The sequence below is a fragment of the Hyperolius riggenbachi genome, chromosome 3, assembly GCF_040937935.1.
Source record: "Hyperolius riggenbachi isolate aHypRig1 chromosome 3, aHypRig1.pri, whole genome shotgun sequence".
Classification (NCBI taxonomy): Eukaryota; Metazoa; Chordata; class Amphibia; order Anura; family Hyperoliidae; genus Hyperolius; species Hyperolius riggenbachi.
Window position 1 is genome coordinate 41,552,352 of NC_090648.1, and position 282,262 is coordinate 41,834,613.

Consider the following 282,262-nt stretch of genomic DNA (forward strand, 5'->3'; position numbering starts at 1 on the left):
GGCTATCCTGCAGATCCTCTGCCTCCAATACTTTTAGCCCTAGACCCTGAACAAGCATGCAGCAGATCTGGTGTTTGACATTTTTGTAAGATCTGACAAGATTAGCTGCATGCTTGTTTCTGGTGTGATTCACACTACAGTGGCTGGATAGTGTACTGGTTAAGGGCTCTGCCTTTGACATGGGAGACCAGGGTTTGAATCCTGGCTAGGTCAAGTACCTATTCAGTAAGGAGTTCAAGGCAAGACTCCCTCACACTGCAGGGTGGCCTCTTGAGCGCGTCCCTGTGGCTTGCAGCTCTTGAGTGCTTTGAGTCTGACAGGAGAAAAGCACTATACAAATGTTTGGATTATTATTATTACTGCAGCCAAATAGATCAGCAGGGCTGCCAGGCAACTGGTATAGCTTAAAAGGAAATCAATATGGCAGCCTCCATATACCTCTCACTACAGTTCTCCTTTAAGCAACCTAATGGTTCTATTGCATTGAGCATAAATGTTAAATTTTAGGCTAGCTTCACTTACTTCTGTAGTGGTACAGTGCTTAGGGTGATGTGTCCACCACACAGTGAGCTCTGGGTTCGATTCCCAGCTATGGTATGATGTATACTCATGTATGTATCCCCAGCTATGGTATGATGTATACTCATGTATGTATTCCCAGCTATGGTATGATGTATACTGGTTTTTAAAATAGTATAATTCCCTGGCAGAAGAGACCCTCCTCCCTCCTACCGGAGGGAGGAGGCCAATTAAAATCTCCCTAGCAGAGAGTGTAGCAGCTGTCCCATAACTAATTAGTGTAGGCAGACAACTGAGTCAAATGGTATAAAAGACCTAGCTTGAAGGGAGGGTGTGCGGGTTCTCTAGCACTGAAAGCAGTATGTTTGACAATAACATGTCTGCTGACAGTGAAATGGAGGGTAAAAATTTTGCTCAATACAGCATTATGGGGTGAATCGAACTTCCGCAAAAGTTCGCCTGGAACCGTTCGCAGGCGAACCATTCGGCCCATCTCTAGTGAGGAGTAGTCTAGAAAACAAATGCCTCAAAATGACCTGTGAATAGGACGTTGGGCCCCTTAACGCACCTAGGCTGCAAAAAAAGTGCCACACATGTGGTATTGCCGTACTCAGGAGAAGTAGCATAATGTGTTTTGGGGTGTATTTTTACACATACCCATGCTGAGTGGGAGAAATCTCTCTGTAAATGGACAATTGTGTGTAAAACAAAACAAACCATTGTCATTTACAGAGATATTTCTCCCACCCAGCATGGGTATATCTAAAAATACACCCCAAAACACATTATACTACTTCTCCTGAGTACGGCGGTACCACATGTGTGGCACTTTTTTGCACCGTAAGTGTGCTAAGGGGCCCAAAGTCCAATGAGTACCTTTAGGATTTCAAGGGTCATTTTGAGACATTTGTTTTTAAGACTACTCCTCACAGTTTAGGGCCCCTAAAATGCCAGGGCAGTATAGGAACCCCACAAATGACCCCATTTTAGAAAGAAGACACCCCAAGGTATTCCGTTAGGTGTATGGTGAGTTCATAGAAGATTTTATTTTTTGTCACAAGTTAGAAGTAGTATAATGTGTTTCGGGGTGTATTTTTACACATACCCATGCTGAGTTGGAGAAATATCTCTGTAAATGGACAATTGTGTGTAAAAAAAATCAAACAATTGTCATTTACAGAGATATTTCTCCAACCCAGCATGGGTATGTGTAAAAATACACCCCAAAACACATTATACTACTTCTCCTGAGTACGGCAATACCACGTGTGGCACTTTTTTGCAGCCTAACTGCGCTAAGGGGCCCAAAGTCCAATGAGCACCATTAGGCTTTACAGGGGTGCTTACAATTTAGCACCCCCCAAAATGCCAGGACGGTAAACACACCCCACAAATGACCCCATTTTGGAAAGTAGACCCTTCAAGGTATTCAGAGAGGAGCATAGTGAGTCCGTGGCAGATTTCATTTTTTTTTGGTCGCAAGTTAGAAGAAATGGAAACTTTTTTTTTTTGTCACAAAGTGTCATTTCCGCTAACTTGTGACAAAAAATAAAATCTTCTATGAACTCACCATGCCTCTCAATGAATACTTTGGGATGTCTTCTTTCCAAAATGGGGTCATTTGGGGGGTATTTATACTATCCCGGAATTTTAGCACCTCATGAAACATGACAGGTGGGCAGAAAAGTCAGAGATGCTTGTAAATGGGAAAATTCACTTTTGGCACCATAGTTTGTAAACGCTATAACTTTTACCCAATCCAATAAATATACACTGAATGTTTTTTTTTTTTTATCAAAGACATGTAGCAGAATAACTTTCGTGCTCAAATGTATAGGACATTTTACTTTATTTGAAAAATGTCAGCACAGAAAGTTAAAAAAGTCATTTTTTTGACAAAATTCAAGTCTTTTTTGATGAATATAATAAAAACTAAACCTCGCAGCAGCAATCAAATAGCACCCAAAGAAAGCTGTATTAGTGAGAAGAAAAGGAGGTAAAATTCATTTAGGTGGTAGGTTGTATGACCGAGCAAAAAACCGTGAAAGCTGCAGTGGTCTGAATGGAGAAAAAGGTTCTGGTCCTTAAGGGGTAGAAAGACTATGGTCCTCAAGTGGTTAAAATACCCCAAGCGCTGTGAGCAGGATTTGAACCTGCGCGGGAATATCCCATTGGATTTCGAGTCCAACGCCTTAACCACTCGGCCATCACAGCTTGCTTTCTGCTGTACAAATTACACTTTAAAAATACTTTGTCACTTCCAGAAACATTTTGCTAGGCCTAAGGTGGCTTCAGGTACTCTGGAAACAGCCGTTTCCTTGAAACCAGGTGTGACAGTTTTCAGCATTGCCGCAAATAAAAATGAAACTCTGCTGAGACTTGTGGTGGTTCAAGTCATGGGGAGACACCAGTTTCCTCAAACTTAGTATGAAGGTTTTTAGAATTACTGCAACAAAAAACGACTCCAAACACATCAATACAATATTGCCAGTTATAGGCATAAAATGATGAATATTCCTGTGACTGTTTGCGTTTCTGCAGTGTGGAGAAGTCAGTTTCTTCAAACCAGGTATGAAAAGTTTCAGCATAGCTGCAAACAACTTCCAAATAAGTCTACAAAGTCTTGCTAGGTAGAGGCATAACATGATCAGTATTCCTTTGAATGTGTTTATTGACCCAAATCAAGGAGTACCTAACAGCAACTGGACATGATCTAGAAGAATTGTCCTTACTCTTATCGGCAATTTCTATTTACTAATTCCTCAGTGATGAGCAATTTGAATAGCTTGTCACATAGTAAACACACAAGTATGCCTCCAGATCCTCTTCTCTCAATTATTTGCAATATACGTAGCTAGCTCCTGAACTAGCCTGTTTTTTCCAAGACCGATATCTCACCAGAGTGGAATACGAAAGAAGCCACGGTTCAATTTCTTTTTTAGACCTGATGCAAATTTTTGATTGTGCGTGAAATTACAAAATTGTCTTGAGCAGGGTTTGTACTTGTCTGCAGAGATCTGGACAGCTATTTGCAAAGTCTCGGTTTAGACCTCAGGAAATTCCAGGTGTGGTCTAGGAAGTATAGCATATTTTTAAATGTACTCACATCTAATGATGGTCAATGAGATGATCCAAATTCTGGCTTGTTTTAAATTGTACAGAGTTAAGAACTGGGGAAATCAAATCGACCTTCAGCCATTTCTTAGTGACGCACTTTCAAACCCCCAATTTTTTGAACATGTCATTGACTATTTCTACTCACCACTGGTAACTACAAGTCAAATGCAGTGTCATTGTAGATTGTCAATACCCAAATGTAATCTTCCCATTACAATGGTATGGTTCTGAGCTGTCAAATACACCAACCTATTGCAAAGTACCACTTTAGAACTCATCCCTAATCCCATGTGTGGTGAAATACTGTATATTTTTCCCTTCATTTACCTGCAACCAGTACAACACTTATTTAGTGTCTCTGGTTGGTGCCAAAGCTTTACTTAGTTAATCTATTGTAGTGAAATGCAAATGCTTTGGTCTGATTGCTATTAAAATACCCAGAGCGCTGTGAGCAGGATTTGAACCTGCGCGGGAATATCCCATTGGATTTCGAGTCCAACGCCTTAACCACTCGGCCATCACAGCTTGCTTGCTGCTGTACAAATTACACTTTAAAAATACTTTGTCACTTCCAGAAACATTTTGCTAGGCCTAAGGTGGCTTCAGGTACTCTGGAAAAAGCTGTTTCCTTAAACCAGGTGTGACAGTTTTCAGCATTGCCGCAAATAAAAATGAAACTCTGCTGAGACTTGTGGTGGTTCAAGTCATGGGGAGACACCAGTTTCCTCAAACTTAGTATGAAGGTTTTTAGAATTACTGCAACAAAAAACGACTCCAAACACATCAATACAATATTGCCAGTTATAGGCATAAAATAATGAATATTCCTGTGACTGTTTGCGTTTCTGCAGTGTGGAGAAGTCAGTTTCTTCAAACCAGGTATGAAAAGTTTCAGCATAGCTGCAAACAACTTCCAAATAAGTCTACAAAGTCTTGCTAGGTAGAGGCATAACATGATCAGTATTCCTTTGAATGTGTTTATTGACCCAAATCAAGGTGTACCTAACAGCAACTGGACACGATCTAGAAGAATTGTCCTTACCCTTATCGGCAATTTCTATTTACTAATTCCTCAGTGATGAGCAATTTGAATAGCTTGTCACATAGTAAACACACAAGTATGCCTCCAGATCCTCTTCTCTCAATTATTTGCAATATACGTAGCTAGCTCCTGAACTAGCCTGTTTTTTCCAAGACCGATATCTCACAAGAGTGGAATACGAAAGAAGCCACGGTTCAATTTCCTTTTTAGACCTTATGCAAATTTTCGATTGTGCGTGAAATTCCAAAATTGTCTTGAGCAGGGTTTGTACTTGTCTGCAGAGATCTGGACAGCTATTTGCAAAGTCTCGGTTTAGACCTCAGGAAATTCCAGGTGTGGTCTAGGAAGTATAGCATATTTTTAAATGTACTCACATCTAATGATGGTCAATGAGATGATCCAAATTCTGGCTTGTTTTAAATTATACAGAGTTAAGAACTGGGGAAATCAAATCGACCTTCAGCCATTTCTTAGTGACGCACTTTCAAACCCCCAATTTCCAGGTGCCTTCATGGCAGCATACTAATTGGGTAGGTCCCGCCCCTAACCCCATAGGACAGATTAACTATATAGCTGTCTAACAGTGCGTCACCCTTTAGTCTTTTTTTTTTCCTGTCCTCCCTCAGGACAGGTTTCTATATAGCTGTATGGGTTCTAATTTTTGTTTTTATCGCTGTGGGTTTATCCCTTTCCCACGGGAAGATACTGTGTTTGCGGACTAAAAGTCTGCTATCAGTATTCCGGCTTGCCTGTTTTCCGGATCAGAAGGCTTAAATTGGTTTTTAAAAAAGACCTTAGCACTTCCATGGAGCTACAATCTTTCGGAGGACTTACTTTGCAAGCAGTAGATCGGGATGTCTGTGAGGCTGGAGGAGTTTCCCAGCAGTGGCATCCTTAGGCGCGCACGCGCACTTCTGCAACATATTTATTCTAAACTTCCGCGTCATGCGGAGGAAGTGACGCGTACTTCCGGGATGCCCTTCAGTGTAGGTGTTCCGCCATCTTGTTTGTGGGCACGCTGCGGTGTAGGACACGCTCAGCGTGCAGGGGCGTTAAGCCTCTATTTTAGACAACGTTATTTTCAGTCCGGGTGGTTCCTGTGACCATCCGGACGTATGAGCGCTCGCTCTCAGTGAACATATCCTGTTACAGTCAAGGGTAGGTGTCAGACTGCTATACTTCGCATCCTTTTTTCCTCACTATGTGTTGCCAGGTGTATAAAAGGATTGTACTGACACGGAAGTTCCTAATATAAATTTAATACATATATATACATATGTGTGTACCTAGGTTGTGTATATATATGTGTATATATATATTAGTGTAGGTTATATATATATATATATATATATATATATATATATATATATATATATATATATATATATATATATATATATATATATATATATATATGGATATGTATATATAGGTGTATTTTGGAGGTGTATATTCTGTATATACGTATAAAGTAAATGTTTAGGCACAGATATCTAAATCAGTATACTATAGTCTTGTTATTTTTTTTTTTATTTCCAGTTGTTATACTACAATGGAGGAGCTCAAAAATGAACAGGCAAGAACCCAGAGGTAATTTTTTTCTTACAAGCAAAAAAAAAAAAAAAAAAAAAAAAAGGAGGGTCCTTTGACCTATTTCTTACGGGTATTCTGTTCTTAAGCCCTGACAGAGCCCGCTCCAAGGAAAAAGCAAAGAAACACAAGTCCAAGAAGAAAGACGGGAAGTCATCTCAAAAGGAAGCTACTTCATATAAGGATTATCCTCCAAGAGGGTCGCCTCCTAGGGAACGATATTACAAGGATGAATACTATTATCGACGTTCACGCTCTAGAAGCAGATCCAGGCGAAGATCAAGATCTCCACAAAGACCTAAAGATCCTGTCTGTTGGGCGTGTGACTCTCCTTCTCTGCCTGGGAAAAAGTTATGTAATACTTGCCTGTTAAACGCTGTGGGACGTAGGAACGATGAGTCTTCAGAAGCGTTGGAATTAATTTGTAAAGTGGTCAAAGAGGAGTTTGCTTCAATTATTCCAGAAAGAGATGTGGAGTCGGCGTCAAACCAACCTGAAGATCAAGAAGAAGAAGAATCAGATCCCAGAGGAAATTTCGATTTCGCCATGATTCCAGCTTACATTGCATCAGTCAAAGACGCAATCCTCTGGGAAGAGGTAGAGGAGTCCTCATCTCAAGTAGGAAAATACTATCCTCATTTACAGAAGATAGGCCCTTCTTTTCCTTTTATGACGGAAATAAAAGCTTTAATGCTGGAGGAATGGGAGAACACGGAAAAGAAACAAAGTTTCAACAATAAGTTGTCAAAAAAGTATCCAATTCCTGAAAAAGAAGCCAAGCCATTAAATAAATGTCCTTTAGTAGACTCTTCATTATCTGACCTAATCAAACATATTACCCTACCAATGGATGACTCAGTTTCTTTTAAAGATCCGCTGTAAGGAAACGCGGAAATGCCGCCGTCTCTCAAGGTGAGGCGGCTGTTTCCGCGTCCAGCATGGCGTCACAACGCAGAAAAAACGCTGCATGCCGCATAGGCAGTGCGGCGGAATCCGCATTGGGAACGGCGGAATCCGCATCAGAGGCGGCCCCCGCACTAGATACATTGCATGACAGTACTGGTGTGGCTAGGACTGATAGTCCACCAAGATTCAGACTTACACGCGCGCGAGCAGAAAGGCAGAGTTTAAATAGCAGTTAGAAGGGTGTCGGCTGACCAGCTGGGTCAGCTGACAAATTCCACTGCTCTCATTGGACCAGCAATTAGGGAGGTCCTGGAAAGGTCCTAGAGTATATATACTGCTGGTTGTTCACTTGCTCTTTGTCTGGCGTGCGATCACATATGTGGGAGCACCCAGATCCGTAGTCAGATCCTGAAGTGTGCCGGGACCAGCTGGAGCTGTAATTCTACACTTAGCTAGATATTTGATAGCTAAAGTACTAGTTTGATTGTGATTATATGTTATGACTTTTGCCTGCCTCGACTATCCTCCTGAACTCTGACCTTGTACCTCGATATTTCTGATACTCTGTTGCCGAACCTCGGCTCGTTCCAAGACTCTGTTTCTGCCTCCTGATTTTGTACCCCGATATATCTGATACCCCGTTGCCGAACCCTGCCTGTACTTTGACTCCGCCTTTGCCTACTGTATTTGTACTTTATCTGTCCGTGTGTGTACGACCTGGCTTGTCTGACCTCGAGAACCGACCTCACGATTGGAGGCGGTTCCCAGTCCTGTTAGTGACACTTCTTCCTGAGTGTCACTCTCGGACTTTCCTTCCTACTGTCAGTCTGACTCCTCCCGTCTTGGAGAGCTCAGGTCTGCGGAAGGAATACGTGCAGTTCTCCTTGCTGCACTGAGGCCTAGGCCTCCTAGTGTTACTGTTACACCAAAACACTACACTCTACTCAGGCGAACAGAGGTTAGTTTGTATATCGGATTATCGGTGAGACTGCAGATCACTTATAATCTGGTATATATCTGTATTTCCGGCGATACTGCAGATCACCGGTAATCAGATACTCTCTGCGCCCACCGATCGTTACATCCGCTAGACAGAAGAATCGATACAGATCTTAAGAAGCTTTATCTCTTTGCAGGAGGGTCAGCTAAACCAGCCGTAGCCTTAACCTCTATAGCTAAAGCAATTAAGGCCTGGACTACTAATATAGAAGAAGCCATTAAAGCAAAAGTGGATCCAGACCAAATCTTACCTGCCTTAGACGACCTACGCATTTCTGCGGATTTTATTAGCGAAGCAGCCATTGATACTGTCAAACTGGCGTCCAGAGGGATTCTTTCTTCATTGACCGCAAGAAGAGCCCTATGGCTCAAGCACTGGTCAGCTGACATTTCTTCTAAACAGAATTGGGTCAAAATACCTTATGATGGTCAGCTACTGTTTGGCGAAAAGATGGATGCAGCCATTCGCAGAAAGACTGGGGGAAAATCGGGCATGCTTCCCCAAGATCGCAAAGCTAGAAGACAAGTTTATACTCAAAGAGTTCATCAAACAACTAATTTCAGAGATGCTAAATCCTATCATCCTGGCAGACAATACAGAAGAAATTGGAGAAGTTCCCAATCCATGCTAGCTAAATCAGTGAAAGCAGCTTCCGGCGCATCCCATTCTCAACAGAAGTCCTTTTGAGGCATTGTCCACTCATGTCGGACCGGTGGGGGCGAGATTAGCTCACTTCGGTCCGATATGGGTGGACAATGTTCAAGACAAGTGGACATTGAAGACAGTAACCAAAGGCCACATGTGGGAATTTAAAACTCAGGTACCACGCAGATTTTTTGTGCCAACAAATATGCCAAAATCGGAGCAGAAGAAAGTCTTTCTTTTTCAGTATGTAAGAACTCTAGTGGAACAAGGGGCTGTAGAACGAGTACCTACAAAGGAGCAATACCAGGGAGTCTACTCACCCATTTTTCTAGTCAAGAAAAAAACAGGAGACTGGCGACCAGTTATAGACCTGAAGAAGTTAAACCATCATATTCTATTAGAAAAATTCAATATGGAATCCTTACATTCAATAATATCATCTGTCCAACCAAACGACTTCATGATCTCCATAGACCTCAAGGACGCTTATCTTCATATTCCTATTTACAAAAGATTTCATCAGTTTCTCAGGTTCCACTTTGCCAACATTCATTTTCAATTCACAGCCCTACCTTTTGGCCTTTCGACATCCCCTCGTACTTTCACCAAGGTTCTGCAGGAGACGATTGTAATCCTAAGGAAGTCCAACATAAGAATTTACAACTATCTGGACGATATTCTAATCCTTTCCCAGTCAGAGACTGTGCTACTTCAACAATGAGATCAAGCGTTAGCTCTTCTGCAATCCATGGGCTGGATAATCAATTGGCAAAAAAGCCAACTCTTTCCAATAAGATCAATGATTTACCTAGGAGCACAGTTCAACACAACCTCAAATACAGTATCTTTGACACAGGAGAAGATAAACAAGATCAAAATTTTCAGTTCAACAATATTAGCCCGATCTCACATTTCAGCGAGAACTTGCTTAAGGATGATAGGATTAATGTCGTCATCAATTCCCATGGTGAGGTGGAGCCACTGGCATATGCGTCAGTTTCAAATGAACTTTCTTCTTCAGTGGAAAAAGATCTCCTATACTCAGAAGATATATATTCCCATAGAAGTGAAGAACAGTCTTCTATGGTGGATGAATTCCAAAAATCTACTGAACTGTCATTCTCTGTTGCAGCCAACATGGTTAGTGGTGACAACCGATGCCAGCAAACTGGGTTGGGGAGCCCATTTCAAACATCTGTCTGTTCAGGGCAGATGGCACAAACACCAGATGCAAGTCTCAGCAAATCTATTAGAGCTTTCAGCTATTGGTTTAGCCCTTCAAGCTTTTGCTCCATATCTCCGCAAAAAAATCAGTTTGGATACAATCCGACAATCAAACAGCGGTGTCCTACATCAGATGCCAAGGAGGTACCCACAGTTCTCCTCTGATGAGGGAGTCGAATTTAATAATGAAGTGGGCAGAGCTCAATCTTCAAGATTTGAAAGCAACTTATATACCCGGAACTCAAAACCAGATGACAGATTTCTTATCCAGACACCCTGTCAACAACAACGAGTGGTCTCTGAATGCTCGGCTGTTCAAAATGATCTCGAAACGTCACGGGAAGCCGATTCTAGACCTATTTGCAGCACAGAACAACAACAAAGTCAGCAGATTCTTCTCCAGATACCCGGATACAGACGCAGAAGCGGTGGATGCTTTGATCCAACCTTGGCCTCAGGGACTCCTCTATGCATTTCCCCCAGTTCCTCTCATCCACAAATTTCTCCTCAAATTGAAGAAGGAAAAAGCAGAAGTAATTGCTCTGGTGCCTTACTGGCCCAAGAGGGTTTGGTTCCCTCTCTTGCTACAGTTGAGTGTAAATCGACCATGGTCTCTCCCATTATCTCAGGACATGTTGTCTCAGGGCCAAATATACCATCCAGATCCAGGGAAGCTCCATTTGAAAGTTTGGACGCTGAAAGGTTAAGATTAACTCAGTTAGGCTGCTCTGAATCGGTAGTCAGCACGTTGCTAAAGTCAAGAAAATCTTCAACCAACTCGACTTACTCCAGAATATGGAAAAAGTTTCAAGAGTTTGCAGACTATTCACACTTTAATGCGTCTAATCCTACAGTTATTCATATTTTAGCCTTCCTTCAGGCTGGTTTAGAATTACACTTAGGCTATAATACTTTAAAGTCACAGATTTCTGCTTTATCAGCGGTCACAGGAGTGAAATGGTCACAGCATCCTTTGGTCCAACAATTCCTAAAGTCAAGCTTGAAGTTGCGTCCTCTGCAAAAAATGCTATTCCCTAAGTGGGATTTAACAGTAGTCCTGGATTTCTTGTCTACAGCTCCATTGGCAGACTCATTCTCCTGTTCATTGTGGAACATCACATATAAAACAGTTTTCCTCATAGCAATCACGTCAGCTGCAAAAGTGTCTGAAATTCATGCCTCAGGAGTAAACGAGCCCTTTCTTACCTTCTTTGACGACAGGGTTGTCTTGCGTCCCATGGCGCATTTTCTACCAAAGGTAGTCACCACATTCCATATTAATCCAGAATGGACTCTGCCCTCTCTATCTATGCATCAACAGCCACACTCTCCTAGTCCATTAGACTTAGTCTCTATAATTAAAGCTTATCTGAATGCAACAAGTTCTTTCAGAAAATCAGAACACCTCTTTGTGCTACCTACAGGTGTCAAAAGGGGACAAGCAGCTTCACAAAAAACAATTGCATCATGGATTAAAAAGACTATACAAAGGGCTTATACAGCTGCAGGTCGGGTTATACCCGAGTGCACCAATGCTCATTCCACAAGGGGCATTGCCTCTTCATGGGCTTCCCTGGCCGGGGTATCAGCAGCTACAATATGTAGAACTGCAAATTGGTCATCAAAGCACACTTTTGTAGACCATTATCGTGTTGATCCAACTGTGTTATCTTCTGCTGCATTTGCAAAGTCTGTTATTGTTACTGCTTCTAAAACTAATTAAAGTGTGTTTCCCTCCCTTGCAAAATTTGGGCGAGTTATTTCCCAATTAGTATGCTGCCATGAAGGCACCTGGAAAACAGGAACATTTAATATACTCACCTACGGAAATTTTCCTTTCCTGGTGCCTATTCATGGCAGCATAGGGTGTTTCCTCCCATTTCCTTCGGGAGGGCGATAGTTACTAAAAGACTAAAGGGTGACACACTGTTAGACAGCTATATAGTTAATCTGTCCTATGGGGTTAGGGGCGGGACCTACCCAATTAGTATGCTGCCATGAATAGGCACCAGGAAAGGAAAATTACCGTAGGTAAGTATATTAAATTTTCCTGTTTTTTTGAACATATCATTGACTATTTCTACTCACCACTGGTAACTACAAGTCAAATGCAGTGTCATTGTAGATTGTCAATACCCATATGTAATCTTCCCATTACAATGGTATGGTTCTGAACTGTCAAATACACCAACGTATTGCAAATAACCACTTTAGAACTCATCTCTAATCCCATGTGTGGTGAAATACTGTATATTTTTCCCTTCATTTACCCGCAATCAGTACAACACTTATTTAGTGTCTCTGGTTGGTGCCAAAGCTTTAGTTAATCTATTGTAGTGAAATGCAAATTCTTTGGTCTGATTGCTATTAAAATACCCAGAGCACTGTGAGCAGGATTTGAACCTGCGCAGGAATACCCCATTGGATTTCGAGTCCAACACCTTAACCACTCGGCCATCACAGCTTGCTTTCTGCTGTACAAATTACACTTTAAAAATACTTTGTCACTTCCAGAAACATTTTGCTAGGCCTAAGGTGGCTTTAGGTACTCTGGAAACAGCTGTTTCCTTAAACCAGGTGTGACCCTTTTCAGCATTGCCGCAAATAAAAATGAAACTCTGCTGAGACTTGTGGTGGTTCAAGTCATGGGGAGACACCAGTTTCCTCAAACTTAGTATGAAGGTTTTTAGAATTACTGCAACAAAAAAACTACTCCAAACACATCAGTACAATATTGCCAGTTATAGGCATAAAATGATGAATATTCCTGTGACTGTTTGCGTTTCTGCAGTGTGGAGAAGTCAGTTTCTTCAAACCAGGTATGAAAAGTTTCAGCATAGCTGCAAACAACTTCCAAATAAGTCTACAAAGTCTTGCTAGGTAGAGGCATAACATGATCAGTATTCCTTTGAATGCGTTTATTGACCCAAATCAAGGTGTACCTAACAGCAACTGGACACGATCTAGAAGAAATGTCCTTACCCTTATCGGCAATTTCTATTTACTAATTCCTCAGTGATGAGCAATTTGAATAGCTTGTCACATTGTAAACACACAAGGATGCCTCCAGAATCTCTTCTCTCAATTATTTGCAATATACGTAGCTAGCTCCTGAACTAGCCTGTTTTTCCCAAGACCGATATCTCACCAGAGTGGAATACGAAAGAAGCCACGGTTCAATTTCCTTTTTAGACCTGATGCAAATTTTTGATTGTGCGTGAAACTCCAAAATTGTGTTGAGCAGGGTTTGTTCTTGTCTGCAGAGATCTGGACAGCTATTTTCAAAGTCTCGGTTTAGACCTCAGGAAATTCCAGGTGTGGTCTAGGAAGTATAGCATATTTTTAAATGTACTCACATCTAATGATGTTCAATGAGATGATCCAAAGTCTGGCTTGTTTTCAATTGTACAGAGTTAAGAACTAGGGAAATCAAATCGACCTTCAGCCATTTCTTAGTGATGCACTTTCAAACCCCCAATTTTTTGCACATGTCATTGACTATTTCTACTCACCACTGGTAACTACAAGTCAAATGCAGTGTCATTGTAGATTGTCAATACCCAAATGTAATCTTCCCATTACAATGGTATGGTTCTGAGCTGTCAAATACACCAACCTATTGCAAAGTACCACTTTAGAACTCATCCCTAATCCCATGTGTGGTGAAATACTGTATATTTTTCCCTTCATTTACCGGCAACCAGTACAACACTTATGCCTAGTACACACTAGCAATTTTGATGGATCAATCATTGGTCAATTTTACCACCTCCATGTAGTATGAGGGCCAAACAGATTTTCAATTCTATGCAGATTATATAGGTAAATGGTCATACTACATGGAGGTGGTAAAATTGACCAATGATTGATCCATCAAAATTGCTAGTGTGTACTAGGCATTATTTAGTGTCTCTGGTTGGTGCCAAAGCTTTACTTAGTTAATCTATTGTAGTGAAATGCAAATGCTTTGGTCTGATTGCTATTAAAATACCCAGAGCGCTGTGAGCAGGATTTGAACCTGCGTGGGAATATCCCATTGGATTTCGAGTCCAACGCCTTAACCACTCGGCCATCACAGCTTGCTTTCTGCTGTACAAATTACACTTAAAAATACTTTGTCACTTCCAGAAACATTTTGCTAGGCCTAAGGTGGCTTCAGGTACTCTGGAAACAGCTGTTTCCTTAAACCAGGTGTGACCGTTTTCAGCATTGCCACAAATAAAAATGAAACTCTGCTGAGACTTGTGGTGGTTCAAGTCATGGGGAGACACCAGTTTCCTCAAACTTAGTATGAAGGTTTTTAGAATTACTGCAGCAAAAAAACTACTCCAAACACATCAATACAATATTGCCAGTTATAGGCATAAAATGATGAATATTCCTGTGACTGTTTGCGTTTCTGCAGTGTGGAGAAGTCAGTTTCTTCAAACCAGGTATGAAAAGTTTCAGCATAGCTGCAAACAACTTCCAAATAAGTCTACAAAGTCTTGCTAGGTAGAGGCATAACATGATCAGTATTCATTTGAATGCGTTTATTGACCCAAATCAAGGTGTACCTAACAGCAACTGGACACGATCTAGAAGAAATGTCCTTACCCTTATCGGCAATTTCTATTTACTAATTCCTCAGTGATGAGCAATTTGAATAGCTTGTCACATAGTAAACACAAGTATGCCTCCAGAATCTCTTCTCCCAATTATTTGCAATATACGTAGCTAGCTCCTGAACTAGCCTGTTTTTTCCAAGACCGATATCTCACCAGAGTGGAATACGAAAGAAGCCACGGTTCAATTTCCTTTTTAGACCTGATGCAAATTTTTGATTGTGCGTGAAATTCCAAAATTGTCTTGAGCAGGGTTTGTACTTGTCTGCAGAGATTCTGGACAGCTATTTGCAAAGTCTCGGTTTAGACTAGTGTTGGGCGAACAGTGTTTGCCACTGTTCGGGTTCTGCAGAACATCACCCTGTTCGGGTGATGTTCGAGTTCGGCCGAACACCTGATGGTGCTCGGCCAAACCGTTCGGCCGCATGGCCGAACTAAGAGCGCATGGCCGAACGTTCCCCGAACGTTCGGCTAGCGCTGTGATTGGCCGAACGGGTCACGTGGTTCGGACCCGAACGCGCTCTGATTGGCCGAACGGTCACGTGGTTCGGGTAAATAAATACCCGAACCACGTCATATCTCCGCCATTTCTCTGTGGGTTTAGCTTTGGGTAGGCAGGCAGGGTAGTTCGCTCTCCAGCCACGCTAGCCAGGGTCCACCCCAGTCATTGTGTTTCGCTGCTGGGAATAGTAGTACACCGCTCACTCAGCCACACTATATATAGCATTGTTTACTGCCACTGTGTACCTCGCTCAGCCACACTATATATAGCATTGTTTACTGCCACTCTGTGTACACCGCTCAGCCAGACTATATAGCATTGTGTGTACTGCCACTGTGTACCTCGCTCAGCCACGCTATATATAGCATTGTGTTTACTGCCACTCTGTGTACACCGCTCAGCCAGACTATATAGCATTGTGTGTACTGCCACTGTGTACCTCGCTCAGCCACACTATATAGCATTGTGTGTACTGCCACTCTGTGTACACCGCTCAGCCAGACTATATAGCATTGTGTGTACTGCCACTCTGTGTACACGGCTCAGCCAGACTATATAGCATTGTGTGTACTGCCACTCTGTGTACACTGCTCAGCCAGACTATATAGCATTGTGTGTACTGCCACTCTGTGTACACCGCTCAGCCAGACTATTTAGCATTGTGTGTACTGCCACTCTGTGTACACCGCTCAGCCAGACTATATAGCATTGTGTGTACTGCCACTCTGTGTACACCGCTCAGCCAGACTATATAGCATTGTTTACTGCCACTCTGTGTACACCGCTCAGCCACACTATATAGCATTGTTTACTGCCACGCTGTGTACACCGCTCAGCCACACTATATAGCATTGTTTACTGCCACGCTGTGTACACCGCTCAGCCACACTATATAGCATTGTTTACTGCCACTCTGTGTACACCGCTCAGCCACACTATATAGCATTGTGTGTACTGCCACTCTGTGTACACCGCTCAGCCAGACTATATAGCATTGTGTGTACTGGCACTCTGTGTACACCGCTCAGCCAGACTATATAGCATTGTTTACTGCCACTCTGTACACCGCTCAGCCACACTATATAGTATTGTTTACTGCCACTCTGTGTACACCGCTCAGCCAGACTATATAGCATTGTGTGTACTGCCACTCTGTGTACACCGCTCAGCCAGACTATATAGCATTGTTTACTGCCACTCTGTGTACACGGCTCAGCCAGACTATATAGCATTGTTTACTGCCACTCTGTGTACACGGCTCAGCCACACTATATAGCATTGTTTACTGCCACTCTGTGTACACCACTCAGCCAGACTATATAGCATTGTGTGTACTGCCACTCTGTGTACACCGCTCAGCCAGACTATATAGCATTGTGTGTACTGCCACTCTGTGTACACCGCTCAGCCAGACTATATAGCATTGTGTTTACTGCCACTCTGTGTACACCGCTCAGCCACACTATATAGCATTGCGTACTCTGCCAGTCAGTGTGTATATTGCTGGGATCAGTAATACTCCACTCACCGCCAACCACTATATGAGCTCACCATGAGTTCCTCAGAGACCTCCGCTGTGAGCAGCACTCCCAACAACAGCAACAGCCAACGCCCCACGCAAGCTATAACATCCACCCCAGCAGCCAGTGGTCAGCAGCAGCCCTCCCCGGAGGAGAACGTTGTGTCCATCGGTCCGTCGCCAGAGCGATTAATGAGGGCTGCCATTGAGGAGATGATGGGGCCTGATGTGGAGGAGGAGGTCTGGCTCAGGCCAGCATCCCAAGTTAATGTTGAGGACGATGAGGGGTCTGTGTCTGGGGATGTTGGGGTGGCAGAGGTGGTGGGTGGGTCAGACTCAGGAGAAGAGTTGTATGATGAGGATGATGATCGGGACCATCTGTATGTGCCTCAGAGTCCGACCCCGGAAAACATGTTGTATCGTGTGTTTAGGTACTAAAATCTGCGTTCCCAGTAGTGTTGGGCGAACAGTGTTCGCCACTGTTCGGGTTCTGCAGAACATCACCCCGTTCGGGGTGACTATATAGCAGACTATATAGCATTGTGTTTACTGCCACTCTGTGTACACGGCTCAGCCACACTATATAGCATTGTGTTTACTGCCACTCTGTATCTGCTGGGAACAGTAGTACACCGCTCACCCGCCACTGTATAGCATTGTGCTCTGTGTCGCTGCTGGCAATAGTGGTACACCGCTCATCCACCACTGTATAGCATTTCTGTACTGCCACTGTACTGCTGCCAGTCAGCGTGTACTTTAAGGATAAGTGAAATGAGGAAGAAATCCGGTGAAAGAGGGAGGGGCAAGGGAAGAGGTGTTTCCCCCGACGGTTTACGTACAGGCCACAGGGGAGCACCCAAGAAAACCCACTCAATACCACCCATGTTGTCCAGGACAACCACCCTCACAGATCCAAAAGAACAGGACCAGATAATTACTTGGATGACCTCTCAAGCGTCCAGCAGTGGGTTAAGCAGCACCAGCACATCACGCACGAGGTCCGAGTCCTCAGCCAGTTACAAGGAGCCAGTGGGCACAAAGCTGACACAACCGGCAGCGACACCACGCACACAACTGCCAGATAACCAGACGACGTTGGAGTGAGCTGCGCAGAGGTTGTTCTGGGGAGCTCTACTCCACGGCGGCGCCCCCCCACAATGACATATGACGAGTTTGAGGAGATGGAAGAGGAGGATATGGACAATGTGGACATAGACCCAGATTTTGTTTGTGAACGAGAACATCGCCATCGTAGCAGCAGCACAGATGAGTCTGTTGAAGAACCCACTGCTGCACGAGTTCGCCTTGTGCCACAAGGTAAGCGGCGCGCAATTTCAGGCACCACAAGCGTGGAAGTTCAAGTGAGAGGCAAAAGAGGCGCAAACAGAAATCGCCAGCAAGGCAGGTGCTCCAAAGTCTGGGCTTTCTTTGAAGACTGCACTGAGGATGTTACCATGGCAATTTGCAAGGTGTGCAAGACCCGCCTGAGTAGGGGGAAAAGTATTAACAACCTCTCCACCACCAGCATGAGCCGCCACATGCTATCCAAACATCCCACTCTGTGGGCAAACGCGGCAGGACAGGGTACCACCAGCAACACTGCCTCCCTTGGGTTCACCAGACTCACCACCAGACCCGCCTCAGCAGCAGCAGTAGCCCAGCCATTGCGTGGTTCACAACATTCACAAACATCAGACGACGCTGACACTGTCACTTTCCGGAGTAGTGCTCTTGAGGTCTCCCAGTGTTCATCAAACACAACAACCAACAGCCCTTCGGTGTGCAGCCCTACGGTTCAGTTTTCTGTCTCGGAGATGTTTGAGTGCAAGAGGAAATTGCCAGCAAATGACCCCTGGGCCGTGGCAGTAACAGCCAGCATAGCCAAGCTTCTGGCCTGCAAAATGCTGCCATATCGAGTGGTGGAGACAAACAGCTTCAAGGGCATGATGTCAGTGGCCATCCCACGTTACGTGGTTCCCAGCCGCTACCACTTTGCACGCTCTGCAGTGCCTGAGTTGCATGAGCCTGAGTTGCACGAAGCTTGAAGAATGCCGTTGCCTGCAAGGTTCACCTCACCACTGACACCTGGACGAGTGCGTTCGGCCAGGGTCGATACATCTCCCTTACCGCGCACTGGGTGAACCTTGTGGAGCCTGGCAGCGATTCCTCACCTGCTACGGCGCGGGTGTTGTCCATGCCGCAAACAGCTGCACCGCCGTCCCTCCCACTGGATAACAACAGCAGCACCTACCTCTCTGACTCCTTCTCCTCCAACGCATCTCAAAGCTGTACCTCATCCGGAAACGCTAACCCAGCACCAGCAGCAGTAGGATCGTGGAAGCAGTGCATCACAGCTGTTGGCATGCGTCAGCAAGCGTTGCTGAAGCTGATCTGCCTTGGGGATAAGCAGCACACAGGGGAGGAAATTTGGAGGGGAATAAAGGAACAGACGGATTTGTGGCTGGCACCGCTGGACCTGAAACCGGGCATGAAGCTAGACACCTGGCACGAACTGGCAATGTACGCAATAGAGGTGCCGGCTTGCCCGGCAGCCAGCGTTATGTCAGAACACTGTTTCAGTGCTGCCGGAGGCATCGTCACAGATCGGCGTATCCGCCTCTCCACAGAAAATGCAGACCGTCTGACTCAAATTAAAATGAATCAATCCTGGATTGGAAACGACTACGCAACACTCCAGGACACCAACCAAGTAACATGACCAATGAACATCGGGGATGGTTTAGCGTTTCCGGTCCCTGTTTATTGAACCTCTCATCTGTATTACATTTATGACTGCATGGCGGCAAAAAGCATTGCTGCTATATCCGCACGCTTTTTGTCCTCATGCAAGGCCTGGGTTGTTGTGTCTCAAAAAGCATGGCCTTCTCCTCCTGCGCCTCCTCCTGTTCCATCACGTGTGCTGCTGCTGCTGGGTTAGCGTTGCCGGTCCCTGTTTATGGAACCTCTTATCTTTATTACATTTATGACTGCATGGCGGTACAAAGCATGCTATCCGCACACTTTTTGTCCTCATGCAAGGCCTGGGTTGTTGTGTCTCAAAAAGCATGGCCTTCTCCTCCTGCGCCTGCTCCTGTTCCATCACGTCTGCTGCTGCTGGGTTAGCGTTGCCGCGTGGTCCCTGTTTATTGAACCACTTATCTTTATTACATTTATGACTGCATGGCGGTACAAAGCATGCTATCCGCACGCTTCTTGTCCTCATGCAAGTCCTGGGTTGTTGTGTCTCACAAAGCGTGGCCTTCTCCTCCTGCGCCTCCTCCTGTTCCATCACGTGTGCTGCTGCTGGGTTAGCGTTGCCGCGTGGTCCCTGTTTATTGAACCACTTATCTTTATTACATTTATGACTGCATGGCGGTACAAAGCATGCTATCCGCACGCTTCTTGTCCTCATGCAAGGCCTGGGTTGTTGTGTCTCACAAAGCGTGGCCTTCTCCTCCTGCGCCTCCTCCTGTTCCATCACGTGTGCTGCTGCTGGGTTAGCGTTGCCGCGTGGTCCCTGTTTATTGAACCACTTATCTTTATTACATTTATGACTGCATGGCGGTACAAAGCATGCTATCCGCACGCTTCTTGTCCTCATGCAAGGCCTGGGTTGTTGTGTCTCAAAGCGTGGCCTTCTCCTCCTGCGCCTCCTCCTGTTCCATCACGTGTGCTGCTGCTGGTGCTGGGTTAGTGTTACCGGTCCCTTTTCCTGGAACCTCTTCTCTGTATTACATTTATGACTGCATGGCGAAAAAAAGCATGTTACCTGTGCAAAGAAACATGACATTTTCCACATTTAAAAGACAGTTTTTCCTTTGAAACTTTACAATCAATTTTCTCAAAAACTATAAGCTCTTTTTCAAATATTTTTTTCCTCTTGTACCCATTCCCAAGGTGCACATACCCTGCTAATTTGGGGTATGTAGCATGTAAGGAAGCTTTACAAAGCACGAAACTTCGGGTCCCCATTGACTTCCATTATGTTCGGAGTTCGGCGCGAACACCCGAACATCGCGGCGATGTTCGGCGAACGTTCGCGAACCCGAACATCTAGGTGTTCGCCCAACACTAGTTTAGACCTCAGGAAATTCCAGGTGTGGTCTAGGAAGTATAGCATATTTTTAAATGTACTCACATCTAATGATGGTCAATGAGATGATCCAAATTCTGGCTTGTTTTAAATTGTACAGAGTTAAGAACTGGGGAAATCAAATCGACCTTCAGCCATTTCTTAGTGATGCACTTTCAAACCCCCAATTTTTTGAACATGTCATTGACTATTTCTACTCACCACTGGTAACTACAAGTCAAATGCAGTGTCATTGTAGATTGTCAATACCCAAATGTAATCTTCCCATTACAATGGTATGGTTCTGAGCTGTCAAATACACCAACCTATTGCAAAGTACAACTTTAGAACTCATCCCTAATCCCATGTGTGGTGAAATACTGTATATTTTTCCCTTCATTTACCCACAATCAGTACAACACTTATTAAGTGTCTCTGGTTGGTGCCAAAGCTTTACTTAGTTAATCAATTGTAGTGAAATGCAAATGCTTTCATCTGATTGCCATTAAAATACCCAGAGCGCTGTGAGCAAGATTTGAACCTGCGCGGGAACATCCCATTGGATTTCAAGTCCAACACCTTACCCACTCGGCCATCACAGCTTGCTTTCTGCTGTACAAATTACACTTTAAAAATACTTTGTCACTTCCAGAAACATTTTGCTAGGCCTAAGGTGGCTTCAGGTACTCTGGAAACAGCTGTTTCCTTAAACCAGGTGTGACCGTTTTCAGCATTGCCACAAATAAAAATGAAACTCTGCTGAGACTTGTGGTGGTTCAAGTCATGGGGAGACACCAGTTTCCTCAAACTTAGTATGAAGGTTTTTAGAATTACTGTAGCAAAAAAACTACTCCAAACACATCAATACAATATTGCCAGTTATAGGCATAAAATGATGAATATTCCTGTGACTGTTTGCGTTTCTGCAGTGTGGAGAAGTCAGTTTCTTCAAACCAGGAATGAAAAGTTTCAGCATAGCTGCAAACAACTTCCAAATAAGTCTACAAAGTCTTGCTAGGTAGAGGCATAACATGATCAGTATTCATTTGAATGTGTTTATTGACTTAAATAAAGGTGTACCTAACAGCAACTGGACACGATCTAGAAGAAATGTCCTTACCCTTATCGGCAATTTCTATTTACTAATTCTTCAGTGATGAGCAATTTGAATAGCTTGTCACATAGTAAACACACAAGTATGCCTCCAGAATCTCTTCTCTCAATTATTTGCAATATACGTAGCTAGCTCCTGAACTAGCCTGTTTTTTCCAAGAGCGATATCTCACCAGAGTGGAATACGAAAGAAGCCACGGTTCAATTTCCTTTTTAGACCTGATGCAAATTTTTGATTGTGCGTGAAATTCCAAAATTGTCTTGAGCAGTGTTTGTACTTGTCTGCAGAGATCTGGACAGCTATTTGCAAAGTCTCGGTTTAGACCTCAGGAAATTCCAGGTGTGGTCTAGGAAGTATAGCATATTTTTAAATGTACTCACATCTAATGATGGTCAATGAGATGATACAAATTCTGGCTTGTTTTAAATTGTACAGAGTTAAGAACTGGGGAAATCAAATCGACCTTCAGCCATTTCTTAGTGACGCACTTTCAAACCCCCAATTTTTTGAACCTGTCATTGACTATTTCTACTCACCACTGGTAACTACAAGTCAAATGCAGTGTCATTGTAGATTGTCAATACCCAAATGTAATCTTCCCATTACAATGGTATGGTTCTGAGCTGTCAAATACACCAACCTATTGCAAAGTACCACTTTAGAACTCATCCCTAATCCCATGTGTGGTGAAATACTGTATATTTTTCCCTTCATTTACCCGCAATCAGTACAACACTTATTTAGTGTCTCTGGTTGGTGCCAAAGCTTTACTTAATTAATCTATTGTAGTGAAATGCAAATGCTTTGGTCTGATTGCTATTAAAATACACAGAACACGGTGAGCAGGATTTGAACCTGCACAGGAACATATCATTGGATTTCCAGTCCAACACCTTAACCACTCGGCCATCACAGCTTGCTTTCTATGGTACAAATTACACTTTAAAAATACTTTGTCACTTGCAGAAACATTTTGCTAGGCCTAAGGTGGCTTCAGGTACTCTGGAAACAGCTGTTTCCTTAAACCAGGTGTGACAGTTTTCAGCATTGCCGCAAATAAAAATGAAACTCTGCTGAGACTTGTGGTGGTTCAAGTCATGGGGAGACACCAGTTTCCTCAAACTTAGTATGAAGGTTTTACAAAAAACTACTCCAAACACATCAATACAATATTGCCAGTTATAGGCATAAAATGATGAATATTCCTGTGACTGTTTGCGTTTCTGCAGTGTGGAGAAGTCAGTTTCTTCAAACCAGGTATGAAAAGTTTCAGCATAGCTGCAAACAACTTCCAAATAAGTCTACAAAGTCTTGCTAGGTAGAGGCATAACATGATCAGTATTCCTTTAAATGTGTTTATTGACCCAAATCAATGTGTACCTAACAGCAACTGGACACGATCTAGAAGAAATGTCCTTACCCTTATCGGCAATTTCTATTTACTAATTCCTCAGTGATGAGCAATTTGAATAGCTTGTCACATAGTAAACACACAAGTATTCCTCCAGATCCTCTTCTCTCAATTATTTGCAATATACGTAGCTAGCTCCTGAACTAGCCTGTTTTTTCCAAGACCGATATCTCACCAGAGTGGAATACGAAAGAAGCCACGGTTCAATTTCCTTTTTAGACCTGATGCAAATTTTTGATTGTACTCACATCTAATGAAGGTTAATGAGATGATCCAAATTCTGGCTTGTTTTAAATTGTACAGAGTTAAGAACTGGGGAAATCAAATCGACCTTCAGCCATTTCTTAGTGACGCACTTTCAAACCCCCAATTACCAGGTGCCTTCATGGCAGCATACTAATTGGGTAGGTCCTGCCCCTAACCCCATAGGACAGATTCACTATATAGCTGTCTAACAGTGCGTCACCCTTTAGTCTTTTTTTTTCCTGTCCTCCCTCAGGACAGGTTTCTATATAGCTGTATGGGTTCTTATTTTTATCCCTGTGGGTTTATCCCTTTCCCACAGGAAGATACTGTGTTTGCGGACTAAAAGTCAGCTATCAGTATTCCGGCTTGCCTGTTTTCCGGATCAGAAGGCTTAAATTGGTTTTTAAAAAAGACCTTAGCACTTCCATGGAGCTACAATCTTTCGGAGGACTTACTTTGCGAGCAGTAGATCGGGATGTCTGTGAGGCTGGAGGAGTTTCCCAGCAGTGGCATCCTTAGGCGCGCGCACGCACTTCTGCAACATATTTATTCTAAACTTCTGCGTCATGCGGAGGAAGTGACGCGTACTTCCGGGATGCCCTTCAGTGTAGGTGTTCCACCATCTTGTTTGTGGGCACGCTGCGGCGTAGGACACGCTCAGCGTGCAGGGGCGTCAAGCCTCTATTTTAGACAACGTTATTTTCAGTCCGGGTGGTTCCTGTGACCATCCGGACGTATGAGTGCTCGCTCTCAGTGAACATATCCTGTTACAGTCAAGGGTAGGTGTCAGACTGCTATACTTCGCATCCTTTTTTCCTCACTATGTGTTGCCAGATGTATAAAAGGATTGTACTGACACGGAAGTTCCTTATATAAATGTAATACATATATATACATACCGTATTTTTCGGACCATAAGACGCTCCGGACCATAAGACGCACCTAGGTTTAGAGGGCAAAAATCAGGAAAAAAATATACATACTTATCCTGGTGCGTCCATGGCACAGGGGCGTCTTATGAACCTGTTCCTCCAATTCCCCCAAATTTGTATGTCTCCCTTGTACCTTCTGGGTCCCCCTTTTAGCTTTTGTGTCCCTCTGTGTCCTCCTCAGTGCTTTCTGTGTCCACCTATGTCCATTCTATGTCCCCCATGTCCTTCCTTTGTTAGTCCTGTGTCCCCTCTCTCTGTCCAGGTCGCTGTCCAGCGCATCACCTACTCTTCTTCCATATGTACCTTTCAGATGCCTGCCGGCCAATCACATGATGGCGTTGTCAATCATGGCCGTTGCAGCAGCCAGACACGCTAACTCCTGCCGTCCACCGCATCAGTTTTCTGCCTGGCCTCTGCCTCTATATGTTTTAATCAGATGCCCGCTGGTCAATAACCTGGGATGCTGTCAATCAGGGACGCTGCAGTGGCCAGACACGCTAACTTCCGACATCCACCACTTCCGACATCCACCGCATCACTTTACGCATCTGCTTCGTCTCTTATCTTCATATGTTAGTATCAGTTGCCCAGCCCGCCGTCTAATTACATGGGGACGCAGTCAATCATAGCCGCTGCAGCGGCCAAACACGCTGACCCCACGCCGTCCATTACACCAGCACTCGCTGTTCCTACTGTGTAATCTATTCAAACTACCGCTGGCCAATCAGGCGGGGGCCGATGGTCTTGAGGGCGGGACAAGGCTCTGCCATACTAGCCAATCACTGCACTCGCTCTGATCAGAACGAGTGCTGTGATTGACTAGTATGGCAGAGCCTTGTCCCGCCCTCAAGACCATCGGCCCCCGCCTGATTGGCCAGCGGTAGTTTGAATAGATTACACAGTAGGAACAGCGAGTGCTGGTGTAATGGGCGGCGTGGGGTCAGCGTGTTTGGCCGCTGCAGCGGCTATGATTGACTGCGTCCCCATGTAATTAGACGGCGGGCCGGGCAACTGATACTAACATATGAAGATAAGAGACGAAGCAGATGCGTAAAGTGATGCGGTGGATGTCGGAAGTGGTGGATGTCGGAAGTTAGCGTGTCTGGCCACTGCAGCGTCCCTGATTGACAGCATCCCAGGTTATTGACCAGCTAGTGCGGTGGATGCAGGGGGTCAGCTGCTGTGTATGTGTGGGCGCCTGGGGGTGGTCTCAATTGTTACATTTGGACCATAAGACGCAGGTACTTTTCCCCCCAACTTTTGGGGAAGAAAAAGTGCGTCTTATGGTCCGAAAAATACGGTATGTGTGTATCTAGGTTGTGTATATATATGTGTATATATATTAGTGTAGGTATATATATATATATATATATATATATATATATATAGGTGTATTTTGGAGGTGTATATTCTGTATATACGTATAAAGTAAATGTTTAGGCACAGATATCTAAATCAGTATACTATAGTCTTGTTATTTTTTTTTTATTTCCAGTTGTTATACTACAATGGAGGAGCTCCAAAATGAACAGGCAAGATCCCAGAGGTAATTTTTTTCTTAAAAGCAAAAAAAAAAAAAAAAAAAAAAAAAAGGAGGGTCCTTTGACCTATTTCTTACGGGTATTCTGTTCTTAAGCCCTGACAGAGCCCGCTCCAAGGAAAAAGCAAAGAAACACAAGTCCAAGAAGAAAGACGGGAAGTCATCTCAAAAGGAAGCTACTTCATATAAGGATTATCCTCCAAGAGGGTCGCCTCCTAGGGAACGATATTACCAGGGCCGGATTTGTACTCTTTACCGCCCAAGGCCATTGTCACCAGCCGCCACACTTCAGTATAGGTAGCCAGATGACCCCTCCCCCTTTCCCTCTAGTATTGGTAGCCTGATGACCCCTCCCCCACTAGTACAGGTAGCTAGATGACTCCCTTAATCCCTACCGTGCCCACTCCCACCTTTTAGTATAGGTAGCCAACTCTCCTCTACACTGCAGTAGCCATCAGTAAAACCTCTCCATTGCAGAAGCTTCCTCTTCCCCTCCGTCTCCATCAGCCACTGCTGTACATCTGTCCCTCCAACCAGCATCTCTCACTTGTGACTTGCCGGCATGTTACCAGCAGGTCAGATGGGAAGAGGAGGCTTCAATGCTGGAGACGAGCGGAGATGTGAACGACTGGCAGCTGCTATTCCACATCCTCTGCTTGTAACTCTGCAATACTGCCCAAGTCCAAATCCTCTAGCCACAATGCCAACATGCAGAGAGAGCTGGGTTATTGCTGCACAAGCGACTGACAGCAGAGTACTGTGGTCAGGCGCTCGCCTGATCTCCATGCATTGCAGAATTTGCAAGCTTGCAAATGCTGCACTAGTTTAGCCTGCTGCTTTGGTGACCTTGCTCCTGTGGTGGCCTAGGCCCTGGCCTAGGTGGCCTTGGCCGAAATCCGGCCCTGGATATTACAAGGATGAATACTATTATCGACGTTCACGCTCTAGAAGCAGATCCAGGCGAAGATCAAGATCTCCACAAAGACCTAAAGATCCTGTCTGTTGGGCGTGTGACTCTCCTTCTCTGCCTGGGAAAAAGTTATGTAATACTTGCCTGTTAAACGCTGCGGGACGTAGGAACGATGAGTCTTCAGAAGCGTTGGAATTCATTCGTAAAGTGGTCAGAGAGGAGTTTGCTTCAATTATTCCAGAAAGAGATGTGGAGTCGGCGTCAAACCAACCTGAAGATCAAGAAGAAGAAGAATCAGATCCCAGAGGAAATTTCGATTTCGCCATGATTCCAGCTTACATTGCATCAGTCAAAGACGCAATCCTCTGGGAAGAGGTAGAGGAGTCCTCATCTCAAGTAGGAAAATACTATCCTCATTTACAGAAGATAGGCCCTTCTTTTCCTTTTATGACGGGAATAAAAGCTTTAATGCTGGAGGAATGGGAGAACACGGAAAAGAAACAAAGTCTCAACAATAAGTTGTCAAAAATGTATCCAATTCCTGAAAAAGAAGCCAAGCCATTAAATAATTGTCCTTTAGTAGACTCTTCATTATCTGACCTAATCAAACATATTACCCTACCAATGGATGACTCAGTTTCTTTTAAAGATCCGCTAGACAGAAGAATCGATACAGATCTTAAGAAGCTTTATCTCTTTGCAGGAGGGTCAGCTAAACCAGCCGTAGCCTTAACCTCTATAGCTAAAGCAATTAAGGCCTGGACTACTAATATAGAAGAAGCCATTAAAGCAAAAGTGGATCCAGACCAAATCTTACCTGCCTTAGACGACCTACGCATTTCTGCGGATTTTATTAGCAAAGCAGCCATTGATACTGTCAAACTGGCGTCCAGAGGGATTCTTTCTTCAGTGACCGCAAGAAGAGCCCTATGGCTCAAGCACTGGTCAGCTGACATTTCTTCTAAACAGAATTGGGTCAAAATACCTTATGATGGTCAGCTACTGTTTGGCGAAAAGGTGGATGCAGCCATTCGCAGAAAGACTGGGGGAAAATCGGGCATGCTTCCCCAAGATCGCAAAGCTAGAAGACAAGTTTATACTCAAAGAGTTCATCAAACAACTAATTTCAGAGATGCTAAATCCTATCGTCCTGGCAGACAATACAGAAGAAATTGGAGAAGTTCCCAATCCATGCTAGCTAAATCAGTGAAAGCAGCTTCCGGCGCATCCCATTCTCAACAGAAGTCCTTTTGAGGCATTGTCCACTCATGTCGGACCGGTGGGGGCGAGATTAGCTCACTTCGGTCCGATATGGGTGGACAATGTTCAAGACAAGTGGACATTGAAGACAGTAACCAAAGGCCACATGTGGGAATTCAAAACTCAGGTACCACGCAGAATCTTTGTGCCAACAAAAATGCCAAAATCGGAGCAGAAGAAAGTCTTTTTTCAGTATGTAAGAACTCTAGTGGAACAAGGGGCTGTAGAACGAGTACCTACAAAGGAGCAATACCAGGGAGTCTACTCACCCATTTTTCTAGTCAAGAAAAAAACAGGAGACTGGCGACCAGTTATAGACCTGAAGAAGTTAAACCATCATATTCTATTAGAAAAATTCAAAATGGAATCCTTACATTCAGTAATATCGTCTGTCCAACCAAACGACTTCATGATCTCCATAGACCTCAAGGACGCTTATCTTCATATTCCTATTCACAAAAGATTTCATCAGTTTCTCAGGTTCCACTTTGCCAACATTCATTTTCAATTCACAGCCCTACCTTTTGGCCTTTCGACATCCCCTCGTACTTTCACCAAGGTTCTGCAGGAGACGATTGTAATCCTAAGGAAGTCCAATATAAGAATTTACAACTATCTGGACGATATTCTAATCCTATCCTAGTCAGAGACTGTGCTACTTCAACAAAGAGATCAAGCGTTAGCTCTTCTGCAATCCATGGGCTGGATAATCAATTGGCAAAAAAGCCAACTCTTTCCAATAAGATCAATGATTTACCTAGGAGCACAGTTCAACACAACCTCAAATACAGTATCTTTGACACAGGAGAAGATAAACAAGATCAAAATTTTCAGTTCAACAATATTAGCCCGATCTCACATTTCAGCGAGAACTTGCTTAAGGATGATAGGATTAATATCGTCATTAATTCCCATGGTGAGGTGGAGCCACTGGCATATGCGTCAGTTTCAAATGAACTTTCTTCTTCAGTGGAAAAAGATCTCCTATACTCAGAAGATATATATTCCCACAGAAGTGAAGAACAGTCTTCTATGGTGGATGAATTCCAAAAATCTACTGAACTGTCATTCTCTGTTGCAGCCAACATGGTTAGTGGTGACAGCCGATGCCAGCAAACTGGGTTGGGGAGCCCATTTCAAACATCTGTCTGTTCAGGGCAGATGGCACAAACACCAGATGCAAGACTCAGCAAATCTATTAGAGCTTCGAGCTATTGGTTTAGCACTTCAAGCTTTTGCTCCATATCTCCGCAAAAAATCAGTTTGGATACAATCCGACAATCAAACAGCGGTGTCCTACATCAGACGCCAAGGAGGTACCCACAGTTCTCCTCTGATGAGGGAGTCGAATTTAATAATGAAGTAGGCAGAGCTCAATCTTCAAGATTTGAAAGCAACTTATATACCCGGAACTCAAAACCAGATGGCAGATTTCTTATCCAGACACCCTGTCAACAACAACGAGTGGTCTCTGAATGCTCGGCTGTTCAAAATGATCTCGAAACGTCACGGGAAGCCGATTCTAGACCTATTTGCAGCACAGAACAACAACAAAGTCAGCAGATTCTTCTCCAGATACCCGGATACAGACGCAGAAGCGGTGGATGCTTTGATCCAACCTTGGCCTCAGGGACTCCTCTATGCATTTCCCCCAGTCTCATCTACAAATTTCTCCTCAAATTGAAGAAGTAAAAAGCAGAAGTAATTGCTCTGGTGCCTTACTGGCCCAAGAGGGTTTGGTTCCCTCTCTTGCTACAGTTGAGTGTAAATCGACCATGGTCTCTCCCATTATCTCAGGACATGTTGTCTCAGGGCCAAATATACCATCCAGATCCAGGGAAGCTCCATTTGAAAGTTTGGACGCTGAAAGGTTAAGATTAACTCAGTTAGGCTGCTCTGAATCGGTAGTCAGCACGTTGCTAAAGTCAAGAAAATCTTCAACCAATTCGACTTACTCCAGAATATGGAAAAAGTTTCAAGAGTTTGCAGACTCTTCACACTTTAATGCGTCTAATCCTACAGTTATTCATATTTTAGCCTTCCTTCAGGCTGGTTTAGAATTACGCTTAGGCTATAATACTTTAAAGTCACAGATTTCTGCTTTATCAGCGGTCACAGGAGTGAAATGGTCACAGCATCCTTTGGTCCAACAATTCCTAAAGTCAAGCTTGAAGTTGCGTCCTGCGCAAAAAATGCTATTCCCTAAGTGGGATTTAACAGTAGTTCTGGATTTCTTGTCTACAGCTCCATTGGCAGACTCATTCTCCTGTTCATTGTGGAACATCACATATAAAACAGTTTTCCTCATAGCAATCACGTCAGCTGCAAGAGTGTCTGAAATTCATGCCTTAGGAGTAAACGAGCCCTTTCTTACCTTCTTTGATGACAGGGTTGTCTTTCGTCCCATGGCGCATTTTCTACCAAAGGTAGTCACCACATTCTATATTAATCCAGAATGGACTCTGCCCTCTCTATCTATGGATCAACAGCCACACTCTCCTAGTCCATTAGACTTAGTCTCTGTAATTAAAGCTTATCTGAATGCAACAAGTTCTTTCAGAAAATCAGAACACCTCTTTGTGCTACCTACAGGTGTCAAAAGGGGACAAGCGGCTTCAAAAAGAACAATTGCATCATGGATTAAAAAGACTATACAAAGGGCTTATACAGCTGCAGGTCGGGATATACCCGAGTGCACCAATGCTCATTCCACAAGGGGCATTGCCTCTTCATGGGCTTCCCTGGCCGGGGTATCAGCAGCTACAATATGTAGAACTGCAAATTGGTCATCAAAGCACACTTTTGTAGACCATTATCGTGTTGATCCAACTGTGTTATCTTCTGCTGCATTTGCAAAGTCTGTTATTGTTACTGCTTCTAAGACTAATTAAAGTGTGTTTCCCTCCCTTGCAAAATTTGGGCGAGTTATTTCCCAATTAGTATGCTGCCATGAAGGCACCTGGAAAACAGGAACATTTAATATACTCACCTACGGAAATTTTCCTTTCCTGGTGCCTATTCATGGCAGCATAGGGTGTTCCCTCCCATTTCCTTCGGGAGGACGATAGTTACTAAAAGACTAAAGGGTGACGCACTGTTAGACAGCTATATAGTTAATCTGTCCTATGGGGTTAGAGGCGGGACCTACCCAATTAGTATGCTGCCATGAATAGGCACCAGGAAAGGAAAATTACCGTAGGTGAGTATCTTAAATTTTCCTGTTTTTTTGAACATGTCATTGACTATTTCTACTCACCACTGGTAACTACAAGTCAAATGCAGTGTCATTGTAGATTGTCAATACCCAAATGTAATCTTCCCATTACAATGGTATGGTTCTGAGCTGTCAAATACACCAACCTATTGCAAAGTACCACTTTAGAACTCATCCCTAATCCCATGTGTGGTGAAATACTGTATATTTTTCCCTTCATTTACCCGCAATCAGTACAACACTTATTTAGTGTCTCTGGTTGGTGCCAAAGCTTTACTTAGTTAATCTATTGTAGTGAAATGCAAATGCTTTGGTCTGATTGCTATTAAAATGCCCAGAGCGCTGTGAGCAGGATTTGAACCTGCATGGGAACACCCCATTGGATTTCGAGTCCAACGCCTTAACCACTCAGCCATCACAGCTTGCTTGCTGCTGTACAAATTACACTTTAAAAATACTTTGTCACTTCCAGAAACTTTTTGCTAGGCCTAAGGTGGCTTCAGGTACTCTGGAAACAGCCGTTTCCTTAAACCAGGTGTGACAGTTTTCAGCATTGCCGCAAATAAAAATGAAACTCGGCTGAGACTTGTGGTGGTTCAAGTCATGGGGAGACACCAGTTTCCTCAAACTTAGTATGAAGGTTTTTAGAATTACTGCAACAAAAAACTACTCCAAACACATCAATACAATATTGCCAGTTATAGGCATAAAATGATGAATATTCCTGTGACTGTTTGCGTTTCTGCAGTGTGGAGAAGTCAGTTTCTTCAAACCAGGTATGAAAAGTTTCAGCATAGCTGCAAACAACTTCCAAATAAGTCTACAAAGTCTTGCTAGGTAGAGGCATAACATGATCAGTATTCATTTGAATGCGTTTATTGACCCAAATAAAGGTGTACCTAACAGCAACTGGACACGATCTAGAAGAATTGTCCTTACCCTTATCGGCAATTTCTATTTACTAATTCCTCAGTGATGAGCAATTTGAATAGCTTGTCACATAGTAAACACACAAGTATGCCTCCAGAATCTCTTCTCTCAATTATTTGCAATATACGTAGCTAGCTCCTGAACTAACCTGTTTTTTCCAAGACCGATATCTCACCAGAGTGGAATACGAAAGAAGCCACGGTTCAATTTCCTTTTTAGACCTGATGCAAATTTTTGATTGTGCGTGAAATTCCAAAATTGCCTTGAGCAGGGTTTGTTCTTATCTGCAGAGATCTGGACAGCTATTTGCAAAGTCTCGGTTTAGACCTCAGGAAATTCCAGGTGTGGTCCAGGAAGTATAGCATATTTTTAAATGTACTCACATCTAATGATGGTCAATGAGATGATACAAATTCTGGCTTGTTTTAAATTGTACAGAGTTAAGAACTGGGGAAATCAAATCGACCTTCAGCCATTTCTTAGTGACGCACTTTCAAACCCCCAATTTCTTGAACATGTCATTGACTATTTCTACCCACCACTGGTAACTACAAGTCAAATGCAGTGTCATTGTAGATTGTCAATACCCAAATGTAATCTTCCCATTACAATGGTATGGTTCTGAGCTGTCAAATACACCAACTTATTGCAAAGTACCACTTTAGAACTCATCCCTAATCCCATGTGTGGTGAAATACTGTATATCTTTCCCTTCATTTACCCGCAATCAGTACAACACTTATTTAGTGTCTCTGGTTGGTGCCAAAGCTTTACTTAGTTAATGTATTGTAGTGAAATGCAAATGCTTTGGTCTGATTGCTATTAAAATACCCAGAGCGCTGTGAGCAGGATTTGAACCTGCGCGGGAATATCCCATTGGATTTCAAGTCCAACACCTTAACCACTCGGCCATCACAGCTTGCTTTCTGCTGTACAAATTACACTTTAAAAATACTTTGTCACTTCCAGAAACATTTTGCTAGGCCTAAGGTGGCTTCAGGTACTCTGGAAACAGCCGTTTCCTTAAACCAGGTGTGACCGTTTTCAGCATTGCGCAAATTAAAATGAAACTCTGCTGAGACTTGTGGTGGTTCAAGTCATGGGGAGACACCAGTTTCCTCAAACTTAGTATGAAGGTTTTTATAATTACTGCAACAAAAACTACTCCAAACACATCAATACAATATTGCCAGTTATAGGCATAAAATTATGAATATTCCTGTGACTGCTTGCATTTCTGCAGTGTGGAGAAGTCAGTTTCTTCAAACCAGGTATGAAAAGTTTCAGCATAGCTGCAAACAACTTCCAAATAAGTCTACAAAGTCTTGCTAGATAGAGGCATAACATGATCAGTATTCCTTTGAATGCGTTTATTGACCCAAATCAAGGTGTACCTAACAGCAACTGGACACGATCTAGAAGAATTGTCCTTACCCTTATTGGCAATTTCAGTGATGAGCAATTTGAATAGCTTGTCACATAGTAAACACACAAGTATGCCTCCAGAATCTCTTCTCTCAATTATTTAAAATATACGTAGCTAGCTCCTGAACAAGCCTGTTTTTCCCAAGACCGATATCTCACCAGAGTGGAATACGAAAGAAGCCACGGTTCAATTTCCTTTTTAGACCTGATGCAAATTTTTGATTGTGCGTGAAATTCCAAAATTGTCTTGAGCAGGGTTTGTACTTGTCTGCAGAGATCTGGACAGCTATTTGCAAAGTCTCGGTTTAGACCTCAGGAAATTCCAGGTGTGGTCTAGGAAGTATAGCATATTTTTAAATGTACTCACATCTAATGAAGGTCAATGAGATGATCTAAATTCTGGCTTGTTTTAAATTGTACAGAGTTAAGAACTGGGGAAATCAAATCGACCTTCAGCCATTTCTTAGTGACGCACTTTCAAACCCCCAATTTTTTGAACATGTCATTGACTATTTCTACTCACCACTGGTAACTACAAGTCAAATGCAGTGTCATTGTAGATTGTCAATACCCAAATGTAATCTTCCCATTACAATGGTATGGTTCTGAGCTGTCAAATACACCAACCTATTGCAAAGTACCACTTTAGAACTCATCCCTAAACCCATGTGTGGTGAAATACTGTATATTTTTCCCTTCATTTACCTGCAATCAGTACAACACTTATTTAGTGTCTCTGGTTGGTGCCAAAGCTTTACTTAGTTAATCTATTGTAGTGAAATGCAAATGCTTTGGTCTGATTGCTATTAAAATACCCAGAGCGCAGTGAGCAGGATTTGAACCTGCGCAGGAATATCCCATTGGATTTCGAGCCCAACGCCTTAACCACTCAGCCATCACAGCTGGCTTTTTGCTGTACCAATTACACTTTAAAAATACTTTGTCACTTCCAGAAACATTTTACTAGGCCTAAGGTGGCTTCAGGTACTCTGGAAACAGACGTTTCCTTAAACCAGGTGTGACAGTTTTTAGAATTGCCGCAAATAAAAATGAAACTCTGCTGAGACTTGTGGTGGTTCAAGTCATGGGGAGACACCAGTTTCCTCAAACTTAGTATGAAGGTTTTTAGAATTACTGCAACAAAAAACTACTCCAAACACATCAATACAATATTGCCAGTTATCAGGCCCGGCCCTAGACTTTTTGCCGCCTGAGGCAATTTTCAAAGAAATCGCTGCCGCCCCCGCCCCCCCCCCCCCCCCAAGCTGTGGGTGTGGGGGGGCCGCCCGAGCTGGAGGGGATAGCGGGCAGGAAGGGGGTATTGGGCCTAGTGGCAGGGAGGGGGGGTCGGACCCCCCCTCTTTCGCCTGGGTCCCCCGTCCTCCGCTCCCCTCCAGCTTTAAAAAGTTCCTTGCTGGCTGCAGCTATTTGTAAGAGGCAACGGGCGGGGATTACTCACCTCTTCCTCGTTCCAGGCCAGCGTGCGCTTCACTGACGTCACTTCCTGCGGCGTAGCAGGAAGTGACGTCAGTGGAGCGCACACTGACCTGGAACGAGGAAGAGGTGAGTAATCCCCGCCCGTTGCCTCTTACAAATAGCTGCAGCCAGCACGGAACTTTTTAAAGCTGGAGGGGAGCGGAGGACGGGGGACCCAGGCGAGGGAGGGGGGGGGTCCGACCCCCCTCCCCGCCGCTAGGCCCAATACCCCCCTTCCTGCCCGCTATCCCCTCCAGCTCGGGCACCCCCCCCCACACACATGGACGGGCGGGTGCCACCCCCCCCCCCAGAAGTGCCGCCTGAGGCAAAAGTTTCACCCCGCCTCATGGGCGGGCCGGCCCTGCCAGTTATAGGCATAAAATAATGAATATTCCTGTGACTGTTTGCGTTTCTGCAGTGTGGAGAAGTCACTTTCTTCAAACCAGGTATGAAAAGTTTCAGCATAGCTGCAAACAACTTCCAAATAAGTCTACAAAGTCTTGCTAGATAGAGGCATAACATGATCAGTATTCCTTTGAATGCGTTTATTGACCCAAATCAAGGTGTACCTAACAGCAACTGGACACGATCTAGAAGAATTGTCCTTACCCTTATTGGCAATTTCTATTTACTAATTCCTCAGTGATGAGCAATTTGAATAGCTTGTCACATAGTAAACACACAAGTATGCCTCCAGAATCTCTTCTCTCAATTGTTTAAAATATACGTAGCTAGCTCCTGAACTAACCTGTTTTTCCCAAGACCGATATCTCACCAGAGTGGAATACGAAAGAAGCCACGGTTCTATTTCCTTTTTAGACCTGATGCAAATTTTTGATTGTGCGTGAAATTCCAAAATTGTCTTGAGCAGGGTTTGTTCTTGTCTGCAGAGATCTGGACAGCTATTTGCAAAGTCTCGGTTTAGACCTCAGGAAATTCCAGGTGTGGTCTAGGAAGTATAGCATATTTTTAAATGTACTCACATCTAATGATGGTCAATGAGATGATCCAAATTCTGGCTTGTTTTAAATTGTACAGAGTTAAGAACTGGGGAAATCAAATCGACCTTCAGCCATTTCTTAGTGACGCACTTTCAAACCCCCAATTTTTTGCACATGTCATTGACTATTTCTACTCACCACTGGTAACTACAAGTCAAATGCAGTGTCATTGTAGATTGTCAATACCCAAATGTAATCTTCCCATTACAATGGTATGGTTCTGAGCTGTCAAATACAACAACCTTTCCTAATGCTTCCATGGCAGCACCTACGGGTAGTGGTCCCGCCCCTACCTCCCATAGGACAGGTAACTAGATAAGTTTGGAGCACGCCCCCCACACCTCGTCTATGTTTTTCGTCCTCGTCGTCAGGACAGGTAGCAGATTTGCTGGCACTCCTATCAATACTACCAGGGTAGCCTCTCCTGGTAGGGCGTCCTACTGGGGCTGTCAGGTGGAGGGTTAAATACCTCTCCGTTTGGACGCCATAGCTATTCTCATATTGCTGGCTAAAAGCTAGTAAAGTGGCGCAGGAGGGGTGGCTTTTTGTGGCTTTCTGTAGGTTTGGGACTCACCCTATTGCCGTTCCCTGCTGTGGCTGCCTGACGCTCTGTCGCTAGTTAGCGGCGTTCCTCCATAGGGTCCCGGCTCGCTCCCAGCGGTATTCGGAGCGGCGCGGATAGACGCGTAGGTCACTTCCGGGTGCGCGCGCATCACTTCCGGGTTGCGTTCCGGAGGCCGGAAGCTCCGCACGCGGGGTGGGGAGTGGTCGGCCTACTAGGGCTTATTTAGAATGCTAGACATGGCGTCCAGCGTCCCTACAGCGGCCGACGGCAGCAGCCAAAGCAGCAGCAGCCACAGCACAGGCCAGGACAGCACAGCGCAGGTGGAGGAGACCTGTCAAGCACTACCCCTCAGAGTTACAGGTTAGTACCCTGCCGGTACCTAGCAGGCTATCTGGGGGGGAAGGCCTGTATACTATGGATACTCATTAGGTCCTATCCTTCCTTGCAGACATAGTGCATACGCAGGAATGGATCAGGAAGCGCCCACCACAGACCAGCAACAGTTTGATAGGTAAGAGTGCCCTAGGTGAGTATAGGTTTTAGATCACCAAACTGAGGCTGAAGATCTAAAAGACAATTCATTTGTCTCCTGACAGCCCCAGAAGTTCGCAAGAGGGATCATCTGGCAAGTCAAGCTCCCGCAAGAGAAGCGACAGGAGTAAATCTCCTAAAGAGAGACGACACAAGCAGCCCAAAAATTGCTGGGCATGCGGAAATAGCACACTCCCAGATAAATTAGTATGTGGCAAGTGCTTCAGTCAAATGGCCACGGAAACACAGCCGGTGGAAGTGTCACACCTAATACAGCGTGCAGTGCAAGAATCAATGTCGCAATTTATAGCAACTTTGCCTCAGCAAGCATCCGACCCATCCACACAACCAGGTCCTTCCACCTTAGGAGAAGATGGGGTTACAGTAATAGAGGATGAACTAACCGAAGCAGGGGAGGTCGGTTTTGACTTCGCCCTCGTGGAACCATATGTAATAGCAGTTCGCCAAGCGATAGAATGGGAAGATGAGGATACAGACACAGGCAACGACACTAGGCAGAAGAAGACATACTTTAAACATTTAAAGAAGAAGTGTACTACCTTCCCGTTTATGGAAGAAATTAACGAGGTGATACAGGAAGCTGGAGAATGCTATCTCGCAGGATACTGACAAGAAGACGCTGATCAACTCACTGCAAGAGTTTAAGTTGACCGCAGACTTTGTAGGAGAGGCCGCGGTAGACATAATTAGATCAACATCAAGAGCGATGCTACATTCAGTCACAACTCGGCGTGCACTATGGCTAAAATCTTGGTCGGCTGACCCTACGTCCAAACAAAACTGGTGCAAGATACCATTCGACGGGAAAAATTTGTTTGGGGAAAAAATGGACTCTGCCATAACCAGGGTGACGGGCGGCAAATCTGGCCTCATTCCCCAAGACAGAAGAAGTAAGAAGCCGTATAGCAATCAGCAACCGCCATATCAACAAAATAGATTCCGCAATGCAAGATCTTACAGACCAGGGAAGGACTTCAGGAGGAACTGGCAGGGTAGTCAGGCGACCCTCCAGAAACTAAACAAACAGAGAGCTACAACTTCCTCTACAACCCATGCGCCTAAAAGCTTTTGATGGTGCGTCCGCCCAGGAGTGTCCTGTGGGGGGAAGGCTACGCTTTTTCGGACACGTTTGGGCGGAACAAATTCACAATCCCTGGGTCTTAAAAACGATCAACAACGGACATCGTTGGAGCTTTCGAGAGAGGCCACCGAACAACCACTTTGTGCCAACAATAATTCCGAAATCAGAAGAAAAACAACAGATATTAGTAAACTATGTACAGGAGCTAATACTGAAAAGGGCAGTGACGGTGGTACCCAAGGAAGAGGAGAAGAGTGGAGTATACTCACCCCTCTTCTTCGTGAAAAAGAAAACTGGAGAATTAAGGCCAGTACTAGACCTGAGGTTATTAAATCGACACATAAGATTACAACACTTCAAGATGGAATCACTGCAGACAGTGCTCTTGGCTACACAGATATCAGACTGGATGTTGTCCATAGACTTGGAGGACGCATATTTGCATATTCCTATCCACAGAAAATTTCAACGTTTCCTTCGGTTTGCTATAGGGAACCTACATCTCCAGTTCACCTGCCTGCCATTCGGCATAAATACGGCCCCCAGGACGTTTACCAAGATTCTGGTCCAGGTAGTAGCTCTTCTCCGCCTACAGGGCCTAAGACTCCACCACTACCTGGACGATATAATTCTACTAGCACAAAGTCATCACTTGATTCAACAACAGAAAGACATTCTCCTGGAGAAATTACAGGAACTTGGTTGGCTGATAAGTTGGAAGAAATCTCATCTTCAACCAACCCAGGATATGATATTTCTGGGGGCGAGAATCCAAACACATCTGAACGCAGTGAAACTCCCCGGAGAAAAACTGGAGAATATAGTAAGGAAGGTGCAGAGAGCGTTAACCAAAGAATACATGACTGCCAAGGACTGCATGAGTCTGCTGGGTACACTTACATCCACCATACCGATGGTAAGATGGGCCCAGTGGCACTCGAGAGCGTTTCAGTGGGGTTTCCTGAATCAATACAGCAACATCAACCTATACCAAAAGATCCATATCACAGAGCACATGAGAGAAGGGTTGACATGGTGGACAAATCCTGTCAAGTTGAACAGATGCCTACCCATACTGGAACAGGAGAAGAGAGTCATCACGACGGATGCCAGCCAGAGAGGCTGGGGAGCCTACTCCCTGACGCAGGTAGTGCAGGGCATCTGGAAGGACAAGACCACGCAGATACCTGCCAATGTGTTGGAACTGAGAGCGGCCTACATGGCATTGGAGACGTTGCTACCGGAGCTCAAGGGCAAGGCCATTGTGATCAGAATGGACAACAGGACTGTGGTAGCCTATGTGACCAAGCAGGGTGGAACGAGGAGCTTCACACTTTTACAGGAGACTGCCAAGATAATGACACTAGCAGAAACACATCTACAGAGTCTGACGGCCTGTTATATTCCGGGAAAACAGAACATCACGGCGGATTATTTGAGCCGGCAAGTGATAGACAACAACGAATGGACACTGAACCAGACCACCTACCTCGAGATCTGCAGGAGGTGGGGTTTCCCGGAGATAGATGTGATGGCGTCCCCCCACAACAGCAAATGCAAAAGATTTATGTCCAGATACCAGCACCACCTGGCGGAATCGGTGGATGCAATTACCTCGCCCTGGAACTTCAGCAAGGGATATGTCTTCCCCCCCATACCAATGATTACCAGGTTGCTGAAACGCCTCAGTCAGGAACCAGTCGTGATGATAGCAATAATCCCATTCTGGGCACACAGGCCTTGGTTTCCGATGCTATGGGATATGAAGATACAGCCTCCCTGGATACTCAAGAAGTCTCAGAACATACTAATACAGGGACCCATACATCTTCCGAATCCAGACAGACTGAATTTAACGGCATGGCTGTTGAGGGGGAAAGATTCAGACAAGCAGGATGTTCAGAGGAAGTAATTAAGACTCTGTTACAAGCAAGGAAAACATCAACAAACCGAACATATCATAGAGTATGGGATAGATACATGGAATACGCCAGAGTCAGGAACTTTGACCCAAAAACTCCGCAACCATGTCATATCCTTGCTTTCCTCCAGACTGGACTAGACAAGCAACTCAGTTACTCATCCCTCAAAGTACAGGTGACAGCCCTATCAGCGCTAACAGACGTAAGATGGGCACAGGATCCACTGGTGGTCCAGTTTATGAAGGGAGTGATGAAGCTTAGACCCCCAACAAAGACAGTGTTCCCTAGCTGGGATCTACCAACGGTTCTAAATGCTTTTACAGGTGCCCCGTTTGAGCCATTAGATTCATGCACAGTATGGGACCTTACCCTAAAAACGGTATTTCTCACGGCAATTGCTTCAGCAAGAAGAGTTTCTGAATTACAGGCAATTGGAATTAAAGAACCTTCCCTTGTATTTTTTCCGGATAGAGTTGTAATAAGACCCATGCAACACTTCATACCGAAGGTGGCTACAACATATCACTTTAATCAGGACTGGACGCTCCCAACATTCCAAGATTCTGAATCACAAGATCCTCACAAATTGGATGTTGGTAGGACGCTAAGACAGTACCTGACGGTTACAGAAACATTTAGGAGGTCGGATAGACTCTTCGTAATACCGGCAGGCTATAAGAAGGGGGAGTCAGCCTCAGCGAGAACCATTTCTACATGGATAGTGAAAGCGATTGTCGCGGCATACAGGGCTGTCAAACTGGACCCGCCACAGCAGTTAAGGGCGCACTCTACCAGATCGGTAGCAACATCATGGGCAGCATATGCGAAGGTGTCAGCAGACAAGATCTGTCAAGCTGCAAATTGGAGAACAATACATACCTTCATGCAGCACTACAAAGTCGATCCTGCCGTGAATTCAACGGTGGAATTCGGCAAGGCAGTATTAACTGCACAACAGGAGTCTAATTAAGGGATATTCTGATAATTATGAATAAAATTGTTTGTGTGTTCTACAGCAAATCTTGTCCCTCCCTTCATTTAGAATTTACTAGTTAGATCCCGTAGGTGCTGCCATGGAAGCATTAGGAAAACGGAAAATTGTATACTCACCTACCGGTAATTTTCCTTTCCTGATGCGTCCATGGCAGCACATAGCACCCACCCATGCCTCGGCGAGTCCGAAAAGTACAAGACGAGGTGTGGGGGACTTGCTCCAAACTTATCTAGTTACCTGTCCTATGGGAGGTAGGGGCGGGACCACTACCCGTAGGTGCTGCCATGGACGCATCAGGAAAGGAAAATTACCGGTAGGTGAGTATACAATTTTCCGTTATTGCAAAGTACCACTTTAGAACTCATCCCTAATCCCATGTGTGGTGAAATACTGTATATTTTTCCCTTCATTTACCCGCAATCAGTACAACACTTATTTAGTGTCTCTGGTTGGTGCCAAAGCTTTACTTAGTTAATCTATTGTAGTGAAATGCAAATGCTTTGGTCTGATTGCTATTAAAATACCCAGAGTGCTGTGAGCAGGATATGAACCTGCGCGGGAATATCCCATTGGATTTCGAGTCCAACGCCTTAACCACTCGGCCATCACAGCTTGCTTTCTGCTGTACAAATTACACTTTAAAAATACTTTGTCACTTCCAGAAACATTTTGCTAGGCCTAAGGTGGCTTCAGGTACTCTGGAAACAGCAGTTTCCTTAAACCAGGTGTGACAGTTTTCAGCATTGCGCAAATAAAAATGAAACTCTGCTGAGACTTGTGGTGGTTCAAGTCATGGGGAGACACCAGTTTCCTCAAACTTAGTATGAAGGTTTTTAGAATTACTGCAACAAAAACTACTCCAAACACATCAATACAATATTGCCAGTTATAGGCATAAAATGATGAATATTCCTGTGACTGTTTGCATTTCTGCAGTGTGGAGAAGTAAGTTTCTTCAAACCAGGTATGAAAAGTTTCAGCATAGCTGCAAACAACTTCCAAATAAGTCTACAAAGTCTTGCTAGATAGAGGCATAACATGATCAGTATTCCTTTGAATGCGTTTATTGACCCAAATCAAGGTGTACCTAACAGCAACTGGACACGATCTAGAAGAAATGTCCTTACCCTTATCGGCAATTTCTATTTAATAATTCCTCAGTGATGAGCAATTTGAATAGCTTGTCACATAGTAAACACACAAGTATGCCTCCAGAATCTCTTCTCTCAATTGTTTGCAATATACGTAGCTAGCTCCTGAACTAGCCTGTTTTTCCCAAGACCGATATCTCACCAGAGTGGAATACGAAAGAAGCCACGGTTCAATTTCCTTTTTAGACCTGATGCAAATTTTTGATTGTGCGTGAAATTCCAAAATTGTCTTGAGCAGGGTTTGTTCTTGTCTGCAGAGATCTGGACAGCTATTTGCAAAGTCTCGGTTTAGACCTCAGGAAATTCCAGGTGTGGTCTAGGAAGTATAGCATATTTTTAAATGTACTCACATCTAATGATGGTCAATGTAACAAATGCTTCAATATTATAGGGCAGCGTCAAATAGGGATATAATGAAAAATAAAAATGATAGTACCAAAAATATAAAAAATGCAACAAATATCCTCCTCATGCACATGCCAACATAATAATATGGTGCAAAAATAGAAAATGAGATTTGGCTCTTGGGTGCATGAAAAGGACAAAAACTTTTATTCATATATTATAAATATGACAGAACATGAAAAAATCCCAATACCATATGAATATCTAATAACCCCATAAAATAATTCCTCACAAACTCCACATAACCTCAGGGGCTGCAGTCCCCAAGAAGGCCAGAAAGAAGCAGTTCCAACATATAATGGACAATCAAGGCCAGCATATGTGAACAAGGCACATGGACAATGTTCCTGAAGTGTGTGATAGGCACAAGGAAGCAAGTTCAATAGCAGCATCCAGACAGGCATATAAAAGCACAAGAGCATTTATATATATATACGTTATGTGGCATGATGCACTGCAGTTCATCTGTGTGCATATGCCCATGACGCTAGTTTCTCTGTTTAATAATTTTGTGATAGTAGCACTGTTTTTGGTGCGTTTATTTTGTTTTGGTTTTCATTTTTATTTTTATTATTATTTTTTATTTTTCATTTGTATAGTAGGGTTTGTTGTTGATTTACATTTACATGGGCTGCGTGTGGCTGCGCTGTCCGCTGCGGCTTATTGCCCCGTTCTTTCGTCCTCTCCACCTGGTGGCCATTCCTGGCGTCGTTCATCTGCGTCGGTTGGCGCCGCTGTGTGGCGCGCATTGGCTGGAGCGCTCTGCTCTCCATTTGCCATCCCTGACGTCACCCATCCGCGCCATTCGGCGCCGCTGTGTGACGCTTACTGGTTGGGGCGCTCTGCGCTCCATCTGTTGGCCGCACATGCGCCCACGCTTCTGGTGGGCGTGTGGGGAGGATGACTGTGGACGGGGGGTGGGCCTGGGGGCGGGCCGCGCAGTCGCATTCAGCATTTATGGACGCCGCTATGGCGTCCATACAGTTCACACGCTGTCTGCCTTTGAAAAGGCCGCTAGATGCGGCGAAACATGTCAGGCTCCTCCTGACAGCGTTCATCCTCCTCACTCCCACATCTCCTCCATCTACCTCGTGGGCCTTATGGACATTTACAAATAGGCCACCAGACTCAGTCTGTCAGCACAAGGGAAGCTCAGCATGCACCAGCATTACCTCATGGACGATTCTGCCAGTGGAACTTGGTAACTATGAGAAGGTCTCTATCCTGAGCACATACACGCTTGTTTGGCTGTACCTGCCCTGCGATTGGGGGACTATTCACTGCATTTGCCGCATGTGCTCATACTTGTGTGGATTTTTAAGTTTTGCTTTATCCATCCATGTTCTGTGAGTGACGGACTGCCTGTCCATACAGATCCCTGCTTGTCATCAGGCTGCTTTATTGGTCACTAACTTTGCATGTTACCATCTTACCTAGACGGCATTCATCTGCTTCAAGCTATACTGTGCTCTTGTGCTTTTATATGCCTGTCTGGATGCTGCTATTGAACTTGCTTCCTTGTGCCTATCACACACTTCAGGAACATTGTCCATGTGCCTTGTTCACATATGCTGGCCTTGATTGTCCATTATATGTTGGAACTGATTCTTTCTGGCCTTCTTGGGGACTGCAGCCCCTGAGGTTATGTGGAGTTTGTGAGGAGTTATTTTATGGGGTTATTAAATATTCATAGGGTATTGGGATTTTTTCATGTTGTGTCATATTTATAATATATGAATAAAAGTTTTTGTCCTTTTCATGCACCCAAGAGCCAATTCTCATTTTCTATTTTTGCACCTAATGATGGTCAATGAGATGATCCAAATTCTGGCTTGTTTTAAATTGTACAGAGTTAAGAACTGGGGAAATCAAATCGACCTTCAGCCATTTCTTAGTGACGCACTTTCAAACCCCCAATTTTTTGCACATGTCATTGACTATTTCTACTCACCACTGGTAACTACAAGTCAAATGCAGTGTCATTGTAGATTGTCAATATCCAAATGTAATCTTCCCATTACAATGGTATGGTTCTGAGCTGTCAAATACAACAACCTATTGCAAAGTACCACTTTAGAACTCATCCCTAATCCTATGTGTGGTGAAATACTGTATATTTTTCTCTTCATTTACCCGCAATCAGTACAACACTTATTTAGTGTCTCTGGTTGGTGCCAAATCTTTACTTAGTTAATCTATTGTAGTGAAATGCAAATGCTTTGGTCTGATTGCTATTAAAATACCCAGAGCGCTGTGAGCAGGATTTGAACCTGTGCAGGAATATCCCATTGGATTTCGAGTCCAACGCCTTAACCACTCGGCCATCACAGCTTGCTTTTTGCTATACAAATTACACTTTAAAAATACTTGGTCACTTCCAGAAACATTTTACTAGGCCTAAGGTGGCTTCAGGTACTCTGGAAACAGACGTTTCCTTAAACCAGGTGTGACAGTTTTCAGCATTGCCGCAATTAAAAATGAAACTCGGCTGAGACTTGTGGTGGTTCAAGTCATGGGGAGACACCAGTTTCCTCAAACTTAGTATGAAGGTTTTTAGAATTACTGCAACAAAAAACTACTCCAAACACATCAATACAATATTGCCAGTTATAGGCATAAAATGATGAATATTCCTGTGACTGTTTGCGTTTCTGCAGTGTGGAGCAGTCAGTTTCTTCAAACCAGGTATGAAAAGTTTCAGGATAGCTGCAAACAACTTCCAAATAAGTCTACAAAGTCTTGCTAGATAGAGGCATAACATGATCAGTATTCCTTTGAATGCGTTTATTGACCCAAATCAAGGTGTACCTAACAGCAACTGGACACGATCTAGAAGAATTGTCCTTACCCTTATTGGCAATTTCTATTTACTAATTCCTCAGTGATGAGCAATTTGAATAGCTTGTCACATAGTAAACACACAAGTATGCCTCCAGAATCTCTTCTCTCAATTATTTAAAATATATGTAGCTAGCTCCTGAACTAGCCAGTTTTTTACAAGACCGATATCTCACCAGAGTGGAATACGAAAGAAGCCACGGTTCAATTTCCTTTTTAGACCTGATGCAAATTTTTGATTGTGCGTGAAATTCCAAAATTGTCTTGAGCAGGGTTTGTACTTGTCTGCAGAGATCTGGACAGCTATTTGCAAAGTCTCGGTTTAGACCTCAGGAAATTCCAGGTGTGGTCTAGGAAGTATAGCATATTTTTAAATGTACTCACATCTAATGAAGGTCAATGAGATGATTCAAATTCTGGCTTGTTTTAAATTGTACAGAGTTAAGAACTGGGGAAATCAAATCGACCTTCAGCCATTTCTTAGTGACGCACTTTCAAACCCCCAATTTTTTGAACATGTCATTGACTATTTCTACTCACCACTGGTAACTACAAGTCAAATGCAGTGTCATTGTAGATTGTCAATACCCAAATGTAATCTTCCCATTACAATGGTATGGTTCTGAGCTGTCAAATACAACAACTTTTCCTAATGCTTCCATGGCAGCACCTACGGGTAGTGGTCCCGCCCCTACCTCCCATAGGACAGGTAACTAGATAAGTTTGGAGCACGCCCCCCACACCTCATCTATGTTTTTCGTCCTCGCCGTCAGGACAGGTAGCAGATTTGCTGGCACTCCTATCAATACTACCAGGGTAGCCTCTCCTGGTAGGGCTTACAGACCCTAATAGGGTCTCACGGCCGTTTTCCCCACCGTTCTGCTGTTCTTGGGGGGGGACTGCTCTATGGCGTCCTACTGGGGCTGTCAGGTGGAGGGTTAAATACCTCTCCGTTTGGACGCCATAGCTATTCTCATATTGCTGGCTAAAAGCTAGTAAAGTGGCGCAGGAGGGGTGGCTTTTTGTGGCTTTCTGTAGGTTTGGGACTCACCCTATTGCCGTTCCCTGCTGTGGCTGCCTGACGCTCTGTCGCTAGTTAGCGGCGTTCCTCCATAGGGTCCCGGCTCGCTCCCAGCGGTATTCGGAGCGGCGCGGATAGACGCGTAGGTCACTTCCGGGTGCGCGCGCATCACTTCCGGGTTGCGTTCCGGAGGCCGGAAGCTCCGCACGCGGGGTGGGGAGTGGTCGGCCTACTAGGGCTTATTTAGAATGCTAGACATGGCGTCCAGCGTCCCTACAGCGGCCGACGGCAGCAGCCAAAGCAGCAGCAGCCACAGGACAGGACAGCACAGCGCAGGTGGAGGAGACCTGTCAAGCACTACCCCTCAGAGTTACAGGTTAGTACCCTGCCGGTACCTAGCAGGCTATCTGGGGGGGAAGGCCTGTATACTATGGATACTCATTAGGTCCTATCCTTCCTTGCAGACATAGTGCATACGCAGGAATGGATCAGGAAGCGCCCACCACAGACCAGCAACAGTTTGATAGGTAAGAGTGCCCTAGGTGAGTATAGGTTTTAGATCACCAAACTGAGGCTGAAGATCTAAAAGACAATTCATTTGTCTCCTGACAGCCCCAGAAGTTCGCAAGAGGGATCATCTGGCAAGTCAAGCTCCCGCAAGAGAAGCGACAGGAGTAAATCTCCTAAAGAGAGACGACACAAGCAGCCCAAAAATTGCTGGGCATGCGGAAATAGCACACTCCCAGATAAATTAGTATGTGGCAAGTGCTTCAGTCAAATGGCCACGGAAACACAGCCGGTGGAAGTGTCACACCTAATACAGCGTGCAGTGCAAGAATCAATGTCGCAATTTATAGCAACTTTGCCTCAGCAAGCATCCGACCCATCCACACAACCAGGTCCTTCCACCTTAGGAGAAGATGGGGTTACAGTAATAGAGGATGAACTAACCGAAGCAAGGGAGGTCGGATTTGACTTCGCCCTCGTGGAACCATATGTAAGAGCAGTTCGCCAAGCGATAGAATGGGAAGATGATGATACAGACACAGGCAACGACACTAGGCAGAAGAAGACATACTTTAAACATTTAAAGAAGAAATGTACTACCTTCCCGTTTATGGAAGAAATTAACGAGGTGATACAGGAAGCTGGAGAATGCTATCTCGCAGGATACTGACAAGAAGACGCTGATCAACTCACTGCAAGAGTTTAAGTTGACCGCAGACTTTGTAGGAGAGGCCGCGGTAGACATAATTAGATCAACATCAAGAGCGATGCTACATTCAGTCACAACTCGGCGTGCACTATGGCTAAAATCTTGGTCGGCTGACCCTACGTCCAAACAAAACTGGTGCAAGATACCATTCGACGGGAAAAATTTGTTTGGGGAAAAAATGGACTCTGCCATAACCAGGGTGACGGGCGGCAAATCTGGCCTCATTCCCCAAGACAGAAGAAGTAAGAAGCCGTATAGCAATCAGCAACCGCCATATCAACAAAATAGATTCCGCAATGCAAGATCTTACAGACCAGGGAAGGACTTCAGGAGGAACTGGCAGGGTAGTCAGGCGACCCTCCAGAAACTAAACAAACAGAGAGCTACAACTTCCTCTACAACCCATGCGCCTAAAAGCTTTTGATGGTGCGTCCGCCCAGGAGTGTCCTGTGGGGGGAAGGCTACGCTTTTTCGGACACGTTTGGGCGGAACAAATTCACAATCCCTGGGTCTTAAAAACGATCAACAACGGACATCGTTGGAGCTTTCGAGAGAGGCCACCGAACAACCACTTTGTGCCAACAATAATTCCGAAATCAGAAGAAAAACAACAGATATTAGTAAACTATGTACAGGAGCTAATACTGAAAAGGGCAGTGACGGTGGTACCCAAGGAAGAGGAGAAGAGTGGAGTATACTCACCCCTCTTCTTCGTGAAAAAGAAAACTGGAGAATTAAGGCCAGTACTAGACCTGAGGTTATTAAATCGACACATAAGATTACAACACTTCAAGATGGAATCACTGCAGACAGTGCTCTTGGCTACACAGATATCAGACTGGATGTTGTCCATAGACTTGGAGGACGCATATTTGCATATTCCTATCCACAGAAAATTTCAACGTTTCCTTCGGTTTGCTATAGGGAACCTACATCTCCAGTTCACCTGCCTGCCATTCGGCATAAATACGGCCCCCAGGACGTTTTCCAAGATTCTGGTCCAGGTAGTAGCTCTTCTCCGCCTACAGGGCCTAAGACTCCACCACTACCTGGACGATATAATTCTACTAGCACAAAGTCATCACTTGATTCAACAACAGAAAGACATTCTCCTGGAGAAATTACAGGAACTTGGTTGGCTGATAAGTTGGAAGAAATCTCATCTTCAACCAACCCAGGATATGATATTTCTGGGGGCGAGAATCCAAACACATCTGAACGCAGTGAAACTCCCCGGAGAAAAACTGGAGAATATAGTAAGGAAGGTGCAGAGAGCGTTAACCAAAGAATACATGACTGCCAAGGACTGCATGAGTCTGCTGGGTACACTTACATCCACCATACCGATGGTAAGATGGGCCCAGTGGCACTCGAGAGCGTTTCAGTGGGGTTTCCTGAATCAATACAGCAACATCAACCTATACCAAAAGATCCATATCACAGAGCACATGAGAGAAGGGTTGACATGGTGGACAAATCCTGTCAAGTTGAACAGATGCCTACCCATACTGGAACAGGAGAAGAGAGTCATCACGACGGATGCCAGCCAGAGAGGCTGGGGAGCCTACTCCCTGACGCAGGTAGTGCAGGGCATCTGGAAGGACAAGACCACGCAGATACCTGCCAATGTGTTGGAACTGAGAGCGGCCTACATGGCATTGGAGACGTTGCTACCGGAGCTCAAGGGCAAGGCCATTGTGATCAGAATGGACAACAGGACTGCGGTAGCCTATGTGACCAAGCAGGGTGGAACGAGGAGCTTCACACTTTTACAGGAGACTGCCAAGATAATGACACTAGCAGAAACACATCTACAGAGTCTGACGGCCTGTTATATTCCGGGAAAACAGAACATCACGGCGGATTATTTGAGCCGGCAAGTGATAGACAACAACGAATGGACACTGAACCAGACCACCTACCTCGAGATCTGCAGGAGGTGGGGTTTCCCGGAGATAGATGTGATGGCGTCCCCCCACAACAGCAAATGCAAAAGATTTATGTCCAGATACCAGCACCACCTGGCGGAATCGGTGGATGCAATTACCTCGCCCTGGAACTTCAGCAAGGGATATGTCTTCCCCCCCATACCAATGATTACCAGGTTGCTGAAACGCCTCAGTCAGGAACCAGTCGTGATGATAGCAATAATCCCATTCTGGGCACACAGGCCTTGGTTTCTGATGCTATGGGATATGAAGATACAGCCTCCCTGGATACTCAAGAAGTCTCAGAACATACTAATACAGAGACCCATACATCATCCGAATCCAGACAGACTGAATTTAACGGCATGGCTGTTGAGGGGGAAAGATTCAGACAAGCAGGATGTTCAGAGGAAGTAATTAAGACTCTGTTACAAGCAAGGAAAACATCAACAAACCGAACATATCATAGAGTATGGGATAGATACATGGAATACGCCAGAGTCAGGAACTTTGACCCAAAAACTCTGCAACCATGTCATATCCTTGCTTTCCTCCAGACTGGACTAGACAAGCAACTCAGTTACTCATCCCTCAAAGTACAGGTGACAGCCCTATCAGCGCTAACAGACGTAAGATGGGCACAGGGTCCACTGGTGGTCCAGTTTATGAAGGGAGTGATGAAGCTTAGACCCCCAACAAAGACAGTGTTCCCTAGCTGGGATCTACCAACGGTTCTAAATGCTTTTACAGGTGCCCCGTTTGAGCCATTAGATTCATGCACAGTATGGGACCTTACCCTAAAAACGGTATTTCTCACGGCAATTGCTTCAGCAAGAAGAGTTTCTGAATTACAGGCAATTGGAATTAAAGAACCTTCCCTTGTATTTTTTCCGGATAGAGTTGTAATAAGACCCATGCAACACTTCATACCGAAGGTGGCTACAACATATCACTTTAATCAGGACTGGACGCTCCCAACATTCCAAGATTCTGAATCACAAGATCCTCACAAATTGGATGTTGGTAGGACGCTAAGACAGTACCTGACGGTTACAGAAACATTTAGGAGGTCGGATAGACTCTTCGTAATACCGGCAGGCTATAAGAAGGGGGAGTCAGCCTCAGTGAGAACCATTTCTACATGGATAGTGAAAGCGATTGTCGCGGCATACAGGGCTGTCAAACTGGACCCGCCACAGCAATTAAGGGCGCACTCTACCAGATCGGTAGCAACATCATGGGCAGCATATGCGAAGGTGTCAGCAGACAAGATCTGTCAAGCTGCAAATTGGAGAACAATACATACCTTCATGCAGCACTACAAAGTCGATCCTGCCGTGAATTCAACGGTGGAATTCGGCAAGGCAGTATTAACTGCACAACAGGAGTTTAATTAAGGGATATTCTGATAATTATGAATAAAATTGTTTGTGTGTTCTACAGCAAATCTTGTCCCTCCCTTCATTTAGAATTTACTAGTTAGATCCCGTAGGTGCTGCCATGGAAGCATTAGGAAAACGGAAAATTGTATACTCACCTACCGGTAATTTTCCTTTCCTGATGCGTCCATGGCAGCACATAGCACCCACCCATGCCTCGGCGAGTCCGAAAAGTACAAGACGAGGTGTGGGGGGCGTGCTCCAAACTTATCTAGTTACCTGTCCTATGGGAGGTAGGGGCGGGACCACTACCCGTAGGTGCTGCCATGGACGCATCAGGAAAGGAAAATTACCGGTAGGTGAGTATACAATTTTCCATTATTGCAAAGTACCACTTTAGAACTCATCCCTAATCCCATGTGTGGTGAAATACTGTATATTTTTCCCTTCAATTACCCGCAATCAGTACAACACTTATTTAGTGTCTCTGGTTGGTGCCAAAGCTTTACTTAGTTAATCTATTGTAGTGAAATGCACATGCTTTGGTCTGATTGCTATTAAAATACCAAGAGCGCTGTGAGCAGGATTTGAACCTGCGCAGGAATATCCCATTGGATTTCAAGTCCAACGCCTTAACCACTCGGCCATCACAGCTTGCTTTCTGCTGTACAAATTACACTTTAAAAATACTTTGTCACTTGCAGAAACATTTTGCTAGACCTAAGGTGGCTTCAGGTACTCTGGAAACAGCCGTTTCCTTAAACCAGGTGTGACAGTTTTGAGCATTGCGCAAATAAAAATGAAACTCTGCTGAGACTTGTGGTGGTTCAAGTCATGGGGAGACACCAGTTTCCTCAAACTTAGTATGAAGGTTTTTAGAATTACTGCAACAAAAACTACTCCAAACACATCAATACAATATTGCCAGTTATAGGCATAAAATGATGAATATTCCTGTGACTGTTTGCATTTCTGCAGTGTGGAGAAGTCAGTTTCTTCAAACCAGGTATTAAAAGTTTCAGCATAGCTGCAAACAACTTCCAAATAAGTCTACAAAGTCTTGCTAGATAGAGGCATAACATGATCAGTATTCCTTTGAATGCGTTTATTGACCCAAATCAAGGTGTACCTAACAGCAACTGGACACGATCTAGTAGAAATGTCCTTACCCTTATCGGCAATTTCTATTTACTAATTCCTCAGTGATGAGCAATTTGAATAGCTTGTCACATAGTAAACACACAAGTATGCCTCCAGAATCTCTTCTCTCAATTGTTTGCAATATACGTAGCTAGCTCCTGAACTAGCCTGTTTTTCCCAAGACCGATATCTCACCAGAGTGGAATACGAAAGAAGCCACGGTTCAATTTCCTTTTTAGACCTGATGCAAATTTTTGATTGTGCGTGAAATTCCAAAATTGTCTTGAGCAGGGTTTGTTCTTGTCTGCAGAGATCTGGACAGCTATTTGCAAAGTCTCGGTTTAGACCTCAGGAAATTCCAGGTGTGGTCTAGGAAGTATAGCATATTTTTAAATGTACTCACATCTAATGATGGTCAATGAGATGATCCAAATTCTGGCTTGTTTTAAATTGTACAGAGTTAAGAACTGGGGAAATTAAATTGACCTTCAGCCATTTCTTAGTGACACACTTTCAAACCCCCAATTTTTTGCACATGTCATTGACTATTTCTACTCACCACTGGTAACTACAAGTCAAATGCAGTGTCATTGTAGATTGTCAATACCCAAATGTAATCTTCCCATTACAATGGTATGGTTCTGAACTGTTAAATACACCAACCTATTGCAAAGTACCACTTTAGAACTCATCCCTAATCCCATGTGTGGTGAAATACTGTATATTTTTCTCTTCATTTACCCGCAATCAGTACAACACTTATTTAGTGTCTCTGGTTCGTGCCAAAGCTTTACTTAGTTAATCTATTGTAGTGAAATGCAAATGCTTTGGTCTGATTGCTATTAAAATACCCAGAGCGCTGTGAGCAGGATTTGAACCTGCGCAGGAATATCCCATTGGATTTTGAGTCCAACGCCTTAACCACTCGGCCATCACAGCTTATTTTCTGCTGTGCAAATTACACTTTAAAAATACTTTGTCACTTCCAGAAACATTTTGCTAGACGTGGGGTGGCTTCAGGTACTCTGGAAACAGCCGTTTCCTTAAACCAGGTGTGACAGTTTTCAGCATTGCGCAAATAAAAATGAAACTCTGCTGAGACTTGTGGTGGTTCAAGTCATGGGGAGACACCAGTTTCCTCAAACTTAGTATGAAGGTTTTTAGAATTACTGCAACAAAAACTACTCCAAACACATCAATACAATATTGCCAGTTATAGGCATAAAATGATGAATATTCCTGTGACTGTTTGCATTTCTGCAGTGTGGAGAAGTCAGTTTCTTCAAACCAGGTATGAAAAGTTTCAGCATAGCTGCAAACAACTTCCAAATAAGTCTATAAAAGTCTTGCTAGATAGAGGCATAACATGATCAGTATTCCTTTGAATGCATTTATTGACCCAAATTAAGGTGTACCTAACAGCAACTGGACACGATCTAGAAGAAATGTCCTTACCCTTATCGGCAATTTCTATTTACTAATTCCTCAGTGATGAGCAATTTAAATAGCTTGTCACATAGTAAACACACAAGTATGCCTCCAGAATCTCTTCTCTCAATTATTTAAAATATACGTAGCTAGCTCCTGAACTAGCCTGTTTTTTACAAGACCGATATCTCACCAGATTGGAATACGAAAGAAGCCACGGTTCAATTTCCTTTTTAGACCTGATGCAAATTTTTGATTGTGCGTGAAATTCCAAAATTGTCTTGAGCAGGGTTTGTACTTGTCTGCAGAGATCTGGACAGCTATTTGCAAAGTCTCGGTTTAGACCTCAGGAAATTCCAGGTGTGGTCTAGGAAGTATAGCATATTTTTAAATGTACTCACATCTAATGAAGGTCAATGAGATGATCCAAATTCTGGATTGTTTTAAATTGTACAGAGTTAAGAACTGGGGAAATCAAATCGACCTTCAGCCATTTCTTAGTGACGCACTTTCAAACCCCCAATTTTTTGAACATGTCATTGACTATTTCTACTCACCACTGGTAACTACAAGTCAAATGCAGTGTCATTGTAGATTGTCAATACCCAAATGTAATCTTCCCATTACAATGGTATGGTTCTGAGCTGTCAAATACAACAACCTTTCCTAATGCTTCCATGGCAGCACCTACGGGTAGTGGTCCCGCCCCTACCTCCCATAGGACAGGTAACTAGATAAGTTTGGAGCACGCCCCCCACACCTCGTCTATGTTTTTCGTCCTCGTCGTCAGGACAGGTAGCAGATTTGCTGGCACTCCTATCAATACTACCAGGGTAGCCTCTCCTGGTAGGGCGTCCTACTGGGGCTGTCAGGTGGAGGGTTAAATACCTCTCCGTTTGGACGCCATAGCTATTCTCATATTGCTGGCTAAAAGCTAGTAAAGTGGCGCAGGAGGGGTGGCTTTTTGTGGCTTTCTGTAGGTTTGGGACTCACCCTATTGCCGTTCCCTGCTGTGGCTGCCTGACGCTCTGTCGCTAGTTAGCGGCGTTCCTCCATAGGGTCCCGGCTCGCTCCCAGCGGTATTCGGAGCGGCGCGGATAGACGCGTAGGTCACTTCCGGGTGCGCGCGCATCACTTCCGGGTTGCGTTCCGGAGGCCGGAAGCTCCGCACGCGGGGTGGGGAGTGGTCGGCCTACTAGGGCTTATTTAGAATGCTAGACATGGCGTCCAGCGTCCCTACAGCGGCCGACGGCAGCAGCCAAAGCAGCAGCAGCCACAGGACAGGACAGCACAGCGCAGGTGGAGGAGACCTGTCAAGCACTACCCCTCAGAGTTACAGGTTAGTACCCTGCCGGTACCTAGCAGGCTATCTGGGGGGGAAGGCCTGTATACTATGGATACTCATTAGGTCCTATCCTTCCTTGCAGACATAGTGCATACGCAGGAATGGATCAGGAAGCGCCCACCACAGACCAGCAACAGTTTGATAGGTAAGAGTGCCCTAGGTGAGTATAGGTTTTAGATCACCAAACTGAGGCTGAAGATCTAAAAGACAATTCATTTGTCTCCTGACAGCCCCAGAAGTTCGCAAGAGGGATCATCTGGCAAGTCAAGCTCCCGCAAGAGAAGCGACAGGAGTAAATCTCCTAAAGAGAGACGACACAAGCAGCCCAAAAATTGCTGGGCATGCGGAAATAGCACACTCCCAGATAAATTAGTATGTGGCAAGTGCTTCAGTCAAATGGCCACGGAAACACAGCCGGTGGAAGTGTCACACCTAATACAGCGTGCAGTGCAAGAATCAATGTCGCAATTTATAGCAACTTTGCCTCAGCAAGCATCCGACCCATCCACACAACCAGGTCCTTCCACCTTAGGAGAAGATGGGGTTACAGTAATAGAGGATGAACTAACCGAAGCAAGGGAGGTCGGATTTGACTTCGCCCTCGTGGAACCATATGTAAGAGCAGTTCGCCAAGCGATAGAATGGGAAGATGATGATACAGACACAGGCAACGACACTAGGCAGAAGAAGACATACTTTAAACATTTAAAGAAGAAGTGTACTACCTTCCCGTTTATGGAAGAAATTAACGAGGTGATACAGGAAGCTGGAGAATGCTATCTCGCAGGATACTGACAAGAAGACGCTGATCAACTCACTGCAAGAGTTTAAGTTGACCGCAGACTTTGTAGGAGAGGCCGCGGTAGACATAATTAGATCAACATCAAGAGCGATGCTACATTCAGTCACAACTCGGCGTGCACTATGGCTAAAATCTTGGTCGGCTGACCCTACGTCCAAACAAAACTGGTGCAAGATACCATTCGACGGGAAAAATTTGTTTGGGGAAAAAATGGACTCTGCCATAACCAGGGTGACGGGCGGCAAATCTGGCCTCATTCCCCAAGACAGAAGAAGTAAGAAGCCGTATAGCAATCAGCAACCGCCATATCAACAAAATAGATTCCGCAATGCAAGATCTTACAGACCAGGGAAGGACTTCAGGAGGAACTGGCAGGGTAGTCAGGCGACCCTCCAGAAACTAAACAAACAGAGAGCTACAACTTCCTCTACAACCCATGCGCCTAAAAGCTTTTGATGGTGCGTCCGCCCAGGAGTGTCCTGTGGGGGGAAGGCTACGCTTTTTCGGACACGTTTGGGCGGAACAAATTCACAATCCCTGGGTCTTAAAAACGATCAACAACGGACATCGTTGGAGCTTTCGAGAGAGGCCACCGAACAACCACTTTGTGCCAACAATAATTCCGAAATCAGAAGAAAAACAACAGATATTAGTAAACTATGTACAGGAGCTAATACTGAAAAGGGCAGTGACGGTGGTACCCAAGGAAGAGGAGAAGAGTGGAGTATACTCACCCCTCTTCTTCGTGAAAAAGAAAACTGGAGAATTAAGGCCAGTACTAGACCTGAGGTTATTAAATCGACACATAAGATTACAACACTTCAAGATGGAATCACTGCAGACAGTGCTCTTGGCTACACAGATATCAGACTGGATGTTGTCCATAGACTTGGAGGACGCATATTTGCATATTCCTATCCACAGAAAATTTCAACGTTTCCTTCGGTTTGCTATAGGGAACCTACATCTCCAGTTCACCTGCCTGCCATTCGGCATAAATACGGCCCCCAGGACGTTTTCCAAGATTCTGGTCCAGGTAGTAGCTCTTCTCCGCCTACAGGGCCTAAGACTCCACCACTACCTGGACGATATAATTCTACTAGCACAAAGTCATCACTTGATTCAACAACAGAAAGACATTCTCCTGGAGAAATTACAGGAACTTGGTTGGCTGATAAGTTGGAAGAAATCTCATCTTCAACCAACCCAGGATATGATATTTCTGGGGGCGAGAATCCAAACACATCTGAACGCAGTGAAACTCCCCGGAGAAAAACTGGAGAATATAGTAAGGAAGGTGCAGAGAGCGTTAACCAAAGAATACATGACTGCCAAGGACTGCATGAGTCTGCTGGGTACACTTACATCCACCATACCAATGGTAAGATGGGCCCAGTGGCACTCGAGAGCGTTTCAGTGGGGTTTCCTGAATCAATACAGCAACATCAACCTATACCAAAAGATCCATATCACAGAGCACATGAGAGAAGGGTTGACATGGTGGACAAATCCTGTCAAGTTGAACAGATGCCTACCCATACTGGAACAGGAGAAGAGAGTCATCACGACGGATGCCAGCCAGAGAGGCTGGGGAGCCTACTCCCTGACGCAGGTAGTGCAGGGCATCTGGAAGGACAAGACCACGCAGATACCTGCCAATGTGTTGGAACTGAGAGCGGCCTACATGGCATTGGAGACGTTGCTACCGAAGCTCAAGGGCAGGGCCATTGTGATCAGAATGGACAACAGGACTGCGGTAGCCTATGTGACCAAGCAGGGTGGAACGAGGAGCTTCACACTTTTACAGGAGACTGCCAAGATAATGACACTAGCAGAAACACATCTACAGAGTCTGACGGCCTGTTATATTCCGGGAAAACAGAACATCACGGCGGATTATTTGAGCCGGCAAGTGATAGACAACAACGAATGGACACTGAACCAGACCACCTACCTCGAGATCTGCAGGAGGTGGGGTTTCCCGGAGATAGATGTGATGGCGTCCCCCCACAACAGCAAATGCAAAAGATTTATGTCCAGATACCAGCACCACCTGGCGGAATCGGTGGATGCAATTACCTCGCCCTGGAACTTCAGCAAGGGATATGTCTTCCCCCCCATACCAATGATTACCAGGTTGCTGAAACGCCTCAGTCAGGAACCAGTCGTGATGATAGCAATAATCCCATTCTGGGCACACAGGCCTTGGTTTCTGATGCTATGGGATATGAAGATACAGCCTCCCTGGATACTCAAGAAGTCTCAGAACATACTAATACAGAGACCCATACATCATCCGAATCCAGACAGACTGAATTTAACGGCATGGCTGTTGAGGGGGAAAGATTCAGACAAGCAGGATGTTCAGAGGAAGTAATTAAGACTCTGTTACAAGCAAGGAAAACATCAACAAACCGAACATATCATAGAGTATGGGATAGATACATGGAATACGCCAGAGTCAGGAACTTTGACCCAAAAACTCTGCAACCATGTCATATCCTTGCTTTCCTCCAGACTGGACTAGACAAGCAACTCAGTTACTCATCCCTCAAAGTACAGGTGACAGCCCTATCAGCGCTAACAGACGTAAGATGGGCACAGGGTCCACTGGTGGTCCAGTTTATGAAGGGAGTGATGAAGCTTAGACCCCCAACAAAGACAGTGTTCCCTAGCTGGGATCTACCAACGGTTCTAAATGCTTTTACAGGTGCCCCGTTTGAGCCATTAGATTCATGCACAGTATGGGACCTTACCCTAAAAACGGTATTTCTCACGGCAATTGCTTCAGCAAGAAGAGTTTCTGAATTACAGGCAATTGGAATTAAAGAACCTTCCCTTGTATTTTTTCCGGATAGAGTTGTAATAAGACCCATGCAACACTTCATACCGAAGGTGGCTACAACATATCACTTTAATCAGGACTGGACGCTCCCAACATTCCAAGATTCTGAATCACAAGATCCTCACAAATTGGATGTTGGTAGGACGCTAAGACAGTACCTGACGGTTACAGAAACATTTAGGAGGTCGGATAGACTCTTCGTAATACCGGCAGGCTATAAGAAGGGGGAGTCAGCCTCAGTGAGAACCATTTCTACATGGATAGTGAAAGCGATTGTCGCGGCATACAGGGCTGTCAAACTGGACCCGCCACAGCAATTAAGGGCGCACTCTACCAGATCGGTAGCAACATCATGGGCAGCATATGCGAAGGTGTCAGCAGACAAGATCTGTCAAGCTGCAAATTGGAGAACAATACATACCTTCATGCAGCACTACAAAGTCGATCCTGCCGTGAATTCAACGGTGGAATTCGGCAAGGCAGTATTAACTGCACAACAGGAGTTTAATTAAGGGATATTCTGATAATTATGAATAAAATTGTTTGTGTGTTCTACAGCAAATCTTGTCCCTCCCTTCATTTAGAATTTACTAGTTAGATCCCGTAGGTGCTGCCATGGAAGCATTAGGAAAACGGAAAATTGTATACTCACCTACCGGTAATTTTCCTTTCCTGATGCGTCCATGGCAGCACATAGCACCCACCCATGCCTCGGCGAGTCCGAAAAGTACAAGACGAGGTGTGGGGGGCGTGCTCCAAACTTATCTAGTTACCTGTCCTATGGGAGGTAGGGGCGGGACCACTACCCGTAGGTGCTGCCATGGACGCATCAGGAAAGGAAAATTACCGGTAGGTGAGTATACAATTTTCCATTATTGCAAAGTACCACTTTAGAACTCATCCCTAATCCCATGTGTGGTGAAATACTGTATATTTTTCCCTTCAATTACCCGCAATCAGTACAACACTTATTTAGTGTCTCTGGTTGGTGCCAAAGCTTTACTTAGTTAATCTATTGTAGTGAAATGCACATGCTTTGGTCTGATTGCTATTAAAATACCAAGAGCGCTGTGAGCAGGATTTGAACCTGCGCAGGAATATCCCATTGGATTTCGAGTTCAACGCCTTAACCACTCGGCCATCACAGCTTGCTTTCTGCTGTACAAATTACACTTTAAAAATACTTTGTCACTTGCAGAAACATTTTGCTAGGCCTAAGGTGGCTTCAGGTACTCTGGAAACAGCCGTTTCCTTAAACCAGGTGTGACAGTTTTGAGCATTGCGCAAATAAAAATGAAACTCTGCTGAGACTTGTGGTGGTTCAAGTCATGGGGAGACACCAGTTTCCTCAAACTTAGTATGAAGGTTTTTAGAATTACTGCAACAAAAACTACTCCAAACACATCAATACAATATTGCCAGTTATAGGCATAAAATGATGAATATTCCTGTGACTGTTTGCATTTCTGCAGTGTGGAGAAGTCAGTTTCTTCAAACCAGGTATTAAAAGTTTCAGCATAGCTGCAAACAACTTCCAAATAAGTCTACAAAGTCTTGCTAGATAGAGGCATAACATGATCAGTATTCCTTTGAATGCGTTTATTGACCCAAATCAAGGTGTACCTAACAGCAACTGGACACGATCTAGTAGAAATGTCCTTACCCTTATCGGCAATTTCTATTTACTAATTCCTCAGTGATGAGCAATTTGAATAGCTTGTCACATAGTAAACACACAAGTATGCCTCCAGAATCTCTTCTCTCAATTGTTTGCAATATACGTAGCTAGCTCCTGAACTAGCCTGTTTTTCCCAAGACCGATATCTCACCAGAGTGGAATACGAAAGAAGCCACGGTTCAATTTCCTTTTTAGACCTGATGCAAATTTTTGATTGTGCGTGAAATTCCAAAATTGTCTTGAGCAGGGTTTGTTCTTGTCTGCAGAGATCTGGACAGCTATTTGCAAAGTCTCGGTTTAGACCTCAGGAAATTCCAGGTGTGGTCTAGGAAGTATAGCATATTTTTAAATGTACTCACATCTAATGATGGTCAATGAGATGATCCAAATTCTGGCTTGTTTTAAATTGTACAGAGTTAAGAACTGGGGAAATTAAATTGACCTTCAGCCATTTCTTAGTGACACACTTTCAAACCCCCAATTTTTTGCACATGTCATTGACTATTTCTACTCACCACTGGTAACTACAAGTCAAATGCAGTGTCATTGTAGATTGTCAATACCCAAATGTAATCTTCCCATTACAATGGTATGGTTCTGAACTGTCAAATACACCAACCTATTGCAAAGTACCACTTTAGAACTCATCCCTAATCCCATGTGTGGTGAAATACTGTATATTTTTCTCTTCATTTACCCGCAATCAGTACAACACTTATTTAGTGTCTCTGGTTCGTGCCAAAGCTTTACTTAGTTAATCTATTGTAGTGAAATGCAAATGCTTTGGTCTGATTGCTATTAAAATACCCAGAGCGCTGTGAGCAGGATTTGAACCTGCGCAGGAATATCCCATTGGATTTCGAGTCCAACGCCTTAACCACTCGGCCATCACAGCTTATTTTCTGCTGTGCAAATTACACTTTAAAAATACTTTGTCACTTCCAGAAACATTTTGCTAGACGTGGGGTGGCTTCAGGTACTCTGGAAACAGCCGTTTCCTTAAACCAGGTGTGACAGTTTTCAGCATTGCGCAAATAAAAATGAAACTCTGCTGAGACTTGTGGTGGTTCAAGTCATGGGGAGACACCAGTTTCCTCAAACTTAGTATGAAGGTTTTTAGAATTACTGCAACAAAAACTACTCCAAACACATCAATACAATATTGCCAGTTATAGGCATAAAATGATGAATATTCCTGTGACTGTTTGCATTTCTGCAGTGTGGAGAAGTCAGTTTCTTCAAACCAGGTATGAAAAGTTTCAGCATAGCTGCAAACAACTTCCAAATAAGTCTACAAAGTCTTGCTAGATAGAGGCATAACATGATCAGTATTCCTTTGAATGCATTTATTGACCCAAATTAAGGTGTACCTAACAGCAACTGGACACGATCTAGAAGAAATGTCCTTACCCTTATCGGCAATTTCTATTTACTAATTCCTCAGTGATGAGCAATTTAAATAGCTTGTCACATAGTAAACACACAAGTATGCCTCCAGAATCTCTTCTCTCAATTATTTAAAATATACGTAGCTAGCTCCTGAACTAGCCTGTTTTTTACAAGACCGATATCTCACCAGATTGGAATACGAAAGAAGCCACGGTTCAATTTCCTTTTTAGACCTGATGCAAATTTTTGATTGTGCGTGAAATTCCAAAATTGTCTTGAGCAGGGTTTGTACTTGTCTGCAGAGATCTGGACAGCTATTTGCAAAGTCTCGGTTTAGACCTCAGGAAATTCCAGGTGTGGTCTAGGAAGTATAGCATATTTTTAAATGTACTCACATCTAATGAAGGTCAATGAGATGATCCAAATTCTGGATTGTTTTAAATTGTACAGAGTTAAGAACTGGGGAAATCAAATCGACCTTCAGCCATTTCTTAGTGACGCACTTTCAAACCCACAATTTTTTGAACATGTCATTGACTATTTCTACTCACCACTGGTAACTACAAGTCAAATGCAGTGTCATTGTAGATTGTCAATACCCAAATGTAATCTTCCCATTACAATGGTATGGTTCTGAGCTGTCAAATACACCAACCTATTGCAAAGTACCACTTTAGAACTCATCCCTAATCCCATGTGTGGTGAAATACTGTATATTTTTCCCTTCATTTACCCGCAATCAGTACAACACTTATTTAGTGTCTCTGGTTGGTGCCAAAGCTTTACTTAGTTAAACTATTGTAGTGAAATGCAAATGCTTTGGTCTGATTGCTATTAAAATACCCAGAGCGCTGTGAGCAGGATTTGAACCTGCGCAGGAATATCCCATTGGATTTCGAGTCCAACGCCTTAACCACTCGGCCATCACAGCTTGCTTTCTGTTGTACAAATTACACTTTAAAAATACTTTGTCACTTGCAGAAACATTTTGCTAGGCCTAAGGTGGCTTCAGGTACTCTGGAAACAGCCGTTTCCTTAAACCAGGTGTGACAGTTTTCAGCATTGCGCAAATAAAAATGAAACTCTGCTGAGACTTGTGGTGGTTCAAGTCATGGGGAGACACCAGTTTCCTCAAACTTAGTATGAAGGTTTTTAGAATTACTGCAACAAAAACTACTCCAAACACATCAATACAATATTGCCAGTTATAGGCATAAAATGATGAATATTCCTGTGACTGTTTGCATTTCTGCAGTGTGGAGAAGTCAGTTTCTTCAAACCAGGTATGAAAAGTTTCAGCATAGCTGCAAACAACTTCCAAATAAGTCTACAAAGTCTTGCTAGGTAGAGGCATAATATGATCAGTATTCCTTTGAATGCGTTTATTGACCCAAATCAAGGTGTACCTAACAGCAACTGGACACGATCTAGAAGAAATGTCCTTACCCTTATCGGCAATTTCTATTTACTAATTCCTCAGTGATGAGCAATTTAAATAGCTTGTCACATAGTAAACACACAAGTATGCCTCCAGAATCTCTTCTCTCAATTATTTAAAATATACGTAGCTAGCTCCTGAACTAGCCTGTTTTTTACAAGACCGATATCTCACCAGATTGGAATACGAAAGAAGCCACGGTTCAATTTCCTTTTTAGACCTGATGCAAATTTTTGATTGTGCGTGAAATTCCAAAATTGTCTTGAGCAGGGTTTGTACTTGTCTGCAGAGATCTGGACAGCTATTTGCAAAGTCTCGGTTTAGACCTCAGGAAATTCCAGGTGTGGTCTAGGAAGTATAGCATATTTTTAAATGTACTCACATCTAATGAAGGTCAATGAGATGATCCAAATTCTGGCTTGTTTTAAATTGTACAGAGTTAAGAACTGGGGAAATCAAATCGACCTTCAGCCATTTCTTAGTGACGCACTTTCAAACCCACAATTTTTTGAACATGTCATTGACTATTTCTACTCACCACTGGTAACTACAAGTCAAATGCAGTGTCATTGTAGATTGTCAATACCCAAATGTAATCTTCCCATTACAATGGTATGGTTCTGAGCTGTCAAATACACCAACCTATTGCAAAGTACCACTTTAGAACTCATCCCTAATCCCATGTGTGGTGAAATACTGTATATTTTTCCCTTCATTTACCCGCAATCAGTACAACACTTATTTAGTGTCTCTGGTTGGTGCCAAAGCTTTACTTAGTTAAACTATTGTAGTGAAATGCAAATGCTTTGGTCTGATTGCTATTAAAATACCAAGAGCGCTGTGAGCAGGATTTGAACCTGCGCGGGAATATCCCATTGGATTTCGAGTACAACGCCTTAACCACTCGGCCATCACAGCTTGCTTTCTGCTGTACAAATTACAATTTAAAAATACTTTGTCACTTGCAGAAACATTTTGCTAGGCCTAAGGTGGCTTCAGGTACTCTGGAAACAGCCGTTTCCTTAAACCAGGTGTGACAGTTTTCAGCATTGCGCAAATAAAAATGAAACTCTGCTGAGACTTGTGGTGGTTCAAGTCATGGGGAGACACCAGTTTCCTCAAACTTAGTATGAAGGTTTTTAGAATTACTGCAACAAAAACTACTCCAAACACATCAATACAATATTGCCAGTTATAGGCATAAAATGATGAATATTCCTGTGACTGTTTGCATTTCTGCAGTGTGGAGAAGTCAGTTTCTTCAAACCAGGTATGAAAAGTTTCAGCATAGCTGCAAACAACTTCCAAATAAGTCTACAAAGTCTTGCTAGATAGAGGCATAACATGATCAGTATTCCTTTGAATGCGTTTATTGACCCAAATCAAGGTGTACCTAACAGCAACTGGACACGATCTAGAAGAAATGTCCTTACCCTTATCGGCAATTTCTATTTACTAATTCCTCAGTGATGAGCAATTTGAATAGCTTGTCACATAGTAAACACACAAGTATGCCTCCAGAATCTCTTCTCTCAATTGTTTGCAATATACGTAGCTAGCTCCTGAACTAGCCTGTTTTTTACAAGACCGATATCTCACCAGATTGGAATACGAAAGAAGCCACGGTTCAATTTCCTTTTTAGACCTGATGCAAATTTTTGATTGTGCGTGAAATTCCAAAATTGTCTTGAGCAGGGTTTGTACTTGTCTGCAGAGATCTGGACAGCTATTTGCAAAGTCTCGGTTTAGACCTCAGGAAATTCCAGGTGTGGTCTAGGAAGTATAGCATATTTTTAAATGTACTCACATCTAATGAAGGTCAATGAGATGATCCAAATTCTGGCTTGTTTTAAATTGTACAGAGTTAAGAACTGGGGAAATCAAATCGACCTTCAGCCATTTCTTAGTGACGCACTTTCAAACCCACAATTTTTTGAACATGTCATTGACTATTTCTACTCACCACTGGTAACTACAAGTCAAATGCAGTGTCATTGTAGATTGTCAATACCCAAATGTAATCTTCCCATTACAATGGTATGGTTCTGAGCTGTCAAATACACCAACCTATTGCAAAGTACCACTTTAGAACTCATCCCTAATCCCATGTGTGGTGAAATACTGTATATTTTTCCCTTCATTTACCCGCAACCAGTACAACACTTATTTAGTGTCTCTGGTTGGTGCCAAAGCTTTACTTAGTTAAACTATTGTAGTGAAATGCAAATGCTTTGGTCTGATTGCTATTAAAATACCCAGAGCGCTGTGAGCAGCATTTGAACCTGCGCAGGAATATCCCATTGGATTTCGAGTCCAACGCCTTAACCACTCGGCCATCACAGCTTGCTTTCTGCTTTACAAATTACACTTTAAAAATACTTTGTCACTTGCAGAAACATTTTGCTAGGCCTAAGGTGGCTTCAGGTACTCTGGAAACAGTCGTTTCCTTAAACCAGGTGTGACAGTTTTCAGCATTGCGCAAATAAAAATGAAACTCTGCTGAGACTTGTGGTGGTTCAAGTCATGGGGAGACACCAGTTTCCTCAAACTTAGTATGAAGGTTTTTAGAATTACTGCAACAAAAACTACTCCAAACACATCAATACAATATTGCCAGTTATAGGCATAAAATGATGAATATTCCTGTGACTGTTTGCATTTCTGCAGTGTGGAGAAGTCAGTTTCTTCAAACCAGGTATGAAAAGTTTCAGCATAGCTGCAAACAACTTCCAAATAAGTCTACAAAGTCTTGCTAGATAGAGGCATAACATGATCAGTATTCCTTTGAATGCGTTTATTGACCCAAATCAAGGTGTACCTAACAGCAACTGGACACGATCTAGTAGAAATGTCCTTACCCTTATCGGCAATTTCTATTTACTAATTCCTCAGTGATGAGCAATTTGAATAGCTTGTCACATAGTAAACACACAAGTATGCCTCCAGAATCTCTTCTCTCAATTGTTTGCAATATACGTAGCTAGCTCCTGAACTAGCCTGTTTTTCCCAAGACCGATATCTCACCAGAGTGGAATACGAAAGAAGCCACGGTTCAATTTCCTTTTTAGACCTGATGCAAATTTTTGATTGTGCGTGAAATTCCAAAATTGTCTTGAGCAGGGTTTGTTCTTATCTGCAGAGATCTGGACAGCTATTTGCAAAGTCTCGGTTTAGACCTCAGGAAATTCCAGGTGTGGTCTAGGAAGTATAGCATATTTTTAAATGTACTCACATCTAATGATGGTCAATGAGATGATTCAAATTCTGGCTTGTTTTAAATTGTACAGAGTTAAGAACTGGGGAAATCAAATCGACCTTCAGCCATTTCTTAGTGACGCCCTTATAAACCCCCAATTTTTTGAACATGTCATTGACTATTTCTACTCACCACTGGTAACTACAAGTCAAATGCAGTGTCATTGTAGATTGTCAATACCCAAATGTAATCTACCCATTACAATGGTATGGTTCTGAGCTGTCAAATACACCAACCTATTGCAAAGCACCACTTTAGAACTCATCCCTAATCCCATGTGTGGTGAAATACTGTATATTTTTCCCTTCATTTACCCGCAATCAGTACAACACTTATTTAGTGTCTCTGGTTGGTGCCAAAGCTTTACTTAGTTAATCTATTGTAGTGAAATGCAAATGCTTTGGTCTGATTGCTATTAAAATACCCAGAGCGCTGTGAGCAGGATTTGAACCTGCGCAGGAATATCCCATTGGATTTCGAGTCCAACGCCTTAACCACTCGGCCATCACAGCTTGCTTTCTGCTGTACAAATTACACTTTAAAAATACTTTGTCACTTGCAGAAACATTTTGCTAGGCCTAAGGTGGCTTCAGGTACTCTGGAAACAGCCGTTTCCTTAAACCAGGTGTGACAGTTTTCAGCATTGCGCAAATAAAAATGAAACTCTGCTGAGACTTGTGGTGGGTCAAGTCATGGGGAGACACCAGTTTCCTCAAACTTAGTATGAAGGTTTTTAGAATTACTGCAACAAAAACTACTCCAAACACATCAATACAATATTGCCAGTTATAGGCATAAAATGATGAATATTCCTGTGACTGTTTGCATTTCTGCAGTGTGGAGAAGTCAGTTTCTTCAAACCAGGTATGAAAAGTTTCAGCATAGCTGCAAACAACTTCCAAATAAGTCTACAAAGTCTTGCTAGGTAGAGGCATAACATGATCAGTATTCCTTTGAATGCGTTTACTGACCCAAATCAAGGTGTACCTAACAGCAACTGGACACGATCTAGAAGAAATGTCCTTACCCTTATCGGCAATTTCTATTTACTAATTCCTCAGTGATGAGCAATTTAAATAGCTTGTCACATAGTAAACACACAAGTATGCCTCCAGAATCTCTTCTCTCAATTATTTAAAATATACGTAGCTAGCTCCTGAACTAGCCTGTTTTTTACAAGACCGATATCTCACCAGATTGGAATACGAAAGAAGCCACGGTTCAATTTCCTTTTTAGACCTGATGCAAATTTTTGATTGTGCGTGAAATTCCAAAATTGTCTTGAGCAGGGTTTGTACTTGTCTGCAGAGATCTGGACAGCTATTTGCAAAGTCTCGGTTTAGACCTCAGGAAATTCCAGGTGTGGTCTAGGAAGTATAGCATATTTTTAAATGTACTCACATCTAATGAAGGTCAATGAGATGATTCAAATTCTGGCTTGTTTTAAATTGTACAGAGTTAAGAACTGGGGAAATCAAATCGACCTTCAGCCATTTCTTAGTGACGCACTTTCAAACCCACAATTTTTTGAACATGTCATTGACTATTTCTACTCACCACTGGTAACTACAAGTCAAATGCAGTGTCATTGTAGATTGTCAATACCCAAATGTAATCTTCCCATTACAATGGTATGGTTCTGAGCTGTCAAATACACCAACCTATTGCAAAGTACCACTTTAGAACTCATCCCTAATCCCATGTGTGGTGAAATACTGTATATTTTTCCCTTCATTTACCCGCAATCAGTACAACACTTATTTAGTGTCTCTGGTTGGTGCCAAAGCTTTACTTAGTTAAACTATTGTAGTGAAATGCAAATGCTTTGGTCTGATTGCTATTAAAATACCAAGAGCGCTGTGAGCAGGATTTGAACCTGCGCGGGAATATCCCATTGGATTTCGAGTACAACGCCTTAACCACTCAGCCATCACAGCCTGCTTTCTGCTGTACAAATTACACTTTAAAAATACTTTGTCACTTGCAGAAACATTTTGCTAGGCCTAAGGTGGCTTCAGGTACTCTGGAAACAGCCGTTTCCTTAAACCAGGTGTGACAGTTTTCAGCATTGCGCAAATAAAAATGAAACTCTGCTGAGACTTGTGGTGGTTCAAGTCATGGGGAGACACCAGTTTCCTCAAACTTAGTATGAAGGTTTTTAGAATTACTGCAACAAAAACTACTCCAAACACATCAATACAATATTGCCAGTTATAGGCATAAAAAGATGAATATTCCTGTGACTGTTTGCATTTCTGCAGTGTGGAGAAGTCAGTTTCTTCAAACCAGGTATGAAAAGTTTCAGCATAGCTGCAAACAACTTCCAAATAAGTCTACAAAGTCTTGCTAGATAGAGGCATAACATGATCAGTATTCCTTTGAATGCGTTTATTGACCCAAATCAAGGTGTACCTAACAGCAACTGGACACGATCTAGAAGAAATGTCCTTACCCTTATCGGCAATTTCTATTTACTAATTCCTCAGTGATGAGCAATTTGAATAGCTTGTCACATAGTAAACACACAAGTATGCCTCCAGAATCTCTTCTCTCAATTGTTTGCAATATACGTAGCTAGCTCCTGAACTAGCCTGTTTTTCCCAAGACCGATATCTCACCAGAGTGGAATACGAAAGAAGCCACGGTTCAATTTCCTTTTTAGACCTGATGCAAATTTTTGATTGTGCGTGAAATTCCAAAATTGTCTTGAGCAGGGTTTGTTCTTATCTGCAGAGATCTGGACAGCTATTTGCAAAGTCTCGGTTTAGACCTCAGGAAATTCCAGGTGTGGTCTAGGAAGTATAGCATATTTTTAAATGTACTCACATCTAATGATGGTCAATGAGATGATTCAAATTCTGGCTTGTTTTAAATTGTACAGAGTTAAGAACTGGGGAAATCAAATCGACCTTCAGCCATTTCTTAGTGACGCACTTTCAAACCCCCAATTTTTTGAACATGCCATTGACTATTTCTACTCACCACTGGTAACTACAAGTCAAATGCAGTGTCATTGTAGATTGTCAATACCCAAATGTAATCTTCCCATTACAATGGTATGGTTCTGAGCTGTCAAATACACCAACCTATTGCAAAGTACCACTTTAGAACTCATCCCTAATCCCATGTGTGGTGAAATACTGTATATTTTTCCCTTCATTTACCCGCAATCAGTACAACACTTATTTAGTGTCTCTGGTTGGTGCCAAAGCTTTACTTAGTTAAACTATTGTAGTGAAATGCAAATGCTTTGGTCTGATTGCTATTAAAATACCAAGAGCGCTGTGAGCAGGATTTGAACCTGCGCGGGAATATCCCATTGGATTTCGAGTCCAACGCCTTAACCACTCGGCCATCACAGCTTGCTTTCTGCTGTACAAATTACACTTTAAAAATACTTTGTCACTTGCAGAAACATTTTGCTAGGCCTAAGGTGGCTTCAGGTACTCTGGAAACAGCCGTTTCCTTAAACCAGGTGTGACAGTTTTCAGCATTGCGCAAATAAAAATGAAACTCTGCTGAGACTTGTGGTGGTTCAAGTCATGGGGAGACACCAGTTTCCTCAAACTTAGTATGAAGGTTTTTAGAATTACTGCAACAAAAACTACTCCAAACACATCAATACAGTATTGCCAGTTATAGGCATAAAATGATGAATATTCCTGTGACTGTTTGCATTTCTGCAGTGTGGAGAAGTCAGTTTCTTCAAACCAGGTATGAAAAGTTTCAGCATAGCTGCAAACAACTTCCAAATAAGTCTACAAAGTCTTGCTAGATAGAGGCATAACATGATCAGTATTCCTTTGAATGCGTTTATTGACCCAAATCAAGGTGTACCTAACAGCAACTGGACACGATCTAGAAGAAATGTCCTTACCCTTATCGGCAATTTCTATTTACTAATTCCTCAGTGATGAGCAATTTGAATAGCTTGTCACATAGTAAACACACAAGTATGCCTCCAGAATCTCTTCTCTCAATTGTTTGCAATATACGTAGCTAGCTCCTGAACTAGCCTGTTTTTCCCAAGACCGATATCTCACCAGAGTGGAATACGAAAGAAGCCACGGTTCAATTTCCTTTTTAGACCTGATGCAAATTTTTGATTGTGCGTGAAATTCCAAAATTGTCTTGAGCAGGGTTTGTTCTTATCTGCAGAGATCTGGACAGCTATTTGCAAAGTCTCGGTTTAGACCTCAGGAAATTCCAGGTGTGGTCTAGGAAGTATAGCATATTTTTAAATGTACTCACATCTAATGATGGTCAATGAGATGATTCAAATTCTGGCTTGTTTTAAATTGTACAGAGTTAAGAACTGGGGAAATCAAATCGACCTTCAGCCATTTCTTAGTGACGCACTTTCAAACCCCCAATTTTTTGAACATGTCATTGACTATTTCTACTCACCACTGGTAACTACAAGTCAAATGCAGTGTCATTGTAGATTGTCAATACCCAAATGTAATCTTCCCATTACAATGGTATGGTTCTGAGCTGTCAAATACACCAACCTATTGCAAAGTACCACTTTAGAACTCATCCCTAATCCCATGTGTGGTGAAATACTGTATATTTTTCCCTTCATTTACCCGCAATCAGTACAACACTTATTTAGTGTCTCTGGTTGGTGCCAAAGCTTTACTTAGTTAAACTATTGTAGTGAAATGCAAATGCTTTGGTCTGATTGCTATTAAAATGCCAAGAGCGCTGTGAGCAGGATTTGAACCTGCGCGGGAATATCCCATTGGATTTCGAGTACAACGCCTTAACCACTCGGCCATCACAGCTTGCTTTCTGCTGTACAAATTACACTTTAAAAATACTTTGTCACTTGCAGAAACATTTTGCTAGGCCTAAGGTGGCTTCAGGTACTCTGGAAACAGCCGTTTCCTTAAACCAGGTGTGACAGTTTTCAGCATTGCGCAAATAAAAATGAAACTCTGCTGAGACTTGTGGTGGTTCAAGTCATGGGGAGACACCAGTTTCCTCAAACTTAGTATGAAGGTTTTTAGAATTACTGCAACAAAAACTACTCCAAACACATCAATACAATATTGCCAGTTATAGGCATAAAATGATGAATATTCCTGTGACTGTTTGCATTTCTGCAGTGTGGAGAAGTCAGTTTCTTCAAACCAGGTATGAAAAGTTTCAGCATAGCTGCAAACAACTTCCAAATAAGTCTACAAAGTCTTGCTAGATAGAGGCATAACATGATCAGTATTCCTTTGAATGCGTTTATTGACCCAAATCAAGGTGTACCTAACAGCAACTGGACACGATCTAGAAGAAATGTCCTTACCCTTATCGGCAATTTCTATTTACTAATTCCTCAGTGATGAGCAATTTGAATAGCTTGTCACATAGTAAACACACAAGTATGCCTCCAGAATCTCTTCTCTCAATTGTTTGCAATATACGTAGCTAGCTCCTGAACTAGCCTGTTTTTCCCAAGACCGATATCTCACCAGAGTGGAATACGAAAGAAGCCACGGTTCAATTTCCTTTTTAGACCTGATGCAAATTTTTGATTGTGCGTGAAATTCCAAAATTGTCTTGAGCAGGGTTTGTTCTTATCTGCAGAGATCTTGACAGCTATTTGCAAAACCTCGAATTAGACCTCAGGAAATTCCAGGTGTGGTCTAGGAAGTATAGCATATTTTTAAATGTACTCACATCTAATGATGGTCAATGAGATGATCCAAATTCTGGCTTGTTTTAAATTGTACAGAGTTAAGAACTGGGGAAATCAAATCGACCTTCAGCCATTTCTTACTGACGCACTTTCAAACCCCCAATTTTTTGCACATGTCATTGACTATTTCTACTCACCACTGGTAACTACAAGTCAAATGCAGTGTCATTGTAGATTGTCAATACCCAAATGTAATCTTCCCATTACAATGGTATGGTTCTGAGCTGTCAAATACACCAACCTATTGCAAAGTACCACTTTAGAACTCATCCCTAAGCCCATGTGTGGTGAAATACTGTATATTTTTCCCTTCATTTACCCGCAATCAGTACAACACTTATTTAGTGTCTCTGGTTGGTGCCAAAGCTTTACTTAGTTAAACTATTGTAGTGAAATGCAAATGCTTTGGTCTGATTGCTATTAAAATACCAAGAGCGCTGTGAGCAGGATTTGAACCTGCGCAGGAATATCCCATTGGATTTCGAGTACAACGCCTTAACCACTCGGCCATCACAGCTTGCTTTCTGCTGTACAAATTACACTTTAAAAATACTTTGTCACTTGCAGAAACATTTTGCTAGGCCTAAGGTGGCTTCAGGTACTCTGGAAACAGCCGTTTCCTTAAACCAGGTGTGACAGTTTTCAGCATTGCGCAAATAAAAATGAAACTCTGCTGAGACTTGTGGTGGTTCAAGTCATGGGGAGACACCAGTTTCCTCAAACTTAGTATGAAGGTTTTTAGAATTACTGCAACAAAAACTACTCCAAACACATCAATACAATATTGCCAGTTATAGGCATAAAATGATGAATATTCCTGTGACTGTTTGCATTTCTGCAGTGTGGAGAAGTCAGTTTCTTCAAACCAGGTATGAAAAGTTTCAGCATAGCTGCAAACAACTTCCAAATAAGTCTACAAAGTCTTGCTAGATAGAGGCATAACATGATCAGTATTCCTTTGAATGCGTTTATTGACCCAAATCAAGGTGTACCTAACAGCAACTGGACACGATCTAGAAGAAATTATCGGCAATTTCTATTTACTAATTCCTCAGTGATGAGCAATTTGAATAGCTTGTCACATAGTAAACACACAAGTATGCCTCCAGAATCTCTTCTCTCAATTGTTTGCAATATACGTAGCTAGCTCCTGAACTAGCCTGTTTTTCCCAAGACCGATATCTCACCAGAGTGGAATACGAAAGAAGCCACGGTTCAATTTCCTTTTTAGACCTGATGCAAATTTTTGATTGTGCGTGAAATTCCAAAATTGTCTTGAGCAGGGTTTGTTCTTGTCTGCAGAGATCTGGACAGCTATTTGCAAAGTCTCGGTTTAGACCTCAGGAAATTCCAGGTGTGGTCTAGGAAGTATAGCATATTTTTAAATGTACTCACATCTAATGATGGTCAATGAGATGATTCAAATTCTGGCTTGTTTTAAATTGTACAGAGTTAAGAACTGGGGAAATCAAATCGACCTTCAGCCATTTCTTAGTGACGCACTTTCAAACCCCCAATTTTTTGAACATGTCATTGACTATTTCTACTCACCACTGGTAACTACAAGTCAAATGCAGTGTCATTGTAGATTGTCAATACCCAAATGTAATCTTCCCATTACAATGGTATGGTTCTGAGCTGTCAAATACACCAACCTATTGCAAAGTACCACTTTAGAACTCATCCCTAATCCCATGTGTGGTGAAATACTGTATATTTTTCCCTTCATTTACCCGCAATCAGTACAACACTTATTTAGTGTCTCTGGTTGGTGCCAAAGCTTTACTTAGTTAAACTATTGTAGTGAAATGCAAATGCTTTGGTCTGATTGCTATTAAAATACCCAGAGCGCTGTGAGCAGGATTTGAACCTGCGCGGGAATATCCCATTGGATTTCGAGTCCAACGCCTTAACCACTCGGCCATCACAGCTTGTTTTCTGCTGTACAAATTACACTTTAAAAATACTTTGTCACTTGCAGAAACATTTTGCTAGGCCTAAGGTGGCTTCAGGTACTCTGGAAACAGCTGTTTCCTTAAACCAGGTGTGACAGTTTTCAGCATTGCGCAAATAAAAATGAAACTCTGCTGAGACTTGTGGTGGTTCAAGTCATGGGGAGACACCAGTTTCCTCAAACTTAGTATGAAGGATTTTAGAATTACTGCAACAAAAACTACTCCAAACACATCAATACAATATTGCCAGTTATAGGCATAAAATGATGAATATTCCTGTGACTGTTTGCATTTCTGCAGTGTGGAGAAGTCAGTTTCTTCAAACCAGGTATGAAAAGTTTCAGCATAGCTGCAAACAACTTCCAAATAAGTCTACAAAGTCTTGCTAGATAGAGGCATAACATGATCAGTATTCCTTTGAATGCGTTTTTTGACCCAAATCAAGGTGTACCTAACAGCAACTGGACACGATCTAGAAGAAATTATCGGCAATTTCTATTTACTAATTCCTCAGTGATGAGCAATTTGAATAGCTTGTCACATAGTAAACACACAAGTATGCCTCCAGAATCTCTTCTCTCAATTGTTTGCAATATACGTAGCTAGCTCCTGAACTAGCCTGTTTTTCCCAAGACCGATATCTCACCAGAGTGGAATACGAAAGAAGCCACGGTTCAATTTCCTTTTTAGACCTGATGCAAATTTTTGATTGTGCGTGAAATTCCAAAATTGTCTTGAGCAGGGTTTGTTCTTGTCTGCAGAGATCTAGACAGCTATTTGCAAAGTCTCGGTTTAGACCTCAGGAAATTCCAGGTGTGGTCTAGGAAGTATAGCATATTTTTAAATGTACTCACATCTAATGATGGTCAATGAGATGATTAAAATTCTGGCTTGTTTTAAATTGTACAGAGTTAAGAACTGGGGAAATCAAATCGACCTTCAGCCATTTCTTAGTGACGCACTTTCAAACCCCCAATTTTTTGAACATGTCATTGACTATTTCTACTCACCACTGGTAACTACAAGTCAAATGCAGTGTCATTGTAGATTGTCAATACCCAAATGTAATCTTCCCATTTCAATGGTATGGTTCTGAGCTGTCAAATACACCAACCTATTGCAAAGTACCACTTTAGAACTCATCCCTAATCCCATGTGTGGTGAAATACTGTATATTTTTCCCTTCATTTACCCGCAATCAGTACAACACTTATTTAGTGTCTCTGGTTGGTGCCAAAGCTTTACTTAGTTAAACTATTGTAGTGAAATGCAAATGCTTTGGTCTGATTGCTATTAAAATACCGAGAGCGCTGTGAGCAGGATTTGAACCTGCGCGGGAATATCCCATTGGATTTCGAGTCCAACGCCTTAACCACTCGGCCATCACAGCTTGCTTTCTGCTGTACAAATTACACTTTAAAAATACTTTGTCACTTGCAGAAACATTTTGCTAGGCCTAAGGTGGCTTCAGGTACTCTGGAAACAGCCGTTTCCTTAAACCAGGTGTGACAGTTTTCAGCATTGCGCAAATAAAAATGAAACTCTGCTGAGACTTGTGGTGGTTCAAGTCATGGGGAGACACCAGTTTCCTCAAACTTAGTATGAAGGTTTTTAGAATTACTGCAACAAAAACTACTCCAAACACATCAATACAATATTGCCAGTTATAGGCATAAAATGATGAATATTCCTGTGACTGTTTGCATTTCTGCAGTGTGGAGAAGTCAGTTTCTTCAAACCAGGTATGAAAAGTTTCAGCATAGCTGCAAACAACTTCCAAATAAGTCTACAAAGTCTTGCTAGATAGAGGCATAACATGATCAGTATTCCTTTGAATGCGTTTATTGACCCAAATCAAGGTGTACCTAACAGCAACTGGACACGATCTAGAAGAAATTATCGGCAATTTCTATTTACTAATTCCTCAGTGATGAGCAATTTGAATAGCTTGTCACATAGTAAACACACAAGTATGCCTCCAGAATCTCTTCTCTCAATTGTTTGCAATATACGTAGCTAGCTCCTGAACTAGCCTGTTTTTCCCAAGACCGATATCTCACCAGAGTGGAATACGAAAGAAGCCACGGTTCAATTTCCTTTTTAGACCTGATGCAAATTTTTGATTGTGCGTGAAATTCCAAAATTGTCTTGAGCAGGGTTTGTTCTTATCTGCAGAGATCTGGACAGCTATTTGCAAAGTCTCGGTTTAGACCTCAGGAAATTCCAGGTGTGGTCTAGGAAGTATAGCATATTTTTAAATGTACTCACATCTAATGATGGTCAATGAGATGATTCAAATTCTGGCTTGTTTTAAATTGTACAGAGTTAAGAACTGGGGAAATCAAATCGACCTTCAGCCATTTCTTAGTGACGCACTTTCAAACCCCCAATTTTTTGAACATGTCATTGACTATTTCTACTCACCACTGGTAACTACAAGTCAAATGCAGTGTCATTGTAGATTGTCAATACCCAAATGTAATCTTCCCATTACAATGGTATGGTTCTGAGCTGTCAAATACACCAACCTATTGCAAAGTACCACTTTAGAACTCATCCCTAATCCCATGTGTGGTGAAATACTGTATATTTTTCCCTTCATTTACCCGCAATCAGTACAACACTTATTTAGTGTCTCTGGTTGGTGCCAAAGCTTTACTTAGTTAAACTATTGTAGTGAAATGCAAATGCTTTGGTCTGATTGCTATTAAAATACCCAGAGCGCTGTGAGCAGGATTTGAACCTGCGCGGGAATATCCCATTGGATTTCGAGTCCAACGCCTTAACCACTCGGCCATCACAGCTTGTTTTCTGCTGTACAAATTACACTTTAAAAATACTTTGTCACTTGCAGAAACATTTTGCTAGGCCTAAGGTGGCTTCAGGTACTCTGGAAACAGCTGTTTCCTTAAACCAGGTGTGACAGTTTTCAGCATTGCGCAAATAAAAATGAAACTCTGCTGAGACTTGTGGTGGTTCAAGTCATGGGGAGACACCAGTTTCCTCAAACTTAGTATGAAGGATTTTAGAATTACTGCAACAAAAACTACTCCAAACACATCAATACAATATTGCCAGTTATAGGCATAAAATGATGAATATTCCTGTGACTGTTTGCATTTCTGCAGTGTGGAGAAGTCAGTTTCTTCAAACCAGGTATGAAAAGTTTCAGCATAGCTGCAAACAACTTCCAAATAAGTCTACAAAGTCTTGCTAGATAGAGGCATAACATGATCAGTATTCCTTTGAATGCGTTTTTTGACCCAAATCAAGGTGTACCTAACAGCAACTGGACACGATCTAGAAGAAATTATCGGCAATTTCTATTTACTAATTCCTCAGTGATGAGCAATTTGAATAGCTTGTCACATAGTAAACACACAAGTATGCCTCCAGAATCTCTTCTCTCAATTGTTTGCAATATACGTAGCTAGCTCCTGAACTAGCCTGTTTTTCCCAAGACCGATATCTCACCAGAGTGGAATACGAAAGAAGCCACGGTTCAATTTCCTTTTTAGACCTGATGCAAATTTTTGATTGTGCGTGAAATTCCAAAATTGTCTTGAGCAGGGTTTGTTCTTGTCTGCAGAGATCTAGACAGCTATTTGCAAAGTCTCGGTTTAGACCTCAGGAAATTCCAGGTGTGGTCTAGGAAGTATAGCATATTTTTAAATGTACTCACATCTAATGATGGTCAATGAGATGATTAAAATTCTGGCTTGTTTTAAATTGTACAGAGTTAAGAACTGGGGAAATCAAATCGACCTTCAGCCATTTCTTAGTGACGCACTTTCAAACCCCCAATTTTTTGAACATGTCATTGACTATTTCTACTCACCACTGGTAACTACAAGTCAAATGCAGTGTCATTGTAGATTGTCAATACCCAAATGTAATCTTCCCATTTCAATGGTATGGTTCTGAGCTGTCAAATACACCAACCTATTGCAAAGTACCACTTTAGAACTCATCCCTAATCCCATGTGTGGTGAAATACTGTATATTTTTCCCTTCATTTACCCGCAATCAGTACAACACTTATTTAGTGTCTCTGGTTGGTGCCAAAGCTTTACTTAGTTAAACTATTGTAGTGAAATGCAAATGCTTTGGTCTGATTGCTATTAAAATACCGAGAGCGCTGTGAGCAGGATTTGAACCTGCGCGGGAATATCCCATTGGATTTCGAGTCCAACGCCTTAACCACTCGGCCATCACAGCTTGCTTTCTGCTGTACAAATTACACTTTAAAAATACTTTGTCACTTGCAGAAACATTTTGCTAGGCCTAAGGTGGCTTCAGGTACTCTGGAAACAGCCGTTTCCTTAAACCAGGTGTGACAGTTTTCAGCATTGCGCAAATAAAAATGAAACTCTGCTGAGACTTGTGGTGGTTCAAGTCATGGGGAGACACCAGTTTCCTCAAACTTAGTATGAAGGTTTTTAGAATTACTGCAACAAAAACTACTCCAAACACATCAATACAATATTGCCAGTTATAGGCATAAAATGATGAATATTCCTGTGACTGTTTGCATTTCTGCAGTGTGGAGAAGTCAGTTTCTTCAAACCAGGTATGAAAAGTTTCAGCATAGCTGCAAACAACTTCCAAATAAGTCTACAAAGTCTTGCTAGATAGAGGCATAACATGATCAGTATTCCTTTGAATGCGTTTATTGACCCAAATCAAGGTGTACCTAACAGCAACTGGACACGATCTAGAAGAAATTATCGGCAATTTCTATTTACTAATTCCTCAGTGATGAGCAATTTGAATAGCTTGTCACATAGTAAACACACAAGTATGCCTCCAGAATCTCTTCTCTCAATTGTTTGCAATATACGTAGCTAGCTCCTGAACTAGCCTGTTTTTCCCAAGACCGATATCTCACCAGAGTGGAATACGAAAGAAGCCACGGTTCAATTTCCTTTTTAGACCTGATGCAAATTTTTGATTGTGCGTGAAATTCCAAAATTGTCTTGAGCAGGGTTTGTTCTTATCTGCAGAGATCTGGACAGCTATTTGCAAAGTCTCGGTTTAGACCTCAGGAAATTCCAGGTGTGGTCTAGGAAGTATAGCATATTTTTAAATGTACTCACATCTAATGATGGTCAATGAGATGATTCAAATTCTGGCTTGTTTTAAATTGTACAGAGTTAAGAACTGGGGAAATCAAATCGACCTTCAGCCATTTCTTAGTGACGCACTTTCAAACCCCCAATTTTTTGAACATGTCATTGACTATTTCTACTCACCACTGGTAACTACAAGTCAGATGCAGTGTCATTGTAGATTGTCAATACCCAAATGTAATCTTCCCATTACAATGGTATGGTTCTGAGCTGTCAAATACACCAACCTATTGCAAAGTACCACTTTAGAACTCATCCCTAATCCCATGTGTGGTGAAATACTGTATATTTTTCCCTTCATTTACCCGCAATCAGTACAACACTTATTTAGTGTCTCTGGTTGGTGCCAAAGCTTTACTTAGTTAAACTATTGTAGTGAAATGCAAATGCTTTGGTCTGATTGCTATTAAAATACCCAGAGCGCTGTAAACAGGATTTGAACCTGCGTGGGAATATCCCATTGGATTTCGAGTCCAACGCTTTAACCTCTCTGCCATCACAGCTTGCTTTCTGCTGTACAAATTACACTTTAAAAATACTTTGTCACTTGCAGAAACATTTTGCTAGGCCTAAGGTGGCTTCAGGTACTCTGGAAACAGCCGTTTCCTTAAACCAGGTGTGACAGTTTTCAGCATTGCGCAAATAAAAATGAAACTCTGCTGAGACTTGTGGTGGTTCAAGTCATGGGGAGACACCAGTTTCCTCAAACTTAGTATGAAGGTTTTTAGAATTACTGCAACAAAAACTACTCCAAACACATCAATACAATATTGCCAGTTATAGGCATAAAATGATGAATATTCCTGTGACTGTTTGCATTTCTGCAGTGTGGAGAAGTCAGTTTCTTCAAACCAGGTATGAAAAGTTTCAGCATAGCTGCAAACAACTTCCAAATAAGTCTACAAAGTCTTGCTAGATAGAGGCATAACATGATCAGTATTCCTTTGAATGCGTTTATTGACCCAAATCAAGGTGTACCTAAGAGCAACTGGACACGATCTAGAAGAAATGTCCTTACCCTTATCGGCAATTTCTATTTACTAATTCCTCAGTGATGAGCAATTTGAATAGCTTGTCACATAGTAAACACACAAGTATGCCTCCAGAATCTCTTCTCTCAATTGTTTGCAATATACGTAGCTAGCTCCTGAACTAGCCTGTTTTTCCCAAGCCCGATATCTCACCAGAGTGGAATACGAAAGAAGCCACGGTTCAATTTCCTTTTTAGACCTGATGCAAATTTTTGATTGTGCGTGAAATTCCAAAATTGTCTTGAGCAGGGTTTGTTCTTATCTGCAGAGATCTGGACAGCTATTTGCAAAGTCTCGGTTTAGACCTCAGGAAATTCCAGGTGTGGTCTAGGAAGTATAGCATATTTTTAAATGTACTCACATCTAATGATGGTCAATGAGATGATCCAAATTCTGGCTTGTTTTAAATTGTACAGAGTTAAGAACTGGGGAAATCAAATCGACCTTCAGCCATTTCTTACTGACGCACTTTTAAACCCCCAATTTTTTGCACATGTCATTGATTATTTCTACTCACCACTGGTAACTACAAATCAAATGCAGTGTCATTGTAGATTGTCAATACCCAAATGTAATCTTCCCATTACAATGGTATGGTTCTGAGCTGTCAAATACACCAACCTATTGCAAAGTACCACTTTAGAACTCATCCCTAAGCCCATGTGTGGTGAAATACTGTATATTTTTCCCTTCATTTACCCGCAATCAGTACAACACTTATTTAGTGTCTCTGGTTGGTGCCAAAGCTTTACTTAGTTAAACTATTGTAGTGAAATGCAAATGCTTTGGTCTGATTGCTATTAAAATACCCAGAGCGCTGTGAGCAGAATTTGAACCTGCGTGGGAATATCCCATTGGATTTCGAGTCCAACGCCTTAACCACTCGGCCATCACAGCTTGCTTTCTGCTGTACAAATTACACTTTAAAAATACTTTGTCACTTGCAGAAACATTTTGCTAGGCCTAAGGTGGCTTCAGGTACTCTGGAAACAGCCGTTTCCTTAAACCAGGTGTGACAGTTTTCAGCATTGCGCAAATAAAAATGAAACTCTGCTGAGACTTGTGGTGGTTCAAGTCATGGGGAGACACCAGTTTCCTCAAACTTAGTATGAAGGTTTTTAGAATTACTGCAACAAAAACTACTCCAAACACATCAATACAATATTGCCAGTTATAGGCATAAAATGATGAATATTCCTGTGACTGTTTGCATTTCTGCAGTGTGGAGAAGTCAGTTTCTTCAAACCAGGTATGAAAAGTTTCAGCATAGCTGCAAACAACTTCCAAATAAGTCTACAAAGTCTTGCTAGATAGAGGCATAACATGATCAGTATTCCTTTGAATGCGTTTATTGACCCAAATCAAGGTGTACCTAACAGCAACTGGACACGATCTAGAAGAAATTATCGGCAATTTCTATTTACTAATTCCTCAGTGATGAGCAATTTGAATAGCTTGTCACATAGTAAACACACAAGTATGCCTCCAGAATCTCTTCTCTCAATTGTTTGCAATATACGTAGCTAGCTCCTGAACTAGCCTGTTTTTCCCAAGACCGATATCTCACCAGAGTGGAATACGAAAGAAGCCACGGTTCAATTTCCTTTTTAGACCTGATGCAAATTTTTGATTGTGCGTGAAATTCCAAAATTGTCTTGAGCAGGGTTTGTTCTTGTCTGCAGAGATCTGGACAGCTATTTGCAAAGTCTCGGTTTAGACCTCAGGAAATTCCAGGTGTGGTCTAGGAAGTATAGCATATTTTTAAATGTACTCACATGTAATGATGGTCAATGAGATGATTCAAATTCTGGCTTGTTTTAAATTGTACAGAGTTAAGAACTGGGGAAATCAAATCGACCTTCAGCCATTTCTTAGTGACGCACTTTCAAACCCCCAATTTTTTGAACATGTCATTGACTATTTCTACTCACCACTGGTAACTACAAGTCAGATGCAGTGTCATTGTAGATTGTCAATACCCAAATGTAATCTTCCCATTACAATGGTATGGTTCTGAGCTGTCAAATACACCAACCTATTGCAAAGTACCACTTTAGAACTCATCCCTAATCCCATGTGTGGTGAAATACTGTATATTTTTCCCTTCATTTACCCGCAATCAGTACAACACTTATTTAGTGTCTCTGGTTGGTGCCAAAGCTTTACTTAGTTAAACTATTGTAGTGAAATGCAAATGCTTTGGTCTGATTGCTATTAAAATTCCCAGAGCACTGTGAGCAGGATTTGAACCTGCGCGGGAATATCCCATTGGATTTCGAGTCCAACGCTTTAACCTCTCTGCCATCACAGCTTGCTTTCTGCTGTACAAATTACACTTTAAAAATACTTTGTCACTTGCAGAAACATTTTGCTAGGCCTAAGGTGGCTTCAGGTACTCTGGAAACAGCCGTTTCCTTAAACCAGGTGTGACAGTTTTCAGCATTGCGCAAATAAAAATGAAACTCTGCTGAGACTTGTGGTGGTTCAAGTCATGGGGAGACACCAGTTTCCTCAAACTTAGTATGAAGGTTTTTAGAATTACTGCAACAAAAACTACTCCAAACACATCAATACAATATTGCCAGTTATAGGCATAAAATGATGAATATTCCTGTGACTGTTTGCATTTCTGCAGTGTGGAGAAGTCAGTTTCTTCAAACCAGGTATGAAAAGTTTCAGCATAGCTGCAAACAACTTCCAAATAAGTCTACAAAGTCTTGCTAGATAGAGGCATAACATGATCAGTATTCCTTTGAATGCGTTTATTGACCCAAATCAAGGTGTACCTAACAGCAACTGGACACGATCTAGAAGAAATGTCCTTACCCTTATCGGCAATTTCTATTTACTAATTCCTCAGTGATGAGCAATTTGAATAGCTTGTCACATAGTAAACACACAAGTATGCCTCCAGAATCTCTTCTCTCAATTGTTTGCAATATACGTAGCTAGCTCCTGAACTAGCCTGTTTTTCCCAAGACCGATATCTCACCAGAGTGGAATACGAAAGAAGCCACGGTTCAATTTCCTTTTTAGACCTGATGCAAATTTTTGATTGTGCGTGAAATTCCAAAATTGTCTTGAGCAGGGTTTGTTCTTGTCTGCAGAGATCTAGACAGCTATTTGCAAAGTCTCGGTTTAGACCTCAGGAAATTCCAGGTGTGGTCTAGGAAGTATAGCATATTTTTAAATGTACTCACATCTAATGATGGTCAATGAGATGATTCAAATTCTGGCTTGTTTTAAATTGTACAGAGTTAAGAACTGGGGAAATCAAATCGACCTTCAGCCATTTCTTAGTGACGCACTTTCAAACCCCCAATTTTTTGAACATGTCATTGACTATTTCTACTCACCACTGGTAACTACAAGTCAAATGCAGTGTCATTGTAGATTGTCAATACCCAAATGTAATCTTCCCATTTCAATGGTATGGTTCTGAGCTGTCAAATACACCAACCTATTGCAAAGTACCACTTTAGAACTCATCCCTAATCCCATGTGTGGTGAAATACTGTATATTTTTCCCTTCATTTACCCGCAATCAGTACAACACTTATTTAGTGTCTCTGGTTGGTGCCAAAGCTTTACTTAGTTAAACTATTGTAGTGAAATGCAAATGCTTTGGTCTGATTGCTATTAAAATACCGAGAGCGCTGTGAGCAGGATTTGAACCTGCGCGGGAATATCCCATTGGATTTCGAGTCCAACGCCTTAACCACTCGGCCATCACAGCTTGCTTTCTGCTGTACAAATTACACTTTAAAAATACTTTGTCACTTGCAGAAACATTTTGCTAGGCCTAAGGTGGCTTCAGGTACTCTGGAAACAGCCGTTTCCTTAAACCAGGTGTGACAGTTTTCAGCATTGCGCAAATAAAAATGAAACTCTGCTGAGACTTGTGGTGGTTCAAGTCATGGGGAGACACCAGTTTCCTCAAACTTAGTATGAAGGTTTTTAGAATTACTGCAACAAAAACTACTCCAAACACATCAATACAATATTGCCAGTTATAGGCATAAAATGATGAATATTCCTGTGACTGTTTGCATTTCTGCAGTGTGGAGAAGTCAGTTTCTTCAAACCAGGTATGAAAAGTTTCAGCATAGCTGCAAACAACTTCCAAATAAGTCTACAAAGTCTTGCTAGATAGAGGCATAACATGATCAGTATTCCTTTGAATGCGTTTATTGACCCAAATCAAGGTGTACCTAACAGCAACTGGACACGATCTAGAAGAAATTATCGGCAATTTCTATTTACTAATTCCTCAGTGATGAGCAATTTGAATAGCTTGTCACATAGTAAACACACAAGTATGCCTCCAGAATCTCTTCTCTCAATTGTTTGCAATATACGTAGCTAGCTCCTGAACTAGCCTGTTTTTCCCAAGACCGATATCTCACCAGAGTGGAATACGAAAGAAGCCACGGTTCAATTTCCTTTTTAGACCTGATGCAAATTTTTGATTGTGCGTGAAATTCCAAAATTGTCTTGAGCAGGGTTTGTTCTTGTCTGCAGAGATCTGGACAGCTATTTGCAAAGTCTCGGTTTAGACCTCAGGAAATTCCAGGTGTGGTCTAGGAAGTATAGCATATTTTTAAATGTACTCACATCTAATGATGGTCAATGAGATGATTCAAATTCTGGCTTGTTTTAAATTGTACAGAGTTAAGAACTGGGGAAATCAAATCGACCTTCAGCCATTTCTTAGTGACGCACTTTCAAACCCCCAATTTTTTGCACATGTCATTGACTATTTCTACTCACCACTGGTAACTACAAGTCAGATGCAGTGTCATTGTAGATTGTCAATACCCAAATGTAATCTTCCCATTACAATGGTATGGTTCTGAGCTGTCAAATACACCAACCTATTGCAAAGTACCACTTTAGAACTCATCCCTAATCCCATGTGTGGTGAAATACTGTATATTTTTCCCTTCATTTACCCGCAATCAGTACAACACTTATTTAGTGTCTCTGGTTGGTGCCAAAGCTTTACTTAGTTAAACTATTGTAGTGAAATGCAAATGCTTTGGTCTGATTGCTATTAAAATACCCAGAGCGCTGTAAACAGGATTTGAACCTGCGTGGGAATATCCCATTGGATTTCGAGTCCAACGCTTTAACCTCTCTGCCATCACAGCTTGCTTTCTGCTGTACAAATTACACTTTAAAAATACTTTGTCACTTGCAGAAACATTTTGCTAGGCCTAAGGTGGCTTCAGGTACTCTGGAAACAGCCGTTTCCTTAAACCAGGTGTGACAGTTTTCAGCATTGCGCAAATAAAAATGAAACTCTGCTGAGACTTGTGGTGGTTCAAGTCATGGGGAGACACCAGTTTCCTCAAACTTAGTATGAAGGTTTTTAGAATTACTGCAACAAAAACTACTCCAAACACATCAATACAATATTGCCAGTTATAGGCATAAAATGATGAATATTCCTGTGACTGTTTGCATTTCTGCAGTGTGGAGAAGTCAGTTTCTTCAAACCAGGTATGAAAAGTTTCAGCATAGCTGCAAACAACTTCCAAATAAGTCTACAAAGTCTTGCTAGATAGAGGCATAACATGATCAGTATTCCTTTGAATGCGTTTATTGACCCAAATCAAGGTGTACCTAAGAGCAACTGGACACGATCTAGAAGAAATGTCCTTACCCTTATCGGCAATTTCTATTTACTAATTCCTCAGTGATGAGCAATTTGAATAGCTTGTCACATAGTAAACACACAAGTATGCCTCCAGAATCTCTTCTCTCAATTGTTTGCAATATACGTAGCTAGCTCCTGAACTAGCCTGTTTTTCCCAAGCCCGATATCTCACCAGAGTGGAATACGAAAGAAGCCACGGTTCAATTTCCTTTTTAGACCTGATGCAAATTTTTGATTGTGCGTGAAATTCCAAAATTGTCTTGAGCAGGGTTTGTTCTTATATGCAGAGATCAAGACAGCTATTTGCAAAGTCTCGGTTTAGACCTCAGGAAATTCCAGGTGTGGTCTAGGAAGTATAGCATATTTTTAAATGTACTCACATCTAATGATGGTCAATGAGATGATCCAAATTCTGGCTTGTTTTAAATTGTACAGAGTTAAGAACTGGGGAAATCAAATCGACCTTCAGCCATTTCTTACTGACGCACTTTTAAACCCCCAATTTTTTGCACATGTCATTGATTATTTCTACTCACCACTGGTAACTACAAATCAAATGCAGTGTCATTGTAGATTGTCAATACCCAAATGTAATCTTCCCATTACAATGGTATGGTTCTGAGCTGTCAAATACACCAACCTATTGCAAAGTACCACTTTAGAACTCATCCCTAAGCCCATGTGTGGTGAAATACTGTATATTTTTCCCTTCATTTACCCGCAATCAGTACAACACTTATTTAGTGTCTCTGGTTGGTGCCAAAGCTTTACTTAGTTAAACTATTGTAGTGAAATGCAAATGCTTTGGTCTGATTGCTATTAAAATACCCAGAGCGCTGTGAGCAGAATTTGAACCTGCGTGGGAATATCCCATTGGATTTCGAGTCCAACGCCTTAACCACTCGGCCATCACAGCTTGCTTTCTGCTGTACAAATTACACTTTAAAAATACTTTGTCACTTGCAGAAACATTTTGCTAGGCCTAAGGTGGCTTCAGGTACTCTGGAAACAGCCGTTTCCTTAAACCAGGTGTGACAGTTTTCAGCATTGCGCAAATAAAAATGAAACTCTGCTGAGACTTGTGGTGGTTCAAGTCATGGGGAGACACCAGTTTCCTCAAACTTAGTATGAAGGTTTTTAGAATTACTGCAACAAAAACTACTCCAAACACATCAATACAATATTGCCAGTTATAGGCATAAAATGATGAATATTCCTGTGACTGTTTGCATTTCTGCAGTGTGGAGAAGTCAGTTTCTTCAAACCAGGTATGAAAAGTTTCAGCATAGCTGCAAACAACTTCCAAATAAGTCTACAAAGTCTTGCTAGATAGAGGCATAACATGATCAGTATTCCTTTGAATGCGTTTATTGACCCAAATCAAGGTGTACCTAACAGCAACTGGACACGATCTAGAAGAAATTATCGGCAATTTCTATTTACTAATTCCTCAGTGATGAGCAATTTGAATAGCTTGTCACATAGTAAACACACAAGTATGCCTCCAGAATCTCTTCTCTCAATTGTTTGCAATATACGTAGCTAGCTCCTGAACTAGCCTGTTTTTCCCAAGACCGATATCTCACCAGAGTGGAATACGAAAGAAGCCACGGTTCAATTTCCTTTTTAGACCTGATGCAAATTTTTGATTGTGCGTGAAATTCCAAAATTGTCTTGAGCAGGGTTTGTTCTTGTCTGCAGAGATCTGGACAGCTATTTGCAAAGTCTCGGTTTAGACCTCAGGAAATTCCAGGTGTGGTCTAGGAAGTATAGCATATTTTTAAATGTACTCACATGTAATGATGGTCAATGAGATGATTCAAATTCTGGCTTGTTTTAAATTGTACAGAGTTAAGAACTGGGGAAATCAAATCGACCTTCAGCCATTTCTTAGTGACGCACTTTCAAACCCCCAATTTTTTGAACATGTCATTGACTATTTCTACTCACCACTGGTAACTACAAGTCAGATGCAGTGTCATTGTAGATTGTCAATACCCAAATGTAATCTTCCCATTACAATGGTATGGTTCTGAGCTGTCAAATACACCAACCTATTGCAAAGTACCACTTTAGAACTCATCCCTAATCCCATGTGTGGTGAAATACTGTATATTTTTCCCTTCATTTACCCGCAATCAGTACAACACTTATTTAGTGTCTCTGGTTGGTGCCAAAGCTTTACTTAGTTAAACTATTGTAGTGAAATGCAAATGCTTTGGTCTGATTGCTATTAAAATTCCCAGAGCACTGTGAGCAGGATTTGAACCTGCGCGGGAATATCCCATTGGATTTCGAGTCCAACGCTTTAACCTCTCTGCCATCACAGCTTGCTTTCTGCTGTACAAATTACACTTTAAAAATACTTTGTCACTTGCAGAAACATTTTGCTAGGCCTAAGGTGGCTTCAGGTACTCTGGAAACAGCCGTTTCCTTAAACCAGGTGTGACAGTTTTCAGCATTGCGCAAATAAAAATGAAACTCTGCTGAGACTTGTGGTGGTTCAAGTCATGGGGAGACACCAGTTTCCTCAAACTTAGTATGAAGGTTTTTAGAATTACTGCAACAAAAACTACTCCAAACACATCAATACAATATTGCCAGTTATAGGCATAAAATGATGAATATTCCTGTGACTGTTTGCATTTCTGCAGTGTGGAGAAGTCAGTTTCTTCAAACCAGGTATGAAAAGTTTCAGCATAGCTGCAAACAACTTCCAAATAAGTCTACAAAGTCTTGCTAGGTAGAGGCATTACATGATCAGTATTCCTTTGAATGCGTTTATTGACCCAAATCAAGGTGTACCTAAGAGCAACTGGACACGATCTAGAAGAAATGTCCTTACCCTTATCGGCAATTTCTATTTACTAATTCCTCAGTGATGAGCAATTTGAATAGCTTGTCACATAGTAAACACACAAGTATGCCTCCAGAATCTCTTCTCTCAATTGTTTGCAATATACGTAGCTAGCTCCTGAACTAGCCTGTTTTTCCCAAGACCGATATCTCACCAGAGTGGAATACGAAAGAAGCCACGGTTCAATTTCCTTTTTAGACCTGATGCAAATTTTTGATTGTGCGTGAAATTCCAAAATTGTCTTGAGCAGGGTTTGTTCTTGTCTGCAGAGATCTGGACAGCTATTTGCAAAGTCTCGGTTTAGACCTCAGGAAATTCCAGGTGTGGTCTAGGAAGTATAGCATATTTTTAAATGTACTCACATCTAATGATGGTCAATGAGATGATTCAAATTCTGGCTTGTTTTAAATTGTACAGAGTTAAGAACTGGGGAAATCAAATCGACCTTCAGCCATTTCTTAGTGACGCACTTTCAAACCCCCAATTTTTTGCACATGTCATTGACTATTTCTACTCACCACTGGTAACTACAAGTCAAATGCAGTGTCATTGTAGATTGTCAATACCCAAATGTAATCTTCCCATTACAATGGTATGGTTCTGAGCTGTCAAATACACCAACCTATTGCAAAGTACCACTTTAGAACTCATCCCTAATCCCATGTGTGGTGAAATACTGTATATTTTTCCCTTCATTTACCCGCAATCAGTACAACACTTATTTAGTGTCTCTGGTTGGTGCCAAAGCTTTACTTAGTTAAACTATTGTAGTGAAATGCAAATGCTTTGGTCTGATTGCTATTAAAATACCCAGAGCGCTGTGAGCAGGATTTGAACCTGCGCGGGAATATCCCATTGGATTTCGAGTCCAACGCCTTAACCACTCGGCCATCACAGCTTGCTTTCTGCTGTACAAATTACACTTTAAAAATACTTTGTCACTTGCAGAAACATTTTGCTAGGCCTAAGGTGGCTTCAGGTACTCTGGAAACAGCCGTTTCCTTAAACCAGGTGTGACAGTTTTCAGCATTGCGCAAATAAAAATGAAACTCTGCTGAGACTTGTGGTGGTTCAAGTCATGGGGAGACACCAGTTTCCTCAAACTTAGTATGAAGGTTTTTAGAATTACTGCAACAAAAACTACTCCAAACACATCAATACAATATTGCCAGTTATAGGCATAAAATGATGAATATTCCTGTGACTGTTTGCATTTCTGCAGTGTGGAGAAGTCAGTTTCTTCAAACCAGGTATGAAAAGTTTCAGCATAGCTGCAAACAACTTCCAAATAAGTCTACAAAGTCTTGCTAGATAGAGGCATAACATGATCAGTATTCCTTTGAATGCGTTTATTGACCCAAATCAAGGTGTACCTAACAGCAACTGGACACGATCTAGAAGAAATGTCCTTACCCTTATCGGCAATTTCTATTTACTAATTCCTCAGTGATGAGCAATTTGAATAGCTTGTCACATAGTAAACACACAAGTATGCCTCCAGAATCTCTTCTCTCAATTGTTTGCAATATACGTAGCTAGCTCCTGAACTAGCCTGTTTTTCCCAAGACCGATATCTCACCAGAGTGGAATACGAAAGAAGCCACGGTTCAATTTCCTTTTTAGACCTGATGCAAATTTTTGATTGTGCGTGAAATTCCAAAATTGTCTTGAGCAGGGTTTGTTCTTGTCTGCAGAGATCTGGACAGCTATTTGCAAAGTCTCGGTTTAGACCTCAGGAAATTCCAGGTGTGGTCTAGGAAGTATAGCATATTTTTAAATGTACTCACATCTAATGATGGTCAATGAGATGATTAAAATTCTGGCTTGTTTTAAATTGTACAGAGTTAAGAACTGGGGAAATCAAATCGACCTTCAGCCATTTCTTAGTGACGCACTTTCAAACCCCCAATTTTTTGAACATGTCATTGACTATTTCTACTCACCACTGGTAACTACAAGTCAAATGCAGTGTCATTGTAGATTGTCAATACCCAAATGTAATCTTCCCATTACAATGGTATGGTTCTGAGCTGTCAAATACACCAACCTATTGCAAAGTACCACTTTAGAACTCATCCCTAATCCCATGTGTGGTGAAATACTGTATATTTTTCCCTTCATTTACCCGCAATCAGTACAACACTTATTTAGTGTCTCTGGTTGGTGCCAAAGCTTTACTTAGTTAAACTATTGTAGTGAAATGCAAATGCTTTGGTCTGATTGCTATTAAAATACCCAGAGCGCTGTGAGCAGGATTTGAACCTGCGCGGGAATATCCCATTGGATTTCGAGTCCAACGCCTTAACCACTCGGCCATCACAGCTTGCTTTCTGCTGTACAAATTACACTTTAAAAATACTTTGTCACTTGCAGAAACATTTTGCTAGGCCTAAGGTGGCTTCAGGTACTCTGGAAACAGCCGTTTCCTTAAACCAGGTGTGACATTTTTCAGCATTGCGCAAATAAAAATGAAACTCTGCTGAGACTTGTGGTGGTTCAAGTCATGGGGAGACACCAGTTTCCTCAAACTTAGTATGAAGGTTTTTAGAATTACTGCAACAAAAACTACTCCAAACACATCAATACAATATTGCCAGTTATAGGCATAAAATGATGAATATTCCTGTGACTGTTTGCATTTCTGCAGTGTGGAGAAGTCAGTTTCTTCAAACCAGGTATGAAAAGTTTCAGCATAGCTGCAAACAACTTCCAAATAAGTCTACAATGTCTTGCTAGATAGAGGCATAACATGATCAGTATTCCTTTGAATGCGTTTATTGACCCAAATCAAGGTGTACCTAAGAGCAACTGGACACGATCTAGAAGAAATGTCCTTACCCTTATCGGCAATTTCTATTTACTAATTCCTCAGTGATGAGCAATTTGAATAGCTTGTCACATAGTAAACACACAAGTATGCCTCCAGAATCTCTTCTCTCAATTGTTTGCAATATACGTAGCTAGCTCCTGAACTAGCCTGTTTTTCCCAAGACCGATATCTCACCAGAGTGGAATACGAAAGAAGCCACGGTTCAATTTCCTTTTTAGACCTGATGCAAATTTTTGATTGTGCGTGAAATTCCAAAATTGTCTTGAGCAGGGTTTGTTCTTGTCTGCAGAGATCTGGACAGCTATTTGCAAAGTCTCGGTTTAGACCTCAGGAAATTCCAGGTGTGGTCTAGGAAGTATAGCATATTTTTAAATGTACTCACATCTAATGATGGTCAATGAGATGATTCAAATTCTGGCTTGTTTTAAATTGTACAGAGTTAAGAACTGGGGAAATCAAATCGACCTTCAGCCATTTCTTAGTGACGCACTTTCAAACCCCCAATTTTTTGAACATGTCATTGACTATTTCTACTCACCACTGGTAACTACAAGTCAAATGCAGTGTCATTGTAGATTGTCAATACCCAAATGTAATCTTCCCATTACAATGGTATGGTTCTGAGCTGTCAAATACACCAACCTATTGCAAAGTACCACTTTAGAACTCATCCCTAATCCCATGTGTGGTGAAATACTGTATATTTTTCCCTTCATTTACCCGCAATCAGTACAACACTTATTTAGTGTCTCTGGTTGGTGCCAAAGCTTTACTTAGTTAAACTATTGTAGTGAAATGCAAATGCTTTGGTCTGATTGCTATTAAAATACCCAGAGCGCTGTGAGCAGGATTTGAACCTGCGCGGGAATATCCCATTGGATTTCAAGTCTAATGCCTTAACCACTCGGCCATCACAGCTTGCTTTCTGCTGTACAAATTACACTTTAAAAATACTTTGTCACTTGCAGAAACATTTTGCTAGGCCTAAGGTGGCTTCAGGTACTCTGGAAACAGCCGTTTCCTTAAACCAGGTGTGACAGTTTTCAGCATTGCGCAAATAAAAATGAAACTCTGCTGAGACTTGTGGTGGTTCAAGTCATGGGGAGACACCAGTTTCCTCAAACTTAGTATGAAGGTTTTTAGAATTACTGCAACAAAAACTACTCCAAACACATCAATACAATATTGCCAGTTATAGGCATAAAATGATGAATATTCCTGTGACTGTTTGCATTTCTGCAGTGTGGAGAAGTCAGTTTCTTCAAACCAGGTATGAAAAGTTTCAGCATAGCTGCAAACAACTTCCAAATAAGTCTACAAAGTCTTGCTAGGTAGAGGCATAACATGATCAGTATTCCTTTGAATGCGTTTATTGACCCAAATCAAGGTGTACCTAACAGCAACTGGACACGATCTAGAAGAAATGTCCTTACCCTTATCGGCAATTTCTATTTACTAATTCCTCAGTGATGAGCAATTTAAATAGCTTGTCACATAATAAACACACAAGTATGCCTCCAGAATCTCTTCTCTCAATTATTTAAAATATACGTAGCTAGCTCCTGAACTAGCCTGTTTTTCCCAAGACCGATATCTCACCAGAGTGGAATACGAAAGAAGCCACGGTTCAATTTCCTTTTTAGACCTGATGCAAATTTTTGATTGTGCGTGAAATTCCAAAATTGTCTTGAGCAGGGTTTGTTCTTGTCTGCAGAGATCTGGACAGCTATTTGCAAAGTCTCGGTTTAGACCTCAGGAAATTCCAGGCGTGGTCTAGGAAGTATAGCATATTTTTAAATGTACTCACATCTAATGAAGGTCAATGAGATGATCCAAATTCTGGCTTGTTTTAAATTGTACAGAGTTAAGAACTGGGGAAATCAAATTGACCTTCAGCCATTTCTTAGTGACGCACTTTCAAACCCCCAATTTTTTGAACATGTCATTGACTATTTCTACTCACCACTGGTAACTACAAGTCAAATGCAGTGTCATTGTAGATTGTCAATACCCAAATGTAATCTTCCCATTACAATGGTATGGTTCTGAGCTGTCAAATACACCAACCTATTGCAAAGTACCACTTTAGAACTCATCCCTAATCCCATGTGTGGTGAAATACTGTATATTTTTCCCTTCATTTACCCGCAATCAGTACAACACTTATTTAGTGTCTCTGGTTGGTGCCAAAGCTTTACTTAGTTAAACTATTGTAGTGAAATGCAAATGCTTTGGTCTGATTGCTATTAAAATACCAAGAGCGCTGTGAGCAGGATTTGAACCTGCACGGGAATCTTCCATTGGATTTCAAGTCCAACGCCTTAACCACTCGGCCATCACAGCTTGCTGTCTGCTGTACAAATTACACTTTAAAAATACTTTGTCACTTGCAGAAACATTTTGCTAGGCCTAAGGTGGCTTCAGGTACTCTGGAAACAGCCGTTTCCTTAAACCAGGTGTGACAGTTTTCAGCATTGCGCAAATAAAAATGAAACTCTGCTGAGACTTGTGGTGGTTCAAGTCATGGGGAGACACCAGTTTCCTCAAACTTAGTATGAAGGTTTTTAGAATTACTGCAACAAAAACTACTCCAAACACATCAATACAATATTGCCAGTTATAGGCATAAAATGATGAATATTCCTGTGACTGTTTGCATTTCTGCAGTGTGGAGAAGTCAGTTTCTTCAAACCAGGTATGAAAAGTTTCAGCATAGCTGCAAACAACTTCCAAATAAGTCTACAAAGTCTTGCTAGATAGAGGCATAACATGATCAGTATTCCTTTGAATGCGTTTATTGACCCAAATCAAGGTGTACCTAACAGCAACTGGACACGATCTAGAAGAAATGTCCTTACCCTTATCGGCAATTTCTATTTACTAATTCCTCAGTGATGAGCAATTTGAATAGCTTGTCACATAGTAAACACACAAGTATGCCTCCAGAATCTCTTCTCTCAATTGTTTGCAATATACGTAGCTAGCTCCTGAACTAGCCTGTTTTTCCCAAGACCGATATCTCACCAGAGTGGAATACGAAAGAAGCCACGGTTCAATTTCCTTTTTAGACCTGATGCAAATTTTTGATTGTGCGTGAAATTCCAAAATTGTCTTGAGCAGGGTTTGTTCTTGTCTGCAGAGATCTGGACAGCTATTTGCAAAGTCTCGGTTTAGACCTCAGGAAATTCCAGGTGTGGTCTAGGAAGTATAGCATATTTTTAAATGTACTCACATCTAATGATGGTCAATGAGATGATTCAAATTCTGGCTTGTTTTAAATTGTACAGAGTTAAGAACTGGGGAAATCAAATCGACCTTCAGCCATTTCTTAGTGACGCACTTTCAAACCCCCAATTTTTTGCACATGTCATTGACTATTTCTACTCACCACTGGTAACTACAAGTCAAATGCAGTGTCATTGTAGATTGTCAATACCCAAATGTAATCTTCCCATTACAATGGTATGGTTCTGAGCTGTCAAATACACCAACCTATTGCAAAGTACCACTTTAGAACTCATCCCTAATCCCATGTGTGGTGAAATACTGTATATTTTTCCCTTCATTTACCCGCAATCAGTACAACACTTATTTAGTGTCTCTGGTTGGTGCCAAAGCTTTACTTAGTTAAACTATTGTAGTGAAATGCAAATGCTTTGGTCTGATTGCTATTAAAATACCCAGAGCGCTGTGAGCAGGATTTGAACCTGCGCGGGAATATCCCATTGGATTTCGAGTCCAACGCCTTAACCACTCGGCCATCACAGCTTGCTTTCTGCTGTACAAATTACACTTTAAAAATACTTTGTCACTTGCAGAAACATTTTGCTAGGCCTAAGGTGGCTTCAGGTACTCTGGAAACAGCCGTTTCCTTAAACCAGGTGTGACATTTTTCAGCATTGCGCAAATAAAAATGAAACTCTGCTGAGACTTGTGGTGGTTCAAGTCATGGGGAGACACCAGTTTCCTCAAACTTAGTATGAAGGTTTTTAGAATTACTGCAACAAAAACTACTCCAAACACATCAATACAATATTGCCAGTTATAGGCATAAAATGATGAATATTCCTGTGACTGTTTGCATTTCTGCAGTGTGGAGAAGTCAGTTTCTTCAAACCAGGTATGAAAAGTTTCAGCATAGCTGCAAACAACTTCCAAATAAGTCTACAATGTCTTGCTAGATAGAGGCATAACATGATCAGTATTCCTTTGAATGCGTTTATTGACCCAAATCAAGGTGTACCTAAGAGCAACTGGACACGATCTAGAAGAAATGTCCTTACCCTTATCGGCAATTTCTATTTACTAATTCCTCAGTGATGAGCAATTTGAATAGCTTGTCACATAGTAAACACACAAGTATGCCTCCAGAATCTCTTCTCTCAATTGTTTGCAATATACGTAGCTAGCTCCTGAACTAGCCTGTTTTTCCCAAGACCGATATCTCACCAGAGTGGAATACGAAAGAAGCCACGGTTCAATTTCCTTTTTAGACCTGATGCAAATTTTTGATTGTGCGTGAAATTCCAAAATTGTCTTGAGCAGGGTTTGTTCTTGTCTGCAGAGATCTGGACAGCTATTTGCAAAGTCTCGGTTTAGACCTCAGGAAATTCCAGGTGTGGTCTAGGAAGTATAGCATATTTTTAAATGTACTCACATCTAATGATGGTCAATGAGATGATTCAAATTCTGGCTTGTTTTAAATTGTACAGAGTTAAGAACTGGGGAAATCAAATCGACCTTCAGCCATTTCTTAGTGACGCACTTTCAAACCCCCAATTTTTTGAACATGTCATTGACTATTTCTACTCACCACTGGTAACTACAAGTCAAATGCAGTGTCATTGTAGATTGTCAATACCCAAATGTAATCTTCCCATTACAATGGTATGGTTCTGAGCTGTCAAATACACCAACCTATTGCAAAGTACCACTTTAGAACTCATCCCTAATCCCATGTGTGGTGAAATACTGTATATTTTTCCCTTCATTTACCCGCAATCAGTACAACACTTATTTAGTGTCTCTGGTTGGTGCCAAAGCTTTACTTAGTTAAACTATTGTAGTGAAATGCAAATGCTTTGGTCTGATTGCTATTAAAATACCCAGAGCGCTGTGAGCAGGATTTGAACCTGCGCGGGAATATCCCATTGGATTTCGAGTCCAACGCCTTAACCACTCGGCCATCACAGCTTGCTTTCTGCTGTACAAATTACACTTTAAAAATACTTTGTCACTTGCAGAAACATTTTGCTAGGCCTAAGGTGGCTTCAGGTACTCTGGAAACAGCCGTTTCCTTAAACCAGGTGTGACATTTTTCAGCATTGCGCAAATAAAAATGAAACTCTGCTGAGACTTGTGGTGGTTCAAGTCATGGGGAGACACCAGTTTCCTCAAACTTAGTATGAAGGTTTTTAGAATTACTGCAACAAAAACTACTCCAAACACATCAATACAATATTGCCAGTTATAGGCATAAAATGATGAATATTCCTGTGACTGTTTGCATTTCTGCAGTGTGGAGAAGTCAGTTTCTTCAAACCAGGTATGAAAAGTTTCAGCATAGCTGCAAACAACTTCCAAATAAGTCTACAATGTCTTGCTAGATAGAGGCATAACATGATCAGTATTCCTTTGAATGCGTTTATTGACCCAAATCAAGGTGTACCTAAGAGCAACTGGACACGATCTAGAAGAAATGTCCTTACCCTTATCGGCAATTTCTATTTACTAATTCCTCAGTGATGAGCAATTTGAATAGCTTGTCACATAGTAAACACACAAGTATGCCTCCAGAATCTCTTCTCTCAATTGTTTGCAATATACGTAGCTAGCTCCTGAACTAGCCTGTTTTTCCCAAGACCGATATCTCACCAGAGTGGAATACGAAAGAAGCCACGGTTCAATTTCCTTTTTAGACCTGATGCAAATTTTTGATTGTGCGTGAAATTCCAAAATTGTCTTGAGCAGGGTTTGTTCTTGTCTGCAGAGATCTGGACAGCTATTTGCAAAGTCTCGGTTTAGACCTCAGGAAATTCCAGGTGTGGTCTAGGAAGTATAGCATATTTTTAAATGTACTCACATCTAATGATGGTCAATGAGATGATTCAAATTCTGGCTTGTTTTAAATTGTACAGAGTTAAGAACTGGGGAAATCAAATCGACCTTCAGCCATTTCTTAGTGACGCACTTTCAAACCCCCAATTTTTTGAACATGTCATTGACTATTTCTACTCACCACTGGTAACTACAAGTCAAATGCAGTGTCATTGTAGATTGTCAATACCCAAATGTAATCTTCCCATTACAATGGTATGGTTCTGAGCTGTCAAATACACCAACCTATTGCAAAGTACCACTTTAGAACTCATCCCTAATCCCATGTGTGGTGAAATACTGTATATTTTTCCCTTCATTTACCCGCAATCAGTACAACACTTATTTAGTGTCTCTGGTTGGTGCCAAAGCTTTACTTAGTTAAACTATTGTAGTGAAATGCAAATGCTTTGGTCTGATTGCTATTAAAATACCCAGAGCGCTGTGAGCAGGATTTGAACCTGCGCGGGAATATCCCATTGGATTTCAAGTCTAATGCCTTAACCACTCGGCCATCACAGCTTGCTTTCTGCTGTACAAATTACACTTTAAAAATACTTTGTCACTTGCAGAAACATTTTGCTAGGCCTAAGGTGGCTTCAGGTACTCTGGAAACAGCCGTTTCCTTAAACCAGGTGTGACAGTTTTCAGCATTGCGCAAATAAAAATGAAACTCTGCTGAGACTTGTGGTGGTTCAAGTCATGGGGAGACACCAGTTTCCTCAAACTTAGTATGAAGGTTTTTAGAATTACTGCAACAAAAACTACTCCAAACACATCAATACAATATTGCCAGTTATAGGCATAAAATGATGAATATTCCTGTGACTGTTTGCATTTCTGCAGTGTGGAGAAGTCAGTTTCTTCAAACCAGGTATGAAAAGTTTCAGCATAGCTGCAAACAACTTCCAAATAAGTCTACAAAGTCTTGCTAGGTAGAGGCATAACATGATCAGTATTCCTTTGAATGCGTTTATTGACCCAAATCAAGGTGTACCTAACAGCAACTGGACACGATCTAGAAGAAATGTCCTTACCCTTATCGGCAATTTCTATTTACTAATTCCTCAGTGATGAGCAATTTAAATAGCTTGTCACATAATAAACACACAAGTATGCCTCCAGAATCTCTTCTCTCAATTATTTAAAATATACGTAGCTAGCTCCTGAACTAGCCTGTTTTTCCCAAGACCGATATCTCACCAGAGTGGAATACGAAAGAAGCCACGGTTCAATTTCCTTTTTAGACCTGATGCAAATTTTTGATTGTGCGTGAAATTCCAAAATTGTCTTGAGCAGGGTTTGTTCTTGTCTGCAGAGATCTGGACAGCTATTTGCAAAGTCTCGGTTTAGACCTCAGGAAATTCCAGGCGTGGTCTAGGAAGTATAGCATATTTTTAAATGTACTCACATCTAATGAAGGTCAATGAGATGATCCAAATTCTGGCTTGTTTTAAATTGTACAGAGTTAAGAACTGGGGAAATCAAATTGACCTTCAGCCATTTCTTAGTGACGCACTTTCAAACCCCCAATTTTTTGAACATGTCATTGACTATTTCTACTCACCACTGGTAACTACAAGTCAAATGCAGTGTCATTGTAGATTGTCAATACCCAAATGTAATCTTCCCATTACAATGGTATGGTTCTGAGCTGTCAAATACACCAACCTATTGCAAAGTACCACTTTAGAACTCATCCCTAATCCCATGTGTGGTGAAATACTGTATATTTTTCCCTTCATTTACCCGCAATCAGTACAACACTTATTTAGTGTCTCTGGTTGGTGCCAAAGCTTTACTTAGTTAAACTATTGTAGTGAAATGCAAATGCTTTGGTCTGATTGCTATTAAAATACCAAGAGCGCTGTGAGCAGGATTTGAACCTGCGCGGGAATCTTCCATTGGATTTCAAGTCCAACGCCTTAACCACTCGGCCATCACAGCTTGCTGTCTGCTGTACAAATTACACTTTAAAAATACTTTGTCACTTGCAGAAACATTTTGCTAGGCCTAAGGTGGCTTCAGGTACTCTGGAAACAGCCGTTTCCTTAAACCAGGTGTGACAGTTTTCAGCATTGCGCAAATAAAAATGAAACTCTGCTGAGACTTGTGGTGGTTCAAGTCATGGGGAGACACCAGTTTCCTCAAACTTAGTATGAAGGTTTTTAGAATTACTGCAACAAAAACTACTCCAAACACATCAATACAATATTGCCAGTTATAGGCATAAAATGATGAATATTCCTGTGACTGTTTGCATTTCTGCAGTGTGGAGAAGTCAGTTTCTTCAAACCAGGTATGAAAAGTTTCAGCATAGCTGCAAACAACTTCCAAATAAGTCTACAAAGTCTTGCTAGATAGAGGCATAACATGATCAGTATTCCTTTGAATGCGTTTATTGACCCAAATCAAGGTGTACCTAACAGCAACTGGACACGATCTAGAAGAAATGTCCTTACCCTTATCGGCAATTTCTATTTACTAATTCCTCAGTGATGAGCAATTTGAATAGCTTGTCACATAGTAAACACACAAGTATGCCTCCAGAATCTCTTCTCTCAATTGTTTGCAATATACGTAGCTAGCTCCTGAACTAGCCTGTTTTTCCCAAGACCGATATCTCACCAGAGTGGAATACGAAAGAAGCCACGGTTCAATTTCCTTTTTAGACCTGATGCAAATTTTTGATTGTGCGTGAAATTCCAAAATTGTCTTGAGCAGGGTTTGTTCTTGTCTGCAGAGATCTGGACAGCTATTTGCAAAGTCTCGGTTTAGACCTCAGGAAATTCCAGGTGTGGTCTAGGAAGTATAGCATATTTTTAAATGTACTCACATCTAATGATGGTCAATGAGATGATTCAAATTCTGGCTTGTTTTAAATTGTACAGAGTTAAGAACTGGGGAAATCAAATCGACCTTCAGCCATTTCTTAGTGACGCACTTTCAAACCCCCAATTTTTTGCACATGTCATTGACTATTTCTACTCACCACTGGTAACTACAAGTCAAATGCAGTGTCATTGTAGATTGTCAATACCCAAATGTAATCTTCCCATTACAATGGTATGGTTCTGAGCTGTCAAATACACCAACCTATTGCAAAGTACCACTTTAGAACTCATCCCTAATCCCATGTGTGGTGAAATACTGTATATTTTTCCCTTCATTTACCCGCAATCAGTACAACACTTATTTAGTGTCTCTGGTTGGTGCCAAAGCTTTACTTAGTTAAACTATTGTAGTGAAATGCAAATGCTTTGGTCTGATTGCTATTAAAATACCCAGAGCGCTGTGAGCAGGATTTGAACCTGCGCGGGAATATCCCATTGGATTTCGAGTCCAACGCCTTAACCACTCGGCCATCACAGCTTGCTTTCTGCTGTACAAATTACACTTTAAAAATACTTTGTCACTTGCAGAAACATTTTGCTAGGCCTAAGGTGGCTTCAGGTACTCTGGAAACAGCCGTTTCCTTAAACCAGGTGTGACAGTTTTCAGCATTGCGCAAATAAAAATGAAACTCTGCTGAGACTTGTGGTGGTTCAAGTCATGGGGAGACACCAGTTTCCTCAAACTTAGTATGAAGGTTTTTAGAATTACTGCAACAAAAACTACTCCAAACACATCAATACAATATTGCCAGTTATAGGCATAAAATGATGAATATTCCTGTGACTGTTTGCATTTCTGCAGTGTGGAGAAGTCAGTTTCTTCAAACCAGGTATGAAAAGTTTCAGCATAGCTGCAAACAACTTCCAAATAAGTCTACAAAGTCTTGCTAGATAGAGGCATAACATGATCAGTATTCCTTTGAATGCGTTTATTGACCCAAATCAAGGTGTACCTAAGAGCGACTGGACACGATCTAGAAGAAATGTCCTTACCCTTATCGGCAATTTCTATTTACTAATTCCTCAGTGATGAGCAATTTGAATAGCTTGTCACATAGTAAACACACAAGTATGCCTCCAGAATCTCTTCTCTCAATTGTTTGCAATATACGTAGCTAGCTCCTGAACTAGCCTGTTTTTCCCAAGACCGATATCTCACCAGAGTGGAATACGAAAGAAGCCACGGTTCAATTTCCTTTTTAGACCTGATGCAAATTTTTGATTGTGCGTGAAATTCCAAAATTGTCTTGAGCAGGGTTTGTTCTTGTCTGCAGAGATCTGGACAGCTATTTGCAAAGTCTCGGTTTAGACCTCAGGAAATTCCAGGTGTGGTCTAGGAAGTATAGCATATTTTTAAATGTACTCACATCTAATGATGGTCAATGAGATGATTCAAATTCTGGCTTGTTTTAAATTGTACAGAGTTAAGAACTGGGGAAATCAAATCGACTTTCAGCCATTTCTTAGTGACGCACTTTCAAACCCCCAATTTTTTGAACATGTCATTGACTATTTCTACTCACCACTGGTAACTACAAGTCAAATGCAGTGTCATTGTAAATTGTCAATACCCAAATGTAATCTTCCCATTACAATGGTATGGTTCTGAGCTGTCAAATACACCAACCTATTGCAAAGTACCACTTTAGAACTCATCCCTAATCCCATGTGTGGTGAAATACTGTATATTTTTCCCTTCATTTACCCGCAATCAGTACAACACTTATTTAGTGTCTCTGGTTGGTGCCAAAGCTTTACTTAGTTAAACTATTGTAGTGAAATGCAAATGCTTTGGTCTGATTGCTATTAAAATACCCAGAGCGCTGTGAGCAGGATTTGAACCTGCGCGGGAATATCCCATTGGATTTCGAGTCCAACGCCTTAACCACTCGGCCATCACAGCTTGCTTTCTGCTGCACAAATTACACTTTAAAAATACTTTGTCACTTGCAGAAACATTTTGCTAGGCCTAAGGTGGCTTCAGGTACTCTGGAAACAGCCGTTTCCTTAAACCAGGTGTGACAGTTTTCAGCATTGCGCAAATAAAAATGAAACTCTGCTGAGACTTGTGGTGGTTCAAGTCATGGGGAGACACCAGTTTCCTCAAACTTAGTATGAAGGTTTTTAGAATTACTGCAACAAAAACTACTCCAAACACATCAATACAATATTGCCAGTTATAGGCATAAAATGATGAATATTCCTGTGACTGTTTGCATTTCTGCAGTGTGGAGAAGTCAGTTTCTTCAAACCAGGTATGAAAAGTTTCAGCATAGCTGCAAACAACTTCCAAATAAGTCTACAAAGTCTTGCTAGATAGAGGCATAACATGATCAGTATTCCTTTGAATGCGTTTATTGACCCAAATCAAGGTGTACCTAACAGCAACTGGACACGATCTAGAAGAAATGTCCTTACCCTTATCGGCAATTTCTATTTACTAATTCCTCAGTGATGAGCAATTTGAATAGCTTGTCACATAGTAAACATACAAGTATGCCTCCAGAATCTCTTCTCTCAATTGTTTGCAATATACGTAGCTAGCTCCTGAACAAGCCTGTTTTTCCCAAGACCGATATCTCACCAGAGTGGAATACGAAAGAAGCCACGGTTCAATTTCCTTTTTAGACCTGATGCAAATTTTTGATTGTGCGTGAAATTCCAAAATTGTCTTGAGCAGTGTTTGTACTTGTCTGCAGAGATCTGGACAGCTATTTGCAAAGTCTCGGTTTAGAACTCAGGAAATTCCAGGTGTGGTCTAGGAAGTATAGCATATTTTTAAATGTACTCACATCTAATGATGGTCAATGAGATGATCCAAATTCTGGCTTGTTTTAAATTGTACAGAGTTAAGAACTGGGGAAATCAAATCGACCTTCAGCCATTTCTTACTGACGCACTTTCAAACCCCCAATTTTTTGCACATGTCATTGACTATTTCTACTCACCACTGGTAACTACAAGTCAAATGCAGTGTCATTGTAGATTGTCAATACCCAAATGTAATCTTCCCATTACAATGGTATGGTTCTGAGCTGTCAAATACACCAACCTATTGCAAAGTACCACTTTAGAACTCATCCCTAATCCCATGTGTGGTGAAATACTGTATATTTTTCCCTTCATTTACCCGCAATCAGTACAACACTTATTTAGTGTCTCTGGTTGGTGCCAAAGCTTTACTTAGTTAAACTATTGTAGTGAAATGCAAATGCTTTGGTCTGATTGCTATTAAAATACCCAGAGCGCTGTGAGCAGGATTTGAACCTGCGCGGGAATATCCCATTGGATTTCGAGTCCAAAGCCTTAACCACTCGGCCATCACAGCTTGCTTTCTGCTGTACAAATTACACTTTAAAAATACTTTGTCACTTGCAGAAACATTTTGCTAGGCCTAAGGTGGCTTCAGGTACTCTGGAAACAGCCGTTTCCTTAAACCAGGTGTGACAGTTTTCAGCATTGCGCAAATAAAAATGAAACTCTGCTGAGACTTGTGGTGGTTCAAGTCATGGGGAGACACCAGTTTCCTCAAACTTAGTATGAAGGTTTTTAGAATTACTGCAACAAAAACTACTCCAAACACATCAATACAATATTGCCAGTTATAGGCATAAAATGATGAATATTCCTGTGACTGTTTGCATTTCTGCAGTGTGGAGAAGTCAGTTTCTTCAAACCAGGTATGAAAAGTTTCAGCATAGCTGCAAACAACTTCCAAATAAGTCTACAAAGTCTTGCTAGATAGAGGCATAACATGATCAGTATTCCTTTGAATGCGTTTATTGACCCAAATCAAGGTGTACCTAACAGCAACTGGACACGATCTAGAAGAAATGTCCTTACCCTTATCGGCAATTTCTATTTACTAATTCCTCAGTGATGAGCAATTTGAATAGCTTGTCACATAGTAAACACACAAGTATGCCTCCAGAATCTCTTCTCTCAATTGTTTGCAATATACGTAGCTAGCTCCTGAACTAGCCTGTTTTTCCCAAGACCGATATCTCACCAGAGTGGAATACGAAAGAAGCCACGGTTCAATTTCCTTTTTAGACCTGATGCAAATTTTTGATTGTGCGTGAAATTCCAAAATTGTCTTGAGCAGGGTTTGTTCTTATCTGCAGAGATCTGGACAGCTATTTGCAAAGTCTCGGTTTAGACCTCAGGAAATTCCAGGTGTGGTCTAGGAAGTATAGCATATTTTTAAATGTACTCACATCTAATGATGGTCAATGAGATGATCCAAATTCTGGCTTGTTTTAAATTGTACAGAGTTAAGAACTGGGGAAATCAAATCGACCTTCAGCCATTTCTTACTGACGTACTTTCAAACCCCCAATTTTTTGCACATGTCATTGACTATTTCTACTCACCACTGGTAACTACAAGTCAAATGCAGTGTCATTGTAGATTGTCAATACCCAAATGTAATCTTCCCATTACAATGGTATGGTTCTGAGCTGTCAAATACACCAACCTATTGCAAAGTACCACTTTAGAACTCATCCCTAAGCCCATGTGTGGTGAAATACTGTATATTTTTCCCTTCATTTACCCGCAATCAGTACAACACTTATTTAGTGTCTCTGGTTGGTGCCAAAGCTTTACTTAGTTAAACTATTGTAGTGAAATGCAAATGCTTTGGTCTGATTGCTATTAAAATACCCAGAGCGCTGTGAGCAGGATTTGAACCTGCGCGGGAATATCCCATTGGATTTCGAGTCCAACGCCTTAACCACTCGGCCATCACAGCTTGCTTTCTGCTGTACAAATTACACTTTAAAAATACTTTGTCACTTGCAGAAACATTTTGCTAGGCCTAAGGTGGCTTCAGGTACTCTGGAAACAGCCGTTTCCTTAAACCAGGTGTGACAGTTTTCAGCATTGCGCAAATAAAAATGAAACTCTGCTGAGACTTGTGGTGGTTCAAGTCATGGGGAGACACCAGTTTCCTCAAACTTAGTATGAAGGTTTTTAGAATTACTGCAACAAAAACTACTCCAAACACATCAATACAATATTGCCAGTTATAGGCATAAAATGATGAATATTCCTGTGACTGTTTGCATTTCTGCAGTGTGGAGAAGTCAGTTTCTTCAAACCAGGTATGAAAAGTTTCAGCATAGCTGCAAACAACTTCCAAATAAGTCTACAAAGTCTTGCTAGATAGAGGCATAACATGATCAGTATTCCTTTGAATGCGTTTATTGACCCAAATCAAGGTGTACCTAACAGCAACTGGACACGATCTAGAAGAAATGTCCTTACCCTTATCGGCAATTTCTATTTACTAATTCTTCAGTGATGAGCAATTTGAATAGCTTGTCACATAGTAAACACACAAGTATGCCTCCAGAATCTCTTCTCTCAATTGTTTGCAATATACGTAGCTAGCTCCTGAACTAGCCTGTTTTTCCCAAGACCGATATCTCACCAGAGTGGAATACGAAAGAAGCCACGGTTCAATTTCGTTTTTAGACCTGATGCAAATTTTTTATTGTGCGTGAAATTCCAAAATTGTCTTGAGCAGTGTTTGTACTTGTCTGCAGAGATCTGGACAGCTATTTGCAAAGTCTCGGTTTAGACCTCAGGAAATTCCAGGTGTGGTCTAGGAAGTATAGCATATTTTTAAATGTACTCACATCTAATGATGGTCAATGAGATGATCCAAATTCTGGCTTGTTTTAAATTGTACAGAGTTAAGAACTGGGGAAATCAAATCGACCTTCAGCCATTTCTTAGTGACGCACTTTCAAACCCCCAATTTTTTGAACATGTCATTGACTATTTCTACTCACCACTGGTAACTACAAGTCAAATGCAGTGTCATTGTAAATTGTCAATACCCAAATGTAATCTTCCCATTACAATGGTATGGTTCTGAGCTGTCAAATACACCAACCTATTGCAAAGTACCACTTTAGAACTCATCCCTAATCCCATGTGTGGTGAAATACTGTATATTTTTCCCTTCATTTACCCGCAATCAGTACAACACTTATTTAGTGTCTCTGGTTGGTGCCAAAGCTTTACTTAGTTAAACTATTGTAGTGAAATGCAAATGCTTTGGTCTGATTGCTATTAAAATACCCAGAGCGCTGTGAGCAGGATTTGAACCTGCGCAGGAATATCCCATTGGATTTCGAGTCCAACGCCTTAACCACTCGGCCATCACAGCTTGCTTTCTGCTGTACAAATTACACTTTAAAAATACTTTGTCACTTGCAGAAACATTTTGCTAGGCCTAAGGTGGCTTCAGGTACTCTGGAAACAGCCGTTTCCTTAAACCAGGTGTGACAGTTTTCAGCATTGCGCAAATAAAAATGAAACTCTGCTGAGACTTGTGGTGGTTCAAGTCATGGGGAGACACCAGTTTCCTCAAACTTAGTATGAAGGTTTTTAGAATTACTGCAACAAAAACTACTCCAAACACATCAATACAATATTGCCAGTTATAGGCATAAAATGATGAATATTCCTGTGACTGTTTGCATTTCTGCAGTGTGGAGAAGTCAGTTTCTTCAAACCAGGTATGAAAAGTTTCAGCATAGCTGCAAACAACTTCCAAATAAGTCTACAAAGTCTTGCTAGATAGAGGCATAACATGATCAGTATTCCTTTGAATGCGTTTATTGACCCAAATCAAGGTGTACCTAACAGCAACTGGACACGATCTAGAAGAAATGTCCTTACCCTTATCGGCAATTTCTATTTACTAATTCCTCAGTGATGAGCAATTTGAATAGCTTGTCACATAGTAAACACACAAGTATGCCTCCAGAATCTCTTCTCTCAATTGTTTGCAATATACGTAGCTAGCTCCTGAACTAGCCTGTTTTTCCCAAGACCGATATCTCACCAGAGTGGAATACGAAAGAAGCCACGGTTCAATTTCCTTTTTAGACCTGATGCAAATTTTTGATTGTGCGTGAAATTCCAAAATTGTCTTGAGCAGTGTTTGTACTTGTCTGCAGAGATCTGGACAGCTATTTGCAAAGTCTCGGTTTAGACCTCAGGAAATTCCAGGTGTGGTCTAGGAAGTATAGCATATTTTTAAATGTACTCACATCTAATGATGGTCAATGAGATGATCCAAATTCTGGCTTGTTTTAAATTGTACAGAGTTAAGAACTGGGGAAATCAAATCGACCTTCAGCCATTTCTTACTGACGCACTTTCAAACCCCCAATTTTTTGCACATGTCATTGACTATTTCTACTTACCACTGGTAACTACAAGTCAAATGCAGTGTCATTGTAGATTGTCAATACCCAAATGTAATCTTCCCATTACAATGGTATGGTTCTGAGCTGTCAAATACACCAACCTATTGCAAAGTACCACTTTAGAACTCATCCCTAATCCCATGTGTGGTGAAATACTGTATATTTTTCCCTTCATTTACCCGCAATCAGTACAACACTTATTTAGTGTCTCTGGTTGGTGCCAAAGCTTTACTTAGTTAAACTATTGTAGTGAAATGCAAATGCTTTGGTCTGATTGCTATTAAAATACCCAGAGCGCTGTGAGCAGGATTTGAACCTGCGCGGGAATATCCCATTGGATTTCGAGTCCAACGCCTTAACCACTCGGCCATCACAGCTTGCTTTCTGCTGTACAAATTACACTTTAAAAATACTTTGTCACTTGCAGAAACATTTTGCTAGGCCTAAGGTGGCTTCAGGTACTCTGGAAACAGCCGTTTCCTTAAACCAGGTGTGACAGTTTTCAGCATTGCGCAAATAAAAATGAAACTCTGCTGAGACTTGTGGTGGTTCAAGTCATGGGGAGACACCAGTTTCCTCAAACTTAGTATGAAGGTTTTTAGAATTACTGCAACAAAAACTACTCCAAACACATCAATACAATATTGCCAGTTATAGGCATAAAATGATGAATATTCCTGTGACTGTTTGCATTTCTGCAGTGTGGAGAAGTCAGTTTCTTCAAACCAGGTATGAAAAGTTTCAGCATAGCTGCAAACAACTTCCAAATAAGTCTACAAAGTCTTGCTAGATAGAGGCATAACATGATCAGTATTCCTTTGAATGCGTTTATTGACCCAAATCAAGGTGTACCTAACAGCAACTGGACACGATCTAGAAGAAATTATAGGCAATTTCTATTTACTAATTCCTCAGTGACGAGCAATTTGAATAGCTTGTCACATAGTAAACACACAAGTATGCCTCCAGAATCTCTTCTCTCAATTGTTTGCAATATACGTAGCTAGCTCCTGAACTAGCCTGTTTTTCCCAAGACCGATATCTCACCAGAGTGGAATACGAAAGAAGCCACGGTTCAATTTCCTTTTTAGACCTGATGCAAATTTTTGATTGTGCGTGAAATTCCAAAATTGTCTTGAGCAGGGTTTGTTCTTGTCTGCAGAGATCTGGACAGCTATTTGCAAAGTCTCGGTTTAGACCTCAGGAAATTCCAGGTGTGGTCTAGGAAGTATAGCATATTTTTAAATGTACTCACATCTAATGATGGTCAATGAGATGATTCAAATTCTGGCTTGTTTTAAATTGTACAGAGTTAAGAACTGGGGAAATCAAATCGACCTTCAGCCATTTCTTAGTGACGCACTTTCAAACCCCCAATTTTTTGAACATGTCATTGACTATTTCTACTCACCACTGGTAACTACAAGTCAGATGCAGTGTCATTGTAGATTGTCAATACCCAAATGTAATCTTCCCTTTACAATGGTATGGTTCTGAGCTGTCAAATACACCAACCTATTGCAAAGTACCACTTTAGAACTCATCCCTAATCCCATGTGTGGTGAAATACTGTATTTCCCTGGTGCTTCCATGGCAGCATACTATGGGTTTGGCTCCGCCCCCCAAACCCCATTGGACAACATAACTATAAGTGTTTGCTGTGCTAGCTAGCCCACCATTCTTTTTTCTCTTGTCCTCCCCTCTCTATGGACACTATTTTACTCTATTTTCCTTTTGTGTTTGCAGTTCCCCCAGGGTTTATCCCTTTCCCTGGGGAAGGCTCCTATGTGTGCTAAATGCACTCTTGAGGGCAGGGGGGTTGCCTGTCCCCAATATTGTACAATGTCTGCTAAATGCAGATTAGTTGCATGGCTGCAGATTCTGGAAGCTTTTTTTTTTTTTTTTTTCGTTTCTCTTGCCTGCTCTGGCTCTGCTTTGGGCGGTGCAGGCGCATCGCTGGGTGTCAGGGGCGAGCGGAGATGTCTGTCCGCTCTGCCCTACGGGCAGGCTCTGGTTGCTCCGGTGGACGCCGGCTGAGGAGGACGCTAGACGCTGTGCAGCCAAACTCTCGCGCGCGCGCGCGAGACTAGGGAGGAATTTGTACTTCCTCTCTAGATCCCTCCTCTTTGCCCTTTCTCTCCGTAGCGGCGGCCATCTTTGTTTTGGGCATCTCTCTCTAAGCATGCTCAGGAGATGCCTAACTATTTAAGCTGCCGTTTTCAGCCTGACAGGTGCTTTTTTCTGAAGCTCCTGTCAGAGCTGTGAGGAGAGAAGCTGACTACCCTCTGGGGAATACCTGTGCAGTATTTTTACACAGATACACATTTGTTTAGGTATGCAAATGTTTATTTAAAGCAGAATCCCCATTCTTCTTTCTAATCTTTCTTTTATAATTAACCTTATTCTTTTCTCTCTTCCTTTATCTGCAGATTGAGCTTTCCTATTATGGGTCGAACAAGGGATCGGCAGGAAGCTTACAGGTATGGCTGGATATCTTGAAAAAAAAAAAAAAAAAAAAAAAGGAGGGTCTTGGCTCTAGAATACTAATTAGTATTCCTTTCAGCCCCTCTAGACCTAAAAAAGACAAACATCGATCTCAAACCTCGTCGAAACATCATAAATCTTCACGGAAGGATGAGACCAGAAGATCTAGAACTGATTCTCGTCGAGACAAATCTGCTTCACGGTACAGATCAAGATCGAGGTCAAGGTCGAGAAGACGCTCACCGACGCCTCCGCGTCTTTCCTCGCCAACTAGGCCGCAAAGATCTGATTGTTGGATGTGCGGAAAGAAGGCAATTCCGGGAAAAATTGTTTGTGAAAAATGCTTTGAAGAACAGTCAGTAAATACCGCTGAAGATTCTTCAACAGTATTACAGCTTATTAAACAGGCGGTAAGGGAAGAGTTAGCAACACAAGCACCAGTTCCGGGCCCGTCACAGGAGGCCCCTACTCATCGGGAAGTTACGCAAGTTCCAATAGCCGCGGCTACTCAACCCAATGTCTCTTTAAACATGGATCAATCACAGGACTCGAACTCGGAGCCAGAAGAGCAGATCAATTTCCAATTTTCGCTGGTACAACCGCTGGTTGCGGCTATAAAAGAGGCCCTTCAATGGGAAGACCTAGACGACTCCACCCCAGAGGTACCAAAATACTATCCTCATCTATCAAAATCAAGTACTTCTTTTCCCCTTATGAAGGAAATTAAAGGGGTGATAGAAGAGGAATGGTCAAAGGTGGAAAATAAATCATCCTTTACAAACAGATGGGCAAAGCTGTATCCATTGAAGGAAGAGGAATTAAGATCTCTCCAGAATGCTCCTACGGTAGATGCATCGGTGGCAAGTCTAGCGAAGCACGTCACCTTGCCGTCAGAGGACTCCGTGTCGTTCATAGATACTCTGGATCGCAAGATGGAAGGTGACTTAAGGAAGAATTATGTGGCAGCGGGAGCTGCTTGCAGAACATCTATAGCGCTTACTTCTTTATCAAGAGCCATGAAGGTTTGGATTAATAATATCGAAGATGCAGTTAAAGCGGGAGCAGATATGGAGCAGATCGTCTCGGGGCTAGAAGACTTAAAGATTGCTTCAGATTTCGTGGGCGAGGCAGCCATAGATGGAGTACGAGCTTCTTCAAGAGCGATGTTAACATCGGTGACGGCCAGGAGAGCTCTCTGGCTGAAGCCTTGGAGTGCCGACTCTACCTCCAAACAGACATGGGTCAAGATACCGTTTAATGGTTCAGCCCTGTTCGGTGAAAAGCTTGATGCGGCTATAGCAAGAAAAACTGGTGGAAAATCCGGAGACATTCCTCAAGATAGGAAAGTGAGAAAACAGCGTTTTGGCCAGAAACCTCCTTTCCAAAAGTTCAATACCGTTAAATCGTATAGACCTGGTAAAGAGTATCAGCGAAGATGGCAAGGAGCCCAAACTGCCTTATCAAAGAAAATTAAATCCACCACCTCTACTCGACAGTCCCAGGGGAAGTCCTTTTGAGGCCTTGTCCGCCCACACTCCGCCGGTTGGAGCGAGACTCAGTTTCTACGCTCGAGTGTGGGTGGACAGGGTTTCAGATCCTTGGGTCTTGTCGACCATTTCGAAAGGTCACAAATGGGAGTTCAGAACACCTCCAGAGAACATATACATTCCGACAAGACTCCCGGCTTTGAAGGAGAAGAGACTATGCCTCATACGCTACGTCAAGCAGTTAGTCTTACAAAATGCTGTACGGGAAGTTCCCATCTCACAAAGAGGCAAGGGCGTCTACTCGCCTCTATTTTTAGTAGCAAAGAAGTCAGGGGATTGGCGCCCTGTGATAGATTTGAAGAAACTGAACAAGCACATTCATCTGCCTCATTTCAAGATGGAATCCCTTCAATCCATCATTCTCTGCGTTCAGCCCAACGATTATATGGCGTCTATAGACCTAAAGGACGCATACTTCCATATCCCGATTCATCCAACTTTTCAGCTCTACTTGAGATTCGTCCTGCAGGACATACATCTACAATTCACAGCACTACCGTTCGGCCTTTCCACCTCGCCCAGAACTTTCTCGAAGGTCCTGCAAACCGCAATAGCTCTATTAAGGCAAGAGGGAATTCGTATCTTCCACTACTTGGACGATATACTAATCCTGTCAGGCTCCCAGATTCACCTTCAAGAACAAGTAAGAAGAAGCTTGAATCTATTACAAGATCTGGGTTGGGTGGTCAACCACCAGAAGAGCCAGTTAGATCCTTCCAGAGCAATGACCTACCTGGGTGCACGGTTCGATACCATCAACAATACAGTGTCCCTTCCAAAGGAAAAAATTCCGGTGATTTTCCAATGTATACTAAAAGCTTTCAAATTCCCTCACTTGTCAGCAAGGGAATGTCTTCAGCTGCTAGGAACATTATCAGCAACCATACCCATGGTCAGATGGGCTCACTGGCGCATGAGGGTCTTCCAACTCCCTTTTTTGCGCCAATGGGACAAGACAGATCACCAGCAGAGGATATCTATGCTTCCAGCCATGAGGGACTCCCTTCTCTGGTGGTGCGAGGAACTTCATCTTCAGAGGGGTTTCTCTCTCCGGCCAGTATCTTGGATATATGTCACGACGGATGCCAGCCTATTCGGTTGGGGAGCATGGTGTCAAGACCAAGTAGTCCAGGCTCAGTGGCCATGTCATCCTTTTATGAGCAGTTCAAATCTATTAGAGTTGCGAGCAGCACGGTTGGCTCTAGAAGCAATGGCTCCTCTTCTCCGCAATCAGGCGGTTTGCTTAAGGTCGGACAATTCCACCACAGTGGCCTACATCCAGAATCAGGGAGGAACTCACAGTCAAGTGTTGTCTCAGGAAGCTGCTCTCCTGTTCAGCTGGGCGGAGGAGAATCTTCTTCTTCTGAAAGCGGTTCATATTCCAGGCAAACTCAACAAGAAAGCGGACTCGTTGTCAAGAACAACCTTGGACAACAACGAGTGGTCTTTAAATCAGGAAACCTTCCGGGAACTTACGCGGAAATGGGGTATGCCGAACATAGACCTCTTTGCTTCAAATCGCAATCACAAGCTGCCTCTTTTTTACTCGAGAACGCCCTCTCCAAAAGCACTAGCTGTGGATGCCTTAGCCCAGAGCTGGCCACCAATCCTGCTTTACGCATTTCCACCAGTTCCGCTGATATTCAGATTCCTCCGGAAGTTAATGATGGAACCATCAACTGTTATTGCAATTCTGCCATACTGGCCCAAGAGGGTCTGGTTCCCACTCCTGTTGCAGTTGGCACAGTCCAGACCTCAGTTCCTACAGACCTCTCCAAAACTTCTGTGCCAGGGAGAGATTTTCCATCCAGCTCCGCACAAGCTACATCTAGCGGCTTGGATATTGAGAGGCAAAGGTTTACAGACGTAGGGTGTTCCGAGGCAGTGGTAAATACACTTCTAAAGGCAAGAAAAACTACCACTTATACAGTATATAACAAGGTTTGGTCTAAATTTGTGGACTTTGCATCCAGAAACGATTTTGACCCTCAATCAGCTGTAGTTTCTAATGTCCTAGACTTTCTTCAAGCCGGATTAGACCTAGGCCTTAGTTATAACACTCTCAAGGTTCATGTTACAGCATTATCCTCACTTTCAGGGGAAAGGTGGTCTCTGAATCCGCTAGTACAGCAGTTTTTGAAGGCTACCCTAAAAATGAGACCGCCCAGAAGGAATATTTATCCTAAGTGGGATTTGCCTATTGTCCTGGATTTCCTAAGTTCTACTCCTTTCTATCCATTGGAACAATGTTCATTAATAAACTTGACGAACAAGCTGGCCTTTTTATTGGCTATCACCTCTACAAAAAGAGTATCGGAATTACATGCTTTAGGTTGCAAGGAGCCATACCTGGTACTATATGAGGATCGGGTCATTCTAAGACCAATAATGGAGTTTCTTCCAAAAGTGGTGTCAGTATTCCATCTGGACAGTGAATTATCTCTTCCAGCCTTGTTTGATGACGAAGATTCGTTAAAGCCTCATCCTCTGGATATGGTCTCTTTACTTAGGAAGTATCTAACCTTGACGCAACCCTTTAGAAAAACAGACCGCTTACTTGTGGCTCCGAGAGGATATAGAAAGGGGTTTGAAGTTTCTGCAAGAACTATTGCTTCCTGGATAAGGAAAATTATATCGGATGCTTATAGGTCTAAGGGGCTTCTTCCTCCTGATAATACTTCGGCCCACTCTACTCGAGGAATCGCTTCTTCTTGGGCGTCCTTCGCTGGAGTCTCCTTATCGGCAATATGCAAGGCTGCGGGATGGTCTTCCAGTAACACCTTTGTGGATCATTATAAAATTGATCCGTGCTCTCTTACTACGGCGGATGTCGGTCGTTCAATAATTTCTGCCGCTCATACTGTTAAATAAAGAGTGTTGGCATTCCCTCCCTGTTTGATTCCATTTATTGGCTAGTTAAATCCCATAGTATGCTGCCATGGAAGCACCAGGGAAACAGGAAAATTAATACTTACCTATCGGAAATTTTCCTTTCCTGGTGCAATTCCATGGCAGCATACGGTCCCACCCAAGATCGGGGAGGTGGATAGTTACAAGAATGGTGGGCTAGCTAGCACAGCAAACACTTATAGTTATGTTGTCCAATGGGGTTTGGGGGGCGGAGCCAAACCCATAGTATGCTGCCATGGAATTGCACCAGGAAAGGAAAATTTCCGATAGGTAAGTATTAATTTTCCTGTATTTTTCCCTTCATTTACCCGCAATCAGTACAACACTTATTTAGTGTCTCTGGTTGGTGCCAAAGCTTTACTTAGTTAAACTATTGTAGTGAAATGCAAATGCTTTGGTCTGATTGCTTTTAAAATACCCAGAGCGCTGTGAGCAGGATTTGAACCTGCGCGGGAATATCCCATTGGATTTCGAGTCCAACGCCTTAACCACTCGGCCATCACAGCTTGCTTTCTGCTGTACAAATTACACTTTAAAAATACTTTGTCACTTGCAGAAACATTTTGCTAGGCCTAAGGTGGCTTCAGGTACTCTGGAAACAGCCGTTTCCTTAAACCAGGTGTGACAGTTTTCAGCATTGCGCAAATAAAAATGAAACTCTGCTGAGACTTGTGGTGGTTCAAGTCATGGGGAGACACCAGTTTCCTCAAACTTAGTATGAAGGTTTTTAGAATTACTGCAACAAAAACTACTCCAAACACATCAATACAATATTGCCAGTTATAGGCATAAAATGATGAATATTCCTGTGACTGTTTGCATTTCTGCAGTGTGGAGAAGTCAGTTTCTTCAAACCAGGTATGAAAAGTTTCAGCATAGCTGCAAACAACTTCCAAATAAGTCTACAAAGTCTTGCTAGATAGAGGCATAACATGATCAGTATTCCTTTGAATGCGTTTATTGACCCAAATCAAGGTGTACCTAACAGCAACTGGACACGATCTAGAAGAAATGTCCTTACCCTTATCGGCAATTTCTATTTACTAATTCCTCAGTGATGAGCAATTTGAATAGCTTGTCACATAGTAAACACACAAGTATGCCTCCAGAATCTCTTCTCTCAATTGTTTGCAATATACGTAGCTAGCTCCTGAACTAGCCTGTTTTTCCCAAGACCGATATCTCACCAGAGTGGAATACGAAAGAAGCCACGGTTCAATTTCCTTTTTAGACCTGATGCAAATTTTTGATTGTGCGTGAAATTCCAAAATTGTCTTGAGCAGGGTTTGTTCTTGTCTGCAGAGATCTGGACAGCTATTTGCAAAGTCTCGGTTTAGACCTCAGGAAATTCCAGGTGTGGTCTAGGAAGTATAGCATATTTTTAAATGTACTCACATCTAATGATGGTCAATGAGATGATTCAAATTCTGGCTTGTTTTAAATTGTACAGAGTTAAGAACTGGGGAAATCAAATCGACCTTCAGCCATTTCTTAGTGACGCACTTTCAAACCCCCAATTTTTTGAACATGTCATTGACTATTTCTACTCACCACTGGTAACTACAAGTCAGATGCAGTGTCATTGTAGATTGTCAATACCCAAATGTAATCTTCCCTTTACAATGGTATGGTTCTGAGCTGTCAAATACACCAACCTATTGCAAAGTACCAATTTAGAACTCATCCCTAATCCCATGTGTGGTGAAATACTGTATATTTTTCCCTTCATTTACCCGCAATCAGTACAACACTTATTTAGTGTCTCTGGTTGGTGCCAAAGCTTTACTTAGTTAAACTATTGTAGTGAAATGCAAATGCTTTGGTCTGATTGCTTTTAAAATACCCAGAGCGCTGTGAGCAGGATTTGAACCTGCGCGGGAATATCCCATTGGATTTCGAGCCCAACGCCTTAACCACTCGGCCATCACAGCTTGCTTTCTGCTGTACAAATTACACTTTAAAAATACTTTGTCACTTGCAGAAACATTTTGCTAGGCCTAAGGTGGCTTCAGGTACTCTGGAAACAGCCGTTTCCTTAAACCAGGTGTGACAGTTTTCAGCATTGCGCAAATAAAAATGAAACTCTGCTGAGACTTGTGGTGGTTCAAGTCATGGGGAGACACCAGTTTCCTCAAACTTAGTATGAAGGTTTTTAGAATTACTGCAACAAAAACTACTCCAAACACATCAATACAATATTGCCAGTTATAGGCATAAAATGATGAATATTCCTGTGACTGTTTGCATTTCTGCAGTGTGGAGAAGTCAGTTTCTTCAAACCAGGTATGAAAAGTTTCAGCATAGCTGCAAACAACTTCCAAATAAGTCTACAAAGTCTTGCTAGATAGAGGCATAACATGATCAGTATTCCTTTGAATGCGTTTATTGACCCAAATCAAGGTGTACCTAACAGCAACTGGACACGATCTAGAAGAAATGTCCTTACCCTTATCGGCAATTTCTATTTACTAATTCCTCAGTGATGAGCAATTTGAATAGCTTGTCACATAGTAAACACACAAGTATGCCTCCAGAATCTCTTCTCTCAATTGTTTGCAATATACGTAGCTAGCTCCTGAACTAGCCTGTTTTTCCCAAGACCGATATCTCACCAGAGTGGAATACGAAAGAAGCCACGGTTCAATTTCCTTTTTAGACCTGATGCAAATTTTTGATTGTGCGTGAAATTCCAAAATTGTCTTGAGCAGGGTTTGTTCTTGTCTGCAGAGATCTAGACAGCTATTTGCAAAGTCTCGGTTTAGACCTCAGGAAATTCCAGGTGTGGTCTAGGAAGTATAGCATATTTTTAAATGTACTCACATCTAATGATGGTCAATGAGATGATTCAAATTCTGGCTTGTTTTAAATTGTACAGAGTTAAGAACTGGGGAAATCAAATCGACCTTCAGCCATTTCTTAGTGACGCACTTTCAAACCCCCAATTTTTTGAACATGTCATTGACTATTTCTACTCACCACTGGTAACTACAAGTCAAATGCAGTGTCATTGTAGATTGTCAATACCCAAATGTAATCTTCCCATTACAATGGTATGGTTCTGAGCTGTCAAATACACCAACCTATTGCAAAGTACCACTTTAGAACTCATCCCTAATCCCATGTGTGGTGAAATACTGTATATTTTTCCCTTCATTTACCCGCAATCAGTACAACACTTACTTAGTGTCTCTGGTTGGTGCCAAAGCTTTACTTAGTTAAACTATTGTAGTGAAATGCAAATGCTTTGGTCTGATTGCTATTAAAATACCCAGAGCGCTGTGAGCAGGATTTGAACCTGCGCGGGAATATCCCATTGGATTTCGAGTCCAACGCCTTAACCACTCGGCCATCACAGCTTGCTTTCTGCTGTACAAATTACACTTTAAAAATACTTTGTCACTTGCAGAAACATTTTGCTAGGCCTAAGGTGGCTTCAGGTACTCTGGAAACAGCCGTTTCCTTAAACCAGGTGTGACAGTTTTCAGCATTGCGCAAATAAAAATGAAACTCTGCTGAGACTTGTGGTGGTTCAAGTCATGGGGAGACACCAGTTTCCTCAAACTTAGTATGAAGGTTTTTAGAATTACTGCAACAAAAACTACTCCAAACACATCAATACAATATTGCCAGTTATAGGCATAAAATGATGAATATTCCTGTGACTGTTTGCATTTCTGCAGTGTGGAGAAGTCAGTTTCTTCAAACCAGGTATGAAAAGTTTCAGCATAGCTGCAAACAACTTCCAAATAAGTCTACAAAGTCTTGCTAGATAGAGGCATAACATGATCAGTATTCCTTTGAATGCGTTTATTGACCCAAATCAAGGTGTACCTAACAGCAACTGGACACGATCTAGAAGAAATGTCCTTACCCTTATCGGCAATTTCTATTTACTAATTCCTCAGTGATGAGCAATTTGAATAGCTTGTCACATAGTAAACACACAAGTATGCCTCCAGAATCTCTTCTCTCAATTGTTTGCAATATACGTAGCTAGCTCCTGAACTAGCCTGTTTTTCCCAAGACCGATATCTCACCAGAGTGGAATACGAAAGAAGCCACGGTTCAATTTCCTTTTTAGACCTGATGCAAATTTTTGATTGTGCGTGAAATTCCAAAATTGTCTTGAGCAGGGTTTGTTCTTGTCTGCAGAGATCTGGACAGCTATTTGCAAAGTCTCGGTTTAGACCTCAGGAAATTCCAGGTGTGGTCTAGGAAGTATAGCATATTTTTAAATGTACTCACATCTAATGATGGTCAATGAGATGATTCAAATTCTGGCTTGTTTTAAATTGTACAGAGTTAAGAACTGGGGAAATCAAATCGACCTTCAGCCATTTCTTAGTGACGCACTTTCAAACCCCCAATTTTTTGAACATGTCATTGACTATTTCTACTCACCACTGGTAACTACAAGTCAGATGCAGTGTCATTGTAGATTGTCAATACCCAAATGTAATCTTCCCTTTACAATGGTATGGTTCTGAGCTGTCAAATACACCAACCTATTGCAAAGTACCAATTTAGAACTCATCCCTAATCCCATGTGTGGTGAAATACTGTATATTTTTCCCTTCATTTACCCGCAATCAGTACAACACTTATTTAGTGTCTCTGGTTGGTGCCAAAGCTTTACTTAGTTAAACTATTGTAGTGAAATGCAAATGCTTTGGTCTGATTGCTTTTAAAATACCCAGAGCGCTGTGAGCAGGATTTGAACCTGCGCGGGAATATCCCATTGGATTTCGAGCCCAACGCCTTAACCACTCGGCCATCACAGCTTGCTTTCTGCTGTACAAATTACACTTTAAAAATACTTTGTCACTTGCAGAAACATTTTGCTAGGCCTAAGGTGGCTTCAGGTACTCTGGAAACAGCCGTTTCCTTAAACCAGGTGTGACAGTTTTCAGCATTGCGCAAATAAAAATGAAACTCTGCTGAGACTTGTGGTGGTTCAAGTCATGGGGAGACACCAGTTTCCTCAAACTTAGTATGAAGGTTTTTAGAATTACTGCAACAAAAACTACTCCAAACACATCAATACAATATTGCCAGTTATAGGCATAAAATGATGAATATTCCTGTGACTGTTTGCATTTCTGCAGTGTGGAGAAGTCAGTTTCTTCAAACCAGGTATGAAAAGTTTCAGCATAGCTGCAAACAACTTCCAAATAAGTCTACAAAGTCTTGCTAGATAGAGGCATAACATGATCAGTATTCCTTTGAATGCGTTTATTGACCCAAATCAAGGTGTACCTAACAGCAACTGGACACGATCTAGAAGAAATGTCCTTACCCTTATCGGCAATTTCTATTTACTAATTCCTCAGTGATGAGCAATTTGAATAGCTTGTCACATAGTAAACACACAAGTATGCCTCCAGAATCTCTTCTCTCAATTGTTTGCAATATACGTAGCTAGCTCCTGAACTAGCCTGTTTTTCCCAAGACCGATATCTCACCAGAGTGGAATACGAAAGAAGCCACGGTTCAATTTCCTTTTTAGACCTGATGCAAATTTTTGATTGTGCGTGAAATTCCAAAATTGTCTTGAGCAGGGTTTGTTCTTGTCTGCAGAGATCTAGACAGCTATTTGCAAAGTCTCGGTTTAGACCTCAGGAAATTCCAGGTGTGGTCTAGGAAGTATAGCATATTTTTAAATGTACTCACATCTAATGATGGTCAATGAGATGATTCAAATTCTGGCTTGTTTTAAATTGTACAGAGTTAAGAACTGGGGAAATCAAATCGACCTTCAGCCATTTCTTAGTGACGCACTTTCAAACCCCCAATTTTTTGAACATGTCATTGACTATTTCTACTCACCACTGGTAACTACAAGTCAAATGCAGTGTCATTGTAGATTGTCAATACCCAAATGTAATCTTCCCATTACAATGGTATGGTTCTGAGCTGTCAAATACACCAACCTATTGCAAAGTACCACTTTAGAACTCATCCCTAATCCCATGTGTGGTGAAATACTGTATATTTTTCCCTTCATTTACCCGCAATCAGTACAACACTTACTTAGTGTCTCTGGTTGGTGCCAAAGCTTTACTTAGTTAAACTATTGTAGTGAAATGCAAATGCTTTGGTCTGATTGCTATTAAAATACCCAGAGCGCTGTGAGCAGGATTTGAACCTGCGCGGGAATATCCCATTGGATTTCGAGTCCAACGCCTTAACCACTCGGCCATCACAGCTTGCTTTCTGCTGTACAAATTACACTTTAAAAATACTTTGTCACTTGCAGAAACATTTTGCTAGGCCTAAGGTGGCTTCAGGTACTCTGGAAACAGCCGTTTCCTTAAACCAGGTGTGACAGTTTTCAGCATTGCGCAAATAAAAATGAAACTCTGCTGAGACTTGTGGTGGTTCAAGTCATGGGGAGACACCAGTTTCCTCAAACTTAGTATGAAGGTTTTTAGAATTACTGCAACAAAAACTACTCCAAACACATCAATACAATATTGCCAGTTATAGGCATAAAATGATGAATATTCCTGTGACTGTTTGCATTTCTGCAGTGTGGAGAAGTCAGTTTCTTCAAACCAGGTATGAAAAGTTTCAGCATAGCTGCAAACAACTTCCAAATAAGTCTACAAAGTCTTGCTAGATAGAGGCATAACATGATCAGTATTCCTTTGAATGCGTTTATTGACCCAAATCAAGGTGTACCTAACAGCAACTGGACACGATCTAGAAGAAATGTCCTTACCCTTATCGGCAATTTCTATTTACTAATTCCTCAGTGATGAGCAATTTGAACAGCTTGTCACATAGTAAACACACAAGTATGCCTCCAGAATCTCTTCTCTCAATTGTTTGCAATATACGTAGCTAGCTCCTGAACTAGCCTGTTTTTCCCAAGACCGATATCTCACCAGAGTGGAAAACGAAAGAAGCCACGGTTCAATTTCCTTTTTAGACCTGATGCAAATTTTTGATTGTGCGTGAAATTCCAAAATTGTCTTGAGCAGGGTTTGTTCTTATCTGCAGAGATCTGGACAGCTATTTGCAAAGTCTTGGTTTAGACCTCAGGAAATTCCAGGTGTGGTCTAGGAAGTATAGCATATTTTTAAATGTACTCACATCTAATGATGGTCAATGAGATGATCCAAAATTTTTCCCTTCATTTACCCGCAATCAGTACAACACCTATTTAGTGTCTCTGGTTGGTGCCAAAGCTTTACTTAGTTAAACTATTGTAGTGAAATGCAAATGCTTTGGTCTGATTGCTATTAAAATACCCAGAGCGCTGTGAGCAGGATTTGAACCTGCGCGGGAATATCCCATTGGATTTTGAGTCCAACGCCTTAGCCACTCGGCCATCACAGCTTGCTTTCTGCTGTACAAATTACACTTTAAAAATACTTTGTCACTTGCAGAAACATTTTGCTAGGCCTAAGGTGGCTTCAGGTACTCTGGAAACAGCCGTTTCCTTAAACCAGGTGTGACAGTTTTCAGCATTGCGCAAATAAAAATGAAACTCTGCTGAGACTTGTGGTGGTTCAAGTCATGGGGAGACACCAGTTTCCTCAAACTTAGTATGAAGGTTTTTAGAATTACTGCAACAAAAACTACTCCAAACACATCAATACAATATTGCCAGTTATAGGCATAAAATGATGAATATTCCTGTGACTGTTTGCATTTCTGCAGTGTGGAGAAGTCAGTTTCTTTAAACCAGGTATGAAAAGTTTCAGCATAGCTGCAAACAACTTCCAAATAAGTCTACAAAGTCTTGCTAGATAGAGGCATAACATGATCAGTATTCCTTTGAATGCGTTTATTGACCCAAATCAAGGTGTACCTAACAGCAACTGGACACGATCTAGAAGAAATTATCGGTAATTTCTATTTACTAATTCCTCAGTGATGAGCAATTTGAATAGCTTGTCACATAGTAAACACACAAGTATGCCTCCAGAATCTCTTCTCTCAATTGTTTGCAATATACGTAGCTAGCTCCTGAACTAGCCTGTTTTTCCCAAGACCGATATCTCACCAGAGTGGAATACGAAAGAAGCCACGGTTCAATTTCCTTTTTAGACCTGATGCAAATTTTTGATTGTGCGTGAAATTCCAAAATTGTCTTGAGCAGGGTTTGTTCTTGTCTGCAGAGATCTGAACAGCTATTTGCAAAGTCTCGGTTTAGACCTCAGGAAATTCCAGGTGTGGTCTAGGAAGTATAGCATATTTTTAAATGTACTCACATCTAATGATGGTCAATGAGATGATTCAAATTCTGGCTTGTTTTAAATTGTACAGAGTTAAGAACTGGGGAAATCAAATCGACCTTCAGCCATTTCTTAGTGACGCACTTTCAAACCCCCAATTTTTTGAACATGTCATTGACTATTTCTACTCACCACTGGTAACTACAAGTCAAATGCAGTGTCATTGTAGATTGTCAATACCCAAATGTAATCTTCCCATTACAATGGTATGGTTCTGAGTTGTCAAATACACCAACCTATTGCAAAGTACCACTTTAGAACTCATCCCTAATCCCATGTGTGGTGAAATACTGTATATTTTTCCCTTCATTTACCCGCAATCAGTACAACACTTATTTAGTGTCTCTGGTTGGTGCCAAAGCTTTACTTAGTTAAACTATTGTAGTGAAATGCAAATGCTTTGGTCTGATTGCTATTAAAATACCCAGAGCGCTGTGAGCAGGATTTGAACCTGCGCGGGAATATCCCATTGGATTTCGAGTCCAACGCCTTAACCACTCGGCCATCACAGCTTGCTTTCTGCTGTACAAATTACACTTTAAAAATACTTTGTCACTTGCAGAAACATTTTGCTAGGCCTAAGGTGGCTTCAGGTACTCTGGAAACAGCCGTTTCCTTAAACCAGGTGTGACAGTTTTCAGCATTGCGCAAATAAAAATGAAACTCTGCTGAGACTTGTGGTGGTTCAAGTCATGGGGAGACACCAGTTTCCTCAAACTTAGTATGAAGGTTTTTAGAATTACTGCAACAAAAACTACTCCAAACACATCAATACATTATTGCCAGTTATAGGCATAAAATGATGAATATTCCTGTGACTGTTTGCATTTCTGCAGTGTGGAGAAGTCAGTTTCTTCAAACCAGGTATGAAAAGTTTCAGCATAGCTGCAAACAACTTCCAAATAAGTCTACAAAGTCTTGCTAGATAGAGGCATAACATGATCAGTATTCCTTTGAATGTGTTTATTGACCCAAATCAAGGTGTACCTAACAGCAACTGGACACGATCTAGAAGAAATGTCCTTACCCTTATCGGCAATTTCTATTTACTAATTCCTCAGTGATGAGCAATTTGAATAGCTTGTCACATAGTAAACACACAAGTATGCCTCCAGAATCTCTTCTCTCAATTGTTTGCAATATACGTAGCTAGCTCCTGAACTAGCCTGTTTTTCCCAAGACCGATATCTCACCAGAGTGGAATACGAAAGAAGCCACGGTTCAATTTCCTTTTTAGACCTGATGCAAATTTTTGATTGTGCGTGAAATTCCAAAATTGTCTTGAGCAGGGTTTGTTCTTATCTGCAGAGATCTGGACAGCTATTTGCAAAGTCTCGGTTTAGACCTCAGGAAATTCCAGGTGTGGTCTAGGAAGTATAGCATATTTTTAAATGTACTCACATCTAATGATGGTCAATGAGATGATTCAAATTCTGGCTTGTTTTAAATTGTACAGAGTTAAGAACTGGGGAAATCAAATCGACCTTCAGCCATTTCTTAGTGACGCACTTTCAAACCCCCAATTTTTTGAACATGTCATTGACTATTTCTACTCACCACTGGTAACTACAAGTCAAATGCAGTGTCATTGTAGATTGTCAATACCCAAATGTAATCTTCCCATTACAATGGTATGGTTCTGAGCTGTCAAATACACCAACCTATTGCAAAGTACCACTTTAGAACTCATCCCTAATCCCATGTGTGGTGAAATACTGTATATTTTTCCCTTCATTTACCCGCAATCAGTACAACACTTACTTAGGCCTGGTGCACACCAAAAACCGCTAGCAGATCCGCAAAATGCTAGCAGATTTTGAAACGCTTTTTCTTCTTTTTCTGTAGCGTTTCAGCTAGCGTTTTGCGGTTTTGTGTAGCGGTTTTGGTGTAGTAGATTTAACATATTGTTACAGTAAAGCTGTTACTGAACAGCTACTGTAACAAAAAACGCCTGGCAAACCGCTCTGAAGTGCCGTTTTTCAGAGCGGTTTGCGTTTTTCCTATACTTAACATTGAGGCAGAAACGCATCCGCAATCCAAAATCTGCTGCAGCCCGGGAGTATGCGTTTCTGCAAAAAGCCTCCCGCTCTGGTGTGCACCAGCCCATTGAAATACATTACCCTAGCGGATCCGCACCCGCAGGAGGATCGCAAACCGCAGCGGAAACGCTCTGGTGTGCACTAGGCCTCAGTGTCTCTGGTTGGTGCCAAAGCTTTACTTAGTTAAACTATTGTAGTGAAATGCAAATGCTTTGGTCTGATTGCTATTAAAATACCCAGAGCGCTGTGAGCAGGATTTGAACCTGCGCGGGAATATCCCATTGGATTTCGAGTCCAACGCCTTAACCACTCGGCCATCACAGCTTGCTTTCTGCTGTACAAATTACACTTTAAAAATACTTTGTCACTTGCAGAAACATTTTGCTAGGCCTAAGGTGGCTTCAGGTACTCTGGAAACAGCCGTTTCCTTAAACCAGGTGTGACAGTTTTCAGCATTGCGCAAATAAAAATGAAACTCTGCTGAGACTTGTGGTGGTTCAAGTCATGGGGAGACACCAGTTTCCTCAAACTTAGTATGAAGGTTTTTAGAATTACTGCAACAAAAACTACTCCAAACACATCAATACAATATTGCCAGTTATAGGCATAAAATGATGAATATTCCTGTGACTGTTTGCATTTCTGCAGTGTGGAGAAGTCAGTTTCTTCAAACCAGGTATGAAAAGTTTCAGCATAGCTGCAAACAACTTCCAAATAAGTCTACAAAGTCTTGCTAGATAGAGGCATAACATGATCAGTATTCCTTTGAATGCGTTTATTGACCCAAATCAAGGTGTACCTAACAGCAACTGGACACGATCTAGAAGAAATGTCCTTACCCTTATCGGCAATTTCTATTTACTAATTCCTCAGTGATGAGCAATTTGAACAGCTTGTCACATAGTAAACACACAAGTATGCCTCCAGAATCTCTTCTCTCAATTGTTTGCAATATACGTAGCTAGCTCCTGAACTAGCCTGTTTTTCCCAAGACCGATATCTCACCAGAGTGGAAAACGAAAGAAGCCACGGTTCAATTTCCTTTTTAGACCTGATGCAAATTTTTGATTGTGCGTGAAATTCCAAAATTGTCTTGAGCAGGGTTTGTTCTTATCTGCAGAGATCTGGACAGCTATTTGCAAAGTCTTGGTTTAGACCTCAGGAAATTCCAGGTGTGGTCTAGGAAGTATAGCATATTTTTAAATGTACTCACATCTAATGATGGTCAATGAGATGATCCAAAATTTTTCCCTTCATTTACCCGCAATCAGTACAACACTTATTTAGTGTCTCTGGTTGGTGCCAAAGCTTTACTTAGTTAAACTATTGTAGTGAAATGCAAATGCTTTGGTCTGATTGCTATTAAAATACCCAGAGCGCTGTGAGCAGGATTTGAACCTGCGCGGGAATATCCCATTGGATTTTGAGTCCAACGCCTTAACCACTCGGCCATCACAGCTTGCTTTCTGCTGTACAAATTACACTTTAAAAATACTTTGTCACTTGCAGAAACATTTTGCTAGGCCTAAGGTGGCTTCAGGTACTCTGGAAACAGCCGTTTCCTTAAACCAGGTGTGACAGTTTTCAGCATTGCGCAAATAAAAATGAAACTCTGCTGAGACTTGTGGTGGTTCAAGTCATGGGGAGACACCAGTTTCCTCAAACTTAGTATGAAGGTTTTTAGAATTACTGCAACAAAAACTACTCCAAACACATCAATACAATATTGCCAGTTATAGGCATAAAATGATGAATATTCCTGTGACTGTTTGCATTTCTGCAGTGTGGAGAAGTCAGTTTCTTTAAACCAGGTATGAAAAGTTTCAGCATAGCTGCAAACAACTTCCAAATAAGTCTACAAAGTCTTGCTAGATAGAGGCATAACATGATCAGTATTCCTTTGAATGCGTTTATTGACCCAAATCAAGGTGTACCTAACAGCAACTGGACACGATCTAGAAGAAATTATCGGTAATTTCTATTTACTAATTCCTCAGTGATGAGCAATTTGAATAGCTTGTCACATAGTAAACACACAAGTATGCCTCCAGAATCTCTTCTCTCAATTGTTTGCAATATACGTAGCTAGCTCCTGAACTAGCCTGTTTTTCCCAAGACCGATATCTCACCAGAGTGGAATACGAAAGAAGCCACGGTTCAATTTCCTTTTTAGACCTGATGCAAATTTTTGATTGTGCGTGAAATTCCAAAATTGTCTTGAGCAGGGTTTGTTCTTGTCTGCAGAGATCTGAACAGCTATTTGCAAAGTCTCGGTTTAGACCTCAGGAAATTCCAGGTGTGGTCTAGGAAGTATAGCATATTTTTAAATGTACTCACATCTAATGATGGTCAATGAGATGATTCAAATTCTGGCTTGTTTTAAATTGTACAGAGTTAAGAACTGGGGAAATCAAATCGACCTTCAGCCATTTCTTAGTGACGCACTTTCAAACCCCCAATTTTTTGAACATGTCATTGACTATTTCTACTCACCACTGGTAACTACAAGTCAAATGCAGTGTCATTGTAGATTGTCAATACCCAAATGTAATCTTCCCATTACAATGGTATGGTTCTGAGTTGTCAAATACACCAACCTATTGCAAAGTACCACTTTAGAACTCATCCCTAATCCCATGTGTGGTGAAATACTGTATATTTTTCCCTTCATTTACCCGCAATCAGTACAACACTTATTTAGTGTCTCTGGTTGGTGCCAAAGCTTTACTTAGTTAAACTATTGTAGTGAAATGCAAATGCTTTGGTCTGATTGCTATTAAAATACCCAGAGCGCTGTGAGCAGGATTTGAACCTGCGCGGGAATATCCCATTGGATTTCGAGTCCAACGCCTTAACCACTCGGCCATCACAGCTTGCTTTCTGCTGTACAAATTACACTTTAAAAATACTTTGTCACTTGCAGAAACATTTTGCTAGGCCTAAGGTGGCTTCAGGTACTCCGGAAACAGCCGTTTCCTTAAACCAGGTGTGACAGTTTTCAGCATTGCGCAAATAAAAATGAAACTCTGCTGAGACTTGTGGTGGTTCAAGTCATGGGGAGACACCAGTTTCCTCAAACTTAGTATGAAGGTTTTTAGAATTACTGCAACAAAAACTACTCCAAACACATCAATACATTATTGCCAGTTATAGGCATAAAATGATGAATATTCCTGTGACTGTTTGCATTTCTGCAGTGTGGAGAAGTCAGTTTCTTCAAACCAGGTATGAAAAGTTTCAGCATAGCTGCAAACAACTTCCAAATAAGTCTACAAAGTCTTGCTAGATAGAGGCATAACATGATCAGTATTCCTTTGAATGTGTTTATTGACCCAAATCAAGGTGTACCTAACAGCAACTGGACACGATCTAGAAGAAATGTCCTTACCCTTATCGGCAATTTCTATTTACTAATTCCTCAGTGATGAGCAATTTGAATAGCTTGTCACATAGTAAACACACAAGTATGCCTCCAGAATCTCTTCTCTCAATTGTTTGCAATATACGTAGCTAGCTCCTGAACTAGCCTGTTTTTCCCAAGACCGATATCTCACCAGAGTGGAATACGAAAGAAGCCACGGTTCAATTTCCTTTTTAGACCTGATGCAAATTTTTGATTGTGCGTGAAATTCCAAAATTGTCTTGAGCAGGGTTTGTTCTTATCTGCAGAGATCTGGACAGCTATTTGCAAAGTCTCGGTTTAGACCTCAGGAAATTCCAGGTGTGGTCTAGGAAGTATAGCATATTTTTAAATGTACTCACATCTAATGATGGTCAATGAGATGATTCAAATTCTGGCTTGTTTTAAATTGTACAGAGTTAAGAACTGGGGAAATCAAATCGACCTTCAGCCATTTCTTAGTGACGCACTTTCAAACCCCCAATTTTTTGAACATGTCATTGACTATTTCTACTCACCACTGGTAACTACAAGTCAAATGCAGTGTCATTGTAGATTGTCAATACCCAAATGTAATCTTCCCATTACAATGGTATGGTTCTGAGCTGTCAAATACACCAACCTATTGCAAAGTACCACTTTAGAACTCATCCCTAATCCCATGTGTGGTGAAATACTGTATATTTTTCCCTTCATTTACCCGCAATCAGTACAACACTTACTTAGGCCTGGTGCACACCAAAAACCGCTAGCAGATCCGCAAAATGCTAGCAGATTTTGAAACGCTTTTTCTTCTTTTTCTGTAGCGTTTCAGCTAGCGTTTTGCGGTTTTGTGTAGCGGTTTTGGTGTAGTAGATTTAACATATTGTTACAGTAAAGCTGTTACTGAACAGCTACTGTAACAAAAAACGCCTGGCAAACCGCTCTGAAGTGCCGTTTTTCAGAGCGGTTTGCGTTTTTCCTATACTTAACATTGAGGCAGAAACGCATCCGCAATCCAAAATCTGCTGCAGCCCGGGAGTATGCGTTTCTGCAAAAAGCCTCCCGCTCTGGTGTGCACCAGCCCATTGAAATACATTACCCTAGCGGATCCGCACCCGCAGGAGGATCGCAAACCGCAGCGGAAACGCTCTGGTGTGCACTAGGCCTCAGTGTCTCTGGTTGGTGCCAAAGCTTTACTTAGTTAAACTATTGTAGTGAAATGCAAATGCTTTGGTCTGATTGCTATTAAAATACCCAGAGCGCTGTGAGCAGGATTTGAACCTGCGCGGGAATATCCCATTGGATTTCGAGTCCAACGCCTTAACCACTCGGCCATCACAGCTTGCTTTCTGCTGTACAAATTACACTTTAAAAATACTTTGTCACTTGCAGAAACATTTTGCTAGGCCTAAGGTGGCTTCAGGTACTCTGGAAACAGCCGTTTCCTTAAACCAGGTGTGACAGTTTTCAGCATTGCGCAAATAAAAATGAAACTCTGCTGAGACTTGTGGTGGTTCAAGTCATGGGGAGACACCAGTTTCCTCAAACTTAGTATGAAGGTTTTTAGAATTACTGCAACAAAAACTACTCCAAACACATCAATACAATATTGCCAGTTATAGGCATAAAATGATGAATATTCCTGTGACTGTTTGCATTTCTGCAGTGTGGAGAAGTCAGTTTCTTCAAACCAGGTATGAAAAGTTTCAGCATAGCTGCAAACAACTTCCAAATAAGTCTACAAAGTCTTGCTAGATAGAGGCATAACATGATCAGTATTCCTTTGAATGCGTTTATTGACCCAAATCAAGGTGTACCTAACAGCAACTGGACACGATCTAGAAGAAATGTCCTTACCCTTATCGGCAATTTCTATTTACTAATTCCTCAGTGATGAGCAATTTGAACAGCTTGTCACATAGTAAACACACAAGTATGCCTCCAGAATCTCTTCTCTCAATTGTTTGCAATATACGTAGCTAGCTCCTGAACTAGCCTGTTTTTCCCAAGACCGATATCTCACCAGAGTGGAAAACGAAAGAAGCCACGGTTCAATTTCCTTTTTAGACCTGATGCAAATTTTTGATTGTGCGTGAAATTCCAAAATTGTCTTGAGCAGGGTTTGTTCTTATCTGCAGAGATCTGGACAGCTATTTGCAAAGTCTTGGTTTAGACCTCAGGAAATTCCAGGTGTGGTCTAGGAAGTATAGCATATTTTTAAATGTACTCACATCTAATGATGGTCAATGAGATGATCCAAAATTTTTCCCTTCATTTACCCGCAATCAGTACAACACTTATTTAGTGTCTCTGGTTGGTGCCAAAGCTTTACTTAGTTAAACTATTGTAGTGAAATGCAAATGCTTTGGTCTGATTGCTATTAAAATACCCAGAGCGCTGTGAGCAGGATTTGAACCTGCGCGGGAATATCCCATTGGATTTTGAGTCCAACGCCTTAACCACTCGGCCATCACAGCTTGCTTTCTGCTGTACAAATTACACTTTAAAAATACTTTGTCACTTGCAGAAACATTTTGCTAGGCCTAAGGTGGCTTCAGGTACTCTGGAAACAGCCGTTTCCTTAAACCAGGTGTGACAGTTTTCAGCATTGCGCAAATAAAAATGAAACTCTGCTGAGACTTGTGGTGGTTCAAGTCATGGGGAGACACCAGTTTCCTCAAACTTAGTATGAAGGTTTTTAGAATTACTGCAACAAAAACTACTCCAAACACATCAATACAATATTGCCAGTTATAGGCATAAAATGATGAATATTCCTGTGACTGTTTGCATTTCTGCAGTGTGGAGAAGTCAGTTTCTTTAAACCAGGTATGAAAAGTTTCAGCATAGCTGCAAACAACTTCCAAATAAGTCTACAAAGTCTTGCTAGATAGAGGCATAACATGATCAGTATTCCTTTGAATGCGTTTATTGACCCAAATCAAGGTGTACCTAACAGCAACTGGACACGATCTAGAAGAAATTATCGGTAATTTCTATTTACTAATTCCTCAGTGATGAGCAATTTGAATAGCTTGTCACATAGTAAACACACAAGTATGCCTCCAGAATCTCTTCTCTCAATTGTTTGCAATATACGTAGCTAGCTCCTGAACTAGCCTGTTTTTCCCAAGACCGATATCTCACCAGAGTGGAATACGAAAGAAGCCACGGTTCAATTTCCTTTTTAGACCTGATGCAAATTTTTGATTGTGCGTGAAATTCCAAAATTGTCTTGAGCAGGGTTTGATCTTGTCTGCAGAGATCTGGACAGCTATTTGCAAAGTCTCGGTTTAGACCTCAGGAAATTCCAGGTGTGGTCTAGGAAGTATAGCATATTTTTAAATGTACTCACATCTAATGATGGTCAATGAGATGATTCAAATTCTGGCTTGTTTTAAATTGTACAGAGTTAAGAACTGGGGAAATCAAATCGACCTTCAGCCATTTCTTAGTGACGCACTTTCAAACCCCCAATTTTTTGAACATGTCATTGACTATTTCTACTCACCACTGGTAACTACAAGTCAAATGCAGTGTCATTGTAGATTGTCAATACCCAAATGTAATCTTCCCATTACAATGGTATGGTTCTGAGTTGTCAAATACACCAACCTATTGCAAAGTACCACTTTAGAACTCATCCCTAATCCCATGTGTGGTGAAATACTGTATATTTTTCCCTTCATTTACCCGCAATCAGTACAACACTTATTTAGTGTCTCTGGTTGGTGCCAAAGCTTTACTTAGTTAAACTATTGTAGTGAAATGCAAATGCTTTGGTCTGATTGCTATTAAAATACCCAGAGCGCTGTGAGCAGGATTTGAACCTGCGCGGGAATATCCCATTGGATTTCGAGTCCAACGCCTTAACCACTCGGCCATCACAGCTTGCTTTCTGCTGTACAAATTACACTTTAAAAATACTTTGTCACTTGCAGAAACATTTTGCTAGGCCTAAGGTGGCTTCAGGTACTCTGGAAACAGCCGTTTCCTTAAACCAGGTGTGACAGTTTTCAGCATTGCGCAAATAAAAATGAAACTCTGCTGAGACTTGTGGTGGTTCAAGTCATGGGGAGACACCAGTTTCCTCAAACTTAGTATGAAGGTTTTTAGAATTACTGCAACAAAAACTACTCCAAACACATCAATACATTATTGCCAGTTATAGGCATAAAATGATGAATATTCCTGTGACTGTTTGCATTTCTGCAGTGTGGAGAAGTCAGTTTCTTCAAACCAGGTATGAAAAGTTTCAGCATAGCTGCAAACAACTTCCAAATAAGTCTACAAAGTCTTGCTAGATAGAGGCATAACATGATCAGTATTCCTTTGAATGTGTTTATTGACCCAAATCAAGGTGTACCTAACAGCAACTGGACACGATCTAGAAGAAATGTCCTTACCCTTATCGGCAATTTCTATTTACTAATTCCTCAGTGATGAGCAATTTGAATAGCTTGTCACATAGTAAACACACAAGTATGCCTCCAGAATCTCTTCTCTCAATTGTTTGCAATATACGTAGCTAGCTCCTGAACTAGCCTGTTTTTCCCAAGACCGATATCTCACCAGAGTGGAATACGAAAGAAGCCACGGTTCAATTTCCTTTTTAGACCTGATGCAAATTTTTGATTGTGCGTGAAATTCCAAAATTGTCTTGAGCAGGGTTTGTTCTTATCTGCAGAGATCTGGACAGCTATTTGCAAAGTCTCGGTTTAGACCTCAGGAAATTCCAGGTGTGGTCTAGGAAGTATAGCATATTTTTAAATGTACTCACATCTAATGATGGTCAATGAAATGATTCAAATTCTGGCTTGTTTTAAATTGTACAGAGTTAAGAACTGGGGAAATCAAATCGACCTTCAGCCATTTCTTAGTGACGCACTTTCAAACCCCCAATTTTTTGCACATGTCATTGACTATTTCTACTCACCACTGGTAACTACAAGTCAAATGCAGTGTCATTGTAGATTGTCAATACCCAAATGTAATCTTCCCATTACAATGGTATGGTTCTGAGCTGTCAAATACACCAACCTATTGCAAAGTACCACTTTAGAACTCATCCCTAATCCCATGTGTGGTGAAATACTGTATATTTTTCCCTTCATTTACCCGCAATCAGTACAACACTTACTTAGTGTCTCTGGTTGGTGCCAAAGCTTTACTTAGTTAAACTATTGTAGTGAAATGCAAATGCTTTGGTCTGATTGCTATTAAAATACCTGGAGCGCTGTGAGCAGGATTCGAACCTGCGCGGGAATATCCCATTGGATTTCGAGTCCAACGCCTTAACCACTCGGCCATCACAGCTTGCTTTCTGCTGTACAAATTACACTTTAAAAATACTTTGTCACTTGCAGAAACATTTTGCTAGGCCTAAGGTGGCTTCAGGTACTCTGGAAACAGCCGTTTCCTTAAACCAGGTGTGACAGTTTTCAGCATTGCGCAAATAAAAATGAAACTCTGCTGAGACTTGTGGTGGTTCAAGTCATGGGGAGACACCAGTTTCCTCAAACTTAGTATGAAGGTTTTTAGAATTACTGCAACAAAAACTACTCCAAACACATCAATACAATATTGCCAGTTATAGGCATAAAATGATGAATATTCCTGTGACTGTTTGCATTTCTGCAGTGTGGAGAAGTCAGTTTCTTCAAACCAGGTATGAAAAGTTTCAGCATAGCTGCAAACAACTTCCAAATAAGTCTACAAAGTCTTGCTAGATAGAGGCATAACATGATCAGTATTCCTTTGAATGCGTTTATTGACCCAAATCAAGGTGTACCTAACAGCAACTGGACACGATCTAGAAGAAATGTCCTTACCCTTATCGGCAATTTCTATTTACTAATTCTTCAGTGATGAGCAATTTGAATAGCTTGTCACATAGTAAACACACAAGTATGCCTCCAGAATCTCTTCTCTCAATTGTTTGCAATATACGTAGCTAGCTCCTGAACTAGCCTGTTTTTCCCAAGACCGATATCTCACCAGAGTGGAATACGAAAGAAGCCACGGTTCAATTTCGTTTTTAGACCTGATGCAAATTTTTTATTGTGCGTGAAATTCCAAAATTGTCTTGAGCAGTGTTTGTACTTGTCTGCAGAGATCTGGACAGCTATTTGCAAAGTCTCGGTTTAGACCTCAGGAAATTCCAGGTGTGGTCTAGGAAGTATAGCATATTTTTAAATGTACTCACATCTAATGATGGTCAATGAGATGATCCAAATTCTGGCTTGTTTTAAATTGTACAGAGTTAAGAACTGGGGAAATCAAATCGACCTTCAGCCATTTCTTAGTGACGCACTTTCAAACCCCCAATTTTTTGAACATGTCATTGACTATTTCTACTCACCACTGGTAACTACAAGTCAAATGCAGTGTCATTGTAAATTGTCAATACCCAAATGTAATCTTCCCATTACAATGGTATGGTTCTGAGCTGTCAAATACACCAACCTATTGCAAAGTACCACTTTAGAACTCATCCCTAATCCCATGTGTGGTGAAATACTGTATATTTTTCCCTTCATTTACCCGCAATCAGTACAACACTTATTTAGTGTCTCTGGTTGGTGCCAAAGCTTTACTTAGTTAAACTATTGTAGTGAAATGCAAATGCTTTGGTCTGATTGCTATTAAAATACCCAGAGCGCTGTGAGCAGGATTTGAACCTGCGCAGGAATATCCCATTGGATTTCGAGTCCAACGCCTTAACCACTCGGCCATCACAGCTTGCTTTCTGCTGTACAAATTACACTTTAAAAATACTTTGTCACTTGCAGAAACATTTTGCTAGGCCTAAGGTGGCTTCAGGTACTCTGGAAACAGCCGTTTCCTTAAACCAGGTGTGACAGTTTTCAGCATTGCGCAAATAAAAATGAAACTCTGCTGAGACTTGTGGTGGTTCAAGTCATGGGGAGACACCAGTTTCCTCAAACTTAGTATGAAGGTTTTTAGAATTACTGCAACAAAAACTACTCCAAACACATCAATACAATATTGCCAGTTATAGGCATAAAATGATGAATATTCCTGTGACTGTTTGCATTTCTGCAGTGTGGAGAAGTCAGTTTCTTCAAACCAGGTATGAAAAGTTTCAGCATAGCTGCAAACAACTTCCAAATAAGTCTACAAAGTCTTGCTAGATAGAGGCATAACATGATCAGTATTCCTTTGAATGCGTTTATTGACCCAAATCAAGGTGTACCTAACAGCAACTGGACACGATCTAGAAGAAATGTCCTTACCCTTATCGGCAATTTCTATTTACTAATTCCTCAGTGATGAGCAATTTGAATAGCTTGTCACATAGTAAACACACAAGTATGCCTCCAGAATCTCTTCTCTCAATTGTTTGCAATATACGTAGCTAGCTCCTGAACTAGCCTGTTTTTCCCAAGACCGATATCTCACCAGAGTGGAATACGAAAGAAGCCACGGTTCAATTTCCTTTTTAGACCTGATGCAAATTTTTGATTGTGCGTGAAATTCCAAAATTGTCTTGAGCAGTGTTTGTACTTGTCTGCAGAGATCTGGACAGCTATTTGCAAAGTCTCGGTTTAGACCTCAGGAAATTCCAGGTGTGGTCTAGGAAGTATAGCATATTTTTAAATGTACTCACATCTAATGATGGTCAATGAGATGATCCAAATTCTGGCTTGTTTTAAATTGTACAGAGTTAAGAACTGGGGAAATCAAATCGACCTTCAGCCATTTCTTACTGACGCACTTTCAAACCCCCAATTTTTTGCACATGTCATTGACTATTTCTACTTACCACTGGTAACTACAAGTCAAATGCAGTGTCATTGTAGATTGTCAATACCCAAATGTAATCTTCCCATTACAATGGTATGGTTCTGAGCTGTCAAATACACCAACCTATTGCAAAGTACCACTTTAGAACTCATCCCTAATCCCATGTGTGGTGAAATACTGTATATTTTTCCCTTCATTTACCCGCAATCAGTACAACACTTATTTAGTGTCTCTGGTTGGTGCCAAAGCTTTACTTAGTTAAACTATTGTAGTGAAATGCAAATGCTTTGGTCTGATTGCTATTAAAATACCCAGAGCGCTGTGAGCAGGATTTGAACCTGCGCGGGAATATCCCATTGGATTTCGAGTCAAACGCCTTAACCACTCGGCCATCACAGCTTGCTTTCTGCTGTACAAATTACACTTTAAAAATACTTTGTCACTTGCAGAAACATTTTGCTAGGCCTAAGGTGGCTTCAGGTACTCTGGAAACAGCCGTTTCCTTAAACCAGGTGTGACAGTTTTCAGCATTGCGCAAATAAAAATGAAACTCTGCTGAGACTTGTGGTGGTTCAAGTCATGGGGAGACACCAGTTTCCTCAAACTTAGTATGAAGGTTTTTAGAATTACTGCAACAAAAACTACTCCAAACACATCAATACAATATTGCCAGTTATAGGCATAAAATGATGAATATTCCTGTGACTGTTTGCATTTCTGCAGTGTGGAGAAGTCAGTTTCTTCAAACCAGGTATGAAAAGTTTCAGCATAGCTGCAAACAACTTCCAAATAAGTCTACAAAGTCTTGCTAGATAGAGGCATAACATGATCAGTATTCCTTTGAATGCGTTTATTGACCCAAATCAAGGTGTACCTAACAGCAACTGGACACGATCTAGAAGAAATTATAGGCAATTTCTATTTACTAATTCCTCAGTGACGAGCAATTTGAATAGCTTGTCACATAGTAAACACACAAGTATGCCTCCAGAATCTCTTCTCTCAATTGTTTGCAATATACGTAGCTAGCTCCTGAACTAGCCTGTTTTTCCCAAGACCGATATCTCACCAGAGTGGAATACGAAAGAAGCCACGGTTCAATTTCCTTTTTAGACCTGATGCAAATTTTTGATTGTGCGTGAAATTCCAAAATTGTCTTGAGCAGAGTTTGTTCTTGTCTGCAGAGATCTGGACAGCTATTTGCAAAGTCTCGGTTTAGACCTCAGGAAATTCCAGGTGTGGTCTAGGAAGTATAGCATATTTTTAAATGTACTCACATCTAATGATGGTCAATGAGATGATTCAAATTCTGGCTTGTTTTAAATTGTACAGAGTTAAGAACTGGGGAAATCAAATCGACCTTCAGCCATTTCTTAGTGACGCACTTTCAAACCCCCAATTTTTTGAACATGTCATTGACTATTTCTACTCACCACTGGTAACTACAAGTCAGATGCAGTGTCATTGTAGATTGTCAATACCCAAATGTAATCTTCCCTTTACAATGGTATGGTTCTGAGCTGTCAAATACACCAACCTATTGCAAAGTACCACTTTAGAACTCATCCCTAATCCCATGTGTGGTGAAATACTGTATATTTTTCCCTTCATTTACCCGCAATCAGTACAACACTTATTTAGTGTCTCTGGTTGGTGCCAAAGCTTTACTTAGTTAAACTATTGTAGTGAAATGCAAATGCTTTGGTCTGATTGCTTTTAAAATACCCAGAGCGCTGTGAGCAGGATTTGAACCTGCGCGGGAATATCCCATTGGATTTCGAGCCCAACGCCTTAACCACTCGGCCATCACAGCTTGCTTTCTGCTGTACAAATTACACTTTAAAAATACTTTGTCACTTGCAGAAACATTTTGCTAGGCCTAAGGTGGCTTCAGGTACTCTGGAAACAGCCGTTTCCTTAAACCAGGTGTGACAGTTTTCAGCATTGCGCAAATAAAAATGAAACTCTGCTGAGACTTGTGGTGGTTCAAGTCATGGGGAGACACCAGTTTCCTCAAACTTAGTATGAAGGTTTTTAGAATTACTGCAACAAAAACTACTCCAAACACATCAATACAATATTGCCAGTTATAGGCATAAAATGATGAATATTCCTGTGACTGTTTGCATTTCTGCAGTGTGGAGAAGTCAGTTTCTTCAAACCAGGTATGAAAAGTTTCAGCATAGCTGCAAACAACTTCCAAATAAGTCTACAAAGTCTTGCTAGATAGAGGCATAACATGATCAGTATTCCTTTGAATGCGTTTATTGACCCAAATCAAGGTGTACCTAACAGCAACTGGACACGATCTAGAAGAAATGTCCTTACCCTTATCGGCAATTTCTATTTACTAATTCCTCAGTGATGAGCAATTTGAATAGCTTGTCACATAGTAAACACACAAGTATGCCTCCAGAATCTCTTCTCTCAATTGTTTGCAATATACGTAGCTAGCTCCTGAACTAGCCTGTTTTTCCCAAGACCGATATCTCACCAGAGTGGAATACGAAAGAAGCCACGGTTCAATTTCCTTTTTAGACCTGATGCAAATTTTTGATTGTGCGTGAAATTCCAAAATTGTCTTGAGCAGGGTTTGTTCTTGTCTGCAGAGATCTAGACAGCTATTTGCAAAGTCTCGGTTTAGACCTCAGGAAATTCCAGGTGTGGTCTAGGAAGTATAGCATATTTTTAAATGTACTCACATCTAATGATGGTCAATGAGATGATTCAAATTCTGGCTTGTTTTAAATTGTACAGAGTTAAGAACTGGGGAAATCAAATCGACCTTCAGCCATTTCTTAGTGACGCACTTTCAAACCCCCAATTTTTTGAACATGTCATTGACTATTTCTACTCACCACTGGTAACTACAAGTCAAATGCAGTGTCATTGTAGATTGTCAATACCCAAATGTAATCTTCCCATTACAATGGTATGGTTCTGAGCTGTCAAATACACCAACCTATTGCAAAGTACCACTTTAGAACTCATCCCTAATCCCATGTGTGGTGAAATACTGTATATTTTTCCCTTCATTTACCCGCAATCAGTACAACACTTACTTAGTGTCTCTGGTTGGTGCCAAAGCTTTACTTAGTTAAACTATTGTAGTGAAATGCAAATGCTTTGGTCTGATTGCTATTAAAATACCTGGAGCGCTGTGAGCAGGATTTGAACCTGCACGGGAATATCCCATTGGATTTCGAGTCCAACGCCTTAACCACTCGGCCATCACAGCTTGCTTTCTGCTGTACAAATTACACTTTAAAAATACTTTGTCACTTGCAGAAACATTTTGCTAGGCCTAAGGTGGCTTCAGGTACTCTGGAAACAGCCGTTTCCTTAAACCAGGTGTGACAGTTTTCAGCATTGCGCAAATAAAAATGAAACTCTGCTGAGACTTGTGGTGGTTCAAGTCATGGGGAGACACCAGTTTCCTCAAACTTAGTATGAAGGTTTTTAGAATTACTGCAACAAAAACTACTCCAAACACATCAATACAATATTGCCAGTTATAGGCATAAAATGATGAATATTCCTGTGACTGTTTGCATTTCTGCAGTGTGGAGAAGTCAGTTTCTTCAAACCAGGTATGAAAAGTTTCAGCATAGCTGCAAACAACTTCCAAATAAGTCTACAAAGTCTTGCTAGATAGAGGCATAACATGATCAGTATTCCTTTGAATGCGTTTATTGACCCAAATCAAGGTGTACCTAACAGCAACTGGACACGATCTAGAAGAAATGTCCTTACCCTTATCGGCAATTTCTATTTACTAATTCCTCAGTGATGAGCAATTTGAACAGCTTGTCACATAGTAAACACACAAGTATGCCTCCAGAATCTCTTCTCTCAATTGTTTGCAATATACGTAGCTAGCTCCTGAACTAGCCTGTTTTTCCCAAGACCGATATCTCACCAGAGTGGAAAACGAAAGAAGCCACGGTTCAATTTCCTTTTTAGACCTGATGCAAATTTTTGATTGTGCGTGAAATTCCAAAATTGTCTTGAGCAGGGTTTGTTCTTATCTGCAGAGATCTGGACAGCTATTTGCAAAGTCTTGGTTTAGACCTCAGGAAATTCCAGGTGTGGTCTAGGAAGTATAGCATATTTTTAAATGTACTCACATCTAATGATGGTCAATGAGATGATCCAAAATTTTTCCCTTCATTTACCCGCAATCAGTACAACACCTATTTAGTGTCTCTGGTTGGTGCCAAAGCTTTACTTAGTTAAACTATTGTAGTGAAATGCAAATGCTTTGGTCTGATTGCTATTAAAATACCCAGAGCGCTGTGAGCAGGATTTGAACCTGCGCGGGAATATCCCATTGGATTTTGAGTCCAACGCCTTAACCACTCGGCCATCACAGCTTGCTTTCTGCTGTACAAATTACACTTTAAAAATACTTTGTCACTTGCAGAAACATTTTGCTAGGCCTAAGGTGGCTTCAGGTACTCTGGAAACAGCCGTTTCCTTAAACCAGGTGTGACAGTTTTCAGCATTGCGCAAATAAAAATGAAACTCTGCTGAGACTTGTGGTGGTTCAAGTCATGGGGAGACACCAGTTTCCTCAAACTTAGTATGAAGGTTTTTAGAATTACTGCAACAAAAACTACTCCAAACACATCAATACAATATTGCCAGTTATAGGCATAAAATGATGAATATTCCTGTGACTGTTTGCATTTCTGCAGTGTGGAGAAGTCAGTTTCTTTAAACCAGGTATGAAAAGTTTCAGCATAGCTGCAAACAACTTCCAAATAAGTCTACAAAGTCTTGCTAGATAGAGGCATAACATGATCAGTATTCCTTTGAATGCGTTTATTGACCCAAATCAAGGTGTACCTAACAGCAACTGGACACGATCTAGAAGAAATTATCGGTAATTTCTATTTACTAATTCCTCAGTGATGAGCAATTTGAATAGCTTGTCACATAGTAAACACACAAGTATGCCTCCAGAATCTCTTCTCTCAATTGTTTGCAATATACGTAGCTAGCTCCTGAACTAGCCTGTTTTTCCCAAGACCGATATCTCACCAGAGTGGAATACGAAAGAAGCCACGGTTCAATTTCCTTTTTAGACCTGATGCAAATTTTTGATTGTGCGTGAAATTCCAAAATTGTCTTGAGCAGGGTTTGTTCTTGTCTGCAGAGATCTGGACAGCTATTTGCAAAGTCTCGGTTTAGACCTCAGGAAATTCCAGGTGTGGTCTAGGAAGTATAGCATATTTTTAAATGTACTCACATCTAATGATGGTCAATGAGATGATTCAAATTCTGGCTTGTTTTAAATTGTACAGAGTTAAGAACTGGGGAAATCAAATCGACCTTCAGCCATTTCTTAGTGACGCACTTTCAAACCCCCAATTTTTTGAACATGTCATTGACTATTTCTACTCACCACTGGTAACTACAAGTCAAATGCAGTGTCATTGTAGATTGTCAATACCCAAATGTAATCTTCCCATTACAATGGTATGGTTCTGAGTTGTCAAATACACCAACCTATTGCAAAGTACCACTTTAGAACTCATCCCTAATCCCATGTGTGGTGAAATACTGTATATTTTTCCCTTCATTTACCCGCAATCAGTACAACACTTATTTAGTGTCTCTGGTTGGTGCCAAAGCTTTACTTAGTTAAACTATTGTAGTGAAATGCAAATGCTTTGGTCGGATTGCTATTAAAATACCCAGAGCGCTGTGAGCAGGATTTGAACCTGCGCGGGAATATCCCATTGGATTTCGAGTCCAACGCCTTAACCACTCGGCCATCACAGCTTGCTTTCTGCTGTACAAATTACACTTTAAAAATACTTTGTCACTTGCAGAAACATTTTGCTAGGCCTAAGGTGGCTTCAGGTACTCTGGAAACAGCCGTTTCCTTAAACCAGGTGTGACAGTTTTCAGCATTGCGCAAATAAAAATGAAACTCTGCTGAGACTTGTGGTGGTTCAAGTCATGGGGAGACACCAGTTTCCTCAAACTTAGTATGAAGGTTTTTAGAATTACTGCAACAAAAACTACTCCAAACACATCAATACATTATTGCCAGTTATAGGCATAAAATGATGAATATTCCTGTGACTGTTTGCATTTCTGCAGTGTGGAGAAGTCAGTTTCTTCAAACCAGGTATGAAAAGTTTCAGCATAGCTGCAAACAACTTCCAAATAAGTCTACAAAGTCTTGCTAGATAGAGGCATAACATGATCAGTATTCCTTTGAATGCGTTTATTGACCCAAATCAAGGTGTACCTAACAGCAACTGGACACGATCTAGAAGAAATGTCCTTACCCTTATCGGCAATTTCTATTTACTAATTCCTCAGTGATGAGCAATTTGAATAGCTTGTCACATAGTAAACACACAAGTATGCCTCCAGAATCTCTTCTCTCAATTGTTTGCAATATACGTAGCTAGCTCCTGAACTAGCCTGTTTTTCCCAAGACCGATATCTCACCAGAGTGGAATACGAAAGAAGCCACGGTTCAATTTCCTTTTTAGACCTGATGCAAATTTTTGATTGTGCGTGAAATTCCAAAATTGTCTTGAGCAGGGTTTGTTCTTATCTGCAGAGATCTGGACAGCTATTTGCAAAGTCTCGGTTTAGACCTCAGGAAATTCCAGGTGTGGTCTAGGAAGTATAGCATATTTTTAAATGTACTCACATCTAATGATGGTCAATGAAATGATTCAAATTCTGGCTTGTTTTAAATTGTACAGAGTTAAGAACTGGGGAAATCAAATCGACCTTCAGCCATTTCTTAGTGACGCACTTTCAAACCCCCAATTTTTTGCACATGTCATTGACTATTTCTACTCACCACTGGTAACTACAAGTCAAATGCAGTGTCATTGTAGATTGTCAATACCCAAATGTAATCTTCCCATTACAATGGTATGGTTCTGAGCTGTCAAATACACCAACCTATTGCAAAGTACCACTTTAGAACTCATCCCTAATCCCATGTGTGGTGAAATACTGTATATTTTTCCCTTCATTTACCCGCAATCAGTACAACACTTACTTAGTGTCTCTGGTTGGTGCCAAAGCTTTACTTAGTTAAACTATTGTAGTGAAATGCAAATGCTTTGGTCTGATTGCTATTAAAATACCTGGAGCGCTGTGAGCAGGATTCGAACCTGCGCGGGAATATCCCATTGGATTTCGAGTCCAACGCCTTAACCACTCGGCCATCACAGCTTGCTTTCTGCTGTACAAATTACACTTTAAAAATACTTTGTCACTTGCAGAAACATTTTGCTAGGCCTAAGGTGGCTTCAGGTACTCTGGAAACAGCCGTTTCCTTAAACCAGGTGTGACAGTTTTCAGCATTGCGCAAATAAAAATGAAACTCTGCTGAGACTTGTGGTGGTTCAAGTCATGGGGAGACACCAGTTTCCTCAAACTTAGTATGAAGGTTTTTAGAATTACTGCAACAAAAACTACTCCAAACACATCAATACAATATTGCCAGTTATAGGCATAAAATGATGAATATTCCTGTGACTGTTTGCATTTCTGCAGTGTGGAGAAGTCAGTTTCTTCAAACCAGGTATGAAAAGTTTCAGCATAGCTGCAAACAACTTCCAAATAAGTCTACAAAGTCTTGCTAGATAGAGGCATAACATGATCAGTATTCCTTTGAATGCGTTTATTGACCCAAATCAAGGTGTACCTAACAGCAACTGGACACGATCTAGAAGAAATGTCCTTACCCTTATCGGCAATTTCTATTTACTAATTCCTCAGTGATGAGCAATTTGAATAGCTTGTCACATAGTAAACACACAAGTATGCCTCCAGAATCTCTTCTCTCAATTGTTTGCAATATACGTAGCTAGCTCCTGAACTAGCCTGTTTTTCCCAAGACCGATATCTCACCAGAGTGGAATACGAAAGAAGCCACGGTTCAATTTCCTTTTTAGACCTGATGCAAATTTTTGATTGTGCGTGAAATTCCAAAATTGTCTTGAGCAGGGTTTGTTCTTATCTGCAGAGATCTGGACAGCTATTTGCAAAGTCTCGGTTTAGACCTCAGGAAATTCCAGGTGTGGTCTAGGAAGTATAGCATATTTTTAAATGTACTCACATCTAATGATGGTCAATGGGATGATCCAAATTCTGGCTTGTTTTAAATTGTACAGAGTTAAGAACTGGGGAAATCAAATCGACCTTCAGCCATTTCTTAGTGACGCACTTTCAAACCCCCAATTTTTTGCACATGTCATTGACTATTTCTACTCACCACTGGTAACTACAAGTCAAATGCAGTGTCATTGTAGATTGTCAATACCCAAATGTAATCTACCCATTACAATGGTATGGTTCTGAGCTGTCAAATACACCAACCTATTGCAAAGCACCACTTTAGAACTCATCCCTAATCCCATGTGTGGTGAAATACTGTATATTTTTCCCTTCATTTACCCGCAATCAGTACAACACTTATTTAGTGTCTCTGGTTGGTGCCAAAGCTTTACTTAGTTAATCTATTGTAGTGAAATGCAAATGCTTTGGTCTGATTGCTATTAAAATACCCAGAGCGCTGTGAGCAGGATTCGAACCTGCGCGGGAATATCCCATTGGATTTCGAGTCCAACGCCTTAACCACTCGGCCATCACAGCTTGCTTTCTGCTGTACAAATTACACTTTAAAAATACTTTGTCACTTGCAGAAACATTTTGCTAGGCCTAAGGTGGCTTCAGGTACTCTGGAAACAGCCGTTTCCTTAAACCAGGTGTGACAGTTTTCAGCATTGCGCAAATAAAAATGAAACTCTGCTGAGACTTGTGGTGGTTCAAGTCATGGGGAGACACCAGTTTCCTCAAACTTAGTATGAAGGTTTTTAGAATTACTGCAACAAAAACTACTCCAAACACATCAATACAATATTGCCAGTTATAGGCATAAAATGATGAATATTCCTGTGACTGTTTGCATGTCTGCAGTGTGGAGAAGTCAGTTTCTTCAAACCAGGTATGAAAAGTTTCAGCATAGCTGCAAACAACTTCCAAATAAGTCTACAAAGTCTTGCTAGATAGAGGCATAACATGATCAGTATTCCTTTGAATGCGTTTATTGACCCAAATCAAGGTGTACCTAACAGCAACTGGACACGATCTAGAAGAAATGTCCTTACCCTTATCGGCAATTTCTATTTACTAATTCCTCAGTGATGAGCAATTTGAATAGCTTGTCACATAGTAAACACACAAGTATGCCTCCAGAATCTCTTCTCTCAATTGTTTGCAATATACGTAGCTAGCTCCTGAACTAGCCTGTTTTTCCCAAGACCGATATCTCACCAGAGTGGAATACGAAAGAAGCCACGGTTCAATTTCCTTTTTAGACCTGATGCAAATTTTTGATTGTGCGTGAAATTCCAAAATTGTCTTGAGCAGGGTTTGTTCTTGTCTGCAGAGATCTAGACAGCTATTTGCAAAGTCTCGGTTTAGACCTCAGGAAATTCCAGGTGTGGTCTAGGAAGTATAGCATATTTTTAAATGTACTCACATCTAATGATGGTCAATGAGATGATTCAAATTCTGGCTTGTTTTAAATTGTACAGAGTTAAGAACTGGGGAAATCAAATCGACCTTCAGCCATTTCTTAGTGACGCACTTTCAAACCCCCAATTTTTTGAACATGTCATTGACTATTTCTACTCACCACTGGTAACTACAAGTCAAATGCAGTGTCATTGTAGATTGTCAATACCCAAATGTAATCTTCCCATTACAATGGTATGGTTCTGAGCTGTCAAATACACCAACCTATTGCAAAGTACCACTTTAGAACTCATCCCTAATCCCATGTGTGGTGAAATACTGTATATTTTTCCCTTCATTTACCCGCAATCAGTACAACACTTACTTAGTGTCTCTGCTTGGTGCCAAAGCTTTACTTAGTTAAACTATTGTAGTGAAATGCAAATGCTTTGGTCTGATTGCTATTAAAATACCCAGAGCGCTGTGAGCAGGATTTGAACCTGCGCGGGAATATCCCATTGGATTTCGAGTCCAACGCCTTAACCACTCGGCCATCACAGCTTGCTTTCTGCTGTACAAATTACACTTTAAAAATACTTTGTCACTTGCAGAAACATTTTGCTAGGCCTAAGGTGGCTTCAGGTACTCTGGAAACAGCCGTTTCCTTAAACCAGGTGTGACAGTTTTCAGCATTGCGCAAATAAAAATGAAACTCTGCTGAGACTTGTGGTGGTTCAAGTCATGGGGAGACACCAGTTTCCTCAAACTTAGTATGAAGGTTTTTAGAATTACTGCAACAAAAACTACTCCAAACACATCAATACAATATTGCCAGTTATAGGCATAAAATGATGAATATTCCTGTGACTGTTTGCATTTCTGCAGTGTGGAGAAGTCAGTTTCTTCAAACCAGGTATGAAAAGTTTCAGCATAGCTGCAAACAACTTCCAAATAAGTCTACAAAGTCTTGCTAGATAGAGGCATAACATGATCAGTATTCCTTTGAATGCGTTTATTGACCCAAATCAAGGTGTACCTAACAGCAACTGGACACGATCTAGAAGAAATGTCCTTACCCTTATCGGCAATTTCTATTTACTAATTCCTCAGTGATGAGCAATTTGAACAGCTTGTCACATAGTAAACACACAAGTATGCCTCCAGAATCTCTTCTCTCAATTGTTTGCAATATACGTAGCTAGCTCCTGAACTAGCCTGTTTTTCCCAAGACTGATATCTCACCAGAGTGGAAAACGAAAGAAGCCACGGTTCAATTTCCTTTTTAGACCTGATGCAAATTTTTGATTGTGCGTGAAATTCCAAAATTGTCTTGAGCAGGGTTTGTTCTTATCTGCAGAGATCTGGACAGCTATTTGCAAAGTCTCGGTTTAGACATCAGGAAATTCCAGGTGTGGTCTAGGAAGTATAGCATATTTTTAAATGTACTCACATCTAATGATGGTCAATGAGATGATCCAAATTCTGGCTTGTTTTAAATTGTACAGAGTTAAGAACTGGGGAAATCAAATCGACCTTCAGCCATTTCTTAGTGACGCACTTTCAAACCCCCAATTTTTTGCACATGTCATTGACTATTTCTACTCGCCACTGGTAACTACAAGTCAAATGCAGTGTCATTGTAGATTGTCAATACCCAAATGTAATCTTCCCATTACAATGGTATGGTTCTGAGCTGTCAAATACACCAACTTATTGCAAAGTACCACTTTAGAACTCATCCCTAATCCCATGTGTGGTGAAATACTGTATATTTTTCCCTTCATTTACCCGCAATCAGTACAACACCTATTTAGTGTCTCTGGTTGGTGTCAAAGCTTTACTTAGTTAAACTATTGTAGTGAAATGCAAATGCTTTGGTCTGATTGCTATTAAAATACCCAGAGCTCTGTGAGCAGGATTTGAACCTGCGCGGGAATATCCCATTGGATTTCAAGTCCAACGCCTTAACCACTCGGCCATCACAGCTTGCTTTCTGCTGTACAAATTACACTTTAAAAATACTTTGTCACTTGCAGAAACATTTTGCTAGGCCTAAGGTGGCTTCAGGTACTCTGGAAACAGCCGTTTCCTTAAACCAGGTGTGACAGTTTTCAGCATTGCGCAAATAAAAATGAAACTCTGCTGAGACTTGTGGTGGTTCAAGTCATGGGGAGACACCAGTTTCCTCAAACTTAGTATGAAGGTTTTTAGAATTACTGCAACAAAAACAACTCCAAACACATCAATACAATATTGCCAGCTATAGGCATAAAATGATGAATATTCCTGTGACTGTTTGCATTTCTGCAGTGTGGAGAAGTCAGTTTCTTCAAACCAGGTATGAAAAGTTTCAGCATAGCTGCAAACAACTTCCAAATAAGTCTACAAAGTCTTGCTAGATAGAGGCATAACATGATCAGTATTCCTTTGAATGCGTTTATTGACCCAAATCAAGGTGTACCTAACAGCAACTGGACACGATCTAGAAGAAATGTCCTTACCCTTATCGGCAATTTCTATTTACTAATTCCTCAGTGATGAGCAATTTGAATAGCTTGTCACATAGTAAACACACAAGTATGCCTCCAGAATCTCTTCTCTCAATTGTTTGCAATATACGTAGCTAGCTCCTGAACTAGCCTGTTTTTCCCAAGACCGATATCTCACCAGAGTGGAATACGAAAGAAGCCACGGTTCAATTTCCTTTTTAGACCTGATGCAAATTTTTGATTGTGCGTGAAATTCTAAAATTGTCTTGAGCAGGGTTTGTTCTTATCTGCAGAGATCTGGACAGCTATTTGCAAAGTCTTGGTTTAGACCTCAGGAAATTCCAGGTGTGGTCTAGGAAGTATAGCATATTTTCAAATGTACTCACATCTAATGATGGTCAATGAGATGATCCAAAATTTTTCCCTTCATTTACCCGCAATCAGTACAACACCTATTTAGTGTCTCTGGTTGGTGCCAAAGCTTTACTTAGTTAAACTATTGTAGTGAAATGCAAATGATTTGGTCTGATTGCTATTAAAATACCCAGAGCGCTGTGAGCAGGCTTTGAACCTGCTTGGGAATATCCCATTGGATTTTGAGTCCAACGCCTTAACCACTCGGCCATCACAGCTTGCTTTCTGCTGTACAAATTACACTTTAAAAATACTTTGTCACTTGCAGAAACATTTTGCTAGGCCTAAGGTGGCTTCAGGTACTCTGGAAACAGCCGTTTCCTTAAACCAGGTGTGACAGTTTTCAGCATTGCGCAAATAAAAATGAAACTCTGCTGAGACTTGTGGTGGTTCAAGTCATGGGGAGACACCAGTTTCCTCAAACTTAGTATGAAGGTTTTTAGAATTACTGCAACAAAAACTACTCCAAACACATCAATACAATATTGCCAGTTATAGGCATAAAATGATGAATATTCCTGTGACTGTTTGCATTTCTGCAGTGTGGAGAAGTCAGTTTCTTCAAACCAGGTATGAAAAGTTTCAGCATAGCTGCAAACAACTTCCAAATAAGTCTACAAAGTCTTGCTAGATAGAGGCATAACATGATCAGTATTCCTTTGAATGCGTTTATTGACCCAAATCAAGGTGTACCTAACAGCAACTGGACACGATCTAGAAGAAATTATCGGCAATTTCTATTTACTAATTCCTCAGTGATGTACTCACATCTAATGATGGTCAATGAAATGATCCAAATTCTGGCTTGTTTTAAATTGTACAGAGTTAAGAACTGGGGAAATCAAATCGACCTTCAGCCATTTCTTAGTGACGCACTTTCAAACCCCCATGTCATTGACTATTTCTACTCACCACTGGTAACTACAAGTCAAATGCAGTGTCATTGTAGATTGTCAATACCCAAATGTAATCTACCCATTACAATGGTATGGTTCTGAGCTGTCAAATACACCAACCTATTGCAAAGCACCACTTTAGAACTCATCCATAATCCCATGTGTGGTGAAATACTGTATATTTTTCCCTTCATTTACCCGCAATCAGTACAACACTTATTTAGTGTCTCTGGTTGGTGCCAAAGCTTTACTTAGTTAATCTATTGTAGTGAAATGCAAATGCTTTGGTCTGATTGCTATTAAAATACCCAGAGCGCTGTGAGCAGGATTCGAACCTGCGCGGGAATATCCCATTGGATTTCGAGTCCAACGCCTTAACCACTCGGCCATCACAGCTTGCTTTCTGCTGTACAAATTACACTTTAAAAATACTTTGTCACTTGCAGAAACATTTTGCTAGGCCTAAGGTGGCTTCAGGTACTCTGGAAACAGCCGTTTCCTTAAACCAGGTGTGACAGTTTTCAGCATTGCGCAAATAAAAATGAAACTCTGCTGAGACTTGTGGTGGTTCAAGTCATGGGGAGACACCAGTTTCCTCAAACTTAGTATGAAGGTTTTTAGAATTACTGCAACAAAAACTACTCCAAACACATCAATACAATATTGCCAGTTATAGGCATAAAATGATGAATATTCCTGTGACTGTTTGCATTTCTGCAGTGTGGAGAAGTCAGTTTCTTCAAACCAGGTATGAAAAGTTTCAGCATAGCTGCAAACAACTTCCAAATAAGTCTACAAAGTCTTGCTAGATAGAGGCATAACATGATCAGTATTTCTTTGAATGCGTTTATTGACCCAAATCAAGGTGTACCTAACAGCAACTGGACACGATCTAGAAGAAATGTCCTTACCCTTATCGGCAATTTCTATTTACTAATTCCTCAGTGATGAGCAATTTGAATAGCTTGTCACATAGTAAACACACAAGTATGCCTCCAGAATCTCTTCTCTCAATTGTTTGCAATATACGTAGCTAGCTCCTGAACTAGCCTGTTTTTCCCAAGACCGATATCTCACCAGAGTGGAATACGAACGAAGCCACGGTTCAATTTCCTTTTTAGACCTGATGCAAATTTTTGATTGTGCGTGAAATTCCAAAATTGTCTTGAGCAGGGTTTGTTCTTATCTGCAGAGATCTGGACAGCTATTTGCAAAGTCTAGGTTTAGACCTCAGGAAATTCCAGGTGTGGTCTAGGAAGTATAGCATATTTTTAAATGTACTCACATCTAATGATGGTCAATGAGATGATTCAAATTCTGGCTTGTTTTAAATTGTACAGAGTTAAGAACTGGGGAAATCAAATCGACCTTCAGCCATTTCTTAGTGACGCACTTTCAAACCCCCAATTTTTTGAACATGTCATTGACTATTTCTACTCACCACTGGTAACTACAAGTCAAATGCAGTGTCATTGTAGATTGTCAATACCCAAATGTAATCTTCCCATTACAATGGTATGGTTCTGAGCTGTCAAATACAACAACCTTTCCTAATGCTTCCATGGCAGCACCTACGGGTGATGGTCCCGCCCCTACCTCCCATAGGACAGGTAACTAGATAAGTTTGGAGCACGCCCCCCACACCTCGTCTATGTTTTTCGTCCTCGCCGTCAGGACAGGTAGCAGATTTGCTGGCACTCCTATCAATACTACCAGGGTAGCCTCTCCTGGTAGGGCTTACAGACCCTAATAGGGTCTCACGGCCGTTTTCCCCCCCGTTCTGCTGGTCTTGGGGGGGGGACTGCTCTATGGCGTCCTACTGGGGCTGTCAGGTGGAGGGTTAAATACCTCTCCGTTTGGACGCCATAGCTATTCTCATATTGCTGGCTAAAAGCTAGTAAAGTGGCGCAGGAGGGGTGGCTTTTTGTGGCTTTCTGTAGGTTTGGGACTCACCCTATTGCCGTTCCCTGCTGTGGCTGCCTGACGCTCTGTCGCTAGTTAGCGGCGTTCCTCCATAGGGTCCCGGCTCGCTCCCAGCGGTATTCGGAGCGGCGCGGATAGACGCGTAGGTCACTTCCGGGTGCGCGCGCATCACTTCCGGGTTGCGCTCCGGAGGCCGGAAGCTCCGCACACGGGGTGGGGAGTGGGCGGCCTACTAGGGCTTATTTAGAATGCTAGACATGGCGTCCAGCGTCCCTACAGCGGCCAACGGCAGCAGCCAAAGCAGCAGCAGCCACAGCACAGGCCAGGACAGCACAGCGCAGGTGGAGGAGACCTGTCAAGCACTACCCCTCAGAGTTACAGGTTAGTACCCTGCCGGTACCTAGCAGGCTATCTGGGGGGAAGGCCTGTATACTATTTGTACTCATTAGGTCCTATCCTTCCTTGCAGACATAGTGCATACGCAGGAATGGATCAGGAAGCGCCCACCACAGACCAGCAACAGTTTGATAGGTAAGAGTGCCCTAGGTGAGTATAGGTTTTAGATCACCAAACTGAGGCTGAAGATCTAAAAGACAATTCATTTGTCTCCTGACAGCCCCAGAAGTTCGCAAGAGGGATCATCTGGCAAGTCAAGCTCCCGCAAGAGAAGCGACAGGAGTAAATCTCCTAAAGAGAGACGACACAAGCAGCCCAAAAATTGCTGGGCATGCGGAAATAGCACACTCCCAGATAAATTAGTATGTGGCAAGTGCTTCAGTCAAATGGCCACGGAAACACAGCCGGTGGAAGTGTCACACCTAATACAGCGTGCAGTGCAAGAATCAATGTCGCAATTTATAGCAACTTTGCCTCAGCAAGCATCCGACCCATCCACACAACCAGGTCCTTCCACCTTAGGAGAAGATGGGGTTACAGTAATAGAGGATGAACTAACCGAAGCAGGGGAGGTCGGATTTGACTTCGCCCTCGTGGAACCATATGTAAGAGCAGTTCGCCAAGCGATAGAATGGGAAGATGATGATACAGACACAGGCAACGACACTAGGCAGAAGAAGACATACTTTAAACATTTAAAGAAGAAGTGTACTACCTTCCCGTTTATGGAAGAAATTAACGAGGTGATACAGGAAGCTGGAGAATGCTATCTCGCAGGATACTGACAAGAAGACGCTGATCAACTCACTGCAAGAGTTTAAGTTGACCGCAGACTTTGTAGGAGAGGCCGCGGTAGACATAATTAGATCAACATCAAGAGCGATGCTACATTCAGTCACAACTTGGCGTGCACTATGGCTAAAATCTTGGTCGGCTGACCCTACGTCCAAACAAAACTGGTGCAAGATACCATTCGACGGGAAAATTTTGTTTGGGGAAAAAATGGACTCTGCCATAACCAGGGTGACGGGCGGCAAATCTGGCCTCATTCCCCAAGACAGAAGAAGTAAGAAGCCGTATAGCAATCAGCAACCGCCATATCAACAAAATAGATTCCGCAATGCAAGATCTTACAGACCAGGGAAGGACTTCAGGAGGAACTGGCAGGGTAGTCAGGCGACCCTCCAGAAACTAAACAAACAGAGAGCTACAACTTCCTCTACAACCCTTGCGCCTAAAAGCTTTTGATGGTGCGTCCGCCCAGGAGTGTCCTGTGGGGGGAAGGCTACGCCTTTTCGGACACGTTTGGGCGGAAAAAATTCACAATCCCTGGGTCTTAAAAACGATCAACAACGGACATCGTTGGAGCTTTCGAGAGAGGCCACCAAACAACCACTTTGTGCCAACAATAATTCCGAAATCAGAAGAAAAACAACAGATATTAGTAAACTATGTACAGGAGGTAATACTGAAAAGGGCAGTGACGGTGGTACCCAAGGAAGAGGAGAAGAGTGGAGTATACTCACCCCTCTTCTTCGTGAAAAAGAAAACTGGAGAATTAAGGCCAGTACTAGACCTGAGGTTATTAAATCGACACATACGATTACAACACTTCAAGATGGAATCACTGCAGACAGTGCTCTTGGCTACACAGATATCAGACTGGATGTTGTCCATAGACTTGGAGGACGCATATTTGCATATTCCTATCCACAGAAAATTTCAACGTTTCCTTCGGTTTGCTATAGGGAACCTACATCTCCAGTCCACCTGCCTGCCATTCTGCATAAATACGGCCCCCAGGACGTTTACCAAGATTCTGGTCCAGGTAGTAGCTCTTCTCCGCCTACAGGGCCTAAGACTCCACCACTACCTGGACGATATAATTCTACTAGCACAAAGTCATCACTTGATTCAACAACAGAAAGACATTCTCCTGGAGAAATTACAGGAACTTGGTTGGCTGATAAGTTGGAAGAAATCTCATCTTCAACCAACCCAGGATATGATATTTCTGGGGGCGAGAATCCAAACACATCTGAACGCAGTGAAACTCCCCGGAGAAAAACTGGAGAATATAGTAAGGAAGGTGCAGAGAGCGTTAACCAAAGAATACATGACTGCCAAGGACTGCATGAGTCTGCTGGGTACACTTACATCCACCATACCGATGGTAAGATGGGCCCAGTGGCACTCGAGAGCGTTTCAGTGGGGTTTCCTGAATCAATACAGCAACATCAACCTATACCAAAAGATCCATATCACAGAGCACATGAGAGAAGGGTTGACATGGTGGACAAATCCTGTCAAGTTGAACAGATGCCTACCCATACTGGAACAGGAGAAGAGAGTCATCACGACGGATGCCAGCCAGAGAGGCTGGGGAGCCTACTCCCTGACGCAGGTAGTGCAGGGCATCTGGAAGGACAAGACCACGCAGATACCTGCCAATGTGTTGGAACTGAGAGCGGCCTACATGGCATTGGAGACGTTGCTACCGGAGCTCAAGGGCAAGGCCATTGTGATCAGAATGGACAACAGGACTGCGGTAGCCTATGTGACCAAGCAGGGTGGAACGAGGAGCTTCACACTTTTACAGGAGACTGCCAAGATAATGACACTAGCAGAAACACATCTACAGAGTCTGACGGCCTGTTATATTCCGGGAAAACAGAACATCACGGCGGATTATTTGAGCCGGCAAGTGATAGACAACAACGAATGGACACTGAACCAGACCACCTACCTCGAGATCTGCAGGAGGTGGGGTTTCCCGGAGATAGATGTGATGACGTCCCCCCACAACAGCAAATGCAAAAGATTTATGTCCAGATACCAGCACCACCTGGCGGAATCGGTGGATGCAATTACCTCGCCCTGGAACTTCAGCAAGGGATATGTCTTCCCCCCCATACCAATGATTACCAGGTTGCTGAAACGCCTCAGTCAGGAACCAGTCGTGATGATAGCAATAATCCCATTCTGGGCACACAGGCCTTGGTTTCCGATGCTATGGGATATGAAGATACAGCCTCCCTGGATACTCAAGAAGTCTCAGAACATACTAATACAGGGACCCATACATCATCCGAATCCAGACAGACTGAATTTAACGGCATGGCTGTTGAGGGGGAAAGATTCAGACAAGCAGGATGTTCAGAGGAAGTAATTAAGACTCTGTTACAAGCAAGGAAAACATCAACAAACCGAACATACCATAGAGTATGGGATAGATACATGGAATACGCCAGAGTCAGGAACTTTGACCCAAAAACTCCGCAACCATGTCATATCCTTGCTTTCCTCCAGACTGGACTAGACAAGCAACTCAGTTACTCATCCCTCAAAGTACAGGTGACAGCCCTATCAGCGCTAACAGACGTAAGATGGGCACAGGATCCACTGGTGGTCCAGTTTATGAAGGGAGTGATGAAGCTTAGACCCCCAACAAAGACAGTGTTCCCTAGCTGGGATCTACCAACGGTTCTAAATGCTTTTACAGGTGCCCCGTTTGAGCCATTAGATTCATGCACAGTATGGGACCTTACCCTAAAAACGGTATTTCTCACGGCAATTGCTTCAGCAAGAAGAGTTTCTGAATTACAGGCAATTGGAATTAAAGAACCTTCCCTTGTATTTTTTCCGGATAGAATTGTAATAAGACCCATGCAACACTTCATACCAAAGGTGGCTACAACATATCACTTTAATCAGGACTGGACGCTCCCAACATTCCAAGATTCTGAATCACAAGAGCCTCACAAATTGGATGTTGGTAGGACGCTAAGACAGTACCTGACGGTTACAGAAACATTTAGGAGGTCGGATAGACTCTTCGTAATACCGGCAGGCTATAAGAAGGGGGAGTCAGCCTCAGCGAGAACCATTTCTACATGGATAGTGAAAGCGATTGTCGCGGCATACAGGGCTGTCAAACTGGACCCGCCACAGCAGTTAAGGGCGCACTCTACCAGATCGGTAGCAACATCATGGGCAGCATATGCGAAGGTGTCAGCAGACAAGATCTGTCAAGCTGCAAATTGGAGAACAATACATACCTTCATGCAGCACTACAAAGTCGATCCTGCCGTGAATTCAACGGTGGAATTCGGCAAGGCAGTATTAACTGCACAACAGGAGTCTAATTAAGGGATATTCTGATAATTATGAATAAAATTGTTTGTGTGTTCTACAGCAAATCTTGTCCCTCCCTTCATTTAGAATTTACTAGTTAGATCCCGTAGGTGCTGCCATGGAAGCATTAGGAAAACGGAAAATTGTATACTCACCTACCGGTAATTTTCCTTTCCTGATGCGTCCATGGCAGCACATAGCACCCACCCATGCCTCGGCGAGTCCGAAAAGTACAAGACGAGGTGTGGGGGGCGTGCTCCAAACTTATCTAGTTACCTGTCCTATGGGAGGTAGGGGCGGGACCACTACCCGTAGGTGCTGCCATGGACGCATCAGGAAAGGAAAATTACCGGTAGGTGAGTATACAATTTTCCGTTATTGCAAAGTACCACTTTAGAACTCATCCCTAATCCCATGTGTGGTGAAATACTGTATATTTTTCCCTTCATTTACCCGCAATCAGTACAACACTTATTTAGTGTCTCTGGTTGGTGCCAAAGCTTTACTTAGTTAATCTATTGTAGTGAAATGCAAATGCTTTGGTCTGATTGCTATTAAAATACCCAGAGCGCTGTGAGCAGGATTTGAACCTGTGCAGGAATATCCCATTAGATTTCAAGTCCAACGCCTTAACCACTCGGCCATCACAGCTTGCTTTCTGCTGTACAAATTACACTTTAAAAATACTTTGTCACTTCCAGAAACATTTTGCTAGGCCTAAGGTGGCTTCAGGTACTCTGGAAACAGCCGTTTCCTTAAACCAGGTGTGACAGTTTTCAGCATTGCGCAAATAAAAATGAAACTCTGCTGAGACTTGTGGTGGTTCAAGTCATGGGGAGACACCAGTTTCCTCAAACTTAGTATGAAGGTTTTTAGAATTACTGCAACAAAAACTACTCCAAACACATCAATACAATATTGCCAGTTATAGGCATAAAATGATGAATATTCCTGTGACTGTTTGCATTTCTGCAGTGTGGAGAAGTCAGTTTCTTCAAACCAGGTATGAAAAGTTTCAGCATAGCTGCAAACAACTTCCAAATAAGTCTACAAAGTCTTGCTAGATAGAGGCATAACATGATCAGTATTCCTTTGAATGCGTTTATTGACCCAAATCAAGGTGTACCTAACAGCAACTGGACACGATCTAGAAGAATTGTCCTTACCCTTATTGGCAATTTCTATTTACTAATTCCTCAGTGATGAGCAATTTGAATAGCTTGTCACATAGTAAACACACAAGTATGCCTCCAGAATCTCTTCTCTCAATTATTTAAAATATACGTAGCTAGCTCCTGAACTAGCCTGTTTTTTACAAGACCGATATCTCACCAGAGTGGAATACGAAAGAAGCCACGGTTCAATTTCCTTTTTAGACCTGATGCAAATTTTTGATTGTGCGTGAAATTCCAAAATTGTCTTGAGCAGGGTTTGTTCTTGTCTGCAGAGATCTGGACAGCTATTTGCAAAGTCTCGGTTTAGACCTCAGGAAATTCCAGGTGTGGTCTAGGAAGTATAGCATATTTTTAAATGTACTCACATCTAATGATGGTCAATGAGATGATCCAAATTCTGGCTTGTTTTAAATTGTACAGAGTTAAGAACTGGGGAAATCAAATCGACCTTCAGCCATTTCTTAGTGACGCACTTTAAAAACCCCCAATTTTTTGAACATGTCATTGACTATTTCTACTCACCACTGGTAACTACAAGTCAAATGCAGTGTCATTGTAGATTGTCAATACCCAAATGTAATCCTCCCAATTTTTCCCTTCATTTACCCGCAATCAGTACAACACTTATTTAGTGTCTCAGGTTGGTGCCAAAGCTTTACTTAGTTAATCTATTGTAGTGAAATGCAAATGCTTTGGTCTGATTGCTATTAAAATACCCAGAGCGCTGTGAGCAGGATTTGAACCTGCGCAGGAATATCCCATTGGATTTCGAGTCCAACGCCTTAACCACTCAGCCATCACAGCTTGCTTTCTGCTGTACAAATTACACTTTAAAAATACTTTGTCACTTCCAGAAACATTTTACTAGGCCTAAGGTGGCTTCAGGTACTCTGGAAACAGACGTTTCCTTAAACCAGGTGTGACAGTTGCAGAATTGCCGCAAATAAAAATGAAACTCTGCTGAGACTTGTGGTGGTTCAAGTCATGGGGAGACACCAGTTTCCTCAAACTTAGTATGAAGGTTTTTAGAATTACTGCAACAAAAAACTACTCCAAACACATCAATACAATATTGCCAGTTATAGGCATAAAATGATGAATATTCCTGTGACTGTTTGCATTTCTGCAATGTGGAGAAGTCAGTTTCTTCAAACCAGGTATGAAAAGTTTCAGCATAGCTGCAAACAACTTCCAAATAAGTCTACAAAGTCTTGCTAGATAGAGGCATAACATGATCAGTATTCCTTTGAATGCGTTTATTGACCCAAATCAAGTTGTACCTAACAGCAACTGGACACGATCTAGAAGAAATGTCCTTACCTTTATCGGCAATTTCTATTTACTAATTCCTCAGTGATGAGCAATTTGAATAGCTTGTCACATAGTAAACACTCAAGTATGCCTCCAGAATCTCTTCTCTCAATTGTTTGCAATATACGTAGCTAGCTCCTGAACTAGCCTGTTTTTCCCAAGACCGATATCTCACCAGAGTGGAATACGAAAGAAGCCACGGTTCAATTTCCTTTTTAGACCTGACGCAAATTTTTGATTGTGCGTGAAATTCCAAAATTGTCTTGAGCAGGGTTTGTTCTTGTCTGCAGAGATCTGGACAGCTATTTGCAAAGTCTCGGTTTAGACCTCAGGAAATTCCAGGTGTGGTCTAGGAAGTATAGCATATTTTTAAATGTACTCACATCTAATGATGGTCAATGAGATGATCCAAATTCTGGCTTGTTTTAAATTGTACAGAGTTAAGAACTGGGGAAATCAAATCGACCTTCAGCCATTTCTTAGTGACGCACTTTCAAACCCCCAATTTTTTGAACATGTCATTGACTATTTCTACTCACCACTGGTAACTACAAGTCAAATGCAGTGTCATTGTAGATTGTCAATACCCAAATGTAATCCTCCCATTACAATGGTATGGTTCTGAGCTGTCAAATACACCAACCTATTGCAAACTACCACTTTAGAACTCATCCCTAATCCCATGTGTGGTGAAATACTGTATATTTTTCCCTTCATTTACCCGCAATCAGTACAACACTTATTTAGTGTCTCAGGTTGGTGCCAAAGCTTTACTTAGTTAATCTATTGTAGTGAAATGCAAATGCTTTGGTCTGATTGCTATTAAAATACCCAGAGCACTGTGAGCAGGATTTGAACCTGCGCAGGAATATCCCATTGGATTTCGAGTCCAACGCCTTAACCACTCGGCCATCACAGCTTGTTTTCTGCTGTACAAACTACACTTTAAAAATACTTTGTCACTTCCAGAAACATTTTACTAGGCCTAAGGTGGCTTCAGGTACTCTGGAAACAGACGTTTCCTTAAACCAGGTGTGACAGTTGCAGAATTGCCGCAAATAAAAATGAAACTCTGCTGAGACTTGTGGTGGTTCAAGTCATGGGGAGACACCAGTTTCCTCAAACTTAGTATGAAGGTTTTTAGAATTACTGCAACAAAAAACTACTCCAAACACATCAATACAATATTGCCAGTTATAGGCATAAAATGATGAATATTCCTGTGACTGTTTGCATTTCTGCAGTGTGGAGAAGTCAGTTTCTTCAAACCAGGTATGAAAAGTTTCAGCATAGCTGCAAACAACTTCCAAATAAGTCTACAAAGTCCTTCTAGATAGAGGCATAACATGATTAGTATTCCTTTGAATGTGTTTATTGACCCAAATCAAGGTGTACCTAACAGCAACTGGACACGATCTAGAAGAAATGTCCTTACCTTTATCGGCAATTTCTATTTACTAATTCCTCAGTGATGAGCAATTTGAATAGCTTGTCACATAGTAAACACACAAGTATGCCTCCAGAATCTCTTCTCTCAATTGTTTGCAATATACGTAGCTAGCTCCTGAACTAGCCTGTTTTTCCCAAGACCGATATCTCACCAGAGTGGAATACGAAAGAAGCCACGGTTCAATTTCCTTTTTAGACCTGATGCAAATTTTTGATTGTGCGTGAAATTCCAAAATTGTCTTGAGCAGGGTTTGTTCTTGTCTGCAGAGATCTGGACAGCTATTTGCAAAGTCTCGGTTTAGACCTCAGGAAATTCCAGGTGTGGTCTAGGAAGTATAGCATATTTTTAAATGTACTCACATCTAATGATGGTCAATGAGATGATCCAAATTCTGGCTTGTTTTAAATTGTACAGAGTTAAGAACTGGGGAAATTAAATTGACCTTCAGCCATTTCTTAGTGACACACTTTCAAACCCCCAATTTTTTGCACATGTCATTGACTATTTCTACTCACCACTGGTAACTACAAGTCAAATGCAGTGTCATTGTAGATTGTCAATACCCAAATGTAATCTTCCCATTACAATGGTATGGTTCTGAACTGTCAAATACACCAACCTATTGCAAAGTACCACTTTAGAACTCATCCCTAATCCCATGTGTGGTGAAATACTGTATATTTTTCTCTTCATTTACCCGCAATCAGTACAACACTTATTTAGTGTCTCTGGTTGGTGCCAAAGCTTTACTTAGTTAATCTATTGTAGTGAAATGCAAATGCTTTGGTCTGATTGCTATTAAAATACCCAGAGCGCTGTGAGCAGGATTTGAACCTGCGCAGGAATATCCCATTGGATTTCGAGTCCAACGCCTTAACCACTCGGCCATCACAGCTTATTTTCTGCTGTGCAAATTACACTTTAAAAATACTTTGTCACTTCCAGAAACATTTTGCTAGACGTGGGGTGGCTTCAGGTACTCTGGAAACAGCCGTTTCCTTAAACCAGGTGTGACAGTTTTCAGCATTGCGCAAATAAAAATGAAACTCTGCTGAGACTTGTGGTGGTTCAAGTCATGGGGAGACACCAGTTTCCTCAAACTTAGTATGAAGGTTTTTAGAATTACTGCAACAAAAACTACTCCAAACACATCAATACAATATTGCCAGTTATAGGCATAAAATGATGAATATTCCTGTGACTGTTTGCATTTCTGCAGTGTGGAGAAGTCAGTTTCTTCAAACCAGGTATGAAAAGTTTCAGCATAGCTGCAAACAACTTCCAAATATGTCTACAAAGTCTTGCTAGATAGAGGCATAACATGATCAGTATTCCTTTGAATGCGTTTATTGACCCAAATCAAGGTGTACCTAACAGCAACTGGACACGATCTAGAAGAAATGTCCTTACCCTTATCGGCAATTTCTATTTACTAATTCCTCAGTGATGAGCAATTTGAATAGCTTGTCACATAGTAAACACACAAGTATGCCTCCAGAATCTCTTCTCTCAATTGTTTGCAATACACGTCGCTAGCTCCTGAACTAGCCTGTTTTTCCCAAGACCGATATCTCACCAGAGTGGAATACGAAAGAAGCCACGGTTCAATTTCCTTTTTAGACCTGATGCAAATTTTTGATTGTGCGTGAAATTCCAAAATTGTCTTGAGCAGGGTTTGTTCTTGTCTGCAGAGATCTGGACAGCTATTTGCAAAGTCTCGGTTTAGACCTCAGGAAATTCCAGGTGTGGTCTAGGAAGTATAGCATATTTTTAAATGTACTCACATCTAATGATGGTCAATGAGATGATCCAAATTCTGGCTTGTTTTAAATTGTACAGAGTTAAGAACTGGGGAAATTAAATTGACCTTCAGCCATTTCTTAGTGACACACTTTCAAACCCCCAATTTTTTGCACATGTCATTGACTATTTCTACTCACCACTGGTAACTACAAGTCAAATGCAGTGTCATTGTAGATTGTCAATACCCAAATGTAATCTTCCCGTTACAATGGTATGGTTCTGAGCTGTCAAATACACCAACATATTGCAAAGTACCACTTTAGAATCAGAATCAGAATCAGAATCACTTTATTCGCCAAGTACGACAGTTGTCGTGCCTGGAATTGGTTGTGGTACACATGGCATAGGCATTCTTACATAACAGACAATACAAGAACAGACAGGAATATACAACGAGACAGGTATAGCCGCATAGATTGTGGAAACTGGGGAACAGTTCATTTGAGAGCACTGGCAGCTAGAGTGAAGGGCAGTACTGCCCAGAGTGGTGAGAGTTCAGGGATCCGAGCATTGGCTAGGGGCTAGGTGCTGCGGACGGTGACGGAGGGAGGGTTGGAGTTCAGGTGGAGGACAGCTTGAGGGAAGAATGTGTTCCTGCGCCTGGTAGTTCTGGAATAGATGGTTCTGTAACGTCGGCCTGTTTGCATAAATTTGAAGTAGTGGTTCCCCGGGTGAGAGGGGTCCTGTGAAATCTTGGAAGCCCTCGACCCCAGTCTCGCTGTGTGGAGGAGGTCCAGTGGTGGCAGGGGCGAGCCTATGATCTTCTCCGCCGTGTTAATTACCCTTTGGAGTTTGTACTTGTCCTTGGTGGATGCCCCTGCATACCATACAATGACGGAGGAGCAGAGTATGGATTCCGTGGTAGCGGTGTAAAAGCTGGTCAGCAGTTCGCGTGGCATACCGAATCTCTTCAGTTGACGCAAGAAGAATAGCCTCTGCTGGGCCTTCTTCTGTATCCTGGAGGTGTTTTGCTCCCACTTAAGGTCCTTAGTTATGGTTGTACCGAGGAACCGTACGTCGGACACCCTGGAGACTGTATCTCCATCAATGAGGACTGGGGAGAGTGTGGAGGGGTGCTTCCTGAAGTCTACAATGAGCTCAACAGTTTTTGTCGCATTGAGAACGAGCTTGTTTCCCTTGCACCAATTGCTGATCCTCTCAATCTCGCTTCGGTAAGCGTGCTCACCTCTGTTGTCGATGAGGCCGATGATAGTGGTGTCGTCTGCGAATTTGATGACTTTGACGGAGTCTGCAGATGAGGTGCAATTGTTGGTGTACAGAGAAAAAAGTAGCGGGGACAGCACACACCCTTGCGGAGCCCCTATGTTGGTGGTTTTTTCGTAGGAGGAGCAGTTTCCGAGCTTAACCCGCTGCGTTCTGTTGGAAAGAAAGTCGTTGACCCACGCACACAGGGTGGGATTGACTCCAAGCTGCCTAAGGTTATCGAGCAGGATGACAGGGCAGAGGGTGTTGAACGCAGAGCTAAAATCCAAGAACAGGATCCTAGCATAGGAGTCTGGTTTGTCAAGGTGCTCAGTGATGTATGACAGGCTGATGTTCATGGCATCCTCCACGGACCTGTTGGCTCTGTATGCAAACTGGTGTGGGTCGAGGACTCATCCCTAATCCCATGTGTGGTGAAATACTGTATATTTTTCCCTTCATTTACCCGCAATCAGTACAACACTTATTTAGTGTCTCTGGTTGGTGCCAAAGCTTTACTTAGTTAATCTATTGTAGTGAAATGCAAATGCTTTGGTCTGATTGCTATTAAAATACCCAGAGCGCTGTGAGCAGGATTTGAACCTGCGCGGGAATATCCCATTGGATTTCGAGTCCAACGCCTTAACCACTCGGCCATCACAGCTTTTTTTCTGCAGTACAAATTACACTTTAAAAATACTTTGTCACTTCCAGAAACATTTTGCTAGGCCTAAGGTGGCTTCAGGTACTCTGGAAACAGCCGTTTCCTTAACCACTTGCCGACCGCACACTCATAACGTGCGTCGGCAAAGTGGCAGCTGCAGGACCAGCGACGCAGTACTGCGTCGCCAGCTGCAGCCTAATTAATCAGGAAGCAGCCGCTCGTACGAGCGGCTGCTTCCTGTCAAATCACGGCGGGGGGCTCCGTGAATAGCCTGCGGGCCGCCGATGGCGGCTCGCAGGCTAGATGTAAACACAAGCGGAAATAATCCGCTTTGTTTACATTTGTACGGCGCTGCTGCGCAGCAGCGCCGTAAGGCAGATCGGCGATCCCCGGCCAATCAGCGGCCGGGGATCGCCGCCATGTGACAGACCACATCCTGTCACTGGCTGCACAGGACGGATAGCGTCCTGTGCAGCCCGGAACACCAGGGGGAGGCAGCAGGTAGGAGAGGGAGGGGGAATTTCGCCGCGGAGGGGGGCTTTGAGGTGCCCCCCCCCCCGCCACCCACAGCAGGCAGGAGAGATCAGACCCCCCCAGCGCATCATCCCCATAGGGGGGAAAAAAGGGGGGCAATCTGATCTCCCTGCCTGCACCCTGATCTGTGCTGGGGGCTGCAGAGCCCACCCAGCACAGATCAATCAAACCAGCGCTGGTCCTTAAGGGGGGGTAAAGGGTGGGTCATCAAGTGGTTAAACCAGGTGTGACAGTTTTCAGCATTGCGCAAATAAAAATGAAACTCTGCTGAGACTTGTGGTGGTTCAAGTCATGGGGAGACACCAGTTTCCTCAAACTTAGTATGAAGGTTTTTAGAATTACTGCAACAAAAACTACTCCAAACACATCAATACAATATTGCCAGTTATAGGCATAAAATGATGAATATTCCTGTGACTGTTTGCATTTCTGCAGTGTGGAGAAGTCAGTTTCTTCAAACCAGGTATGAAAAGTTTCAGCATAGCTGCAAACAACTTCCAAATAAGTCTACAAAGTCTTGCTAGATAGAGGCATAACATGATCAGTATTCCTTTGAATGCGTTTATTGACCCAAATCAAGGTGTACCTAACAGCAACTGGACACGATCTAGAAGAAATGTCCTTACCCTTATCGGCAATTTCTATTTACTAATTCCTCAGTGATGAGCAATTTGAATAGCTTGTCACATAGTAAACACACAAGTATGCCTCCAGAATCTCTTCTCTCAATTATTAAAAATATACGTAGCTAGCTCCTGAACTAGCCTGTTTTTTACAAGACCGATATCTCACCAGAGTGGAATACGAAAGAAGCCACGGTTCAATTTCCTTTTTAGACCTGGTGCAAATTTTTGATTGTGCGTGAAATTCCAAAATTGTCTTGAGCAGGGTTTGTACTTGTCTGCAGAGATCTGGACAGCTATTTGCAAAGTCTCGGTTTAGACCTCTGGAAATTCCAGGTGTGGTCTAGGAAGTATAGCATATTTTTAAATGTACTCACATCTAATGAAGGTAAATGAGATGATCCAAATTCTGGCTTGTTTTAAATTGTACAGAGTTAAGAACTGGGGAAATCAAATCGACCTTCAGCCATTTCTTAGTGACGCACTTTCAAACCCCCAATTTTTTGCACATGTCATTGACTATTTCTACTCACCACTGGTAACTACAAGTCAAATGCAGTGTCATTGCAGATTGTCAATACCCAAATGTAATCTTCCCATTACAATGGTATGGTTCTGAGCTGTCAAATACACCAACCTATTGCAAAGTACCACTTTAGAACTCATCCCTAATCCCATGTGTGGTGAAATACTGTATATTTTTCCCTTCATTTACCCGCAATCAGTACAACACTTATTTAGTGTCTCAGGTTGGTGCCAAAGCTTTACTTAGTTAATCTATTGTAGTGAAATGCAAATGCTTTGGTCTGATTGCTATTAAAATACCCAGAGCGCTGTGAGCAGGATTTGAACCTGCGCAGGAATATCCCATTGGATTTCGAGTCCAACGCCTTAACCACTCGGCCATCACAGCTTGCTTTCTGCTGTACCAATTACACTTTAAAAATACTTTGTCACTTCCAGAAACATTTTACTAGGCCTAAGGTGGCTTCAGGTACTCTGGAAACAGACGTTTCCTTAAACCAGGTGTGACAGTTTTCAGCATTGCGCAAATAAAAATGAAACTCTGCTGAGACTTGTGGTGGTTCAAGTCATGGGGAGACACCAGTTTCCTCAAACTTAGTATGAAGGTTTTTAGAATTAATGCAACAAAAACTACTCCAAACACATCAATACAATATTGCCAGTTATAGGCATAAAATGATGAATATTCCTGTGACTGTTTGCATTTCTGCAGTGTGGAGAAGTCAGTTTCTTCAAACCAGGTATGAAAAGTTTCAGCATAGCTGCAAACAACTTCCAAATAAGTCTACAAAGTCTTGCTAGATAGAGGCATAACATGATCAGTATTCCTTTGAATGCGTTTATTGACCCAAATCAAGGTGTACCTAACAGCAACTGGACACGATCTAGAAGAAATGTCCTTACCCTTATCGGCAATTTCTATTTACTAATTCCTCAGTGATGAGCAATTTGAATAGCTTGTCACATAGTAAACACACAAGTATGCCTCCAGAATCTCTTCTCTCAATTGTTTGCAATACACGTCGCTAGCTCCTGAACTAGCCTGTTTTTCCCAAGACCGATATCTCACCAGAGTGGAATACGAAAGAAGCCACGGTTCAATTTCCTTTTTAGACCTGATGCAAATTTTTGATTGTGCGTGAAATTCCAAAATTGTCTTGAGCAGGGTTTGTTCTTGTCTGCAGAGATCTGGACAGCTATTTGCAAAGTCTCGGTTTAGACCTCAGGAAATTCCAGGTGTGGTCTAGGAAGTATAGCATATTTTTAAATGTACTCACATCTAATGATGGTCAATGAGATGATCCAAATTCTGGCTTGTTTTAAATTGTACAGAGTTAAGAACTGGGGAAATTAAATTGACCTTCAGCCATTTCTTAGTGACACACTTTCAAACCCCCAATTTTTTGCACATGTCATTGACTATTTCTACTCACCACTGGTAACTACAAGTCAAATGCAGTGTCATTGTAGATTGTCAATACCCAAATGTAATCTTCCCGTTACAATGGTATGGTTCTGAGCTGTCAAATACACCAACCTATTGCAAAGTACCACTTTAGAACTCATCCCTAATCCCATGTATGGTGAAATACTGTATATTTTTCCCTTCATTTACCCGCAATCAGTACAACACTTATTTAGTGTCTCTGGTTGGTGCCAAAGCTTTACTTAGTTAATCTATTGTAGTGAAATGCAAATGCTTTGGTCTGATTGCTATTAAAATACCCAGAGCACTGTGAGCAGGATTTGAACCTGCGCGGGAATATCCCATTGGATTTCGAGTCCAACGCCTTAACCACTCGGCCATCACAGCTTATTTTCTGCTGTACAAATTACACTTTAAAAATACTTTGTCACTTCCAGAAACATTTTGCTAGGCCTAAGGTGGCTTCAGGTACTCTGGAAACAGCCGTTTCCTTAAACCAGGTTTGACAGTTTTCAGCATTGCGCAAATACAAAATGAAACTCTGCTGAGTCTTGTGGTGGTTCAAGTCATGGGGAGACACCAGTTTCCTCAAACTTAGTATGAAGGTTTTTAGAATTAATGCAACAAAAACTACTCCAAACACATCAATACAATATTGCCAGTTATAGGCATAAAATGATGAATATTCCTGTGACTGTTTGCATTTCTGCAGTGTGGAGAAGTCAGTTTCTTCAAACCAGGTATGAAAAGTTTCAGCATAGCTGCAAACAACTTCCAAATAAGTCTACAAAGTCTTGCTAGATAGAGGCATAACATGATCAGTATTCCTTTGAATGCATTTATTGACCCAAATCAAGGTGTACCTAACAGCAACTGGACACGATCTAGAAGAAATGTCCTTACCCTTATCGGCAATTTCTATTTACTAATTCCTCAGTGATGAGCAATTTGAATAGCTTGTCACATAGTAAACACTCAAGTATACCTCCAGAATCTCTTCTCTCAATTGTTTGCAATATACGTAGCTAGCTCCTGAACTAGCCTGTTTTTCCCAAGACCGATATCTCACCAGAGTGGAATACGAAAGAAGCCACGGTTCAATTTCCTTTTTAGACCTGACGCAAATTTTTGATTGTGCGTGAAATTCCAAAATTGTCTTGAGCAGGGTTTGTTCTTGTCTGCAGAGATCTGGACAGCTATTTGCAAAGTCTCGGTTTAGACCTCAGGAAATTCCAGGTGTGGTCTAGGAAGTATAGCATATTTTTAAATGTACTCACATTTAATGATGGTCAATGAGATGATCCAAATTCTGGCTTGTTTTAAATTGTACAGAGTTAAGAACTGGGGAAATTAAATTGACCTTCAGCCATTTCTTAGTGACACACTTTCAAACCCCCAATTTTTTGCACATGTCATTGACTATTTCTACTCACCACTGGTAACTACAAGTCAAATGCAGTGTCATTGTAGATTGTCAATACCCAAATGTAATCTTCCCGTTACAATGGTATGGTTCTGAGCTGTCAAATACACCAACATATTGCAAAGTACCACTTTAGAATCAGAATCAGAATCAGAATCACTTTATTCGCCAAGTACGACAGTTGTCGTGCCTGGAATTGGTTGTGGTACACATGGCATAGGCATTCTTACATAACAGACAATACAAGAACAGACAGGAATATACAACGAGACAGGTATAGCCGCATAGATTGTGGAAACTGGGGAACAGTTCATTTGAGAGCACTGGCAGCTAGAGTGAAGGGCAGTACTGCCCAGAGTGGTGAGAGTTCAGGGATCCGAGCATTGGCTAGGGGCTAGGTGCTGCGGACGGTGACGGAGGGAGGGTTGGAGTTCAGGTGGAGGACAGCTTGAGGGAAGAATGTGTTCCTGCGCCTGGTAGTTCTGGAATAGATGGTTCTGTAACGTCGGCCTGTTTGCATAAATTTGAAGTAGTGGTTCCCCGGGTGAGAGGGGTCCTGTGAAATCTTGGAAGCCCTCGACCCCAGTCTCGCTGTGTGGAGGAGGTCCAGTGGTGGCAGGGGCGAGCCTATGATCTTCTCCGCCGTGTTAATTACCCTTTGGAGTTTGTACTTGTCCTTGGTGGATGCCCCTGCATACCATACAATGACGGAGGAGCAGAGTATGGATTCCGTGGTAGCGGTGTAAAAGCTGGTCAGCAGTTCGCGTGGCATACCGAATCTCTTCAGTTGACGCAAGAAGAATAGCCTCTGCTGGGCCTTCTTCTGTATCCTGGAGGTGTTTTGCTCCCACTTAAGGTCCTTAGTTATGGTTGTACCGAGGAACCGTACGTCGGACACCCTGGAGACTGTATCTCCATCAATGAGGACTGGGGAGAGTGTGGAGGGGTGCTTCCTGAAGTCTACAATGAGCTCAACAGTTTTTGTCGCATTGAGAACGAGCTTGTTTCCCTTGCACCAATTGCTGATCCTCTCAATCTCGCTTCGGTAAGCGTGCTCACCTCTGTTGTCGATGAGGCCGATGATAGTGGTGTCGTCTGCGAATTTGATGACTTTGACGGAGTCTGCAGATGAGGTGCAATTGTTGGTGTACAGAGAAAAAAGTAGCGGGGACAGCACACACCCTTGCGGAGCCCCTATGTTGGTGGTTTTTTCGTAGGAGGAGCAGTTTCCGAGCTTAACCCGCTGCGTTCTGTTGGAAAGAAAGTCGTTGACCCACGCACACAGGGTGGGATTGACTCCAAGCTGCCTAAGGTTATCGAGCAGGATGACAGGGCAGAGGGTGTTGAACGCAGAGCTAAAATCCAAGAACAGGATCCTAGCATAGGAGTCTGGTTTGTCAAGGTGCTCAGTGATGTATGACAGGCTGATGTTTATGGCATCCTCCACGGACCTGTTGGCTCTGTATGCAAACTGGTGTGGGTCGAGGACTCATCCCTAATCCCATGTGTGGTGAAATACTGTATATTTTTCCCTTCATTTACCCGCAATCAGTACAACACTTATTTAGTGTCTCTGGTTGGTGCCAAAGCTTTACTTAGTTAATCTATTGTAGTGAAATGCAAATGCTTTGGTCTGATTGCTATTAAAATACCCAGAGCGCTGTGAGCAGGATTTGAACCTGCGCGGGAATATCCCATTGGATTTCGAGTCCAACGCCTTAACCACTCGGCCATCACAGCTTTTTTTCTGCAGTACAAATTACACTTTAAAAATACTTTGTCACTTCCAGAAACATTTTGCTAGGCCTAAGGTGGCTTCAGGTACTCTGGAAACAGCCGTTTCCTTAACCACTTGCCGACCGCACACTCATAACGTGCGTCGGCAAAGTGGCAGCTGCAGGACCAGCGACGCAGTACTGCGTCGCCAGCTGCAGCCTAATTAATCAGGAAGCAGCCGCTCGTACGAGCGGCTGCTTCCTGTCAAATCACGGCGGGGGGCTCCGTGAATAGCCTGCGGGCCGCCGATGGCGGCTCGCAGGCTAGATGTAAACACAAGCGGAAATAATCCGCTTTGTTTACATTTGTACGGCGCTGCTGCGCAGCAGCGCCGTAAGGCAGATCGGCGATCCTCGGCCAATCAGCGGCCGGGGATCGCCGCCATGTGACAGACCACACCCTGTCACTGGCTGCACAGGACGGATAGCGTCCTGTGCAGCCCGGAACACCAGGGGGAGGCAGCAGGTAGGAGAGGGAGGGGGAATTTCGCCGCGGAGGGGGGCTTTGAGGTGCCCCCCCCGCCACCCACAGCAGGCAGGAGAGATCAGACCCCCCCAGCGCATCATTCCCATAGGGGGGAAAAAAGGGGGGCAATCTGATCTCCCTGCCTGCACCCTGATCTGTGCTGGGGGCTGCAGAGCCCACCCAGCACAGATCAATCAAACCAGCGCTGGTCCTTAAGGGGGGGTAAAGGGTGGGTCATCAAGTGGTTAAACCAGGTGTGACAGTTTTCAGCATTGCGCAAATAAAAATGAAACTCTGCTGAGACTTGTGGTGGTTCAAGTCATGGGGAGACACCAGTTTCCTCAAACTTAGTATGAAGGTTTTTAGAATTACTGCAACAAAAACTACTCCAAACACATCAATACAATATTGCCAGTTATAGGCATAAAATGATGAATATTCCTGTGACTGTTTGCATTTCTGCAGTGTGGAGAAGTCAGTTTCTTCAAACCAGGTATGAAAAGTTTCAGCATAGCTGCAAACAACTTCCAAATAAGTCTACAAAGTCTTGCTAGATAGAGGCATAACATGATCAGTATTCCTTTGAATGCGTTTATTGACCCAAATCAAGGTGTACCTAACAGCAACTGGACACGATCTAGAAGAATTGTCCTTACCCTTATTGGCAATTTCTATTTACTAATTCCTCAGTGATGAGCTATTTGAATAGCTTGTCACATAGTAAACACACAAGTATGCCTCCAGAATCTCTTCTCTCAATTATTAAAAATATACGTAGCTAGCTCCTGAACTAGCCTGTTTTTTACAAGACCGATATCTCACCAGAGTGGAATACGAAAGAAGCCACGGTTCAATTTCCTTTTTAGACCTGGTGCAAATTTTTGATTGTGCGTGAAATTCCAAAATTGTCTTGAGCAGGGTTTGTACTTGTCTGCAGAGATCTGGACAGCTATTTGCAAAGTCTCGGTTTAGACCTCTGGAAATTCCAGGTGTGGTCTAGGAAGTATAGCATATTTTTAAATGTACTCACATCTAATGAAGGTAAATGAGATGATCCAAATTCTGGCTTGTTTTAAATTGTACAGAGTTAAGAACTGGGGAAATCAAATCGACCTTCAGCCATTTCTTAGTGACGCACTTTCAAACCCCCAATTTTTTGCACGTGTCATTGACTATTTCTACTCACCACTGGTAACTACAAGTCAAATGCAGTGTCATTGTAGATTGTCAATACCCAAATGTAATCTTCCCATTACAATGGTATGGTTCTGAGCTGTCAAATACACCAACCTATTGCAAAGTACCACTTTAGAACTCATCCCTAATCCCATGTGTGGTGAAATACTGTATATTTTTCCCTTCATTTACCCGCAATCAGTACAACACTTATTTAGTGTCTCAGGTTGGTGCCAAAGCTTTACTTAGTTAATCTATTGTAGTGAAATGCAAATGCTTTGGTCTGATTGCTATTAAAATACCCAGAGCGCTGTGAGCAGGATTTGAACCTGCGCAGGAATATCCCATTGGATTTCGAGTCCAACGCCTTAACCACTCGGCCATCACAGCCTGCTTTCTGCTGTACAAATTACACTTTAAAAATACTTTGTCACTTCCAGAAACATTTTGCTAGGCCTAAGGTGGCTTCAGGTACTCTGGAAACAGCCGTTTCCTTAAACCAGGTGTGACAGTTTTCAGCATTGCGCAAATAAAAATGAAACTCTGCTTAGACTTGTGGTGGTTCAAGTCGTGGGGAGACACCAGTTTCCTCAAACTTAGTATGAAGGTTTTTAGAATTACTGCAACAAAACTACTCCAAACACATCAATACAATATTGCCAGTTATAGGCATAAAATGATGAATATTCCTGTGACTGTTTGCATTTCTGCAATGTGGAGAAGTCAGTTTCTTCAAACCAGGTATGAAAAGTTTCAGCATAGCTGCAAACAACTTCCAAATAAGTCTACAAAGTCTTGCTAGATAGAGGCATAACATGATCAGTATTCCTTTGAATGCGTTTATTGACCCAAATCAAGGTGTACCTAACAGCAACTGGACACGATCTAGAAGAAATGTCCTTACCCTTATCGGCAATTTCTATTTCCTAATTCCTCAGTGATGAGCAATTTGAATAGCTTGTCACATAGTAAACACTCAAGTATACCTCCAGAATCTCTTCTCTCAATTGTTTGCAATATACGTAGCTAGCTCCTGAACTAGCCTGTTTTTCCCAAGACCGATATCTCACCAGAGTGGAATACGAAAGAAGCCACGGTTCAATTTCCTTTTTAGACCTGACGCAAATTTTTCATTGTGCGTGAAATTCCAAAATTGTCTTGAGCAGGGTTTGTTCTTGTCTGCAGAGATCTGGACAGCTATTTGCAAAGTCTCGGTTTAGACCTCAGGAAATTCCAGGTGTGGTCTAGGAAGTATAGCATATTTTTAAATGTACTCACATCTAATGATGGTCAATGAGATGATCCAAATTCTGGCTTGTTTTAAATTGTACAGAGTTAAGAACTGGGGAAATCAAATCGACCTTCAGCCATTTCTTAGTGACGCACTTTCAAACCCCCAATTTTTTGAACATGTCATTGACTATTTCTACTCACCACTGGTAACTACAAGTCAAATGCAGTGTCATTGTAGATTGTCAATACCCAAATGTAATCCTCCCATTACAATGGTATGGTTCTGAGCTGTCAAATACACCAACCTATTGCAAAGTACCACTTTAGAACTCATCCCTAATCCCATGTGTGGTGAAATACTGTATATTTTTCCCTTCATTTACCCGCAATCAGTACAAAACTTATTTAGTGTCTCAGGTTGGTGCCAAAGCTTTACTTAGTTAATCTATTGTAGTGAAATGCAAATGCTTTGGTCTGATTGCTATTAAAATACCCAGAGCACTGTGAGCAGGATTTGAACCTGCGCAGGAATATCCCATTGGCTTTCGAGTCCAACGCCTTAACCACTCGGCCATCACAGCTTTTTTTCTGCTGTACCAATTACACTTTAAAAATACTTTGTCACTTCCAGAAACATTTTACTAGGCCTAAGGTGGCTTCAGGTACTCTGGAAACAGCCGTTTCCTTAAACCAGGTGTGACAGTTGCAGCATTGCCGCAAATAAAAATGAAACTCTGCTGAGACTTGTGGTGGTTCAAGTCATGGGGAGACACCAGTTTCCTCAAACTTAGTATGAAGGTTTTTAGAATTACTGCAACAAAAAACTACTCCAAACACATCAATACAATATTGCCAGTTATAGGCATAAAATGATGAATATTCCTGTGACTGTTTGCATTTCTGCAGTGTGGAGAAGTCAGTTTCTTCAAACCAGGTATGAAAAGTTTCAGCATAGCTGCAAACAACTTCCAAATAAGTCTACAAAGTCCTTCTAGATAGAGGCATAACATGATTAGTATTCCTTTGAATGTGTTTATTGACCCAAATCAAGGTGTACCTAACAGCAACTGGACACGATCTAGAAGAAATGTCCTTACCTTTATCGGCAATTTCTATTTACTAATTCCTCAGTGATGAGCAATTTGAATAGCTTGTCACATAGTAAACACACAAGTATGCCTCCAGAATCTCTTCTCTCAATTGTTTGCAATATACGTAGCTAGCTCCTGAACTAGCCTGTTTTTCCCAAGACCGATATCTCACCAGAGTGGAATACGAAAGAAGCCACGGTTCAATTTCCTTTTTAGACCTGATGCAAATTTTTGATTGTGCGTGAAATTCCAAAATTGTCTTGAGCAGGGTTTGTTCTTGTCTGCAGAGATCTGGACAGCTATTTGCAAAGTCTCGGTTTAGACCTCAGGAAATTCCAGGTGTGGTCTAGGAAGTATAGCATATTTTTAAATGTACTCACATCTAATGATGGTCAATGAGATGATCCAAATTCTGGCTTGTTTTAAATTGTACAGAGTTAAGAACTGGGGACATCAAATCGACCTTCAGCCATTTCTTAGTGACGCACTTTCAAACCCCCAATTTTTTGAACATGTCATTAACTATTTCTACTCACCACTGGTAACTACAAGTCAAATGCAGTGTCATTGTAGATTGTCAATACTCAAGTGTAATCTTCCCATTACAATGGTATGGTTCTGAGCTGTCAAATACAACAACCTATTGCAAAGTACCACTTTAGAACTCATCCCTAATCCCATGTGTGGTGAAATACTGTATATTTTTCCCTTCATTTACCCGCAATCAGTACAACACTTATTTAGTGTCTCTGGTTGGTGCCAAAGCTTTACTTAGTTAATCTATTGTAGTGAAATGCAAATGCTTTGGTCTGATTGCTATTAAAATACCCAGAGCGCTGTGAGCAGGATTTGAACCTGCGCAGGAATATCCCATTGGATTTCGAGTCCAACGCCTTAACCACTCGGCCATCACAGCCTGCTTTCTGCTGTACAAATTACACTTTAAAAATACTTTTTCACTTCCAGAAACATTTTGCTAGGCCTAAGGTGGCTTCAGGTACTCTGGAAACAGCCGTTTCCTTAAACCAGGTGTGACAGTTTTCAGCATTGCGCAAATAAAAATGAAACTCTGCTTAGACTTGTGGTGGTTCAAGTCGTGGGGAGACACCAGTTTCCTCAAACTTAGTATGAAGGTTTTTAGAATTACTGCAACAAAACTACTCCAAACACATCAATACAATATTGCCAGTTATAGGCATAAAATGATGAATATTCCTGTGACTGTTTGCATTTCTGCAATGTGGAGAAGTCAGTTTCTTCAAACCAGGTATGAAAAGTTTCAGCATAGCTGCAAACAACTTCCAAATAAGTCTACAAAGTCTTGCTAGATAGAGGCATAACATGATCAGTATTCCTTTGAATGCGTTTATTGACCCAAATCAAGGTGTACCTAACAGCAACTGGACACGATCTAGAAGAAATGTCCTTACCCTTATCGGCAATTTCTATTTCCTAATTCCTCAGTGATGAGCAATTTGAATAGCTTGTCACATAGTAAACACTCAAGTATACCTCCAGAATCTCTTCTCTCAATTGTTTGCAATATACGTAGCTAGCTCCTGAACTAGCCTGTTTTTCCCAAGACCGATATCTCACCAGAGTGGAATACGAAAGAAGCCACGGTTCAATTTCCTTTTTAGACCTGACGCAAATTTTTCATTGTGCGTGAAATTCCAAAATTGTCTTGAGCAGGGTTTGTTCTTGTCTGCAGAGATCTGGACAGCTATTTGCAAAGTCTCGGTTTAGACCTCAGGAAATTCCAGGTGTGGTCTAGGAAGTATAGCATATTTTTAAATGTACTCACATCTAATGATGGTCAATGAGATGATCCAAATTCTGGCTTGTTTTAAATTGTACAGAGTTAAGAACTGGGGAAATCAAATCGACCTTCAGCCATTTCTTAGTGACGCACTTTCAAACCCCCAATTTTTTGAACATGTCATTGACTATTTCTACTCACCACTGGTAACTACAAGTCAAATGCAGTGTCATTGTAGATTGTCAATACCCAAGTGTAATCCTCCCATTACAATGGTATGGTTCTGAGCTGTCAAATACACCAACCTATTGCAAAGTACCACTTTAGAACTCATCCCTAATCCCATGTGTGGTGAAATACTGTATATTTTTCCCTTCATTTACCCGCAATCAGTACAAAACTTATTTAGTGTCTCAGGTTGGTGCCAAAGCTTTACTTAGTTAATCTATTGTAGTGAAATGCAAATGCTTTGGTCTGATTGCTATTAAAATACCCAGAGCACTGTGAGCAGGATTTGAACCTGCGCAGGAATATCCCATTGGCTTTCGAGTCCAACGCCTTAACCACTCGGCCATCACAGCTTGTTTTCTGCTGTACAAATTACACTTTAAAAATACTTTGTCACTTCCAGAAACATTTTACTAGGCCTAAGGTGGCTTCAGGTACTCTGGAAACAGACGTTTCCTTAAACCAGGTGTGACAGTTGCAGCATTGCCGCAAATAAAAATGAAACTCTGCTGAGACTTGTGGTGGTTCAAGTCATGGGGAGACACCAGTTTCCTCAAACTTAGTATGAAGGTTTTTAGAATTACTGCAACAAAAAACTACTCCAAACACATCAATACAATATTGCCAGTTATAGGCATAAAATGATGAATATTCCTGTGACTGTTTGCATTTCTGCAGTGTGGAGAAGTCAGTTTCTTCAAACCAGGTATGAAAAGTTTCAGCATAGCTGCAAACAACTTCCAAATAAGTCTACAAAGTCCTTCTAGATAGAGGCATAACATGATTAGTATTCCTTTGAATGTGTTTATTGACCCAAATCAAGGTGTACCTAACAGCAACTGGACACGATCTAGAAGAAATGTCCTTACCTTTATCGGCAATTTCTATTTACTAATTCCTCAGTGATGAGCAATTTGAATAGCTTGTCACATAGTAAACACACAAGTATGCCTCCAGAATCTCTTCTCTCAATTGTTTGCAATATACGTAGCTAGCTCCTGAACTAGCCTGTTTTTCCCAAGACCGATATCTCACCAGAGTGGAATACGAAAGAAGCCACGGTTCAATTTCCTTTTTAGACCTGATGCAAATTTTTGATTGTGCGTGAAATTCCAAAATTGTCTTGAGCAGGGTTTGTTCTTGTCTGCAGAGATCTGGACAGCTATTTGCAAAGTCTCGGTTTAGACCTCAGGAAATTCCAGGTGTGGTCTAGGAAGTATAGCATATTTTTAAATGTACTCACATCTAATGATGGTCAATGAGATGATCCAAATTCTGGCTTGTTTTAAATTGTACAGAGTTAAGAACTGGGGACATCAAATCGACCTTCAGCCATTTCTTAGTGACGCACTTTCAAACCCCCAATTTTTTGAACATGTCATTAACTATTTCTACTCACCACTGGTAACTACAAGTCAAATGCAGTGTCATTGTAGATTGTCAATACCCAAGTGTAATCTTCCCATTACAATGGTATGGTTCTGAGCTGTCAAATACAACAACCTATTGCAAAGTACCACTTTAGAACTCATCCCTAATCCCATGTGTGGTGAAATACTGTATATTTTTCCCTTCATTTACCCGCAATCAGTACAACACTTATTTAGTGTCTCTGGTTGGTGCCAAAGCTTTACTTAGTTAATCTATTGTAGTGAAATGCAAATGCTTTGGTCTGATTGCTATTAAAATACCCAGAGCGCTGTGAGCAGGATTTGAACCTACGCAGGAATATCCCATTGGATTTCGAGTCCAACGCCTTAACCACTCGGCCATCACAGCTTGCTTTCTGCTGTACAAATTACACTTTAAAAATACTTTTTCACTTCCAGAAACATTTTGCTAGGCCTAAGGTGGCTTCAGGTACTCTGGAAACAGCCGTTTCCTTAAACCAGGTGTGACAGTTTTCAGCATTGCGCAAATAAAAATGAAACTCTGCTGAGACTTGTGATGGTTCAAGTCATGGGGAGACACCAGTTTCCTCAAACTTAGTATGAAGGTTTTTACAATTACTGCAACAAAAAACTACTCCAAACACATCAATACAATATTGCCAGTTATAGGCATAAAATGATGAATATTCCTGAGACTGTTTGCGTTTCTGCAGTGTGGAGAAGTCAGTTTCTTCAAACCAGGTATGAAAAGTTTCAGCATAGCTGCAAACAACTTCCAAATAAGTCTACAAAGTCTTGCTAGATAGAGGCATAACATGATCAGTATTCCTTTGAATGTGTTTATTGACCCAAATCAAGGTGTACCTAACAGCAACTGGACACGATCTAGAAGAAATGTCCTTACCCTTATCGGCAATTTCTATTTACTAATTCCTCAGTGATGAGCAATTTGATTAGCTTGTCACATAGTAAACACACAAGTATGCCTCCAGAATCTCTTCTCTCAATTGTTTGCAATATACGTAGCTAGCTCCTGAACTAGCCTGTTTTTCCCAAGACCGATATCTCACCAGAGTGGAATACGAAAGAAGCCACGGTTCAATTTCCTTTTTAGACCTGACGCAAATTTTTGATTGTGCGTGAAATTCCAAAATTGTCTTGAGCAGGGTTTGTTCTTGTCTGCAGAGATCTGGACAGCTATTTGCAAAGTCTCGGTTTAGACCTCAGGAAATTCCAGGTGTGGTCTAGGAAGTATAGCATATTTTTAAATGTACTCACATCTAATGATGGTCAATGAGATGATCCAAATTCTGGCTTGTTTTAAATTGTACAGAGTTAAGAACTGGGGAAATTAAATTGACCTTCAGCCATTTCTTAGTGACACACTTTCAAACCCCCAATTTTTTGCACATGTCATTGACTATTTCTACTCACCACTGGTAACTACAAGTCAAATGCAGTGTCATTGTAGATTGTCAATACCCAAATGTAATCTTCCCATTACAATGGTATGGTTCTGAACTGTCAAATACACCAACCTATTGCAAAGTACCACTTTAGAACTCATCCCTAATCCCATGTGTGGTGAAATACTGTATATTTTTCTCTTCATTTACCCGCAATCAGTACAACACTTATTTAGTGTCTCTGGTTGGTGCCAAAGCTTTACTTAGTTAATCTATTGTAGTGAAATGCAAATGCTTTGGTCTGATTGCTATTAAAATACCCAGAGCGCTGTGAGCAGGATTTGAACCTGCGCAGGAATATCCCATTGGATTTCGAGTCCAACGCCTTAACCACTCGGCCATCACAGCTTATTTGCTGCTGTGCAAATTACACTTTAAAAATACTTTGTCACTTCCAGAAACATTTTGCTAGACGTGGGGTGGCTTCAGGTACTCTGGAAACAGCCGTTTCCTTAAACCAGGTGTGACAGTTTTCAGCATTGCGCAAATAAAAATGAAACTCTGCTGAGACTTGTGGTGGTTCAAGTCATGGGGAGACACCAGTTTCCTCAAACTTAGTATGAAGGTTTTTAGAATTACTGCAACAAAAACTACTCCAAACACATCAATACAATATTGCCAGTTATAGGCATAAAATGATGAATATTCCTGTGACTGTTTGCATTTCTGCAGTGTGGAGAAGTCAGTTTCTTCAAACCAGGTATGAAAAGTTTCAGCATAGCTGCAAACAACTTCCAAATATGTCTACAAAGTCTTGCTAGATAGAGGCATAACATGATCAGTATTCCTTTGAATGCGTTTATTGACCCAAATCAAGGTGTACCTAACAGCAACTGGACACGATCTAGAAGAAATGTCCTTACCCTTATCGGCAATTTCTATTTACTAATTCCTCAGTGATGAGCAATTTGAATAGCTTGTCACATAGTAAACACACAAGTATGCCTCCAGAATCTCTTCTCTCAATTGTTTGCAATACACGTCGCTAGCTCCTGAACTAGCCTGTTTTTCCCAAGACCGATATCTCACCAGAGTGGAATACGAAAGAAGCCACGGTTCAATTTCCTTTTTAGACCTGATGCAATTTTTTGATTGTGCGTGAAATTCCAAAATTGTCTTGAGCAGGGTTTGTTCTTGTCTGCAGAGATCTGGACAGCTATTTGCAAAGTCTCGGTTTAGACCTCAGGAAATTCCAGGTGTGGTCTAGGAAGTATAGCATATTTTTAAATGTACTCACATCTAATGATGGTCAATGAGATGATCCAAATTCTGGCTTGTTTTAAATTGTACAGAGTTAAGAACTGGGGAAATTAAATTGACCTTCAGCCATTTCTTAGTGACACACTTTCAAACCCCCAATTTTTTGCACATGTCATTGACTATTTCTACTCACCACTGGTAACTACAAGTCAAATGCAGTGTCATTGTAGATTGTCAATACCCAAATGTAATCTTCCCGTTACAATGGTATGGTTCTGAGCTGTCAAATACACCAACCTATTGCAAAGTACCACTTTAGAACTCATCCCTAATCCCATGTGTGGTGAAATACTGTATATTTTTCCCTTCATTTACCCGCAATCAGTACAACACTTATTTAGTGTCTCTGGTTGGTGCCAAAGCTTTACTTAGTTAATCTATTGTAGTGAAATGCAAATGCTTTGGTCTGATTGCTATTAAAATACCCAGAGCACTGTGAGCAGGATTTGAACCTGCGCGGGAATATCCCATTGGATTTCGAGTCCAACGCCTTAACCACTCGGCCATCACAGCTTATTTTCTGCTGTACAAATTACACTTTAAAAATACTTTGTCACTTCCAGAAACATTTTGCTAGGCCTAAGGTGGCTTCAGGTACTCTGGAAACAGCCGTTTCCTTAAACCAGGTGTGACAGTTTTCAGCATTGCGCAAATACAAAATGAAACTCTGCTGAGACTTGTGGTGGTTCAAGTCATGGGGAGACACCAGTTTCCTCAAACTTAGTATGAAGGTTTTTAGAATTACTGCAACAAAAACTACTCCAAACACATCAGTACAATATTGCCAGTTATAGGCATAAAATGATGAATATTCCTGTGACTGTTTGCATTTCTGCAGTGTGGAGAAGTCAGTTTCTTCAAACCAGGTATGAAAAGTTTCAGCATAGCTGCAAACAACTTCCAAATAAGTCTACAAAGTCTTGCTAGATAGAGGCATAACATGATCAGTATTCCTTTGAATGCGTTTATTGACCCAAATCAAGGTGTACCTAACAGCAACTGGACACGATCTAGAAGAAATGTCCTTACCCTTATCGGCAATTTCTATTTACTAATTCCTCAGTGATGAGCAATTTGAATAGCTTGTCACATAGTAAACACTCAAGTATACCTCCAGAATCTCTTCTCTCAATTGTTTGCAATATACGTAGCTAGCTCCTGAACTAGCCTGTTTTTCCCAAGACCGATATCTCACCAGAGTGGAATACGAAAGAAGCCACGGTTCAATTTCCTTTTTAGACCTGACGCAAATTTTTGATTGTGCGTGAAATTCCAAAATTGTCTTGAGCAGGGTTTGTTCTTGTCTGCAGAGATCTGGACAGCTATTTGCAAAGTCTCGGTTTAGACCTCAGGAAATTCCAGGTGTGGTCTAGGAAGTATAGCATATTTTTAAATGTACTCACATCTAATGATGGTCAATGAGATGATCCAAATTCTGGCTTGTTTTAAATTGTACAGAGTTAAGAACTGGGGAAATTAAATTGACCTTCAGCCATTTCTTAGTGACACACTTTCAAACCCCCAATTTTTTGCACATGTCATTGACTATTTCTACTCACCACTGGTAACTACAAGTCAAATGCAGTGTCATTGTAGATTGTCAATACCCAAATGTAATCTTCCCGTTACAATGGTATGGTTCTGAGCTGTCAAATACACCAACCTATTGCAAAGTACCACTTTAGAACTCATCCCTAATCCCATGTGTGGTGAAATACTGTATATTTTTCCCTTCATTTACCCGCAATCAGTACAACACTTATTTAGTGTCTCTGGTTGGTGCCAAAGCTTTACTTAGTTAATCTATTGTAGTGAAATGCAAATGCTTTGGTCTGATTGCTATTAAAATACCCAGAGCACTGTGAGCAGGATTTGAACCTGCGCGGGAATATCCCATTGGATTTCGAGTCCAACGCCTTAACCACTCGGCCATCACAGCTTATTTTCTGCTGTACAAATTACACTTTAAAAATACTTTGTCACTTCCAGAAACATTTTGCTAGGCCTAAGGTGGCTTCAGGTACTCTGGAAACAGCCGTTTCCTTAAACCAGGTGTGACAGTTTTCAGCATTGCGCAAATACAAAATGAAACTCTGCTGAGACTTGTGGTGGTTCAAGTCATGGGGAGACACCAGTTTCCTCAAACTTAGTATGAAGGTTTTTAGAATTACTGCAACAAAAACTACTCCAAACACATCAGTACAATATTGCCAGTTATAGGCATAAAATGATGAATATTCCTGTGACTGTTTGCATTTCTGCAGTGTGGAGAAGTCAGTTTCTTCAAACCAGGTATGAAAAGTTTCAGCATAGCTGCAAACAACTTCCAAATAAGTCTACAAAGTCTTGCTAGATAGAGGCATAACATGATCAGTATTCCTTTGAATGCGTTTATTGACCCAAATCAAGGTGTACCTAACAGCAACTGGACACGATCTAGAAGAAATGTCCTTACCCTTATCGGCAATTTCTATTTACTAATTCCTCAGTGATGAGCAATTTGAATAGCTTGTCACATAGTAAACACTCAAGTATACCTCCAGAATCTCTTCTCTCAATTGTTTGCAATATACGTAGCTAGCTCCTGAACTAGCCTGTTTTTCCCAAGACCGATATCTCACCAGAGTGGAATACGAAAGAAGCCACGGTTCAATTTCCTTTTTAGACCTGACGCAAATTTTTGATTGTGCGTGAAATTCCAAAATTGTCTTGAGCAGGGTTTGTTCTTGTCTGCAGAGATCTGGACAGCTATTTGCAAAGTCTCGGTTTAGACCTCAGGAAATTCCAGGTGTGGTCTAGGAAGTATAGCATATTTTTAAATGTACTCACATCTAATGATGGTCAATGAGATGATCCAAATTCTGGCTTGTTTTAAATTGTACAGAGTTAAGAACTGGGGAAATTAAATTGACCTTCAGCCATTTCTTAGTGACACACTTTCAAACCCCCAATTTTTTGCACATGTCATTGACTATTTCTACTCACCACTGGTAACTACAAGTCAAATGCAGTGTCATTGTAGATTGTCAATACCCAAATGTAATCTTCCCGTTACAATGGTATGGTTCTGAGCTGTCAAATACACCAACATATTGCAAAGTACCACTTTAGAATCAGAATCAGAATCAGAATCACTTTATTCGCCAAGTACGACAGTTGTCGTGCCTGGAATTGGTTGTGGTACACATGGCATAGGCATTCTTACATAACAGACATTACAAGAACAGACAGGAATATACAACGAGACAGGTATAGCCGCATAGATTGTGGAAACTGGGGAACAGTTCATTTGAGAGCACTGGCAGCTAGAGTGAAGGGCAGTACTGCCCAGAGTGGTGAGAGTTCAGGGATCCGAGCATTGGCTAGGGGCTAGGTGCTGCGGACGGTGACGGAGGGAGGGTTGGAGTTCAGGTGGAGGACAGCTTGAGGGAAGAATGTGTTCCTGCGCCTGGTAGTTCTGGAATAGATGGTTCTGTAACGTCGGCCTGTTTGCATAAATTTGAAGTAGTGGTTCCCCGGGTGAGAGGGGTCCTGTGAAATCTTGGAAGCCCTCGACCCCAGTCTCGCTGTGTGGAGGAGGTCCAGTGGTGGCAGGGGCGAGCCTATGATCTTCTCCGCCGTGTTAATTACCCTTTGGAGTTTGTACTTGTCCTTGGTTGATGCCCCTGCATACCATACAATGACGGAGGAGCAGAGTATGGATTCCGTGGTAGCGGTGTAAAAGCTGGTCAGCAGTTCGCGTGGCATACCGAATCTCTTCAGTTGACGCAAGAAGAATAGCCTCTGCTGGGCCTTCTTCTGTATCCTGGAGGTGTTTTGCTCCCACTTAAGGTCCTTAGTTATGGTTGTACCGAGGAACCGTACGTCGGACACCCTGGAGACTGTATCTCCATCAATGAGGACTGGGGAGAGTGTGGAGGGGTGCTTCCTGAAGTCTACAATGAGCTCAACAGTTTTTGTCGCATTGAGAACGAGCTTGTTTCCCTTGCACCAATTGCTGATCCTCTCAATCTCGCTTCGGTAAGCGTGCTCACCTCTGTTGTCGATGAGGCCGATGATAGTGGTGTCGTCTGCGAATTTGATGACTTTGACGGAGTCTGCAGATGAGGTGCAATTGTTGGTGTACAGAGAAAAAAGTAGCGGGGACAGCACACACCCTTGCGGAGCCCCTATGTTGGTGGTTTTTTCGTAGGAGGAGCAGTTTCCGAGCTTAACCCGCTGCGTTCTGTTGGAAAGAAAGTCGTTGACCCACGCACACAGGGTGGGATTGACTCCAAGCTGCCTAAGGTTATCGAGCAGGATGACAGGGCAGAGGGTGTTGAACGCAGAGCTAAAATCCAAGAACAGGATCCTAGCATAGGAGTCTGGTTTGTCAAGGTGCTCAGTGATGTATGACAGGCTGATGTTTATGGCATCCTCCACGGACCTGTTGGCTCTGTATGCAAACTGGTGTGGGTCGAGGACTCATCCCTAATCCCATGTGTGGTGAAATACTGTATATTTTTCCCTTCATTTACCCGCAATCAGTACAACACTTATTTAGTGTCTCTGGTTGGTGCCAAAGCTTTACTTAGTTAATCTATTGTAGTGAAATGCAAATGCTTTGGTCTGATTGCTATTAAAATACCCAGAGCGCTGTGAGCAGGATTTGAACCTGCGCGGGAATATCCCATTGGATTTCGAGTCCAACGCCTTAACCACTCGGCCATCACAGCTTTTTTTCTGCAGTACAAATTACACTTTAAAAATACTTTGTCACTTCCAGAAACATTTTGCTAGGCCTAAGGTGGCTTCAGGTACTCTGGAAACAGCCGTTTCCTTAACCACTTGCCGACCGCACACTCATAACGTGCGTCGGCAAAGTGGCAGCTGCAGGACCAGCGACGCAGTACTGCGTCGCCAGCTGCAGCCTAATTAATCAGGAAGCAGCCGCTCGTACGAGCAGCTGCTTCCTGTCAAATCACGGTGGGGGGCTCCGTGAATAGCCTGCGGGCCGCCGATGGCGGCTCGCAGGCTAGATGTAAACACAAGCGGAAATAATCCGCTTTGTTTACATTTGTACGGCGCTGCTGCGCAGCAGCGCCGTAAGGCAGATCGGCGATCCCCGGCCAATCAGCGGCCGGGGATCGCCGCCATGTGACAGACCACATCCTGTCACTGGCTGCACAGGACGGATAGCGTCCTGTGCAGCCCGGAACACCAGGGGGAGGCAGCAGGTAGGAGAGGGAGGGGGAATTTCGCCGCGGAGGGGGGCTTTGAGGTGCCCCCCCCGCCACCCACAGCAGGCAGGAGAGATCAGACCCCCCCAGCGCATCATCCCCATAGGGGGGAAAAAAGGGGGGCAATCTGATCTCCCTGCCTGCACCCTGATCTGTGCTGGGGGCTGCAGAGCCCACCCAGCACAGATCAATCAAACCAGCGCTGGTCCTTAAGGGGGGGTAAAGGGTGGGTCATCAAGTGGTTAAACCAGGTGTGACAGTTTTCAGCATTGCGCAAATAAAAATGAAACTCTGCTGAGACTTGTGGTGGTTCAAGTCATGGGGAGACACCAGTTTCCTCAAACTTAGTATGAAGGTTTTTAGAATTACTGCAACAAAAACTACTCCAAACACATCAATACAATATTGCCAGTTATAGGCATAAAATGATGAATATTCCTGTGACTGTTTGCATTTCTGCAGTGTGGAGAAGTCAGTTTCTTCAAACCAGGTATGAAAAGTTTCAGCATAGCTGCAAACAACTTCCAAATAAGTCTACAAAGTCTTGCTAGATAGAGGCATAACATGATCAGTATTCCTTTGAATGCGTTTATTGACCCAAATCAAGGTGTACCTAACAGCAACTGGACACGATCTAGAAGAATTGTCCTTACCCTTATTGGCAATTTCGATTTACTAATTCCTCAGTGATGAGCAATTTGAATAGCTTGTCACATAGTAAACACACAAGTATGCCTCCAGAATCTCTTCTCTCAATTATTAAAAATATACGTAGCTAGCTCCTGAACTAGCCTGTTTTTTACAAGACCGATATCTCACCAGAGTGGAATACGAAAGAAGCCACGGTTCAATTTCCTTTTTAGACCTGGTGCAAATTTTTGATTGTGCGTGAAATTCCAAAATTGTCTTGAGCAGGGTTTGTACTTGTCTGCAGAGATCTGGACAGCTATTTGCAAAGTCTCGGTTTAGACCTCTGGAAATTCCAGGTGTGGTCTAGGAAGTATAGCATATTTTTAAATGTACTCACATCTAATGAAGGTAAATGAGATGATCCAAATTCTGGCTTGTTTTAAATTGTACAGAGTTAAGAACTGGGGAAATCAAATCGACCTTCAGCCATTTCTTAGTGACGCACTTTCAAACCCCCAATTTTTTGCACATGTCATTGACTATTTCTACTCACCACTGGTAACTACAAGTCAAATGCAGTGTCATTGCAGATTGTCAATACCCAAATGTAATCTTCCCATTACAATGGTATGGTTCTGAGCTGTCAAATACACCAACCTATTGCAAAGTACCACTTTAGAACTCATCCCTAATCCCATGTGTGGTGAAATACTGTATATTTTTCCCTTCATTTACCCGCAATCAGTACAACACTTATTTAGTGTCTCAGGTTGGTGCCAAAGCTTTACTTAGTTAATCTATTGTAGTGAAATGCAAATGCTTTGGTCTGATTGCTATTAAAATACCCAGAGCGCTGTGAGCAGGATTTAAACCTGCGCAGGAATATCCCATTGGATTTCGAGTCCAACGCCTTAACCACTCGGCCATCACAGCTTGCTTTCTGCTGTACCAATTACACTTTAAAAATACTTTGTCACTTCCAGAAACATTTTACTAGGCCTAAGGTGGCTTCAGGTACTCTGGAAACAGACGTTTCCTTAAACCAGGTGTGACAGTTTTCAGCATTGCGCAAATAAAAATGAAACTCTGCTGAGACTTGTGGTGGTTCAAGTCATGGGGAGACACCAGTTTCCTCAAACTTAGTATGAAGGTTTTTAGAATTAATGCAACAAAAACTACTCCAAACACATCAATACAATATTGCCAGTTATAGGCATAAAATGATGAATATTCCTGTGACTGTTTGCATTTCTGCAGTGTGGAGAAGTCAGTTTCTTCAAACCAGGTATGAAAAGTTTCAGCATAGCTGCAAACAACTTCCAAATATGTCTACAAAGTCTTGCTAGATAGAGGCATAACATGATCAGTATTCCTTTGAATGCGTTTATTGACCCAAATCAAGGTGTACCTAACAGCAACTGGACACGATCTAGAAGAAATGTCCTTACCCTTATCGGCAATTTCTATTTACTAATTCCTCAGTGATGAGCAATTTGAATAGCTTGTCACATAGTAAACACACAAGTATGCCTCCAGAATCTCTTCTCTCAATTGTTTGCAATACACGTCGCTAGCTCCTGAACTAGCCTGTTTTTCCCAAGACCGATATCTCACCAGAGTGGAATACGAAAGAAGCCACGGTTCAATTTCCTTTTTAGACCTGATGCAAATTTTTGATTGTGCGTGAAATTCCAAAATTGTCTTGAGCAGGGTTTGTTCTTGTCTGCAGAGATCTGGACAGCTATTTGCAAAGTCTCGGTTTAGACCTCAGGAAATTCCAGGTGTGGTCTAGGAAGTATAGCATATTTTTAAATGTACTCACATCTAATGATGGTCAATGAGATGATCCAAATTCTGGCTTGTTTTAAATTGTACAGAGTTAAGAACTGGGGAAATTAAATTGACCTTCAGCCATTTCTTAGTGACACACTTTCAAACCCCCAATTTTTTGCACATGTCATTGACTATTTCTACTCACCACTGGTAACTACAAGTCAAATGCAGTGTCATTGTAGATTGTCAATACCCAAATGTAATCTTCCCGTTACAATGGTATGGTTCTGAGCTGTCCAATACACCAACATATTGCAAAGTACCACTTTAGAATCAGAATCAGAATCAGAATCACTTTATTCGCCAAGTACGACAGTTGTCGTGCCTGGAATTGGTTGTGGTACACATGGCATAGGCATTCTTACATAACAGACAATACAAGAACAGACAGGAATATACAACGAGACAGGTATAGCCGCATAGATTGTGGAAACTGGGGAACAGTTCATTTGAGAGCACTGGCAGCTAGAGTGAAGGGCAGTACTGCCCAGAGTGGTGAGAGTTCAGGGATCCGAGCATTGGCTAGGGGCTAGGTGCTGCGGACGGTGACGGAGGGAGGGTTGGAGTTCAGGTGGAGGACAGCTTGAGGGAAGAATGTGTTCCTGCGCCTGGTAGTTCTGGAATAGATGGTTCTGTAACGTCGGCCTGTTTGCATAAATTTGAAGTAGTGGTTCCCCAGGTGAGAGGGGTCCTGTGAAATCTTGGAAGCCCTCGACCCCAGTCTCGCTGTGTGGAGGAGGTCCAGTGGTGGCAGGGGCGAGCCTATGATCTTCTCCGCCGTGTTAATTACCCTTTGGAGTTTGTACTTGTCCTTGGTGGATGCCCCTGCATACCATACAATGACGGAGGAGCAGAGTATGGATTCCGTGGTAGCGGTGTAAAAGCTGGTCAGCAGTTCGCGTGGCATACCGAATCTCTTCAGTTGACGCAAGAAGAATAGCCTCTGCTGGGCCTTCTTCTGTATCCTGGAGGTGTTTTGCTCCCACTTAAGGTCCTTAGTTATGGTTGTACCGAGGAACCGTACGTCGGACACCCTGGAGACTGTATCTCCATCAGTGAGGACTGGGGAGAGTGTGGAGGGGTGCTTCCTGAAGTCTACAATGAGCTCAACAGTTTTTGTCGCATTGAGAACGAGCTTGTTTCCCTTGCACCAATTGCTGATCCTCTCAATCTCGCTTCGGTAAGCGTGCTCACCTCTGTTGTCGATGAGGCCGATGATAGTGGTGTCGTCTGCGAATTTGATGACTTTGACGGAGTCTGCAGATGAGGTGCAATTGTTGGTGTACAGAGAAAAAAGTAGCGGGGACAGCACACACCCTTGCGGAGCCCCTATGTTGGTGGTTTTTTCGTAGGAGGAGCAGTTTCCGAGCTTAACCCGCTGCGTTCTGTTGGAAAGAAAGTCGTTGACCCACGCACACAGGGTGGGATTGACTCCAAGCTGCCTAAGGTTATCGAGCAGGATGACAGGGCAGAGGGTGTTGAACGCAGAGCTAAAATCCAAGAACAGGAGCCTAGCATAGGAGTCTGGTTTATCAAGGTGCTCAGTGATGTATGACAGGCTGATGTTTATGGCATCCTCCACGGACCTGTTGGCTCTGTATGCAAACTGGTGTGGGTCGAGGACTCATCCCTAATCCCATGTGTGGTGAAATACTGTATATTTTTCCCTTCATTTACCCGCAATCAGTACAACACTTATTTAGTGTCTCTGGTTGGTGCCAAAGCTTTACTTAGTTAATCTATTGTAGTGAAATGCAAATGCTTTGGTCTGATTGCTATTAAAATACCCAGAGCGCTGTGAGCAGGATTTGAACCTGCGCGGGAATATCCCATTGGATTTCGAGTCCAACGCCTTAACCACTCGGCCATCACAGCTTTTTTTCTGCAGTACAAATTACACTTTAAAAATACTTTGTCACTTCCAGAAACATTTTGCTAGGCCTAAGGTGGCTTCAGGTACTCTGGAAACAGCCGTTTCCTTAACCACTTGCCGACCGCACACTCATAACGTGCGTCGGCAAAGTGGCAGCTGCAGGACCAGCGACGCAGTACTGCGTCGCCAGCTGCAGGCCTAATTAATCAGGAAGCAGCCGCTCGTACGAGCGGCTGCTTCCTGTCAAATCACGGCGGGGGGCTCCGTGAATAGCCTGCGGGCCGCCGATGGCGGCTCGCAGGCTAGATGTAAACACAAGCGGAAATAATCCGCTTTGTTTACATTTGTACGGCGCTGCTGCGCAGCAGCGCCGTAAGGCAGATCGGCGATCCCCGGCCAATCAGCGGCCGGGGATCGCCGCCATGTGACAGACCACATCCTGTCACTGGCTGCACAGGACGGATAGCGTCCTGTGCAGCCCGGAACACCAGGGGGAGGCAGCAGGTAGGAGAGGGAGGGGGAATTTCGCCGCGGAGGGGGGCTTTGAGGTGCCCCCCCCCCCCGCCACCCACAGCAGGCAGGAGAGATCAGACCCCCCCAGCGCATCATCCCCATAGGGGGGAAAAAAGGGGGGCAATCTGATCTCCCTGCCTGCACCCTGATCTGTGCTGGGGGCTGCAGAGCCCACCCAGCACAGATCAATCAAACCAGCGCTGGTCCTTAAGGGGGGGTAAAGGGTGGGTCATCAAGTGGTTAAACCAGGTGTGACAGTTTTCAGCATTGCGCAAATAAAAATGAAACTCTGCTGAGACTTGTGGTGGTTCAAGTCATGGGGAGACACCAGTTTCCTCAAACTTAGTATGAAGGTTTTTAGAATTACTGCAACAAAAACTACTCCAAACACATCAATACAATATTGCCAGTTATAGGCATAAAATGATGAATATTCCTGTGACTGTTTGCATTTCTGCAGTGTGGAGAAGTCAGTTTCTTCAAACCAGGTATGAAAAGTTTCAGCATAGCTGCAAACAACTTCCAAATAAGTCTACAAAGTCTTGCTAGATAGAGGCATAACATGATCAGTATTCCTTTGAATGCGTTTATTGACCCAAATCAAGGTGTACCTAACAGCAACTGGACACGATCTAGAAGAATTGTCCTTACCCTTATTGGCAATTTCTATTTACTAATTCCTCAGTGATGAGCAATTTGAATAGCTTGTCACATAGTAAACACACAAGTATGCCTCCAGAATCTCTTCTCTCAATTATTAAAAATATACGTAGCTAGCTCCTGAACTAGCCTGTTTTTTACAAGACCGATATCTCACCAGAGTGGAATACGAAAGAAGCCACGGTTCAATTTCCTTTTTAGACCTGGTGCAAATTTTTGATTGTGCGTGAAATTCCAAAATTGTCTTGAGCAGGGTTTGTACTTGTCTGCAGAGATCTGGACAGCTATTTGCAAAGTCTCGGTTTAGACCTCTGGAAATTCCAGGTGTGGTCTAGGAAGTATAGCATATTTTTAAATGTACTCACATCTAATGAAGGTAAATGAGATGATCCAAATTCTGGCTTGTTTTAAATTGTACAGAGTTAAGAACTGGGGAAATCAAATCGACCTTCAGCCATTTCTTAGTGACGCACTTTCAAACCCCCAATTTTTTGCACATGTCATTGACTATTTCTACTCACCACTGGTAACTACAAGTCAAATGCAGTGTCATTGTAGATTGTCAATACCCAAATGTAATCTTCCCATTACAATGGTATGGTTCTGAGCTGTCAAATACACCAACCTATTGCAAAGTACCACTTTAGAACTCATCCCTAATCCCATGTGTGGTGAAATACTGTATATTTTTCCCTTCATTTACCCGCAATCAGTACAACACTTATTTAGTGTCTCAGGTTGGTGCCAAAGCTTTACTTAGTTAATCTATTGTAGTGAAATGCAAATGCTTTGGTCTGATTGCTATTAAAATACCCAGAGCGCTGTGAGCAGGATTTGAACCTGCGCAGGAATATCCCATTGGATTTCGAGACCAATGCCTTAACCACTCGGCCATCACAGCTTGCTTTCTGCTGTACCAATTACACTTTAAAAATACTTTGTCACTTCCAGAAACATTTTACTAGGCCTAAGGTGGCTTCAGGTACTCTGGAAACAGACGTTTCCTTAAACCAGGTGTGACAGTTTTCAGCATTGCGCAAATAAAAATGAAACTCTGCTGAGACTTGTGGTGGTTCAAGTCATGGGGAGACACCAGTTTCCTCAAACTTAGTATGAAGGTTTTTAGAATTAATGCAACAAAAACTACTCCAAACACATCAATACAATATTGCCAGTTATAGGCATAAAATGATGAATATTCCTGTGACTGTTTGCATTTCTGCAGTGTGGAGAAGTCAGTTTCTTCAAACCAGGTATGAAAAGTTTCAGCATAGCTGCAAACAACTTCCAAATAAGTCTACAAAGTCTTGCTAGATAGAGGCATAACATGATCAGTATTCCTTTGAATGCGTTTATTGACCCAAATCAAGGTGTACCTAACAGCAACTGGACACGATCTAGAAGAAATGTCCTTACCCTTATCGGCAATTTCTATTTACTAATTCCTCAGTGATGAGCAATTTGAATAGCTTGTCACATAGTAAACACACAAGTATGCCTCCAGAATCTCTTTTCTCAATTGTTTGCAATATACGTAGCTAGCTCCTGAACTAGCCTGTTTTTCCCAAGACCGATATCTCACCAGAGTGGAATACAAAAGAAGCCACGGTTCAATTTCCTTTTTAGACCTGATGCAAATTTTCGATTGTGCGTGAAATTCCAAAATTGTCTTGAGCAGGGTTTGTACTTGTCTGCAGAGATCTGGACAGCTATTTGCAAAGTCTCGGTTTAGACCTCAGGAAATTCCAAGTGTGGTCTAGGAAGTATAGCATATTTTTAAATGTACTCACATTTAATGATGGTCAATGAGATGATCCAAATTCTGGCTTTTTTAAATTGTACAGAGTTAAGAACTGGGGAAATCAAATCGACCTTCAGCCATTTCTTAGTGACGCACTTTCAAACCCCCAATTTTTTGAACATGTCATTGACTATTTCTACTCACCACTGGTAACTACAAGTCAAATGCAGTGTCATTGTAAATTGTCAATACCCAAATGTAATCTTCCCATTACAATGGTATGGTTCTGAGCTGTCAAATACACCAACCTATTGCAAAGTACCACTTTAGAACTCATCCCTAATCCCATGTGTGGTGAAATACTGTATATTTTTCCCTTCATTTACCCGCAATCAGTACAACACTTATTTAGTGTCTCTGGTTGGTGCCAAAGCTTTACTTAGTTAATCTATTGTAGTGAAATGCAAATGCTTTGGTCTGATTGCTATTAAAATACCCAGAGCGCTGTGAGCAGGATTTGAACCTGCGCAGGAATATCCCGTTGGATTTCGAGTCCAACGCCTTAACCACTCGGCCATCACAGCTTGCTTTCTGCTGTACAAATTACACTTTAAAAATACTTTGTCACTTGCAGAAACATTTTGCTAGGCCTAAGGTGGCTTCAGGTACTCTGGAAACAGCTGTTTCCTTAAACCAGGTGTGACAGTTTTCAGCATTGCGCAAATAAAAATGAAACTCTGCTGAGACTTGTGGTGGTTCAAGTCATGGGGAGACACCAGTTTCCTCAAACTTAGTATGAAGGTTTTTAGAATTACTGCAACAAAAAACTACTCCAAACACATCAATACAATATTGCCAGTTATAGGCATAAAATGATGAATATTCCTGTGACTGTTTGCATTTCTGCAGTGTGGAGAAGTCAGTTTCTTCAAACCAGGTATGAGAAGTTTCAGCATAGCTGCAAACAACTTCCAAATAAGTCTACAAAGTCTTGCTAGATAGAGGCATAACATGATCAGTATTCCTTTGAATGCGTTTATTGACCCAAATCAAGGTGTACCTAACAGCAACTGGACACGATCTAGAAGAAATGTCCTTACCCTTATCGGCAATTTCTATTTACTAATTCCTCAGTGATGAGCAATTTGAATAGCTTGTCACATAGTAAACACACAAGTATGCCTCCAGAATCTCTTCTCTCAATTGTTTGCAATATACATAGCTAGCTCCTTAACTAGCCTGTTTTTTCCAAGACCGATATCTCACCAGAGTGGAATACGAAAGAAGCCACGGTTCAATTTCCTTTTTAGACCTGATGCAAATTTTCGATTGTGCGTGAAATTCCAAAATTGTCTTGAGCAGGGTTTGTACTTGTCTGCAGAGATCTGGACAGCTATTTGCGAAGTCTCGGTTTAGACCTCAGGAAATTCCAGGTGTGGTCTAGGAAGTATAGCATATTTTTAAATGTACTCACATTTAATGATGGTCAATGAGATGATCCAAATTATGGCTTTTTTAAATTGTACAGAGTTAAGAACTGGGGAAATCAAATCGACCTTCAGCCATTTCTTAGTGACGCACGTTCAAACCCCCAATTTTTTGAACATGTCATTGACTATTTCTACTCACCACTGGTAACTACAAGTCAAATGCAGTGTCATTGTAGATTGTCAATACCCAAATGTAATCTTCCCATTACAATGGTATGGTTCTGAGCTGTCAAATACACCAACCTATTGCAAAGTACCACTTTAGAACTCATCCCTAATCCCATGTGTGGTGAAATACTGTATATTTTTCCCTTCATTTACCCGCAATCAGTACAACACTTATTTAGTGTCTCTGGTTGGTGCCAAAGCTTTACTTAGTTAATCTATTGTAGTGAAATGCAAATGCTTTGGTCTGATTGCTATTAAAATACCCAGAGAGCTGTGAGCAGGATTTGAACCTGCGCAGGACTATCCCGTTGGATTTCGAGTCCAACGCCTTAACCACTCGGCCATCACAGCTTGCTTGCTGCTGTACAAATTACACTTTAAAAATACTTTGTCACTTGCAGAAACATTTTGCTAGGCCTAAGGTGGCTTCAGGTACTCTGGAAACAGCTGTTTCCTTAAACCAGGTGTGACAGTTTTCAGCATTGCGCAAATAAAAATGAAACTCTGCTGAGACTTGTGGTGGTTCAAGTCATGGGGAGACACCAGTTTCCTCAAACTTAGTATGAAGGTTTTTAGAATTACTGCAACAAAAAACTACTCCAAACACATCAATACAATATTGCCAGTTATAGGCATAAAATGATGAATATTCCTGTGACTGTTTGCATTTCTGCAGTGTGGAGAAGTCAGTTTCTTCAAACCAGGTATGAAAAGTTTCAGCATAGCTGCAAACAACTTCCAAATAAGTCTACAAAGTCTTGCTAGATAGAGGCATAACATGATCAGTATTCCTTTGAATGCGTTTATTGACCCAAATCAAGGTGTACCTAACAGCAACTGGACACGATCTAGAAGAAATGTCCTTACCCTTATCGGCAATTTCTATTTACTAATTCCTCAGTGATGAGCAATTTGAATAGCTTGTCACATAGTAAACACACAAGTATGCCTCCAGAATCTCTTCTCTCAATTGTTTGCAATATACATAGCTAGCTCCTTAACTAGCCTGTTTTTTCCAAGACCGATATCTCACCAGAGTGGAATACGAAAGAAGCCACGGTTCAATTTCCTTTTTAGACCTGATGCAAATTTTCGATTGTGCGTGAAATTCCAAAATTGTCTTGAGCAGGGTTTGTACTTGTCTGCAGAGATCTGGACAGCTATTTGCAAAGTCTCGGTTTAGACCTCAGGAAATTCCAGGTGTGGTCTAGGAAGTATAGCATATTTTTAAATGTACTCACATTTAATGATGGTCAATGAGATGATCCAAATTCTGGCTTTTTTAAATTGTACAGAGTTAAGAACTGGAGAAATCAAATCGACCTTCAGCCATTTCTTAGTGACGCACGTTCAAACCCCCAATTTTTTGAACATGTCATTGACTATTTCTACTCACCACTGGTAACTACAAGTCAAATGCAGTGTCATTGTAGATTGTCAATACCCAAATGTAATCTTCCCATTACAATGGTATGGTTCTGAGCTGTCAAATACACCAACCTATTGCAAAGTACCACTTTAGAACTCATCCCTAATCCCATGTGTGGTGAAATACTGTTTCCTGGACCAAACATGGCGGCATACACATGGGTATTGGCTCCGCCCCCGAACCTGATAGGACAGATCACCTATAAGATTTCCGCTCCGCCCTCCTCCAGCCATTCTTTTTTCTGTCCTCGAATGGACAGTTTGCCTATATTGTATTTCCATTTATTGTTTCTTTTTATTCTTTTTCTCTTTATCTATCTTTTATTTACAGGTGCTTACTTGTTTCCCTTGTGCCCAGCGGGTTCAGCCTCTCCCGCTGTTGAGGACGTCTGTACCCTTAAACAGGGTTTAATGTCGTCCTCATTCATGTGCCCCAGCGTGTCTGGAGTGCGGCTTGCCCTACGCTGCAATGGCGCCGCCAGTTCTTGCCGCCTCCCTCCCTCCTTCCCTCCATGCGTAGGCTGTGACGTGAAATCTCGCGAGAGGCGAGATTTCGCGTTGGAGGGTCCTGATTGGCTGGGCGCCCGGATATGGGCGTACAGGAAGCCGCAGAGCGATGGCTGCGCGCTGTTCCTGGCGTCCTGGGGGAGAAAGTTGTGTGTGTTTGCTCCTGGATGCGGAGCCTTGCCTAAGCCTTACTGGAGCCTGACGGAGGTCTGCTGAAGCCTTGCTGAGGCCTTGCCTGAGACCTTGCTGATCCGGACTGCGGAATCTTTCTTCTCATACACCGCTGTGGGTCAGACTGATCGTTCCTTTGGGGGCTTGAGTCTTCTGAAGAAGGTATGAAGTCATCTGCTATATTTTTAGAAGATGCCAATATCGTTACCCGCATTTTGTGAAGGTTGGCTAATAATTGTTCAATCCTTCTCTTAAACAGAGATATGGATCCTAGAGAGCATGTGGAGGAGGTGGTCATTAACAGGTATAGACTACTAAATGTAGTCTTTCTGTTTATGCACATGGTGTCATTATATATAATTTCCTGGCACAGGGCTCCCATGGGATGTTCAGTAAAAGAGTGCAGTTCCCCTTTTTCTTAATATAGTCAAAAGGGAGGTGATTGAAGCATATTGTATATGTTATATTATCTTGCAGTTCGGGGGAAGGAGGAAGTGGCCGGGCAGTATCTAAGCACCGATCCCCATCTAAGGCCCGGCGGACCAGGTCGAAGTCAAGGGACAGAAGCAAGAGCCGTCGTTCCCGGAATAGATCGGCCAAGAGGAACAAGTCCTCCAGAGATCGTAGATCCAGATCCCGAAGTAGGAGCAGGAGACATCGGAAGGAGTCCTCAAGGAGGCGGGATTACCGCTCCAGATCAAGATCAAGGGACAGGCGTTCCAGAGACAATAGAAGGAGGCGATCTCCAAGTAGGGATCGTTATTCTTATAGAGACAGAGGACGTTATGATTATAGGTCCCCTAAGAGGTCCCGTAGGGATTGGGACATTTCGCCTCAGTCTGAGGCCATTGAACCATTTCAGAGGCCCATACAAAATCAGTGTTGGTCTTGTTCTCAGCCAGCTATGCCAGATAAGAGGGTCTGTGAGGCCTGTTTTGCGGAGCTTGGGAGAGAGAGAGACTCTGATAACCAGCAGGTAATGGCCTTTATTCAGCAAGCGGTTAGAGACACCTTCCAGAGTATGGCACCTCCACAACCAGCAGCGACAGCGGTTCCTCAGGCACCATTGGAGGATCCCCTCCCTCAGGAGGATTCACTGCAAGGAGGCTTCAGTTTCACGCTGGTGCCAGCATTTCTAGCGGCCATAAAATCAGCTATTGACTGGCAGGAGGAAGAGGGTTCGGCTCACGAGCCAGATAGATACTATCCTCACCTCGACCAGCAACCAGAGGCGTTCCCGTTCATGAAGGTCATTAGGGAAGTAATCTTGAAGGAATGGAGTAAAGTGGAGCAAAAGGCCTCTCTTAACAACAGATTCTCAAAGCTTTACCCTTTAAAGCAGGAGGATGCTAAGCTACTGGATACTGCACCGGCTGTGGACGCTTCAGTCATCAGATTGGCCAAGCACGTGACGCTCCCCATGGAAAATGCGATAGCCTTTAAGGAACCTTCCGATAGAAAGATTGACACAGATGTCAAGAAGGCCTTTTTAGCGGCAGGAGCTGCATGCAAGTCGGCTATTGCCTTAACTTCCTTGGCAAAGGCTACTCATGTCTGGGTAGAGAATGTGGAATCAGCCCTGAATTCGGGCGCAGACAAGCAGGAGATAATAAAAGCTTTGGAGGAGCTAAAACTAACCGGGGACTTTATGGGAGAGGCAGCGATTGACGTTATCAGATCAGCCGCCAGGTCAATGCTACACAGCGTCACGGCCAGAAGGTCTCTCTGGTTGAAACCTTGGTCCGCCGACGCGGCATCCAAAGCAAATTGGTGTAAGATTCCTTTCGATGGGTCCTACCTATTCGGCCCTCAGATGGATGATGCAATTTCGAAGGTGACTGGGGGGAAGTCTGGTCTGATCCCACAAGATCGAAAGCAGGGGCCATTTAGGCAGCAGACATCAAGAAGAAACCCTAGTACCAGGTTTCAGCAGTCAAGATCGTACAGACCGAGCCGACAGTTCAATAGGAATTGGAAGGGGACCCAGGCCTCCTTTGCTAAAGGTTGGAAGAACAAGGCCTCATCCGGTCCCCAGCAGAGTCAAAAGCGTTTTTGATGGGACGTCCACTCAGGATTCCCAGGTGGGGGCCAGACTGCACCGTTACTGGGAATCTTGGGTGGGAATAATCAAAGATCCCTGGGTGGTGAACACTCTGAAGGTGGGACATTCTTGGAGGTTCAAGAGGAGGCCTCCTCGGTTCAAGTTCACACCCACGAAGATCCCACGAGACAAGGAGAGGTATCTAGCTCTAAGGGATTTTGTGCAGACGCTACTCAGTCAAGAAGCAATCATTCCCATCCCAGTCGAGGAAAGGCATGTAGGAATCTTTTCACCACTATTCTTGGTAAGAAAATCCTCAGGAGGATGGAGGCCGGTCCTCGACTTGAAGTTTCTAAACAAGCACATAAGTATAAAGCACTTCAAAATGGAATCCTTGCAGTCAATAACCTCCATGATAGCTGTGGACGACTGGATGACAACGGTGGATTTGTCAGACGCTTACTTACATATTCCCATCAAGAGCGAATTTCAGAAGTTCCTCAGGTTTGCAGTAGAGGGAAGATGCTATCAATTTCGATGCCTGCCATTTGGCCTGTCTACAGCCCCAAGGACCTTCACCAAGATCCTGCTTCCGGTAGTGGCGTATCTAAGAGTTCAGGGACTGAGAATTTATCATTACCTGGACGACATCCTGCTGCTCCATCAAGATTACCAGGGCTTGCTGCAGCATCAAAGGACCTTGCTCAGTCTGCTGCAACAGCTCGGTTGGTTGGTCAACTTCGACAAGAGTCAGCTATCCCCGGCTCGGGACTTAATATTTCTGGTGGCAAGGTTTCGGACAGTACAGAACCAGATCTCCCTACCAGATCAGAAGGTGGAAGCGATACAAAAGAGAGTTCAGAGATCTCTGCGAGTCGCAAGTTTGTCAGCGAGAGACTGTCTAAGCCTGCTGGGCTCTCTGTCATCTGCAATACCGATGGTGAAGTGGGCTCACTGGTTTCTCAGGAAGTTCCAATCCTTTTTCCTTCTTCACTGGAACAGGAGGAGCCTGAGTCAGAGGTTCTACCTTCCTCTGGATGTGAAAAGTTCTCTTCTCTGGTGGACCAGGGAGCAGAATTTAAGGAATTGCCGGCAGATTCAGCCAGATCCCCCAGTGGTGATCACGACCGATGCCAGTATCAGAGGATGGGGAGCCCATTGCAAGGATGTGCAAGTTCAGGACCGGTGGAGAACGATACAGGAAGGTGTACCCTCCAATCTCCTGGAGTTAAGAGCGGCCTTCATGGCTTTGAAGGCTCTTCAGCACATGATCCACGGGAAGTCAGTGTTAATGAGAATAGACAATGTAACTGCAGTGGCCTATATCAGAAGACAGGGGGGGACTCGGAGCAGGTCTCTCCTTCAAGAAACCGCACATCTCATGTCCTGGGCAATAAAGAACTTGGCAGACCTAACGGCAGTCTATTTACCAGGGGAGCAGAATACCTTGGCGGATCATCTGAGCAGGGAGTTTGTGGATCCCCACGAGTGGTCCTTAGACAAGGAGGTCTTCTTGAAAATCACCAAGAGGTGGGGGCTTCCACAGGTGGACCTGTGGGCATCCCCAAGGAACAAGAAGGTTCAGAAGTTTTTCTCCCGGTATCATCACCCCTCGGCGGCAGGAGTGGATTGTCTGGTCCAGAAGTGGGACTTCGATCTGGGATATGCTTTCCCTCCGTTCCCTCTGATTGCGAGATTCCTTCAAAAGCTGTGCAGAGAGTCATGCACGATCATCACTATACTTCCCTTCTGGCCCCGAAGACCTTGGTTTGCCCTAGCAACATTTCTAAGTGTGGAAGATCCAATCAGGTTGCCGATGAGTCACAAGCTCCTGTCCCAGGGGAGCATCCTTCATCCGAGAGTCAAGGAGCTGGATTTAGCGGCCTGGAGGTTGAAAGGAAGAGGTATGAGAACATCGGATGTTCCAGACAGGTGATAGAGACTCTTCTAAAAGCAAGAAAACCTTCCACGAATTCCACATACTACCGGATATGGGAGAGATTTGTGAATTACGCTTTGGAAGGAGGTTTCGATAGCATGAAGCCGGAGGTCCAGAACATCCTTGACTTCTTACAAACAGGAGTCGATAAAGGCCTTAGTGTTGCAGCCATAAAGGTTCAGGTTTCAGCCTTATCAGCATTGACAGGTCATCGATGGGCCACTCACCCTATAGTGATGCAGTTTGTCCAGGCACTTCTTAAAATGCGTCCTCCCAGGAAGCCTTTCTTCCCAAAATGGGACCTGTCTTTGGTACTGGAGGTCTTGTCCTCTCCTCCATTCTTTCCTCTGCAGTCCTTGTCATTAGAAGATCTGACGATGAGAACAGTCTTTCTGACAGCGATGGCCTCGGGAAAGAGAGTGTCAGATCTCCAAGCCCTGGGATGCTCTGGCAACCTTTTGGAGTTCTTCCCAGACAGGGTTGTGATTAGACCAGTGCTGCAGTTTGTTCCGAAAGTTGCCTCTACGTTCCACATAAATCAGGAGCTTTCTTTACCCACTCTTCTGGCAGATGAGAGTTATCATCCTTTAGACGTGGGGCAGTCCATTAAACTGTATCTGGAAGCTACAGCTTTGTTCAGGTCCTCAGAATATCTGTTTATCAATTTCAGAGGCCCCAGGAAGGGAATGCCAGTAACCTCTAGAACTATTGCTTCGTGGCTGGTAAAGACCATACAGAAGGCTTATATTCTTAAGAAACTACCGGTACCTACTGAAGTTCGGGCTCATTCAACCAGGGGCATGGCTGCTTCCTGGGCTTGTTTTTCTAAAGTCTCTGTAGAGTCTATTTGTAGAGCAGCAGGGTGGTCTTCCGTTAATACTTTTTTGAGACATTACCATGTTGACCCTGCTTCCTTGTCATCTGTTGATTTTGGGAGAGCTGTCTTGTCTGTATAAATAAAGTGTTAATCTTTTGCAACAGTTCCCTCCCTCAAGCGTGATTTGTTATATCCCATGTGTATGCCGCCATGTTTGGTCCAGGAAATCGGAAAATTGATACTTACCTTCCGTAATTTTCCTTTCCTGGATCAAACGATGGCGGCATACGAATCCCTCCCTCTTGTCCATTCGAGGCCTGATTTTCACCAGAATGGCTGGAGGGGGGCGGAGCGGAAATCTTATAGGTGATCTGTCCTATCAGGTTCGGGGGCGGAGCCAATACCCATGTGTATGCCGCCATCGTTTGATCCAGGAAAGGAAAATTACGGAAGGTAAGTATCAATTTTCCGATATATTTTTCCCTTCATTTACCCGCAATCAGTACAACACTTATTTAGTGTCTCTGGTTGGTGCCAAAGCTTTACTTAGTTAATCTATTGTAGTGAAATGCAAATGCTTTGGTCTGATTGCTATTAAAATACCCAGAGCGCTGTGAGCAGGATTTGAACCTGCGCAGGAATATCCCGTTGGATTTCGAGTCCAACGCCTTAACCACTCGGCCATCACAGCTTGCTTTCTGCTGTACAAATTACACTTTAAAAATACTTTGTCACTTGCAGAAACATTTTGCTAGGCCTAAGGTGGCTTCAGGTACTCTGGAAACAGCCGTTTCCTTAAACCAGGTGTGAAAGTTTTCAGCATTGCGCAAATAAAAATGAAACTCTGCTGAGACTTGTGGTGGTTCAAGTCATGGGGAGACACCAGTTTCCTCAAACTTAGTATGAAGGTTTTTACAATTACTGCAACAAAAAACTACTCCAAACACATCAATACAATATTGCCAGTTATAGGCATAAAATGATGAATATTCCTGTGACTGTTTGCATTTCTGCAGTGTGGAGAAGTCAGTTTCTTCAAACCAGGTATGAAAAGTTTTTAGCATAGCTGCAAACAACTTCCAAATAAGTCTACAAAGTCTTGCTAGATAGAGGCATAACATGATCAGTATTCCATTGAATGCGTTTATTGACCCAAATCAAGGTGTACCTAACAGCAACTGGACACGATCTAGAAGAAATGTCCTTACCCTTATCGGCAATTTCTATTTACTAATTCCTCAGTGATGAGCAATTTGAATAGCTTGTCACATAGTAAACACACAAGTATGCCTCCAGAATCTCTTCTCTCAATTGTTTGCAATATACATAGCTAGCTCCTTAACTAGCCTGTTTTTTCCAAGACCGATATCTCACCAGAGTGGAATACGAAAGAAGCCACGGTTCAATTTCCTTTTTAGACCTGATGCAAATTTTCGATTGTGCGTGAAATTCCAAAATTGTCTTGAGCAGGGTTTGTACTTGTCTGCAGAGATCTGGACAGCTATTTGCAAAGTCTCGGTTTAGACCTCAGGAAATTCCAGGTGTGGTCTAGGAAGTATAGCATATTTTTAAATGTACTCACATTTAATGATGGTCAATGAGATGATCCAAATTCTGGCTTTTTTAAATTGTACAGAGTTAAGAACTGGGGAAATCAAATCGACCTTCAGCCATTTCTTAGTGACGCACGTTCAAACCCCCAATTTTTTGAACATGTCATTGACTATTTCTACTCACCACTGGTAACTACAAGTCAAATGCAGTGTCATTGTAGATTGTCAATACCCAAATGTAATCTTCCCATTACAATGGTATGGTTCTGAGCTGTCAAATACACCAACCTATTGCAAAGTACCACTTTAGAACTCATCCCTAATCCCATGTGTGGTGAAATACTGTATATTTTTCCCTTCATTTACCCGCAATCAGTACAACACTTATTTAGTGTCTCTGGTTGGTGCCAAAGCTTTACTTAGTTAATCTATTGTAGTGAAATGCAAATGCTTTGGTCTGATTGCTATTAAAATACCCAGAGCGCTGTGAGCAGGATTTGAACCTGCGCAGGAATATCCCATTGGATTTCGAGTCCAACGCCTTAACCACTCGGCCATCACAGCTTGCTTTTTGCTGTACAAATTACACTTTAAAAATACTTTGTCACTTGCAGAAACATTTTGCTAGGCCTAAGGTGGCTTCAGGTACTCTGGAAACAGCCGTTTCCTTAAACCAGGTGTGACAGTTTTCAGCATTGCGCAAATAAAAATGAAACTCTGCTGAGACTTGTGGTGGTTCAAGTCATGGGGAGACACCAGTTTCCTCAAACTTAGTATGAAGGTTTTTAGAATTACTGCAACAAAAACTACTCCAAACACATCAATACAATATTGCCAGTTATAGGCATAAAATGATGAATATTCCTGTGACTGTTTGCATTTCTGCAGTGTGGAGAAGTCAGTTTCTTCAAACCAGGTATGAAAAGTTTCAGCATAGCTGCAAACAACTTCCAAATAAGTCTACAAAGTCTTGCTAGATAGAGGCATAACATGATCAGTATTCCTTTGAATGCGTTTATTGACCCAAATCAAGGTGTACCTAACAGCAACTGGACACGATCTACAAGAAATGTCCTTACCCTTATCGGCAATTTCTATTTACTAATTCCTCAGTGATGAGCAATTTGAATAGCTTGTCACTAGTGTTGGGCGAACAGTGTTCGCCACTGTTCGGGTTCTGCAGAACATCACCCTGTTCGGGTGATGTTCGGGTTCGGCCGAACACCTGATGGTGTTCGTCCAAACTGTTCGGCCATATGGCCGAACTAAGAGCGCATGGCTGAACGTTACCCGAACGTTCAGCTAGCGCTGTGATTGGCCGAACAGGTCACGTGTAGTGTTGGGCGAACATCTAGATGTTCGGGTTCGGGCCGAACATGGCCGCGATGTTCGGGTGTTCGAGCCGAACTCCGAACATAATGGAAATCAATGGGGACCCGAACTTTCGTGCTTTGTAAAGCCTCCTTATATGCTACATACCCCAAATTTACAGGGTATATGCACCTTGGGAGTGGGTACAAGAGGAAAAAAAATTAGCAAAAAGAGCTTATAGTTTTTGAGAAAATCGATTTTAAAGTTTCAAAGGGAAAACTGTCTTTTAAATGCAGGAAATGTCTGTTTTCTTTGCACAGGTAACATGCTTTTTGTCGGCATGCAGTCATAAATGTAATACATATAAGAGGTTCCAGGAAAAGGGACCGGTAACGCTAACCCAGCAGCAGCACACGTGATGGAACAGGAGGAGGGTGGCGCAGGAGGAGAAGGCCACGCTTTGAGACTCAACAACCCAGGCCTTGCATGAGGACAAGGAGCGTGCGGATAGCAATTTGCGTTTTGTCGCCATGCAGTCATAAATGAAATACAGATGAGAGGTTCAATAAACAGGGACCGGAAACGCTAACCCATCACAGATGTTCATTGTTCATGTTACTTGGTTGGGGTCTGGGAGTGTTGCGTAGTCGTTTCCAATCCAGGATTGATTCATTTTAATTTGAGTCAGACGGTCTGCATTTTCTGTGGAGAGGCGGATACGCCGATCTGTGACAATGCCTCCGGCAGCACTAAAACAGCGTTCCGACATAACGCTGGCTGCCGGGCAAGCCAGCACCTCTATTGCGTACATTGCTAGTTTGTGCCAGGTGTCTAGCTTCGATACCCAATAGTTGAAGGGTGCAGATGGATTGTTCAACACAGCTATGCCATCTGACATGTAGTCCTTGACCATCTTCTCCAGGCGATCGGTGTTGGAGGTGGATCTGCACGCTTGCTGTTCTGTGTGCTGCTGCATGGGTGTCAGAAAATTTTCCCACTCCAAGGACACTGCCGATACCATTCCCTTTTGGGCACTAGCTGCGGCTTGTGTTGTTTGCTGCCCTCCTGGTCGTCCTGGGTTTGCGGAAGTCAGTCTGTCGGCGAACAACTGGCTAGAGGAGGGGGAGGATGTCAATCTCCTCTTTAAAGTCTCCACAAGGGCCTGCTGGTATTCTTCCATTTTGACCTGTCGGACTCTTTCTTCAAGCAGTTTTGGAACATTGTGTTTGTACCGTGGATCCAGAAGGGTATAAACCCAGTAATTGGTGTTGTCCAGAATGCGCACAATGCGTGGGTCGCGTTCAATGCAGTCCTAGGCCGAAGAGGTCATAGCCTAGGGTCACAAAAACCTGTTTATTTGGGCTATTTCAATAGTAGTGATGGTGACGTACATAAATCTCAGCCATGGCCGTTAGCAACGTCTGAATTTCACGAAATGTCTCATGCAGGTAGAAGACATATTGTTAGACTTGGATTCCAAAGATGGGGGCCCTACATCTCTGCAAACCAGAGTTACAGGGGTCCAAAATTGGTAAAATCCCCTATAGGCTTTCATTGGGCCTCCTATTTACAGTTCCAAAATCTCACATCTTTTCAAAGGGCAATTGATCAGCAGTGGCAAATTTTCTAGCATTGTAGGGACCCTTAAGGGGGAACATGACTGGTGAGTTTCGGGCCCCTAGGCCAAAGAGGTCATAGCCTAGGGTCACAAAAACCTGTTTATTTGGGTTATTTCAATGGCAGGGATGGTGACGTACATAAATCTCAGCCATGGCCGTTAGCAACGTCTGAATTTCACGAAATGTCTCATGCAGGTAGAAGACATATTGTTAGACTTGGATTCCAAAGATGGGGTCCCTACATCACTGCAAACCAGAGTTACAGGGGTCCAAAATTGGTAAAATCCCCCATAGACTTTCATTGCCTCCCTATTTCACTTTCCAAAATCTCACATCTTTTCAAAGGGCAATGGCTCAGCAGTACCAAATTTTCTAGCATTGTAGGGACCCTTAGGGGGAACGACTGGTGAGTTTCGGGCCCCTAGGCCAAAGAGGTCATAGCCTAGGGTCACAAAAACCTGTTTATTTGGGCTATTTCAATGGTAGTGATGGTGACATACATAAATCTCAGCTATGGCCGTTAGCAACGGCTGAATTTCACAAAATGTCTCATGCAGGTAGAAGACATATTGTTAGACTTGGATTCCAAAGATGGGGTCCCTACATCTCTGCAAACCAGAGTTACAGGGGTCCAAAATTGGTAAAACCCCCCATAGACTTTCATTGCCTCCCTATTTCACTTTCCAAAATCTCACATCTTTTCAAAGGGCAATGGCTCAGCAGTACCAAATTTTCTAGCATTGTAGGGACCCTTAGGGGGAACATGACTGGTGAGTTTCGGGCCCCTAGGCCAAAGAGGTCATAGCCTAGGGTCACAAAAACCTGTTTATTTGGGCTATTTCAATGGTAGTGATGGTGACGTACATAAATATCAGCTATGGTCGTTAGCAACGTCTGAATTTCACGAAATGTCTCATGCAGGTAGAAGACATATTGTTAGACTTGGATTCCAAAGATGGGGTCCCTACATCTCTGCAAACCAGAGTTACAGGGGTCCAAAATTGGTAAAATCCCCCATAGACTTTCATTGCCTCCCTATTTCACTTTCCAAAATCTCACATCTTTTCAAAGGGCAATGGCTCAGCAGTACCAAATTTTCTAGCATTGTAGGGACCCTTAGGGGGAACATGACTGGTGAGTTTCGGGCCCCTAGGCCAAAGAGGTCATAGCCTAGGGTCACAAAAACCTGTTTATTTGGGCTATTTCAATGGTAGTGATGGTGACGTACATAAATCTCAGCTATGGCCGTTAGCAACGTCTGAATTTCACGAAATGTCTCATGCAGGTAGAAGACATATTGTTAGACTTGGATTCCAAAGATGGAGTCCCTACATCTCTGCAAACCAGAGTTACAGGGGTCCAAAATTGGTAAAATCCCCCATAGGCTTTCATTGGGCCTACTATTTACCGTTCCAAAATCTCACACCATTTCAAAGGGCAATGGCTCAGCAGTGGCAAAACTCACCAGTCATGATCCCCCTAAGGGTCCCTACAATGCTAGAAAATTTGGTACTGCTGAGCCATTGCCCTTTGAAAAGATGTGAGATTTTGGAAAGTGAAATAGGGAGGCAATGAAAGTCTATGGGGAATTTTACCAATTTTGGACCCCTGTAACTCTGGTTTGCAGAGATGTAGGGACCCCATCTTTGGAATCCAAGTCTAACAATATGTCTTCTACCTGCATGAGACATTTCGTGAAATTCAGACGTTGCTAACGGCCATGGCTTTTTTTGTGACCCTAGGCTATGACCTCTTCGGCCTAGGACTGCATTGAACGCGACCCAGGCATTGTGCGCATTCTGGACAACACCAATTACTGGGTTTATACCCTTCTGGATCCACGGTACAAACACAATGTTCCAAAACTGCTTGAAGAAAGAGTCCGACAGGTCAAAATGGAAGAATACCAGCAGGCCCTTGTGGAGACTTTAAAGAGGAGATTGACATCCTCCCCCTCCTCTAGCCAGTTGTACGCCGACAGACTGACTTCTGCAAACCCAGGACGACCAGTAGGGCAGCAAACAACACAAGCCGCAGCTAGTGCCCAAAAGGGAATGGTATCGGCAGTGTCCTTGGAGTGGGAAAATTTTCTGACACCCATGCAGCAGCACACAGAACAGCAAGCGTGCAGATCCACCTCCAGCACCGATCGCCTGGAGAAGATGGTCAAGGACTACATGTCAGATGGCATAGCTGTGTTGAACAATCCATCTGCACCCTTCAACTATTGGGTATCGAAGCTAGACACCTGGCACAAACTAGCAATGTACGCAATAGAGGTGCTGGCTTGCCCGGCAGCCAGCGTTATGTCGGAACGCTGTTTTAGTGCTGCCGGAGGCATCGTCACAGATCGGCGTATCCGCCTCTCCACAGAAAATGCAGACCGTCTGACTCAAATTAAAATGAATCAATCCTGGATTGGAAACGACTACGCAACACTCCCGGACCCCAACCAAGTAACATGAACAATGAACATCTGTGATGGGTTAGCGTTTCCGGTCCCTGTTTATTGAACCTCTCATCTGTATTACATTTATGACTGCATGGCGACAAAACGCAAATTGCTATCCGCACGCTTCTTGTCCTCATGCAAGGCCTGGGTTGTTGTGTCTCAAAGCGTGGCCTTCTCCTCTTGCGCCACCCTCCTCCTGTTCCATCACGTGTGCTGCTGCTGGGTTAGCGTTACCGGTCCCTTTTCCTGGAACCTCTTATATGTATTACATTTATGACTGCATGCCGACAAAAAGCATGTTACCTGTGCAAAGAAAACAGACATTTCCCGCATTTAAAAGACAGTTTTCCCTTTGAAACTTTAAAATCGATTTTCTCAAAAACTATAAGCTCTTTTTGCTAAAAAAATTTTCCTCTTGTACCCACTCCCAAGGTGCACATACCCTGTAAATTTGGGGTATGTAGCATGTAAGGAGGCTTTACAAAGCACAAAAGTTCGGGTCCCCATTGACTTCCATTATGTTCGGAGTTCGGCTCGAACACCCGAACATCGCGGCCATGTTCGGCCTGTTCGGCACAAACCCGAACATCTAGGTGTTCGCCCAACACTACTTGTCACACAGTAAACCCACAAGTATGCCTCCAGAATCTCTTCTCTCAATTGTTTGCAATATGCGTAGCTAGCTCCTGAACTAGCCTGTTTTTTCCAAGACCGATATCTCACCAGAGTGGAATACGAAAGAAGCCACGGTTCAATTTCCTTTTTAGACCTGATGCAAATTTGTGATTGTGCGTGAAATTCCAAAATTGTCTTGAGCAGGGTTTGTTCTTGTCTGCAGAGATCTGGACAGCTATTTGCAAAGTCTCGGTTTAGACCTCAGGAAATTCCAGGTGTGGTCTAGGAAGTATAGAATATCTTTAAATGTACTCACATCTAATGATGGTCAATGAGATGATCCAAATTCTGGCTTGTTTTAAATTGTACAGAGTTAAGAACTGGGGAAATCAAATCGACCTTCAGCCATTTCTTAGTGACGCACTTTCAAACCCCCAATTTTTTGCACATGTCATTGACTATTTCTACTCACCACTGGTAACTACAAGTCAAATGCAGTGTCATTGTAGATTGTCAATACCCAAATATAATCTTCCCATTACAATGGTATGGTTCTGAGCTGTCAAATACACCAACCTATTGCAAAGTACCACTTTAGAACTCATCCCTAAGCCCATGTGTGGTGAAATACTGTATATTTTTCCCTTCATTTACCCGCAATCAGTACAACACTTATTTCGTGTCTCTGGTTGGTGCCAAAGCTTTACTTAGTTAATCTATTGTAGTGAAATGCAAATGCTTTGGTCTGATTGCTATTAAAATACCCAGAGCGCTGTGAGCAGGATTTGAACCTGCGCAGGAATATCCCATTGGATTTCGAGTCCAACGCCTTAACCACTCGGCCCTCACAGCTTGCTTTCTGCTGTACAAATTACACTTTAAAAATACTTTGTCACTTCCAGAAACATTTTGCTAGGCCTAAGGTGGCTTCAGGTACTCTGGAAACAGCTGTTTCCTTAAACCAGGTGTGACAGTTTTCAGCATTGCGCAAATAAAAATGAAACTCTGCTGAGACTTGTGGTGGTTCAAGTCATGGGGAGACACCAGTTTCCTCAAACTTAGTATGAAGGTTTTTAGAATTACTGCAACAAAAAACTACTCCAAACACATCAATACAATATTGCCAGTTATAGGCATAAAATGATGAATATTCCTGTGACTGTTTGCGTTTCTGCAGTGTGGAGAAGTCAGTTTCTTCAAACCAGGTATGAAAAGTTTCAGCATAGCTGCAAACAACTTCCAAATAAGTCTACAAAGTCTTGCTAGATAGAGGCATAACATGATCAGTATTCCTTTGAATGCGTTTATTGACCCAAATCAAGGTGTACCTAACAGCAACTGGACACGATCTAGAAGAAATGTCCTTACCCTTATCGGCAATTTCTATTTACTTATTCCTCAGTGATGAGCAATTTGAATAGCTTGTCACATAGTAAACACACAAGTATGCCTCCAAAATCTCTTCTCTCAATTGTTTGCAATATACGTAGCTAGCTCCTGAACTAGCCAGTTTTTCCCAAGACCAATATCTCACCAGAGTGGAATACGAAAGAAGCCACGGTTCAATTTCCTTTTTAGACCTGATGCAATTTTTGATTGTGCGTGAAATTCCAAAATTGTCTTGAGCAGGGTTTGTACTTGTCTGCAGAGATCTGGACAGCTATTTGCAAAGTCTCGGTTTAGACCTCAGGAAATTCCAGGTGTGATCTAGGAAGTATAGCATATTTTTAAATGTACTCACATCTAATGATGGTCAATGAGATGATCCACATTCTGGCTTGTTTTAAATTGTACAGAGTTAAGAACTGGGGAAATCAAATCGACCTTCAGCCATTTCTTAGTGACGCACTTTCAAACCCCCAATTTTTTGAACATGTCATTGACTATTTCTACTCACCACTGGTAACTACAAGTCAAATGTAGTGTCATTGTAGATTGTCAATACCCAAATGTAATCATCCCATTACAATGGTATGGTTCTGAGCTGTCAAATACACCAACCTATTGCAAAGTACCACTTTAGAACTCATCCCTAATCCCATGTGTGGTGAAATACTGTATATTTTTCCCTTCATTTACCCGAAATCAGTACAACACTTATTTCGTGTCTCTGGTTGGTGCCAAAGCTTTACTTAGTTAATCTATTGTAGTGAAATGCAAATGCTTTGGTCTGATTGCTATTAAAATACCCAGAGCAATGTGAGCAGGATTTGAACCTGCACGGGAATATCCCATTGGATTTCGAGTCCAACGCCTTAACCACTCGGCCATCACAGCTTGCTTTCTGCTGTCCAAATTACACTTTAAAAATACTTTGTCACTTCCAGAAACATTTTGCTAGGCCTAAGGTGGCTTCAGGTACTCTGGAAACAGACGTTTCCTTAAACCAGGTGTGACAGTTGCAGAATTGCCGCAAATAAAAATGAAACTCTGCTGAGACTTGCGGTGGTTCAAGTCGTGGGGAGACACCAGTTTCCTCAAACTTAGTATGAAGGTTTTTAAAATTACTGCAACAAAAACTATTCCAAACACATCAATACAATATTGCCAGTTATAGGCATAAAATGATGAATATTCCTGTGACTGTTTGCATTTCTGCAATGTGGAGAAGTCAGTTTCTTCAAACCAGGTATGAAAAGTTTCAGCATAGCTGCAAACAACTTCCAAATAAGTCTACAAAGTCTTGCTAGATAGAGGCATAACATGATCAGTATTCCTTTGAATGCGTTTATTGACCCAAATCAAGGTGTACCTAACAGCAACTGGACACGATCTAGAAGAAATGTCCTTACCCTTATCGGCAATTTCTATTTACTAATTCCTCAGTGATGAGCAATTTGAATAGCTTGTCACATAGTAAACACTCAAGTATACCTCCAGAATCTCTTCTCTCAATTGTTTGCAATATAAGTAGCTAGCTCCTGAACTAGCCTGTTTTTCCCAAGACCGATATCTCACCAGAGTGGAATACGAAAGAAGCCACGGTTCAATTTCCTTTTTAGACCTGACGCAAATTTTTGATTGTGCGTGAAATTCCAAAATTGTCTTGAGCAGGGTTTGTTCTTGTCTGCAGAGATCTGGACAGCTATTTGCAAAGTCTCGGTTTAGACCTCAGGAAATTCCAGGTGTGGTCTAGGAAGTATAGCATATTTTTAAATGTACTCACATCTAATGATGGTCAATGAGATGATCCAAATTCTGGCTTGTTTTAAATTGTACAGAGTTAAGAACTGGGGAAATTAAATTGACCTTCAGCCATTTCTTAGTGACACACTTTCAAACCCCCAATTTTTTGAACATGTCATTGACTATTTCTACTCACCACTGGTAACTACAAGTCAAATGCAGTGTCATTGTAGATTGTCAATACCCAAATGTAATCTTCCTGTTACAATGGTATGGTTCTGAGCTGTCAAATACACCAACCTATTGCAAAGTACCACTTTAGAATCAGAATCAGAATCAGAATCACTTTATTCGCCAAGTACGACAGTTGTCGTGCCTGGAATTGGTTGTGGTACACATGGCATAGGCATTCTTACATAACAGACAATACAAGAACAGACAGGAATATACAACGAGACAGGTATAGCCACATAGATTGTGGAAACTGGGGAACAGTTCATTTGAGAGCACTGGCAGCTAGAGTGAAGGGCAGTACTGCCCAGAGTGGTGAGAGTTCAGGGATCCGAGCATTGGCTAGGGGCTAGGTGCTGCGGACGGTGACGGAGGGAGGGTTGGAGTTCAGGTGGAGGACAGCTTGAGGGAAGAATGTGTTCCTGCGCCTGGTAGTTCTGGAATAGATGGTCCTGTAACGTCGGCCTGTTTGCATAAATTTGAAGTAGTGGTTCCCCGGGTGAGAGGGGTCCTGTGAAATCTTGGAAGCCCTCGACCCCAGTCTCGCTGTGTGGAGGAGGTCCAGTGGTGGCAGGGGCGAGCCTATGATCTTCTCCGCCGTGTTAATTACCCTTTGGAGTTTGTACTTGTCCTTGGTGGATGCCCCTGCATACCATACAATGACGGAGGAGCAGAGTATGGATTCCGTGGTAGCGGTGTAAAAGCTGGTCAGCAGTTCGCGTGGCATACCGAATCTCTTCAGTTGACGCAAGAAGAATAGCCTCTGCTGGGCCTTCTTCTGTATCCTGGAGGTGTTTTGCTCCCACTTAAGGTCCTTAGTTATGGTTGTACCGAGGAACCGTACGTCGGACACCCTGGAGACTGTATCTCCATCAATGAGGACTGGGGAGAGTGTGGAGGGGTGCTTCCTGAAGTCTACAATGAGCTCAACAGTTTTTGTCGCATTGAGAACGAGCTTGTTTCCCTTGCACCAATTGCTGATCCTCTCAATCTCGCTTCGGTAAGCGTGCTCACCTCTGTTGTCGATGAGGCCGATGATAGTGGTGTCGTCTGCGAATTTGATGACTTTGACGGAGTCTGCAGATGAGGTGCAATTGTTGGTGTACAGAGAAAAAAGTAGCGGGGACAGCACACACCCTTGCGGAGCCCCTATGTTGGTGTTTTTTTCGTGGGAGGAGCAGTTTCCGAGCTTAACCCGCTGCGTTCTGTTAGAAAGAAAGTTGTTGACCCACGCACACAGGGTGGGATTGACTCCAAGCTGCCTAAGGTTATCGAGCAGGATGACAGGGCAGAGGGTGTTGAACGCAGAGCTAAAATCCAAGAACAGGATCCTAGCATAGGAGTCTGGTTTGTCAAGGTGCTCAGTGATGTATGACAGGCTGATGTTTATGGCATCCTCCACGGACCTGTTGGCTCTGTATGCAAACTGGTGTGGGTCGAGGACTCATCCCTAATCCCATGTGTGGTGAAATACTGTATATTTTTCCCTTCATTTACCCGCAATCAGTACAACACTTATTTAGTGTCTCTGGTTGGTGCCAAAGCTTTACTTAGTTAATCTATTGTAGTGAAATGCAAATGCTTTGGTCTGATTGCTATTAAAATACCCAGAGCGCTGTGAGCAGGATTTGAACCTGCGCGGGAATATCCCATTGGATTTCGAGTCCAACACCTTAACCACTCAGCCATCACAGCTTATTTTCTGCTGTACAAATTACACTTTAAAAATACTTTGTCACTTCCAGAAACATTTTGCTAGGCCTAAGGTGGCTTCAGGTACTCTGGAAACAGCCGTTTCCTTAAACCAGGTGTGACAGTTTTTAGCATTGCGCAAATAAAAATGAAACTCTGCTGAGACTTGTGGTGGTTCAAGTCATGGGGAGACACCAGTTTCCTCAAACTTAGTATGAAGGTTTTTAGAATTACTGCAACAAAAACTACTCCAAACACATCAATACAATATTGCCAGTTATAGGCATAAAATGATGAATATTCCTGTGACTGTTTGCATTTCTGCAGTGTGGAGAAGTCAGTTTCTTCAAACCAGGTATGAAAAGTTTCAGCATAGCTGCAAACAACTTCCAAATAAGTCTACAAAGTCTTGCTAGATAGAGGCATAACATGATCAGTATTCCTTTGAATGTATTTATTGACCCAAATCAAGGTGTACCTAACAGCAACTGGACACGATCTAGAAGAATTGTCCTTACCCTTATTGGCAATTTCTATTTACTAATTCCTCAGTGATGAGCAATTTGAATAGCTTGTCACATAGTAAACACACAAGTATGCCTCCAGAATCTCTTCTCTCAATTGTTTGCAATATACGTAGCTAGCTCCTGAACTAGCCTGTTTTTTACAAGACCGATATCTCACCAGAGTGGAATACGAAAGAAGCCACGGTTCAATTTCCTTTTTAGACCTGATGCAATTTTTGATTGTGCGTGAAATTCCAAAATTGTCTTGAGCAGGGTTTGTACTTGTCTGCAGAGATCTGGACAGCTATTTGCAAAGTCTCGGTTTAGACCTCAGGAAATTCCAGGTGTGGTCTAGGAAGTATAGCATATTTTTAAATGTACTCACATCTAATGATGGTCAATGAGATGATCCACATTCTGGCTTGTTTTAAATTGTACAGAGTTAAGAACTGGGGAAATCAAATCGACCTTCAGCCATTTCTTAGTGATGCACTTTCAAACCCCCAATTTTTTGAACATGTCATTGACTATTTCTACTCACCACTGGTAACTACAAGTCAAATGTAGTGTCATTGTAGATTGTCAATACCCAATTGTAATCTTCCCATTACAATGGTATGGTTCTGAGCTGTCAAATACACCAACCTATTGCAAAGTACCACTTTAGAACTCATCCCTAATCCTATGTGTGGTGAAATACTGTATATTTTTCCCTTCATTTACCCGCAATCAGTACAACACTTATTTAGTGTCTCTGGTTGGTGCCAAAGCTTTACTTAGTTAATCTATTGTAGTGAAATGCAAATGCTTTGGTCTGATTGCTATTAAAATACCCAGAGCGCTGTGAGCAGGATTTGAACCTGCGCAGGAATATCCCATTGGATTTCGAGTCCAACGCCTTAACCACTCGGCCATCACAGCTTGCTATTTGCTGTACAAATTACACTTTAAAAATACTTTGTCACTTCCAGAAACATTTTACTAGGCCTAAGGTGGCTTCAGGTACTCTGGAAACAGACGTTTCCTTAAACCAGGTGTGACAGTTTTCAGCATTACCGCAAATAAAAATGAAACTCTGCTGAGACTTGTGGTGGTTCAAGTCATGGGGAGACACCAGTTTCCTCAAACTTAGTATGAAGGTTTTTAGAATTACTGCAACAAAAAACTACTCCAAACACATCAATACAATATTGCCAGTTATAGGCATAAAATGATGAATATTCCTGTGACTGTTTGCGTTTCTGCAGTGTGGAGAAGTCAGTTTCTTCAAACCAGGTATGAAAAGTTTCAGCATAGCTGCAAACAACTTCCAAATAAGTCTACAAAGTCTTGCTAGATAGAGGCATAACATGATCAGTATTCCTTTGAATGCGTTTATTGACCCAAATCAAGGTGTACCTAACAGCAACTGGACACGATCTAGAAGAAATGTCCTTACCCTTATCGGCAATTTCTATTTACTAATTCCTCAGTGATGAGCAATTTGAATAGCTTGTCACATAGTAAACACACAAGTATGCCTCCAGAATCTCTTCTCTCAATTGTTTGCAATATACGTAGCTAGCTCCTGAACTAGCCTGTTTTTTACAAGACCGATATCTCACCAGAGTGGAATACGAAAGAAGCCACGGTTCAATTTCCTTTTTAGACCTGATGCAAACTTTTGATTGTGCGTGAAATTCCAAAATTGTCTTGAGCAGGGTTTGTACTTGTCTGCAGAGATCTGGACAGCTATTTGCAAAGTCTCGGTTTAGACCTCAGGAAATTCCAGGTGTGGTCTAGGAAGTATAGCATATTTTTAAATGTACTCACATCTAATGAAGGTCAATGAGATGATCCAAATTCTGGCTTGTTTTAAATTGTACAGAGTTAAGAACTGGGGAAATCAAATCGACCTTCAGCCATTTCTTAGTGACGCACTTTCAAACCCCCAATTTTTTGAACATGTCATTGACTATTTCTACTCACCACTGGTAACTACAAGTCAAATGCAGTGTCATTGTAGATTGTCAATACCCAAATGTAATCTTCCCATTACAATGGTATGGTTCTGAGCTGTCAAATACACCAACCTATTGCAAAGTACCACTTTAGAACTCATCCCTAATCCCATGTGTGGTGAAATACTGTATATTTTTCCCTTCATTTACCCGCAATCAGTACAACACTTATTTAGTGTCTCAGGTTGGTGCCAAAGCTTTACTTAGTTAATCTATTGTAGTGAAATGCAAATGCTTTGGTCTGATTGCTATTAAAATACCCAGAGTGCTGTGACCAGGATTTGAACCTGCGCAGGATTATCCCATTGGATTTCGAGTCCAACGCCTTAACCACTCGGCCATCACAGCTTTTTTTCTGCTGTACCAATTACACTTTAAAAATACTTTGTCACTTCCAGAAACATTTTACTAGGCCTAAGGTGGCTTCAGGTACTCTGGAAACAGACGTTTCCTTAAACCAGGTGTGACAGTTTTCAGCATTGCGCAAATAAAAATGAAACTCTGCTGAGACTTGTGGTGGTTCAAGTCATGGGGAGACACCAGTTTCCTCAAACTTAGTATGAAGGTTTTTAGAATTACTGCAACAAAAACTACTCCAAACACATCAATACAATATTGCCAGTTATAGGCATAAAATGATGAATATTCCTGTGACTGTTTGCATTTCTGCAGTGTGGAGAAGTCAGTTTCTTCAAACCAGGTATGAAAAGTTTCAGCATAGCTGCAAACAACTTCCAAATAAGTCTACAAAGTCTTGCTAGATAGAGGCATAACATGATCAGTATTCCTTTGAATGCGTTTATTGACCCAAATCAAGGTGTACCTAACAGCAACTGGACACGATCTAGAAGAATTGTCCTTACCCTTATTGGCAATTTCTATTTACTAATTCCTCAGTGATGAGCAATTTGAATAGCTTGTCACATAGTAAACACACAAGTATGCCTCCAGAATCTCTTCTCTCAATTGTTTGCAATATACATAGCTAGCTCCTTAACTAGCCTGTTTTTTCCAAGACCGATATCTCACCAGAGTGGAATACGAAAGAAGCCACGGTTCAATTTCCTTTTTAGACCTGATGCAAATTTTCGATTGTGCGTGAAATTCCAAAATTGTCTTGAGCAGGATTTGTACTTGTCTGCAGAGATCTGGACAGCTATTTGCAAAGTCTCGGTTTAGACCTCAGGAAATTCCAGGTGTGGTCTAGGAAGTATAGCATATTTTAAAATGTACTCACATTTAATGATGGTCAATGAGATGATCCAAATTCTGGCTTTTTTAAATTGTACAGAGTTAAGAACTGGGGAAATCAAATCGACCTTCAGCCATTTCTTAGTGACGCACGTTCAAACCCCCAATTTTTTGAACATGTCATTGACTATTTCTACTCACCACTGGTAACTACAAGTCAAATGCAGTGTCATTGTAGATTGTCAATACCCAAATGTAATCTTCCCATTACAATGGTATGGTTCTGAGCTGTCAAATACACCAACCTATTGCAAAGTACCACTTTAGAACTCATCCCTAATCCCATGTGTGGTGAAATACTGTATATTTTTCCCTTCATTTACCCGCAATCAGTACAACACTTATTTAGTGTCTCTGGTTGGTGCCAAAGCTTTACTTAGTTAATCTATTGTAGTGAAATGCAAATGCTTTGGTCTGATTGCTATTAAAATACCCAGAGCGCTGTGAGCAGGATTTGAACCTGCGCAGGAATATCCCGTTGGATTTCGAGTCCAACGCCTTAACCACTCGGCCATCACTGCTTGCTTGCTGCTGTACAAATTACACTTTAAAAATACTTTGTCACTTGCAGAAACATTTTGCTAGGCCTAAGGTGGCTTCAGGTACTCTGGAAACAGCTGTTTCCTTAAACCAGGTGTGACAGTTTTCAGCATTGCGCAAATAAAAATGAAACTCTGCTGAGACTTGTGGTGGTTCAAGTCATCAGGAGACACCAGTTTCCTCAAACTTAGTATGAAGGTTTTTAGAATTACTGCAACAAAAAACTACTCCAAACACATCAATACAATATTGCCAGTTATAGGCATAAAATGATGAATATTCCTGTGACTGTTTGCATTTCTGCAGTGTGGAGAAGTCAGTTTCTTCAAACCAGGTATGAAAAGTTTCAGCATAGCTGCAAACAACTTCCAAATAAGTCTACAAAGTCTTGCTAGATAGAGGCATAACATGATCAGTATTCCTTTGAATGCGTTTATTGACCCAAATCAAGGTGTACCTAACAGCATCTGGACACGATCTAGAAGAAATGTCCTTACCCTTATCGGCAATTTCTATTTACTAATTCCTCAGTGATGAGCAATTTGAATAGCTTGTCACATAGTAAACACACAAGTATGCCTCCAGAATCTCTTCTCTCAATTGTTTGCAATATACATAGCTAGCTCCTGAACTAGCCTGTTTTTTCCAAGACCGATATCTCACCAGAGTGGAATACGAAAGAAGCCACGGTTCAATTTCCTTTTTAGACCTGATGCAAATTTTCGATTGTGCGTGAAATTCCAAAATTGTCTTGAGCAGGGTTTGTACTTGTCTGCAGAGATCTGGACAGCTATTTGCAAAGTCTCGGTTTAGACCTCAGGAAATTCCAGGTGTGGTCTAGGAAGTATAGCATATTTTTAAATGTACTCACATTTAATGATGGTCAATGAGATGATCCAAATTCTGGCTTTTTTAAATTGTACAGAGTTAAGAACTGGGGAAATCAAATCGACCTTCAGCCATTTCTTAGTGACGCACGTTCAAACCCCCAATTTTTTGAACATGTCATTGACTATTTCTACTCACCACTGGTAACTACAAGTCAAATGCAGTGTCATTGTAGATTGTCAATACCCAAATGTAATCTTCCCATTACAATGGTATGGTTCTGAGCTGTCAAATACACCAACCTATTGCAAAGTACCACTTTAGAACTCATCCCTAATCCCATGTGTGGTGAAATACTGTATATTTTTCCCTTCATTTACCCGCAATCAGTACAACACTTATTTAGTGTCTCTGGTTGGTGCCAAAGCTTTACTTAGTTAATCTATTGTAGTGAAATGCAAATGCTTTGGTCTGATTGCTATTAAAATACCCAGAGCGCTGTGAGCAGGATTTGAACCTGCGCAGGAATATCCCATTGGATTTCAAGTCCAACGCCTTAACCACTCGGCCATCACAGCTTGCTTTCTGCTGTACAAATTACACTTTAAAAATACTTTGTCACTTGCAGAAACATTTTGCTAGGCCTAAGGTGGCTTCAGGTACTCTGGAAACAGCCGTTTCCTTAAACCAGGTGTGACAGTTTTCAGCATTGCGCAAATAAAAATGAAACTCTGCTGAGACTTGTGGTGGTTCAAGTCATGGGGAGACACCAGTTTCCTCAAACTTAGTATGAAGGTTTTTAGAATTACTGCAACAAAAACTACTCCAAACACATCAATACAATATTGCCAGTTATAGGTAGTGTTGGGCGAACAGTGTTCGCCACTGTTCGGGTTCTGCAGAACATCACCCTGTTCGGGTGATGTTCGAGTTCGGCCGAACACCTGACGGTGCTCGGCCAAACCGTTCGGCCACATGGCCGAACTAAGAGCACATGGCCGAACGTTCCCCGAACGTTCGGCTAGCGCTGTGATTGGCCGAACGGGTCACGTGGTTCGGACCCGAACGCGCTCTGATTGGCCGAACTGTCACGTGGTTCGGGTAAATAAATACCCGAACCACGTCATATCTCCGCCATTTGTCTGTTGGTTTAGCTTTGGGTAGGCAGGCAGGGTAGTTCGCGCTCCAGCCACGCTAGCCAGGGTCCCCCCTGTCATTGTGTCGCTGCTGGGAACAGTAGTACACCGCTCGCTCAGCCACACTATATAGCATTCTGTTTACTGCCACTCTGTGTACCTCGCTCAGCCACACTATATAGCATTCTGTTTACTGTTCTGTGTCTGCTGGGAATAGTGGTACACCGCTCGCTCAGCCACACTATATAGCATTCTGTTTACTGTTCTGTGTCTGCTGGGAATAGTAGTACACCGCTCGCTCAGCCACACTATATAGCATTCTGTTTACTGCCATTCTGTGTACCTCGCTCAGCCACATTATATAGCATTCTGTTCACTGTTCTGTGTCTGCTGGGAATAGTGGTACACCGCTCGCTCAGCCACACTATATAGCATTCTGTTTACTGTTCTGTGTCTGCTGGGAATAGTGGTACACCACTCGCTCAGCCACACTATATAGCATTCTGTTTACTGCCACTCTGTGTACCTCACTCAGCCACATTATATAGCATTCTGTTCACTGTTCTGTGTCTGCTGGGAATAGTGGTACACCGCTCGCTCAGCCACACTATATAGCATTCTGTTTACTGTTCTGTGTCTGCTGGGAATAGTGGTACACCGCTCGCTCAGCCACACTATATAGCATTCTGTTTACTGCCACTCTGTGTACCTCGCTCAGCCACATTATATAGCATTCTGTTCACTGTTCTGTGTCTGCTGGGAATAGTGGTACACCGCTCGCTCAGCCACACTATATAGCATTCTGTTTACTGTTCTGTGTCTGCTGGGAATAGTGGTACACCACTCGCTCAGCCACACTATATAGCATTCTGTTTACTGCCACTCTGTGTACCTCGCTCAGCCACATTATATAGCATTCTGTTCACTGTTCTGTGTCTGCTGGGAATAGTGGTACACCGCTCGCTCAGCCACACTATATAGCATTCTGTTTACTGTTCTGTGTCTGCTGGGAATAGTGGTACACCGCTCGCTCAGCCACACTATATAGCATTCTGTTTACTGTTCTGTGTCTGCTGGGAATAGTGGTACACCGCTCGCTCAGCCACACTATATAGCATTCTGTTTACTGTTCTGTGTCTGCTGGGAATAGTAGTACACCGCTCACCCGCCACTGTATAGCATTGTGCTCTGTGTCGCTGCTGGGAATAGTGGTACACCGCTCACCCGTCACTGTATAGCATTGTGCTCTGTGTCGCTGCTGGGAATAGTGGTACTGTATAGCATTTCTGTACTGCCACTGTACTGCTGCCAGTCAGCGTGTACTGTAAGGATAAGTGAAATGAGGAAGAAATCCGGTGAAAGAGGGAGGGGCAAGGGAAGAGGTGTTTCCCCTGACGGTTCACGTACAGGCCACAGGGGAGCACCCAAGAAAACCCACTCAATACCGCCCATGTTGTCCAGGACAACAACCCTCACAAATCCAAAAGAACAGGACCAGATAATTACTTGGATGACCTCTCAAGCGTCCAGCAGTGGGTTAAGCAGCACCAGCACATCACGCACGAGGTCCGAGTCCTCAGCCAGTTACAAGGAGCCAGTGGGCACAAAGCTGACACAACCGGCAGCGACACCACGCACACAACTGCCAGATAACCAGTCCGATGAATTACCTCAGGACACAATGGGGTATTCGCAGGAGCTATTCCCAGCCCAACAAACTTCCACCTTTCAAAGGTCAATGGAGGAACAGCCAGAAATGTTGTGCCTGGATTCACAACCGTTAACTGTGGGAAATGCACCGCGCACTGAAATACAAGGCGAGTCCGAGGAGGACTCGGAAACCCAAATCCCAGAGCAATTTGGGCAGGAGGGGTTGCAATTGCAGGAGGTCGGCCGACAAGATCTGGAAGACGACGTTGGAGTGTGCTGCGCAGAGGTTGTTGTGGGGAGCTCTACTCCACGGCGGCGGCCCACAATGACATATGACGAGTTTGAGGAGATGGAAGAGGAGGGTATGGACAATGTGGACAGAGACCCAGATTTTGTTTGTGAACAAGAACATCGCCGTCGTAGCAGCAGCACAGATGAGTCTGTTGAAGAACCCACTGCTGCACGAGTTCGCCTTGTGCCACAAGGTAGGCGGCGCGCAATTTCAGGCACCACAAGCGTGGAAGTTCAAGTGAGAGGCAAAAGAGGAGCAAACAGAAATCGCCAGCAAGGAGGCAGGTGCTCCAAAGTCTGGGCTTTCTTTGAAGACTGCACTGAGGATGTTACCATGGCGATTTGCAAGGTGTGCAAGACCCGCCTGAGCAGGGGGAAAAGTATTAACAACCTCTCCACCACCAGCATGAGCCATCACATGCTATCCAAACATCCCACTCTGTGGGCAAACGCGTCAGGACAGGGTACCAGCAACAACACTGCCTCCCTTGGGTTCACCAGACTCACCACCAGACCCGCCTCAGCAGCAGCAGTAGCCCAGCCATTGCGTGGTTCACAACATTCACAAACATCAGACGACGCTGACACTGTCACTTTCCGGAGTAGTGCTCTTGAGGTCTCCCAGTGTTCATCAAACACAACAACCAACAGCCCTTCCGTGTGCAGCGCTACGGTTCAGTTGTCTGTGTCGGAGATGTTTGAGCGCAAGAGGAAATTGCCAGCAAATGACCCCCGGGCCGTGGCAGTAACAGCCAGCATAGCCAAGCTTCTGGCCTGCGAAATGCTGCCATATCGAGTGGTGGAGACAAACAGCTTCAAGGGCATGATGTCAGTGGCCATCCCACGTTACGTGGTTCCCAGCCGCTACCACTTTGCGCGCTCTGCAGTGCCTGAGTTGCATGAGCACGTGGTCAGCAAAATAACCCGAAGCTTGAAGAATGCCGTTGCCTGCAAGGTTCACCTCACTACTGACACCTGGACGAGTGCGTTCGGCCAGGGTCGATACATCTCCCTTACCGCGCACTGGGTTAACCTTGTGGAGCCTGGCAGCGATTCCTCACCTGCTACGGCACGGGTGTTGCCCACGCCACAAACAGCTGCACTGCCGTCCCTCCCACTGGATAACAACAGCAGCACCTACCTCTCTGACTCCTTCTCCTCCAACGCATCTCAAAGCTGTACCTCATCCGGAAACGCTAACCCAGCAGCAGTAGGATCGTGGAAGCAGTGCATCACAGCTGTTGGCATGCGTCAGCAAGCGTTGCTGAAGCTGATCTGCCTTGGGGATAAGCAGCACACAGGGGAGGAAATTTGGAGGGGAATAAAGGAACAGACGGATTTGTGGCTGGCACCGCTGGACCTGAAACCGGGCATGGTTGTGTGTGATAATGGGAGTAATCTCATTCGCGCTTTAAGGTTGGCTAAGCTGACACACATCCCTTGCCTGGCGCACGTGATGAACCTAGTAGTTCAGCGGTTCCTGAGGACATACCCAGGCGTGGACGATCTTCTGTTGAAGGTGCGTCGAGTGGCCAAACATTGTAGAAATTCCAGTACTGCTTCGGGGGCACTCGCCAAGATGCAGGAGCGCTTCAATCTCCCCCACCATCGCTTGCTGTGTGATGTCCCTACGCGCTGGAATTCTACGCTGCACATGCTAGCCCGCTTTTGCGAGCAGAAGAGTGCAGTGGTCCAGTACATGACGGCGCAGTACCGAGGCGCATCCGGCCAGCTGCCAAGCTTCTGTGGATCCGATTGGGCCAACATGTTGGACCTCTGCCAAGTCCTCCAAAATTTTGAGCAATCCACGTTGCTTGTGAGCAGTGACAACTCTTCAGTCAGCATTACCATACCACTGCTGTGTTTACTGAAGAGGTCGATGTTAAAAATCAAGGAAACAGCTGTCATGATGCAACTGGGGGAATCTGAAGGAGAAAACGATTAGCGTGATGGTACCAACATCAGGCCATCCGCCTCAGGGAACGCTGGCCCCAGCAGCTATGACGAAGAAGAGGAGGAGGAACAGCTGGAGTTGGAGCAGGAATTTCATGCGACCACTGACGAGGGCCAGAGCGGTGCACGTTGGACTTCCACAATTCAACGCGAATGGTCAGCAGAAGCAGACCAGGAGGAAGGTGACGACTATGATGCATCACAACAACTATCACAACGCTCACAAGAGGATGATGAGGATTCTGGTAGGACTCTGGCACACATGGCTCAATTCATGCTAGACTGCATTGAACGTGACCCACGCATTGTGCGCATTCTGGAAAACACCAATTACTGGGTTTATACCCTTCTGGATCCACGGTACAAACACAATGTTCCAAAACTGCTTGAAGAAAGAGTCAGACAGGTCAAAATGGAAGAATACCAGCAGGCCCTTGTGGAGACTTTAGAGAGGAGATTGACATCCTCCCCCTCCTCTAGCCAGTTGTACGCAGACAGACTGACTTCCGCAAACCCAGGACGACCAGGAGGGCAGCAAACAACGCAAGCCGCAGCTAGTACCCAAAAGGGAACGGTATCGGCAGTGTCCTTGGAGTGGGAAAATTTTCTGACACCCATGCAGCAGCAGCCCACTGAACAGCAAGCGTGCAGATCCACCTCCAACACCGATCGCCTGGAGAAGATGGTCAAGGACTACATGTCAGATGACGTAGCTGTGTCGAACAATCCATCTGCACCCTTCAACTATTGGGTATCGAAGCTAGACACCTGGCACGAACTGGCAATGTACGCAATAGAGGTGCTGGCTTGCCCGGCAGCCAGCGTTATGTCAGAACGCTGTTTCAGTGCTGCCGGAGGCATCGTCACAGATCGGCGTATCCGCCTCTCTACAGAAAATGCAGACCGTCTGACTCAAATTAAAATGAATCAATCCTGGATTGGAAATGACTACGCAACACTCCAGGACCCCAACCAAGTAACATGACCAATGAACATCTGGGATGGTATAGCGTTTCCGGTCCCTGTTTATTGAACCTCTCATCTGTATTACATTTATGACTGCATGGCGGCAAAAAGCATTGCTGCTATATCCGCACGCTTTTTGTCCTCATGCAAGGCCTGGGTTGTTGTGTCTCAAAAACCGTGGCCTTCTCCTCCTGCGCCTGCTCCTGTTCCATCACGTCTGCTGCTGCTGGGTTAGCGTTGCCGCGTGGTCCCTGTTTATTGAACCACTTATCTTTATTACATTTATGACTGCATGGCGGTACAAAGCATGCTATCCGCACGCTTCTTGCCCTCATGCAAGGCCTGGGTTGTTGTGTCTCACAAAGCGTGGCCTTCTCCTCCTGCGCCTCCTCCTGTTCCATCACGTCTGCTGCTGCTGGGTTAGCGTTGCCGCGTGGTCCCTGTTTATTGAACCACTTATCTTTATTACATTTATGACTGCATGGCGGTAAAAAGCATGCTATCCGCACGCTTTTTGTCCTCATGCAAGGCCTGGGTTGTTGTGTCTCACAAAGCGTGGCCTTCTCCTCCTGCGCCTCCTCCTGTTCCATCACGTGTGCTGCTGCTGCTGGGTTAGCGTTGCCGGTCCCTGTTTATGGAACCTCTTATCTTTATTACATTTATGACTGCATGGCGGTACAAAGCATGCTATCCGCACGCTTCTTGCCCTCATGCAAGGCCGGGGTTGTTGTGTCTCACAAAGCGTGGCCTTCTCCTCCTGCGCCTCCTCCTGTTCCATCACGTGTGCTGCTGCTGGGTTAGCGTTACCGGTCCCTTTTCCTGGAACCTCTTATATGTATTACATTTATGACTGCATGCCGACAAAAAACATGTTACCTGTGCAAAGAAAACAGACATTTCCCGCATTTAAAAGACAGTTTTCCCTTTGAAACTTTAAAATTGATTTTCTCAAAAACTATAAGCTCTTTTTGCTAATTTTTTTTTCCTCTTGTACCCACTCCCAAGGTTCACATACCCTGTAAATTTGGGGTATGTAGCATATAAGGAGGCTTTACAAACCACAAAAGTTCGGGTCCCCATTGACTTCCATTATGTTCGGAGCTCGGGTCGAACACCCGAACATCGCGGCCATGTTCGGCCCGAACCCAAACATCTAGATGTTCGCCCAACACTAGTTATAGGCATAAAATGATGAATATTCCTGTGACTGTTTGCATTTCTGCAGTGTGGAGAAGTCAGTTTCTTCAAACCAGGTATGAAAAGTTTCAGCATAGCTGCAAACAACTTCCAAATAAGTCTACAAAGTCTTGCTAGATAGAGGCATAACATGATCAGTATTCCTTTGAATGCGTTTATTGACCCAAATCAAGGTGTACCTAACAGCAACTGGACACGATCTAGAAGAAATGTCCTTACCCTTATCGGCAATTTCTATTTACTAATTCCTCAGCGATGAGCAATTTGAATAGCTTGTCACTAGTGTTGGGCGAACAGTGTTCGCCACTGTTCGGGTTCTGCAGAACATCACCCTGTTCGAGTGATGTTCGGGTTCGGCCGAACACCTGATGGTGTTCGTCCAAACTGTTCGGCCATATGGCCGAACTAAGAGCGCATGGCTGAACGTTACCCGAACGTTCAGCTAGCGCTGTGATTGGCCGAACGGGTCACGTGTAGTGTTGGGCGAACATCTAGATGTTCGGGTTCGGGCCGAACATGGCCGCGATGTTCGGGTGTTCGAGCCGAACTCCGAACATAATGGAAGTCAATGGGGACCTGAACTTTCGTGCTTTGTAAAGCCTCCTTATATGCTACATACCCCAAATTTACAGGGTATATGCACCTTGGGAGTGGGTACAAGAGGAAAAAAAAATTAGCAAAAAGAGCTTATAGTTTTTGAGAAAATCAATTTTAAAGTTTCAAAGGGAAAACTGTCTTTTAAATGCGGGAAATGTCTGTTTTCTTTGCACAGGTAACATGCTTTTTGTCGGCATGCAGTCATAAATGTAATACATATAAGAGGTTCCAGGAAAAGGGACCGGTAATGCTAACCCAGCAGCAGCACACGTGATGGAACAGGAGGAGGGTGGCGCAGGAGGAGAAGGCCACGCTTTGAGACACAACAACCCAGGCCTTGCATGAGGACAAGAAGCGTGCGGATAGCAATTTGCGTTTTGTCGCCATGCAGTCATAAATGAAATACAGATGAGAGGTTCAATAAACAGGGACCGGAAACGCTAACCCATCACAGATGTTCATTGTTCATGTTACTTGGTTGGGGTCCGGGAGTGTTGCGTAGTCGTTTCCAATCCAGGATTGATTCATTTTAATTTGAGTCAGACGGTCTGCATTTTCTGTGGAGAGGCGGATACGCCGATCTGTGACAATGCCTCCGGCAGCACTAAAACAGCGTTCCGACATAACACTGGCTGCCGGGCAAGCCAGCACCTCTATTGCGTACATTGCCAGTTTGTGCCAGGTGTCTAGCTTCGATACCCAATAGTTGAAGGGTGCAGATGGATTGTTCAACACAGCTATGCCATCTGACATGTAGTCCTTGACCATCTTCTCCAGGCGATCGGTGTTGGAGGTGGATCTGCACGCTTGCTGTTCTGTGTGCTGCTGCATGGGTGTCAGAAAATTTTCCCACTCCAAGGACACTACCGATACCATTCCCTTTTGGGCACTAGCTGCGGCTTGTGTTGTTTGCTGCCCTCCTGGTCGTCCTGGGTTTGCGGAAGTCAGTCTGTCGGCGAACAACTGGCTAGAGGAGGGGGAGGATGTCAATCTCCTCTTTAAAGTCTCCACAAGGGCCTGCTGGTATTCTTCCATTTTGACCTGTCGGACTCTCTTCAAGCAGTTTTGGAACATTGTGTTTGTACCGTGGATCCAGAAGGGTATAAACCCAGTAATTGGTGTTGTCCAGAATGCGCACAATGCGTGGGTCGCGTTCAATGCAGTCCTAGGCCGAAGAGGTCATAGCCTAGGGTCACAAAAACCTGTTTATTTGGGCTATTTCAATGGTAGTGATGGTGACGTACATAAATCTCAGCCATGGCCGTTAGCAACGTCTGAATTTCACGAAATGTCTCATGCAGGTAGAAGACATATTGTTAGACTTGGATTCCAAAGATGAGGTCCCTACATCTCTGCAAACCAGAGTTACAGGGGTCCAAAATTGGTAAAATCCCCCATAGGCTTTCATTGGGCCTCCTATTTACAGTTCCAAAATCTCACATCTTTTCAAAGGGCAATTGATCAGCAGTGGCAAATTTTCTAGCATTGTAGGGACCCTTAAGGGGGAACATGACTGGTGAGTTTCGGGCCCCTAGGCCAAAGAGGTCATAGCCTAGGGTCACAAAAACCTGTTTATTTGGGTTATTTCAATGGCAGGGATGGTGACGTACATAAATCTCAGCCATGGCCGTTAGCAACGTCTGAATTTCACGAAATGTCTCATGCAGGTAGAAGACATATTGTTAGACTTGGATTCCAAAGATGGGGTCCCTACATCACTGCAAACCAGAGTTACAGGGGTCCAAAATTGGTAAAATCCCCCATAGACTTTCATTGCCTCCCTATTTCACTTTCCAAAATCTCACATCTTTTCAAAGGGCAATGGCTCAGCAGTACCAAATTTTCTAGCATTGTAGGGACCCTTAGGGGGAACATGACTGGTGAGTTTCGGGCCCCTAGGCCAAAGAGGTCATAGCCTAGGGTCACAAAAACCTGTTTATTTGGGCTATTTCAATGGTAGTGATGTACATAAATCTCAGCTATGGCCGTTAGCAACGTCTGAATTTCACAAAATGTCTCATGCAGGTAGAAGACATATTGTTAGACTTGGATTCCAAAGATGGGGTCCCTACATCTCTGCAAACCAGAGTTACAGGGGTCCAAAATTGGTAAAATCCCCCATAGGCTTTCATTGGGCCTACTATTTACCGTTCCAAAATCTCACACCATTTCAAAGGGCAATGGCTCAGCAGTGGCAAAACTCACCAGTCATGATCCCCCTAAGGGTCCCTACAATGCTAGAAAATTTGGTACTGCTGAGCCATTGCCCTTTGAAAAGATGTGAGATTTTGGAAAGTGAAATAGGGAGGCAATGAAAGTCTATGGGGGATTTTACCAATTTTGGACCCCTGTAACTCTGGTTTGCAGAGATGTAGGGACCCCATCTTTGGAATCCAAGTCTAACAATATGTCTTCTACCTGCATGAGACATTTCGTGAAATTCAGACGTTGCTAACGGCCATGGCTGAGATTTATGTACGTCACCATCACTACCATTGAAATAGCCCAAATAAAAAGGTTTTTGTGACCCTAGGCTATGACCTCTTCGGCCTAGGACTGCATTGAACGCGACCCAGGCATTGTGCGCATTCTGGACAACACCAATTACTGGGTTTATACCCTTCTGGATCCACGGTACAAACACAATGTTCCAAAACTGCTTGAAGAAAGAGTCCGACAGGTCAAAATGGAAGAATACCAGCAGGCCCTTGTGGAGACTTTAAAGAGGAGATTGACATCCTCCCCCTCCTCTAGCCAGTTGTACGCCGACAGACTGACTTCCGCAAACCCAGGACGACCAGTAGGGCAGCAAACAACACAAGCCGCAGCTAGTGCCCAAAAGGGAATGGTATCGGCAGTGTCCTTGGAGTGGGAAAATTTTCTGACACCCATGCAGCAGCACACAGAACAGCAAGCGTGCAGATCCACCTCCAACACCGATCGCCTGGAGAAGATGGTCAAGGACTACATGTCAGATGGCATAGCTGTGTTGAACAATCCATCTGCACCCTTCAACTATTGGGTATCGAAGCTAGACACCTGGCACAAACTAGCAATGTACGCAATAGAGGTGCTGGCTTGCCCGGCAGCCAGCGTTATGTCGGAACGCTGTTTTAGTGCTGCCGAAGGCATCGTCACAGATCGGCGTATCCGCCTCTCCACAGAAAATGCAGACCGTCTGACTCAAATTAAAATGAATCAATCCTGGATTGGAAACGACTACGCAACACTCCCGGACCCCAACCAAGTAACATGAACCATGAACATCTGTGATGGGTTAGCGTTTCCGGTCCCTGTTTATTGAACCTCTCATCTGTATTAAATTTATGACTGCATGGCGACAAAACGCAAATTGCTATCCGCACGCTTCTTGTCCTCATGCAAGGCCTGGGTTGTTGTGTCTCAAAGCGTGGCCTTCTCCTCCTGCGCCACCCTCCTCCTGTTCCATCACGTGTGCTGCTGCTGGGTTAGCGTTACCGGTCCCTTTTCCTGGAACCTCTTATATGTATTACATTTATGACTGCATGCCGACAAAAAGCATGTTACCTGTGCAAAGAAAACAGACATTTCCCGCATTTAAAAGACAGTTTTCCCTTTGAAACTTTAAAATCGATTTTCTCAAAAACTATAAGCTCTTTTTGCTAATTTTTTTCCCTCTTGTACCCACTCCCAAGGTGCACATACCCTGTAAATTTGGGGTATGTAGCATGTAAGGAGGCTTTACAAAGCACAAAAGTTCGGGTCCCCATTGACATCCATTATGTTCGGAGTTCGGCTCGAACACCCGAACATCGCGGCCATGTTCGGCCGAAACCCGAACATCTAGGTGTTCGCCCAACACTACTTGTCACACAGTAAACACACAAGTATGCCTCCAGAATCTCTTCTCTCAATTGTTTGCAATATGCGTAGCTAGCTCCTGAACTAGCCTGTTTTTTCCAAGACCGATATCTCACCAGAGTGGAATACGAAAGAAGCCACGGTTCAATTTCCTTTTTAGACCTGATGCAAATTTGTGATTGTGCGTGAAATTCCAAAATTGTCTTGAGCAGGGTTTGTTCTTGTCTGCAGAGATCTGGACAGCTATTTGCAAAGTCTCGGTTTAGACCTCAGGAAATTCCAGGTGTGGTCTAGGAAGTATAGAATATCTTTAAATGTACTCACATCTAATGATGGTCAATGAGATGATCCAAATTCTGGCTTGTTTTAAATTGTACAGAGTTAAGAACTGGGGAAATCAAATCGACCTTCAGCCATTTCTTAGTGACGCACTTTCAAACCCCCAATTTTTTGCACATGTCATTGACTATTTCTACTCACCACTGGTAACTACAAGTCAAATGCAGTGTCATTGTAGATTGTCAATACCCAAATGTAATCTTCCCATTACAATGGTATGGTTCTGAGCTGTCAAATACACCAACCTATTGCAAAGTACCACTTTAGAACTCATCCCTAATCCCATGTGTGGTGAAATACTGTATATTTTTCCCTTCATTTACCCGCAATCAGTACAACCCTTATTTAGTGTCTCTGGTTGGTGCCAAAGCTTTACTTAGTTAATCTATTGTAGTGAAATGCAAATGCTTTGGTCTGATTGCTATTAAAATACCCAGAGCGCTGTGAGCAGGATTTGAACCTGCGCAGGAATATCCCATTGGATTTCGAGTCCAACGCCTTAACCACTCGGCCATCACAGCTTGCTTTCTGCTGTACAAATTACACTTTAAAAATACTTTGTCACTTCCAGAAACATTTTGCTAGGCCTAAGGTGGCTTCAGGTACTCTGGAAACAGCTGTTTCCTTAAACCAGGTGTGACAGTTTTCAGCATTGCGCAAATAAAAATGAAACTCTGCTGAGACTTGTGGTGGTTCAAGTCATGGGGAGACACCAGTTTCCTCAAACTTAGTATTAAGGTTTTTAGAATTACTGCAACAAAAAACTACTTCAAACACATCAATACAATATTGCCAGTTATAGGCATAAAATGATGAATATTCCTGTGACTGCTTGCATTTCTGCAGTGTGGAGAAGTCAGTTTCTTCAAACCAGGTATGAAAAGTTTCAGCATAGCTGCAAACAACTTCCAAATAAGTCTACAAAGTCTTGCTAGATAGAGGCATAACATGATCAGTATTCCTTTGAATGCGTTTATTGACCCAAATCAAGGTGTACCTAAGAGCAACTGGACACGATCTAGAAGAATTGTCCTTACCCTTATCGGCAATTTCTATTTACTAATTCCTCAGTGATGAGCAATTTGAATAGCTTATCACATAGTAAACACACAAGTATGCCTCCAGAATCTCTTCTCTCAATTGTTTGCAATATACGTAGCTAGCTCCTGAACTAGCCTGTTTTTCCCAAGACCGATATCTCACCAGAGTGGAATACGAAAGAAGCCACGGTTCAATTTCCTTTTTAGACCTGATGCAAACTTTTGATTGTGCGTGAAATTCCAAAATTGTCTTGAGCAGGGTTTGTACTTGTCTGCAGAGATCTGGACAGCTATTTGCAAAGTCTCGGTTTAGACCTCAGGAAATTCCAGGTGTGGTCTAGGAAGTATAGCATATTTTTAAATGTACTCACATCTAATGATGGTCAATGAGATGATCCACATTCTGGCTTGTTTTAAATTGTACAGAGTTAAGAACTGGGGAAATCAAATCGACCTTCAGCCATTTCTTAGTGATGCACTTTCAAACCCCCAATTTTTTGAACATGTCATTGACTATTTCTACTCACCACTGGTAACTACAAGTCAAATGTAGTGTCATTGTAGATTGTCAATACCCAAATGTAATCTTCCCATTACAATGGTATGGTTCTGAGCTGTCAAATACACCAACCTATTGCAAAGTACCACTTTAGAACTCATCCCTAATCCCATGTGTGGTGAAATACTGTATATTTTTCCCTTCATTTACCTGCAATCAGTACAACACTTATTTAGTGTCTCTGGTTGGTGCCAAAGCTTTACTTAGTTAATCTATTGTAGTGAAATGCAAATGCTTTGGTCTGAGCGCTATTAAAATACCCAGAGCGATGTGAGCAGGATTTGAACCTGCACAGGAATATCCCATTGGATTTCGAGTCCAACACCTTAACCACTCGGCCATCACAGCTTGCTTTCTGCTGTCCAAATTACACTTTAAAAATACTTTGTCACTTCCAGAAACATTTTGCTAGGCCTAAGGTGGCTTCAGGTACTCTGGAAACAGCCGTTTCCTTAAACCAGGTGTGACAGTTTTCAGAATTGCCGCAAATAAAAATGAAACTCTGCTGAGACTTGTGGTGGTTCAAGTCATGGGAAGACACCAGTTTCCTCAAACTTAGTATGAAGGTTTTTAGAATTACTGCAACAAAAAACTACTCCAAACACATCAATACAATATTGCCAGTTATAGGCATAAAATGATGAATATTCCTGTAACTGTTTGCGTTTCTGCAGTGTGGAGAAGTCAGTTTCTTCAAACCAGGTATGAAAAGTTTCAGCATAGCTGCAAACAACTTCCAAATAAGTCTACAAAGTCTTGCTAGATAGAGGCATAACATGATCAGTATTCCTTTGAATGCGTTTATTGACCCAAATCAAGGTGTACCTAACAGCAACTGGACACGATCTAGAAGAAATGTCCTTACCCTTATCGGCAATTTCTGTTTACTAATACCTCAGTGATGAGCAATTTGAATAGCTTGTCACATAGTAAACACACAAGTATGCCTCCAGAATCTCTTCTCTCAATTATTTGCAACTAGCTGATTGCCCGGCGTTGCCCGTGTATGTATTTGGCTGGTGTTGGCTCTGCCTACTTTTTCTAATCCTAACACACAATTACTCACCGACCAAGTTTGTGACCTTTGCGGTCTTTGGTATCAATAATCTGCATTGAAATGAAACAAATCTGATTGGCTGTGTGTGGCTCCACCCCCTTTTCTGAATTTGAACCCCAGTCACCCAATAACCAACTGTACCAGGTTTCAGGCCTGTGCCATTAACAGTTCAAGAATGGTAGCAATTAAATATTCCCCTTGAAAAGAAACAGGTGACGTTTGATTCACTTTTGTAGGCTCCACCAACTTTTCTGAATATTAATCCCAGTTACCCAGTGACCAACTTTGCAAAGCTTAAAAACCCTGCTAACAGAATGGCTGCAGTTTACATTTTCCCAGTGAAATTTGTATTTGTCTCCACCCACTGATGACCCGGCGTTGCCCGGGTATGTATTTGACTGGTGTCGGCTCCGCCCACTTTCTAACCCTAACACACAAACACTCAATGACCAAGTTTGTGAGCTTTGGGGTCCTTGGCATCAATAATTTGTATATTCCCATAGAAATTAAACAAATCAGATAGGCTGTTTGTGGCTCCACCCCTCTCCAGCATTTGAACCCCAGTCACCCAATGACCAACTGTAGCAGGTTTGAGGCATCTGCTATTAACAGTGTAAAAATGGCAGCAATTTAAATATTCCACTTGAAAATCAACAGGTGAATTTTGATTGGCCATTATAGGCTCCACCCACTTCCCTGAATATTAATCTCAGTCACTCAGTGACCATCTGGGCAAAGATTGGGAACCCTGAAATAAACAGTGTAAGAAGGGCTGCAGTTTACACTTTCCCAGTGAAATTTGTTTTTGGCTCCGCCCACTTTTTGTAACCTGGACACAAAGTCACTAATCAATGCCCAAGTTTATGAGTTTTGGGGTCCTTGGCATCAATAATTTGTATTTTCCCATGAAATGAAACAAATCTGATTCACTGTTTGTGGCTCTGTCCCCTTTTCTGAATTTGAACTTCAGTGACCCAATGACCGACTGTACCAGGTTTGAGGCTTGTGCCATTAACAGTGCAAGAATGGCAGTAATTTTAATATTCTCCTTGAAAAGTGACGTGATTTTTGATTGGCATTTTTAGGCTCCACCCACTTTTCTTAATTTTAATCCCAGTCACCCAGTAACCAGCTATGCTAAGTTTGAGAACCCTGCCATTAACAGTGAAGAAGGGCTGCAGTTTACAATTTCCTAGAAAAATCTGTTTTTAACTCCACCCACTTTTTGTAACCTTGACACACAGTCACTACTCAATGACCAAGTTTGTGAGCTTTTGGGTTCCTGGCATCAAAATTGTGCTAATGGAAGCAGTTTATCCAGCAAAGAAATCTGGCTGTTTTTGGCTCCGCCCCTTTACTGAATTTGAACCCCAAACACTTAACGACCGACTGTAGCAGGTTTGAAGCCTCTGCTATTAACAGTGTGAGAATGGCTGCAGTTTCAATATTCCCCTTGAAAATCAATAGGTGAATTTTGATTGGCTCTTCTAGGTGCCACCTACTTTTCCGAATATTAATCCTAGTCACCCAGTGACCAACTGTGTGAAGTTTAAGAACCCTGCCATTAACAGTGTAAGAAAAGCTGCAGTTTACATTTCCCCATGTAAAAAGTTAGTTGTTTTTGGCTCCGCCCACTATTCCTAATCTTGACATACAGTCACTTAATGACCAAGTTCGTGAGCTTTGGGGTCTTTGGCATCAATAAGTTCCATTTTGTCATTAAAATTAAACAAATCTGATTGGCTGTTTTTGGCCCGCTCCCTTCAGAATTTAAACCTCAGTCTTCCAGTGACTGACTGTAGCAGATGTTAGGCCTCTGCCATTCAGAGTGCATGAATGGCAGCAATGTAAATATTCCCCTTGAAAATCAAAAGGTGAATTTTGATTGGCTGCTGTAGGCTCCACCCACTTATCTGAATATTAGTCCCAGTCACCCAGTGACCAACTGTGTCACGTTTGAGAACCCTGCCAATAACAGAATGGCTGAAATCAATCTAACAAATCTGATTGGCTGTTTGTGGCTCCACCCCTTTGGACCCCAGTCACCCAATGACTGACTGTATCAGGTTTGAGGCCTCTGCCACTAACAGTGTGAGAATGGTAGCAATGTGAATATTCCCCTTGAAAATCAATAGGTACATTTTGATTGGCTGTTGTAGGCTCCACCCACATTTCTGAATATTCATCCCATTCACCCAGTGGCCAATTGTGTAAAGTATGGGAACCCTGCAATGTAAAAAATGAAGTTGTTGGCACCGCCCACTTTTTCTAACCTTGACATACAGTCACTCAATTATCAAGTTTATCAGCTTTGGGGTCCTTGGTATCAATACTTTGTGTATTCCCATTAAAAAATAAACAAATCTGGCTGTTTGTGGCTCCGCCCCCTTCCTGAATTTGGACCCTAGTCACCCAGTGACCAACTGTACCAGGTTTGAGGCATCTGCTTTTACCAGTATAAGAGAATGGTAGCAGATGAAATATTCCCTTTGAAAATCAAAAGGTGAATTTTTATTGGCTGTTGTAGGCTCCACCTACCTTCCAAAATCTTAATCTGTCACCCAATGACCAACTGTGCAAAGTTTGAGAACCCTGCCATTAACGGTGTAAGAATGGCTGCAGTTTATATTTTCCCAGTAAAAGTTGTTTTGGCTCCGCCCACTTTTTGTAACCTTGACACACTGTCACTCAATGACCAAGTTTGTGAGCTGTCAGGTTCCTGGCATCAAAAATGTGTGAATGGAAGCAGTTTATCAACCAAGGAAATCTGATTGGCTGTATGTGGCCCCGCCCCTTTAGTGAATTTGTACCCCAGTCACCCAATGACCGACTGTAGCAAGTTTGAAGCCTCTGCCATTAAAAGTGTAAGAATAGCAAAAGTTTAAATATTCCCCTTGAAAATCAACAGGTGAATTTTGATTGGCTGTTGTGGGCTCCACCCATTTTCTTGAATCTTAATCTCATTCACCCAGTGACCAACTGTGTCAAGTTTGAGAACTCTGTGATTAACAGTCTAAGAATGGCTGCAGTTTACATTTTCCTATTTAAAATGAACGGCTGAAATTTGATTGGCTGTTGTATGCTCCACCCACTTTTCCTGGATTTGTAACCTCGGTCACCAAGTGACCAACTGTGCCATGTGTGAGGACTCTGGCTTGATTACTGTGAGAATGGCAGCCTTTTACATTTTTTCCATTGACTTGAATGGGTGGAATCTGATTTGCTGTTTGTAGCTCCGCCCAGGTGTGCAGGGGGGGCACGAGACCCCCAGAACATATCATCCCAGGTAGTAAGGGATCTGTGTACCAAGTTTCGTTCAAATCGGTCAAGCCGTTTTCGCGTGATCGCGGCACATACACACACACACACACACACACACACACACACACACACACACACACACACATACACACACACACACACACACACACACACACATACATCCGATTTTATATATATAGATATACGTAGCTAGCTCCTGAACTAGCCTGTTTTTTCCAAGACCGATATCTCACCAGAGTGGAATACGAAAGAAGCCACGGTTCAATTTCCTTTTTAGACCTGATGCAAATTTTTGATTGTGCGTGAAATTCCAAAATTGTCTTGAGCAGGGTTTGTACTTGTCTGCAGAGATCTGGACAGCTATTTGCAAAGTCTCGGTTTAGACCTCAGGAAATTCCAGGTGTGGTCTAGGAAGTATAGCATATTTTTAAATGTACTCACATCTAATGATGGTCAATGAGATGATCCAAATTCTGGCTTGTTTCAAATTGTACAGAGTTAAGAACTGGGGCAATCAAATCGACCTTCAGCCATCTCTTAGTGACGTACTTTCAAACCTCCAATTTTTAACATGTTATTGGCTATTTCTACTCACCACTGGTAACTACAAGTCAAATGCAGTGTCATTGTAGATTGGCAATACCCAAATGTAATCTTCCCATTACAATGGTATGGTTCTGAGCTGTCAAATACACCAACTATTGCAAAGTACCACTTTAGAACCATCACTGCTTGCTTTCTGTAGTGAAAAATACACTTACTTACTACTTTGTGGTGCTCATGACGACCACATGATCACGGAATAGCGGTGATTCATAAGCATTTTTTTTACAATCCGACATCGTGATCGGATTCAGTGAATGGACATCGATCACAGCTTTCAATCACGGATTCCACCATGGTCACGGAAATCCGGCTAGCGATCAAGGCTGTGATGGTGGTCTGTGGTGGCTTTAGGTAGTCTGGAGACAGCAGTTTCCTCAAACCCGGTGAGACAGTTTTCAGCATTGCCACAAAAAAACTATGAACCTGCTTAGGCCTGTGGTGGTTTAACCTCCCTGTCGGTAATCCCGAGCTGAGCAGCATGGGATCTTTTACATACCTCCCGGGTAATCCAGATGTCGGTAGCCCTTCTATTTCTTGTCCTTGGAGGCTCTAAGTTACTCTGGTAAGATCACCGTCATTGTTCTCACCAAAGTGTTACAACGCCACCCGGTGGATGTACGTAAAATTGCAGTGCTGGAGCCCAGGGAGGTGAGAGAGAACAGGGGCTGCTGCTGGCTTCCTGGCAGCATGATTGTTTGGTTTCTCCATTTCCGCCCTCCCGCCCAGGTCCCGGCGCAGCCCATTGGTCGTACTTCAGTGTGGAAGCGGGTGGGAGCGGGAGGATGGAGATGGAGACGCACACCAAGCGAATTTAGATGGCGTTTGAACGCCAGTGCACTTGTGGCACTACAGCAACCAGAATGCCTATTCCTGATGAGGCTGAGAAATCAGCGAAACACGTTGAACTATGGGGCATCCCACTCTGCCTGGACTGATGACCAGTGAGCTCATGTTGGACCCTGAACCCTGGATTCATTACTACTGGAGTGCGGTGACTATAAATTTCATATTTTCATGATGGACATTTTCACATATACAGATAGCCATCTTGGTGTGAAATTTTATTGCAAGTAAATCAAACCATCATATGGTGTTATCCACACTGGTATGCAGCTACAACTGGCAATTCAACCTATTTGGTTCACACCATCACCATTATTTGCAATAAAGCCAGACGTTCTCAGCAATGCTACACAACTGATCTATTTGGCCTTCCTGATAAGCCTCATGTAAGCAACTGCTCTACACCGGTTTACCTGGTTCACACTATATGAATCTGCAATTGGGATCTGTTGTGGACTGCAATCAAGTGATTATTATCCACTGTTAGTGATAGCCAGTACCAAGTTGAGATTTATCTCTATGATGACAACCTATTTTTATGATTGTGCAACTAAAACTCCTCTTTACAAATTTGGTTCGCACTACTGAGTCTGCGATTGAGATTTTCTGTGGACTTTTGGAGCATTTTCTATTAGTATATGGCCCATCAAGGGACTTTCCATCTGGCAATAACGTGCATCTGTTCATTCTGTTGATTAATGATTATTGGATAACATCACTATAATTCAACACCTGTGGGATCCCAAAGAACTTCAGTGTGGTTCATATACCTTTGCTTATGGAACCTCCCAATAATCCCTTATGATCTTTTGAACTATCCAGTGGTTTCACAAAAGACTAAAGGGTCCATCCCAATCCATTTTGGGGACTTATGTGTCGGGGACTGCAGCTCCCTCACAGTGCTCATGGTTATCTGTTGGCATATATGTTTCTGGATATTGACATTAGAACTGTATGTTGTGTATGATTAATAATTTTAACAATTGTGTGTTATTTAGATTTTGTATTGAAGTTGGTATATTAAAATGTTCTATCTTTTCACATGCACCCTAGAGTCAATCCTTTTTCTTGTGCAGTGGAAAACCACTGCACCTGGGCAGCCATGTCCTCGCTCCCGCTGACGTCACGAGGAGTGTACTGCACAAGCATAGAGTGTACTGGGCCTGTGCAATACACTCCTGGTGACGTCAGCGGGAGTGAGGACTCGGCCACACAGGCGCAGTGGTTTTCCATCTTTAAAGTTGGAAATTCCAGAAGTGAACTGGAGGCGGGGAGCACCAGTGAGGCACAGGATGTCTGCAGGGGACCATTAGAAGCCCCAGGTAAGTTCATCTCATTTGACACCTACCCCTCCCCCCCCCCCCCCCTACAGTATTCCTTTAAGCAATTTTTCATATAAATATGTTTATTGACCCAAATCAAGGTCTACCCCACTTCGACTGGACACGATCTAGAAGAATTGTCCTTACCCTTATCAGCAATTTCTATTTACTAAGAGTAGTTCCTTAACCTCCTTAGCGGTAACCCCGTGTGTGACACGGGGTAAGCCGCCGGAGGGTGCTGCTCAGGCCCTGCTGGGCCGATTTACTTAATTTTTTTTTTGCTGGACGCAGCTAGCACTTTGCTAGCTGCGCCAGCACCCCGATCGCCGCCGCTGCGCGCCCGATCGCCGCTATCCGGTGCGGCGCGCGGCCCCCCCCCCCAGACCCCGAGCGCTGCCTGGCCAATCAGTGCCAGGCAGCGCCGAGGGGTGGATCGGGTCTCCCAATGACGTCCCGACGTCGCTGACGTCGGTGACGTCATTCCGCCCCGTCGCCATGGCGACGGGGGAAGCCCTCCAGGAAATCCCGTTCTTTGAACGGGATTTCCTGATCGCCTATCGCCGGAGGCGATCGGCGGGGCTGGGGGGATGCCGCTGAGCAGCGGCTATCATGTAGCGAGCCCTGGGCTCGCTACATGATTTAAAAAAAAAATAATTTAAAAAAAACTGCTGCGCTGCCCCCTGGCGGTATTTTTCATACCGCCAAGGGGGTTAATGAAGGGTAATTCCTCAGTTGTGAGAAATTGTATTAGCTCGTCACATAGGAAATACAGGTGTATGCAGTGCTGGTCGTAATGGGAAAATCTACGCTTACGGATCATTTCGCGTAATTTTACGCTATTACGCATTACGCAATTACGGTTACGACGTAGGACATTATCTACGGTACATCACTGTAATTACGCGTAAACTTACGACGTTACGCGTAAGGATACCGTAAGCTACTTATTGAACTTCGCATCTCCGCGTAGCTATCGTAGCCGTATGCGTAACATTATGCTCGCATGCGGATTTTCTTTACGCGTTACAACTGAATGTACCGCGCATGCGCGCACCGGATTGCCAACGATGCGTATGTTGTAGTCGGCAAGCGTACAACCATGCGTCTCCGCTCCGCAACCACTGCGCGCGCGCATGCGTACTTTGCCTCCGTACACGTACGTACACGCGTACGTCACAAGCGGAAGTTTTGATTGGCTGATGCGTAGAGACAGGAAGTTGGCCAGAGCAGGCACCGGCAAACGCGTGGAGAGGACGCATCACAGGCATCAGACACGCAGCACTGCCATCAACCATCCACCATGCCTCCTAAGATTCCCCTCAGGATGAAAGAGATGCTAATTGAGGTAACTTAAGCAATCTATTAACAGAATGTATAGTTTTTGGCTACTGTTTCTGACTGCATTTCTCTAATCTTTATATGTCCCATCATGTAAAAGGATATCATAGGTGTTAGTGTAGTAGAGAATTGTTTTTAGTTTATCTCTGTAACTTTGCATTTGTAGCAGTACTGTTAATAGTAGAGTGAGACATATTCACTACAGTGACCTGTTTTTTTCTGGTTCCAACCTGGGACAAGTGAAGGTGGGGGGTGGGCTGTGGACGGCTGGGGAGGGGGTCGCAGCGCGCCGGAAAACGGGCCTGGGGGGCGTGTGCGGCACGCATAGTGCGGTGCGCACTATGCGCGCCGCACACGCCCCCCAGGCCTGTTTGTTTTCTGCTAAAATGTGGCCTAAATTGCGTTTGTTTTCTGCTAAAATGTGGCCTAAATTGCGTTTGTTTTCTGCTAAAATTTGGCCTAAATTGCGTTTGTTTTCTGCTAAAATGTCTATATTTGCTGCTTTGGGGTTACGGTTACGCTCCGCCCATACAATGTCATGACCACGCCCTTTTTTGGCGCCCCGCCAAACGCACTTTGGGCCACATTTCAGCAGAAAATGAACGCACTTTGGGCTGCATTTCAGCAGAAAATAAACGCAATTTGGGCCACATTTCAGCAGAAAGTAAACGCAATTTGGGCCATATTTTAGCAGAAAACAAACTCAATTTAGGCCACATTTTAGTAGAAAACAAACGCACTTTGGGCCACATTTCAGCAGAAAATGAACGCACTTTGGGCTGCATTTCAGCAGAAAATAAACGCAATTTGGGCCACATTTCAGCAGAAAGTAAACGCAATTTGGGCCATATTTTAGCAGAAAACAAACTCAATTTAGGCCACATTTTAGCAGGGAAAAAAATCGCAATTTGGGACACATTTCAGGCAAGCATCACGCAAGGCCTTTCAGTCCGCACGTCATCCCCAATCTAACCAAAAACAGTATTGCCAGGCACAACAGCCAGTAGAGGAGAATTGAGAATCCAGGTGAGAGGTGTCTACCATATTAAGGGGGCATTCTGCCTATTTATGTGAAATCCTGTCTATTTATGTGCCTCATGACTGCTGAGTTTGTCTTGTTGGGGGCCTCATGATTGATGAATTCGTCTTGTTGAAGGCCTCACGATTTTTTGGGGGCCTCATGATTGCTGAATGTCTTGTTGGGGGCCTCATGATTTGTTGGGGGCCTCATGATTGCTGAATTTGTCTTGTTGGGGGCAACATGATTGCTGAATTTGTCTTGTTGGGGGTCTCAAGATTGCTGAATGTGTCTTGTTGGGAGCCTGATGATTTCTTGGGGGCCTCATGATTGCTACATTTGTCTTGTTGGGGGCCTCTGGGAAAAGCTGAATGATTATCCTATGAGACAATAGCATTAAACCTACATTTTTGCTTTTTAAAACGGAAAATAAAACTGTGAGGTTCTAAAAAACGAATACATTTTTCAGGAGTAGGATGAAAGAAATTGTTTATCTTCACAGTTTATTTGCAACTTGGATTTTCAATAATGTTCATGTATGAGTTAAAACGTTTGTATGAAGTTTTAAATTGCTGTTGCCACTTTGCGATAGATAAATTGACTTTTGGGTTGCAGTTTGGGCACTCGGCCTCCAAAAGTTTCGCCACCACTGTCCTAATCTAATGTCCCACATTGCTAAGTAAACGAAAATTTGTCGCCACCCATGGCCACACCCACATTCTGGTCCATGGCCGCACCCATTTTTGGGGGCGGCGCGTACGTGCGCCGCACAACATAACCCTCAGGTTTTTCGGCACACACATCTTCTCTAAAATTTGCGGCGCACCACTTCTTCCCTGCCTTTTTGCACCCCCCCCCCCCCTGGAAAATTTTGTGCGGACGCCCATGGCTATGAACTGGCACAAAGTCTATAGACGCCGCGGCCAGTTCATGGAATCCATTCAATTATATATTTGATGCTTGCTGTCACAGGATCTTCTCTGTCAGTCCAATCACACATGAAATGAAATGATGTAGTTATTATGGCTAGCAATGTCAGCAGTTATAGGTGGCACTAGTCATCGTTGATCCCTAGTATCTGCCCGAAGTCATAGTTGGTTGCTTCCCACAATTTTTGAAAACTGTCATTATGAATAATATTATAATCGTTTACATTATGCTGTAAGTAAGAAGATTCTTAATTAATGAAGGTATAATACAGTGGTCATTAATACTGTAATATTTCTTTTCCAGGAATTTACAAGAGGCCAGTATGACCTCACCACCCCGAGGGAGAAAAGGGACGTGGTGAGAAGGGTGCAGGGGATCCTGAGGGCCGAGTACCGGCGGGACCTCACCACCAAGCAGGTCCAAATGTTATGGAGCGACCTTAAGAGGAGGGACCAGGACTTGCTCAGGCGGGTGGTTGCCCAAATAGGATGTAAGTCAGCAAACTATTAGTTTATGTATGTCTATTTTGGGTTTTATATGCTGTATGTATTTATCCTAAAAAATAATTCCATGGGCTGAATACTATAGAGTTGTGCAGTATGTACAGTTAAAGTATATATCCGTAAGGTATTCACAGTGCAGCACTTTTCCCACATTTTGTTTTGTTAGGGGCTTATTCCAAAATGGGTTAAAACATATTATTTTGTGCTCCTGTGTGGGCATAGTGATGATATTTGTGCAATATGTACTGAGTATACTGCATTCATGCAAATAAAGTTATTAAAAAAAATGGGCCCCTAGGCTTAACATTGGTTTTTGATAACCACTGATGATCAATTAACTTATTTTTTTTTTAAGAAAAATTTGATAGGTGCTGTCGTCCATCTGGACCCTATATCCTCTCCAGGCCCTAGGCAAGTGGCTAGGTTTGCCTTGTGGATGGTCCGGCTTTGTTGCACAGCAATTTTTTTTAAAGATCTCTCCAGAGCTATTCAATCGTATTGAAGCCTAAGCTCTTGCTGGGCCACTCAAGAACATACACAGAGTTGTCTCGGAGCCACACCATTGATATCTTGACTGTGTGCCCAGGGTCGTATTCCTACTACAAGATGAACCATTGCCCCAGTCTGCGTTCCAAGTGCTCTCTTTAAAGTGATCCTTAAGCCTGTAAAAAAAAAAGAAAAAGATTTTGACTCAACTGTGGCTTCCCTGAGCCCCCTGCAGTCGATCGGTGCCCTCGCCGCCTCGCTCAGATCCTCCTGGACCCCACGGCGACCACTTCCGGTTTCGCTGTCAGGAACCGACAGGCATTGGGAACGCGAGTGATTCTTCGTGTTCCCAGCAAAAATATCGCCCCCTATGCTACTATTACGTCCCGGAGGCCGCAATAGCCGCAAAGGATCACTTTAAAGCCTATCCTAGTTTTATTTTACTGTATTGAAGAGTCATATTCTTTCATGTATAATAAATACATTAAAGGAATAAGAATATGATTTTTTGTTCTGTGTTTAGAGTAAGGTCCTTATCAAAGTTCACTTGAAAATAGAAATAAAAGTAATTGTAGTTCAAACAATAAAGTTATTACTTTTTATCCATTTTATCATATATTTTGATTAAATTGTATTATTCATTACTCCTTACTACAGCTGCAAGTGGTACCCGCACTGCCCGGCCCCGGGGATCCTCTGCACCCAGGCCTTCTTCCTCAAGAGCCTCCTCACCTGGCCCCAGCCATCATAGCCAGAGGGCTTATCTGCTTAGAGCCAGGACACCGCTTTATGGTAAAATTCTCTTACTGTATGATTAACATTGCATACTATGGAAAAGCAAGTAAATGCTATGTTATATGTATTACATTACAGGTTCTTAATTTTAGGGATGATCAATGAGATTGAAATATGTACAAGTTGATGGATTGCTGGGTTTACCTATTTTGCACATTTTTTTCTACAGTTCCTCTATCAACATATACGAGGCTGAGGGGCCAGGTGAGGAGGCTGACGAAGACGAAGAGGAGGCATGAGCAGGAAATCCGCTTACTGAAGCAGCAGATGCTTGAAATGCGTCAGCATATGGCGAATGTGGAGGAGGAGGTCCGCCAGTTGAAGGGGACAGGGGGTAGGCGGTAGGGTGGACTGAGGGGTTTTTTTTTTGTTGTTTTTTTGTTGTTGTTGTTGTTGAAGATTTTTACTGCTGGCAGGTGATGTAGCTGCTGCATGGTTTTTTGGCAGTTGGAAACAGCTGTAAACAGCTATTTTCCACAATGCAGCAAGGTTCACAGGCCTGGTGTTTCACAGCATCAGAACTTTGTGTCTCTTATACAAGCCTCATTTTTAGCTGTACAGAAGAAAACTGCCCGGGCATTTTGCCCCTGAATCCGGGCAAAGCATGATGGGATTTCTGAGGTTGTTGTTCTCGTTCTGCTGTTTTGGTTCAATTTTTTTTTTTTTTTAACATTTTGAATTTGACATTTGAAGCCTAGGGTGTGCAGCTGGGAGGGGTGATCAGGACACAGGACAGTTGGAACTGTGTCTCCTGCTCCCTGTCACCTCCTTTCAACCAAAAAGATGGCTGCCCCCATGACAAAGATGGCTGTCCCCATGAATCACAAACATTTGACTGTTCTTTTAAAACAGGGTGGGTAAGAGATTATATTACCTATCTATTCTAATTAACATAACTAATGTAACTTAATGACAGTATATTTGTTTAGGCTGAAGTTCCCCTTTAAAAAAAAAAAAAAAAAGAAAAGAAAAACTTTTCACAAAAAAATAAATTTTTTTCTTAAAAAAGGATAAGTTTCTTCTCTTTTGTTGTACGATCTCTGACACTGACACATTGTGTTGGACTAAATAATCGCAAAATAAATGCAATGACATTGTTAATACAATGCATTTCAAAAACATATATTTATGCAGAATACTTAGTTGTATGTGTCACATTGCTTGTGTGATGCAATCCCTTAATTTTGTAGATCTTCTTCTGTGTCCAACACAAAGCACCAGTGTGCAAAATAGACATTTAAAGTGTAAAGAGTATATGTAGCAATTATTCATTGCTTTTTAGTTCTCTTTTACAGCGCATGCAGGTTCAGGCTACTCTACTTTCTTCCTCCCCTCCTCTCTGTGGCACGCGTCATAGTGCACGGAACTATGATGCGATGCAGAGAGTCGGAAAATAATTCGAGGAGACAGAGACTGCGCATGCGCTGTAAGGACCCACAGACATCATTTTTCATGTTTCAGCTCTACTTTCTGTAGGAGCCATGTTTTCAATAGCATTGAGAGTGGGCATACCGGGATGGAGAGGGATTAAGAGAGGAAGTGTATACACTTCATATACACTTGGGTATACTTAAAGGGACTCCAAGATCAAATTAAACGCAAAATGTGAACTTACCCGGGCTTTGCTGTAGCCCAGTGCTGGTCTGTAGTTCCCACGACGTACCTCCGGGTCTTCTCCCAATGCCTCTTCAGAAATGGTTGGCCGGCGGATCCTGGCGACACTCGGGCCGATTGTCGGGCTCCTTCTTCCGCATACATCACGCGTAACGTCATTACGGCGTCCGGCGTCACAGTACGGCGCATGCGTGGTTTAATCGCGCATGCGCCGTACTGTCACGCCGGCCACCGTGATGACGCGAGGCGGCCGGCGTAATGACGTTACGCGTGATGTATGCGGAAGAAGGAGCCCGACACTCGGCCCGAGTGTCGCCAGGATCCGCCGGCCAACTACAGACCAACACTGGGCTACAGCAAAGCCCGGGTAAGTTCACATTTTGCGTTTAATTTGATCTTGAAGTCCCTTTAAAAACATACCCTGTGCCCCTGCTCAGTGTCCCTTTCAGGGGTTCTTTCTTTAGGGTGGGGGAGAAGAATTTGGGCCTGGTTTGCAGGCATTACAAAATACTTACCGAGCCTCCAGCGGCGTTTTGTAGCCTTCCTGAAGCTCCTAGCATGCTCCTATTGGCTTTCCGACGTACTCTGTTCACGGCAGCAGGCGTATCACTCGACTCTAGGCAGGTCAGGTAACACGCCGGCTTCCATGCAAGGAGGATTGCAGAAAGCCGCTAGGAGTTTCAGGAGGGCTGAAAGATTTTGCTGGAGGTTTCAGTGAATATTTTGGAGCAGGTTTGCGTTTTTTTCTGCTGGTGGTTCAAGTAAGCAACCGACAAGCACATGAATACGGCTTCAAGTGATCACAGCTGGTGGATATTGGGGACATATGTATATACAGTATATGTATAAATAAAATATATATATCTATATATATATATAGATATATATATATATATATGCATCTGATAATAAATCTCCATGCATGTATATCTGATACACATATAAATAGAGGTAGCCAGACCTCTCCATCCAGTTAAATATAGGTAGCCAGACCTAATCCCCCACCCTCCCAAGTAATTCATAGGTACCCAGACCTCTCCCATCTCCCCCCAGTAATTCATAGGTAGCCAGACCTCTCCCCTCTCCCCCCAGTAATTCATAGGTAGCCAGACCTCTCCCCTTTCCCCCCAGTAATTCATAGGTAGCCAGACCTCTCCCCTCTCCCCCCCCCCCCCCCCAGTGATTCATAGGTAGCCAGACCTCTACCCTCTCCCCCCAGTAATTCATAGGTACCCAGACCTCTCCCCTCTCCCCCCAGTAATTCATAGGTAGCCAGACCTCTCCCCTCTCCCCCCAGTAATCCATAGTTAACCAGACCTGAACCCCTTCCACCCTCCCCCCAGTAAATCATAGGTAACCAGACCTGAACCCCTTCCACCCTCCCCCCAGTAGTTCATAGGTAGCCAGACCTCTCCTCTTCCCCCCAGTAATCCATAGGTAACCAGACCTGAACCCCTTCCACCCTCCCCCCAGTAAATCATAGGTAACCAGACCTCTCCTCTTCCCCCCAGTAATCCATAGGTAACCAGACCTGAACCCCTTCCACCCTCCCCCCAGTAAATCATAGGTAACCAGACCTGAACCCCTTCCACCCTCCCCCCAGAAATTCATAGGTAACCAGACCTGAACCCCTTCCACCCTCCCCCCAATAATTCATAGGTAACCAGACCTGAACCCCTTCCACCCTCCCCCCAGTAGTTCATAGGTAGCCAGACCTCTCCTCTTCCCCCCAGTAATCCATAGGTAACCAGACCTGAACCCCTTCCACCCTCCCCCTAGTAAATCATAGGTAACCAGACCTGAACCCCTTCCACCCTCCCCCCAGAAATTCATAGGTAACCAGACCTGAACCCCTTCCACCCTCCCCCCAATAATTCATAGGTAACCAGACCTGAACCCCTTCCACCCTCCCCCCAGTAGTTCATAGGTAGCCAGACCTCTCCTCTTCCCCCCAGTAATCCATAGGTAACCAGACCTGAACCCCTTCCACCCTCCCCCCAGTAAATCATAGGTAACCAGACCTGAACCCCTTCCACCCTCCCCCCAGTAGTTCATAGGTAGCCAGACCTCTCCTCTTCCCCCCAGTAATCCATAGGTAACCAGACCTGAACCCCTTCCACCCTCCCCCCAATAATTCATAGGTAACCAGACCTGAACCCCTTCCACCCTGTCCCCAGTAAATCATAGGTAACCAGACCTGAACCCCTTCCACCCTCCCCCCAGTAGTTCATAGGTAGCCAGACCTCTCCTCTTCCCCCCAGTAATCCATAGGTAACCAGACCTGAACCCCTTCCACCCTCCCCCCAGTAAATCATAGGTAACCAGACCTGAACCCCTTCCACCCTCCCCCCAGAAATTCATAGGTAACCAGACCTGAACCCCTTCCACCCTCCCCCCAATAATTCATAGGTAACCAGACCTGAACCCCTTCCACCCTCCCCCCAGTAGTTCATAGGTAGCCAGACCTCTCCTCTTCCCCCCAGTAATCCATAGGTAACCAGACCTGAACCCCTTCCACCCTCCCCCCAGTAAATCATAGGTAACCAGACCTGAACCCCTTCCACCCTCCCCCCAGTAGTTCATAGGTAGCCAGACCTCTCCTCTTCCCCCCAGTAATCCATAGGTAACCAGACCTGAACCCCTTCCACCCTCCCCCCAGAAATTCATAGGTAACCAGACCTGAACCCCTTCCACCCTCCCCCCAATAATTCATAGGTAACCAGACCTGAACCCCTTCCACCCTCCCCCCAATAATTCATAGGTAACCAGACCTGAACCCCTTCCACCCTCCCCCCAGGAAATCATAGGTAACCAGACCTGAACCCCTTCCACCCTCCCCCCAGAAATTCATAGGTAACCAGACCTGAACCCCTTCCACCCTCCCCACAGTAGTTCATAGGTAGCCAGACCTCTCCTCTTCCCCCCAGTAATCCATAGGTAACCAGACCTGAACCCCTTCCACCCTCCCCCCAGAAATTCAGTTTCAGTATATTTTATTTTTTTTGGGAGTGCTCCATGACAGTGGGAACACTACTATCTATAATCAAAAGAAGGTGGTACATTATAATAAAAAGTGTGGAGTACCCTAACGGTGGGGACACCCAAGAAATTGAACAGGAACAGGTGAGTTTTTTTTTTTTTTTTTTTGTGTGGAGTGCTCCCTGACAGTGGGAACACTGCTATCTATAATCAAAAGAAGGTGGTACATTATAATAAAAAGTGTGGAGTACCCTAACGGTGGGGACACCCAAGAAATTGAACAGGAACAGGTGAGTTTTTTTTTTTTTTTTTTGTGTGGAGTGCTCCCTGACAGTGGGAACACTGCTATCTATAATCAAAAGAAGGTGGTACATTATAATAAAAAGTGTGGAGTACCCTAACGGTGGGGACACCCAAGAAATTGAACAGGAACAGGTGAGTTTTTTTTTTTTTTTTTTGTGTGGAGTGCTCCCTGACAGTGGGAACACTGCTATCTATAATCAAAAGAAGGTGGTACATTATAATAAAAAGTGTGGAGTACCCTAACGGTGGGGACACCCAAGAAATTGAACAGGAACAGGTGAGTTTTTTTTTTTTGTTTTTTTTTTTTTTGTGTGGAGTGCTCCCTGACAGTGGGAACACTGCTATCTATAATCAAAAGAAGGTGGTACATTATAATAAAAAGTGTGGAGTACCCTAACGGTGGGGACACCCAAGAAATTGAACAGGAACAGGTGAGTTTTTTGTTTTTGTTTTTTTTTTTTTTGTGTGGAGTGCTCCCTGACAGTGGGAACACTGCTATCTATAATCAAAAGAAGGTGGTACATTATAATAAAAAGTGTGGAGTACCCTAACGGTGGGGACACCCAAGAAATTGAACAGGAACAGGTGAGTTTGTTTTTTTTTTTTTTTTGTGTGGAGTGCTCCCTGACAGTGGGAACACTGCTATCTATAATCAAAAGAAGGTGGTACATTATAATAAAAAGTGTGGAGTACCCTAACGGTGGGGACACCCAAGAAATTGAACAGGAACAGGTGAGGTTTTTTTTTTTTTGTTTTTTTTTTTTTGTGGAGTGCTCCCTGACAGTGGGAACACAGCTATCTATAATCAAGAGAAGGTGGTAAATTATTTAAAAAAGTGCGGTGCACCCTAACGGTGGGGACACCAAGAAACTGAAAAAGAAAAAGGTGAGTTTTTTTTTTTAAGTCAGCAGAAGCCTTTTTGGTGGCAGGTAGTAGGCAAAGTCCTAGCTTGTGGCCCTGAGAGGAGCAGCGGCTCAGTCATATAGTAAGTTGACCATCACCCTCAGTAAGCCAAAGCCATTTTGGTGGCAGGTAGTAGGCAAAGTCCTAGCTTGTGGCCCTGAGAGGAGCATCGGCTCAGTCATATAGTAAGTTGACCATCACCCTCAGTAAGCCCAAGCCATTTTGGTGGCAGGTAGTAGGCAAAGTCCTAGCTTGTGGCCCTGAGAGGAGCATCGGCTCAGTCATATAGTAAGTTGACCATCACCCTCAGTAAGCCCAAGCCATTTTGGTGGCAGGTAGGAGGCAAAGTCCTAGCTTGTGGCCCTGAGAGGAGCATCGGCTCAGTCATATAGTAAGTTGACCATCACCCTCAGTAAACCCAAGCCATTTTGGTGGCAGGTAGTAGGCAAAGTCCTAGCTTGTGGCCCTGAGAGGAGCAGCGGCTCAGTCATATAGTAAGTTGACCATCACCCTCAGTAAACCCAAGCCATTTTGGTGGCAGGTAGTAGGCAAAGTCCTAGCTTGTGGCCCTGAGAGGAGCATCGGCTCAGTCATATAGTAAGTTGACCATCACCCTCAGTAAACCCAAGCCATTTTGGTGGCAGGTAGTAGGCAAAGTCCTAGCTTGTGGCCCTGAGAGGAGCAGCGGCTCAGTCATATAGTAAGTTGACCATCACCCTCAGTAAGCCCAAGCCATTTTGGTGGCAGGTAGGAGGCAAAGTCACCCGAAAGGTGGAAGACCAATAAACAAAACAGCAGCAACATCAGGGACACCAGTAAACATAGCAGGACATAGCAGTGCTCCATGAAAGTAGGAACACTGAAATACTTTTGCAGCAGGAGCAGAAAAAAAATGAAATTGTGCAGTGCACTCTAACGGTGTGAGCAACGATATCAATAACATTTTTTTTTATTTTTTTATTTTTTTTTTAACCCTAGGGCTCCATAAGAGTGGGAAGACTGCTGTACCTTTGAATCAAATTGTGCAGTGCACCCTAATGTTGGGAACACAACTGAACATTAAATATTTAATGTTATCTTACAGACATATAGGTATATCAGAGGGAGTTTAAAGCGATCTCATTCAGTTTCTGTCTCTGAGGGCAGGGGCTGAGTATTCACCATCAATCCAGGACTGATTCATTTTTAAGAAGGTCAGTCTGTTCACTGAATCTGTAGACAAACAGGATCGCTTTTCAGTAACCACCCCACCTGCCGCACTGAATGCACGCTCAGAAATGACGCTGGAAGCCGGGCATGCCAGAAGTTGAAGCGCATACTGCGCCAGCTCGGGACAGGTTTCCAGTCTGGCGGACCAAAATTCCATAGGGTCCTCTGTACGCATACTGTCAGATGCACCAAGTGACCCCATGTAATCACTGACCATGCGGCTCAGCCGCTGGTGAAAACTTCCTTCTACTGTTCTTGTTGTTATTGTTGGACGCTCAAAGAAGTAAAAGTTTCTCATTGCTCCAAAAAGGTCTCCAGGAAGAATGGGTCTGCTTGGCTCAGCTACTTGCTGGGTGCGATGAGTGGGGATAGCTGTGATCTCAGACTGTGGAAAGGCCTCCTGCACATGACGTATTAGGGCCTGCTGCAGCTCCCGCATCCTCTCCTCCTGCCGGCTTGCTGGAATGAACTGACCCAGTTTCCCCTTGCATCGAGGGTCTAAAAGGGCGGCCAACCAGTAGTCATCCCTCTCCTTAATGTTTTGGATCCGGGGATCTCTGCGTAAGCATTTCAACATATGAACAGCCATGGGGAAGAGATGAGCCTGCGCCTCCAAATCATCCGGTCTGCTCAACACATCAAAATCCTCTGACTGCTGCTGCTGCTCGTCCTGCCTTCCAATGTCTACCCACCCATGAACCACAGATGCCGCACTGGCCTGCTCTCCCTCCTCACAATGGTCAGGCACCTCAAGTAAGTCCCGCGTGAAAGTAAGCTCCTCCTCCTCCTCCTCATGTGCCTGAGTTTGGGTGGCTTGGAGCAAGCTTTGTTGTTCAAGCTCATCAAGCGCATCCTCCCCAGCTGCCATCAGGCTACTCAGACTCTCGTCCAGCATGTACACGAGAGGGATCACTTCGCTGATACAGACTTGTGCCCCACTTACGAATGTTGTAGCCTGATCGAATGGGGACAAGACACGGCAGACTTGATACATCAGCCGCCACTCTTCCTGGGTGAATCGGGCAGGTGCGCCCTGGGTGCCATGTCCTCCTCTGAGGTACTCTGCAACCGCCTTTTTCTGCTCGCACAACCTATTCAGCATGCGAAGTGTGGAGTTCCACCGTGTTGCACTGTCTGCAATGAGCCTATGGGGGGGCAGGCCATGTTTCTCCTGCAATTTAGACAGCGAATCTTTGGCATTTGAAGAATAACGTAACTTCGATACAACTCTTCTTGCATGCTGCACCACATCACTCAAACCTGGGTAGGTGCGTAAAAAGCGCTGCACCACCAGGTTGAGTATGTGGGCAAAACATGGCACATGGGGGATGTTGCCCTGATTCAGGGCGGCAATCAGATTTGCTGCGTTGTCACATACAACATGACCAGCCTGGAGTCTTCTTGGGGTCAGCCACTTCTGCACCTGTCCGTTGATAATGGCCAGGACATTTGGTGCAGTAAGTCTCTGCTGCTCAACGCTGACTAAACCCAGAACCGCCTGACAGCGTCGATGTACCACTCTGCTGTGGCCAGCCCCACGGGCACGCTTACTGGGGGCCTCAGCTGTAGCGGTTGCGACATGACTAGAGGCAAGTGTGGAACTGTTCCCCTTGACACCACGGGGCGGCGCAACCAGCTCATTGGCCGCCCCAGGACTGGAACCCTCCTGTTGACATTGGAGGGTGACCCAATGTGCCGTAAAGGACATATAACGTCCCTGGCCATGACTGCTGGTCCAGCAATCCGTCGTGAGATGTACCCTGTTGCCTACAGAATAGTCAAGGGACAGAGTCACATTATCCACAGTGTGGCGATACAGATCAGGTATTGCTGTCCTAGCAAAATAATGGCGGCTGGGGATCCGCCATTCTGGTATGCCAAACCTCAGCAGCTCGCGAATGGCTGTACCCTCCTCTACAAGACTGTAGGGCAATAACTGCTGGACCATAGCCTGTGACAGCAGCCCATTCAACCTCCGGATCCTGCTGTGATGGGAAGGCAGTGGCTTTGTCGACCTTATCGACTCAGTAATTAAGGGCTGGGTGCTGTGAGCCACTGACGAGAAACGTGCAATTGAGGTAGCTGACATGTGGCCTCTACTGCCAGACTGTGTTGCGGAGTGAAGGCAGGGGGAAGGGGTGCCGATGTCAGAACCTGAATGGGAAGAAGGATGGGGCACTGTGCGGGGTATTTTACCCATTGCTTCCTGAACAAGCTGATTTTCTCTCTTATGCTTTTTTATGTGGGAGAGTGGACCACCTGTGCCCGCTCTTGACAAGTCCTTCCCTAAACGCACTTTATGACCACAAATGTTGCATATGACAATGTGGGGATCAGATTCATCAACGGTAAAGTACTTCCAAACTGGGGCTTTCTTAGATGATTTTTTAACTGTTTTTTCAGTCTCAGGCACAACAATTTGGGAGAGGGTGCTTTCAGATGCAGGCTCAGCCTGTGGCTGCTGCCTCGTTTGAAAAAGCCTACCAGAGGAGCCACTGCTTCCACTAGGTCTCACGGTATGCTGATGCAGCCTCTGCGGCTCTGAATCATCTGAGCTGGCATCATCATGATGTTCAGGCGGGTCATAGTCCCTATCCAGATCATCGTCACTACATCCCTTATAAGAACCCAGCTCATCATCATCAGGATAATTGGGAGAAAGAAGGTTGGAAGAGCCCTCATCCTGGATGTTATGTTCTCCCATTGAGGACTGAGACTGATCGCGGGCATGGTACAAGTTGTCATCATGATCATCACCCGCCAATCCCTCATCGATAACATTCTGAGGTTCATTAAAAAAATTCTGGGCATCAGACTCTAGGTTTATGTCGGACTGCGAAAGAGCTTTGTCCACAAGGTCTGCAATATGTGCAGTATATGGAAGTGAAGGCTCATTTTGGATGTTGGTGGCAGATCTTTGAGCAGGCATGGGTGTGCTGCTGGTACTGCTGCTACTCTCCAGGGCCTGAAGATTGGGGGACTGAGAACCGCTATCTCTCGTCACAAACTCCACAATATCAGCAGCCTGGCTCTCCCTAATGGGGCGTCGTGGGCCCTTCATCATCATAGAATCGCGCGTAAGGTTGTAGACTTTTTTTGGAGTTACATCTTCACTCCTCACTGTGCCTGTTGAGGATTGGCCACTACCTCGCACTGATTGTCCACTACCAACTGACTGTCCCCTGCCAGTTTTGGACTGACCCCTGCCGGGTACAGTGCATCCCCTGCTTGGTGCAGAGCGTCCCCTTCCTGCTGTGAAATAGGGATGTACTTTTTGGGTTGCTGGTTCTTGATCACTGCCTGTCAAGGTGTCAAACAAACATCTTTTTGCAGTGGGTTCAATTCCTCGGCCACGGGCACGGCCTGCTCCACCTCTGCCAGACATTGTAGGGAATATGTTCAGCAAGTGCCAAACGTTATTGTTTTATTGAAATGTAGGGGAAAGTGACAAATGATAAACGTATAAAATAAAATAAAAATAAATCAAATTAAAATTTCAATGTAATGAGGGAGGAGAGGACTGGAGAGCTAGTCCAAATTATATATCAATTGCTTTGGGACAACGCACTTGAAATAAATCCCCCCACAAAAAAAATGAAAATAAAATTCAATCAAATCAAATAATTAAAATGATAAAAAAAAAACAAAAAAAACAAATACAATTCACTCTCAGCACACGATCCCTGAATCTAACTGATTTCACTCTATTACATATCACAGGCCCTCTCTTGTCTCTACAATCTACACGCTTTCACTGTAAAATCACAAGCCCTATAATCAGTTTTCCCTGCCTCTAACACTAAACAACAGAATTCTAACCCTAAACAAAGCCCTAACTACAATAATCAACTTCCTAACACAGGCTTACAATCACACAGATCAAAGATCTAAGAAAATGCAATAGAATTGCACTTAATATGGATGTGTAAAACTGTATCACTCTCTGTCTCACTCCTTCTCCTCAGAAAGTGAAAGCAACCCACAAAGAACACAGCTCATGGCTGACAGCTTATATACTGAAGGGCGGGAGAAGATACTATTGGTTGCTTAGGATGTAGCTCCCAAACAAACTTGATAACTGATTGGCTACTCTTAGAGAAGGGGAGTTGTGCCTACGAAATTACGCGTAAAATTACGCGTAATTCGCCGTAAAATTACGCATACCTACGCTATTACGGTAGGCGGCGTAATTACAATACCGCTTTACGGCTTACGCGTACATACTTACGCGTAAGACGTAAATTACGCGTAGCACTTACGCGTAAAATAACGGTAAATTACGGTGCGTAATTACGCGCATGCGTAATTTCGGCCCAGCACTGGGTGTATGCCTACAGAATGTTTTTTTCTCATTTAATTACAATATATGTAGCTAGCTCCTTCACTAACCTTTTTATAGCCAAGACCAATATCTCAGAACCACAATTGTTTTATTTCGCCAAGCACAACTGGGTTGTGCCTGGAATTGGGTTTGGCACAAACAGGGCTTATGCATAGGTTAGGACGCACAAAATATCAGCGATAGAATTTCATAGAGATAGCAGGGTTTCATACTTTCACAAAGAAACACAGTAATAATACACAAAATGACCTTAAAGGATACTAGAGCTGAAAACCTTAGGAGAAACGAGAGAGGGGGAAGAGCCAGAATGTATGGGCAGCTGTCCTGAGGGTCCCTGCCCCCATGTTCTCCTGTGTCCCCCTCCTTCCTTACCTAAAGCTCCCCTGCAGCCTTTTCTGGGTCACCAGGGTCGGGCTTCAGTGTGCAGGCGCTGGCTCGGCTGCACGTGTCCTACAGTGAGCAACCAAGGTCGGGAGCGCTCTGGGCATGCACATGATGTCACGATTACATCATGCGGGTCCTGGAAGAGGCTGCCAGAGGGGCTTTAGCTAAGGAAGGAGGGGGACACAAGAGAACAGGGGATGAGTGGCCTTCAGGACTGCTCCCAATACATGCCAGCTACCCCCCGGTCCCCGCTTCTCGCAAGGTTTTCAACTCTGGTATCCTTTAACTATGTACAATGTGCAGCAGTGCAAATATGATTTGTCGGTTAAAGCATAGAAGAAGAAATGACCTAGGAGGGGGGTGTGGGGGGAGGGGGAGTGCACAAGCAGTGTTCAGAGAGTTGACAGCTGAGGGGAAGCAGCTGTTCCTGTGTCTTGAGGTCCTGGTGGAGATGGATCTGTACTCTTAGCATGAAGGGAGATGACTGAAAAAGCAGTGACCTTGGTGAGAAGGATCTTCAGTGCTCTGGAGTGCAGTCTGGAGTTGTAGAGGAGGTCCAGAGGGGAAAGTGGTTTAACCAATGATCCATTCCGCTGATCTGATGGCCCTCTGTAGTTTGCATCTGTTGCTGGTGGAGGAACCAGCATTCCAGACTAAGATGGAAGAACAGAGGACAGATTTGATTGTGGCAATGTAGATGCTCATCAGAAGCTGCTGGGTCATACTGAACTTCTTCAATTGGTGGAGTAAGAATAGCCTCTGCTGGGCTTACCTCTGGGTGGAGGTGGTGTTGGCCTTCCAGCTCAAGTCGTTGGAGATGTCCAGGAGGTGGATACAGGGAACTCTCTCGACTTCCGTGCTGTCAATGTGGATTGGAGGAGAGGTGGGGGAGTACTGGAGGAGAGGTGGGGGCGTACTTCCTAAAATCAACAATCATTTTGACAGTTTTTTTGGTGTTGAGGACCAACCCATTCTCCTGCAAATCCTCACCAGAGTGGGATATGAAAGAAGACACGGCTGATGTGCTTTTTGGATCTGATGCAAATGCTTGATTGTGCGTGAAATTCCAAAATTGGCTTGAGCAGGGTTTGTACTTGTCTGCAGAGATCTGGACAGCTATTTGCAAAGTCTCAGTTTAGACCTCAGGAAATTCCAGGTGTGGTCTAGGAAGTATAGCATATTTTTAAATTGACTCCCACCTAATGATAGTCAATGAGATGTTAAAGGACAACTGAAGTGAGAGGAATATGGAGGCTGCCATAGTTATTTCCTTTTAAATATTACCAGTGGCCTGGCTGTCCCGCTGATCCTCTGCCTCTAATACTTTTAGCCACAGACCCTGAACAAGCATGCATCAGATCAGGTGTTTCTGATATTTTTGCCAGATCTGACAAGATTACTTGCATGCTTGTTTCTGGTGTGATTCAGATACTACTACAGCCAAAGAAATCAGACGGGCAGCCAGGCAACTGGTATTTTTTAACCTCTTGACGACCATGGTCGTAAACCCCCCTAGTGACCAGGCTATTTTTTACAATTGAGGCACATTTGATTCCCCTCCTCCTTTTCTGCCCTCCAACAGAGCTTTCTGTTGGTGGGCTGTGATTGCTCCCAGGATGTTTATTTATGTTATTATAAATAATTATTACTTTTATTTATCAATAAATCTGTGCTCTCTTTTTTTTTTTTACTCCCCTCCCTCCCTCTGCCAGTTAATCAGTGTGATCGGCTATCATAGGTATCCCTGTCCCCAGTACAGAGCTGCCTTATATCGCAGTGCTTTACAGTGTTAATAGACAGCAGTTTCGCCATCTAACAGTCTCCTAGCAGCGATTGCCGCTAGGAGACTGATGACTGAGTGGAGCTCCATCATTTAAGTGGAGATGTGTGTGCAACGGGCGCGCGATCTCCTGCGAAATACGCCCCCAGGACTGCATGCCAAGTGGCAATTGATATGGAAGCCTTCATATTCTTCTCACTACAGTTATCCTTTAAGAATTCTGGCTTGTTTACAAATTGTACAGAGTTAAGATCTAGGCAAATCAAATAGACTTTCAGCCATTTCTAAGTGATACACTTTAAAACCGCAATTATTAGCATGTCATTGACCATTTCTACTCACCACTGGTCACTACGAGTCACATGCAGTGTCATTGTCATTTATAAATTGGTTCAAAGCTGTGCAGAAGGGTTTGAATAAGGACAACTTTCTATATTGGAATGAGATTGATGATATATGAACTGTCTCAGCCACTCTAGCTGAACTTGTGAACTAAGAATTTACGATACCTGTGGGTCAATCCTAATACCAGGTCTGTGAGCAATAGAGTAAACAAGGATCCTTATCTTACCCCATTTAGATGGTCTGTTTGTATTAAGGCATCTTAAAGCGGTTTAACACCCAGCATTACAACTTTGCTTTAAAAGATTGCTTACAGCTTACAAACTATTATGCCAGATTTTTTTTTTAAGCAGAAATTCACTGAATGGGTTAAACATGACATTTTAGTGTTGGATTTAACTAGGAATCCGCATCTGTTCTTATCTTTTAGTTACAAATGTATCTTTATTTGGAATACAAATAGACCTTTGAAAAGCCTGCCGGGGAAGCCCTCTTTGTTCTCTCAAAGCAGTGTTTGTTTGTTACATTGTAGATAGATACATTTGTAACTAAACATGCAAGCACGGAGTAGTATTTCTAGCTAAATGCAGCACTAAAATGTCATGTTTAATCCATTCAGTGAATTTCTGCTAAAAAAAACAATCTGGCATAATAGTTTATAAGCTGTAAGCAATCTTTTAAAGCAAAGTTAAAATGCTGGGTGTTAGACCACTTTAATGACATATTTATGCTTGAAAAAAATATCTGTTTTCCCTTTTGATGTTGCATGTATATAAGCTGTCTGTACCACCAGCTTGCAAACTAACAGGATGTAAACCTGACGAAGGCTGCAAGGCCAAAAGCTTGTTTATTCTTATTCATTTGTAGTTAGCCAATAAATGGTATCATCCTGATTTAAAACTTCTTGATTGTAGAATACATGAGAGAAAAATGCTGGCACTAGATGCTTGCTGGGAGCTGACCGGCAATTCTGTATTCTGTACATACAATCACGCAGGGCCGGGCCGAGGCATAGGCTGGAGAGGCTCCAGCCTCAGGGCGCAGTGTAGGAGGGGGCGCAGAATTCATTCAGCTGTCATTCCTAAATGTGTTTGAAGCAGAAAGAAATAAGAAAAGGGGATACATGGCAGTGACTGCAAGCCAGATAACTAGATATTAAGGTGTTGGGGAGGTTGTGGGCCCTGTGCCGCCTCTTAGTCTAATAGCAATCAGTGTGTGATGGCTCGGGTGGCAGGGATGGAGGGGCGCACATTGATGTCTCAGCCTCGGGTGCTGGCGGACCTTGTCCCGCCTCTGCAATCACGTGTTCCCAAGAAAGATGCAGATCAATATTCAGGTAGCAGAGAAGATTGAGGCTCTGTGGATTGCAAAGCTTGTACCTTTTATCCCAGTAGACAGACATCAGGGTATACAGTGGGGGTGAAGAGAGCCTGACAGCCATTTTGTTTTAACAAAGCTTCCTCAGAAGCTAATGAGATATCTCATTAGCCTCTGAGGAAGCTTTGTTAAAGCGAAACGGCTGTCAGACCCTCTTCACCCCCACTCTGTCTACTGTGATCAAAGGTACAAGCTTTGCAATCCACAATGCCTCAATCTTCTCTGCTACCTGAGCAGTGTCATTGTAGATTAAAAATACCCTAATGTAATTTTCCCATTACAATTTTATGGTTCTGAGTTGTCAAATACAACCAAGCTTTTGCAAAATCCCACTTCAGAACTCAAGTAATTCCATGTGTGGTGACATACTGTATATTCTTCACCACCAATCATGCAATGTTTATTTAGTGTCTCTGGTTTGTCCCAAAACATTCCTAATGCTGGGAATACACAACTAGTTTTTTCAGCAGATTTACTGTACGATTGAGTTTCCGATCATTTTTCTGATCGATTTCCATTTACTTCTATGAGGAAATCTATCAGAAAAACGATCAAAATCAGATCAGACCTGTCAGAATTTATCTATAGAGCCATCTATCTGCCGAAAAAAAGATCATGGTGTATTTCCAACATAAGTTCCTCTATCATAGTGGAAGGCAAAGTCTAATGCTAGGTACACACCATACAATTTTCTGGCAGATCTACCTGCCAGATCGATTATTTCCAACATGTCCCGATCTGAATTTCAATCGATTTTTTGATTTGACGTTTGGTTTTTAATCGTTTTTCGATCGGTTTTTGTTCAGTTCTGTGAAAATCGATAAAATAAATAAAAAAAAGATTAAAGAAACAATCAGAAAATCGAAAAATGTATCAAAATTCAGATCGGACATGTTGAAAATAATCGATCTGGCAGGTAAATCTGCCAAAAAATTGTATGTTGTGTACCTAGCATTAGGTTAGGTGGTTTTTGAAACACCCACACCTCTACGAACAGGACTTGCACGGGATTATCAAATTGGATTTTGAGTCCAATGCCTTAACCACTCAGCCACAACAGCTTTTTAGGAGTGTGCTTAAAAATTTGACAAAGACTCTAATACTTTTATGTTTTCTAATTGAGAATCGGAGAACAGTTTTAAACCAGAATTATATTTGCTACAATGATTATATTATGCATGTCAAACACATAACTATCATTAGAGATCAGAAGCATATTTTCCTTGAAATCAGTCTACAGCAAAAAGTGCTAATGCCGGGACTTCACAGCTGAGCGCCTTATTCCCCACCTAACCCTGCCCCCAACCAGACGCCATTCTGTCCCTCCTCCCCACCCCATAGCAGCAGTGTAAGTCCCTCAGCTGTAGCCGAGGGACGTGCCCGTACGAGCTCATGGCCAGAACTGTCATCCTAAGGACCACGTCCCGATGTGTACTGATGAGAGACGTAAAGTGTCCATACACGACTTAACAGTCTAGAAACAATATTGCACACCATTTGGTCTTCATATCACAAGTGGATTCTCAGCAGCTGTATGATGAAGGCCACCGCAATAGGTCAAATGTACAGAATGCCAGCCAGCTCTCCAATAGTGTCCACAAAATCGGAATGCTTTATTTACAATAGATATATTCCATAGTTTCAACTTTTTGGGATCACATAGGACCCCTTTCTAACACAAAACAACAATATAGGTTTAGACTTCAGGCTAAAGAACAGAAGGTGGCACTGCAGGACTCTAAGAAATTGAAAAGGTTTTATTCCACATTAAAAGTCCACCTGGCAATCCAAAATGAGTTGTGTGCTACCAACGGAGTGAGAGAGAGGTGGGTGCCTGGGCATGAATGGGGCGCCGAGGCACCTGGTGTTGCTGATTTGTGCCGCTGTGAACACGAATCCTGCTGACGGTAAATGTGTACATGTTAAAGGACTACTGGAAAAAGGGTGAGGGGGGATTGTAGCTAGTAAAATATAGCTATTGTAATGCTTAATTCCAATAGCAAAATATCGGTAATTTTTGCTGATATTTTACTATGTCTTAACCTAACCCCACTCTAATACAGTATCCTCCCTCTACTGATGCCTAACGCTAAGACCTCCCTCTACCCATGCCCAACACTTAACTCCCTCCCCCCCCCCCCCCCCCGCACCTAACACTTACCCACTCACCCCCTTCTAATCTTAACTTACCTCTGCTGCAAAGCCGTGGTTTGCAGAAAAGAAGGCAAATTTGGGAGCCCAATGGTGCCGGATAAAATTGTGGGTGCCAAGGCATGCCAATATGCAAATTGCAGCATTGCATATTGGCATGCCTTGGAGCCCGCAATTTTATTAGGCACTTCTGGGCTCCCAAGTTTGCCTTCTTTGCCTCAAATCACACCCATTATAAAAGCCGCGATTTGTGGACAAGAAGGTCAATTTCAGCACCAGGAGGTGCCCGATGCTGAGCGCTGAGGCATGCCAATTAAATTTCCCTTCTTTGATGCAAATTGTGGCTTTTCTAATAGGCGTCTATAGCAGCGCCCTTTTTTCCGTAAGGGCTCCTGCACCTTTTTTTTCTGTTTCTTGTTAACCTTCCTGGCAGTAACCCGCGCAGGAGGATTTCTCAGGCCCTGCTGGACCGATTTGCATAATTTTTTTTTTTTTTGCTACACGCAGCTAGCACTTTGCTAGCTGCGTGTGCACACCGATCGCCGCCACTCTGCGCCGATTCACCGCTACCCACCACGCCCCCCCCCAGACCCCTTGCTCAGCCTGGCCTATCAGCGCCAGGCAGCGCTGACGGGTGGATCGGGACTCCCGATGACGTCGACGACGTCATCATGACCGTCGCCATGGGGAAAGCGACGGGAAAAGACCTCCAGGAAATCCCGCTCTTTGATCGGGATTTCCTGATTTCAGATCGCCGGAGGCGATCAGAGCGGGTGGGAAGGTGCCGCTGCGCAGCGGCTATCATGTAGCGAGCCCTAGGCTCACTACATGATTTAAAAAAAAAAAAAAAAAAAAACTGATGCGCTGCCCCCTGGCGGTTTTTAATAGACCACCAGGAGGGTTAAATAGCCAGTAGCTGTATCCAGTATCCCCATTTCCACCTCATTTTGGATTGCCTAAAGCACTTCTAACGTGGAAAAAAAGCCTTTTGCAATTTCATGGAGTCCTGCCTGAATTTGTCCTTTTGCCTAAATTTTACATCTTGTGCATTTTGCGGCTGAGTACACTGAGCAGTTTCCCACGACTGACGTGCACTGAAGAGTGTTGCTGCCCCAGTACAGTCCTGCCAGAAGCTAAGATGGTTTAAGTGTGCCAACTTTCATTCTTTTTTAGGATTAAAGTCCATGCAGCCAGGACTGTTGCTTCGGCAATCTGGTTGTGTGGAGCATTCACTGCCAAATCTTCTCCCCGTTGAGAAAGGTGTCCTATGTGATTAGAATTATGGATAATGCTTTTTGACATTGTGTATACAATTGGTGTGCTGTCTGAACATTTGGAAATACTTTTAGGGTGCGTACACCTTAAATCAGGCAATGATTGCCCGATTTTACCACTTTCATGTAGTATGAAAGACAACAGATTTTAAATACTATACACAGGTTGTTGTGGGTAAGCTCATACTACATGGAAGTAGTAAAACTGGCCATTCATTGGCCGAACAAAATTGGATGTGTGTAACCACCCTTAAGCCCGGTACACACCTTCAATTATGATTGGCCAATCACTGACCAATTTTACCACCTCTATGTAGTATGATGATCAACAGATACTATCTGCTCATAATATTCAATATCTGTTGATCCTTATACTACATGGAGGTGGGAAAATTGGTCAGTGATTGGCCAATCATAATTGAAAGTGTGTACCAGGCTTCAAGCCCTGTACACATGGTATATGAAACTCGGCCAAAGTGGACCGCCTCTAACAAGAATTCAGCAAGTTTACAGCAGCCCCGCCCCTTCTACTGCTCGGCCAGCGATGGCAGAGAGCATTAGTCTCACCACTTTCCCGGCTTCTGCGTGGCATCACACCCACGCTGCTCTGTTGGTCCTCCACCCCCCTGTATAGCAACAGAACACATCGCTAGCCTGTCTGTACAGACTCAGCCCTGCCATGTTACCTTAGGGATCGGGTACCGATCCCCTGCCGTGCGACTTGCCTAGTACATGTGTACGAGGCTTTAGACCCAAGGCCTCCATGAGCACATAGGATCAGAGTGTTGCCTACATTGGTCACTAACCAAAGCATTTTCTCTGCTTGCTGGAGATTGATCTGAGCAATCAAGAGATAATCTAGATGTTTTCTGACAAACTGGAGAAAATTGGCCGTAGAGATCGTAAGATTGGTGGCCTATTGCTGAAGACGCATCATAACGTCTTCTCAATGGTAACTGCTGGGCTATGAACTCTTTCGTCCTGAGGTCCGAATGCTGGTTGGAGTTGAGGAACTGCAATGTGGTCTGAAGACATTGTTGAAAGCCTTGGTGTTCCTGACTGAGTTCTTCCTGTTTTAGCTCTGAAGGCTTCATCCAGGACTGGAAAAACTGCACTGCATACTCCAGGATCTCTGCTTTCTCCAGTTTTGGGTTCTTTAACTTCTGCAAACAACAAGAAAATATTAGTCCGTCTTCAAGTCCATCCAAAAACCTATATCTACAGAAGCACGTTAGCTAATGTAAAATAAATTACTTTTAAAATGGCAAGCGGGAAGCATTTTTATTAACTGTTCATGGCGGAGCAGACTTCCAGACCTGTAGCGTGTTATCTTCTCAGACAGATCCTACCACAAACATGTATAATGTCCTACCAGATTATTATTATGTATTTATATAGCTTGGACATCTTCTGCAACACTTTACAGAGTACATAGCCATGTCACTGACTGTCCTCAGAGGAGGTCACCATCTAATCCCTACCATAGTCATAGTCTAATGTCTCTACCATATTATTATCTATTTATATAGCACTGACATCTTCTGCAGCACTGTACAGAGTATATTGTAATGTCACTGACTGTCCTCAGAGGAGCTCACCATCTAATCCTACCATAGTCATAGCCTAATGTCCTACCATATTATTATTATGTATTTATATAGCACTGACATCTTCTGCAGCACATTACAGAGTACATAGTCATGTCACTGACTGTCCTCAGAGGAGGTCACCATCTAATCCCTACCACAGTCATACAGTAATGTCCTACCATATTATTATTATGTATTTATGTAGCACTGCATCTGAATTCGCATGCGGAGAAGAAAACCGGACGGTCTGTAGCATAAAATCGGATCACACACGTGAATCCCCATAGCTGTGCATGGCACAGCTAAAGAGATTCGGATGCATTCTCACATTACAAAAAGCACCAGCATCCCCGTCTCACAGACACATGATGTCACAGTGAAAACAAAACCTCAGTGTTTCAATGCAAGCCTACTAGCGGTTCAGCAGCAGACCGGTTTGGTAGACATTGCATGAAGGATTCAAGATGCATGATCGGTCATTGTTGCTGACAAACACCTCTGCTACCAGCTATCCAGCTGCGTGTTGTAATGATTCAGTAGGAATGCATTAGTTGACGTTTAGTGTTTAGTAATGGGCCTAATGCTGGGAATACACCATACAATTTTCTGTTAGATTCTTCTGTTAGATTTTCTGTTAGAATGCATAATTAGATTATTTTCTGTAGAGAATGGTCATTATCTCTGGTGCATTGTCTTCTGGTTATCTCCTGCTGAGTAGAACAATGCCTAATTGCTCGGCAGATAGATGATAAGATAGATACATTTCCAACATGTTGAATTTTATCTATCTAGCAGGTAAATCTAAAGGTGCGTACACATGCTTGATTTGCTGAAACGACGGGTCGCTGGGCGGGCGTTCCAGCGATAGTAGAGCATGTGTACAGTCTGTCTGCAGACTGATAAGGCTGTTTCTGAGCGATCCGTACACACGCTCTACTATCGCTGGAACGCCCGCCCAGCGGGAGCGTCCGACGGACCTGTCGTTCCAGCGAATGAAGCGTGTGTATGCACTTTAACAGAAAATTGTATGGTGCATTCCCAGCATAATGCTGGACATACACGGGTCGACCTTCTCTTATCAATCGAGCCGCTGATGGCTCGATTGATAATATCCAACAGGTCCGATCACCGCGCAGATCGATTCCCCGCTCGATCCCTGTGTGCGGACAATAGCGGGGAATCGAGCGGAACATAAGGAAGCGCCCGCGGGGATGAGCGGGAATCAATCCGGGCGGCCACGGGGACGAGCGGGGACGCGGCGGGAGTCGATCCGGCAGCTAATCGAGCCGCTGGATCGCTCAGTGTATGCCCAGCATAACAGTTCGCAGCACATAGTTCCCAGTGAACTCGTGCTATTCGCCATTTGCATTTAACCACTTCAGCCTTTAGGGCCCGTTTCCACTAGAGCGAATACGCATGCGTTGTCTGCATGCTAATTCGCACAGCCAATACAAGTGGATGGCCCTGTTTCCACTTGTCAGTTTTTTCCAGCGTTTTTCTGTGCAGGATTTTTCTGCACGGTAGAGCCTGCAGAATTCGCCTGCGTGAGGAATGCAGGCGATTCGCAGGCTATGTATTTGATAGGGAAAACGCACATAGGTTTTTTGCCGCGATTTTGCGTGCGAATTTGCATGAAAACTAATGTAAATTAAACCAGGCAGTGACATGGTTAAATTCGCATATACCCTGCCTATGTGAAATCGCAAGCGAAATCGTGGCAAAAACGCACGCGGAATCGCATCCGCATGCGATTTCATCAGCGGTGGAATCCCAGCGATTCGCACCGCACTAGTGGAAACGAGCCCTTAGTGTTTTTCCACCTTATGCATCTGAGCAATGAGCTTTATCACTACTAATTACAATGAAATGATCTACATCTTGTTTTTTTATGCCACCAATCAGGCTTTCTTTGGGTGGTACATTTTACTAAGAACTATTTTATTCTAATTTTTTTAAAGGGGATATTAAGAAGAAATTGAAAAAATTCATTATTTGTCAGTCTTCGGCCATTATAGCTTTAAAATAATACATGCTACCATAATTAAAACCCACGTATTTTATTTGCCCATTTGTCTTGGTTATTACATAGTTTAAATTATGTCCCTATCACAATGTATGGTGCCAATATTTTATTTGGAAATAAAGGTGCATTTTTTCAGTTTTGCATCTATCACTATTTACAAGCTTATAACTTAAAAAATAATAGTAATATTGACATGCATATTAAATAAGTTCAGACCCTTAGGTAACTATTTATGTTTTTTTTTATTGTAATTTTTTTTTTATTAAAAATGTTATTTGAGCATTTTTGGATGTGTGGGAGGTAAACAGTTAATTTTAAATGTAAAAGTGTGTCTATTCATTTAAAAATAATGTATGCAGATGTAGTTTTACTATCTGGCCACAAGATGGCCTCAGTCAATTTTATTTTATTTATTTTTTAGCTTCCTACTTACAGGAAGTGAAGAGGGGATGTGTAACAAAATGATCGCAGGTTCTCCATAACGGGACTTAAGTCCTAAAAGCTTAAGTAGTTAAAGAGACTCTGTAACAAAATGTTCAGCCTTATTTCTTCTATTCTATAAGTTCCTAAACCTGCTCTGATGTGGTCTGTCTTATGCTGGGCATACACGGCTCATTTTATATTATCACTCGAGCCACTGATGGCTCAACTGATAATATTCAACCTGTCCGATCACAGCGGCGGGTCGATACCACACTCGATACCCACGGGTGGACAATGGAAGAAATGAAGCGCAGGTAAGGAAGTGCCCGTGGGGAAGAGCGGGAATCGATCCGCGTGCACGTGCGAACGAGCTGTGACGCGCTGGCACGATACCGGTGCATAAACGCACCGTGTATTCCCACCATAACTGCAGCCTTTCCTAGTTGCACAGTCGCTGTAATATCTCTGTTATCTAATCTAATCTTCTTTCCTTTGTCAGCTTTGTCGGCTCAGGCAAGAATGTGCTGCTCTGCTTGTGATAGGCAGAAGCTATACACACCCTCTCCATGAGTCACAAGAAAGAGCAGTGTAACTTTGTACCCCTATTCTCAATTCACCTGGAGAGGGGGAAAGGTATCTGAGGGTCCCTTTCTGAAAGGGGACTCTCAAATGCCACCATGAAGAGCCCCCTTCCCACCCCCCCCCCCCGGGAGTTGTTGGCCCCACCTCCTCCTGGGGCTCCGAAGTTGAGGATGAGCCCCTTGTCCATGGATTGGACAAGGGCTCTGGGGAAAGGGGGAGGTTTGTCTGCCCCACCCCCAAAGAGATCTCCATACCATGGACCATCCGGGCTGGTGTAGCTCAGGGGAAAAAGCCTGCATGGGGGACAAGGGGTTAAAGAGTCTCAGGAGCGGGTATCCCATGTCATTTTTTTTTTATTTCCCACACTCTGAACATATTCAAAATAAAAAAGTACATTTAACCACTTAACCCTCCGCGGTACGAATTTCCCCCCTAAAAAACCAGGGACGGAGAAATCCGTACCTTCCCGCCGCTCGTGCGCGCGCGTGCTCCCGCCGCTTGTGCACGCTGCCGCCCGCTCGCCCGGAGATCAATGAACGGGAAAATCCATTCCCGTTCGTTGATCTAAGCCCCCGCAATGATCCGCTGCTTCTATTAGAAACAGCGCGATCATCGTGATCTTCTCAGCCTCTTACTGCTTCCTGTAAGCGTCCTTCCGGACACTTACAGGTCGCATGTAAACAAACACACTGTGGCCATCTTGTGGCCAAATATTAAAACTACACCCTAAAGCATTTTACATATACAAACACATTACATTTACTAAAATTGAATACCTCCCATACTCCCCATATTTTTTTTTTGTAATTAAAAAAAAAAATACAATAAAAAAACAAACCATAAATAGTTACCTTAGGGACTGAACTTTTTAAATATTCATGTCAAGAGGGTATAACACCGTTACTTTATAAACTGTGGGCTTGTAATTAGGGATGGATGCAAAACTGAAAAAAATGCACCTTTATTTCCAAATAAAATATTGTCGCCAAACATTGTGATAGGAACATAATTTAAATGGTTTTATAACCGGGAATAATGGGCAAATACATTTCATGGGTTTTAATTACAGTAGCATGCATTATTTAAAAACTATAATGGCCGAAAACTGAAAAATAATATTTTTTTTCCCACATTTTTTCCTATTTTCCTATTAAAACACATTTAGAATAAAATAATTCTTGGCATAATGTCCCACCTAAAGAAAGCCTAATTGGTGGAGAAAAAAATAAGATATAGTTCATTTCATTGCGATAAGTAATAATAAAGTTATAGACGAATGAATGGAAGGAGTGCTGAAAGGTGAAAATTGCTCTGGTGCTCAAGGGGTAAAACCCCTCAGTGGTGAAGTGGTTAACACATGTTAATACATTATCTGTCATATCAGCACATTTAAACATAGACTTTTTCCCTCTAACTTTAACATCAATTTTCTCAAAAACTACAAGGTTTTTTTTGAAAAACAATGTTTCCTGTTGTTTCCACTCTCCTCCTTAACATGTGTACGGGGGCTTTGCTATTAACCACTAAAGTTGGCGGCCATTCAATTTTTAAAATAACCATTAAAAAAGCGTTTGCACAAAACACATATTTTTGGGCGACTATTTTGCAGTTGATCCTCCCCCACCGTGCCGCTGTCCGGGTCTTGGTACACTTTTTACACCTTTTTTAAAGAAATGGTGGCTGCAGAGATTCCCTGAAAGTTTTGAAGTTCGCCTGCAGAGTAAAGTCTCGCTGGAGCCCGCTGCGAACGGTCATTTCACGAACATTTGCGATAAATTCGCAAACGTCAAATTTGATGTTCGGTCCGTCACTATTGTTGTTCATGTATGGCTGTTACCTTCTGGATAACGATACCAGAGTCAGGGGCATAACATCAGCGCCCTGGCCCTCCCACAGTTGTGGCCAGTTGATTCCTCTCCCCTCCCCCTATGCAGAGTAGTGCAGGGAGTGCAGTTACATTTACTGTGTTCATGCTGTTTCTGGTCTCCTCTTCCTGCTGGGAGCCCTGCTCTCTATGCTGCCATCCTGCAGCTCCTGATATCGTCATGCATCGGGAGCCAGAGGATGTCAGCATACAGCGCAGGGCTCCCAGCAGGAAGAGGAGACCAGAAACAGCATGGACTCTGTAAGTAAAACAGCACTCCCTGCACTACTCTGCACTAGAGGGGGAGGGAGAAGGAGCACACGAGGAAGAGGAATGAGAAGTGGGCCTTTATAGCTCCCGGGGCCCCCCTGTGACCGCAGGGGTCGCAGGGGCTTTTGTTACACCACTGACCACAGCTGGATCACAGTTTTATGGCTGTTAGATCAGCTGATGCCCAGCTCACCTCGATCTTTGTTGAATGAGCTAACATAACCCTCAACTTCTCCAGACTGTTATTAATTCTCTCTCTTCTTCTCTTCTCCACCTCCGGCTTTGGAAGCTGCAGAACAGAAAAACAAATGCAGACAGTGAATACCAAGCCAATCTCACTGTCTAACGCTACGTACACACGCTTGATTAAAGCTGGCTGAGGCAGTCGATAACAACTGCCTCAGCTGACGATCCGGCGTGTGTCCAGTAGCCCCCAACCTACGACCGTACGACCGCTAACCCCTATCCGCCCCTTCCCCCCGCGCGTGGATCAACTTGGCTCAACTTGGCTGAGTCATGGCCAAAATCTTTGTTGGTACTGTTTGCCCCATCTTGCACATGTCCCTCTGTCTGCCCTCCCCCACATAGCAACAGAACGCAGCATCAGCGAAACAGCTGACTTCACTGTAGACTGTTGGCACAGCAACGTCGTCTGAGCTTTTGGTTCCCGATCCCCAATAGGTGACATCAGTCAGAGGTGTGTACAGCCTTTAGGCTACTTTTACACCGCCTGAAAAAGCAGGACTGCAACAGAGAGGGAACATTTGCATTGCGTGTTATGCATACAGTGAAGCACGTACATAGAGAATATGGTTCACTGCAACCGTTAACGCGCACGCTATGCGATACCACATTACATATATCACGGTATTGCCGACAGATCCATTGCACTGAACTAATGTGTCCATCTAAATGTACATTCACCATAATTGCATTGTGTTAGCAGTTGTCCAACATAATGCACCACTCCAGTGTGAAAGCAGCCTGAAGAATTGTGTGGAGGGATTTTTTACTACTGCCTCTCCGCTGCAATACATTACGTTTTCCACCGGCGCGAGTCCCTTGGTCCGTACTGACACTTTCTCCAGCTGGCCTTCTTAATCTTCACTTCCTGACCCATCCTGTTAGAAGGGAAGGTTCAAACAGTAGATCACCCTCTACTGTTTGAACTTCCGCTGGTCACAAGACAGGAAGTTAAGTGAAGATGAAGAAGGCCAGCCAGAGAAAGGGACAGCACAGACCCAGGACTTGCGCCGGTCGTCGCTGAATCGAATGACGCCAATGACGTGCTCCCGACCCACTGGCGAGTGAAATTTTCCGCCTAGACAGATCGACGGAATCAATTGATTTCGTATGGAAATCGGTGGTTGATCGGTCTGCATTTGCGTAATCGATTTCACATCAGATTCGATCACAGTGATTGAATCTGCTGTCTATCGGCGGGAAATCGAGTAAATGTATGGGCACCTTTAGGCTAGTGGTTAGGCCTCTTCCATGAGGGCCCGTCATCGCCGTGGAAGAGTCTAGTAGAATAATTTGTGCACATAATATTTATGCTGAAGCTTACGCCCTCCTTTGCAGTACCTGTTTTCAATGCAAGTTGTGTAATTTGCCAGTTTTTTTGAGCTCTGCACATCTATGCAGGTAGTTAATTTGGGTGCAACTTCTGGAAGCGCTTCCAATGTCTCCCTAAACTGCAGGCATAAGGTGCACTTGCCATGTTAAAAGGTACGTGCTTTAAAGATATGGTAGTGAGCTCGTTTACGAACACATTGTCCAAAAACACTCTAAAAGAGCATTTAGATTACATGGTCCATAACAACAATGCAGGGATGTGAGCATGCCCATACTAGGGTATGGCCAGAGTGTACTCGTGCAGCAACTGCAGCTGTATATTCCTGCACAAGGGTGCCAAAGCTATCAATTTACAGATAAGGGATTGGTAAAAGTGCACACAAAAACACAGTCAGTGTCACCTGCAATCATCATGGCTCAATCATTTGGGTGACACTGTGGGGAACAAACAATGGCCAAGCATCATGCACTGTTAAGCAGAGGAGGAACAATAGAGCGATAGATGGCTTCAAGCAAGTAGGGTAATAACAATGCTATCATTCATCACTTGTTCCTTGGTGTTGCTTCATCTCTAAAGTTGGGTACACACAATGCTATTTCCAGTCCGATCAACGGGAATTAGACGATTATTTCCGTCATGTCCAATCTTCTCCCGTTATTGATCGGGAGCAGTTTGGACATGTATACACGATGCAACTTCCTGTTAGATTACCCGTCGATCGGATGGGGAATTCCTCTGCGTGTACCCAGCATAAATCTGGCCATACACATCTGTAAGTGACATCATCATGGGTCGCCTGTATACTCTGCAGAGGTGGCACATCTGTAAGTGACATCATCATGGGCTGCCTGTACACTCTGCTGAGGTGGCACATCTGTAAGTGACATCATCATGGGTCGCCTGTACACTCTGCTGAGGTGGCACATCTGCAAGTTACATCATCTTGGGTCACCTGTACACTCTGCTGAGGTGGCACATCTGCAAGTGACATCATCATGGGTCGCCTGTACACTCTGCTGAGGTGGCACATCTGCAAGTGACATCATCATGGGTCGCCTGTACACTCTGCTGAGGTGGCACATCTGCAAGTGACATCATCAATGGTCGCCTGTACACTCTGCTAAGGTGGCACATCTGCAAGTGACATCATCATGGTTCGCCTGTACACTCTGCTGAGGTGGCACATCTGCAAGTGACATCATCATGGTTCGCCTGTACACTCTGCTGAGGTGGCACATCTGCAAGTGACACGATCATGGGTCGCCTGTACACTCTGCTGAGGTGGCACATCTGCAAGTGACACGATCATGGGTCGCCTGTACACTCTGCTGAAGTGGCACATCTGCAAGTGACATCATCATGGGTCGCCTGTACACTCTGCTGAGGTAACACATCTGCAAGTGACATCATCATGGGTCGCCTGTACACTCTGCTGAGGTGGCACATCTGCAAGTGACATCATCAAGGGTCGCCTGTACACTCTGCTGAGGTGGCACATCTGCAAGTGACATCATCATGGGCCACCTGTACACTCTGCTGAGGTGGCACATCTGCAAGTGACATCATCACGGGTCGCCTGTACACTCTGCTGAGGTGGCACATCTGTAAGTGACATCATCATGGGTCACCTGTACGCTCAGCTGACATGGCACATCTGTAAGTGAAATCATCATACTATGAGCACATTTTGTAGGTATGCTCTCCTATTGGATGGAGGTGGCAAAACTGGTCAGTGATTGACCAATCATAATTGAATGTGTGTGCCAGGCTTTACCAATACGGCAGTGAATGCAGGTAACACAGTGTTTGATAAAGCTGGAGACCACACACACAGAGGGCCCTAAGTGAGTAACAGGTGCACAGGCTGGCTGGCATCTGCCTAAATGCTAGCGTTATCCTCAGGCAGCCCGGGATGTTTTACACGTGCCACACAGTACATAGGGCTTGATTCACAAAGCCGTGATAAAACAAATATCACACCTTATCAAAGTTATCACGCCTTATCAGAGTAGCATAGCGAACGCTACAAACTTAGGCCTGCTAATTGGCAATGGCACTCGTCCTGCCCTGAGCCCCTGCGGGTTCGTAGCGCTCGCTGTGCTACTCTGATAAGGCGTGTTAACTTTGATAAGGTGTGATATCTTTGATAAGGTGGGATATTTGTTTTATCACGGCTTTGTGAATCAAGCCCTATATGCGCACTTTAGACTCGGGGCTGTAACACATAAGCCAATATCTACTCCAAGCCATCCTATCAGTGTTATCGCAGATTGTATTCTACTACCAGTCTTAAATAGCCACAAACTCAAACAATCAGATGTAGCAGGAAATACTGATCAGTGCTGCACAGAATAAAACACAAGGAAAAATACATCCTCAGATATGATAAGGCTGCACATAACACACCTGGGCCCAAATACAGTTTTGTTTAGGTACTTTATCAATTGCAAAGTGCTAAATAAATATTTGGGCACGCATTCTACAGCCCTCCCAGCTGAGGGCGCGCACTGTAGGATATGTGCCCAAATATTTGTCCAGCCAGTGCCTGCGCAATAGTGCCCGACTCCGGTGACCTGGAATAGGCTGCCGGGGGGCATTTAGGTAGACTGTGGGGGCAGAGAGGAGAACTGGAAGAGCGGTAGACATCAGGACAGGTAACAGTATATGCCTGCTCCCCCGGTTTCTCTAGGTTATTTTACATATGGTATCCTTTAAATACAAGATGAAAAATTATCTCCTAGGCAAAAAAGTTCATTACATATGGGTCCAAGGCTCTTATTCAGTTAATTTTTTCTTCCAAGTTTTCTCCTAGATGATATCGTCACATCTTTACTTACCTACTTTTTAATATTTTTTTTTAAATGACAGGTGCGGAAAAGTTATTTTAGAGAAGATAAAAAAAAATCTCTTGGGAGAAAACTAATGAGGAAAAATTAACTGGATAAAGGACAAGGGCCCATATGCAATTCTCTTTTTTCACCTGAGTTTTCTCCTAGGAGATAATTTTAAATTTGCCAATAAAATTTCTTTTAAGCCACCAGCAAGCAAGAAAATACTCAAAATAATTTTAATAGTACTTTCTCACCTACTTTTTGGTACTTTTTAAGTTGAAAAGTGCTGGAAACGTATTTTAAATTGAAAATGAAAAACTATCTCCTAGGAGAAAACTCAGGTGAAAAAGGGAATTGCATATGGCCCTTGTTATAAAATACCTTTCAAGCCACCAGCAAGGAAGAAAATCATAAAAATAAATTTGATAGTTCTTTTCCGCTAACTTTTGGGTACTTTTTCAATTGTAAAATGCTGAAAAGTTAGTTTAAACAGAAGACAAAAGTTATCTCCTAGGAGATAACTCAGGTTAAAAAGTGAATTGCATATGGGCCAAGGACATCCTACCCTATCAACTTTTCTCTCAAATTTTCTCCAAGTAGATATTTTCAAACCTTATCAAAATACTTTTAAAGCTCCCACCCAGCAAGCAATTACTCAAAATGAGTTTTCTGTACTATTTTAATCTACTTGTAAGTACCCTTAAATTGCAAAGTGCTGAAAATGTATTTTTAGATAAAATTAAAAATGATCCCTTGGGAGAAAACTCAAGTGAGAGAAGTTATCTGGCGATGCAATTCACTTTTTCTCCTGAGTTTTCTCCAAAGAGATAATGCTTCAAGCCTCTTTAAAATAACTTTTCAGCATTTTACAATTGAAGAACATAAAAGTTAGTGAAAAAGTCCTATCAAAATTATTTTGAGTATTTTCTTGCTTGCTGATGGTTTTAAAGGCATTTTATGACAATAGGCTTGATCCACAAAACAGTGCTAACTGTTAGCACGGGCAGGCTAAACAGTTAGCGTGCGAAGTGCCTCTCGCAGACTTTTGCGCGCTCAAAGCCCCACGATCACGGACATTTTCGCGTGATAACACAGACTTTTGCATGCGATCGCACACAAAAGTCTGCGTTATCGTGCGCAAATGTCCGCGATCGTGGAACTTTGCATGCGCAAAAGACCGCGAGCGCCACTTCGCACGCTAACTGTTTAGCACGCCCGTGCTAACAGTTAGCACTGTTTTGTGAATCAAGCCCAAGGTGTGAAAATATCCCCTAGGGAAAAACTAAGGGGAAAAATTGAATTGCATATGGCCCATCTGTTTGTACAAATGACAATCTAGATGAAACCCAACAAAACTTCCTGAGAGAAAAATCTTGTATGAGTGAGCCACACTTATTTATGTCGTCTCGAGCTTTCCAGCTAATTGTTCGGCAGTTGGAAAATTGACCAGAAACACCGATAGCCCAAAACGCTGACCACAGACCTCTTCCCGTGCCCCAGGCTTCAGTCATCAGGTTCTAGCACTCCATTTTTCGAGGACTGAGGTCCTCACACATTTTTGGCACAGCTCAAATTCATTGATGGGACTGAAGAAGGAAAGGGGTGGTTCCTCTAGTACAACACATTTCTCCGTTTTTCAGTCCATCCTAAACACTGGCTTGGATCTGGCCTTCGAGGACTGGAGTTCAACACCTGTGGTCCAATGCAATACAAGACATCTGGGCTGCCACTCAGTCCATCACTATCAATGGTCCAGATCACCATTCCTTGTAACATCAATCAAACAATATTGACCAGTTTCTGGGAAATTTCAATTCTAATATCTGCCTAGAATCAGTCACAGTAATCACATTAAAGTGCATACACAGGCACAGCAGTTATCGGCTGAAGCGATCAGGACTTTAGTTCTTGGGCAACAGCCAGGAGCAAAGTGCTGTACAGACCCCTCACTCTGCTATGGAAGAGGGAAACGTTGTGTTTGTTTCTTTCAGGAAGAGTGGAAGGATGACAACTTGGAGAACGACAGACAGGAGAGGTAAGGAGGGAAACATTGCACTTGGGAGCACCAGATCTGTATGCTTGTTCAGGGTTGTTCAGGGTTAAAAGTATTAAGGTGTAAGCCAAATAATGGTATCATCCTGGTACAAAACTTCTTGCTTTTACTTATGGCTAACATGGTACAACACTCTGCTGCTACAAGTATTAATTGGCAATACATCAGGCGATTTGGCAGCCGATCGACCATCTGAATTAGCAACGATAACTATTGAAACGGATGCAAATCAGTGCTGCCAAAAGCACACTGTACACCCCACAATATACACTGTACACACCACACACACACACACACACACACACACCTCACACACACTCCACAAGCGCGCACACACACACACTGTACACACTACAAACACACACTGTACACACCACACACACACACACACTGTACACACCACAAACAGACGCTGTACACACCACACACACACACCACACCATACACACCTCACACACACTCCACACACGCGCGCGCACACACACACACACTGTACACACCACAAACACACACTGTACACACCACACAAACACTGTACACACCACAAACACACACTGTACACAACACACACAGACACACTGTACACACCACAAACATACATTGTACACACCACACACACACACACTGTACACACTACACACACACACACACTGTACACACCACACACACACACATACTGTACACACTACACACACTGTACACACCACATGCACATTACACACCCCCACACACACTGTACACACCACACCACACATACACTGTACACATCACACACACTATACACACACACACACACTGTACACACCACACACACTATACACACCACACACACTATACACACACACACACACACACACACACACTGTACACACACACACACACACACACACACACACACACAGACCCCGGTGCTTCTGCTGCAATACACTATCTCATCACTGCTGTGTCCAGACTCTTCTTCCAGGTATGTGCTTCATGTGGTATGTACTAATGCAGGGGCACTGTGGAAGGGGGGGTACTTGTACTCTGGGGGGGGGGGGAACAGCTAGAGATGCGGCGTCATGAAGCCCATTCCCAAATGCTCTGCTGATGTGTGGGCAGGCAACAGATCTCTTTCCAATCAGATAGAGATCTGTCTATTGGTTGATCTGGCCATATTTCGTCTAATGTATGGTCACCTTTATGCTAAGAATACACGGGTCGATCCGGCGGCCGATTAGCCGCTGGATCGACCCCAGCCGCGTCCCCGCTGGTCCGCGCGGATCGATCCCCGCTCGTCCCCGCCGGCGCTTCCTTATCAACGCTCGATTCCCTGCCATTGTCCGCCGACGGGGGTCGAGCGGCTTGATCGGGCCAGCTGAATATTATCAGCTGGCCGGATCAGCTGGTCGATACACGGTACAGAAACATACCGTGTATCCCCAGCATTAGAGGCAGAGGATCAGCAGGACAGCCAGGCAACTGGTATTGTTTAAAAGGTAACAAATATACCTCTCAGTTCAGGTGTCCTCTGAAGTGAATCTGAAGCGAATCTGCAAAAAAACCTACACTTACCTAAGGAGAGGGAAGGCTCTGAGTCCTATAGAGCATTCCGTTCCTCTCCTGATCACCTTGTTCCAGCGCTGGCTCCTCCATTCAAATCTCCCACCGCAGGAGGCTTCAGCAGTCTTCTGGAGCCTGAGTGCTCCTGAAGAGGGGCCGCTCCGTACTGCGCATGCGTGAGCGCCCTTTCTTGCACACTCCAGTATGGAGCCGCCCGTCTTTGGGATCACTCGGGCTCCTGAAGACTTCCGAAACCTCCTGCAGTGGAGGTTTTAATGGAGGAGCCAGCGCTGGAACGAAGGGACTGTCAGAGGTATAGGACCCAGAGTCTTCTCTCTCCTTAGGTATATGGGTTTGTTTTTTTTTTTTTTTTTGGAGGGGGGGGGGGGGGAGGTTGCAGATTCACTTCAGATTCACTTCTATGCAGATTAGCTAGGGCCCTAGGCAAGATAGCAGCTTTTGCCCACTGCTGATGGTCACTGGATTTTTTAGTAAGATTTAGTATGATTTGGTGGCAGTTAGCATCCACTAGGGCAGGCCCCTAAACTTCCTCCAGGCCCTAGGCAACTGCCTAGCTTTGCCTTGCAGATGATCCAGCTCTGAACCAGGGTGGTAAAAATAAGTCTTGACACAGACATGAAAACATTTCCAAGGCTGCTAACGTTCCCGCAGGAAAGGAGGACGCTCCAATCACATAACTTACCTTTCTGGACGCCTCCCCTTGTATGCTCTCTGCCTCGCTCCACCCCATGGCCTTGTGACTGTGGTGCTGCGACTGCTGTCTTATGACTGTATTCCTATGGCAAAGTGGCTGCAGCCATCAGTACTATATATATTATATAGAAGAAAGACACCACCTACAGAGCACTGTGACTTTACAAGGAGGTCAGCCAATCAGAGAAGAGCAGGGAACTAATCCAAGCCAGTCACAGGACAATCACTCCATTTCATTATCTACTTTACACACTCTGCTGATCTCTGGGCTCACTCTCTATTCAAATGCAGAAACAACACATTCATTACACCCAGGGGGCTGATTAACCAAATCAATGAAACAGATCTCATGCCTGATACACACCATGCAAATACCAACCAGATATGACCAGTCAAATCGATCACTTCCAAAATGTCTGATCTGATTTACAATCATTTTTCTAATCGATTTTCCGATCACTTTTATACAAAATTGATTAGAAATGCATGTTTGCCTTGCAGCGATGGGTCCTTGGTTCGATACCCAGCCAGGGCACTATCTGAATGGAGTTTGTATGTTCTGTGGGTTTCCTCCAGGCACTCTGGTTTCCTCCCGCACCCCAAAACATACACATAAGTTAATTGGCTTCCCTCTATATTGGCCCTAGACTACAATACATACAAAGCACGATACATACATGGACATATGGAAGAGATTACATTGTGAGCCCCTCTAAGGGACAGTTAAGTGACATGATAATATACTCTGTACAGCGCTGTGGAAGATGTTGGCGCTATATAAATACATAATAATTATAATAATAATGGTGTGTACCAGGCTTTAAGGTGGCCATACATTGACCAAAAGACAGATCTGTCTCTGATCAAATCTGATGGGAGAGAGATCCGTCGGCTGCCATAAACCAGAGGCTGATATCCGATCAATTGCAGCATGAAATCTTTCAGGGATCAGCCTCACCTCGCAGCCCCCAGCTAAGTTTCCCCAAATTTTAGATCGAACGCTCCTGGCCGCTGGAACACGATGGGGGAGCGCGTGCGGCCCGAACTGCGCCTGAGCAGACTGGCCCTGACTGGAGGATTTTCTGGGGACAACTTCAGAAGATCTAGAAGGCAGAGAAAAGATGATGGGGAGCGACTGGCCTGGAGGAAGCACCAGGTGTGTAATTCCCCCCCCCCCCCCCCCGCCATCTTAGGTACACTTTAAATGCATTCAAACAGGAACTTCAAGAGTTTATAAACGCAATCTTCATAGCTTACCTTGAAGCCTTGTACACTTGCTAGACATGTCTAAGACGAGTTTTGGGCCAAATCAGTCACAAGTACAGCAGCCCCTGACCTTGCTCAAGGCCTCTGCTAGTGGGGCTATGGGCACCGTTCTTTTCCCCACCCTGCCCGCCCTACTTTCCCATTCATAGCAACAGAACACATCACTATCCTGGCGGCTAGCAATACATCTGTACCATAGATGTCAGTACAGAGAGGTACTGACATCTACAGACTACACCTCCCAGCATGCATTGCGGCATGCATTGCTGCTGGGAGTGTGCACCACAGGCGGAATATTTAAAGTATTGGTCGCTGCGTACACTCCCTGGGGAACATGGCACACTCTACAGGGATGGGGGGGATAGAGGAGCAGCCCTCCCACAGGTAAGTAATGGTATTCCCCCCAACCCTCACCCCCCTTCAATGGCCCAGTACATTACGAACCTTCTTTATGAAGAGATTTATTGAAAAAAACAATTGCTGCTGGGTGATCAGTGCACTTTAAGTCACATGATGTAATGACTTCAGGCCATGCATAAACACTCAGAGGAGGTGAGGGGTCAATACACATTCCACATGCACCTGTGTGCTTTATCAATGCCTGTTTGGTTGGCTTAGAAAGGGATTAGTAACAGGTACGTTTCAATGGCTATTGGGAGTGTGTGCAGATCCCGCCCTTTATTATAAGAATCATGTGACCATCGTGCCTGCATTACACATGCATGTATGGACGAAGGACGGAGCTCCAACATCGCTCGCCGTTACTGCTGCGCACTCAACTGACCACGACGGCCCGACATCTTACAGCATGATCAACATGCTCAGCCCAAAATTGGTTGCATCGTCGATTGACATACACTTAGTGGCACTGATTTGTCATCTGATTCTATAATGATTATCGAATCGGGTGGTCAATTGTCCTCCAAGTCGCTAGACGTGTGGGTACCTTAAGCCATTTCAGAATTTGGTAGCAGCGCACCAGTGGAAACCTGCCTTATCTTATACTAGCTGACCTAAGCCCATTTAAAAATGGGCTCTAAGTCTGTCACCGCGCATGTGCCCGACGCACACGTCTGCCGCTCACGTGCTCGCCACGTGCGCACGCACCCGCCCGCCCCTTGGCCCTGTTCTCCCCTGCAAGCCACGGTCACTCCCCCTCCATGTCTCTGCGCTGCAAGGCAAGAGCACTAACCACTACATCACCCTGCCACCCAACATATGAGTGGGGTTACAGGTGGTGTCCTCAGTATAGGTAGAAAGCTAGAGGTGTTGCAGTATAGGATTGCCAGGTGGTGTGGTGCCCTCGGTATAGGTAGCGAGCTATAGGTCCCCCCCAGTATAGGTAGCCCATAGAGTTGCCCCCAGTATAGGTTAAATAGGTAGGTGCCCCCATATAGGTTAGATGGGTAGGTGCCTACAATGTAGGTAGCCAGTATATGTTAGATAGGTAGGTGCCAGCAGTATAGGCTAGGTGGGTAGGTGCCGCCAGTATAAGTTAGATAGGTAGGAGCCTGCAGTGTTGGCTAGATAGGTAAGTGTCCACAGTATAAGTTAGATAGGTAGGTACATGCAGTATAGGTTAAATAGGTACGTACCCCTCAGTATAGGTTAGATAGGTAGATGCCCCCAGTAAAGGTTAGATAGGTAGATGCCCCCAGTATTGATTAGATAGGTAAGTGCACGCAGCATAGGTTAGATAGGTAGGTACCCCTCAGTATAGGTTAGATAGGTAGATACCCCCAGTATAGATTACTGTATACAGTATAGATAGGTAGGTGCACGCAGTATAGGTTAGATAGGTAGGTACCCCTCGGTATAAGCTAGATAGGTAGGTGCACGCAGTATAGGTTAGATAGGTAGGTACCCTTCAGTATAGATTAGATAGGTAGGTGCCCGCAGTATAGATTAGATAGGTAGGTAGGTGCACACAGTATAGGTTAGATAGGTAGGTACTCCTCAGTATAGGTTAGGTAGATGCTCCCAGTATAGATTAGATAGGTAGGTGCACACAGTATAGGTTAGATAGGTAGGTACCCCTCAGTATAGATTAGATAGGTAGATGCCCCTAGTATAGATTAGATAGGTAGGTGCACACAGTATAGGTTAGATAGGTAGATGCCCCGAGTATAGATTAGATAGGTAGATGCACGCAGTATAGGTTAGATAGCTAGGTGCACGCAGTATAGGTTAGATAGGTAGATGTCCCCAGTATAGATTAGACAGGTAGGTGCACGCAGTATAGGTTAGATAGCTAGGTGCACGCAGTATAGGTTAGATAGGTACCCCGCAGTATACATTAGATAGGTAGATGTCCCCAG

The 282,262-nt window shown here is 42.9% G+C and overlaps 1 long non-coding RNA gene and 107 other non-coding genes across 108 annotated transcripts; 1 reads left to right on the top strand and 107 right to left on the bottom strand.

Annotated features, from left to right (window-relative positions):
• Window positions 1-2,651: 2,651 nt before the first annotated feature.
• Window positions 2,652-2,733, bottom strand: TRNAS-CGA (transfer RNA serine (anticodon CGA)). Its single transcript has one exon. It is a non-coding gene; the product is annotated as a tRNA-Ser (tRNA).
• A 1,346-nt stretch (window positions 2,734-4,079) lies between these two features.
• Window positions 4,080-4,161, bottom strand: TRNAS-CGA (transfer RNA serine (anticodon CGA)). Its single transcript has one exon. It is a non-coding gene; the product is annotated as a tRNA-Ser (tRNA).
• An 8,264-nt stretch (window positions 4,162-12,425) lies between these two features.
• TRNAS-CGA (transfer RNA serine (anticodon CGA)) lies at window positions 12,426-12,507 on the bottom strand. Its single transcript has one exon. It is a non-coding gene; the product is annotated as a tRNA-Ser (tRNA).
• A 1,533-nt stretch (window positions 12,508-14,040) lies between these two features.
• On the bottom strand, window positions 14,041-14,122 carry TRNAS-CGA (transfer RNA serine (anticodon CGA)). The gene has a single exon. It is a non-coding gene; the product is annotated as a tRNA-Ser (tRNA).
• Window positions 14,123-21,260: 7,138 nt separating this feature from the next.
• Window positions 21,261-21,342, bottom strand: TRNAS-UGA (transfer RNA serine (anticodon UGA)). The gene has a single exon. It is a non-coding gene; the product is annotated as a tRNA-Ser (tRNA).
• Window positions 21,343-22,688: 1,346 nt separating this feature from the next.
• TRNAS-GGA (transfer RNA serine (anticodon GGA)) lies at window positions 22,689-22,770 on the bottom strand. The gene has a single exon. It is a non-coding gene; the product is annotated as a tRNA-Ser (tRNA).
• An 8,937-nt stretch (window positions 22,771-31,707) lies between these two features.
• Window positions 31,708-31,789, bottom strand: TRNAS-CGA (transfer RNA serine (anticodon CGA)). The gene has a single exon. It is a non-coding gene; the product is annotated as a tRNA-Ser (tRNA).
• Window positions 31,790-33,134: 1,345 nt separating this feature from the next.
• On the bottom strand, window positions 33,135-33,216 carry TRNAS-UGA (transfer RNA serine (anticodon UGA)). Its single transcript has one exon. It is a non-coding gene; the product is annotated as a tRNA-Ser (tRNA).
• A 1,327-nt stretch (window positions 33,217-34,543) lies between these two features.
• On the bottom strand, window positions 34,544-34,625 carry TRNAS-CGA (transfer RNA serine (anticodon CGA)). Its single transcript has one exon. It is a non-coding gene; the product is annotated as a tRNA-Ser (tRNA).
• A 7,218-nt stretch (window positions 34,626-41,843) lies between these two features.
• TRNAS-CGA (transfer RNA serine (anticodon CGA)) lies at window positions 41,844-41,925 on the bottom strand. The gene has a single exon. It is a non-coding gene; the product is annotated as a tRNA-Ser (tRNA).
• Window positions 41,926-45,118: 3,193 nt separating this feature from the next.
• TRNAS-CGA (transfer RNA serine (anticodon CGA)) lies at window positions 45,119-45,200 on the bottom strand. Its single transcript has one exon. It is a non-coding gene; the product is annotated as a tRNA-Ser (tRNA).
• A 6,623-nt stretch (window positions 45,201-51,823) lies between these two features.
• Window positions 51,824-51,905, bottom strand: TRNAS-UGA (transfer RNA serine (anticodon UGA)). Its single transcript has one exon. It is a non-coding gene; the product is annotated as a tRNA-Ser (tRNA).
• Window positions 51,906-53,248: 1,343 nt separating this feature from the next.
• TRNAL-CAA (transfer RNA leucine (anticodon CAA)) lies at window positions 53,249-53,330 on the bottom strand. Its single transcript has one exon. It is a non-coding gene; the product is annotated as a tRNA-Leu (tRNA).
• Window positions 53,331-59,877: 6,547 nt separating this feature from the next.
• Window positions 59,878-59,959, bottom strand: TRNAS-CGA (transfer RNA serine (anticodon CGA)). The gene has a single exon. It is a non-coding gene; the product is annotated as a tRNA-Ser (tRNA).
• Window positions 59,960-61,302: 1,343 nt separating this feature from the next.
• Window positions 61,303-61,384, bottom strand: TRNAS-CGA (transfer RNA serine (anticodon CGA)). The gene has a single exon. It is a non-coding gene; the product is annotated as a tRNA-Ser (tRNA).
• Window positions 61,385-62,727: 1,343 nt separating this feature from the next.
• TRNAS-CGA (transfer RNA serine (anticodon CGA)) lies at window positions 62,728-62,809 on the bottom strand. The gene has a single exon. It is a non-coding gene; the product is annotated as a tRNA-Ser (tRNA).
• Window positions 62,810-64,152: 1,343 nt separating this feature from the next.
• TRNAS-CGA (transfer RNA serine (anticodon CGA)) lies at window positions 64,153-64,234 on the bottom strand. Its single transcript has one exon. It is a non-coding gene; the product is annotated as a tRNA-Ser (tRNA).
• A 1,343-nt stretch (window positions 64,235-65,577) lies between these two features.
• On the bottom strand, window positions 65,578-65,659 carry TRNAS-CGA (transfer RNA serine (anticodon CGA)). Its single transcript has one exon. It is a non-coding gene; the product is annotated as a tRNA-Ser (tRNA).
• Window positions 65,660-67,002: 1,343 nt separating this feature from the next.
• TRNAS-CGA (transfer RNA serine (anticodon CGA)) lies at window positions 67,003-67,084 on the bottom strand. The gene has a single exon. It is a non-coding gene; the product is annotated as a tRNA-Ser (tRNA).
• A 1,343-nt stretch (window positions 67,085-68,427) lies between these two features.
• On the bottom strand, window positions 68,428-68,509 carry TRNAS-CGA (transfer RNA serine (anticodon CGA)). The gene has a single exon. It is a non-coding gene; the product is annotated as a tRNA-Ser (tRNA).
• Window positions 68,510-69,852: 1,343 nt separating this feature from the next.
• Window positions 69,853-69,934, bottom strand: TRNAS-CGA (transfer RNA serine (anticodon CGA)). Its single transcript has one exon. It is a non-coding gene; the product is annotated as a tRNA-Ser (tRNA).
• A 1,343-nt stretch (window positions 69,935-71,277) lies between these two features.
• On the bottom strand, window positions 71,278-71,359 carry TRNAS-CGA (transfer RNA serine (anticodon CGA)). The gene has a single exon. It is a non-coding gene; the product is annotated as a tRNA-Ser (tRNA).
• Window positions 71,360-72,702: 1,343 nt separating this feature from the next.
• On the bottom strand, window positions 72,703-72,784 carry TRNAS-CGA (transfer RNA serine (anticodon CGA)). Its single transcript has one exon. It is a non-coding gene; the product is annotated as a tRNA-Ser (tRNA).
• Window positions 72,785-74,116: 1,332 nt separating this feature from the next.
• On the bottom strand, window positions 74,117-74,198 carry TRNAS-CGA (transfer RNA serine (anticodon CGA)). The gene has a single exon. It is a non-coding gene; the product is annotated as a tRNA-Ser (tRNA).
• A 1,332-nt stretch (window positions 74,199-75,530) lies between these two features.
• TRNAS-CGA (transfer RNA serine (anticodon CGA)) lies at window positions 75,531-75,612 on the bottom strand. Its single transcript has one exon. It is a non-coding gene; the product is annotated as a tRNA-Ser (tRNA).
• Window positions 75,613-76,944: 1,332 nt separating this feature from the next.
• TRNAS-CGA (transfer RNA serine (anticodon CGA)) lies at window positions 76,945-77,026 on the bottom strand. The gene has a single exon. It is a non-coding gene; the product is annotated as a tRNA-Ser (tRNA).
• A 1,332-nt stretch (window positions 77,027-78,358) lies between these two features.
• TRNAS-CGA (transfer RNA serine (anticodon CGA)) lies at window positions 78,359-78,440 on the bottom strand. Its single transcript has one exon. It is a non-coding gene; the product is annotated as a tRNA-Ser (tRNA).
• A 1,332-nt stretch (window positions 78,441-79,772) lies between these two features.
• On the bottom strand, window positions 79,773-79,854 carry TRNAS-CGA (transfer RNA serine (anticodon CGA)). The gene has a single exon. It is a non-coding gene; the product is annotated as a tRNA-Ser (tRNA).
• A 1,343-nt stretch (window positions 79,855-81,197) lies between these two features.
• On the bottom strand, window positions 81,198-81,279 carry TRNAS-CGA (transfer RNA serine (anticodon CGA)). Its single transcript has one exon. It is a non-coding gene; the product is annotated as a tRNA-Ser (tRNA).
• Window positions 81,280-82,611: 1,332 nt separating this feature from the next.
• On the bottom strand, window positions 82,612-82,693 carry TRNAS-CGA (transfer RNA serine (anticodon CGA)). Its single transcript has one exon. It is a non-coding gene; the product is annotated as a tRNA-Ser (tRNA).
• A 1,343-nt stretch (window positions 82,694-84,036) lies between these two features.
• Window positions 84,037-84,118, bottom strand: TRNAS-CGA (transfer RNA serine (anticodon CGA)). Its single transcript has one exon. It is a non-coding gene; the product is annotated as a tRNA-Ser (tRNA).
• A 1,332-nt stretch (window positions 84,119-85,450) lies between these two features.
• Window positions 85,451-85,532, bottom strand: TRNAS-CGA (transfer RNA serine (anticodon CGA)). Its single transcript has one exon. It is a non-coding gene; the product is annotated as a tRNA-Ser (tRNA).
• Window positions 85,533-86,875: 1,343 nt separating this feature from the next.
• TRNAS-CGA (transfer RNA serine (anticodon CGA)) lies at window positions 86,876-86,957 on the bottom strand. Its single transcript has one exon. It is a non-coding gene; the product is annotated as a tRNA-Ser (tRNA).
• Window positions 86,958-88,289: 1,332 nt separating this feature from the next.
• On the bottom strand, window positions 88,290-88,371 carry TRNAS-CGA (transfer RNA serine (anticodon CGA)). The gene has a single exon. It is a non-coding gene; the product is annotated as a tRNA-Ser (tRNA).
• A 1,343-nt stretch (window positions 88,372-89,714) lies between these two features.
• On the bottom strand, window positions 89,715-89,796 carry TRNAS-CGA (transfer RNA serine (anticodon CGA)). The gene has a single exon. It is a non-coding gene; the product is annotated as a tRNA-Ser (tRNA).
• Window positions 89,797-91,139: 1,343 nt separating this feature from the next.
• On the bottom strand, window positions 91,140-91,221 carry TRNAS-CGA (transfer RNA serine (anticodon CGA)). The gene has a single exon. It is a non-coding gene; the product is annotated as a tRNA-Ser (tRNA).
• Window positions 91,222-92,564: 1,343 nt separating this feature from the next.
• Window positions 92,565-92,646, bottom strand: TRNAS-UGA (transfer RNA serine (anticodon UGA)). The gene has a single exon. It is a non-coding gene; the product is annotated as a tRNA-Ser (tRNA).
• A 1,343-nt stretch (window positions 92,647-93,989) lies between these two features.
• TRNAS-UGA (transfer RNA serine (anticodon UGA)) lies at window positions 93,990-94,071 on the bottom strand. Its single transcript has one exon. It is a non-coding gene; the product is annotated as a tRNA-Ser (tRNA).
• A 1,343-nt stretch (window positions 94,072-95,414) lies between these two features.
• Window positions 95,415-95,496, bottom strand: TRNAS-CGA (transfer RNA serine (anticodon CGA)). Its single transcript has one exon. It is a non-coding gene; the product is annotated as a tRNA-Ser (tRNA).
• A 1,343-nt stretch (window positions 95,497-96,839) lies between these two features.
• Window positions 96,840-96,921, bottom strand: TRNAS-CGA (transfer RNA serine (anticodon CGA)). The gene has a single exon. It is a non-coding gene; the product is annotated as a tRNA-Ser (tRNA).
• A 1,343-nt stretch (window positions 96,922-98,264) lies between these two features.
• Window positions 98,265-98,346, bottom strand: TRNAS-UGA (transfer RNA serine (anticodon UGA)). Its single transcript has one exon. It is a non-coding gene; the product is annotated as a tRNA-Ser (tRNA).
• A 1,343-nt stretch (window positions 98,347-99,689) lies between these two features.
• TRNAS-UGA (transfer RNA serine (anticodon UGA)) lies at window positions 99,690-99,771 on the bottom strand. The gene has a single exon. It is a non-coding gene; the product is annotated as a tRNA-Ser (tRNA).
• Window positions 99,772-101,114: 1,343 nt separating this feature from the next.
• TRNAS-CGA (transfer RNA serine (anticodon CGA)) lies at window positions 101,115-101,196 on the bottom strand. The gene has a single exon. It is a non-coding gene; the product is annotated as a tRNA-Ser (tRNA).
• Window positions 101,197-102,539: 1,343 nt separating this feature from the next.
• On the bottom strand, window positions 102,540-102,621 carry TRNAS-CGA (transfer RNA serine (anticodon CGA)). The gene has a single exon. It is a non-coding gene; the product is annotated as a tRNA-Ser (tRNA).
• Window positions 102,622-103,964: 1,343 nt separating this feature from the next.
• On the bottom strand, window positions 103,965-104,046 carry TRNAS-CGA (transfer RNA serine (anticodon CGA)). The gene has a single exon. It is a non-coding gene; the product is annotated as a tRNA-Ser (tRNA).
• A 1,343-nt stretch (window positions 104,047-105,389) lies between these two features.
• On the bottom strand, window positions 105,390-105,471 carry TRNAS-CGA (transfer RNA serine (anticodon CGA)). Its single transcript has one exon. It is a non-coding gene; the product is annotated as a tRNA-Ser (tRNA).
• Window positions 105,472-106,814: 1,343 nt separating this feature from the next.
• On the bottom strand, window positions 106,815-106,896 carry TRNAS-CGA (transfer RNA serine (anticodon CGA)). Its single transcript has one exon. It is a non-coding gene; the product is annotated as a tRNA-Ser (tRNA).
• Window positions 106,897-108,239: 1,343 nt separating this feature from the next.
• Window positions 108,240-108,321, bottom strand: TRNAS-CGA (transfer RNA serine (anticodon CGA)). Its single transcript has one exon. It is a non-coding gene; the product is annotated as a tRNA-Ser (tRNA).
• A 6,988-nt stretch (window positions 108,322-115,309) lies between these two features.
• Window positions 115,310-115,391, bottom strand: TRNAS-CGA (transfer RNA serine (anticodon CGA)). The gene has a single exon. It is a non-coding gene; the product is annotated as a tRNA-Ser (tRNA).
• A 1,343-nt stretch (window positions 115,392-116,734) lies between these two features.
• Window positions 116,735-116,816, bottom strand: TRNAS-CGA (transfer RNA serine (anticodon CGA)). The gene has a single exon. It is a non-coding gene; the product is annotated as a tRNA-Ser (tRNA).
• Window positions 116,817-118,159: 1,343 nt separating this feature from the next.
• TRNAS-CGA (transfer RNA serine (anticodon CGA)) lies at window positions 118,160-118,241 on the bottom strand. Its single transcript has one exon. It is a non-coding gene; the product is annotated as a tRNA-Ser (tRNA).
• Window positions 118,242-119,584: 1,343 nt separating this feature from the next.
• On the bottom strand, window positions 119,585-119,666 carry TRNAS-CGA (transfer RNA serine (anticodon CGA)). The gene has a single exon. It is a non-coding gene; the product is annotated as a tRNA-Ser (tRNA).
• Window positions 119,667-121,009: 1,343 nt separating this feature from the next.
• TRNAS-CGA (transfer RNA serine (anticodon CGA)) lies at window positions 121,010-121,091 on the bottom strand. The gene has a single exon. It is a non-coding gene; the product is annotated as a tRNA-Ser (tRNA).
• A 1,053-nt stretch (window positions 121,092-122,144) lies between these two features.
• On the bottom strand, window positions 122,145-122,226 carry TRNAL-CAA (transfer RNA leucine (anticodon CAA)). Its single transcript has one exon. It is a non-coding gene; the product is annotated as a tRNA-Leu (tRNA).
• A 1,332-nt stretch (window positions 122,227-123,558) lies between these two features.
• Window positions 123,559-123,640, bottom strand: TRNAS-CGA (transfer RNA serine (anticodon CGA)). The gene has a single exon. It is a non-coding gene; the product is annotated as a tRNA-Ser (tRNA).
• A 1,769-nt stretch (window positions 123,641-125,409) lies between these two features.
• Window positions 125,410-125,491, bottom strand: TRNAS-CGA (transfer RNA serine (anticodon CGA)). Its single transcript has one exon. It is a non-coding gene; the product is annotated as a tRNA-Ser (tRNA).
• A 1,053-nt stretch (window positions 125,492-126,544) lies between these two features.
• TRNAL-CAA (transfer RNA leucine (anticodon CAA)) lies at window positions 126,545-126,626 on the bottom strand. The gene has a single exon. It is a non-coding gene; the product is annotated as a tRNA-Leu (tRNA).
• Window positions 126,627-127,958: 1,332 nt separating this feature from the next.
• Window positions 127,959-128,040, bottom strand: TRNAS-CGA (transfer RNA serine (anticodon CGA)). The gene has a single exon. It is a non-coding gene; the product is annotated as a tRNA-Ser (tRNA).
• A 1,769-nt stretch (window positions 128,041-129,809) lies between these two features.
• TRNAS-CGA (transfer RNA serine (anticodon CGA)) lies at window positions 129,810-129,891 on the bottom strand. Its single transcript has one exon. It is a non-coding gene; the product is annotated as a tRNA-Ser (tRNA).
• A 1,053-nt stretch (window positions 129,892-130,944) lies between these two features.
• Window positions 130,945-131,026, bottom strand: TRNAL-CAA (transfer RNA leucine (anticodon CAA)). Its single transcript has one exon. It is a non-coding gene; the product is annotated as a tRNA-Leu (tRNA).
• A 1,332-nt stretch (window positions 131,027-132,358) lies between these two features.
• Window positions 132,359-132,440, bottom strand: TRNAS-CGA (transfer RNA serine (anticodon CGA)). Its single transcript has one exon. It is a non-coding gene; the product is annotated as a tRNA-Ser (tRNA).
• Window positions 132,441-133,783: 1,343 nt separating this feature from the next.
• On the bottom strand, window positions 133,784-133,865 carry TRNAS-CGA (transfer RNA serine (anticodon CGA)). The gene has a single exon. It is a non-coding gene; the product is annotated as a tRNA-Ser (tRNA).
• Window positions 133,866-135,208: 1,343 nt separating this feature from the next.
• Window positions 135,209-135,290, bottom strand: TRNAS-CGA (transfer RNA serine (anticodon CGA)). The gene has a single exon. It is a non-coding gene; the product is annotated as a tRNA-Ser (tRNA).
• A 1,343-nt stretch (window positions 135,291-136,633) lies between these two features.
• Window positions 136,634-136,715, bottom strand: TRNAS-CGA (transfer RNA serine (anticodon CGA)). The gene has a single exon. It is a non-coding gene; the product is annotated as a tRNA-Ser (tRNA).
• Window positions 136,716-138,047: 1,332 nt separating this feature from the next.
• TRNAS-CGA (transfer RNA serine (anticodon CGA)) lies at window positions 138,048-138,129 on the bottom strand. The gene has a single exon. It is a non-coding gene; the product is annotated as a tRNA-Ser (tRNA).
• Window positions 138,130-139,472: 1,343 nt separating this feature from the next.
• On the bottom strand, window positions 139,473-139,554 carry TRNAS-CGA (transfer RNA serine (anticodon CGA)). Its single transcript has one exon. It is a non-coding gene; the product is annotated as a tRNA-Ser (tRNA).
• A 1,053-nt stretch (window positions 139,555-140,607) lies between these two features.
• TRNAL-CAA (transfer RNA leucine (anticodon CAA)) lies at window positions 140,608-140,689 on the bottom strand. Its single transcript has one exon. It is a non-coding gene; the product is annotated as a tRNA-Leu (tRNA).
• A 1,332-nt stretch (window positions 140,690-142,021) lies between these two features.
• On the bottom strand, window positions 142,022-142,103 carry TRNAS-CGA (transfer RNA serine (anticodon CGA)). The gene has a single exon. It is a non-coding gene; the product is annotated as a tRNA-Ser (tRNA).
• A 1,343-nt stretch (window positions 142,104-143,446) lies between these two features.
• Window positions 143,447-143,528, bottom strand: TRNAS-CGA (transfer RNA serine (anticodon CGA)). The gene has a single exon. It is a non-coding gene; the product is annotated as a tRNA-Ser (tRNA).
• Window positions 143,529-144,871: 1,343 nt separating this feature from the next.
• Window positions 144,872-144,953, bottom strand: TRNAS-CGA (transfer RNA serine (anticodon CGA)). Its single transcript has one exon. It is a non-coding gene; the product is annotated as a tRNA-Ser (tRNA).
• A 1,343-nt stretch (window positions 144,954-146,296) lies between these two features.
• TRNAS-CGA (transfer RNA serine (anticodon CGA)) lies at window positions 146,297-146,378 on the bottom strand. The gene has a single exon. It is a non-coding gene; the product is annotated as a tRNA-Ser (tRNA).
• A 1,341-nt stretch (window positions 146,379-147,719) lies between these two features.
• On the bottom strand, window positions 147,720-147,803 carry TRNAS-UGA (transfer RNA serine (anticodon UGA)). Its single transcript has one exon. It is a non-coding gene; the product is annotated as a tRNA-Ser (tRNA).
• A 1,053-nt stretch (window positions 147,804-148,856) lies between these two features.
• Window positions 148,857-148,938, bottom strand: TRNAL-CAA (transfer RNA leucine (anticodon CAA)). The gene has a single exon. It is a non-coding gene; the product is annotated as a tRNA-Leu (tRNA).
• A 992-nt stretch (window positions 148,939-149,930) lies between these two features.
• Window positions 149,931-150,012, bottom strand: TRNAS-CGA (transfer RNA serine (anticodon CGA)). The gene has a single exon. It is a non-coding gene; the product is annotated as a tRNA-Ser (tRNA).
• Window positions 150,013-156,638: 6,626 nt separating this feature from the next.
• On the bottom strand, window positions 156,639-156,720 carry TRNAS-UGA (transfer RNA serine (anticodon UGA)). Its single transcript has one exon. It is a non-coding gene; the product is annotated as a tRNA-Ser (tRNA).
• Window positions 156,721-157,966: 1,246 nt separating this feature from the next.
• TRNAS-CGA (transfer RNA serine (anticodon CGA)) lies at window positions 157,967-158,048 on the bottom strand. The gene has a single exon. It is a non-coding gene; the product is annotated as a tRNA-Ser (tRNA).
• Window positions 158,049-159,392: 1,344 nt separating this feature from the next.
• TRNAS-CGA (transfer RNA serine (anticodon CGA)) lies at window positions 159,393-159,474 on the bottom strand. The gene has a single exon. It is a non-coding gene; the product is annotated as a tRNA-Ser (tRNA).
• Window positions 159,475-160,818: 1,344 nt separating this feature from the next.
• On the bottom strand, window positions 160,819-160,900 carry TRNAS-CGA (transfer RNA serine (anticodon CGA)). The gene has a single exon. It is a non-coding gene; the product is annotated as a tRNA-Ser (tRNA).
• Window positions 160,901-163,593: 2,693 nt separating this feature from the next.
• Window positions 163,594-163,675, bottom strand: TRNAS-CGA (transfer RNA serine (anticodon CGA)). The gene has a single exon. It is a non-coding gene; the product is annotated as a tRNA-Ser (tRNA).
• Window positions 163,676-165,663: 1,988 nt separating this feature from the next.
• On the bottom strand, window positions 165,664-165,745 carry TRNAS-CGA (transfer RNA serine (anticodon CGA)). Its single transcript has one exon. It is a non-coding gene; the product is annotated as a tRNA-Ser (tRNA).
• A 1,343-nt stretch (window positions 165,746-167,088) lies between these two features.
• TRNAS-CGA (transfer RNA serine (anticodon CGA)) lies at window positions 167,089-167,170 on the bottom strand. The gene has a single exon. It is a non-coding gene; the product is annotated as a tRNA-Ser (tRNA).
• A 2,694-nt stretch (window positions 167,171-169,864) lies between these two features.
• On the bottom strand, window positions 169,865-169,946 carry TRNAS-CGA (transfer RNA serine (anticodon CGA)). The gene has a single exon. It is a non-coding gene; the product is annotated as a tRNA-Ser (tRNA).
• Window positions 169,947-171,931: 1,985 nt separating this feature from the next.
• Window positions 171,932-172,013, bottom strand: TRNAS-CGA (transfer RNA serine (anticodon CGA)). Its single transcript has one exon. It is a non-coding gene; the product is annotated as a tRNA-Ser (tRNA).
• Window positions 172,014-173,355: 1,342 nt separating this feature from the next.
• Window positions 173,356-173,437, bottom strand: TRNAS-CGA (transfer RNA serine (anticodon CGA)). The gene has a single exon. It is a non-coding gene; the product is annotated as a tRNA-Ser (tRNA).
• A 1,344-nt stretch (window positions 173,438-174,781) lies between these two features.
• Window positions 174,782-174,863, bottom strand: TRNAS-CGA (transfer RNA serine (anticodon CGA)). The gene has a single exon. It is a non-coding gene; the product is annotated as a tRNA-Ser (tRNA).
• Window positions 174,864-176,205: 1,342 nt separating this feature from the next.
• Window positions 176,206-176,287, bottom strand: TRNAS-CGA (transfer RNA serine (anticodon CGA)). Its single transcript has one exon. It is a non-coding gene; the product is annotated as a tRNA-Ser (tRNA).
• Window positions 176,288-177,631: 1,344 nt separating this feature from the next.
• Window positions 177,632-177,713, bottom strand: TRNAS-CGA (transfer RNA serine (anticodon CGA)). The gene has a single exon. It is a non-coding gene; the product is annotated as a tRNA-Ser (tRNA).
• A 1,344-nt stretch (window positions 177,714-179,057) lies between these two features.
• Window positions 179,058-179,139, bottom strand: TRNAS-CGA (transfer RNA serine (anticodon CGA)). Its single transcript has one exon. It is a non-coding gene; the product is annotated as a tRNA-Ser (tRNA).
• Window positions 179,140-180,482: 1,343 nt separating this feature from the next.
• Window positions 180,483-180,564, bottom strand: TRNAS-CGA (transfer RNA serine (anticodon CGA)). Its single transcript has one exon. It is a non-coding gene; the product is annotated as a tRNA-Ser (tRNA).
• Window positions 180,565-181,908: 1,344 nt separating this feature from the next.
• On the bottom strand, window positions 181,909-181,990 carry TRNAS-CGA (transfer RNA serine (anticodon CGA)). The gene has a single exon. It is a non-coding gene; the product is annotated as a tRNA-Ser (tRNA).
• Window positions 181,991-184,684: 2,694 nt separating this feature from the next.
• Window positions 184,685-184,766, bottom strand: TRNAS-CGA (transfer RNA serine (anticodon CGA)). The gene has a single exon. It is a non-coding gene; the product is annotated as a tRNA-Ser (tRNA).
• A 1,985-nt stretch (window positions 184,767-186,751) lies between these two features.
• TRNAS-CGA (transfer RNA serine (anticodon CGA)) lies at window positions 186,752-186,833 on the bottom strand. Its single transcript has one exon. It is a non-coding gene; the product is annotated as a tRNA-Ser (tRNA).
• Window positions 186,834-189,526: 2,693 nt separating this feature from the next.
• Window positions 189,527-189,608, bottom strand: TRNAS-CGA (transfer RNA serine (anticodon CGA)). Its single transcript has one exon. It is a non-coding gene; the product is annotated as a tRNA-Ser (tRNA).
• Window positions 189,609-191,598: 1,990 nt separating this feature from the next.
• Window positions 191,599-191,680, bottom strand: TRNAS-CGA (transfer RNA serine (anticodon CGA)). Its single transcript has one exon. It is a non-coding gene; the product is annotated as a tRNA-Ser (tRNA).
• Window positions 191,681-193,022: 1,342 nt separating this feature from the next.
• TRNAS-CGA (transfer RNA serine (anticodon CGA)) lies at window positions 193,023-193,104 on the bottom strand. The gene has a single exon. It is a non-coding gene; the product is annotated as a tRNA-Ser (tRNA).
• A 1,343-nt stretch (window positions 193,105-194,447) lies between these two features.
• TRNAS-CGA (transfer RNA serine (anticodon CGA)) lies at window positions 194,448-194,529 on the bottom strand. The gene has a single exon. It is a non-coding gene; the product is annotated as a tRNA-Ser (tRNA).
• A 7,161-nt stretch (window positions 194,530-201,690) lies between these two features.
• Window positions 201,691-201,772, bottom strand: TRNAS-CGA (transfer RNA serine (anticodon CGA)). Its single transcript has one exon. It is a non-coding gene; the product is annotated as a tRNA-Ser (tRNA).
• Window positions 201,773-203,116: 1,344 nt separating this feature from the next.
• On the bottom strand, window positions 203,117-203,198 carry TRNAS-CGA (transfer RNA serine (anticodon CGA)). Its single transcript has one exon. It is a non-coding gene; the product is annotated as a tRNA-Ser (tRNA).
• Window positions 203,199-209,401: 6,203 nt separating this feature from the next.
• TRNAS-CGA (transfer RNA serine (anticodon CGA)) lies at window positions 209,402-209,483 on the bottom strand. Its single transcript has one exon. It is a non-coding gene; the product is annotated as a tRNA-Ser (tRNA).
• Window positions 209,484-210,824: 1,341 nt separating this feature from the next.
• On the bottom strand, window positions 210,825-210,908 carry TRNAS-CGA (transfer RNA serine (anticodon CGA)). The gene has a single exon. It is a non-coding gene; the product is annotated as a tRNA-Ser (tRNA).
• Window positions 210,909-213,601: 2,693 nt separating this feature from the next.
• On the bottom strand, window positions 213,602-213,683 carry TRNAS-CGA (transfer RNA serine (anticodon CGA)). Its single transcript has one exon. It is a non-coding gene; the product is annotated as a tRNA-Ser (tRNA).
• Window positions 213,684-215,025: 1,342 nt separating this feature from the next.
• TRNAS-CGA (transfer RNA serine (anticodon CGA)) lies at window positions 215,026-215,107 on the bottom strand. Its single transcript has one exon. It is a non-coding gene; the product is annotated as a tRNA-Ser (tRNA).
• Window positions 215,108-216,452: 1,345 nt separating this feature from the next.
• On the bottom strand, window positions 216,453-216,534 carry TRNAS-CGA (transfer RNA serine (anticodon CGA)). The gene has a single exon. It is a non-coding gene; the product is annotated as a tRNA-Ser (tRNA).
• Window positions 216,535-217,876: 1,342 nt separating this feature from the next.
• Window positions 217,877-217,958, bottom strand: TRNAS-CGA (transfer RNA serine (anticodon CGA)). The gene has a single exon. It is a non-coding gene; the product is annotated as a tRNA-Ser (tRNA).
• A 1,343-nt stretch (window positions 217,959-219,301) lies between these two features.
• On the bottom strand, window positions 219,302-219,383 carry TRNAS-UGA (transfer RNA serine (anticodon UGA)). Its single transcript has one exon. It is a non-coding gene; the product is annotated as a tRNA-Ser (tRNA).
• An 11,830-nt stretch (window positions 219,384-231,213) lies between these two features.
• On the bottom strand, window positions 231,214-231,295 carry TRNAS-CGA (transfer RNA serine (anticodon CGA)). The gene has a single exon. It is a non-coding gene; the product is annotated as a tRNA-Ser (tRNA).
• A 1,342-nt stretch (window positions 231,296-232,637) lies between these two features.
• TRNAS-CGA (transfer RNA serine (anticodon CGA)) lies at window positions 232,638-232,721 on the bottom strand. The gene has a single exon. It is a non-coding gene; the product is annotated as a tRNA-Ser (tRNA).
• Window positions 232,722-243,077: 10,356 nt separating this feature from the next.
• On the top strand, window positions 243,078-244,877 carry LOC137560932 (uncharacterized). The gene is made up of 3 exons (XR_011029847.1): window positions 243,078-243,259; window positions 244,416-244,550; window positions 244,723-244,877. It is a non-coding gene; the product is annotated as an uncharacterized lncRNA (long non-coding RNA).
• The last annotated feature ends 37,385 nt before the right edge of the window (window positions 244,878-282,262 follow it).